Source organism: Lagopus leucura, unplaced genomic scaffold (genome assembly GCF_019238085.1).
Source record: "Lagopus leucura isolate 7727_CA_CO unplaced genomic scaffold, USGS_WTPT01 Super-Scaffold_100008, whole genome shotgun sequence".
NCBI lineage: Eukaryota > Metazoa > Chordata > Aves > Galliformes > Phasianidae > Lagopus > Lagopus leucura.
The window spans coordinates 31955653-32243312 of NW_024962265.1; the positions used below are offsets into that span (position 1 = coordinate 31955653).

General features: G+C 41.4%; 6 protein-coding genes and 1 non-coding gene across 12 annotated transcripts; 4 read left to right on the top strand and 3 right to left on the bottom strand.

The window, feature by feature from the left end:
- Positions 1–632: 632 nt before the first annotated feature.
- Positions 633–10627, top strand: RXYLT1 (ribitol xylosyltransferase 1). The gene is made up of 6 exons (XM_042872548.1): positions 633–777; positions 1113–1289; positions 2724–2826; positions 6247–6561; positions 8587–8757; positions 9633–10627. Exons 1-6 carry the CDS (start codon positions 633–635, stop codon positions 10048–10050), a joined length of 1329 nt encoding a protein of 442 aa, XP_042728482.1. The 3' UTR covers positions 10051–10627.
- A 31060-nt stretch (positions 10628–41687) lies between these two features.
- Positions 41688–181226, top strand: SRGAP1 (SLIT-ROBO Rho GTPase activating protein 1). 2 transcript variants are annotated; one of them, XM_042872573.1, is made up of 22 exons: positions 41688–41829; positions 109755–109950; positions 112515–112677; positions 121319–121381; positions 129217–129399; positions 129738–129866; positions 138823–139044; positions 139823–139924; positions 142379–142576; positions 142697–142781; positions 147142–147169; positions 148790–148892; positions 152337–152397; positions 152546–152623; positions 154101–154235; positions 163380–163485; positions 166829–167053; positions 167723–167802; positions 174925–175105; positions 175626–175760; positions 175883–176228; positions 178248–181226. In XM_042872573.1, exons 1-22 carry the CDS (start codon positions 41763–41765, stop codon positions 178623–178625), a joined length of 3264 nt encoding a protein of 1087 aa, XP_042728507.1. In that variant the 5' UTR covers positions 41688–41762; the 3' UTR covers positions 178626–181226. The 2 variants fall into 2 exon arrangements, with proteins under 2 accessions (XP_042728507.1, XP_042728508.1); XM_042872574.1 differs by lacking the exon at positions 148790–148892 and adding an exon at positions 149402–149435.
- A 10754-nt stretch (positions 181227–191980) lies between these two features.
- Positions 191981–201118, bottom strand: KICS2 (KICSTOR subunit 2). Of its 3 annotated transcripts, none has more exons than XM_042872758.1 (4): positions 200826–201118; positions 198787–198860; positions 198572–198690; positions 191981–194629 (listed from the first exon to the last, which is right to left on the bottom strand). In XM_042872758.1, the coding sequence occupies exons 1-4, from the start codon at positions 201058–201060 to the stop codon at positions 193813–193815; spliced, it is 1245 nt and encodes a 414-aa protein (XP_042728692.1). In that variant the 5' UTR covers positions 201061–201118; the 3' UTR covers positions 191981–193812. The 3 variants fall into 3 exon arrangements, with proteins under 3 accessions (XP_042728692.1, XP_042728691.1, XP_042728690.1); XM_042872757.1 differs by having other exon boundaries at positions 198572–198708; XM_042872756.1 differs by having other exon boundaries at positions 198572–198860.
- An 802-nt stretch (positions 201119–201920) lies between these two features.
- On the bottom strand, positions 201921–204732 carry RPL18A (ribosomal protein L18a). Its single transcript, XM_042872596.1, has 5 exons — positions 204648–204732; positions 204070–204249; positions 203352–203481; positions 202385–202494; positions 201921–202066 (listed from the first exon to the last, which is right to left on the bottom strand). Exons 1-5 carry the CDS (start codon positions 204663–204665, stop codon positions 201974–201976), a joined length of 531 nt encoding a protein of 176 aa, XP_042728530.1. The 5' UTR covers positions 204666–204732; the 3' UTR covers positions 201921–201973.
- LOC122180959 lies at positions 202788–202919 on the bottom strand. The gene has a single exon (XR_006179269.1). It is a non-coding gene; the product is annotated as a small nucleolar RNA SNORA68 (small nucleolar RNA).
- A 653-nt stretch (positions 204733–205385) lies between the features above and the next one.
- XPOT (exportin for tRNA) lies at positions 205386–231239 on the top strand. 2 transcript variants are annotated; one of them, XM_042872575.1, is made up of 25 exons: positions 205386–205487; positions 207790–207926; positions 209755–209837; positions 210508–210564; positions 212110–212179; positions 213389–213607; positions 214215–214399; positions 214769–214937; positions 216034–216270; positions 216587–216625; positions 217908–217970; positions 219448–219572; positions 220908–221052; positions 221213–221332; positions 221494–221588; positions 222377–222446; positions 222881–223119; positions 223591–223876; positions 225729–225918; positions 227134–227250; positions 227336–227451; positions 227893–227940; positions 228600–228671; positions 230092–230148; positions 230656–231239. In XM_042872575.1, exons 2-25 carry the CDS (start codon positions 207867–207869, stop codon positions 230680–230682), a joined length of 2889 nt encoding a protein of 962 aa, XP_042728509.1. In that variant the 5' UTR covers positions 205386–205487; positions 207790–207866; the 3' UTR covers positions 230683–231239. The 2 variants fall into 2 exon arrangements, with proteins under 2 accessions (XP_042728509.1, XP_042728511.1); XM_042872577.1 differs by lacking the exon at positions 227893–227940.
- A 5444-nt stretch (positions 231240–236683) lies between these two features.
- Positions 236684–262431, top strand: TBK1 (TANK binding kinase 1). Of its 2 annotated transcripts, none has more exons than XM_042872730.1 (21): positions 236684–236729; positions 239961–240081; positions 242159–242299; positions 243124–243253; positions 243840–244021; positions 245114–245274; positions 246688–246798; positions 248826–249005; positions 250497–250693; positions 252821–252879; positions 253833–253924; positions 254312–254413; positions 256866–256944; positions 257719–257840; positions 257962–258038; positions 258386–258425; positions 259334–259435; positions 259555–259651; positions 260996–261102; positions 261451–261522; positions 262276–262431. In XM_042872730.1, exons 2-21 carry the CDS (start codon positions 239995–239997, stop codon positions 262325–262327), a joined length of 2190 nt encoding a protein of 729 aa, XP_042728664.1. In that variant the 5' UTR covers positions 236684–236729; positions 239961–239994; the 3' UTR covers positions 262328–262431. The 2 variants fall into 2 exon arrangements, with proteins under 2 accessions (XP_042728664.1, XP_042728665.1); XM_042872731.1 differs by lacking the exon at positions 236684–236729 and adding an exon at positions 237223–238064.
- Positions 262432–287660: the final 25229 nt, after the last annotated feature.

The following is a 287660-nucleotide window of genomic DNA, read 5'->3' on the forward strand; positions in this document are numbered from 1 at the left end:
TTACCCAGAATAAAGGTATCACTGCTATCACTGTTGGCCACCAGGATACGTTTCCAGTTCTGGGAACGTATGTAGATCGCTACATTAGATCTGAGATTTGGCATCTCCCAAAGCCTGCTAAGGCAACCAAGTACCATTTGGTTTGGAGCTAGCAGAGGCCTCTTCTAAAAATTTTCAGTCTGTGTAAGAGCAAATTTTAGTGCTCAAAAGGGTATTTTTATTTTATTATTACATATATATTTCTAAAAGGAATCAATCAAAAAGAGCCAGAACAGGTTGTGGGTTGTGAGTCATGTTACAATCTGTACTGTTGCAAACCCTCTCTGTGCTCAGAGCGGATGAAGGTCACTGGACTTCAGCTGTTGTTAGGGTCGTGGCATTAGAAAACAGGCTGCCGGTTGCTTCCCAGGAATTGTAACATCTAGCTTTAGTAAAGACTGATGGCTCAACTTCCTATGTAAAACGATTCAACTGAGTCAGCCTACAGCTTTCTATGAGATAAAACCCTCACGGCTGCCCTTTGTCGCGCCCAGCGCCGTCATTAACCCCGGTACGCGGGGACGCGCGCAGCGCCGGGCCGCGGCTGCAGCCCCTCCCGCCGCCGCCTCACGGCGCTCTCCCCGCCGGGCGGCATGCGGGGCGCTCGCAAGCGGCTCTGTTCCGCCCTGCTCGTCGCTTACGGCCTCTTCTCCCTATACGCGGCCTACACCGTCTTCCTCCGACCCCGCCGCCCGGCCGCCTCCCGCCCGCCGCACAGGGACCGCCGCGGCCCGCGAGGTGAGAGCGGCGGCAGACCGCGCCGGGGAAAGGCGGCCCGCGCCGGAGAGGCCTCATCGCGGGCGAGCGGCAGTGCCCGCCCCGCAGCGTCCCCGTTGCGGGATGACGAGCAGGGGCGCGGGGGCGGCCCCTGAGGGGAGAGCGGGGCCGAGGAGCCCCTGTGCCCACACCCCACCGCTGCCCGCCCGCGCTGGCGGCCGCCATCTTCCCGCCGCTGTTGTGGCCGGGGCGGGGCGTGACGAGATGCGGGCTTGGGGTACCGACCGCGACGCGTGTACGCTTCGTAAACGTCTAAGGAGGGGGTTTTGTGTAAGTTGTGTGTTTGGGTATCCCAGGTATCGATCACGTTCCTTTGGGAAATGAAGAGTGGAACCCGTGGGAAGCTGATGAGAGAAGTGAACAGGTTGCGGCTCAGCAGAGATACGAAAGTATTCTTAAGCTGGTACAAAATGCAAGGTCTCAGCTAGAACAAACCAGGCTCAGAGTACAGATCTGGGGAAAAGCAGCGATTGGTGAGCAGATATAATGAAAAATTATTAATCACAACTTCTCTGGTAGAACACTTTCCTCTGCTTTTCAATAAATGAATGTTATATACGTACAAATATTATACGTATGATTGAAATATTGAAATGTGTGTATATCTGTAAATGAGAAGCATTAAGGAAGTGGTAGTTATTCAGTGTTATATTAATACCAATATAAAACTAGTTACTTGTATCAGTTCTATTCAGGGTTGCTTTTCACATCTGTCAAAGAAGAGTTGTACAAATGGCCAAGAAACAGGATCACACTGTGCACAAAACTTACAGTGCAACAGAGGATAGGTGTCTTATTTGATTAAAACAGGGTTTTTGTCATGTTTACCCTTAATGAACTAAAGTATTGTGCAGTGAGAAATAGACCATTTTGTGTACTGCTGCAACCATTGATGAATTGGGAAATTGTTCTGGTGAAGAAGACGTTGAGTTGCCTCTCTGTAATTGGACTTTGGCTACTGTTGAACACATATCATTTTTCTTATAGAATAATAGAATCCTCAGAATTGGAAGGGACCTTTGAAGGCAATCTAGGCCAACTTCCCTGCAGTGAACACCCACAGCTAGATCAGGTTGCTCAGAACCCTATCCAGCCTGACCTTGAATGTCTCTAGGGACGAGGCATCTACCACCTCCCTGGACAACCCATTCCAGTGCCTCACCACCCTCACTGTAAAATACTTTTTCCTTACATCCAACCTAAATCTCCCCTCTTTAAGTTTGAAACCATTTCTCATTGTCCTGTTACCACAAACGCTGCTGAAGAGTCTGTCCCCTTCTTTCCTATAGCTCCCCTTTAAATGCTGAAAGGCTGCTATCAGGTCACCTCGAAGCCTTCTCTTATCCAGGCTGAACAGCCCCAGCGCTCTCAGCCTGTCCCTATAGGACATGTGCCATCCCTTGGATCACTTTTGTAGCCCTCTGTTATTTTTAAAGTTTCTTTAGAAATGTAGAATTTCCAGCTTTAGTTAAAACTTTTACTTAGCACAGGGCACACAGTGTATTACATGGTGATACATTCTGTCATAAAATTTGGGTATTTCGCAGAAGCTTAAGAGAAATATGCTTGTTCTTGGAGTACTGATTAATACGTGTTTTTTAAGTGTTTTTAAGTGTTAGGGGTGCCAGAAAGAGATGTTAACAGAAACGCTAATGTGGTATATTTTCATTTAGTAAGCAGAACAATCTTTTCAAATGCCTGATGTGTAAAAAAGTTATATTAACTAATTGCAAGTCTTAGAGAATTTGGGGGTGCAGTGTCCATAGAAATTTTCATATTTCTTTTCTGAGTAGGTACTTACTCTTTTTTATTTTCTAAAACTACATTATTTTTTTCCTTCTTTTTTTCTTGCTGGTAATGTAGAGATATGCATTCAAATTTGCATCATATCTTTGTCTTTTATGTAGGCCTTTACCTATGGCAGCATATTTTTGGAGGGCATCTTCAGCCAGCTGATGTGACTGCGCAGTGGAGGGAAGGAAGCCAAAAAGCAGGAAAAACACATTTCAGGTACTAGCTGCCTAAATTAACAAGCCTCCTGCTCACTGATTTTTGCTTTCCAGTGCAGAGTTTGTTAAAGAGCATGGTAAGATTCAGAGGTACATAATTTTGTCCATCAAAGTTGGAATTATTTTAATACAAGGTGGAAGTACTTTAATTTTGTGGTGTATGGATAACTGAGGAATATGCACACAATATCTCTTTTGATACTCTTTTGATACTCTTTTGATACTCTTTTAATGACAAGAAACAGTCACATTTGGAAAAATATACTTAATAAAAACAGCTAAAAATACTTAATAAAACATAAACATAAGAACAGCCTAAACACATCACCATAAAAAAATTCAAAAGCTATGGAGCAATTCCATCAACTGTTTTGTAAAGTATGAAAAGACTCCCAATGCTGAGAAAGATGGCAGCAAAGAGACCTCACCAGTCGAGGGAACCAGCCCTGGGAAATGTGTTAAAACTGAGGCTTGAGTCTGGGAGTTGACTGAAAGAGATGTGAGGCAAGAAAAAGTCTTGTGCCATTTTATTTCTGTTGTATTTAGGGAAAATGGACTTCATCTGCTCATTCATTAACAGGATTGTACCAAAACCATAATTTCTTTCTATTTATAACAAAAACAACCTGCCAGACTCAGCATTTTGGTTAACCACTTGATAAGCAAAGCAAAAATTTATTTATAAAGGAATTTGACACTTGAAGCACTGCTTGTTTTGAAAATGAATTTTGATCTGTGACCGTGCACATTTTAAGATTGTAGTCAAGCATATTTTGTATTATTTAGCACCTTAAAGTTTTGCATCATTCACTTTTTAATACAATTTTTGAAGGCTTTCAGTTAAGGTGCAGTAAAAGAATCATAGAATCCTAGACTGACTTGGGTTGGAAAGGACCTTAAAGATCATGACTTCCAGTGCCCTGCAATGAGCAGGACTGCCACCCACCAGCTCAGGCTGCCCAGGGCCCCTCCCAACCTGGCCTCGAACACCTTCAGGGATGGGGCACCACAGCTCCTCTGCGCAGCTGTGCCAGTGCCTCACAGCCAGTCTTCTTTGTATGGACGTGAGGCTATTTTATAAGACAGTGCTTTTCTTGTCTATATGGAATAATTCGCTGCATGTAACTGAGTCCATTGATTGGATGATTGAGCATATTTTCTGTCTGGTCTACCTGTTTCAGATGAATAATAACCTCACGTGGTTCCTCTGCTTGTGTGCATCTTTCAAAGAAAGACTTCTATATTAGCATTTTAATGTTGTCTTATTATGTTTAGAGGAGTTGGGAGTAGTAGAGTCTTCAACTTGAGCATCAGATCCTATGAAAATGTGAAGTTTAATTCAGGTACCAGTATAGTAGAGGTTAAAATTTAGCAAACTGGTAGGAACTTTTGGTGAAAATTATAGAAAAAATATAACTCATGTTAATGATTGGGATTCTGAAATGAGGTAAGTGAGGTTATACTTCTTAGTCAAATTGGAAATGTTATTTTGTAGCTTTTTGTGAGGAAGAAGTAATGTATGATCTTGGCTGGTCACTGGTGAAAATATTTTCTGGAATTATTGACTTATTTATTGCTTGGCTGAGGTAAATTATTTCCATTTAATTACTGGGTGAGGGAGCTAGATGTTTACCTGAACATTTTTGAGGAGTCTCAAATCTGAAGAAAGAAATGCCAAATTATTACTTGAACACACTTGCATAACTACACCCAATGTGTGTCTTTATGATGGAGAATATTCATTTTTGGTGCAGATTTTAATGGCTTTGAGTTTCTAGTCAAGAGCTTGCTTAAAGGATGCTAGAAGTATTGAATTCTACCTGAAATTCAGGAACATTTTCTTAAAAACAGTAGGAGAAGGAGCTGCCAAGTTATGTGTTGGCACTTCTAGAGTAAGTAGGAGAACAGAGTGCATCAGCTTTCTTGGCCAGAAGCAGTTCACATCTTCTTGTCTTTCAGAAGGATGTTGTAGAGAAGGGAACGTCAAACTTGCAATCATACAAGCATTCCTAAATTTCTGTTCCACGGAGAGTTTCACTGTCTATTTTAACAATCAGAGATGCTTTCCCACAGTCTCAGTCCCTGATAATCCCTGTTGTTCTACAGTTTTCTTCTGTCCGTTCTTCTGCCCTCTGTGCAAACTGCAGACATCTTTCTTGATTCATTGCAGATAGCTGAATGAAAGCACATTCAACAAAATTAGCAAGCAAAGATTTCTTTTCCTGACAGATGATTTCGCAAGGTATCACTTATGGCAATGTAGTTTCCTTAATAGCCTTTGGTGGAGCTTTTTGAAAAGCTGGATACACTGTTACTATGGGATCCCTTTTATCTGTATTCTTACTAACACTCTCATAGGTGCAGGTCGCATTGGTGAGATAGCATTTATTTGTAGGAGCCATGTTTGCAGCAGAGTTTATCCACCTGTGTGACCTTACCAGAGCCGGTGATGTTACTCTTCATTGTAGGTTCTTCCAGAGAGGGAAGTCGTGCTGTCTGTTCTGTAGCTCTGAGAGTCCCCTCAAGTTGTTTTTGTAGAAGGGACTGATGCTGGCAGATGAGCTTTTCATTAAGCACAGTACCTCTTCATAATGACAGCTGCACAGACCTTTGCCAGCAGTTCTGCAGTTTTCATGTTTGAGTTCCTTCAGAACTCGCAAGTGAAAGCCATCCAGCTCCAATTTCTTCACTTGATATCATGCTTGATGTGTTTTGATTTCCATTTCCTCTTCAGAGAATGAGGTAGATATGGAAATGTTCTCTGCTGTGGCTTTGTTACCTCTGATTACGTTTTTCAAACCATTGCCATTAAGTGGTCCCACTAGTTCTGTACTTCCCTTTATTATGGTTTTTTTCATATATTTGTTCTTTATATATTTAAAAGCCTTCACCAATCACGGACCTATTTGGCATCTTTTCCTCTGTTAAAATATTTAACCTAATTATATTGCTGCTACAGAGCAGCTGTTACCTTTGCAACTAGGTCTGGAAAACCAAATCTAAAATACTATCTTTTTGTAGAAGTTTTCAGACTAGTAAGGAAAAACAAAGACTTCATTGGAAGTGAGTTGTTTATTGAGTCCAAAATGCAAACTCCACATATCGATCTGATGAGGTATTGATATAATCTATAATCTATAATCTATAATCAAACACAATGGCACTTCTGGTTTATTGGCAAAATACTGTATTTCCATTTAAGTCTAAATCTTTTTTTATTTTTCTCCAAAATAAAGCTGAAAGTGGCTATATTCCTTGTTATAACTATAGATATTAACAGCACAAGTGGTTGCACTCACATAGGTGTATGCATTTACTTTAATGAAGAAAAATGCCTCTGGCTTGCAGCGAGGATGCTTAGAAGATCAAGGTCAATAATTTGCCTTAAGGGTGTTTACTCTTTGTATTTTGGTTTTCACAGCTTCATCACTGGTCCATCTGTAGTTCCTGGCTACTTCTCAGTTGAAGCTGAGAATGTTGTGCTAGTTCTGAATGGAAGAGAAAAAGCAAAGATCGCTTACGCCACTCAGTGGTTGCATTATGCACAAACGTTGCTTCAGACTCGCAAGATACAGCATGTAGCAGTTGTGCTGCTTGGAAATGAGCAGTGCAACAATGAATGGATTCAGCCATACCTGAAAAGGCACGGAGGATTTGTAAATCTGCTCTTTGTGACATACGACTATGCATTGGTAAATGAAGAAGATATTTTCCAGTGGCCTTTAGGAGTAGCCACGTAAGTGCTGTAGACACAGGTTTACATTTGAAACCTAATTGTTCTATATGAGGGCTGGAAATAGAATTGGAATATTACTGCTGATAGCCGAAATGAGTACAGTAGAACATGGTCCTATTAATGATTTTCTACGTGATGCGTTGGAGTCTTCAAAATTACATCTATCAATTAAAATAATAACAGAAAAAAGTATAGGGTTTAGCTTCTAAAAAAAATCAGTTTGTGCTTAGTGGAGTTTTCTGTTTATTTTTCTTCAGTAGGTTTTCTCCTGAAATTTATCATAACTGTTAATGTAATATGTACACGAGGATTTAAAAGGTATTAATGTAATGAGGTTCCAACTACAGTCTGTTCAGGACAGGAATGGGGTACTATTGGTGATACTTTTTTTTTTTTAACCCCTATTTTGGCTCTCAAAAGTAAATTATATGCCTCTCCTTTGGAATTAGTATACTCCAGCATCACTTTAGAATAAGCTGGCTTAACTGCTTACTCACAAGACCTTTTTGTTCTACATAGTGCTCAGGCTGTTTATGTGAAATAGGTATGTGTTTGGTTCAGTTAAATGTATTTTTTTTTCTACCTTAATCCTTAATAACAAAGTTCATAGTGTTTTAGCTATGTATCATGATAATACAAGAACAGAAGAATTCAGGATTATTTTCATAGCTTGTGTTGCATTTGAATTTAGCATCCTGTATGGAGTCAGTCTGCAGATTATATGTAGCTTTATACATGGTGCCACTGAAGTATTGGATTCTTGATAGCATCAGAGAATTGATGATATTGGGAGTTCATGAGCAAAAAGAAGTTGAGTTTTGAGATGTCAAGATTAAGGTGACAAAACAGAAAGAAACAACAGAGTAGTAACGTGTGCTGTGAATGTAGAAAGAGAGATCAGGTGTTAGGATGGAGCTTTGCAGACAGTTAGAAAACTTGTTGTTAAAGGCATGTAAACAGTCCAGATTTTGCAAGGGAAGAAGGAAAAGAAAGATAAATAGAATGCTGTAAAAATATTTGGCATGGGGAAAAAATTGGTTTTGTGAGAGTAGATGAATTAATGTTCATCAGGTTGGAGAAGAACTTGGAAAGGGCTGCTTCATCCAAATCTGGGAAGGTGAGGCAGATGAGCGCAGATATTCCAAATTATGAGGGCTGCTCTGAAAGTTATGTCTCCTGTTTTATTATGTTGGCCCATGCTGTCAGAGGTGGATGTTGGTACAGCAGTAGAGGCTGAACCTTCCCACCAATATCCTGTTCCATGTTGTTGCTGTACGACAGATGGCAGCAGAGGGGCACTCTGACGTGGCAGTGCATATAGAACAAAGGTATGGCCTTGAATTCCTCCATGTGGAAATAATAGCACCCACTGACATTCACTGATGCTTGTTGAATGTTTCTGGAGACCAACCAGTGGATGTGAGCATGCTGAGGCAGTGGGTGCTGCATTTCAGCAGTGGCAACACTGGCATTAAAGACAAGTCAGTTTATGGATGGCCATGCAGATATTTATGTGATGGCAGGCAGGCTTTTGTTCATTGCTGGTGAAAATGCACAGCTAATGATGCCTATATTGAAAAATACTGTTTTCTGGCTGAGAATTTGTTCTATCAAAGTGTTATTTTGCTTGTTGTTATAGTTTCCATTGGAGTACTAGGAGGCATTATTTTTGGACAACCGATGTATTAATGAGAATTAAATCATTGTGAAGTAAAATAGAGAACAGCTGCTTTTGGAAATGTGTGTTTCTAAGGGATATTTGTAGCGTGCATGCATACTTTCTGTGGTGTCAAAACAGGACAGACGTCTGTGGAGACATTCCAGAAGGGAGTGGTCAGGACAAAGGGAATAAAGACCAACTTTTAGGAGAAAACTTGTACTGGCTTGCTTATAGCTACAGATGTTGATTGGTTTGAAAAAGAAAAATGGTTTAAATCTTAGAATATGCTACAGTGAACATGGTGCAAAATGTATTTTCTTTCAGCATAAAGCATTAATTGTGTAATGTGTACATTCTCTTTACAGCTACAGAAATTTTCCAGTTGTAGAGCCCAGCTGGTCAATGCTACACGATCCAAGGTCGTATCTCTGTAATTTTTTAGGAACAGTTTACAAGAATTCTTCTAGAGAAACCCTGATGGAAATTCTGAAGCAGGATGGGCTTGATAAGCTTTGCTGGATTGCAGCCAGAGAACAGTAAGACACTGATTTGCTTCTTGAAAATACCCTGAATTTTTGCCTGCTTTATTAATACCAGTCCTTTCTTGAATGTTAAAAAATAGAACAAATAAAGGTAAAAGTCATGATTAAAGAGAACATTGCTAGAATTCTTTGTGTAAGGTTTAATAATATTTCAGTTAGAAATGTATGTATCCTGCATGTAGAGGCATCGTATTTTTTTCTTATATACATTTGATTATAATGGAAGAAGAAATACTTGTCTTCAATCTTGTGTGTCTTAATCTTTCCAGAAGAAAAAGGCAGTGGCATTTGATTGTCTTCCATATAGGGGTGAGTTTAATCTGAACAATAGTGAAATGATTGATAGTAGGCAGAGCAGTGCTTAGCAAGACCTCTGCTACCCTGATGAAGAGCCTCAGGAGGTGAACACTGTCTGTGGCATAACTCTTATCTCACAGACATCTGAGACACTCCAGGCATACTAACAGGGTCACTGGATTGCTGTACGTTCCAGAGCAGAGGGATATAAAGAGTAAGCCTTCACTAATTTGTAGGATTTCAGGTGAAAAAAAATTCATTGGGCAGTCTCTTTCTGAACTCAGATGTGGAATAAATAGACACGTGTCATCTGAGTCGTGCAAAATATTGAACAGGGAGTTTGAATTAGCCCCTCATACTTCTGTATGCTACTAGAAGGACCGTATCTAAAAAGTGTTGTAATCTGGTTTTAACAGTGGTATTATCAATAAAGCTTAAGTATAGTTAAGATAAAGCTTTTTTTTACATCCACGTTTTCAGTTCTCTAAGCAATTGATATTAAAGCATATCTCTGCTTTTCATTGTAATGCATGTGGGGAAGTTGTTAATCTTCAACCTCTTTACGTTCCTAGGTGGCAGCCTCAGGAAACAAATGAAAGTTTCAAAAACTATCAAGATGCCTTGCTGCAGAGTGATCTGACGTTGTGCCCAGTGGGAATAAATACAGAATGTTACAGAATTTATGAAGCTTGTTCATATGGATCTGTGCCTGTTATAGAAGATGTAATGACACTTGGTGATTGCAGAAATTCATCAGTGTACCACAGTGCTCCATTACAGTTATTAAAAACCATGGGGGCTCCGTTTATCTTTATTAAAAACTGGAAAGAGCTTCCTGCTGTTTTAGAGAAAGAAAAAAAAATGAGCTTACAAGAAAAAATTCAAAGAAGAAAAAAACTTATAGAATGGTATCAAAACTTCAAAGCGTGGATGAGACAGAAATTCATTAACACTTTGGAAAATTCATTTCTGCCCAGTGATAAAGGATAAACGTTCCATGTTGAAAATCTAGAATAGATTGAAAGCTTAATTTCATTAACCTTCTGAGGAAGCTTTTATACAAAAAAAAATCCCAAAAGGTGGGTGCATTCTGTTTGAAGTCAACAGATTTGGGCTAGCTTAACCAAGAGCTACGTTTGGCCTTCCATCAGTGACAATTTTCAGAGAGGATGTTGATTTAGAGGGATGATAGTCTGTAAGGATAACAACAATTTTATGACTGTTTCGTAAGTTCCATGTTGATGTGTGACGTGGTAATTTTTTTTAAGGAAACCATCTTTGAGCATGTGAGCTTGCTAAAATGCGGCATGAGAACAGCAGTTGTTTCTGAAGAACAGGAAGGGAAAGCTGTATTGTTCAGAATGTGTTATGAGACCTAAAAAAAAAAGTATGGCTGTAGCAAAATTGCCAGGTTTAGCAGTCAGTAATGGATCTCCTGGTAAGTACTGACTTTGACAGTGTGAACTGTTTACCTGATTGATGTGTTTCATTTCCATGGAAGTGGTCATAAAGCTGATTAAACACTGTGGAATAAAAACGTGTATTTCCAGGTGAAAGTAGAGAACTATTTCGTCGCAATCTATTTCCTGTTTAATTTCAGATATGTCTTTAATTTTCAAAATGTCTTTCATTTCTCTTTAGCTTTAGGATGAACCTTTCTGAAGCTCTGCTAATAGGGCATTTGTTCCCTGCAGTTACAGCTGCATATCCTGAATGTTTGGCCTTCAACATGAACCTGCATGTCATTTATCTGATTACTAAAAACCTGCTGGAACTTGTCAGCTCCAGACAGTGGCGGGAATACAAGCAGTGCATGTTTGTGACACTACAGACACAACAAACAGATTTCATTAAATGTAGCGAAAGGGATCTGTTATTGTTCTCGTGCATGAGAAATGAGTATTTGCTGTTATCTTCTGTGTGTTTGGCTGCGCTGTTGTTCTGCATCACAGCACTGACAGATGTAGGGTGGTGTAGTTTTGTGTCTTTGAGTGTTGGTATGCCATATCAGTTCGTTCTCATGTAGCAGTTTAAAAGCCTGTACTGGTGAATAATATTCATTAGTGTAATGATACTATTTAGTTCTGGAGCGTGTCATATGAGAGCATTTCTTTGCTTCTTTTCAGGTTTTCCTGCATGCTTTCTGTTTAAAGAAGAAAACCACATAAAATCATTTGCTTCACTGACAGTGGGTGATACTCACAGTGGCTGTTCTAGATCTGCAATTATGCATGTTTCAGACCACCTGGATTTTGGGGAGCTTGCATTCCAAGTGCAGTTAATAGAGAAACAGATGTTCTCAGAAGACAAGTAAACTAAATCCAGATGATCTGAGCTGTAAGTCTAAGATAGTCTTCCTGTGACTGTCACCCTCCTATTCTATCTGAAGCACTGTGCAATTGCAGTACAATGCATATGTACTCCTTTCAGCTGAGACTGGAAATAAGTACAGCTATCACCATTCAGCACAGAGTTGATGAACCCTGCTGAGAGGAGGAGCAGGATGAATTTCCAGTACATTTCCATCCTGAGGATCTAAGGTGGCCATCTGCACAGCAGTTCATGCATCTGTAAGCAGCAGTAAGAAGGCCAGAGAATGGTGCTCACTGCAGTAGTGAAGTGTCATAGCTGTAGTTTCCCTCTACTAGAACCTTTCTCTACAAGCCGTAGTACTGGGGAGTAGTGATCCATAGCAGCATTTTTCAGACTGTAATCAACAGTTCCCTATGCACTGATGGACAATTTCAATAGACTACAAAAAACAGTTTAGAGAGAGAGAGTCAGCCTAGATTCATATCTAAGGTTGGTAACTCCTAGAAGATGTTAGTGGTGTGCAAGTTGAGGTTTGAAAAATAGTTCAGTACGTGATCACCTGTAGTGCTGTTCACACGTTTCTAAGTAAATATGCAAGCTTATTTCTGAACTCGTGGCAATTACACCTTAAGGGAGGGCAGTAGGTGCATCAGAGTTGAAATTTGCATCTCACTTGCTTGTTCTTGAAGCTCAAAGAGGAGTAATTTTCACTTCATCTATGTTTAGCCAAGTCTTAAAGAACTTGCTTGAGAGTAGCCCTGCTGAGAAGGACTCGGGTTCTGGTTGATGAAAAACTGAACATGAGGCAGCAGTGTGTGCTTGCAGCCTGGAAAGCCAATGGTATTCTGAATTCCATGAGAAGAAGGGTGGCCAGCAGGGACAGGAAAGTAAGTGTTCCCCTCTACTCTGCATTTGTGAGGCCCCATCTGGAGTACAGCGTCCAGGTCTGGGGCTCCCAACTCGGGAAAGATGTTGGAGAGAGTCCAGAGGAGGGCCACGAACATGATCAGAGGGCTGGAGCACCTCTGCTATGAAGACAGAACGAAGGACCTGGGCTTGCTCAGCCTGCAAAAGAGAAGGCTGCAGGGATCTCATGGCGGCCTTCCAGTATTTAAAGGGAGTTTATAAATGTGAGGGAAGTCTCCTTTTTTTTTTTTTTTTTTTTTTTTTTTTTTTTGCAAGGATAGATGGTGATTGGAATGGTTCTTTGAGGAAATGGTTCTTAGAGGGAATGGTTCTTTGAGGACCCTTCCAGCCCAAGCCATTCTGTGATTCATATTTACCTTCTTCTGTCCAAAAGAAATTAATGCTAGAAGTTTTTTCATTTTATTTCTAATGTTAATGAAACAAAGAGAGCAAACCCTGGTCAAGCCAAGAGAGACTTCTTGCACTGCCAAACTTATGAGAGAGGTGCATGTTCTGTTTTAGGAGTTAGCCCTGGTTTGAGATTGTGATGGTGAAGTAAGGCTTTGCAGGGCACAACCAAATGTCCCACTGCTATCAGAAAGTGAGTGTGGAGCACTCTCGAGCCTTTCTTAAATCAAGGATGCTGACTGTAACATCACATACTGTATGGATGACCAAGTTGGCAGTAATTTGCATATGTGTTGATTTGTGTGCTGAATACTGGTAGCTCTAGCAGTTTCATTATCAGAGATGTTCCCTACTGAAGAAGACTTTACAAATTAAGCTGGATTGCCTTGCTATAAGAGGAAACAGCTAGCTTCTCACGATTTACTGTACTTCTGTCTCTCTTATATAATTCTGAACCCATTAGGAATAGCTGTGAATGTACACTGTAAGCTGTTTAAAAGGTCAGCTCCAGAGCAATGTGTTTCCAGAAAAATGTTACCAGTCCTTGTAGCTGTTGATAATGCTGCAGATAAGGCAGTGGCTTGCAAAGAGTCAGGCTCCTGATTATTGATCATTATTGGACATTAAAGTTGCATGTGTTTCAGTATTTAGGCATTTCTGTATTTTTAGATACTGTCTTTTAATGACTGAAAATTATATGAGTGCTGCAACTAAAAGTTTTATAGAAGGCTTTGCCATAGGAGTTACTAAACATGAATGTGCTGGTATCACCACTTTTTCTCTTACCAATACACATGCAAAACCACAGAAATAAAATCCTGTTTCTTCCTAGCAAACTTTCCAAGTTAGTAAAACCTCCGGAGCTGAGCAAACTCAGCAGCTGTGGCAGCAGCTTCCATTCTACAGAGACCTAAAATATTTCCAGATATTCTTCCTACTGCGATGGGAAATGAAAGACAACAGAAGAAGATTATACTGATTTTGGCATGTTTGTGAAGACTAATGATGGGAGAAACTAATCTACTTCAAATCCAAATCCAACTGTGCACTGCAGAACTTGTTTCCAGGAAAACTGCTACCATAAAGCATGTTGGGACTGCTGTTTTCCAATAGCTAAGAAGGAATCCAATGTTTATGTAATGATGTGAATCCTACACAAAGGATTTGATGAATCAGCCAGAGAAATAAAGCTGATCTGATGAAAACATGCCTGAAGGGATGACACACAGTTGACACTGGATCCCAGGAACTTTGTGTTGGTTTTGCTTTCTGAGTCCACAAAGTTAAATTGTTTGTTTGTGCAGTGAGCCATCCTGGGATCAGTCCAAAAGTGATGCTATAAAAACCATGCTGTGCAGCAAAAGCAACAGTAGTTCTACACTCTTGTTCTTTCTTCTCCATCCAGAAACTTAAGCAGTCACAGAGAATTGCATAGATTTCTTCTTAATCACCAGCTCATAAACCATGACTAACAATCAGGCTAATCCTGATAAGGAAACAGGTTGCAGGAGGTCATGCTACTGATTATCTTTGATACTTAAATTCTTTGAGTGGGTAAAATTTTGGGATTTCTTCAGGGCCTCTCAAACAATAAAAACCAGTAAAATGACCTGTACTTTCATCTTGCCAATACAAATGTCTTAAATTCCACATCTTTCCTACAGATCCGAAGAACACTTGAATGTTAAAAATGTGACTCTAGTTCTGAAGAGCTTAAAAGCTGAAAAAGGCAGTAAAGATGCAATCCAAGGGTGGAAAGAAATGCTCACCAGCAGTAGGTGAATGAACCTACATGCATTTCTGATGCATTTCATTCAAACTGCCAAAGAAAATGCATCTGAGCACTGGAATGACATATCGACAAAGTGGTTGGGCAGAGATTCTTTCAGCCAGCCCCTTACCAGCCTAATGGCAGAAGAGTACGTTTAAAATGGCTCCTGTTTGATATTTTCTGGAACACAGGCCATATGAGGAGAGGCTGAAGGAGCTGGGAATGTTCAGCCTGGAGAAGAGGAGGCTCAGGGGAGACCTCATTGCTCTCTATAACTTCCTGAAGGGAGGTTGTAGTGAGCTGGGGGTCGGCCTCTTCTCTCGTGTCATTAGTGATAGGACCAGAGGGAATGGCTTCAAGCTACGGCAGGGGAGATTCAGGCTGGACATGAGGAAGTATTACTTTTCAGAAAGGGTGGTCAGGCACTGGAATGGACTGCCCAGGGAGGTGGTGGAATCACCGACCCTGGGGGTGTTCAAGGAAAGGCTGGATGTTGTGTTGAGGGACATTTAGTAGGAGCTATTGGGAATAGGTGAACGGTTGGACTGGGTGATCTTTTAGGTCTTTTCCAACCTTAGTGATTCTATGATTCTATGATTCTACGTGTTCCACAGTTCAGTCTGACAATCCATAATTCCTGTTTTTCCTTAGCTGACATTCCTATGATCTTCATATTTTTTTTTAATCTTCAGGAATTTGTTATTTTTAGCTTGGGCTGCTTTCTGAAAACAAACAGAAGTATTACACAGCTTCCATGAAATGCGTGTTTTCAAAAGATAAGATGCAAAATAAGTGCTTCAGAGAGAAACGAGTCATTCACTAAGATCCAGGTGAGGACACGGCCCATACAAAAAAGTTAAGTTGTGCAGGTGGCCACATATAAAGGAAAACAAGTCTCTGAATGGCTGAAATTAGCCCAGTTCTTCCAAATGAAGTTATTCAAACAGTACAGAGCTGTTAAATATTGTATTTGGAAGTTTGCTATATCTAAGGAGTCGTGTTCAGGGCTCAAAACGCAAAGTTTGTGCGTTAGTGAAATCTTTTTCCTCCTTTCTGTAGCAGTTTGTTGTTTTTTTTTTTAATGTGAAGAATAACAGCTGTTGCTGGCCATGACTGACAGGAGATCCATCTCAACTGATATTTTTGCTGGGAGACTAAAATGTTTTCCTCCATAGCTGCTTATTGAGAATCAAAGAATCATCTAGGTTGGAAAAGACCTTCAAGACCATCAAGTCCAACCATCATCCTGACATACCGAGTTCCATTTAGAACATTCAAGTATTTGTGTGATCATGGCACCTGACAACCCTCATCAGCAGTTAGGCTGCTGCAGTGCTAAGGCACAAAATACTCTCAGAGGTGAGGAGCCCAGGTTCAAACCTTGGGTCTGGGCTGGGCAAAACAGGGATGCTGTTCACAGCAATTGATGTCATGTACTTGGAGTGGCGCAAGACCTTTGATATGGTCTTGCACCACATCCTCATCTCTAAATTGGAGAGATGGATTTGAAGGGTGGACTATTTGGTGGGTAAAGAATTGTTTGGATGGTCATAGCCAGGGGGTTATTGTCAATGGCTGAGTGCCCAGGTCAAGGCCAGTCATGAGTGGTGTCCTCCAGGAGTCCATCCTGGGACCAGTGCTCTTCAGCATCTTTATCAATGGTGTAGAGGATGGGATCAAGTGCACCCTCAGCAAGTTTGTGACGACACCAAGCTGAGTGGTGCAGTTGGCACAATAGAAGGGATGCGATCCAAAGAAACCTGGACAGGCTTGAAAAGTGGACACATGAGAATTTTAACAAAGCTAAATACAAGATGTTGGACTTGGGCCAAGGCAATCCCAGATATGAAAACAGACTGGAAGAACTCCTTGAGAGCAGCCCTGCTGAGAAGGACTTGGGGGTCCTGATGAACAAAGAGCTGGACGTGAGTCAGCAGTGTGTGCTTACAGCCTGGAAGGCCAGCTGTGTCCTGGGCTGCATCAAAAGAGGGGTGGCCAGCAGCACCAGGGAAGGGATTGTCCCCATCTGCACTGCCCTTATGAGGTCACAGCTCGAGTACTGCATCCAGGTCCAGGGTCCCCAGTATAAGAAGAATGTGGAGCTGTTGGAGTGGGTCCAGAAGAGGGCCACAAAGATGATCAGAGGGCTGGAGCACCTCTCCTATGAAGATAGGTTGAGCAAAAAGGCCTTGGAGAAGAGAAGGCTCTGGAGAGACAACACTGCAACCTTCCAGCAGTTGAAGGAAGCTTACAAGCAGGAGGCGGACCGGCTTTTTTTTACATGGTCTAATAATGACAGGACAAATGGAAATGGCTTTAAACTAAAAGAAGAGAGATTTATGTTAGATGTGAGGTGGAAATTCTTTACTTAGAGAGCGGTGAGGCACTGCCATAAACTGGGTGGGGCCCTGGGCAGCCTGTTTGGTGGGTGGCAATCCTGCCCACAGAAGGGGCTGGAATTTGGTGGGCTTTAAGGTCCCCTCCAATGTAAGCTATTCTGTGATATGATTCTGTGACGTGATGATATGATGCAGGTATCCTTTGTTGTGGTGGAAAGCTGGGAATAAGATACAGATCTTGAAATTTTGTATGAGATACAAAAAGATTTCTATGCTGTAGAAAAGAAGAATCAACCAACTCTGCTCAAGAAACTCAAAAATCCCAAAGAGTTCAGATAACTTGGGTGGGACTTTAGCAATGAAAGAGATCATTTTTCTCCTCTCATTCATTTCTGTTTTCCCTTTCTCTCCACTTTCTGTCAAATGCCATTTCTTCTAAGCCACGCTGTGTTGGGATCAGTTAAATTATCCGAACACTGAAGTCTACAGTGTGAAAATGTGAATTGATGGCAATGGTGGAACGTAGCAGCTATGTAAGGACCTTGGTTTGATGGAGGGATTTTACAGGAGAAGCAACACTGTTGTTTATAAGAGTGTGTCTTCTGTTCATCAAGAAATGTGAAAGCATACATTTGTTACAAAAGGTGCCTTTTGTAATTTCCTCTTAATTTCCCCACACTCCAGTGGTTTTCTGCTCATGGATTCACTTTTTTAATCCTGTGGGGGGAAAGAGAGAATCAAGGACAGCTGTGTTTCCCCTGAGAGGTGAGAACGTACTGCTTAATTTCTGTAGGGATTTAAATAGTGCTTCGCTCTTCTTTCAAGTGCCAGCAGAGATTTAAGACAGCCAGTGACATGTCCTCTCTGGTATGCAGCCTTTAATTGTATATTCCTGTTGCTGGAGGGCTCACTTTATTCATTTAATAGCAATTTATCAATTGCAATAGACTTGCTTTGCTGATGATTGTACAGTGCATCATGGTTGTTTTACCATAAAACTCGAGCAGCCTGACTCATGCTACAACTGAAGGCAGCAAACCAGCTGGGGAACGTACACACAGGAATTTGCAAATTACACCAACTTGTACCAATTTTCTTTCCTTTCACTGTCTAATCAGACACTGATTGTTTCTTCATGTACGTCTCTTTTTTTTCTCTGTGCCCTCTAAAACGAGCTGAACTGATTTTACCCAGATGACCCTCTTTCCCTGCTGTTATTTTAAGATTATAGCAAACTGCCTTCTATTTAGTAGAAATAACATTTTCTTGGCCCTGTGGAGGTTCTCTTGAGGTACCCAATCCCAGCATAGACTTAATTAGGCTTTTATTGAATTTCTGCCTCAGCAAAGCTCTCACTGTCACACAGTGTGTTGTCCAAATACCTCTCTGCAGGATATTACCTCACCTGAATGGCTGTGTCTTAAACCTTCATAGTATTTTGTTCAAGATTTTTGACTGTCACTGTAAAGAGCGAAAAGGATTGCACTTGCAGGGGCAGAAGAGAGAGGTGAATTTCAAATGTCTCTTTGCTTTCCATTTTAGAGCAGGAAATGCTCTTTGTTCCGAGTGAAACTTCACATCCAGCTACACATACCTGCACAGTTTATGGTGTTTGACACTGCCTTTGGCATTGGCTCATGACTTTTGCGGTCTGACTTCCACTCCTCACAACATAAACTGCCTGGGACCAAATCCACCAGAGGACTTTCACATCTAGTGTAAGACTTTGGGCAGTTGAACACAGCTTAGATTGGTTGAAAGAATCGATCCTTTGAACTACTTTGATGCAGCCTGTGATGCTCTGCCACCTGGTGAGCTGACAACCACCACAAAGGTGCATTAAATGATTCCTTCTTTTGGCCCTCAGCGGCCACACACACTCCCCACATGCAGCTCCCACTGCTGCCAGTATTTATGGTGGAAAAAAGACCACTTTGCTGTTGATTTTCAATAAAGCATTTACAAACATGAAATACAGAGGGGTTTAGATAATGTTTTTGATGTGATGAGTATTTTAGTGCTGTTTTCTCCATCATCAAAACATGCTGTAAGGTGTGATGGAGGACAGTCTCTTTCCCATTCCCCCACTGAGTGTATGCTTCCTCAGCCAAAAGCTTGCTATATGTTCCACAGCACCCACGCTTCCATCAGAGGAAACCCCACCCGCTCTGCTCCTCCAGCTCTGATAGAATCCCTGGTCAGGTTGGGGATGAATGACTTCAAGCTTATCTCCAGCCAAACAACTCTTCTCAGACGATGTGTTCTGCTGTGTTTTTCCCTCGGGGCCCATTACATGTCTGCAGCATGCCTGATGCGCACCTCTTAGGCTGGACCCATCAAAAAGAAAAGGCAAACTGTTCTGTTCAGAGAGCAGTGTGTAAGCAGGAGTGGATTGTGCCTGTTGTTTCATGCCATGTGGGGGGAGAGCGCTTCCCTAGCACATATGAGAATTGGGCTTGGTTCCCTTCTTCACTTGTGAGAACTTGAACCTGTGTGTTCTAGCTCCCAGAAGAATAAATGCCGGAGGTGTCGGTGTGGAGTTGGCCCGCCTTCATTTTGAATCATCCCAGCATGAAACCTTTCAGTATTCACAGGGGTAGTGATGCTCAAGGAAACAATTTTGATTCAGAGTCTTAGAATGAATGCACATCGCTTCCATAGATCTCACCTCAGTGTGGGAAGTGTAAATCTCCCAGAGAGTTCGTTCACAGTTTCAGCCGCTTCATTGCCAAGCGACGAACTGCAGCAGTGAGAAGAGCACTGCATGTAGTATCTGGCAGTTTGGAACTACTGATCTGCATAGTTACAGTTATTTCTCAAACTTTCCTTTAGTCAGCTCTCTGCAGCTCCTCAGGTTACCCAGCGAAGCATGAGCTTCTATCTAGCAACATATCCTCTATCTCCATACTGGTAATACATTTATTCTCTCTCCCATATCTGCTATCTTACACTGACAGTAACTTGTCTGTAGACAGCAGTGGTAAGGGACATGCACAGAGCACTTGTATCCTGCTTTGTCTTTTAGATTTCCCCTGAACTGCTTTGAGCAGCTATGACTAGCCGTACCATTATGCTCCAGTAAGATCATGCAGACACTTAAAAAAGGACTGAATTTGCACCTTACTTATTGATGAGTACAATGCCTTCCTCAAAGCAGCAGGTGGCTGGAACCACTTACTCAAGTTCAGTCCAGTAATTTCCCTCTGATAGTTGCATTTACTGATATTTAACCACTGAGAAGCTAACAAGGCACAGGCCCACAGTATTAAGAGCCCTCTGCAAAATGTTGGAAGAGCTGTTCTTTGCCTTCATAGTTCTAAAGAAGGCAAATGAAAGTTGGCCCCATTAATTCTTAGCTCAGATAAGGGGCCTGCTGCTGAACCACACTAGTACATGAAGGGTATTTTCAGAACTGTTTTATGAATAGGATTTATAATGATAATTTTATATATATATATATATATATATCGTTTTTTGTTCTTTATGGAAGTGCTCACAGTGTTGTACGATCCTTTTCTGGTGGGAGTCCCTCCAACTACTAGGGCATTGGTTTACAGGTTTTTCCAATTGGTATGAAAAGAAAGAAGAGAGATTTTTCAGCAGTGACAGGCTGATAGCAATTAGGAATTGCTACAAAGTGCAGATGGTTTGGGTTTCTTTTTCCACCAAAATCTGCAAATAGGGTATTTCCACAATGATTAGTTAAAAGAATGGAGTGGGAGTATAGCCAGGCCAGTTTTCATAAAGCACTTTTCTTTTTTTTTTTTTTTGCCAAACAGTGCTTTTCTCCCCCCTTTTCTATGGAAATCCTCTTTCAGTACATATTTTGATGCAATCCTCATTTATCTAATGCCTATTTACACAATTAATTCAAGCTGCTTATTGCTGAAAGCTCTCACAGATAACAACTTGTATATACAGTGGGGTAACCCGATGAGACTAAATGGAGCAGACCTACTGGGTGGCTCAGTAATGCCCAAGATTAATCTTTGTAACTGACAATTAAGGAGCTAGATTAAACTTAACAACACTGAAGCAGAGCACAGGCTGTACAACTCACCACGTGAGCTCATGAAGTCTGTCACATACTCTATCTTGACCAACCCTGTTAGCAATTCCCAGCTCTGGTCCATATATCAAGGAATATGAAGAAAAGAAAGGAACTGATTGTCTGTGCCGTGTGATCAGCAGGAGAAGGTACAAGGTTCCTTTAAGAGCATAAATTCTGCCTTGCTTGGTGATTCTGTCAATGAGGCTATTAAAGCCACAGCTTATGGCCTGCTTAAGAAATACAGAGACAGCAAAAAGGAAAATAGGGTAGGTCTCTGTGTCAAACGTATCGCCAGCTTTCTGAGTCACTAACAGCTTGAAAATAGATTGCCATGGTTACATATGGATGAGTGCTCTGTACAGACAGAGACTCACGAGTTGATATTTGCCACTGAGTATCATATCACTTTGGTAAACACAACAACCAGCACATAAACAGCTGTCTGTAACATCCGCAGGGAAAAAAGAATAGCATTACTGTAAGGAATCTCAATATGAGTGATTTAAGAATGGGACTCATAAAGCCAGAATGAAATGCTCTTGAAACTATTATTACAGATGATGCTGTGCTAGCTAGCATAATATTGCATCCAATATTGGGGCTTTCTAGTCTTGGAAAAAAATCTATTGAAGGAGAGAAGAATGAACTGTGTGACAAAAGAAGCCATCACTGTTGACGTTATGCTGATCATGTTTCAGTGCTTGCTACACAGCAGAACCTCAGCCTCAGTGCTGCAGATTTGGTAATTACCCACAGGAACAACTCAGTCAAGGTTTTCACTTTTGTTCTTGGTATTTTTAAGGGCAGGGAGGAATATGGTTTAGTATTGGAAATACTTAAATCAAGACTGGACTTTGTTCTGAAAGAAAATACTCCTTTCTGTGTAAGGACCCAAGCAGCCATTAGTTCCTGAAATGTTATGCTCTGCATAATACAGGAGACCAGCCTAGGAGATGATAGTGGCTTTTTCTAGCCTTAATAAGTACAAGCATTAATATAGGCTAGGGGCATAATTTACTGCTGATGCCTGATGCCCAAGCTCTTGGTATTCTCAGTGTAAAAACTGTAAGCTAATCTTTAAAAATAAATGATTGTAATGTCTCTTTATAAAATTTTGTCTTCAGTAGGAGGCACTCCGTTTACATTTTCCTATATATGCTATATATTACTTAGAGATCAGCAGTATTTCCTAGCATATAGATAATGTAGAATGTAATGGTGAATATGAGAACTGTTCTCACATAACTAAGTTTGAAAAAGGGAATTACTGCCCAGAAAGCCAACACTCCACCAAGACATATGCCCGGCGACCAGAAGTCAGGATATTCATGAAAGCAGTGGAGGAGCTGGCATGGTGTTGAGTGGCTCTAGAACCTGAGCTCCTTTGTCATCTGATTTTTGTTTTCCTTTACCAGCTTCACTTTCCTGCTCCTGGTCAAGACAGAGCATCAGGCCTGCAGAGGTGCAACTAAATCATAGAATCATTAAGGTTGGAAAAGACCTTTAAGATCATCTAGTCCAACCATTCACCCACCACCAATATTTCCCCACAAAACCATGTCCCTTACTACATCATCTACATGTTTCTTAAACACCTCCGGGGACAGTGACCCAGCCACCCCCCTGAAGCCTCCTGTCCCAGTGCCTGACCACTCTTTCAGAGAAGAAATTTTTCCTAAAATTCAATCTGAACCTCCCCCGGTGCAACTTGAGGCAATTTCCTTTCATCCTATCATTGTTACGCAGGAGAAGAGGCCGACTCCTGCCTCACCACAACCTCCCTTTAGGCAGCTGCAGAGAGCTATATGTCTCCCTCGTGCCTCCAGCTCTCCAGACTGCATATTTCCAGTTCCCTCAGGCACTCCTCATAAGAATGTTTAGAAACTATGTATTCTGTTACCACAGTGAATAATAAGAGGTAGTTATTACTAATAATGATGGTTACAACAATAATAATATTAATTGCACTAAAATGAAATGTTGGAAATTACATCTTTCCCCTAGAAAAAGAAAAAAAAAAGAAAAAAATTAGGTTTCTTTTAGGTAGGTTCAGCATTGTGAGGACAAACAAGTTTTCTTTCTGGTTTGGCACTGAGATTCCCAGATTTTACACAACATCATGAAATCAGTAGTATGTGATTCATACTACTGACTACTACATACATGAACACTGTTGCACAGGAAATATCAAAAGGAACTTGAAAGGTTAGCAGAGTAACTGTGTTTATTTTGCAGGCAAAACATGGATCATATCTATCAGATGAGTTAATCAAAATGCCAAATGGTCTTTGTTTGCATGGAACTTTTGAACCTTTCTTAAAAAAAGAAAAACAACACTTGGTGCTTGGTGTATCCCACAGTCTATTCACCTTAGGAAACAGTGCCTTGACTCTTCTAAAAATACCCTATCCTAGATTCCTCATCAACTGTACGTCCTCAGGCATTCTTATTTTAATCCGGTCACAGGAAAAAGAAGGAAAGCAAAGATTTCTGCAAAACACCAGAGTTAAGCCACTTTGGAATAACCAGGAGTATGTTGATAAAAGAGTAAAAAGGAAGGGAGATTTAAGGTAGGACTGAAGTGCATTCAGAATTTTGATTTGTGCTCAGCAGGGCTTCTGAAAGGACATTTGTGGGAGGGAGAGTAAATTCACACTGAAGTGGAAGAAAAAGGATTTCATCTTTTCTGACAGAAACAATGCTCAGAAGCTTTTCTTGAGTCCGAGTGACAATATATTTGACAATGCTTTTATTTGTGTTTTTATTTTAAACCATCTTCTGTAATTGGTGGCTATGGGCCTCAGCTGATGAGCCTGACTTGAAGTGATGAACTGTTAAATTTCCTCACCTGAGGAATATTCTTCATCTTGAGTCCTCTTCAGAGCTTAATGCTCCTCTTTAAACCATGACAGGATATAATGTGCCATCTCACCAAGCACACCTGGTGCATTTGCCCTGCAGCCCAGGCCCACGGATGGCAGCACCCCAGGCCGTGCCCCCGGCTCCCCCGCAGCGCAGGGCTGGCAGGCCCATATCCGCAGCACAGCCGTGCAAGGCGAAGCTCCAGCCTTAGCGGTGTCTGCAGAAGGAGCTTAAACTTTAGAGATGTCTTCATACCTCATTTCATGAGCACAGGGTTCAAGTAAGCAGGAGTGCAGCAGCTGTTCAGAAGCATGAGAAAGGCTGGAACACAGTGGACACAGTGAACGTGGTGGCACTGCTACACCATGCCTGGGCTGACGTGCTGAAGTGATTTGACTGCACCAGCTCTCCCTCTGCTTCTATTTTCAAGACAGCTAAATTTGCATTCTCACTGTAGACGTTGTTTCACGGCACAAGTTTCCACATGGCAGGTGGTTTTCTAGTGAGATGACATTTTGTTCCAGTGAGATGACATTTTGTTCCTAATTAACGTATGCAGTTCTTTGCTAAGGGTAGGTGATCAAAACAAGCCCTGCCAAGAAGAAAGGAAAAGATCACCCACAGCTTGAATGCTGAGCTGCCTTTCTTAACTGCTTCAAACAATTGGTTCAGAAGACTACATAAAAGATCTCCTTCCTTCCTATTCCTGTTAGACTGTGTTTATACTGCAGGATGATGCACAAGGTGAGACCGTTGGTCAGCACACTGCTCTGAGAGATTTAGAAGGGCAGCAACCCTCTCTGGATCTTCTCTGGATCTTCTTCCTCAACATTTCTGTTTAGTGAAAATTAATGCTGAGTTGTTTATTGTCAGAAAATTTACATATCCATCCACAGAAATAAGATTTGGAAGAGGATAACCCCTACCTGCTTATGTTCCCCTTTGGAGAACAGAAACCAGAGGACAGCAGGTGGCAATAGATGTAGGCTGAATTAGCAGAGCTGTGTAAAACCACTGCACTGAAAACAAGGTAGGGAGTCCGGGTCATTTACAAGAAGGAGAAGAGGTGGAATCTCTTGTTTACCAAGTCCTGGCTTCCAGCCCTGGCTTTTACAAGGACACTTCATGGTCAGGAGATGCTCCTGCTCAGCACTTGCATTTACACCCCAACAGTACAGTGCAGGATGTTCATCAGGAGCAATGCTTCAAATATCTTGCCAGAAGCTCAACTTCCAGAAAGCTGGCTATAAACTGCTATATGCAGACACAAGGCATGCTGTTTTTAAGTTGAAGTACAGGTTAGTCTGCACATGTGGAGACTGCTACTTTTCACCCGCAAGCATACAGCAACTTTGATACAGGCCTGTCTATAAGCTCTTCATGAATGGACCATGTAAGTACTGCAGATACTTAAGCAGTTGAAAACTTACACTGAACTATTCCTCAAATGTGGAGTTTGCTTCAGTTGCCTGCTTTGTGCCACTGTCTCTCAGCAAATACCTGTGTGTATCAGGGCTGTGTGTATCCTGACATCCTGCAGACAGAACAAAAGGCCACAGATCATATGAGGAAAACCTGTGCTGCTGCATCCAAAGGTCTGTGACTTTAGCCAGACCTTTGGGGATGCTTTGGGCACATCTGCATTGTCATGTTAGCTCAGAGCACCAGCATTAGTCAGCCAGAGCTCCCTGATGCTTCACACTGTGCTATGCCTCACTCTTGTGCCCTGTTCTGAAAACAGCCAACTGCTTTTACCCTCCATAAAACTCACGTAGCCCAGAAGAGGATGGGACTGGTTCACACATGTTCAACACTCCCAACAGTATGGATGCAGCAGATTCTGAAGGTTTGTACACTTCAGCTTCTGTGCACCAAACAAGCTGGACGAGTAAAGCAACACAGACATTGCTCTGCTCAACATTCCTGTACCTGGAAAACAAGAATGGTGGCCGCTGCTATGATAGATGCAACTCCCAGTGCAAGCAGCTGGAGAGCTCACGTACCTCTAACATGACTCCTCCTCTCCTCCCCCCACAGTCCTTTGTGACACCAAGCAAGAGAGATGTGTGGTGGGCCAGACAGAGTTTGGTCCAGGAATGGTCAGAAGAATAGAATTCCCAGACCTGGAATAAACAGATCTGGAGAGTAAGAACATCAGATGTGTGCCCACGGAGGTGCAGTCACCTATTAGAATGGAAAATACACAGTGGGCAGGAGAAAAGTGTAACCTGCTCTTGGGACAAAGAGGAACTGTTCTTCATCTAACTCATGAGACTCAACTCAAAGGGTATTTTTTATCTTCTCTCAGGCCACTACAGCAGGAAGTTACTAAAATATGAGAAGATGCTGGGATAAAGGACATCGCTGTGTGCTCAGCTGGGAAATCCGCACTAATATCCTCATGAACTTTTAGCTAAGTCACAGCAATCTCTACCTGATACTGTGAGAAAAATTATCTTATTTGTCCCCACAGTACGAGTTAAGAAAAAGGAGCTTATTGCATGCATTTGCAATAATTAATGATACACACATAAAATGAGACTTTTGCCCCTCCTGTGAGCAAAAGCTTAACTTGCAGAAGGATCCTTTTGAACACAGTGGAACTAAACTTATCAACAGCTTAGCACAAAGTCTTTTTGAATTGCTTTGAGGCTGTTTATGAAGGTCTTGCAGCAGCAGAGAATAAAGTCACCTTTCTCCTCTCGGTGTTCCTTCATTACAGGCTCCCCAAGGACCACAGAGAAGCACAGAAAATATTAAACACTCATTTCAAAAGGTTAATTTTTGTGCATGGAGACTTTCAGTGGGTTTTTGCAGAAAGGTATTGGAGACTTTGTTGTGTTTCTGTACATAAATTTTAGAATATCACCCACTCAGAAACAGTCCATGGCTGTTCTCTTTCTCCACATTTTAATTCAAAATATATTCCTCCTCTACTTCATCATTTTATCATCAGACAGCTTTAAATAACTCTTCGTTTTGAGAAAATTACAGGGTACAGTGGACTAAATATGATATGCAATAATCCTTAACAGCATTGTCATAGACGTATAGGTAAAGCTGCCTCTTTCTAATTACCTTAATACCTTGAGGAGTTCCTTATTTAAAGCATATGTGTTGTCTTCTTCATTAAAGTTAGCAACTATGCTGAATCACATTTCTTTTCTTGACATGTATTATGCAGAAAGGATTTTTAAAAATGTGACCTTGCCTCACTTAATATGCTTTACTTCTCTGGGTTCTGTTGTGATCTGGAACATTATAACTATCTACTTATTCTTTGCTTTCTTCCCAAAGTCATTTCTAGTTACTTCCTTTTGAGGGATAAAAAACCCCCACAGAATTATAGGTTCTGGTAATTTTAACTTTTTCTTATTGCTTTCAGTAATGAGACTTCAGTTTTAATCATCTAAGCTGCTTTTCTTGCTTTCTAGAAAGCATGCAGGGAGGTATTTTGACCCAGACATGCCGAACCCCATCATCATCATCCCCCTTCCTTATCCTCCTCAGAAAACTCCTGATATCCCCAGCTGGAATCCAGTTTGGAACTCAGCCCTCCATTCCTCCCAGGCACAGAGGAGCCCTGTCCCTGGCTCACGGTCACAGGATCACCATGACTGCTACCCCAGGCTCTCTGAGCTGGAAGAAACAGGGGTCTGCAGATACAGCAAGTCCGAAAGGCAAGTCAGGTCCGAAAGGCAAGTCAGGTCCGAAAGGAAGGCAGGAATCCAGGGGCACAGCAAGATCCACTCTGGCTCAGTGATGGGGAATTTTTTGGGGGCAGTGTCAAAGGAAGGTCTAAGGGAAGCAGGACTCCGTCTATGGAATAGAGTGCCACTGCCAACAGTGCTGCAAAGCCCACACAAAGGCTCTGCTTCTCAGCTGGCTGGTGTCAGGAGGAAAGAGGAGAGAAAGCTTTCTTATGTCTTCTCCTTCATGATGCCAAGGGACCTACACAGTTTTACCTCCATACAGCAACAAGGAAGTGTAGTGCTAGACAGATAGGATCTTGTGTCTCACTTCTCGTCTGCTCCCTACTCACCCACCAGGAATCCATCTTGAAAGACAAGATTTAAAATGGAAAACAACTTAGTGTGATGAAGATACCCTTTGGCTCATGCATAAGAGTCAGACTTTGAAAATATCTGAACAACTCCGAAGTGCAACATGAAAATTGTACTGTTGTGGCAGGGCACAGGAAAGGAGAATGAGATGAGGTATCAGGTAACTATGAAGCCAGGTGAAACCAGAGCCCTGATGCAGAGGTGAGGGGTAAAAAATCTGTTTTTCCCAGCAAAGAGAATACAGAATATTGACAAGCAGAGGACTGTCTTCATCAGAATGCAATTTTCTTCTCACCTCTGAGTCTGCTTTCTGTAAAAGACATTGTCTTCATTTTCCCTTGTCAAAGTTATCCAAAACAAACACCTACAGCTTGAGCTGCGCAACGTATGAACTTTTCATTTCCAGAATAATAATTCCACAATCACATAAAAATTTTAGTTGCATTACTAACAATGGTTAATAAAAGTGAGGTTTCTGGCAGTGAGAGAAATACTTCAGGCAAAATGCTTTCTAAACACTGCATATGGATTTATTGAATTCCTTCCTAGAAAGGGACATCAAGTCAGAATACCTTCCCTTTCTTCCCACTTCAGAGTAAGTTTTAGTCACTCTTTCAGAGTGTTTGTGGATTGACTAATCAGAAACTAACACAAGAACATAACAAAAAGTGTCAGAGGGCTTTCTCATTATCTTTTTTGAAGAGCTAATGGAAGACAAAGTGTTTAAGTTTGAAATTCTGCTAGCCCAAGGCAAACAAATTTTTTGATGTGTGAGTAAGGTATCATTAGTTCTTTTCATTATAGAAAATATAGGACAAGTAGGACTGTGTGCCTGGGCTTGTAAATTTTCATGACAGGTTTGCATACTGGAATGATTCATGTAATGAAATAATGCTGGAAGTTAATAAAAGAAATGCAGCTTCTCACATTATCCAGATACTCACAAAGGTACAGAGATTTATTTCTTCCTCAAGCCAGCAAAAAGTGCTGAATGACTTCAGAAGCTTTGGAATATGTACTTGGAGATCAATTCAATATTTCATTCCACATTATTGCCTGCTTTGAGTGGTGATTTATCCAAGGTGTTTTTCTAGAAGAAGGTAGGCAAAATACTTAACACAGATGTCAAAAGAATAATTCTTGTGTTTCAACAGCAAAGTAATGTAAATTGGGAAAAAGTCTTGCCCTAAACAACAGCCTGGGCACAATGCTGTTCTTACAAGAGGATCCAAGCAGACAACAGATGCCTGTCTCTATAGTGTAATATAAACATCACTAAGAGGTTGGCCAGACACCTATCTCGCTCTGTACACACTTGTCTGCTTGTCCTAGCAGTCCCTTCAGTTCCCACTTTCAGGCATGCAGAGGATCAGACACATTGGAGCAGCCACACAGCCACTCTGGCATTATATTAAACAAAGACTGCTTAGCCAAAAAGAGAAGAAAAGGAAATAAAAGGTTTAATGTCTAAGTTTATACAATGAACTCCAACTTAAGCATGGCAGGGCTTAGTTTTTGTTGCCTGGGCCCCAGAATGAAGTCTCAGCTGTCACTCTGTGAGTCGGCAGGAGAAGGTGAACACAGAAGTGCCTGTGAAAAGCTGATCCTCTTGGCACCAAAGTGCCACCTTCCAGGCAGGACCCAGCCACTGCTGGGAACTCAGCCAGGGGTTGACAACGAGCCATGCGTTCAGCTTCCATTGCTCCTTGTGGATTTTACCATAACTAAAACTCAGTGATCAGCCATAACTTGCTTTGGGAACAAAGGATGTAGGAATAAGAGGGGATTTCATCTTGCATCCCAAACCAAGTGACATTCCTGCCAAAATTCTCATGGTAGCAGCTCACCCACCCTCCCTATCTCCTGCTAACTCCTATACTGTTGGCCACATTGGCCTGCATGCATATCAGTTTTGTAGCTCTCCATTCTGATATTATTATTTCTCCCCAGGGGCTGCATAGCCTCATACCTGACATTGTATGAACTTGGGAGATGCCTGACGCAAGCTCTGAGACTCTGTTTTGCATGCCAAATCCCTAAAGGCCATTACATCATCTGACTCACGGGCACTCGAGTCCTCTGTTGGGCTTAGCCAAAGGAAGTAGCAGCTTAAATCCATTAAAGAGAAAATTGGATATGAGATGAAAAAGTTTGATCGCATGGATAAATGTCAATATGCTGTGGGGCGTTTTGAGGAGGTACAGCTGCTGGTGCTCTTGAGGAGTCAGCCAAAGCTGCAGCTCTGCAGAGAGAACCTGATCTGACTTGCTCCCTGCAGCTCCCAGAGCTGAGTCATTCTGATCAGCATGTGCAGTTTGGGTACAAAAAGTGTTCATTACATCACCTCCAGATCAGCTATGCAAGTAGAATGAACCTGGCACTCATTTTTAACTCGCAATGATTGTCTTTACCAACTTTTTCTAATTAGCACAGATTCTCTCCATGACCTATTTTCAGGAACTGAGCAGTGCAGTCAGGATTAGCTAATGAGAGCCTGCACTTCTGCTTTTGTAAAATAATGAAGAGCTTGTCTGTAACTTCAATTTTCCCTTTAGCTACTGCAAAAAGGTTACAGGTATAAAGCAGGCTGCATTCTTTCAATGTTAAACAAGTCATCCTTAACACTTTTTAATCAAAGAATCTCTTCATTTCATTTCCACATTATCCTCTGATCAACATGGAGCAGATGGAACCTCACTTCCTACTACTATGGAGTGAGACTTGCACTTACCTTCTTTCTCTTGTGATCTTGTCTGTCTGTCTTTCAGTGAATCTTACCAACTTCTCTGCCCAGCCACACAGTTCAGTGAGCAGAGCAGAGACTGCTTCACCAGCCAGCACTGCCTTCAGTCTAGTGGGCTGGACACTTTCTTGGGCAGTGAGATACAGGGGTGAATCCCTCTGGCTATGGCAGGTATGCTTTCTGGTAGAGTTCTCTCTACCAGCAGGATTTACACAATGGAAAGGTTCAGCTATGGTCTGTTCTCTAAAAGGGTAAGTGAAGGCACCAGGAGCTATCTGCCCCATATGGCCAGGACACCCAATTCCATGTCAGAAAGCTGAAGAAGGATCCCAAGCTTACCTGCCCACACCCAAGTCTTGTGGCCTGCACGAGGCAGCTTCTGGACAGCACACAGGATTTTCTGGTCTGTTGCTTCTCCACACACTCTGAAAAAGACAAGCAAATAGCTAAGACTGCATTTGGCATTAGGCATTGTAATGTTTATCTACTGGGACTAAAATCTTAAGCTGGGCCAATATGATATACCTAAAAGACATTCTCTGAAGTGCACTCTCCACTGAAAATCCTGAATCAATCCTTCACGACTCTTTTTATGATAACAGATACAAGTTTAACACAATTTTGCACCAAAGCAAGAAATCGTTCAACTACAGCAAAAAAACTTGTGCCAGGTTTGCTCTTTCCTGCTTTGCCCTGACTGCTCAGATGGAAGGCATCAGCTGCCAGACCCCCCACCCCCCGACTGCAGCTGCTTAGGAGTTAACCACAAGGCTGAAGGATCTGGCTCTTCACTCTACTCCAAAGACTGAACTTTCCAACTGCTGAGTCATGTCCTACTGCCATCATTTTAGAATTTTTTCTTTATTTGTCCCTGTAGGTACTTTCAAGTTAGGTAAGAAGGTTTGGGGGCAGGGAGAAGGGACAGACCCATTAGCTGTGTGTTTTAATAAAGTTCACCTCGCTGTATCTTTAATAACATATATGCATGGTAAGTTTAACAAAATACAGTCCAAACGCAGTAGAAAATAATGTGACAAAAATTTAGTGTTCATTCTGAGTATTAAGGAATTGTGTCCCAGGGAATCTGGCTTTTGTTCTCATGTAATCATGCAGGGGAAAAAAAAAGCCATAGTGAGCTGATTATGATGTGAAGGGATACTACTAATGCTGTCCTCTCTTAGATCATCTTCCAGAGCTATTTTCTTAAAAGGAGCAATGTAGCACTCAGTTATTTCCTGAGACTTCTCTAATGGGCAATTAGCTGTAAAGACACCAAAAGAGCACAATGGCTGGACTTTGGCCCACATCTGCCCTTTCCCTCTACCCACCTCACAACAACTAGGTTTTTTGATAAATACAGAAATAAGGTAGAACTGCATTGAATACCTTCCTCCATGGTTTCAACTCAAGGAAAACTGCACCAGGTGGCTAGTAACGTTGGAGGCCCCCTGCCTCACTGGAAACTTGCCCATGCAACTTGAAAATATTTGTTTGACATAGCTGAATTACCACATCTATCTAGGAGTTCTTACCTTTGAGCAACTCAGTATCATCTTTTGCCTAAAACCAATCAGAATCCAGAGAGAAAAGAAGTCAATACCTAAGTCTCTAAGAGGTCCAGTCCAAGAGTTTAAGATGCTCAAAGAGGCAGAAGGCCACAAAACAGATATGTGGTGAAATCATAACAGCTTTTCTATCACACACCTTCTGGTTAAAGAATTCACTCCCAAAATAGGAGAGCTACTTCTAATTCACCCCATCAAAGTGAACAGGAAGAGCAAGGTGGCTCCCATACTGCTGGGTGTCCTGCCAGCGTGGTACAGGGAATTGGTGACAGTGCACCCTTTCCTGCTGAAGCTGGGCCTGTAAAGATTCATGAGATTTGCAATTCCTTCTCTGATCGTGTTCTCCACAGAGGCCAGCATACTGAAGACTACAGACTGGAGTGTGCATCAGGTCTGTGATTTTAAAGTGTTTTACTAACATCCTATTCTTAGCAGAAACCTGGCAATGTAGTACATAGTGGATCTAATTTTTAGAGTGTATTTAGTTATTGAATCCAGATGAAACATGTTGTAAATGACCGACACGACACAAGGCAGCCTGAGTATTTGTAGCTTCCCTTATGCACAGTGGAGGTCCAAGAAACAGGAAAAGAAAATGCCTCAATTTCTTGTCTCTGTGGGCACAGATGAATGAACAAACTGACAGAGAAAAAAAGCATCCTTTTATTCTGTGAAAGATGTTTTATAAATCCTATGAATCCCGAAAACTCGAGGGAAAGAAAACTGCTCCTGTATAATTATAATTGAACTGCAATACTGTAATGTATGCTTAGGAACATCAGAATTAGAAATACTGGAAACCTCATGAATAATTGTGCTGAGTAATTGTGAATGTGTTACTTAGCCTGGGTTAGACCTTGTTACCTGTGTGGACATGTCTTCATTCACCGTCACACTTGAAAGCCTGTAAAAGGAGGCAGCAGCTCCTGGAGATATACAGCAATGATGCTAATCTGTGTTATAACAGCAAACCTGCACCTGTTCACATACATTTAAACAAACAGCTTGTATTTTGTGTTATATTTGCTGCAGCTATTCAATCTCAGAGAATGACATTGATAGGATGTTAATATAACAAATCTTCATCGTAGTTGTATAATCCATGCTGCCCAACTCAACGTGAACAAATGTCTGCTATAAATGTTTTCTTTTTGAGTTTTAGAAGCTGTGGTTGGTCTGCAGAAAACCTCCACCTCGCATCAGTTCGCTTTCCTCGTCCTTCCACTTGAGGGAGCTCTGACATCTGAAATATTTTAAAATTCTAAATTGGAGACTGCACTGGAGGCCCTCAGGAAATGTATTCTATACATCTTTGCCTTCTACGCTTCTGAAAACTGGGGATTATGTTAAACAGAGATTGTCTTCAGTAAAAATAACTTTTGAAGCACTTATTGTCAACATAAAGCTCTTGGTTATATGTGTGCATGTGAGAAACATGACAAGCAGTAATATCTAAATACTCTGTTGCATATGTGTATGTAATATATTTATATGTTACTCACTTAGAAAAAAATGCATTTTGTACTATTTGTGCACCCTGTTATTGTGACATTGTGCTACTGAACACAAATAACAAAAAGAAACTAAAACTAAGAAATGTACAAAGAAATGCACCCCTCACAAAAAAGAAAAAATAACTCAAACTCCCTCAATTTCCTGCCAATTCTCTGTAATAGAGGATGTCTTCCTGGGCAACTGGATGAAAACTTGAAAGCTTTACTCTGAAGCCACAGTTGTGAAGCTGAGGTCATCATATTTATCATATTTTACCTTCAAACTTCTGTGTGTCTCCAGCTGATGAGAACTGGTGGCCCAAACGTGCAGAGAAGGTCAGTTGCAACCTGAGGATATGACACGATATCAGGTCCAATAAGGGATGTGCATCCCACAGCACTTCCTGCGTGCCCAGGTCCTGGTGCATCCATGCCTCTGCTGCAGGGAAACAGGCACGGCCTTAGGAAAACATAAGCAACTCTAAATTCATGCCAAACTTTGCATGTTACATGAAGAGATCCTCTTACAGCCAGCAATAAGAAAATCTAAGGACCGAGAAACGTGTGAAGTCTCCTCCTAGCCCAGGGCTCTGTGTTCCATATTCTGAGGGGGAGACTGCAGCAAGGACCACCTTCCCTGTTGAGGATCACACAAGTACAAGGTGTTTGAAGGAAAAGTTCTTGGATTACCCGTGTCTTTTAAAACACAATGTTAGGAGAATGACATCACGTTACCTTTTAATTCAGTGAACAGCTGCCCAAGAAGTAGGAGGTCTCGATTCAGTTCATTCTGCAGCCTGAAGCCTTTCCAGCTGCCACCGCCCAGCTCACACTAGCAGCTGGGTGCAAAATGTACAAACACAAGGTCTGAAATGCATGTCAGGGCCTGTATCCCTTTCTACCTCCACTTGTCTGGAGATCTGGCCATCTGACACCCTCCTCCATGATCCTGGTTCACGTTTTTGCAACAGAAAAGCTACCAGAATGTACCTGGGGGAAAAAATAAATGGAGCACACTGCTACTACTCATAATTAGAGACAATATTACAGAAATGGCCTTTCTTTTTCCACTCTTGTTCCCCTTCACATGTGCCTTGCTCTTGGAGAAGGGCACAGCCAGAGGGTGGGCCAAGGGCCTGAATCAGGGCAACAGCAGCATCCTGGGTAGACCATTAATAGCAGAGCACTTTTTTAGCCTGATAGGCTGCAGCTGTTCCCACCCTTCTGGCCCACAACTAATAAATATGCACACTAGACGGATGTTTTTGCCAAAATGAACAGGGCTGACATTTGAAGTGTCATTGCTGGCTTTCAAAATTAATGCCCTTTTGAGTCAAATAAGGGCAGTTCACAACCTTTAAGCTACTGGCACAGACAGAAGCAGCCCCAAAAGCTGAGATTCTAAAAGATCTAGCTGGCCTATTTAGGCCATATAAGGATAGCAAGACTAGGAGTTATGTACCCCCTATTAAATGCTGGGGGTGCAATCCAGCAGCCTTATTCATGTAAGCATTCTCATTAAAGTCAGACAGCAACAGCATGATGAAGGATATAGGACTAATGTTTAAAAATACAGTGTTCTCAATTCTCTACTGTTCCTTCAAGCACAGTCTCTTCTTTTAAATTTACTCCAACTTTTAATGTTCTCCATTCACAGTCATTAACATGAGAAGGTCAGGAGTAATGAAGTGGCAGAAGTACTTCATTTTTAGCTGAGAACTGATTGAACAAACATAAACAATGCAAACGGAAAATTTAAAACCAAAAGCTAATTATCAGAGTTGCAATTATCTGCTCATCAGAGACTTGAATTGGCCCCCCAGGCTCAGTTGGAAGAGCTCTCTCAAACACACCGGCGTTCTCCCACCAGGCTTGGAAAGAAAAGCTAAACCATAAAAGTTCCTGACGCTATTCTGCACAATACAGCTGTTATGTTTAAGAAGTAAGAAAAACATCCAGAATTATGCTGGTGTTTGTAAGCTGGCAGGTGTAAGGCACGTGCAGCTGCCTAAATTTAGGTGTGTGATGCTTACACATTGGACATTCAGATCATTATTCTGAGAAGAACTGGAATATGGGGGCTTCAAAGGCCACCAACAGGCTGAAAGTAGCCCTACAGATAATGCAGTGCCTGTACTGGGAATGTAATTGCTCGGATGTGTCTCCTCCTTCAAACCAGCAAAGCTGCCTCAGTCTCTTCTCATTAAGTGAGAAAGTTACTACCCCAAATTCATTGCTCTTCATAATTGCTAGTTGGGAAGTGAATAGCAACACCATGGGGAAAAGGATAATGTTCCCAATAACAGTAAAAGGCACAAATTAGCCTCATAGCTTTCCATATATCAGTTATGTCATTAGTCCTATTTAGCACCACTCAAAATGAAGAAATTAACAAGGAAACATTCAACTGCATTTCACGATGCTAAAGCCATTACTGCTTTAAGTCTCATGAATTTCTTCAAACAAAGCAGCAACTAAACTAATGTCAGGAGGTTTGGCTTTGGTACTTTTCTTTTTGTTTTACAAGAAATAAAATGATTTTTCACATACCAGACACTACCAGTCCTCCGGGGCTGGAATCTTACCTTACCTTATTCAGACAGAGGGCTCTCTTTCATTTCAAGCCAGTGACTTTACCTGGCAGATATTTTTTCTGTGATATCAACAATTCCCCACTGGATTCATAAGATCTATGTATTCTGTGCTGACAAAGCTGTCACATGCATTTGAACACAGCCAGTTGGGCTGTATACAACACATATATAGAAAGTTACCTAATTGTATTTTTCCTGAACCCTCCTTCAAACAGCAGGCCAAGAGGATTCCTTTCCAACATGACCACAAATAGTAAATGAACAAACAATCTGCAGATGCTTATCTGTGCATTTTAATTGGGAGCAAGGCATTAAAATGAATACCCATATTTCTAATAGACTGTTGTTAACATTCAGCATGTTACATTCAGGTTTTCAAAAGAGGATGTCCCTCCTGTCTGGTATGATTCCTGGTTGGGACAGTAAGGAAAAATGGAACAAAACCCATCCTAAAATAAGTATCTAAAATAAGTGAAGTGCAGTAATCACCACCAAGGACATGCCCACATCTCCTGGCTGACTTCTGAAGGAGGTTAAATGACATGTTTAGAATAGGCATGTGCCTTTAGTTGCCTAAATTTAGGTGTGTAAAGCTAACAAAATGGGCACATGGATCATTGTGCTGAAACCCAGCAATTTGTCAACAGACAAAAACAGTAATCCAAAGAGGTACACATTAAACCCTTAGGACTTCTGTTCCAGAAGAGACGATGTGCACAGGACCTCACAAGCAATGCTCCTGTGCCAGTGGTCAGAGTACTGTGCCTTGAAATGGAAGGTTAGTGACAGCTTTGCCTCATGTAGCTTAGGTGAGGGAAATGCCTTTCCTGAACCACTGAAGTTCAGACAGCACGCAGAGCCTCATTTCATAGCTGTAGAGATTCAGCTGAATGCTTTAAAGCCACTCACTTTCAGGTCAGACAGGGTGAATTCCCAGCTCTTCTACAGCCAGTGACAAACCCCATTATCCCAGATTTTGTCTCCACGTCTCAGGAGTTTATGAGCACAGAGCAGCATTAAGTGCTGCACTGATCGGGAGGGAGAAAAAAGCTTCAGTGGTTTTATACCTTAGATAAGCAACTATATTTACTAAAATAATCTCATTCCCGAGCAAATAGATTTGATTCTATAGAAATGTGCATCTTATCAGTGACAAACATTTGAACAAGCCCATTGAATGCATCTTCTTATTGTTTTTTCCAGTAACAATCAAATGTTTCATTGTTTCAATTAATGCTTGGTCTTTCATTTAGAGACTTACTGCCCAACAGTTAAATGACTGATTGACTGCAATTGTAAAGCATGATGAATTATTTCTGCCTTCTTTTCAGCCTAAAGAAAATCAGCCTGGGTTTTTGTTGTTTAAGGCTGCATTTCATTATGTGCTCACAGAGCTCGGTGATATTCCAGCCATCAGTTACATACGGTCTATTTTTATTAGCAGCACAAGAAATGAAATACCACACAGCTCATCAGGCTGTGTAAATGAAATGCAATAACGAAGTCCTCAAGCAAGCTGAATCCAGCTTGCTCATGTTATTCCTTTTTTTGCACTGAGCGCATTGAGTATTGCAGGAACTGCTCTCTGTAAAAACACATCTCTGCTTTATCATACATAATTCAGGATTTCCAGTTCCCTGATGGAGTCGATTATCTAACTGTACATTGAGGTCTGGTTCACAAACTCTGCTCCCATATTGTATAGCCGCAGTACCCAACTGCATTGTGTTGCATTTTTTATACAACTCTGCCTCTTCCAATAACGTATGTGTTCCCAGTCAGCTTTATTCTAATACATTTAAACGTCTGTAGTGTCTCCCCTGACAAGACCTGAATATGCTTTACATGCACCAATTTAGAGTTCACAGAATTACATCATGGATAACCAAGCCTTCTGAAGCACCATCTATGGATACACATACAACAAGACTATTCCACACCTCCAGTGCTTGCTGCTCTAGGAAGCCTGCAGAAACCCTTTCAGGAAAAAAGACAGGACTTTCTGTAATAATCTCCTCTGTCCTGTAAGTCACCTCAAATGTGGTGTCGCAGAGCCAGGCAGGGTCTATTCCTGTGCAATCACCCTCCTTGCCATGGGATTGCAGGCTGTATAAATCAGTGCGGAATTGAGTCCAGAGACTTGACCTGCCACGAACATCTTCAAAGAAGATTACAACCATGTAATAATGCACAATCCTTTGGCAATCCCTAAAGAAGAGCAGGGGGTGTGGGAGGGTGGAAATCAGATTTCTCAACCAGCTCAATCCTGGTTGTCCTGGAGGCCAACCCTAACTCAGGGATCCAGAGTACGCGCAGCCATGCTCTGAGTCAGCCATGCTCAAGCCAGCTGGGAACACAAGTCCATCCCTAGCCAGTGATCCTGCCATAGACAGGCAGCCCTGAACTGAGCAGGCCAAACAAACAAAGCGACACCAAACAAAAGAAAGCAGTCTCCAGAGGCAAACCATGGTTTCTGTACCTTCACAGGCAATTGCAGAGAAACAGGAATTCTCTACCTGCTGCTCCACAGATAGGCACATTCTTTGACTGCAGCATCTAGCACAGAAGAAAAAGGATGGTATAAACATGGAAATCCAGTCCCCTGCACCATTCCAGTCAGAAAAAAATCCGGGCAGTATTTCCCATCCTAGGCTTGGTGGCAAGAGAGGTCTTCATCCTTCAGTCTTCATAGAGGAGAAAGCAAGTAACTTCACGTTCTTAATCCGTGCCACATTTCGGGCATGATTTGCACACCCAGCTCCCAGACCAGAGAGATGGGGACTGGCCTGATCTGAGACACTAACCTGCAAAGCCTCACTTCGGGCACGAGAGAACTTGACCACACTCTCCACCCTCACCAACTGTAGAAATACTGTGCTCTGCACAACTAGGCGAGGTGCACAGCTGATTTTCTGTTAGTATCCCGTGTCCCACGGGAAAGTGGCCCACTGTCTTGCAGATCAGCCAGTCCCCAGGCTAACAGATGGACCAGAACAGCCAGAAAGAAAGATGTAAGCATCAAAAGCTGAGATGGAAATCAAGGAGAGATTACAAAGATGGCTGCTCTTCTGTGTCAGGACATCTTATTCAAAGTTTGTAATTTAAGCATCCAGCTTGGAGTTAAATTGGCTTTCAGATTATTTTTTTCCTTTTTCAGGTGATTTGGATTAGCACTAGGAGAGGCTGTACTGGCAGGGCAAGAGGAAGAGACATACTAAAATTATATAGAACAACACTTGAAAGAAATAGTAAGGAGAAGAAGGATCCTGCTGCCCTTGGTCCAGTAGCAGGGGAGAGAATGATGCTTCATGATCTGAAAGATGAGTTGCACGGGTTAGTAAGTGAACACTTTCTACTAGCATGTTGAAGACATGGTAGAGGTTTGGAAGCGATTAGCTGCCATGCTTAGGTAATGCTTTATTAAGATTTAAATACGAACACAAGCAAGAATGTCAGCATTAACACAATAAGTGTGCCACTTCCCTCTGACGGCCAGATCACATAGCACTAGAGCTCAAATCAAGCAAAATTATTGTGTAGCTGGCTTACGCCACTCCAGAGCAAACGATCCCACTGCTCACTCCAGTTTGCCCTAAAGGGTCGGGCCTGGCCGCGTCAGGACTGCCTATCCATGACATCTACTGGTCCAGGATCTACAGGTATTTTATTTCACTGTGTACTACCACCACACAGGAGCCACCTTTGAAAACTTTGCCTAAATGCTTCTGGACATACATGAAGTCAGCAGAGCACTCCATGTCTCCATAACTCCACTGCCTGCTTTTAAACTCCTCAGGGCTGACTTCCCTGCAGCCCAAAGCCTGCATCTGTAACCTTGGAATTTCACATTTCACTTTGACTCCAAGAATGATAGCCACACTCCTTGCCCATCAAATGGTAGCAATGCCCATCACACTTTGCTTTTTCTTTCCCCCGCAACTCTTCTCAAAGGCTGAATTTCAGGGCAGCCAGGGGACAGGGAAGAGGGTTTTACAACCTGAGCCACGTCTGACTCCTTCAGTGGGTGACACCAAGATTGGAGTATGGGACCTATAAACAGCATGGCTACTGGCTCTGCTAACTGCTGTGCTCAGCTCCTGGCACACACACCATCATCTCAGCCTGCAGCACTGGCAACTCGCTCATCCTCCACAACCCCACGGGGCCGAGCCTGGTGCCAGCTCCGCAGACAGAGATGGAGTCTGACCCCACACCGCTGGAGTCACCCCAGAGCGAGGGCTTGGGGCTGCACTCCCACCTGCAACTCTTTCTGCCCTTCTGGACAGACTCCTGCTCACTGCAGCGCTCGGCTCACGAGGCTTGCAGGCAGAGCCGTACACCACTGCTCACTGGCAGCATTCTCCTAGCAGGGCCTCGCTCGCCGTGTACCACGCACAGCACTTCAAGGGAGAAAGATTTCGGGCAGCCTCGCACCCCGCTTTGTTTCTTCCCCACGAGAACTGCAACGACGGCCGATGACAGCCCTCGGGACGGAGCCGCAGCTTGTCCACAATGCCGCCACGCCCCGTCAGTGTGCGCGGGCACGGGGTAGCTGCGGCCCGCATAGAAAAGCGGCGGCGAAGCCGTGCACTGCCCGCAAGGGGAACGCGGGGTCCCCAACGGTCGCCTCTCCTCCCGGCCCCTCCCGCCCCACGCAGCTCTGCGGAGGCGGCAGTGAGAAGCTTTAACTTTCCCCGGCGGCTTGAGGCCTCTCTGTCACCTCGCGGCCCCGTCGCACGCCGCTCCCCAGGCGGCACACGGCCGCCATCTGCTCGCCAGGGCGGGTGGCGGCCCCCTCCCTTCCCTCCCATCCCTTCCTCCGCCCGCCGGGCCTCCCGCCTCGGGGCAGCGGGGCACGGCGGAGCCCGCGGGCCCAGCCGCCGGCAGGGGGGGAGGCTGAGCGGGCGCCACGGGGAACAGGGCGAGCGACCGAGCAGGCGGGAAGGGAGGAGAGAGCGGCGGGGGGGGGCGGGGAGAAGTTTATTCTCGGAGACACCTCTCCGGGGCGCGGCTGGGTGCCGCCCCGCGCCGGGGCTGGGCCACGAGCTGGGCGCCGCTGCGCGGGGATAGCGGCGGCGGGGCGAGCGCCGGCCCCGAGTCCCCACCCAAGCGAGCGCGGCGGCAGTAAGCAGTGCCTCTGGCGTACGGGCCGAGCGCGGCCGATAGCCAGCTCTCCTCCCCGATCCTTCCCTCCCACCGCTCGCGCTCTGCTTCCCTTCCTTTTTCCTGGGTGCGCGAGGAGAGATAACAATGGTGGGGCACAGCCGCCGGGCCCCCGCCCTCGCCTAGTGGAAGCGGTGCCCCCCGGCAGCCCCTCCGCCGCCGCCCCGCCCTGCGGCGGTCCCGGGCCGCGGAGCGCCTTGCTGCTGCCGGAGGCGATGGTGCCCGCGCCGGGCTTGGTCTGAGCGCCGCCTCCCGCCTCGCTGCCGCTCCGCCGGCGGCGCTCCCGCGGGGCAGCGCCCTCCGCCGCGCTCGCTCGGGCTCGAGTCGAGCCGGGGCAGCTGGCGAGCCCGTCCGGAAAATAATAACAATTAATAATTAATAATAATCAAAGCAGAGGAGAAGAGGGAGAAGCGGAAGAAGCGAGTGGATAATGTCAACCCCGAGCAGATTCAAAAAGGACAAAGAGATTATAGCGGAGTATGAAAGTCAAGTGAAAGGTAAGCGGCGCGGCTCCCGGCCTCGGGGCTCGGCCTGCGGAGGTTGGCCCAGCCCTGTGCTCGTTGCCCGAACTTGGTGGGGCGGCGGCGCGGCGGGGGCCCGGCGGCGGACACCTTCCGCCGGTACCGTCGGGGGAAACGCGGAACGCCTCCGGCGGTGATATCGAGGCGAGAGACAATGGTGAGCAGTGCCCCTTCCCCAGGCTGCCCCCACCCAGCCCTGGGGATTGCGGTTCTGCGCCGGGTGGCTCCGAAAGAGTGAGCGCCGGGTATTGAATGAGCCTTTCCAGCCATCCCAGGAAGTGTTTCAGCCTCGCACCGCCGGGCTGCGCCGCATCCAGGCGTCGTGCCGGAGTAGTGCCGGCTGAGCCCCTGGTCTCCTTTTCTCTGCGCGGCGTTTCCCCGCTGCGGAGCCCTCCGTGGAGCAAGGAACGAGAAAGTGGCGGGTGGCAGCTCCTCGGGGCTTTTCTTCCCGGTACTGTCGGCGGATGGCTTACATAAGGCACGAACAGCAATAAATTCGTACTTCGGGGATGGGTGTGAACCTGAGACGCGGCACCCAAAAGGCTGCATTCCACCTGGGCTCCGGTCATACAGCGATGCGGGTGCGCTCCCCGTACCCGGGGTGGGCCCCGCTCCGACTGCTCCTGGTATGCGATGTGCGGGCACGGAGCGCGCCCCACGCAGCGCCCGGGGCTACGGGCCTTCATTGGGCGGGAGGAGCCCGGCCCCTCCGCTGCTCGGAGGTCTGTGGGTTTGCTGTAACCCCGCGGTCACTTTTATCCCCTTATCTCGAAGAACCGATCTTGCGGGATCAAATGATTCCTGCGGTTTTGTTGTTTTACCTGAAGTGGTAGTTTTATCATTTTTCTTTCCAAGCGTAACTTTTGTGTGTGTACGTGTGAGTACCTGTCAGCTATGAAAGGCTTCTTGGGTCCGGGGTTAGATTTAGGCTTAAAATAAACAGGAGAGATGCCAGGCAGAGGGGTGGTGGGCAGCGAGGGGTTTGTGAGCTGGCTGGCGAGCCGTGGCTTGGATGCCTGCTGGGAAGGGCTGAGGCAGATGAGCCTCTGGAGATGGATTGGGCTTGTCCTGCTCACTGAGCAGGAAAAATGCTCATGATCCAAACCCCTCTGCAGAGTGTGCGGGCTGCTCTTTGCCTCCTTCTAACATGATTGTCACAGGCTCACGATGTTTATTATTACAGCTAGTTGCTCTGTAAGCCATTCTTTTCTTACAAATAAAGAAATACTCTGCCCTTCAGCAAAGTGCATTGGCTCATTTCATGGACAACAAAGACCTGGGCAGCAAACACCTCTGATAACCATTCCCTCCTTCAGTGTCATGGTCCCCCATTGTAACTGCAAGGGGAAGTGGCATTTGTAAACGTAGCTTGGTAGGAATTCTGACGTTCTTTGCTCCTCTGTGGGGGTCTGTACAGTCTGGTCCTGACCATCCCACTTAGGTTGTTGGTGAACAGCTGTTTGGTAAGACATGCTGGGCTGGAAATTGTAGCCAGAGCTGCTCTGTCTTCAAGCAGTATCACTACAATGCTCTTTCATGTCAGAAGAACCCTTCGTATTAAGGGATAATTCTGCTTGATGTCAGCACAGTGATAACACATCAAAGTTGTGATGCCTTTATGTGATACCTTGAGAATCTTTTTGATATTGGGAAGCCAGGGGCTAAGGAATCAGTCCTCATTAGGCAGCTAGGTAACCTGAAGAGACTGTAAATGCAGGAAACCCAGGTCCCTGCATCCTGCCAGGCTTTCATGCATGAGGATAGGAGAAAGGGTGTGGCCAGAAGGCTTTTGCTGCTTGTGGTTTCTGGGATTTACCTTGGCTAGTGGTTCTGCTGCTGGCACGTCTGGTTGCCTTAGGGACACGGCGATTTGGTGGCTAACTGGCCATTTGGTGTCCTTTAGACAAGTGTGTGTGAGGGAGCATAGCACCAATACATCCCTTAACACTTCCAGTTTGCACGCTGCTCAGCAAACGGTGCACCTCTGTTGGTGGTTCAGTGCATCATATCCCCTATGTGTGCTCTTGTAAATCTTGTTCTGAGGGGTCTGAGTATTGATACTGAAGGAAAATGGGCCTCTTTTGTACATGGGTAGTGGAGCATGCATGTGGTGCTGGATTTGGAAATAAGGATTTAACAGTGCCATTCTTCACGTAGCTTATTTGCTCTTAACTCCTCAAATGGGAAGGAATAACAGATGTTAACTGTTCTGTCTAATCTCTGGGTGCTGAAAACTGGCCTCCTTGGGTTTCTTGGGTACTCTTAGAGCAGTACCAGTAGGTTGGCTGTTGCTTTAACGGAGGTTGCACAGGAGCTGTATAGCTGTGTGTCAAGCATGAATAGACAAGATGCTTCTGACTTGTGGGCTGAATATTTTACTGCTCTTTTTTTCTTTTTTTTCTTTTTTTTCTTTTTTTTCTTTTTTTTCTTTTTTTCTTTTTTTTCTTTTTCTTTTTTTCTTTTTTTTCTTTTTTTTTTCTTTTTTTCTTTTTTTCTTTTTTTTTCTTTGGCTACCTTCTGTCAAGAACTGGACCAACACTAGAAATAAAGGAATTGTATTCCTTTCCTTGCATGTTGTGTAGAAGGCAGAAGGGTATTTCTTTAGGATGTCAAAATACTAAAGCTAGATCTGTATAGATGGATACCTATAGCCATTGTTTTGGAGGATATCAGGGTAATTATGACAATGTGGGTATCTTAATCTGTAAAGACATAGAGGCAGATGGGAAATACTGCTTGGTTCTGAAACTCCTTACTATGTGAAAGTGAGCTGTCTTGAGATGCTTCTCTTTCAGTATGACCTTGTTGCTTCATGATCTTGCTGAAGCACCTACTTCTCAGCGGTGTTCCACTTTTTAAGCAAAAGCTTTAGAAGAAGCATCAAGAGCTTCTTTAGTCAAGAATATTTTGACAGTTTGGAGGAATTACTTAAATTATTTCTAAAGTGGCTTGGGCAATGTGCAGGCTGTATTGGATTACTGAGTAAAATAGCTTCTTATGATATCTCTGATCATTCAGACTGTCAATTGCATGTGATTTTTTCTAAGGAAAGTGGTAATTTTATACGGCTTCCGAAGTCGTTAGAGGCATATTTCTTTCCAGCCATGAAGCTGAATGGAGGTAGGGAGTTGGTGGTAGGCCTGGAGCTAGGAATGAGAGAGTCCTATTTAAATAAGCAGCAGACTGGTGGTATAGTTTGGAGTATTACCCTTCTGATACACAGCATAGATTTAAACACAGCGTATCTTAGTTAAAAGCTACTCCTTGACTCAATTGACTGTGTTAGACTTGTTATACTATATTATCCTATCTTTTGTATTCCATAGTCTAACCTGGTATGGCTAATGTCAAATACTGTCTGTTAGTAAACTTAATGAGCAATCCATGGCAGTGAACAAATACAAGAGCATCTTCTGAGGTCTTTGTGAGTATCTCAGGTATGAAGAGTAGTGAGCTAGTGAGATCTTGAATACCTGGTTCACTACAGAAATACATTCCCCCAGAGAAGAAATATATAGTAATAGTAGAGGATTGGGGGTGCTCCTCAGTAGCTTACAGGTGATTCACATGCTAAATTGGCATGTTTACTTTTTTAAGATTTAGAACTGGCTACAAGAGAAATGTGCTTCTAGTAGGTAAGCATCATGCCTTTGGGCCTGTCTATTAGGTGAAGGTCCTCTTGTTGTTTGAACTGCAGGAGACAATTAATCTTTTGTCCTTCCTACCCAACCATATCTTCAACTGAAAAGGACTAAGAGAACAGCTACTTGGACATTTCCTTTGTCCGACCTTCGTTTTACAGTTGGAAGTGATCAAATGGAAACATGCTGCTTTCAGTAGGTAGATCCTAAAGCAATGTTGTGAAAAGAAATACTTCCCTAAGATACACGTATATATGGATTTCTCCTGAACCAAACACCTGTTTTCCACCAAAACCAATTAGTTGCAACTCTGTATTAAATAGCCAATTCATTTCTAAGGAAAACAGGAATTAAAGCTTATGAAAGTGAATTTCAGTTTGTTCTGGATTAAAGCAATCTAGAACTAAAACAGCATTAGATATCTTTTGGAGGAAGGCTGAGTTGTAAAATTGAAGTTGGGTTGAGATTTTAGTAAAGTTGTCTAATCACTACTTTGAAAAATGTGATGGGGAAAAAAAGAAAAAAAAAAGGTATAGATAATGCTGTAGATGGTTCCTGAGTTTTATTTGAAAGTTCCAGTTTGCACAATTTAGACTTGTCGGGTATCATTCGATTGGTAGAAATTTTTCTGGTCAAGAAACTTGGCCCCAATAACTGCTGTCTTGTTTGGAATGGATATTGGTTTCCATGTTGCTTATGAATTGGAGTTATATGTTTTTGAGAGAGAAAATAGAGAAGGATAGTTCCTTAGATTTATTTTTTATTTTTTCCCCCCTCTACATTCTACTGGTCTCTTATTCTCTACAGGACAGTAATCTTGAGTTCTCTGGGTAAGCATCAGTGGCTGTAGTTGGATATGCATCTGGAAGAGGTATCTGCAGGTTTAAGAAGTTCAGTCAGAATATGAACAGACTTTATTATCTTTATATTTGATACTTTTGGCTTTCTAATAGATGTTTTGGAATACAATCCAAGAAACTTGTTTTAGTTCAGTACTGTGCAGCAAATTGTTTGTGTGGTGGATAAACCTGAATAAAGCCCCCTTCCAGAAGGTCATGAGGGAATAATTTCAGATGTTTAGATCTCTTTGTCTTTCTTGTAATTAAGAAACAAATTCATTTTTTGGTACCTTTTTTGAAAACATGACCAAGAATTATGAAGATCTTTCTTTTTTCCTGGTGTGACTACACACTGCAGCTGCTTTTCCCCAGTCCTGCAGTGAAACTGCATTTAGTATTTCAATTGAATTTAAAGGTGAATGAAATCCTAATTGCTATAGCACACATGAAAGGACAAGCAATGAGTGGGTTGTCTGACCAGTATTTCTTTCTGGAAAAATGTTGATCATAATGTATACTTAATGTGTAAGATTTGTCTGTACCTGCACTTCTTTTCCATTATTCTAAGAAAGGTTTAATTTGTTTCTGCATCTGCTGCAGTTTGGATGTATTTATGATTCCTTCTTTAGGGCTTTTTCCTTTTCGAATCTACTTTCTGTGCAGTTGCACTATTGCAGAATAAGGCTCTAAATCACGCTAAGGTTCATTTAATTTCCTGCCATTATCTTTTATTGGTCACTTTTTTATGAACTGAAGTACCGGTTGATAATAAAATTAAACTTATAGCTTTGAAATGGCTGTGGTAAGATGCGGTGGGGTCCAGATTTCATCTTATTCTCTGCCTCAAACTTCTCTTGGGCTGGCTTTTGCCTTTTATTAAAATTGTTTTCCCTGTCAGTCAGAGTGATGGATGGTAGCATTGGAAGGAAGCAGGTCAGTGCTGCTGAGGCTCCAGAAGTCCCCTTCTAACCATTATACAGCCTATTGGAAATCACTGACAATGGCTTGACAGCGTGTCGTGTCTGATCTCTGCTTTGGATAGGACTGGACATCAGGAAGAGCATAGATGGATCTGGACGAGTCGTCAGTAGGTGCTCCTGTGATGGCACTTCTCAGATCTTCTTCAAGCTGCTGTGACATCTTGCTGGTGCAGTACTCCACACGTGATCTTTCTGATCTTTGTAGTGGAAATCAGTGCTACCTTAGCTTGTATTAATCCTTATTAAAGTCTAATCTGCTCTTACTGCTTGGCTTTCACAGGGTAAAAAAGGAGTTGGCTTTGGGGTTGCTTTCATTCATGGGCAATTAGTATTGCTCTCTTTGCTCCCCATGTGCTGCTCCCTGTGCTTTTTGGAGATTTCATTTTTGTGGCAGCATTTGCCCTGTGACTTGCTTCTCCTGCTCTGCCAGCTACTGAGCTGATGACCTTTCTGAGGCTTTTCAGGGACCTCTGGGACCAGGCAAGGCCACCAGGCCTGGCTCCTTGCTATGCAGTCCATGAGCTGCAAGTGGGCTGTGACCCGGCGTTCTTTCACACCCTTTGCTGTCCCACTGCCTGTCTCTCAGGTACCCTGGAGGGAGAGAGGTGGTGGGGCTGCGGGTGCATCAGGAGGAGGAGAAACGCCAATACCAGAGGCAGTGGTTGGAGGCACAAGGGCTGACAGAACTACTTTGTGTTAGTGGGCAAGGCTGTGCAGGGGGTAGCAGTGAGGAAGACTGTGGGGAGCATGGGGCTGTGTTCTGGGCAAGAGGTAGAGCTGTCTGCACAGGATAGCTGCTTGCTGTGTGTCTTTTACATTACTAAGGCTATGTTGGTGACCAAAACAAGAGGAGTTGGTTATCACTGCTCTTTTTCCTTTGTTGCCAGAATTTAAACAACTGTAGGCTGTTGTAGCAGTTTGTATGATGGTTTGCTCCTGTGGGAGTACTCCAAGACAAACAGTTCACTTTGATCTGTTGTAATGGAAACGGTAATCCTGAGATACCGTTTCCTCAGGAATCTGCTGTGCTCTGCTGCCTGTGGAAATTATCTTCTGGTAGACATGCAAGTATGTCACAGTCCAGTTGTGGCCACCAGGCAGGCTAAAGGTGATCTGTTATGTTTTACCTATGTGATATGCCCAGTGATTCATTTTGTCCACAGCGAAATGCTCGTACCCCAGAGCTGTTTGCTGTTGCCTACAGTTCAGTAACCAAAAAAGGAAAATCTCTTCAGTACTCGCTTCCCTCTCCTCTCTCTGCTCATGTGACTTTTTCTCAAGCGTACACAGTATGAATTTCAGGGTGCAGTATTCAATCTCGCATCATACAACCCACTGAAAGCCTTGATTTTTACCTTATTAAAAGAGTTAGGTGTCCAATAAATCTTGAGATTGCAGTGCCATCTTTATGTGGAAAGCATGAGAATGTTGTGCAGATAACCCCAACCAAATCTAATACTCTGTTTTGTGTATAGACCTGGCTTTGGCTTCATGTTGCTGTCTTCTATGGAAGGAAATAAAAAACCACTTGGTTTAGTTCATCGTCCCAGCTCTAGATGCGCGTTCATGACACAGGTATTGCAGGTGGGAGAAGAAAGGGCCCTTTGTGGTCTTTCACTTGAAACATTTGGGCAGGGATAGGACCCAGCCTCCTAGGTCAGACAGATCTCAAGGAAAAATAAGCATTAGCAAAGCAGAAAATTCTCTCAGAAGGTGCTTCGGAGGAAACGTGTGCCTTATGACCTGACTGTAATAGTCATGCCTGTGAAATGGTTCTGGATGACCTGTGTCATTAGTTTCTGACTCTGTACAGCGCAGGACAGTGCAGCTGACCTGATTTTAATGAAGACTCTGTGCAGGTGTGTGGATGTGTGTTTCTCTTGATCATGGTGTTCATGGTTAGATGCGTCTGAAGGTTGCTTTTAAATCAGAGTGCTGAAAAGGGAACAAATTTTTTTCTTGCCTGTCACTTTTTTTTTTTTTTTTTTTTTTTTTTTTTTTTTTATTTTTAGGAAAAGTTTCAGTAGAACTTGCTTAGAACTACAGTCATGCATTTATCAATTACACTACCCCTGTTAACCTTGCTATGTTACTTATTATTGAGTAATAAAACCTGTTTGAATTTCAAATGGAGTCTCCTGAGCCACCTTATTATGGTGCAAAATGAAAGGGTTTTTTAGGTTGTAAAATAGAAAAAAATTACAAAAATTATACAAAAATACAAAATTATATAATAAATACTGCAAAAGTTATAGAGGAACTACATTTACGGTGTATCATTTCTTGTTAACCATACTGAAAATAAGAAGCAAGAACAGCTGACTTACTGAACGATGACTTCCAGGAAGTAATGACTGCAACCCTTCACATAATTGGCTGCTGTGGGAAGCAAAAATGACTCCTGCACATTCATGTAAACGGACTGTCCAGACTGCTTAACTGACTCAGGCCTTATTCATCTGAGTTGCTCCATGTGTAGATCTACCAGCAGTTCGCTGGTTCTGTGTTCTGTCAGAAGTCTTCAAGGTGCTGCTTGGACTCATTGCAAGTAGATTAGCACACGCTTTTTGCTTTGCTCTATCCATGTGTTAAACTAAATAAGGAGATGTGCTGATCCCCTTTCACTTTCCACTGTCTGTACTTTCATATGGTAAAAGATCAGTCTCTTGTGTGCTAGCCAGTTCCAAAGTATCTGCTTCCTGAAAAGCAGAGGAGTCTGCTCATGCTTACAGAGTACAACAGAAGTCTAATAACATTCAGTGATACCTCTTGCATGGCTCTGTTCTTTCAGCAACCTGTCTTCTTTCAAGCCTTGCTGCTCTCAGCTTTTCCCCTCTGCTTCTTTTTAAGTGTAAAGAGGATAAACAATCTTAAGTGCTAGGTCAGATACAAGATTTAAAAGGAAAAAAAAAAGTGTTCATTCAGTACTAAGATAAGCAGAAGTCTGAACCAAAACTAGCTCAGCAATTAAATTACTGCTTGGAAAGTAGTAGAGTAAATGAAAATACTTCAGTTATATTCTATTTATTATTATTATTATTATTATTATTATGGAAGAAAAAGACCTATCATTGTTTTCTTCCAGATTCCAAACACCTTTAGATTTCCATTGTTAACTTTAACTACCTGTGTTACCTAAAGGTGCATCCAGTCATTGTTGTCCTTGCTTCCTAGATGCACTGCAGTACAAACCTCTATACCAAAACACGTTGTGATTAAGTTGACAGGCAGAAAATAACTCTTCATCCTTCGACAGTATTTATGGAGACATTTAAAATGTATACTAAAGACAAAAAAGTTTGTACCTTAACACAGGGTACTTGACACACTGAGATTGTAGCATTGCTGTTTGTGTTTTGATGGCACGGCATGCTTTTTCTCTTGGAAATCCCTGATTTGTTGGTTAGTAGAAATGAAAATGCAGAAACTCTTGTTAATAGGTGTTCTGTGCGTTTGGCAAATTGGTGTCTCTGTGTTGTTGGCATAAATGGCACCAGTTTCATGGAGACCCAGCTATATCACAGGAAGCTAGCTTGTTTGCTCTGTGTTCCAAGGAGGTAGTGGCATGTTTAAGAAGTTTATTTTGTTTCCTAACCTGTGATGGCATTGCTTCCCAACAGACTACTTGAGGTTAAGAACCAGCATAATAGGATTGTATGCATTACGTGCCTTAAGGCTGCCGTTGTATACTGGCGCATTCCTAACTGCCAAAGAACAGTGCATAAAATTAGTGACATTTGTAATAGCATGACAGAAAATAGAACAAAAGCGTTGATCTCAGATTCTGTCTCCTCAAAGCTCATGTGAAATGTGAGCAGATGCACTGTGCAAACCTATGGGGAGCCCAGTGTGGATGGCGAGCCACCTGTTCAGGGCTGCTCTCCCAGAGCTGCTTTGGGGAGCCTTCAGCCACCATGCACCCTGCCTCGGTTCCTCCCTGGGCAGGCTGCTGTGAGCAGTCCATGCAGCCCTGCCTTGGTTCAGCCTGCTGTGAGCAGTCCATGCAGCCCTGCCTTGGTTCAGCCTGCTGTGAGCAGTCTGTGCAGCCCTGCCTCGGTTCTTCCCCGGACAGCCTGCTGAGAGCAGTCCGTGCGCATCAGCAGTTCAGCTCATCGGATTACAGTGACTCTGTTGTAATCCTTTAATTGCCAGCCACTTCTGGTGCCATGATGTTGAGGTATGGGTCATAACTGTGCTGCTTGTACAATGCTACTATTGCTGTCTTTAACCTTACCTGGAGGAGGATGGAGTCCCCATGCAGACTTGATCAGATGGCTTAATTGAGAAACAGCCAAGAGTACTTTGAACTACCCTGTTCCATATACCTGACTGAAGATACTGAGTGGCCGTTTAAGTGAAATCCAAATGGTCAGCTGTCTATCAACAAACTGCTGTTAAAACCAAAACCTGTGCATCACAGAATGATTTGGATTGGAAGAAACCTTAAAGCTCACCCATTGCCAGCCCTCTGCCGTGGACAAGGAGGGACTCCTCCTGCTTTGCCAGGTTGCCCAAAGCCCTGCCAAACCTGGCCTTGATGTCCTGCAGGGATGGAGCTTCCAAAGCTTCTCTGGGCAGCCTCTGTTGGTGCCTCACCATCTTCTGAGTAAAGAATTTCTTCCATTTATCTGATCTAAGCTTGCTCTCTATTTAAAGCCATTACCCCTTGTCCTATCACTTTACTCTCTAACAAAAAGTCCCTCTCTAGATTTATTGCAGGTCTTCTTTAAATACTGGAGGGTTACTTGAGGTCCCTCAGGACTGATAAAATGTGACTATGAAAATGTTACCCTATCAGGTTTCTATTGGGCCTGGGAGGTTAGGAGATCTTAGAGCTGGGGGGTTTACTGGTTTTGCTCCAGCCCTCCTTTGAGTCTCCTCACTGCTTCAGATGTCTTCTGCCAAGGCATTATCATGTTAATCATTCTGAATAAAGACATCTTTGGGAGGCACAAAGCATGCGTTTGCAGAGATGTCTCTAGTACTGCAAGTGAAGAAAAATATAAAAAAGTTAATGACAGAACTGGAGATAAGGAGGAAGTCTGTATTTGTGTCAAGCTGCAGTGCTTCATCTACCTGTGAACAGAGCAGAACACAGGGAACTGAATTTTGTGTAGCTCTGCCTGGTTGTACACAGTTACAGAAAACTGAACTATGTTTTAGTTATGAGACTAAAAAGTGTTTTTAAAAAATCTGGTCCAGTTTATGCATATCACAGTGGGCTGCAGTGAGGCGTGGAACACTTCAAGGCTAATGAAAGAATGTGGGTAACTGGCCAGCGAAGAACAAGTAGCTAACGTGTAACATTTGCCTGTTGGCTTTTGCTTCTATCTCAGAGCGTCCCTGGGAAACCTTTCTGGACAGACAGCAGAACGAAAGGGTAATTCCTCAGCCTGTCCCACCTTGCCTGGCAGTGCAGCAGATTAGTGAGAAGAAAGGAAGGCAATGGGACAGGTCAAGGAGATGCTGGCAGGCAGCCGGTCACTCAGTGGAGCTCTGTGCTGCTTCCTGACTGCTGCAGGATGGCCGCTGTGTAACCAGGGAAGTCTTGGCTCACGTTGGAGGGAGCAGACTTCAGGGGACCACAGCAGTTTTCACACTCTTCCATATGGGCTTCGAGAGGCATGGGATGGAAAGTATCCTGTGGAATTAAATCCATAAAAGAATTTTAGATTGGTCTTTGCTGTTCAGATGCCAAGGTTAGTTTCCCTTTTAGCTGCTGTCTCACTACAGAGGTGCTTGTGGGTATGTTTATGTGACTGTGCATACAGGCCTACATGTTTGTTCTGCACACTGTTATAATTTGAGGCGCAGAGCCTCTTTAGGGTAGTTCCTTTTATTTATAGACTTGAAGCTGCTTTGCCTCCAGCTGGCAGAGGGAAGAGATAATGCTGGCCCCATCCTGACGTAATCCGAGTTGCCACCAGCGATGACCTGAAGTGTTAAAGTTTCTTTTGCTGGGCCATGTGGAAATCCATACGATACTGTGACGTTAGGAGCCTGAGCATTGCATCCTTCCTGGTGATCAGAGCATTCACATAAGGAGTCTGTCTTCATATCTCACTGCTGTTATCTTAGTCAGTGTTGAGCCCTGAGTCCCAGATCTCCCATATTGCAAGTGACTGCTCCAAGAATGAGGTAATGGAGTATTTAGGGACAAATCTCCCCCTCTTTTCTTGGTTGGTGAAGTGTTCTGCTTTTCCCCAGACTTAATGAATATTTAATTATTTACAGGGTGAACGTGAATCCATTGCCTGGTGGTTAAAGCACTCACTGAAGAGATGGGTTTCACTGTGTATTCCAGCAAGTGTGCATTTCTCTTCTAATTTTTTAACGAATGAAAAAGGTGAAAGGGGGAACAGCTATAAAAAAAGATGTTTGTTGCCTTTCTGAAGTGAGAATACTCATTTATCTCGAAGGGGAAGTAGTCAGAGAATACCTTGTTCTTTCATTGCACATGATCATATAGTATACAAGAAAAAAAAAGTCCAACCCTTTCCTTTGCGTGGATTTTTATTTTAATGTCTTACAGGTGTATAAGGCAATCTCTGGAAGATTACCTCTATGAACAAGTGTTTATTCAGAGCTGCTGAAAAAGTGCATGAATGAATGTTTGTTTGCATGAACCTTTGCTCAGGTTATTCTTTCTGCAGTACTGGATTAATGCAGCACATTTGATGATCCATCACATGGTGATTCTACTTTCTGGTTGTTTGAGTTGCAGATTTGCAGTCAGCTTTCATTGCAGCCACCAGAACTTATCCCAGAAATATTCCTGACTTATTTTATATCTGTAAAGAGTAGTGCTTTTTTTTATTGGTGATTTTTTGTTGGCTTGTTTTGTTTTGTTTTGTTTTGAGGATTAAAAAGTTATCTCAACTAATGTTTAAGGAGGAAAGAAGGGAAGTTGGTTTGCAGATATTGCTGAGGCAAATCTGCAGTTGTTAATAAAACAACAATGAATATGTTGGGGCTATTGACAAGCTGAATGGTTATAGAGCCATTAATACAGTTGTAAGAAGAAGAAAACTGAGCACCTCTTTATTGGTCATGATGGTTGATCAGATTATTTCCATTGCTGAACTGTTTTATAGGACAGCAGGCAGCACCTCAGGCAGCCAGAGCACCTAAAGATGTTGGGCTTTACATGGGTATATTAAAATACCTGTTCTTTACCTGTACTGCTTCAGCTGCCTGTGATGAAGTCAGGTTGTTTGAACAGCTGTGTGCAAAGCATTGTAGCTCCGAATCAGTGGAGGAGGTGGGAAATGTCCACGTTCTTCTCTACTTAATTTTGAAAGGGAGTTTAAGACCCTTCGGGTGTATTTTTGAATTTGTGCACTGGCGTGTATTGTGTTGGAAAGAATGATTTGTATTTAGCTCTGTCCTGTGTGCCACCAAGTTTCCAATTAATTTATGGAGTTATTCATTTGATTACTTCTTTTTTTTCCTCCAATTGTAATTGAATGTTGTATTAAATGAAGAGGTAATGCATCCTGAATCCGTAATGGTTCCTACTGGATAAGAATTTTGCTTACAAGCATATTAGAAATACTGTAAATAGAAGATAAATGTATGTGAAGACCTACTAGGAAATTCATTTCCTGAACTTCATATAATACGTTGATCTCTTGAGTTGTAACAATGGACTTGAAGCAGACGTGCTTGTTACAATTATGTGGCTTTTTTTCTTTCTTAGCATTGCTTGTGTTAGGGGATTTGAAAACAAAATTAACTGCAACTGCTATTTTTTTAGATACCATCTCTGAAATTACCTTTTCCCCAGTAAGATATCGGTAGCGCGTGAGACCATGAGATTAACTTCTTCAGGGGAGCCTTAGCCTTGTGTATATGCCTATCTGTGAGATGCTTTGAAGGAGATGCTTTTTTTATAAGTTGCAACTTGCACCTTTTATAGTGTGCTGGGGATTCAGATCAATTACTGGGGCCATAAGGGTCATTATTCATATTGCAGTGTTTATAACATTGGAATTATCCTTTTGAACTTCATCTCAAGAGTCTGAGATTTTGGGTAGAAGTACCTTTTGTATTCTTGTGCAAATAGACCTGGCAGTGGAAAAAGCACTCTGAGTCTTTCCTTCCCCAAGACTGGGACAAAACTCTTCTTTAACTTGGTCAAGTGCATTTAATTTGAAGTGAAGAGGGATCTTTGTTTCAGGTGACAGAATGCACTGACGAGAGTCGCTAAGTCTGCAGGAGTTTAGAAGGTGGCTGAAGGTAGTCTTGGATTTTGATGCAGACTTAACAGAGCTAAATGAGTATTGATGAAACTCGTGTTTTCCTTTAGTCCTGGTTTCAGCTGGGACAGAATTGATTTTTCCTTCATAATGGAAATTACCTTCATCTGGTATGATGCTATGTTTTGGTTTAGGAGAAAAACAGTGTTGCTGACTTGCTGATGTTTTAGTTGCTGAGCAGTGCTGCAAAGAGCCAAGGACCTTTGAGTTTCTCAGCATCTCATGGTGTCCTGCCATTGAGAGGGCAGTGGGGAGCACAAGGAGGAAGCAGAACCAGGACAGCTGACCCAAACTGGTCAGAAGGACATTCTGTACCATATGATGTCATGCAAAAAAACTTGAAAATGGTGAGGAGTCAGCTGGGGTAGCAACCACTGATAGGGGAATTTCTGGGCATTGGTCAGTGGGTCATGTACAGTTGTTTGTCCATCACTTGTTTCCTGTGTGTGTGTGTGTGTGTGTGTTCATCAATATCATTACTGTTATCTTAGTAATGGTTTTATTTCAACCTATGAGTTGTACTTTGTTTTTCCGACTCTCTTCCCCCATCCCACTGGTGGGGGCCGTGTGAGTGAACAAATCCATGGTGCTTAGCTACCTACTGGGATAAATCACAACACCTTCATGAGTTTTACTTTCCAGTCATAGTTGGAAGTGGCAGTAATGGCCAACATCTGGTAAAGAGTCAGGCCCTGTTTATTTGAGCTTGGGGTTTTTGAGCTGGTGGCCTGGGCACTGCTGGAGCTGTGCCTCAACTGATGGGGAGTATGAATATGTATAGACATCTCAACTCTCTGTAACGAGCCTTGGTTATGAGATAAGCTTGAGACCTGCTGCTGTAGAATTTCAGTCAGTTAAAGCATTAGGCTTTGTAGTTCATTCAGTGCTGTGAATAGTTGCTAACAAACGCAGGGCTAGAGGAGTGAATGAAGCAGTATTGCTTTTCTAAGCAGTATAGTAGCTGCTGTGTGTGTCCTGTTATGCACAGCCTTGTTTACTTTACGTACATGAATTTGTTGACCTCACCAGGGCTCTTAACCTTCCCAGGGCCACTAATCTCCATAAATGTCTACAGGATTGGGCTTAATTTTGGCATGGAAATATGCAAAATGAATGAATCAAACTGTGAGTCATCACTTCATACAGCCAAATGTTCTGACCTAGTCCCACATCCATGTGCCAGCCTGGTGCTTGCATGAGAGCTGGTGTGCTCTGTCTGTGCTTTGGGAATCCTGGTTTTGTGGGAGTAAGAGTGAACTGCAACAAAGGAAGCATAATAGTGAATAAGTATACTGAAGCAAAGCTCACAGGACAGAATTAATTTAGGCTGCTGCAAGGATTATACACGTGCTACAGAATTTTTTCTACAGCATTCAGGATGCCTTTTGAAAACTGCAGCGGGGATTTCTTAAATTTGCAGAATGTTGTTCTCCTTTTTGTACCTTTAGCTTAACCAAGTATTGTACAATAAGGTCACTTTTAAAACTTATTGCAGGCAGTGAGTTGTTGAGCTAATGCAGAAGAGTGATGTGAATGTTGCTTTTGTTCCCGTGCTGTAAAATGCAAAAGCACAAATGTGGTAACTACAAGGTACTTTTTGATATTTTAATCTCTTAAACCTTTGAAATGTTGGTGTGCTTGAAAGGACTTCTAAATCCTTTGGATACTCTGTGCTGCTTCATATTGTGTTCAAAATCATAGCAGATAAAGGAAGAGTGATCAGAAGGCTTAGTGTAGCCAGAGCATCATGACCTGTTATGTAAAACAACATTTGGCAGGGCCTTCCCAGCTGCTGTAAATGAACGTTAACAGCATTTTATTGGCTGCTTCCACTGCCTTTATTACATAATATGAATATTTATGACCATATTAATATGTTTAGCTGTGAAATTGCAATATTGATGGAATAAAGGTTCTGTAGAAGAGTGAATGAGCTGAATGATATTTGCATTGTGAACAATAGAGGTGTAAATATTTAAAAGCTTTGTGATCGTATTTGAAAGAAGGTTGCTGAATTGCTGTACAGATGTTGCATGCTATTTCCCTAAATATTTTCACAGGGAAAGCACTCTGGTGATGGGATGGGGTTGCTGAATATTGTGTAAAACAAAGATCACTAACTGGGAAGTGATAATTTTTTTATTTTTAACACAAGTCACTGAATCTGTAGGCAAGATGCTCTGTAGCCTTGAACAGACTCTGCCTACTGGGTTAAACCACAACGCCGTTGTGAGTGTCATTTTTTGGTCATAACTGGGAATGGCCAAGCCAGCATCTGGTAAAGAGTCAGGCCACGTTTATTGAGCTTGGGAACTATAGAACAGAAAGAGTTTATGAGAATTGCCTCTGTCTGGAGAGCTGGTTTGTGTAGGATCTGGGGCAAGCTGTGAGCCAAATTGTTCTTCTAATGATTATTTTTTTTTTCAGTGACCAAGATCTTCCTTTCTGCCTTTTGCCCCTCTTCATCACAGTCCAATGCAATTCCTTGTTGTGGCCAGATAGTGTTGTACAGCTGGACTCTGCTTGCTTGTGCCATCCTGTTACTGCTTGCACACTTGTTTGTTTTCCGACCGTGCTTGCAATGTGTGGAAAGGTGATATGCTTGGTCAGGAGATGCACAAGGAGCTGTAAGGTGTTTCCTTGTGGAGCACCCCGAGTTCAGTAGGTATCTGCACATTTCTAACAAGCAGGTATGTGGAGGCCTGACACTTGCAGTCAATGGCTCCAGAGCCTATGGAATTTACAAATGTCACTGATTCTGAGCTTCTTTGCCGTTCTGCAGGATAAACAGCTTGGTTAGCTACAGGCTTATGGAAGGCTGAGCTGGAAGAGGCGCTCATGATTTTATTGTGAATGAGTTGGGGTTTCTGGTCATTTTTACCTTGCATGCAAATGTCAGTTCTACATGCGATAGCCGGTCTAAAAGCTGCTGTCCTATGTGTCTTGTCCTCCTGTCTCTGAGTATCTCTACTAAAGTTTCTGAGAAATAAAGCTGTTGGTGGAAGACCCTTCTGTTTACAACAGCATTGTGTAATGCAGCTGTGTTGTGTACTTTTCACTACACCTATTTCTGAATAAATACTTCTTTTGGTTCCTACTGCTACCCTTACCACAACCTCATGAGCTGGTACCAGAGGCAGCTGCATGCAAATGTAAGTATACAAAACATTGGAAAAGTAAAGATAAATGTGTGCAGGGTGTGTGGAGAGCATTTAGATTCAAGAAGAAAGTGTAGATTAACATATTTTTAACAATATTTTATCCCCAGGCCAGTTTGCTTTATCCACTTCAAAGCTCCAAATGGGCTCTCTCCCTTGTGGGCATTAAATGTGTATTGTTCTGGGTAATGGTATTGTGCAGTGAAGTAAGGTTCACAATAGAACAAAGAAACCTTGATTTGGATAGGAGTTTCAATGGCATTTTTTTGCTTTGTGTAAGTGAAACTTGCATTAAATAAGATAAATAAATAAAACAATGGATAGGGTGGAGGAAATTTGGAAGAAGCACATCTGTTTACGAAGTTAAGTGCCAAGTTGACAATAAACCAGTAATTTTTACTCTGGAAACTCTTGAAATAGGATTCTCCTTCTCCACATTCCTGAGTAAGAAAAGATATTTTAAGAAAATATTTTTCAGCTTTTTCAGTGATCAGGTTTGGAGTTTTTCTTGCTTACTTCAGTTTTTCATACATGAAATACCTTTATTGCAATGTAAAATTCATAGCGGTCTGTTTGTGCTTTTTTTTTTTTTTTTTCAGGTTGGTACATGCATTGTAATTGTGTTCCTTCTTATTCATCTCTGTGAATAGTTTATATAGTCAAAATACAATGCAGTTGTTTTTTTTGTTTTTTTTTTTCTAAACATTGAAGTATGATAGTAAATCTTTTGTGGCCTTTTCAGGGTTCTGCATTGCTCTTTGTTGCGGAGATCTTGAAGACTGTTTACACAGTCTCAGCAAATTGAGTGTGCAATACATTTTGAGACTGGCACTGAAGGAATAATATTCAGTAGGTTCAAAGGATTCTTAACTTGTCACTGAAATGACCCTTTGCAAAAATACAAACTGTAGTCTCCTCTTAATTTCAGTCACTGGTGAGAGAAAGCCTGCATGGCAGATTTGAAATAGTTTTGCTTTTGCTTTTATGTCTTATTTATTGGCTTATTGCGTGCAATTAGACAGTGCATTAATTTCCTGTCTTAAAAGAATTTTTTAAAGGAGCACCTTAAAAAGATGGCTGTGATGAAGCTTTGGCCTTCTGTGCTATGCCTGCCCTCTGCAGTTTGGGTGCCAAATCCAGCAGTGACAAAAGACAGCTGTTTTCTGGGATAGTTTTCTGTTGATTCTGCTCCTTGTTTGGGCAAAAGAACTCTCCGACATGGGTTAAAATGCTCCATTTTCCTAATTACCCATCTCTCCAGTACTGTACAGCCTCCTGCTCATTTCTATCTAGACAGTGCTTTCCAGAGCAAAATCCATAGTGTTTCTGTGGAGGACCTAATAAAAACACAGTAAATTCAGGAGAAAGCTGGCACTGATTTCAGTGGACTTTTGGCTGGGTTTCTGCAGAGGAAAGGCATAGCCTTTTGTATCAAGTAATTGATGTGAACTTCATTAGTCAAAACTTATTCTGTGTTATTTTAAAAATATTAGCATTCCAGTTTTATGGAATAAACAGAAAATTCTGCTTCAAGTGCGGAATGCAGTGCATCTTGCTCATGGAGATGCAAAGGATATATAACAGTGAACTGAGAACTTTTAAAAATTGAATGCTCTGACCCACATCTTGCTTTCCTTTTGCTGGATCTTATACAAGTAATTCATTAGCAGAATAAGGCTGTTGTCCTTCTTCCCCTTGGAACGACCTCAGCTGGCACATGGGAGCCTTTACCTCTAAAAAGAGGCAGGGACATTTTGTTGCATTCATAGAATGTGCAGCTAAATTGTTCTTGCTGTTGCCTGGCTTGACCATGACTTGTTTGTCAAAAGGAGGCTGGGTAACGTAACCTCTGTGAGGTTGATGCTAGTAACTTGGGAGGGTAAGTCTAGAGTGTCTTTTTTCTTTTTTCTTTTTCTTCTGAATATCAATTCATGGCCATTGCCTCCTGTCCTTTCCGTGGGCATTAATGAGTAGAGACTAAATCAGTCATCTGTGCTGCCCCTCCCCAGCCTCCATCAGATGTTTTATAGACATCATTCGGATACGTTTGAGCCTTCTCTTGCACAGGATGAACATTCCATCTATGTCAGCCTCCCTGTTATGTCAGATGTTCCTGTGCTCTCGTGTCCCCTTTGCTGGAGACTCTTGCTCTAGTATGCTGGTTGTACTGAGGAGCTCAGAACTGGACACAGCACTCCAGATGTGATTTAGCATTGCTTGGTAGAGATGAAGGATCAACTTGTGCTACCTGCTGGCATAGCATTAATTCCTAGTGCAGGCTTGAGAGGCTGTTGACTTTTTTTTCCAAAAGGGCATGTTGTGGGCTTATGGTTGTACGGCTTATGGCCGTAAGGAGGATCTGGGGAACTACAGGCCTGTCAGCCTGACATCAGTGCCAGGGAAGGTCATGGAACAAATCCTCCTGGGAGAGATCACACAGCTTGTCCACGGGATCAGGCCCAGCCAGCACGGGTTCATGAAAGGCAGGTCGTGTTTGACCAACCTCATCTCCTTCTACGACTGGGTGACCAAACTGGTAGATGAGGGAAAGGCAGTTGATGTAGTCTACCTAGACTTCAGCAGAGCCTCTGACATGGTCTCACACAGTATCCTTATGCGGAAACTGGCTGCCCATGGCTTGGACAGTTTTACCCTCCGTTGGATAAGGAACTGGCTGGAGGGCCGTGCTCAACGGGTGGTGGTCAATGGAGTGAAGTCCAGCTGGAGACCTGTTACAAGTGGTGTCCCCCAGGGGTCGGTACTGGGGCCCATCCTGTTTAATGTCTTCACTGACGACTTAGATGAAGGGATTGAGTGTACCCTGAGTAAGTTTGCAGATGACACCAAGTTGGGAGGTTGTGTCGATCTGCCTGAGGGCAGGGAGGCCCTGCAGAGGGATCTAGATAAGCTGGATCGCTGGGCTGAGATGAATGGGATGAGGTTTAACAAGGCCAAGTGTCGGGTTCTGCACTTTGGCCACAACAACCCCATGCAGCGTTACAGGCTTGGGGATGAGTGGTTGGATGACTGTGAAGAGGAAAGGGACCTGGGGGTGTTGGTTGATGCTCGGCTGAACATGAGCCGACAGTGTGCCCAGGTGGCCAACAGAGCCAATGGCATCCTGGCCTGCATTAGAAATAGTGTGGCCAGCAGGAGCAGGGAGGTGATCGTCCCCCTGTACTCAGCACTGGTGAGGCCGCACCTCGAGTACTGTGTTCAGTTTTGGGCCCCTCGCTACAAGAAAGACATTGAGGTCCTGGAACGTGTCCAGAGAAGGGCAATGAAACTGGTGAGGGGTCTGGAGCACAGGGCTTATGAGGAGCGGCTGAGGGAGCTGGGATTGTTCAGTGTGGAGAAGAGGAGGCTCAGGGGAGACCTCATTGCACTCTAGAACTTCCTGAAGGGAGGTTGTGGTGCAAAAGGGTCTGGCCTCTTCTCCCAGGCAAATAGTAGGACCCAAGGAAATGGCAAGAAGTTATACCAGAGGAGGTTTAGGTTGGACATTTTTCTCTCAGAGGGTGGTCAGGCACTGGAATGGCCTGCCCAGGGAGGTGGTGGAGTCGCCATCCCTGGCAGTGTTCAAGAGGCGCCTGGATGAGGAGCTACGAGAGATGGTTTAGTGCTTGTGGTACTAATAGGAATGGGAGGGTGGTTGGACTAGATGATCTTGCAGGTCGTTTCCAACCTTGTGATTCTGTGATTCAGCGTAGTGTTCGCCAAAACCCTCAAGATGTTTTTTCTCTAAGCTTCATTCTAGCTGGTATGTGTACTGGTGCCTGGGGTTATTCCTTCCCTGGTGTAGGATTTTGCATTTGTCTTCGTAATACTTTGTGGAGTTCCTATCAATTTCTCCAGCTTTTGAAAGTCCCTCAGAATAACAGTACAGTCACGGTGTATCAGATGTTCTTCCCAATTTTGTGTCATCTGCAGACTTGCTGAGGGAGCATTCCGATTAAATATCCAGGCTACTAAGATATTAAACAGTACTGGCTACAAAATTACTCCTTGGGTTGCATGACTGGCCTCCAGCAGGACTTCATCCTGGTGATCACAAGCCTTTGAGATCAATAATTCAACCAGTTTTCAGTTCACTTCACTGTCCAGTCATCTAACCCAGACTTTTATCAGTTTTTCCATGAGGATATTGTAGGAGGCAGTACTGAAAGCATTACTGAAATCAAGGTAACGTTCACTGTTCTTTCATCTGCCAAGCCAGTCATCTCATTTTTGAAGTCTTTAAACCTGTCTGGGCAACCTGTTACGTTTTTCAGTCATCCACACAGGGAAGAAGCATTTTTAAGAACCTTTTTGTTTGTTGGTGTTTTTTTTCCTTCTTAGGAAGTGCAAATGTATTTCCACAATCTTAACTGGTTAAAGGTTGCCCAAGTCTTTTACCGTCTGTCTTGAAGCTTACCTTCAACCTGGGGAATGTTTTTGTACAAAGTGGCACCACTTACTCTCCCTACTGGAGAACATGGAAGATCGAGGAAGCTCTGCTGATGTCCTTTTGTATCCAGTGATTCATGGTCTGCCAATTTTTCCCCTGCTCACCAATCCAAACACCAGGATTACAATCTTAGAACTGATGGCTGGCATGTATTGGTGAGTGTTTGTTGCTCTTTTGGAAGCATTTTGTCAAACCAGGGTAGCTTAAACACAAGCTGGCTGTGCTGCTGTTGTATCTTTCTGGAAAGACCTGAGAAGGATTAATGTTGCTTGTAAAACTCCCAGTGACTGTTCTTCAAGTCATCTGTCTAGATTAGGAGATTTGGTTGGTTTGGTTTTCCCTAGATTTCCAATTTAAAATCAGTTTCTCTCCTTGATCCAAACAGAACAGAATATGTGATGCCGATATACCAGCAGAGGACATGTGCTTAGGATGGATGGATATATAGAGCAAATTAACTAAATATAATTCAACTTAGATTAAATATTGAAGCAATCAAGTAAGTACTAGTACATAGCTATTGAAAAAAAATTTGTTAATGAACCTCTTTAGCTGAGCAGTGATATTCCTCTGTAAGCTTTTTAAACTGATCTTGTACTGAATAATTCTGGAATAAGTTCTGCAAGGTGGATTTAAGACAAGAGCGTCCCAATGACATGCACTACTATCTTTGCAAGAATTTTCTCTGGGAGCAACAAGAAAATCTAAAAAATAATAATCTGTGCATCTTCCATGTTAACTGAGCCCTAGAAATTCATGCCTACAAACCAAATGAAATTGGAAACTTTACACGTCTTGTCAGCAAATAGCAAGCTATCAGTCACAGCTACAGATGAAAGCTAGCACGACCTACATCTGTCATGTTGTTACAATGGTGCCGGCATTACAGTTCCATTGTTTAGATCTAGGGTCAAGCCTGCTGAGACCTCTTTTTATTCAGCTCTGAATGTATCCATTTTTATTAAGTTTTTCAAAGCAGTATGAAAGACTCAGTGGGGTAAGATGTGGTGATGTTGAACCTAAGTTAGTCCTGCAGCTATCGAACTATCTCATGGTCACAGATGGTCACTGCAATTGTCCACACCAGTCTGCCACCGGAGCTGCTATTGAAAGGGCACAAAACTGGTGGTACAAAGGGATGCCTTTTTTTCCCGCCAATAAATGAGTCTACTGTTGCTCCAAGCTGGCATTATTGAAGGTTTTGTGCAGGAGAAGAATAGCTGTTGACAAACCAGTTTCCATGCTAAAAAATGCTACTCTTATTCCTATACTTAGAGACCTTTCCTTGGGTGAATAATGCTGTCTGACTAATACCAGAGTGGCATTTGCAAACTATTTTCATTGATTATGTGGATGATGGCAGTACTGGGAGGCCTAACACTGACAGCAGTAAATGCAAGCTTGTTAACGTGCTAAACAAGGCATGCTTCTGTTCTATAATTCCATTAGAGGAAAATCTCTTTGACTGTACACTGTTAAAAACACCAGGGGCATTAATTGCTCAGTTTCTATGTTTAATCCTCAAATATTAAGGTGTCTTTACACAAATTGAAGGAGCTCAGCTAGTTGTCTCGCTGAGTTATCTAATGTGACTGACCAGGTACCACAGGCCTTACACTTCATGCTTAAACGTTTGCAGTGTTAGACCTAGTGAATCTTCCAAGGCATTCTTACTGATGATGTGAATGTGCATTTTGCTTTGTCCTTAAACAGAACTGCTTCTTCAAAGCATTAACTACCATCTTCCTCTTTTTCTAGTATGATGAGCTGAAAGCCTCCATACAAACAGTCTGTGTTTGTTGGCAGCCTGTGAAGGTTCTGGTAAGATTAAAATAGTTCTTGCCTGAAAGAACAATGAAAAGCAATAAAGCTGATTTCTCTTGTATAGGATCCTTTGTGGCCTGTGACAGATCAGTTTACCGCTGGCAAGGGAACCCTTAAAATTCAAGTGACCACTGTGGTGAAATGGCTGCCTGTTTCTGGACAGGAAATATCAGACCTCTGTGGAGACTAGCTCAGTGATTCACCCCCCAATGTTTAGAATTTGTACTTTAATATTAGGATGTGAGAGTAGGGTGGGCTGTGTGTTGTTTTTTTTGTTGTTGTTGTCGTCCTTAACCTACCAGAAGCTGTCCATTGGTCAGTCTCATGTGCTGTAGTGGAATTTTTCAGCCCCCGGAGGCCCTCTATGACTTCTGAATGGCCTGTTGCCCCAGGAATTTCATAGCTCTCTGAGTACATGAATGTTTGTTTGTTCATTTTGTCCTTTCATCTGGCCTGGGAGTCTGCTGTTACATGAAATGTCTCAGCCAGGCAGGTTTAAGTTACAAAGAGTGTATTTCTGTATGTGAGAGGTATTGAACCTGATAATGTACTTTGGCTTGCAGTTACTAGAATTAAATATTCCTGTGCCAAAAATGGAACGGCAAAGGAGAAATATTTTTCCCATAAGATGAAAATCATTTGCACAGGGGTGGGTCTGGCCGTTCCATAAAGAAACTTCCAACTTTCTTCTGCTTGGATTATTCAGTTAACAGGAGAATCTAAAGAATGAGACTTCTTGCCAGGAGAGAGATGGATATTGATGATTTTCGTGATTCTGAAAGAACCAAAAGGAATTTGACACTGACCTGAAGCAGGGTCACTAAAGCAACCAGTCATTCTTAATGACTTCAGTCAGTGTCCCCTTGCTTCATTTGTCATTGCTTTCTGCTGCCTTGTTAGGGCTGTGCTCTAGTGAGTGTTATTTTTCTCCTTTCTTACAGTGTACTGCATGCAAATGATCCCTAGGCAAACGATGTAAATCATTTAAATTTGTCAGTAGTGACTTCCTGGAAGCTGCGTCCTGATCAGGTGTGGGGTGAGGGCAGCTTCTAGACTGGTAGTTTCCTTTCTCATAGCTGGTCAGCATTTAGCATGATGTCAGTGTACTTTATGCTGTATATGACTCAGGCAGGAGCTTTTCCCTATTGTTTCTTTTATAACAGGTGCTGCTAGACTAAGCAGTAAATGTTCTTGAGCCAAGCAATACATATTTCACAAATTTAAAATCCAGCACAGAAATAATTGGCCACTGTAGGCTGTGGACTGCAGAGCAGTGAGGCCTGAAAGCAGGGAGCTGGGTCTGATGCTCAAGTGACTTGAATTGAGACCTTGCTGCCGCACTGAGAAATGGAATCAGCTTTTGTAAGTATTGGGAATAGCCATAGCTGCTTCAGCAGCCCTTGTTGCAGGCAGTCCTGCTGTGGGTCACATCACTTATCTGCAGCACTCAGACCTGTCAGACGTTGTGTATGGATGCACTGTTCTGACTCATTTCAGCATCCTGGGACTGGAAATTAGGCCATCAGTGAACTGTTCAGGCTCAGGTCATGTTTAATTTCTAGTCTAGGTAATGCTGAAAGAGAATAGCTTTGGATTTTTCATAGTCACTCATTGAACAGAAGTGTTCAGCCTCACAGCTGGGAAGGAGTTGAGGTCTCTCTCTGCCAAATGCATTGAAATGAGGGAAAGGATCTTATACATGTGTCCATGAGTACCGTAAGTGCTTACTGAGTTTCATTGTAAGGTGCTGTTTTGTGACTTGCTTTGCACATATCTAAGGATAACTGAAGGAGCTGATTCTGGAATATGGTAAGCTCTGCTGGGGGATAGTTCCTGGTGCACTTAGGCCTGTAGAACACTTAGACTAGTGGTGGTACTTCCTGAATGGTTTCGGATATGGCTACAGTCAGATGTAACAACAAACTCAAAATGCTGTTAAAAGATTTAAGGGGCTGAGTGTAGCTTGTGTTGTTGTTTCCTTCTGTTTTTCAGCTTTACATTACAAATAAAGAAGTCTATCCAAATAGATTTCCACAGGAAATATAGCATTTAATAAAAATGTGCTTACTTCATAAATTATATTGAGGCTTAAGGTAACAGCAGCCTTCTGAAAAAACAAACTGGCTGAAGATTTGGATGCTTGAAGAGAAACCTTCCTACTTTGCAAGGAAGGACATGAGCTGAAAAGCTGCTCTCTCCATGTTAGGGTAAAGTCAATTTGTTGCTGTTTATGCTGCAGAATGAACCTCATTTTCATTTGCCCCAGTTTCATAGGAATGCTTAGCTACTTAGATATCTAATGTGATTCTATATGCACATCCTTAATTATTTTAGTGCTTTAAAATGTTACTTATCTAAGTATTACTGACTATGCAACTCCATTTTTAGAATGTGCTTTTAAAACTTAGTTTGCAATTCAATACATGGGTAAACTTTTTGTTGGTTGTAAAATGATTTCTGAATATTTACCAAAAGCAGAACGATATGGGATAGTAGTTGAAAGCATCCCTAGTCTTTAGAGAGATACCACGATCTATGACTGATTTTAAACATCTGACAGCCTCTCTGTATGGCCATCATAATTTCCTTCAACACACTTATTTCTAGCGACCTATCCTGCATTATGGCTTTTCTTTGGAAGAAAAGGAGAGATTCTGCCCAAGATAATTATGTTTGCCCAGACCGTTTCTATATTATCTAGGAGCCTGAGGGATGCTTTGGCATTCCAACTTGGCATCAGGAATGGAGGATCCTGGAATTCATCAGCTTGGGGCTGTCACTAGATGAGAGCTTTCTGAGGGCTCCTGGGACTTTGTGAAAAGCTACTAAGAGGGTATGCCGCCAGAAAACGGCAGGCAAACCTGTTGACAGTGGGCTCACATTTGCTGTTGTACCTCTTCTGGAAAATGTTTGCAGAATTGCTCAGCTCACAGAATTGAAATGCAGTGCAGTCAGGGTGCTGTGTGTCTCAGCCTGCTATTTATTTTAACTACTGAGACCATTTTTCACCACTCTGTGATGTTTCCATTCTTTTATGTTCGCTCGCTTTGAATCCTGTCTCTCAAAGATAGCTGTTGCTATCCTCTTGCCTGAGGAATGCTGGCAGATCTTCACCTCGGAGCTCTTCCACCTAAATTCTTAATCAGATAGTCTGCATTGCGAGACCAACTGTGCTGCCTCTGCATCTTCCCCTGCCAAGAGCATGAACTGCTCTGTTTGTCTTTCTGCGGTGTTGCTGAGCCTTGCCTGCTGCCTGTGTCTGGTGGCAGTGGAGGGAGGGGCGTTAAGCATATTAGTTTTAAAGGCCTTCCTGTGTTTTGGGGGTGTTTGGTATGTGTCACCAGTTAGATAGTTGCGAGTAGCAAACTGCTTCTGCTTTTAAAGCTTACTTCTCCTTGCTTCACTGCCTTTCAGAAATACCGGAAAAAGAAATGGAAGTATTTCAGGTACTGTGGTTGTTATAAATGCAAACCTTTTTAAGGCATTCTAAAAGAAATTAGCAACACCTCATTCATCAGAGTACTTGAGAGTATTCTCACCAGGTTGGACTGCTGTTGTCATTTGGGTGCTTTGCATGCTAGTACAGAGAACGCAGAAAATCAATTTCATGGTTTCTGAGGTTCTGTATGAAGAACTGAAGTTTACTTTTATTTTGCAACTGTACAATTCCTTCATAAATTGCATTTGAAGTTCAAGACTAATAATTACAATCAGAACTTTACATGAAACTGAGGCGTAGCTAAGAGCATGAGACTTCTACTAATACCTTGAAAGCGATACTTTACAGTGGGGCTGGAATTGGGCCCCAGCTTCCTGGAGTGATGGCCAAACCTCTGTGCTTGTAAGTTTGTCTTTCATCGCCTTGACTCCAGAAGGGCCTCATTTCTTTCTCCACCTTGCTGTGTGGTGCTGGCTGGCTGTCTTCAAACTAGCTTAAGGTTGATTTTTATTTTTTTGTTTCAGTGGAGATTAACCTTAAAGGTAACTCAGTGCATTTTTAAATAAATATTTTTGGAAAGCGTGTGTTATTAAGGTCTCAGAGCAGAAATGCACAAAGGAACTTCTAACTGCTGGAGCTGAATATGCTTAAAGTTTATGAAAAAAGGGATTCAGGGACAGGGTGCAGTGTTGTGTCTTGCATCCTCAACACAGCTGCTTAGCAGCGATAAGAAAGCAATGCTCTATTCATGCTGACCTTGTTTCCAAAGAAGCCTTGTCCTATCAACTACTGAAAATAAGGAAGAATTTCCTGTGACATGCTGCTAATGTTGGCTTTTAAAGGGGAGCAGAATGAAACCTCTGAGCACGACACATACTGTATCTAACCACACAGGATTTCCTGTGCTGGAATGGGAGCTTAGTGGAAGCCACGTTTTTCTCTTCCTCTTAATTCATTCAGAAAAATAGAGGTCAGCGTCATGAATTGATATCGCTGTAGTCCCTGTTAAAAGCTTAAATCAGCAATTGCTAATGGATATACTGCGATGCCAAGAGGACTGCGAGACACAATTATTTCCCTTTAGTACAATAAAGCCTACATGTCCCTAATCACATTTTTAAACCCTCATAAGAGAATAGTTGTACAGGGGAGAACTCGCAAGTCTAAGGGTAAATATGTTACAGTAACTAGAAATTCTATCTCATTGCAGTAATAAAGAAAAGTAATACAAACATTACATTAGTCTTCGTTGTTTTTGGTATTACACTTTTTTTCTCTAATCAGAATGAATTAGGCAATTGATGAAGTGTGTGGAAAAAGACAGCACTCTTGAATTTTGACTCGACACTGCTGGAACTGTAGAGGATTTAAAATACTTCTTTTTCCTTAAATTAAACTTCATTTTTTAATGCATTGGCTAGGTAAACTTCTCTTTTTTTCTCCCCCTCTGCTGTTGATTTGGAACACTGTCTTCCTGGTCATGTTTCCCAGGGTTTGACTAGTGCGACCAGAGTTTCCTGCCATAACAGTTATGCAGTTTGGGGCTACGCAGCTGATTTTAATAGGATAAAGTGCACGTATTTTTCTTCTTATTTAAAAGATAATCACAAAGTTTGCAGTAAATCTTCAGAGCATGGGCTAACAGTATGTGCCTTTTCCTCAAGTCCCACCATTTAGGATAGGATATACTGAGTTGGAAGGGACATACAGGGATTAACAAGTTCAACTTCTGACTCCACGCAATGGCACCAAAAATCAAACACTGTGTCTGACAGCATTGTCCAAATGCTCCTTGAACTCTGTCACTTAGGCTGTGCCCACTGCCCTGGGCAGCCTGTTCCGTGCCCACCACCCTCTGGTGCAGACCCTTTCCCTAGCCCCCACCACACCTCCCCTGACACAGCTCCATGCCGTTCCCTTGAGTCCTGTTGCTGTCACAGAGAGAAGAGAGCAGGCTGCCAGAGCACACTGATTATTCATATTTGTCTTGCAGTCAGCTAGGACCCATAGATCCCTTTCCACAAGTCTGCTCTCCAGCCTTTTTCCCCCATTCTGATGGCAGATGTTCTGCATGAGCTATGTTATATACCGGGAGCATGCAGCTTTATTTTTGCCCTAGACCATGCTGACAAAATGGACTCCTGACTATTCTGTCATGGTGGTCAAGATGATCTTAAAATTCCACAGCCCACCTAGTACTACTTGACTTGGACTCAGTGCTTTTAAGTCAACATATTTTTATTCTTCCTTAGTTCAAATTGTAGTTGGCTGTCATGCTGGAACACGGGTAAGAGTGTGCTTACTCTCTCTGGTCAGCTGCCAAACTCTGCACAGGTCTTCTTCCCAGGCATGGCATTCACGTGGAGAGAGATTTGTTCCTGTATATTTTTCACTTCTATTCAAACGATGTGATCTTTATTACTTCCATGCCATCTGGATTTGATTTGGATGGTGAAATTGGTTTTGGTCTAAGAAGTAAAAATTTTGTTACACCTGGACTGCTTTCACTTCTCTAGTAATTCTGAGATGTCTGTTCTAAGAGTTTTTTTTTCAAAGAGAAATAAGTCATCTCATGGCATACCTGAAGTGCTTCTACTTGGTAGGGTGTCTATACTTCATTTTTTTCCAAAGTATTCATAGCCTGGTCCTGCAGTCCTTTATTGTCAGGGAAGCTAATAAATAATATATTCTAAAGGCCTCTATGGATAGGCTCCATCTGCTTTTTAACACAGTCCCACTTGACGTGTTTTCATGCTATGCATGCCAGCCTAGCACATCAGCTGTTCCTACGTTATGTCTGCAATTCAGTTTGTACTTAAGTCAGGATTTCCAGTTGTAAGTTACGGAGGGCAGGCTTGGATCTTGTACATCTCACTGATTTAATCAATTAAATGTTTTAATCTCAAAGAAAAATCAGAAGGGAAAACCTATTAAGGAATTTGTGTCTGTGCTTAACATGAGGACTTCCTCCTGTGCCACTTTACATATATTTCGGTTGTATATTTATCATGAAAGAGCTGAACAGTACCCTGGAGCTGCTAGGCACAGATGGGTATGTAAACTGTTTGCAGAAGCAAATAGAACTTGTGCATCAGAACATTTGCACTCAGTTGGATCATCTAGTAAGTAAGGAAAAACTTAAAGGCACTTCTGAACAATACATAGGTTTGTTTTCTCTCTTTCCTCAGTTCCTTCTTGAATAAATGTTTTAGCCAAAATTTTGCCTATTACTGGAATTTGATCGTTTAAGATGGATTTTGATTGATTGATTTATATTTTAATCTTGAATTCATTATAAAACATTTTGAGTTGTGTCAGGGAATAAGTAGCACAGCCTTAACAAATATGCACATTACTTAGAACTCAATGTGTCGCAGGTTTTTAAAGTGGTAACAACTTAAAAATATAGTATATCCTGCAGTGTATTTGAAAATTGAGGTGGTATTTTGTCTTTTTACCTAAAAGGAAGCACTGCTCTCCCATGCTTTTGCTATCTTACTGCATGTTACGCTCTGTGTGGTGGTAGTAGCACTGACTGCTAGATCTCAGTAAGACTGTGGGCACTATTGGTCCAACAGGAACTGTTTGGCAATTCATGGTACATCTTACAAGTATTTAAGTGAGAAAAATAAAGTTTTCTCAAATCTTCTGAGGGTCTCGCTAGTTTTGGCATGATTTCCAAGCTCCCTGTTTCTTTGGGCCCCTGATGTCTCACATTAATATTTATTAAAGTAATTTCCTCTTCTGAACAATATTTATGGATTTACACAGCACAACCAAAGCTAAATTCCAGTATATATAGGTCTGCAGTTGCTGCATATCTCACTCTAAATCTGTTTTACTTTTGATCTGTATTATAACACAGATGAGTTCTAGTAACATGTTTTGCTTAGTCTGTAGGAAAATACCTATAGCATTTATAGCACATCTTTTGAACATTCACACTGAATGGAAGCTTAGCTGTAGAAAGAGGTCACGTAGCCCTCTTTTAAATTTATAGCTTCTGGTCTTCTGCTTGACAATTCCTGCACAATTCTACAAGCAACAGGAGACACTGCTTGGCATGCTCTTATCTGTATGATAATTTGACTTCAGTGAAGTTTTACAGCTATGTACCAAGATAATGTAGTAATTATGCTCAGTGCATGTCTTTAAGGAAGTACAATTTGCCGTTACCAACAATCAGATAAGGTACAAGAGAAGATAAAAGAAGTTATCCAGAACTGCAGAGCGTACAAGCATGTGTGTGCCCTGTTGGCTTAGAGGCAATTTCTGCAATATATTTCCTACCACATGCACTAAATTTGTGTAAAACATCACTGCTCACTACTCTGCTTGTGGGCCATTCTTTCAGTACTGCTGAATGAACGAGTTGTGAAGAACAGTTTTGCATCTGTGGGCTATGAATGAAGCAGTGGATTATATATTAACGTGATGGCCTTCCTGTGTGGCATTTTGATTGCTCAGATACACTGACCACGCTTCCTTTTGATACCTAATTTAAATGCATGCATACTTACGCATATAGGATGAAAATAGCATTTTAAATGCATATGGCTTGCTAAGTTTGTGGTAAGAGTGAAAAACAGTTTAAAAAAAGTATACTGCACTTGAGAGCCATATTCTGACCTTGCTGCATCAGCCCCTTCTCAATGCCCTTGGCGTGAGTGTGTTCTGAAGGCTGCGTGCCTGCAGGGTGTGAAGGGGAAGATGGGATGTCCTTGGGATATCAGTGTTACAGAGCAGTGATGTTTAATGCCTGCTGCAAAGACACTGAAGGAGAGATAGTGATAGCAATTCCAGCGTACCTTTCTTTGTATTTTTGTTTTTCCCTCACCTGCTGGGGAACAAATTTCAGTGGGAGCCCAAGAAGCCAATCTGTCAGTGACTGTTCCACTTGCTGCTAAGCAGTTAATCGCTCTTGCCCATCTCTGAGATAGCACAATTATTTGCAAGGGAAGTAATTGCTTATCAATAATATAGACACAGTGGGAAGAAGGCAGTAAATATTTTAAATTTAATTTTGAGCCTTTTTAGTTGGAAAATATAAAATCATTGCTTTTACTTTGTAGGAGCAATGATTGTTTCATGCTGCCTGTAAACAAATAGATTCATCAACAGTCATCGACTGGTCTGCTAAGATAAGAGAATATCCCTGGACTAGCTTACAGGGATTAATAAAGACATGGTGCCAGAATTAAAACAGATTTTTTTTTGTTTTTATTTTTAGAGTTAATAGATGAATTGAGGAAAAGGGAGTCTTTTTTTGCATGCACCATCATCTCTGTGTTGAACACATCCAAATAGGAAAAACTATACTAACAAACAAGGAATTGTTGTTTTGGAAGCTGTATGGGAACTGCTGAGTCACGGCCTGAACCTCTGATTGATCGCCTGAGGCAAGCCATGAGTCAGCCAGAGGAGCACAGCTGAAGGCAATTCACCTGTGCTGCTGGAAGGGGTGGAGCCTGGCACCAGCCCTCCTAGACCTATTGAAGAGCTGGCTACCAGAGGGGAAGGATCTCTTCTGGAGATCACCTCTTCTGGTGTTTTGTAGGTGAGCCCAGCATAAGGGTAAGCTTTCCATTTGTTCACTTTTGTTATTGTTGTCTGCTTTGCCTAACTTTCTTGATTATATTGTGATTGTAACCTCTTGATATCCATTGATTATACAGAAGCACTTGGAAAGGGTTTTGGTACTTCACTGGATTAATACTTGCTTTTTCTTTGCATGTCTGCTGACTGTTGCTGCTCTCAGCAACAGCAAGAACAAAAAAAAGCTAATCTACCTCTGCAGTCACTACTTCTGGTTTGTTTAGGTGGACCTTGTTCATTTCCTTTTGCCAGTTTCTAATTTTGCCACTAGATCCCCAGCAAATTCTGCCTTAGAAAGTGTAGGATCTTTCTCCCCCATGTGCTTTGATAAATAACAAGCAGCAGGTGCATCTGGTCACAGATGTTTCTAGATTCGGCAGTCTGGTCAGATGGGTTACATTATTCTTCAGCCATGACAAGAAGAGTAGCGTTCCCTGTGCCTCTTCAGAGAGTTGATGCTTGTCAGATGCCAAAACTTCTTTGGTAAGCTGGAGTCGCAAAGTATGTATGGGCTCCTGAAAGAAAGTAAAGTTACGATATGCATTCAGTGAGAATTTTATCTTCCAGTAGTTTGCTTATTAAAGAGAGATGCTAAATTTTCTTCTAGAAACACTCTTAATTAGGAACATTTAGTTTACCAAAATAGTTTCCAGAGTCCACAGCAAGCATTTTTCACCTTCTCTTTTGGATCAGGCAGAGAGTGAGCTGTAAGCCACGACTAGTCATCATGGATCTCAGTGGAGTTCCTTCCGTCCCAAGAGACTTCTGCCAACAAAATGCCAAGGTTCTACCATCGGGTGATAGATGGCATCATGTTAAAAGACTAGATGTATGTGAAAGAGACCCTAATTTGGGTATGCAGTAATGACAAATAACTTTCAACTAGCTCCTTTAAACAGAGCACGTAAAAATAGATAATCAAAGCAAGACCAAATCTGTGTTTCTATATGAATATCAAATGCTAGCTAATACAGATATATTGGTGTGCAATACAGACTAATATTTCACACTGAAATATCGTAATTAATTAAAAGTTATTGGAATAGTAATTAAAGTAACAATTAATTAGGATATTTCAGTGTGAAATATTAATCTGTATTGCAAAATAAGAGTAGGTTATGCTATTAGGAGAACAGCTTTGTTCTTTGAGGGAAGTGACACTGTTTTGCACTAATAATCCAAATTTATCAACAAGCGATTATGACAGAAATTACTGACAGAAATTCAGTGTATGCATAGAAATTATCCTGGGGGAAGAAAACTTAGAGGGAATCTCACCAATACTTAAAAATATTTAGTGGGTTGATGTTAAGAGGATGGGACCAGGCCTTTTGGAGGTAGCCAGCAGCAGGATAAGGGGCAGCGGGCACAAACTGCAACATGGCAAGTTCAGTATGAACACGAGTAAGACCTTACTTACTGCGAGGCGGGCAGAGCACTGAAACAGGCTGCCCAGAGAGGTTATGGAGTCTTCTTCTCTGGAGATATTCAAAACTTGTGCAACCTACCATAGGGAACCTGCTTTAGCATGGCACTGAACTCAGTGATCTTTAGAGGTTCCTTCCAACCCCTGTGGTTCTGCTATTCTGTAAATACACTGTCAGTTTCACACAGTAATACTAATGATGTAGAATACAAAAATAAATGAGGATTGCTGCCAGGTAGAGAACAGTGATGACCAGAGACTCTATTTGCTTTTGCAACACAAAGAACTCACAAAATGTATGATGTGGAAGTAGTGGTCAAATACAAATTACTTTCTTGGAGAACCCACAAGAGAAAATCTGATTTTGTCTCGAGTCTTTGTTCACAGTTTATCCACTGAAGAGTTCTAATAGTCAATGTAATGTATTTGAATTCAGTTTTCTCATTAAAAATGAAAAAGCCTCCAAAAAAACACTTCCCATTTAACGTTTCAGAAAGGAAGTAGATAAAAACGAGGAAACAATCAAAGGCATATTAAAAGGAGCAGCTCAAAGGGTAAAATACGTAATAAACTATGGATTAAGCTATGGATCAAACCATTAAACCATGGCTGTGGTTTAATGTGGTGTCTGTAAGTGTTCAAAGTTAATATTATGGTACATGTCGAAGAGCCTGCTGTGTAAATCCACGATGCACAACATCTTGAATGCTGCAGGCGTGGCAGTCACTTTATCTCAGAAATAAAGAAGTATAATTAAAGGAATATAGAAGATTATTAGAAGCATGCAGCCACTTGTGTACGAAAATGATTCCAGATAGTCTGGAAAGAAATCACTGGAGAGGGAAAGGGGAACTTGTATGCAGCTGTAAGTCAGCAAAATAATATGGAGAAGATGACTGGGAGTGACTGAAGTGGTAAAGCACTGGAGTATGTTTTTTCTTAAGACAGTGAGGACAAAGTATGTATAGGAGTAGGAAGGGATTAGACCAATGATTAGCCTTTCCTGAAAGCATTCTGCATGAAAGGTGGTCTCTAGCTTGGGAGCGATATCACGGGTATAGCAGCACGACTGAGTGACTGTTGACCTTGTCATATTAAAAATGTTTTGCAGAGCTTTTAATCTAGCCTAACGCACATCAAATAAAGATAGTAACAGTCTTCCCGGGCAACCTATTCTTGGGTTTGACCACCATCACAGAGAAGAGTTTTTCCTTACAGCTTCTCAGAACTTCCTGTATTGCCGTTTGTTTCTGCTACCTCTCATTTTGTCACAATACACCTCTGGGAACAGAAACATCTGTCTTCTGTATTCCTTCTCACTGGGTTGAGCAGAGCACTGATATCTCCCTTTGTATTTTAGACAGTCATTAAAAGTGGGGAAAAAAAAAAAAATCAAGTTGCTGTTTTATTTTCATGTGGGAATTGTAATACAAATGTCTTTTGCCTCAGAGCTCATCTATCAGCTGAATTTTCTAATTATAGGAGTTTTTCCCTTCCTCTTTAAGGGAGTGTAGTTCAGCTGAAATTGTCTATTAAATAGTAATGAAAACCATAGAAAGAGCACTTGCATTACATCTCTCTGAGCATTCCATTTTGAATCCAGATATATTCAACTTGAAGTGTTTTGTTCTTTCAGGCTTTCTTCCAACAAAATATGAAAATCATGTGTGTAAAGAAATCTTGTAGGAAAATTCTGAGCTTTGCCTTTTGATATAAAATTTGGTTTTGACTTAATTTTGTCAGAAAGCCTTTGAGCAGATGTTTAACATATTTAGTACATCTGGATGCATTTTTGCTGCTGCCAGAGGAATTGCATTTGAGTGTCTTCTGAAAATGGTGGCCTCAACTGTGTTTCCCAAGCCTTCTGAAAATTCATATTTGTTATATTTGAAGTTGTGGCAATTTCTGGTGTTGCCGGATATGATCAAGATGAGGAAAAAACATTGAGTTTATTCTACATTTTATCCTAACAAATTATGGCAGTATTCTGTACTGTTTTCTCATTGAGTACCTAATGATCTCCATCAGTTGGTTCTTACACATCTTCAGAGCTCTGTGTTTACTGCGTTCAGGAGTAGCTGATTTCACTTAGTTTATTTAAATCACTTAAGCTCCCGATAGGACTCTCTCAGAAAAGGAAAAGCCAGCAAGGACCCCAGTTTGATTGGGTTGGAATTGTTTCCTTGTTTTATTAACTAATTTTTCTTTCCTACCAGACATTTGCAGTTAGTGCAAAGTTAAAAGCTGATTTTACTTTTTGCTCTTCCAGATATTTGAATTTCCCTTGGAATAGCCAGAAAACAGAACAAAAGAAAAAGACAGGAGGAGTTGCTATATTTTACTGTGGCATTTGGCTCTGACATCCATTCTGATGGTTTTAACTGCTCAAAACACACCATGCGTAAGCAGACATTCTGCAGTACTGTGACCAAAGCAGTTACTGTGTTGATGATATGGAACACACCTTAAATGAGATGATTGTACCTGCTAAGATTTATTAAGAAGCATTTTGGCTAGGAGGTTTATAAGATTTAAAACCAAGCATGGGTATTCTCAAATCAGCAGAAAGGGAAGAGAATCAAATATGAAGGCTTAGTGTCTGTTACTTCTTATACAGGGCAGCTCAATTTGTTCAGGTGTGTAAAGCAGTAAAATTCTTAGGGCCTGATTTTTAGAAGTTGATGAGCATAGATAACCTGGTAACTTTAATGTAGTTGGCATCACACCTGTTGAGCTTTTTAAAAAGACCTTCACCTGGAGTCAGTTGAAGCACCAGCTGCTTCTTCAGCTCATTCCTTGGAGGGCAAGTGTTGGAAAAGTCTTTTTGTCTTTGGAAGGTGACTGGCAAAGACAAGCCCTTGTCCATTGCTCAGACTTGGATTCCCAAGGGCATTAAAATGAATTATAGGAATTTTGCAGCTTGTTTTATGGAGGTTACAACGCTGATAAAAGTTAATACAGCTCTGATTGGAAGGACTCTGTGAGGGCACTGAAAATGTCTTTTTCAGTGTTTTCTCATGAGACACACTGAAAGTGCTCATAGCAACTATCACCAGGGAGACCAGTGAAATCCTGAAAAATCCCAAGGTCAGATGAGAGCACCAAGGGACATTCCATTTCGATTAACAGGTTTTTGGACCTTACAGTTCTTTTCCCCCTGCATTTCAACTTTTTAATGGCTAAAATGGCTGAGGTACACTGTGCAGCTTTGAAGGACTGTATGGAGAGCAAGGAAGAAGGAATTAATTCAGAATAAATTCTTTATTGTGCAAAAAAGTTAAACACAATATTACGGAAGGCTAGAATGAGGTTGGTATTATAATGATATCAAACCTCAGAATGTGCTGTCTGGATACTAGATGGCTGTAAGAAATGTTTGTGATGGATACATGCTGCATCATAGCCATCAATCCACAGTCTAACACCTTGCAGCTTCTTACTTTTTTTAATGTATAAAAGGTCACCTCATGCAGGTGCTGACTTTTTTTTAGGTAACATCTGCATCTTGGCAAATTTCTGCTCTGGGTACCATGAACCATAGTTGTTAGATGCAAAGCTTGATGTTATGCCGAGGATGTGTTGTGGTTGTTTTATTCTTAGCTTGTAAACTGGGAGGAAGTATTTCACAATGCTCCTACTAATATTAAGTGAAAGGGATGCTGGAAATTCAGAATGTCTAGTTGGCAAATTCTGGGATAATTCTTCCATCGTTTGCCAAAGTCTGACAGCTGGATGCAAATGTCCTGTTTCTCCTAGAAACACTCAAATTGTGGATATGACGTATGTAGTTATAGAGATTTTCCTGTAGTTTTTATTTTCTTACAGTGCTTTCTTGAAATAGAGTGACTTTGCATCTGCTTCTTCATACGTTTTGGTCGTCTCCTTTCTTCCAAGTTTATTTTGCTGTGCTCAGGACTTCATTCTATGGCATTACAATAGGTCTTAATGTATGTTGTTGGCTTGAGATGCATCCGTAACTTTTGCCAGTTTTATTTTTGGGTTATTAGAAATATGACGGCAGTCACAATCTGGCTTCCTCTCACACCGGTTGCTGTTCTCCAGTTATCTGACATCTGGTTTGTGGCCTTTTTATCATTGCTTTTTAAATGGAGAGCAATAAATAGGCCATGTGGGATAAGAAGTAGGGATAGCTGTTTTCTGCTATTGATTACCTTATGCATGACCACACTTTTTAATTTGCGTGGCTAAACAAAAAGGCAGCGGTACAGCCAGCAGCTCTTTCTTACGTAACATTTGCAAAGAGTGCTTTTGGGGCTGTGGCCTTGATGGGTAGGTCGGGCTGGTATTGATGGAACCAGCCGCTGGGGAAAGGCACAGCGGTGTGTTGTAGCTGGCTTCACTGGCCTGGTGCTGGTGAACACTGTGTAATACAGGCAGGCAGAGATTGTTGGGGTTTGTTCTGGGGCAGGGAGCTCTTTAAATTCTGCAATAAATCAGATGGTACTACAGTGACTGCTATTTTTAAGTGTCTTCAAGGTGACCTGTTCGTTGAGAGCAGCCCTGAGGAGAAGGACTTGCGGGTGTTGGTTGATGAGAAGCTCAATGTGAACTGGCAGAGTGTGCTTGCAGCCCAGAGGGCCAACCTGTGTTGCATCAGAAGAGAGGTGGCCAGAAGGGAAAGGGAGAGTATGGACCCAATCTGCACTGCCCTTGTGAGGCCCCATCTGGAGGACTGTGTCACGGACTGGGGCCCCCAGTGTAAGGAAGATGTGGAGCTGTTTGGAGCAGGTCCACAGGAGGGGGAGCTAGTCTAGTTCAGCCTGGAAAAGAGAAGGCTGCAGAGGAACATCATTTGTGGCCTTCCAGTACCTAAAGGAGGATTGTAAAAATGACAGGGAGAGACTTCATTTACTAGAGTGTGTAGCGATAGGACAAGGGATAATGGTTTTTACAGTGGAAGAATTGGGATATTAGGAAAAAATTCTTCACTGTGAGAATGGTGAGGCGCTGGCACAGGCTGCCCAGAGAAGCTGTGGATGACCCATCCCTGGAGGTGCTCGGGGCCAGGCTCCATGGGGCCCAGGGAAACATGGGCTGGTGGGACGTGTTCTTGCCCAAGGCAGTGGTTTGGAGCTAGGTGATCTTTCAAGTCTCCTCCAAGCCATTCTATGATTCTCCGATTGTGTCTGGCTGCTAGCAGGCAAGTTGTGAGGTTGTAGGCTATGCTGTTTGAATACTGAGTGATGCCCATCACTGCCTTTCCAGTACCCCTTCTATGCCCCAAAGAGCTGGCACATGATGCATGGAGGAAGGCTTAAGCAGGAGCAGGTAACTGCCCACACTGTGCTCCTGCAGGGGTGGAGCTTGGAATAGCGTTTGTCAGGAGAGTAAAACAGCAAAAGAAGGCCTTAGAAAATGACTTAGATCAGGTGTATCATTTGCCTAGTGTCAGTATTAGGTGTAACACTAGAGAGGAGAAAAGTATCTGTTCAAGAGCAATGACCAGCAGCGTGTACAAGGAAAATACTAAAGGATGGTGTCTTTATGGCATGTTCCACTGCACCTTTCATCGCTGTATACTAATACAGAAAATTTGAGATAGAGATGTCATTGTTTACAGGGTTTGTCTTCATTCTGACTTTGTGAGCTATCTCTAATATTTTAAATTTTCCCTTAAAACTCATAATTAATTTGTTTTAAGGTGCTACTAGCACTGTGCTCGTTTGGTTACATGGCAAACTTACCTGCCTGCGTGCTAATCTTAGTTTCAGGTTAGAATATGTCTGCTGTTACACTGAAACTTTTCACATTAAATCAAGCTTAATATAAGTTTGGAAAGTTTTTGGAGAAGGAATTGATTTGGATCTGGGAATAGAAGTTATTTTAATACTGAACTTCCGTGCTGCACAAAAGAAGAAAATGATTTGAACTTAATTTTTTATTTATGTTAAAAAAAACCACTGACTTTTCAAACTTAATGCGATTTGCAGAACTTTGGGGTTTGTATGAGGGAGATTGTTTGTTTGGTTTGGCTTGGGTTGAGTATTCATAGTAGAGCTGCAAAACACAAGAGTAGGAAATATCTTTTTATGCCGCGTCCATAAATAGGTATAGTATGTCTTTATTTAATGGTATCTCTACCCATTCTAAGCAAATAAATATCATTACATATGCTGGGGAATACATCCTGTACCATTTCATATTTTATCTTCATAACAAAATGCTCATAAAAAGCATGCAGAATTGCATAAGAATATGTTGTTTGCACAGAATAGAAGGAAATGCCTGTGACTTAAGAGACATTTTTATTTTTCTAATCGTGGCAGTGAAATTATGTTCTCGGAGACAAAAACTTTCTCATAGAACATAGGAAAATAAATCTTTCATTCCACTAATATGCTTGTAAGACATCAGTTTGCCAGGTTATAGGATTCAGAGAGTTTTAAGATAGAAGAAATTGGGTTGGTTTGTTAACTTCACCTTTTAATCATTTGTTTCTTTACTGCCTTCTTTCTTAGTAGGGAAAACAGTTTAAAAAGGAGTGGACTGGCATTGTCACCTTACTGAGTCATTTGTAAACATTATAAATTAATTTGTTATATAGACAGTTTCTGTGCTCCAAATTCTGATGACATCAGGGATGGTACTGAATTTGGAAGATTGCTTTTGTTGGAACTTACAGACTGTGCCTCAGGTGCTTTTCTTCATGTGGGCCTACACTGAGCTTACAGTCAGTTCACATCCACACACGTGTATGACACACTTCAGGTTTGTGCTGATGTTACTTGCCTTGGATGATACTTTAGGATGTGGTGACTGCCACAAAATGAGCATCCCTGAAAGCCTTGCCATAGCCTGTGCCGTGGTGGCCAGGCATCTGGGCACTGCTGCGACCTCCAGTTGCGCACTGTCCCGACCACAGGCCTTGAGCAGTTCTGTCTCTGTGAGGCAGCTTGCAGCTCCCCCGCTCTTAGGCGGTGCCCTGAGTTTCAGTCCTCCAAATATAGATTGTGGTTTACTCACCAGGCCTAATTTATTCCCTAGACTGTGTAATTTTATACTTTTTGAAGTGACTCTCTGGATTTGGAACAAAATCCATGCAAAAATAAGTGTTAGCTTTAAAAAACAGAATGGTTTAAATGCATTTAGAGTTTACAGAGTGTTTATCCAGCATTGAGTAAGCTGAGGTCCTTCTCTCCAGCTGCCTTGTGCTGACTTTTGGGAGCCCATAGCAGCTTATCCTGCCTTTGCAGCAAAGGTGCTGTTCAGACTTTCTTGAAAGTTAGTGTTCTGGTCGTGCTGGCTCCTGCAAAGTGAGATCTGCACCTAACTGCAGAGAAAGGAAATAAGTTTCTTGATGCTAAACAGCTTGCCCCGTTGTATTTAAGGTGTATACTTTCACATTCTTATCTGGGTACTCACTCTGTTACTTCCATGTGTGCTCCTCACACAACCCTGTTCAGTTTTGTCATTAAGACATACAATAGTTGGTCTGTTAGACAGTGATATGCAATGGAGTGTCAACAACTTGCTTATGCTTGCAGTGTTATGAATATATTTTTTTTCGTAGGAGCTTTCATTATATTTACTGTTATATTGTGTATTACTGCTTCTTTCACAGCTTATGCTGTCCATCTTTTGAGTTATGGCTGATAGATTGATGCATTACTCCAGAGGCAGAATATCATTCTATCATAGCATTGCTAACAAGCGTGATAGAGCAGTTAAATAAACACAGTGTGCTTTAACTTTGCAAAATAGGTGGTACTTTTATCTTCAAAAAAGACAATAGTGATCTCTGTGCATTTTCTAATGCCCTACCTACCTCTATGGGTAGACTGCTTCCATCAGGTCCAGTGAAGAGGACATCAGTAACCACTAAAATAAGCCACTCAGAACAGAATATTAAGCACTTGCAGCTGGAACAGAGCATGGCAAAATCCCAATGAAATGTATTATATATTAATGATAACTTTGAGTGAACTATTGGTGACTCCAGAAAGACAAAAATTGAGTGAGGTAGAGTGACATGGTTTAGTGGGAGCTATTGGGAATAGGTGAACGGTTGGACTGGATGATCTTTTAGGTCTTTTCCAACCTTGGTGATTCTATGATTCTATGACACCCCCCCCGCCGCCAAAGAAAGGTAGATTAACAGATTAACATAGAGGCATGAAAAGGATGAAGAAGATCATACTTAATGAGCATTACTAGAGGGTAGGTCTCAGTTAGGTCCTTCTGGAGGAAGACATCGTGTTGTGGCTAAGTCCCTTGCCTAAGATCTCTGCAGATCTGGATTGCTTTTTCAGCTTTCCTGCTTGGTTTGTAGTTTCCTTTAGGTCTGCTTCCACAGTGTAAAGCAGGGATGGTGCTTTTTTTTTTTTTTTTTTTTTTCATCCTCCTGATGGTAAACTGTGGGAGAACACTGTCTGTTACTCTGTATTTACACATGATTTAGCACAGCGGGGTTCCTTCTTAGCTGAGTTTTCTGGAAGCTTTTCTGCTTAAGGAATAGACTAATTTTATCTACCTCAATTATTACGCCATGCACAAGTTCAGAAAAATGAAGATGACAGCAAACTTTTTTTTTGTGCTGTGGAAATAATACACTTAGCTTTCTTACTCATTTAAATATACACTTGAAACTGATGAATATTAACCTTGGACAGAAATATCCCATCAAATTCTTTACACTCAAAACCTGCTTTGAAAGAACACTCCTCTGATGTAGCAAGAGTTAGATTATTAAGAGATCCTCAGAAATCTCATTTAAAAGAAAAATAGTGTCAGCGTGCTGTCAGTATCAGTGAACACCTCAAGTTTTCCCATCAGAGACGTTCTTTAGAGGGGGCACTGATAATTCAGGTGAGCTATCAGTTTTTTCAGTTGACAGAACTAGGCAAAAAACCTCTGTCCAATAACAAAATAGTAGAAGTCTTCTAGGTGCTTCCAGTGAAATCAGGCTTCTTGGTTAACATCCTCTACAAAAATCTCTTGCTGATTTGCACCAAGACAACTCATTTCTCTTTGTGTGTAATTTAATCAGCGAGATACCAGACTGGAGCATGGCACTGTGTAACACAAGACCCATACCAACTTCAGGTCACCATGGTATAATCTATCTGCTTTCTCAGAGTAAAGGCAGGAGCAGATTGGATTAACTGTTACGATGAAAGCAACCATCATGTGCTGGGGAAGGCTGCTGAGTGTCAGCCTTATCCCAGTCACAGGCGTGAGCTTGTGTTCAGCTGTAAGTGTCAGTTGTCCTGCAGGTTCAGATGAAATTGCTTGCGTTACTGATGTTGGAAATGTGTGCCTTCATGGGGTTGTGGCAGAGTAAGACGTTTTTATGTATGAAACTTGTTGGTGTGGTAACTGCCTGGAGGTTTGGTGATAATGCTCCTATGAGCATAAGAAAGAAATTGTAATTTAGAAAATGTGCATCACTTCAGATTTTAATTTCATGTTTGCTTTTCTGACTTCCTCTACACATTGGGACCTTACTAACACAGTTGGTATTTGGAGAAGCTGTCTTAAAATGTTGAGTTCATAAATAGACACGTTTGTTTCCATTCTTGTTTACCTCTCTTTTCCATCCAGCTCCCACTTCCCTATTAAAAGCCTCAGAAGACAATTTGCTTTCTGTTGAAGCAAGAGGAATGTTTGTTTTTCTCTACTCTTCAGACTTGTAACCCGTTTTCCTAAGGAACCATCACTGCAAGCTCCTGCCCGTCATCACTGCTGTCCTCTCTGGTACTTTCTGAGTGCCCAGGCAGGTTTTGGGCCAGATTGGTCAGAGTGTCAGCAGTCGGCAAGGCAGGGTGCTCCTCTCAGTCTGTAAAATCTGCGGAGCTCTTCTGTAGGCGAGAGGTATCATGGCTTTTCCAGCTAAAGGCTGTGTTAATTAGCTCATCTTTCATTAGCTGTCAGAAGCCTCTGAAGGCAGGAGACAGAAGCAAACAGGTTTCATCACTTCCGCTCTTATTTTTTCCTTTCCTCTGTCCTTGTCTCTACTTTTTCCCGTTCGCTTCCCCTCTCTGAACAATGCCGCTCTCTGGGGAGGGCCTGCTGTTCGTCATCCTGTTATTTTGACCACTGCTCTCGTCTTTGCTCTGCAGCTGCTTATCTTCTTAACCTTGCTTGCCTAGAAGTTGTTAGAGATGCTGTCGGGAGGCCAGCTGGGAGGCAAAGAACAAAAGGCATCAAGGCTGAAAGGTCTGTCAGGAAACAGGAAACTGGAGTTTTTTGGGGGGATGTTTGCTTGCCGCAGGGCTGCTCTCTCTGTAAAGCCTGATCCTGCCTTCCTCTGCTCAGTGAATGATCCTCATCGGTGCGCTCAGGCTCTGGGAAGCCGGCAGAGTCTCTCCTTGTGTGTAAAGAGCTGGACTGAGTCCTTATTTTGAGAGCCAGCTGAATTGTTTCTTGCCTTTGAAATTCACGCCAGCAGCAGCCTGCGCGCACTGAAAACCCAATGTACTCCGGTGAGTTAATCACCCGAACATTCAACAAATGGCTAAGTGGCAAACTTTAGGCAGATCATGTTTCACTGAATTGTTTTCCCTGTTTGTTTTTTTTTTAATGTCAAATATATCACAGTGTAATTTATGAAGACATGCCTGTGAGCAGAACCACGAGCACTTATAGGGACACTTCTTTCAGACAACATATGGCACGACCTATGAATTATGCACAGCTAACATATGGAGAATGGAGACAGCCTAAGGAAACGATTAGACCTGTTATCGTAGCAGTAACTGCACATTATTTTCACTTGACTGGAAAAAATGCAATTCTACTTTAGATTGAGACTGTGATTGTGGCTTCCAGGTGCCATATATTAGCAACACATACGAGTATTTAGTAGTTGCTAGGAAATGCAGCGTTTTAGTTTTGGCTGTAGCTTTGGTTCATTGTAAGGCTGGTCCTTCCCTGTGCTCAGTCTTGGGCTGCCAAACGAGTTAGTCTCTCTGCAAGCATAGTAGCATAAAAATAGGTTTCAATTTTTGTAACTGTATTATTGTAAAATGCAAGTTATACTCCAACAAATATCACACTCCAGATGGGCAGCTTTCAGCTTTTATTGCTTCCTGCTTTTCTTGGTCTGAAAAGTAAGTTTTATGTTTTTAAGCACAGGTTAATTGCTCTGTTCCATCAACGAGATCAGCTCACCCTTCAACAGGCTCGCCATTAGCAAAATGCTGATAAGTGGAGTTTGGACTCTTCTGGGATGGCAGGCCCAAAGGTTTTTAATTAATATCCTGGCTCCGTTTCTCAGCGCTGCCTCCCATAGTGTGTTCCGCTGGTGCCTGACCCGCAGCATTGCCTTGCAACCATACTGTGTGTGGGTCACTGGGCGTGCAGAACTGTACCACTCAGCGCTGGTTGGCCATGCTGCTCCAAAATTTCTGTTGTGGTTAAAGAAGTCGGGACATGACATGCTTTAAATGCTTAAAACTCGTGTTACAGAAGAGAAAAGCTTCTGGAACTTAATCAGTGTGAAATGAGTATTGTAAAACCAAAGAAAAAGATGTCACGGAAGGAATGAACTTTTTTGCATTTTGAGATTTATAGCCAAGCCCGTCGTATGTGAGGAGCCCTATTGGAGCTTAAGGACAGCTTTCTACTCTCAAGTGTATCTGTGAAGCACTTTACAGTCTGTTATCTCCTCTTTTTTGTTAGGGTTGACTGTTAACTCTTGCCAGCTGACTGATAGCTAAGTAGGTGTTCTCCAGCCTCTTCATTAGATATGTTTCCCTAGCCAGCCTTCTGGGAAGGGCTACCTGCTGGTAATTAGCTAAATCAGAATCCCTGTTCCACGTTAGCAGTCTCACTTCAGCCACTACCATGTTCATCACGCAATGTGTTACATACATATAGTATGTTAGCTAGGGATTGTTTAAGCATCTGGTTTGTACACACTGAAAGCCCATGAAGCTACTGTGCTTCTGAACGGATGATTGTATTTTCTGGATTTCTCTTTCCTGAAGACATTTGTCACCATATCATAGCCTTCGACATACAGAATTTACGGACTGTTCACAATATTTATGTGTAGAATAAAAATGTGGGATAGCTTCTACCTTTTCCATGGAGGGATAAGGGAAGAGGGCAGGAAGCATCTTAAATGATCAAATGATGAGCAATAATATTAGTTTTGGTAGAGGAAATGCATAGGTAAATCTCCTTGTCCTTGTGTTTAAGCTGTATATGGTGACCGGTATTTATCTGATTAATTCTCTTTCTGGAAATCCAGGACACCTTTCCTTAAGAGAATTTGGAATGAATTTGACATATCTCCTTCTGAGATTTTCAGAATTTAGAGCAGTGCTGCTCTGCATAACTACAGGTTGAGGCAAGTATGCCCATAACGATATACTAGCTTGGTAGATTTGGATGTCACATACGCGGCTACAGATGATGGAACACCAAAAGATACTGAATTTTTTCAGCTTCATGCCTCTAAAAATTGAGATTTAAGCCTGATCCTATTTCTATTGCAGAGGAGTCCAGAATCCTGAATGTTTTTTACTCGTGTCTGTCATGCCAACATCTGTAGAAAGGATTATCCACACTGCAGGAAGGTCAGGCAGTTCTACTTTGCAATGTATTGAACAAGGTCCTTACACAGTTGGTCAGAATTTGCCATAAAATTTGTAAGACTTAAAATCAGAGCGTGGCATTTTGATAATATCTTTCTAAAAGCTCCAACTGAGGCAGCCTGTGCCTGTGTTTTGTTTTGTGAGGTCAAGATTTTCGAGGAGGAGATGTAGTTCAAGGGCTTTTCAATCTTCTTGGCTTCTGTCTGTTGTGCAGACACTGTGGCTGAGCTGTGAGTAGCCTCCAGCTGGGGATCTCCTGAAAAATAATGGCTTCTAAAATGGGGGTGTGTTTGTATGGTGATACATCTTATTAGTCTGCTAGCTTGAAACGTGCAGGTAAGTTCTTAGGATGTAAAGATGCAGTGTGCTTGAGAATGGCAGACAGGAAGCTTATTTGTCCAAAGGCACTATTAAGAGGTATGGTGACCCAAGCACTAACTCTGCTGCTCTACTGCCAACTTGTGCTGACACGCAAGTCACCAGCGAACTTGTAACCAGAAGAAAAGCCTTTTACTTTTGAAGCAAATACATTTTTCCTGTTTTGGATGCGCTGAGAGCATCGCCCTACATTTTAGAGGTTCTTCTTAGTTTGAGATTCACGAGGCTCATTTTCTTCCAAGTCTGAGGATTTGAAATCTAGCTTAGGGATTTTCCACAGTATTTCCACCACACTTCAAAATGCAGTCATTATGCTGAGTTTCTTCAAGCAAACTGAAAAGTTGCAGGGTAGTTGGGTAGTAAACTTTATTTGTATATCAACATCAGGTTTAACTGCTGTTTTTTATCTTACTAATGCACAAGTACACTACTTTCAGGATGAGGTAGTGTTTTCCAGATAGGAAGCAAAAAGTTATAAAGCAGCTTTTTACTCTTCAAAAGCACTTCTTAAATTCCTTCAATTAGAATCCTAGACTGGCAGTTAAGATTATACAGATAAAGCTTCATTTTGGAGCATTCAAAGGTGAGTAACATCCTTCCATAAATTGTAGATTGGTCGAAATATTGACAGAAAATGTACAGCAGCTTTTCATACTTCAGATGTTTTACAAGACTACATCCTAGCTGCGTCATTCCCCTTTACTTGTTTTTAAGCATTTCACCTTCTGTACTGGAACCCCTTACACTCTTCTCAGAGCTAGCATTTACTTCCTCTTCTCCCTGCAACTGCTGGGAGTAGGTGGGGACAGCTGCTGTGCTCTCCTGCTTTACGCTTGGACAATTAACTCCTTGTGACCTCGCAGATGTTAGTTTTACAGGCTGAAGGCAGCATTGCACAGTTTCCTCTCTTCATCCTAGCTACAGATGTCTGTGTATTTGAATGCTCAAAAAGGGCTTCTTGACATCTAGAACAAAATGTTTGCCTTAGGAAGCAGGAGGAAGTTATTAGTATGCAGACCCTCAACAGAGCTCTCAAATGAGCTATTTCAGAAGTGCTAGTATGGGCGTAAATGCATCGCATACACTCTGTACCAGAATTGTTATTCTCCTGGATTTCCTTTACCATCAGTGACACGCTTGTGTCTGTGGGTGTGCATCTATGGAGGGGCCAGCCTACAGCTGGCGGTGATCTGGGTGTCAGGAACCTGCTGTCACCCCTTCCCTGCTGCTCAGCCATTTCCCCAGAGCTGTGCTTTTGTGTCCTGCTGTGGGACGTCAGACACCTCCTTCTGCTCGTGTCTTAGCTTTCAGCTGTCGCACAGGTATGGTGATAACTATCTCGCTTTATGCAATGACTGATAAAGGCAGTAGAGAAACTCAATGCTGTTCTAATTGTGTATTGTTTTAATAAGGGCTGCCTATGTGAGTTGTAGCAGACAAGCATCCGTCACCTGGAAGCTCATGACTAGAATAGAACTGTGGTGGGGAGAGAAGCCAAGAAAGGAGCATGGATTGCCAGGTCTGAGAATGAGATGTACAACAGTCACTGTAGCTCTTTGGTCCCCTGTGCTCAACTTTGAGGTTAGGAGAGGGAATGAGGATAGTCTGACCTCAGTCTTTCCTATTGCAGTGGATGTAGAGTGGTGGAAACACTGTCCCCTCCTCAGCATGTGATGGCAGCAGAAGAGAGCCCCTACAACCCCTTCTTTTTGCTCCCTGGCAGCTTAAAGACAGGCAAATATAAGATGTTTAAATCTTCTACTCTCTCTCTGTCCCTGAGTAGCCTGAGTAGTCAAATAGGAAGAAATGAAGAAAAAGAAGGAAGCATAAGGGTCTGAAAACGAGGGTTTGGGAAAGAAAGACATCTGTGTCCTTGAGGCATAGACTGGGGATAGGAGGAGGTGGGAAGAGCAGTGCAACAGCCTGTGGGATCTATATGGGATTGGGCTGCTTGGAGATGAAGCCCCTGATGTACATGGGCTTCAAGTGCTAGCAGCTGGGCAGAGGCGAGGCAAACACCCAAGAGTGGCAGTGGTGACTCCTTGAGGGATGTGTTTAGCTCAGGGGGCTGGAGGGAAATGTTTTTTAATCCCTGCAGGTGTCCAAGGCCAGGCTGGATGGGAACCTGGACAGCCTGTTCTAGTGGATGGCAACCTTGCCCATGGCAGGGAATTGGAGTTGGATGATCTTTAAGGTCTCTTCCAATGCAAGCCATTCTGTGTTTCAGAGACCTGTGCATCTTGCACTTAGTTTTTCTCCTTTTTCCTGTAAAATTGATTCTCCAGGAGCTTTTTGATTTTTGTTTGGGATTTGAGTGAAATGTTCTTAATGTGTCAGGAAAAAAAAATAATCATAAGGTTAAAATGACAGATCCCAGCCTTGTGACTCCTACCAATAGCCTAGAGAGTAGCTGAGTTAGTGGCATGCCTTTATTACGTATGATAAGGGAAAGCTGGAGGGGCCTGCTGAACTCTGCAGAGGCCATTCTGGGAAAATTTACCTTCTAGTTAGAGCTTCTTTTTCTGCCGTCGTTAAGGGCTGGTCATTACTGTGGTTTTCTAGCTATCATCTTACACCTGGAAATAATTAACACAAGATTGAGTTCCTTGTAGAATTCCTTCAAATATATTTGTTTGTGGAACTTATCTGTTGCATTTGATGTGGCATTTATAATAGTTACAGTTCCTTCCTCCTGAGACAGATCCTTGTTCTGTTCTTGTGAATGGCTTTTTGCCATAGCATTTCCTCCCTCATGTATTTTCTTCAGACTTTTAAGTCCCTTTGAACAAGGAAGCATTTGTTTTTGCTTCTTATTTAATTCCCATAACTACCCTCTTTCCTGACTAGTATAGTTGTAGGAGCTCATAGCTTCTTTTCTGTTAGCATTCCAGCATCTGGACTTGGATGTCCTTAGTAAGTGCCCCTGGTCCATAACATGTACCCAATATCTTCTTCCATAGAGCTGTCATGTCAGCAACTGCCATCAAATATATTGCATCCTGTCTTCCTAACCCAGAAAGCATAGAGTTGGAAGGAGAGGTGGCAAGAAGTAAAATGCTGCTGTACTTACAGAAGACATTCCAGTGTTGAAGGAGTCAGCTTGCTGTTCACAAAGCAAGAAGGCATGTTTCTGCTCCTTCAAAAAGGTCAGCACATGTCCGCTATCTAGCATATCTGTATTAGCCAGCTGGTGACTTGGTCAAGCTCTTGCTTGGCAAATCTGTCCCTTTCATCCATGGCTGGTGTGGCATCCAGCACTTTGCAAAAGGGAGAGTCCTGTACAGTGTCATAGTTTGGTGTGTCTGGTTCAGATGGTTTTGGAGTGCCAGCTCCTGTCATGGATGTCTTTTCTTCCTCCACAAAACAAAAAAAGTAACAGTAAAAAAAAAAATAAAAATAACTTACAGAATAAGATACTTCCGTTTCCTCACGGTTGAGTAACATCCTGACACCTCCATGCCTCAGGCTTAACACACACATGAAGAAGCAATTACATGAAATACCACTTCCTCCCTAGCTTCCTCTGTGATTCAGTTGCTTCGTGTTCCTGTGCCCTTGGTGCCCTGGTGGGTCTGTCCCCAGCACAGGTGTCTGGCCCTCAACATGGTTAGCCCTCATGGGGCTGGTGGTGAAGCAGCCTTGGGGCGTCATACCCACCGTGCAGGAGGACTCCACTCATAGTCAACTGAATGAGGAATTAGGTTCCTGAACGTAGATACCATGGTATGTCTTAGCTAACATAGGTGCCTTCACTTGAGACATGGTTTCCTATGGATTGTTGCTGCATACCACTGAACATCCATTAGTGGTATAGACGTGTTAAATGATGGTTTGGTCTGTAAAACTAAAAGGAAATTCTTCCACAGGAAACAAGGTGAAATATGTGGTTGTATGTGCTGCAGGCTTTAGGCAGCAGAGCTGTTTATCAGGGAGAAAGCTATATCGTCCTTCTTGTTAATGCTTTGCACGTGCATTTTTACTCAAGTGCTTGACAATATCTGTTGTACTTTGTGGCTGACAGTAATAAAAATCGACCCCGTGCTGGAGGATTTAGACTGGAAGGCAGCGAGCCCTCGGCAGTAGTGCCATTGCTCTTGCCAAGGCATCAGAATGTTGTTTTTTGGGAACTGTATCCTTGCAAGTACTTCACCGGGGTGTCTGATGCAGAATTGACAGACAAGACAGCGCCTCTGCCAGTCACTGCAGGAAATAATGGAGCCTGTGATCAGATGACAGCACGTCATGCAGGGCATAAAGAGCTTTTCTCGCCCCTTTTATTTCTTAACACATGACCACGCATCTGAAGAGTATTTTTATTCTTACGCTGCTGCCCTGATGTGATGCTGCTCTTTTCATCCCCCTCCAAGGTGCTGCAGTGCCAGGCATGGCATCCCTGCAGCTGCTGCAACTCCCCAGCTGCTGCAGCTGCTGCAACTCCCCAGCTGCTGCAGCTGCTGCAACACCCAACAACTTTATCCTCTAAATCAGTGAGTACAAGAAGTTCTTCAAAAAAGTATAGAACCTCTGTTTCCCAGGTGTTGTGTCCATACCCTGTTTTGCCCATCGTGCCACCAGCTTCTGTCTAGCCTGCATGTGTTCAGGCATGGACTCTAAATGCAGCACGAAAACCTCATTGTTCCTGCGTGTGCAGCATTTGTCAAATGATGGTTTGAGATTTCTGTGTACGTGGCTGATGGAAAGGTCTCTGGTACGTAACAGACAAGAGTAAGCGCAGCTGGGTGTGAATGCATTTGATCAGCACAGCTGCTGCTGTGAGCTGGAAATGGCTTCCTTGGCTAGATCTTAACAGTCTCATGTTGAAGGGGGTGCAGCACTGTGCCTTTGTGTGAAAGAAAGGTACAGCTTTTTGAGGTGACCTGCCCTTTACTGTGTTTTTTACTCAAATAGTACATTATATTCAGATGTTTATGTCTGTAGGCATTAATAAGGAATGCCCTTAATCTTTCAGAACCTTATTCTGTATTTTTAACAAAGAGTTTTTGTATTGTAAGATTAAATATCTTCTCATGAATCCATCAGGTAGAATTTTCTGTTCTGCTTTTCCGAATGCCCCTCATATAAGCTGCCTACAATAAAGCAAATGACTCCATTCCTCCAAATTTATTTTTAAAACCCCTCAAACATATGGGAATACAGAGGGAGCATATGTGTGCTGAGTAAAACATATTGGTAAATAGGGATGAGCATCTTGCAAATCAGTGCTTTACGTTTCTCCTTAGTGCATGCGTGGAAAGATAATGAAGAAGCTCCCTTTTGCCCCCAAGCAGACACATTTGTCAGGCATCCCTCCATCAGGTACAGCCTCTGCAGAGTTGCTGCTTCTCTTGCACTGATGGTGGTGATGGTGCCCAAAGCTTTTATGTCTTCTCTTGAATTTTCTTTGGCAGCAGTTGCTTCGTTCTTTTTATTGGAAGATTTAAATTCTAAACATTCTTCCTAAATCACGCTGGTTAATGTCATTTTAGGAAAAAAAATCCACAATGTTTCCCTTCTGCAGGAAGTGAGAATGTTTGAACTTTTGTTTACATCTTAATTAGACTCTTTCGATAAATTAAAAGACCAAAACTTTGCGGAGGAGGGAAGTTTTAATTAAAATCATTAAGTTCTTAGAACTGACTTGGGTTTCTTGAATTAAAATGCTTGAGGGCTATTCTGATTTATTGAGTTTTGTGGTTTTTTTTTTTAGTTTTATGTATTTAGACCTCTACGCATCCTGTCCTTGCTGCCTTTTGGGCTGCAATAGGCTCTAAATGCATCTTTCTTACATGCCTGCACACCTCAGATGATCCCTGCACTGCTCAGAGCATGAGCCTGGCCACAGAACCTGCTGTGGGGGTGTCAGCCTCCAGGCATTGTGAGGGGGCTTGGCTGGACATGGTTGTCCCAGCAGAGTCCTGGGATGAGAGTGAGCTGAGTTGAGCAGCGTTCCTCACTGCAGGGCAGATAGGAGGTTTTTTGGATGAAAGAATCACTTCACAAAACTGTAAGTGACCGACAATAAAAATGAAATCTGATACATTTCTATCGAAATCCATTTTATGTCTAGCCTTAAGGATGATGCAAGAAGCAATTATTCACAAGATTAAACTATTGCAGATGTGCTTTTCTCTCAGAGGACAGGAGATTTGCCTCCAGTCATTTCCTCATGTTGCTCAGACTACACTAACTCTGGGTGGCTTTTCCACCCACTCTGAGGAGCTCAGCAGCTTGTTTGGCTGGAGTGTGAAGTGCTTGTAGGTTTGCTAGAAAACTTTTTCCTAGCAAGCTGGCTTACAGCCACCTCTTTCTGTTTAAGCTACTGGCTTTTCTGATCTGAAATTTGCTTATCTCCAGTGTGTAAAGAAGTTGAAAAGGGAGCAAGTCATATAAGGAATTTTTATGAATGGAACTTCAAAGGGGTTCAAAAACCAGGCATATTTGGGCACCAGCCTTGTTATAGTTTTGAGTACAGATTTGAAAGATGTTAAAGCACTCACTTTCTAAGACCAGTTGGACCAGTGACAATGTCCGGCTTTCCAGCACAGTAACTGCAATGCTAGTTTGGCAAAAGGCAGCACAGTTTTGGGCCTTGTAATAATGCATGTTCCATGATTTATGCAGAAGGAAAGAGCTTCAGCTGGAGCGGCTGAGAATGGCCAAGTCAGTCGGGTAGTGCCATGCACTTGCATCATTAGGACTAGTTCTGGAAAGAACAGTGCTGGTTCTGTGGAGAAGGTTGGGCTGAGCTGTCTGGCTGGTACCACTCACCACCATCTCTCACACTGTATCAGGCCTTGCAGCAATATTCTAAATCCAACCTTAGGTGGAAAAGAAGAAAGTAATGGCAACTTCTCAGTAAATTTTAGTTAGATTTGCGGGATCTTCTTGGTGAGGGTTGCTGGGCCCATCCACAGCAGTGTCTGGATGTTGAAGTCTCATCGAGTTGTCTGAGCACCCTTTCTTCCTGTACCAAGCTCATCTGTTTTCTGATGGGTCGAAACTAATACTAATCAGGAATGAAACTGTGTTTTACAGACAAGGACAGAGCTGTTTAGCACATCAGAAAGGCTTGACTTGCAGAACTCAAATACCATCGGAGCTTTTTCTGTCATTGCTTTCCATTGTGGAAAAAAACAAAGGTAATTTTCTCCTATTAGCACTTTGTTCCTTCAAAGTAGATAAAGGCAAATTATATTCAAAGCCCTTCATTACATCTACCAGCTATTTTAGGCTGATTACTTAGAACATGAAAATCAGTGTGGAAAAACAAGAAAAAATGTATCTTAAAAATTTTTGGTGATACTACTTTTTCTACAGTTTTATGGTTTAGAATTTGCTGCTTGCATTTGGCCTTAAGATGTTCGGATCTTTGTTGTATCATCGTATTTAGAAATGCCACTGTGAAAGATTAGGACCATACAGTTTTTGAATAGTGCTAGAGCCTGCATGCACAAAAAAATGGTGCAGCCTATAAATGGTGTGTCTACTAATGACTGCCATGGCTTCACCACAAGTATTTAATGGGTGTTGTGTTACTGTCTGCAGTCACATCCAGGCTTGTCACTGTGCTCAGCACTATGGGAGCATTCAGTAAGCTGGAAGTAGAAGCTGGGTTACTGATGGTTGACCTGAGGAGGGTGTAGTCAGCTATGAGGGGTCCTTTGCTTCTTTCATTTCTTGCTGGCATACCTGGTTCGTCCTTTTGAGAGCGTTTGCTTTTTGACCCAGTTGGTATCTGGGTTTACTGCATTTGTTCTTAAGAAAACTTCCCCTATTTTTTTAACCCAGATTTGGAGGATAGGTTTTTACAGGACAAGCTTTTCTTCGATGTAGGTATTGCATCTTTGATTTCTTCATTTGTCTCACTGCTTTCTGTGAGTTACCGAACTGTACTACTGCTATGACCATTGACATGCTTCTTATAGCTGGCACTTTGTATCTATGAAAGTTCAGTGGCTCGGATTGAGTTTCAGTTTTCCAGGGGAAGGACTTGGTAGATACTGCTCCTGCTCTGCCTATTGCAGCAACTCTTCTCCTTTATTTGCTCCAGCAAGGACTTTACTATCAGAATATCTGCTTCCAAGTTGCGACAGCCTAAAAATAGAGGCAATCATTGGTTTTTAATGGTCTTTTTATGAGGGGATCCTGCACTAAGTAGCACATGAAGGATTCCTCCCTTGGCCTTCCATTGAAAGTGCCCAAAGTGACACATCTGTTTCCTACAGCTGTTCTCAATGCTTTTGCTTCCATAGTGCAGTGATCAGAGCCCCCTGGAAGCCATAACCATCCATATGTCTCTTGGAAAGGGACAATTTTCATGATGGATGTAGATTAGAGAAGTGTTGCAGAAAGACGACGCAGGTACTGAGTTCTGCAAATCATCAAGTTTTTATTTTACTGGTTCTAATACTTAATCTCATTTTAAAAAAAGAAAAGTTATTTTTTAAATTTCTAACAGATTAAAAATTGTTTCCAGAGGATCTGATAATATGCAAATGCTTCTAGCCCAGAGATCCCTTACTAGCAGATACTGTTCCTCATCTTAGTGTTGAGTGTGTGTGTGCAGAAGTTACCTACAGTCTCAGCAGTAGATGTATTTTTTTCTATCCCCATTAGCATGAACCTTGGGGGGGCTTTCTTCTCCTCCAGCTATAACAACTCAAGCTAAATTTAATTAAATGTGGTCCACAATCCAATTTATACTTCCCCATAGCAGAAAAACAGAACAAAGAATCTGCTTTGTGACACTAAAGGATTTGTTTTTTTCTCACTGCTGGTAGTGAGTGGAAGTTGGGGCTCTGAGTAATTGAGTTCAAACTTGTCAGAAAACATTCCTTTGAGGTAGACATTTTATTTTCTCACTTAGAAATTGTGTCTTTTACCAGATCGGAGCAGTACATAAACAATGTACTTGAAGCTTGGTAGAATTTATATCATCTTATTAGTTCAGTAACACATAAAAATACTTGACTGCTACCACTGTTTGTTTAGTAGTTCTACTGAGCCAATACTGCAATTATCATTTAATGGTTTTGTCAGATTCCAAAAGACAGTTGTTGTTCTTCTGTTTATGATAAGGATTATTATTTTGTTTAAATTGTAAAAATTTTAACATTTTCTACTCAAAGTTTGGCATATGAAACTTTCTGTTAATTCCCAGAATGTGTTGTCCTGTTTCTTGTATCACCCGTTCATTCAAATTCAGTACTGTTATGTGAAAGTGAGCCAAGGCACTGGAATGTATTTTCAGGTAATACAGTCATGCTCAGAGGGCCAGTAATTGCAGACTGGGAACTGTCTCTCTCAGACACTCAGACTGTGTCTCCATTACAAAAGGATGCAGATCAAGGCCCAGCTGCCTGCCTGAAGGACATGCCACCCAGCAGGGCTTGCGTTTGTACAGATATATTCCTAGAAGGGGTATGAATCTTGAGAATATGGTTTAGCTCCAAGATTTCTTGGGTGGTAGATGCCAGCCCCCTCACAGTGTTGCATGGTGAGGTTGGAGCTCCAGCTGCCATGAAGACCCCACAGCCATGCGGGGTGTTGTGGATGGTCCCTGGGCCATATTGCCCCTGCCCAGGCCGCGTCTGAAGGAGGGGACTCATGGGCAGGGGCCAGTGCAGCAGTGACGGCAGGCTGTGCAGCTCTGGCATGCTGCTCATGGCTGGGTCTCTGTCCCATTTGGTTCACTGGAGTAGATAAGGCCTCATGCAGTGAGGAGGATGTACTTGAGCATATTATTAGCATTGGATTTGGGCAGAATGTTTTAAAATTAGCACTGAAGGCATCACAGCAGCATAGCTGTCTCGGTGAAGAAAGGGAACATCATGGACATGTCGTAGCAAAAAAGCACAAAATTACTGTTTTAGGTAAAAAGTGCTGGGTTTTAAATTTACAATTTTTAGGAATTTAATGTGTAAAAGATAAAGGAGCAGTGGTGAAAGTATTTTGCTATGTGTTAGGTTGAACTGAAAAGGGGTGGGGTAGCAACTTTGCACACAAAATACGAGTTGCAATTTTCCTCTTGTCCTTAACTGGACGGCGACTTCACCTTGGGACTTAAAAAGCTGCCCTGAAAGTCATGGCTGGGTCAAATGCGTGGTCTGATTTACGCCATGCAGTGGGGCATATGTCATACTAAAAATGTTTTACTGACCTCTCAAAGATGTGCCATGCATGAGAAATCACTTCCAGAGGATGCAGAGAGGGCATTTTCGGTAGTTATTAATTCCTAAGCCTTATCACAGTGATAGTAATCAAAGTACAGGAGAGGCCATGCACAGTGCGCTGATGGATATGCAGATAGCAACGTTGGGTTTCGTGGCTTTCTTGGTCGTTTGCTGCTCAGGAATTCCTGCCTCTGCTGCTACCAGCGTGACTCTCATTTTAAGAGCTATGTCACCTGCTAGAGGCTGAGGATAATTTTTTTGTTGTTGTTCAAAAACGACACATCTCTCAACATTTAATTTATACAAAATGCCATCAGATGCTTTTTTTTTTTTGTCGGCTACCCACCTGAGATACTAAGAAGGAGGGGCTCAATTGCTGTGGAGTGTAGCAGAACAAAATGGTGGTCTGTGCAGTGAGGAGGTTTCTGTCCTCCCTGCAGTTGAAGGACATGTCAGCTCCAAGCCTGGTGCCTCTGCAGGAGCTGTCGGTGATGGATGGCGCGGTGCTGTGGTGATGCAGGCCTGTCTGCAGCCGTGCAGAAGCTAAGACAGAGCTTTCACCACCTACCTGATAAAGGTCATACAGGTTTTCATTACCGTTCTGCTCTTGAAAATCCACTACAGATCTTTTTCTTTTCATATTTGCCTGCATATTATATTCTGCATCCTGAAAATTTTAGGAGAACCTTCTAAAGGAGATGCTACTGCATGTACCGAGTATCTTTTGTGTTTATGGTATAGACTCCACAGCAAGGGCATACATGCACTGCGTGTTGAAGCAGAATTGTCTTGAGTTATTTCCAGGGTAACTGAGAACTTGCTTTCACAACAAATCTCATTTTTTCTTCTGCAATTGGATATTATTGTGAAAAGTCATAGTAATTATGACTTTAATCAGTTTTGCATATTATTTTCCCATCTAAATCTAATTAGAGAATTAGTGAACTGAAGCAATGAAATGACTTCTGAGCTCTGGAGAGGGGTGGAAAAAGGGAAAAAGAGGACCTAAATCTGTCAAGTTGAGATAATAAACCAGCGTCAGACAGGATGCGAGGGTTCCCCAGCGCTTTGTCAGCTCCTGCCTGCTCATAGTGCTGTCTCTAAAGTGCAAATTAAAAAAAAAAAAAGAGACCGCAGTGTCTTCTGTCTGCCTTACAATTTCCTCGCATGGGAAAGAAAAGATGTTACAGAAGTCTTCCAGGGCAAGAATGAGACTGTCTAACAGAAGTGCTTGCCTGCATTTTAGTGAGAAGTTGATGATGGTGATCCCAAGGTATGTAAAATCTGCATACAAGCAGCATTTGATTTTGTGTTGTACCATCAATTTTAAGACTACCAGCTACTGCTCCTTTTGTTCTTCCTTTCTTGCCATTTGTGGCTCTTGCCTGACCAGTGTATTGCTTACCTCAGAGGTGCCCTTCAGATGTCAGCAGCCCCCAGCACAGTGCCAAGAGCCTTCATGGCCGTTTAGTCAATGATAGGGCTGTGGGCTTGGAAACACCTGCAGAGGTGGGATGCCAAGCCTAGAAATTTAAGTGAAATGAGACTAGTTTGGAAACTTGTTAATTTCTTGACTTCTTTTCACTCCTGAGGTCATTTTACCTTGGCATAGGATCAGTAGTAGGTTGTTATATTTGTTGTTTCATTATGCAGGTAGTTAGCTCTGTGAACAGTATCATGTGCATTGTGAAACTTCTTAATTATGTTCTCAAAATTGTTTTGGCTTTAAAAGTAAGTGGCAAAACACAACCAAGGAGAAATTCTTACAGTAGTTTTAAAAAAGTAAATCCTATGCATTCTTCGTTAAAGTAGTCAGAGAGCGATTTGATAAGCTGAGAATCCACAAAAGCAAGGAGGTCTTTTTTTGAAAGATCCAGGTGAGCTGAAATACATGCATAGAGATACGTGGTACGCATACAGAAAGGCAAAAGCCGCCAGCAGTTTGTCTGTAAAGAGCAGGGGAATTGATTGCCATCCAGAAAATATTTGTCTTGTAGTTTGTGAACCACAGACAGTGATTTAAGAGCAGTAAGATCTGCACAGAATGGTATTTTTGTTCAGAAGTGTTTTCTGCCAATCCCTGAAGCAGAATCATTCACCTGTAAGGATGAGTTTTATCTCCAAGTCCCAGTCCCGTCAAATTGATGTTGATGTGCCAAGATGATGTTCTGGTGACTGTTACGAATTGTTAGTTACTGTGGATAGAGTTTCCCATTGTCTGTGACAGGTTTAATGTAGGAATCAGTTCGGTTAATTCCTGCAAAATTCAGATCAGACTTTCCAAAAAGTTCCAGTCTGCTCCTACCGAGCCTGGTGGGGAACTTGGTATTCATTCTTCAATGTAAACTTCTGCTGGGAACTAAACTTTGCTGTAGCTATCCACTTTTGGTATTGTTTTGAAATAGAGAGGCTGACGTGTAGTGGCAATGACTTAAGTAGTCTGAGCTGCACCTTCCTACTTTTTCCTTGGTCTGACTGTATCTTTGGAGAACAGCTGAGAAAATCTTTCATTTCTCCCCATGGCTTATTTGTTCTGTCTGCAGGGGCAGTACTGAAGCACGATGACCTGGAAGGTTTGTGTAGCCAGGATGTAAGGGGGGAAAAAGGTACTGCCTCCTTTGACAGCAATATGAATGTGAGTCTGAGCTTCAGCCTTGAGTTCAGGCGGTGAGTTAGGTAGTAATCCCAGCATGTGTAAAGTTAGCGGCAAATCTCTACTGATTTCAGGGAGATAAAAATGTATTTTAAAAGTCTCGATCTTATGTTGACATTAATTTTCTGGGAGATATGAATTTCACCATCGGTCAATGCTAAAACTGCTTTAAGGTCTAGGAGTAGAGGGGTTCTTTTGTCTGCTTTATGAAGTGGTAAAGCTGAAATAACATTTCTCCAGGTGCTAATGTAGAATTTACAATCTAATTTACAATCTAAACACTGAAGAAGCATGTAACAAGAATATAGCATAATGTGTATGATGAGTGAATTCTGTTTGAATAGATAAAAAACACTCTGTGTTCTGTAAGGAGATAATTTTCTGTACAGAAGAAATAAGCAGAAGGAAGGATACATTTCATCTGCTATGATTAGAGCAATCATAGCAGCCTACAATAAATAAATTAAATAGTACACCTATAGAAATCTGTGGCCAGGAAGGGGTATGGAGGTGGGCTTTTTTCTCCTATAGAGTGCTCTTGTCAACCCAGCATTCCAGACATTGCTGCAAAGAATTATTCCAAGGAGAGTCATGAATGATTTTTCTGTTCCGCTGACAGATACCTCATTGGTAAGAAAAGAAAGATTTGGGCGTATTGAGTGTGTTTTTTAATATTCTTCTGTGCCTGGAGTTTAGATCTGCAGGGAAAGGCTGATAGTATCTGTAACAAGCATTAAAAAGCCTGAACAGTGGAAACCCTTTGGAAGGATCAAAATGAGCTGCCACACAGACCTTGACAGTTTAGATGCCCTAAATGGGTTTTTGGACACCTACTGCATGATATTCTGTCTGCTTGGCAGACAGAGATGCCCACAGACTCCTTGTCTGTCCCTCACTCACTTTTTTTTTCTTTCCTTTATGAGGCTGTAGGCCTTTGTCATGAATGCCTTGGTTGGGGCAATGTCTGGTTTGTACAGTTCTTCTGAAATGTGTTTTGTGGCTTACTTGATGTGGGTTCTTCCCTCTCTTTTTGTGTGCCCAGGGTTTGCAGAGCTGATGGATTTGTCTGGAGGTGGAGGGCACCCACTGCCTGCATCACTGTGCACCCTGAGAGAGGCTGCTGCAGGGCCCTGCTGCAGATCTTCCAGGCCCAGGCGGTGTCCTGTGCTTTGGTGTTTTTTCTGATTGGCAATGTTCTGGGATGAGCTGGGCTTTTACTGTTGAGCAAAAGAAAGTCCCCTCTCCTCTGAGTGGAGTCACAGGTTTTCCTTAGTCCCAGCTCTGGCAAAACAAGGATGGGAAAGTTGACCTATGCTGTCCTCAGGTGTAGGTAGGATGCATGGCCGATGTCTTGCCATGATGCATGGGAGCAGACAGTGCAGAAGCAGCAGCACTTGAGAGAGAACCCACGGCCACTTGGCAGCAGCACCATGGCAGAAGCATGCCCAGCCAAGTTGTGAGCTGGCAAGCCGCCCTCCATTCAGGCTTGGACTGCAGGCAGCCAAGTGACCAACAGCTGTGGCTGTGAATAGCAGGAGGGCGTTATTCCAAGAACAACATGATGAAAATCTTCTTCAGCTATGTCTGGAGATTTTTGCGGCTCTTCCAGAGACGTGTCTGAAGGTAACTGGAAGGTGGAAGGTGCAAAGTGCCTGGATATAGCCATCCCTTTTCAACCCCATCCACTGGGATTCCCCAGTCCTGGCTGAGAGCATGTTGCTGCTCCATCTGTGGCTGCAGTAAGCAGGACTAGGGCAGTATTTGCTTGAACACATTGCTTGAAATTTTCAGTTACAGCAAGGAGAGGATCTGTTATTTCTCTGCTCTTTGTTTCTACTGTGATGGCCAAACAGAGCTGTAAGCACTTGTCTGCATGGTGGAAATGTTTTCTAGAGCAGCATTTCTGCTAATGAACAGTCAATGACTGATCTTTAAGGCTGAGGTGCTCAAATGAGTTAGTTGTACAGATGTCAACCGGGCCTTCAGATCCCTGACCCTTTGTGCAGCCCCCCAGGTGCCAGTCACGGTTCTCACTCCCATTCCAGCTCCATAGGCTCCTAAAGCCTGGAAACATGTGTGCTGGGAAGCAACCTCAGCTGCATCCCCAAAATCCCCAAGCAAACAAAAAACCTGAAATGGATTTTTCCGGGGAAATGACACGCAGCCAAATAATAAATTTATAATTGGGGTTTGCGTTGGAGAGGTTTCATTTTAAGTGCAAGCATGCATAAGGCAAATGCTGAATGTCCTAAGTGAAATCAGCTAGGGAGTAGAAGAAAGTCCCCAAAAATTCTGCCTTCAGAAGTTCCAGATTGTCACCATCTATGCAGCCACATTTCTTATGTGCATGTAGAAGACAGGGAAGTGATTATCACTCATTTGTTGGAGAAAGTTAATGTTGTGGAATAGACTTTTGATCTCTTTAAAGGCATTTCTGCAGCAACCTAAGAGAGCCTGACTCCAGCACCTCTCATCAGCTGTCAGACAGTTGGGATTTCCTGGCTTTGGAAGTGCTTCTGGTCCTAGAAAATGGAGCTGGAACAGAGCATGAGCCAAGCTCCCTGCTGACTGCACTGCTTCTCCCATGATTTATCATAGAAACACTTTGACAGCTTTCTAGTTACGGCTCTGAGAAATAAAAGCTTGTCCAGCACTAGTACCTTTAGGCTTCTTATCTTCTGGACAAGTATCAGCAAGCTGGGCCAGAAGAGTCACCATAGGGCTCATACCTCTTACAATGTTTATCTTCTTGTCTGCTGAGAGGCAGGATAACATCCCAGGCAGGCTTGGGAGTGCTGATCGTAGGGGTGACTTAATCCTAACTGTGCACGGAGGAGTTTCCTTGGGCCTTTTGATGGTTGCTGCTGCTCTTTCTCTGCTGACACTGTACCTGACCAGCTGGAGCTAAGTACTTTCCTGAGAATATCTAAACATGGGAAAAACTGGCTCTGTAAACCAAGTTATCTGTGCTTTCACAGGGATAAGGAATGTCTGCACTGATGCAGCTGTTGGCCAGCTGTGTTCAGCTAAACCAAAGCTCTGCTCATCTCAGTAGAGAAGCCAAAGGCAGATCGTCACAAAGACAGAAAATGATAATGAACTGGGGAGGTTGATCCCTTGAAGAAGGAAATAAACTTTTTACACAGGTAGATAGTGATAAGACAAAGGGGAATGGTTTTAAACTGAAGGAGGAGGGATTTAAATTAGTTGTCAGAGAAGTTTTTCACAGAGAGAGTGGTGAGGTGCTGGCACAGACAGCCCAGAGAGGTTGTGGATGCCCCATCCCTGGAGGTGTTCAAAGTCAGGTTCGGTGGGGCCCTGGGCAGTCTGATCTACTACTGATGTAGTGGCTGGCAACCCCGCCTGTGGCAGGGGGTTGGAGTTTTATGACCTTTGAGGTCCCTTCCAACACAAGCCTGTGATTCTTTGTAGTGTCCCAGCTTCAACTAACAAACTTAGACATGAGCCGGTCTTTTATGAAGTAACCAAGGCATAGTGAGAATCATGTAAGATTGTGTCTGTAAGGAGGAACTACAAAATGAATAAGGCACCAGTATCTCCTTAATTACAAACACATGCCAGTCATTAGATAATATCTAGAATGAATTTAAGTTCTGAATCTTTTCCTATGAAATACGGTCTGGACTGCATAAATGTAAGAATGAGAAATATGTGTGTCAGTAGCTCACTGGTGTAAAAAAATGGATGAGTTGTAGTGGATTGGAAAGAGAAAGTCTAAAACACTATCAAAAAGCACTCTAGTGCTTTTGATGAGACACTCAGTGTTTTAAAGCTAATATAAAATGTAATTTTTTTGTGAGGGGGATACTTGAAAAAGGTGGGTAGGTGATACAGCTTTCTTTGAAGTTAGCAAGTGGCTGCAAACCTGCGCACAAACATGCCTTGTGAGAACGTATTTGTACTCTTCAATAATTTTGATAAGCTTCTTGCTTTTATCACCATTAGCAGGATGGGCTCTTTGCATCATTATCCAGTGATACTGCTGGATGGATGTATCTGTATTTTGTAATCACAACTTCAGTATGCCAAGGCAGCAGGTGGGAGGCTTGCAGACCCAAGGAGCAAACCAGGGTCTGGTTCATGCAGCATTTTATGGGGTTTTGAGCAAACAGCAAGAACCATGCCAGTGCTGTTCCACAAGCACAGAAGTTATTTCCATCTAGGTAGAGTTAGAAGGGAGTTGAGGATGGCAGGCTGCAGCAGCTTATAGGGAGTTCTAGTGAAAAGCAGTAATATAACAGTGCTGTGAAAGGTTCATTAGAGTCATTTGGGTTGAGAGTTTGGTAGTGAGGGTTCGCAGTGGTCTGGAAGGTCTCAGAGTGGTGTGGCTGGAGCCTGCCTGACGATGTGGGCAGTGCAGCGTCACCTGTGAGGCACATGGATGTTCCAGTGGGTTGTGAGGCAGTTGGGTAGTCCTCATAGGAAGTGCTAAAATAACACCGTTTTGTTTTAGAACTCACGTTAAATTGTAGAGTCAGAGAATGCTGTGTATCTATGAGATGTCCAGCTTCTTGCCTTCTGAGGTCAGGAGAAGGATATCCACAGCTTTCCAGGATGCTTGATGGAGCATGGTGGTGGAGTGTTCATGGAGGTAAAAGCAATGAGTTGTGTTCCCTGCTGGTGTGTGGCCAGCATGATCACTGTGTGTCGCATCATCGTGTTTCACTGCAGGTGCCTTCAGATGGGTCACTGGCTGCATCTTACAGTGGTGCTGTGTAAGTCATTGTAATGCTGCACTGTGTACAAGAGGCAACTTTGATGAGTGTATTTCTGATTATGATTTGGAAGTTGTCAGTAGTTCAGTTTCATCTACTCCTTACACCTCTCAAAACAGTTCTAATCTTGTCTGCTTTTGTTTTCTGTAGTGCACTGCTTTAATGTCTTGTCAGAAGAAAATATGCTAAAGGTTAAAGCAGTATCTTAAAGGCTACAACAAACACAATCATTTTTTTCTTAAAGCTTTAATTCTAGGAAACACTATTGAGTGGAGCATAAATTTGAAATGAATTTTAATATGAAAATCTTCAGAACAAAGGTTTACTCAGAGGTTATTGATTTAATTACAGTTGCATTAACCATTTCCAGGTTTTGGTCATGTGTTCAAGTCAAGTGGGTTTTTGCCACTTGATGGGAGTTCAGTCTGTTGAAGCTGCATTGTAAATGGATGGGAGTCCCTTTGGTTGGCCAGAAAAGCAATGATTACGACTGAAAATTGCTGTGCGGAGAAGGCGAAGGTGTTAATTTGTCCACAGTTTGAACGTGTGCATTCCTGGCACAGAACGCTCTGACAATCATTTCACATCAGCTACTCCACAGAGCAGAGCAGGACAATGTCCTTGTCCCTTACAGCTGGTGTCAGTTCGACTTTCAATTTAAATGCGCCTGCAATACTGAGCAGGAACAGGCAGTCTTCTGTTGCCTGCTGCACCTGTCTGTGCCTCTAAAGAGGTTGGGCTTACTGGTTTTTACTTGGCAGTATCTCAGCCTATTGGATAGTTATTTCTTTGAATATAGTGCAACAGTATTCCACGCAGCTCTTTGCAGCTCTAGGGAAGTCACACATGTGGGTTTGTTAAGGACAATAGCGTTGCCTTGGTAGATTTTTCCGTAACAGGAGGAGATGGACAGACTGTGCTCCTTAGTGGTACTATGCCAGTTACTCGGGATTTTGTGATGTGCAGCCACTCAGGCTGGCTGGCTGTTGTGCCAGTGTTTGTTAGGTTTTCTTTTCTTTCCTTTTTTTTTTTTTTTTTTTAATCCACAGTTGTCTCTTATCAGAAAGTGAAAATCACAACATTTGCTGGTCTGATTTCTTATTCATTGCCATCTCCCCAGTCTAGCAGTGTGGCATCACACACATTATTACTAAAAGTAGAATTCAAAGGAGCAGGAGCAGAAGGACATGAAGGGCTAGAAGGAGAATTGCTGTGCCACAGTCTCTTCTGAACAGATCTTGGTCTGCTGGCTCAAACAGAACTTGCATCTCCCCTTTCTCTCCTTGCTGCAGATGAGAGTCATAGCTATGGGACTGACAGTCTTCTTCCTTGCTGAGATCCAACCAGCCAGGAGTTGTGAGACATCCTTCGTGAAGCTGCTGTCCTCCATCACTAGCTTTCTGCCTTGCATAGAGCTTGGAGCCCAGCCACCATCAACATACAGTGGTCATGCTTCAATTTTGACTTTGAACATGCAAGCTTGAAGGAGGCCACTGTCAAGTAGTTTTCTCACATGGAATCTGTCATCCCATGTTCATTGTTTCTTGCATCTCTGTTCATGTATTCCTTTTTCTCACTCTTTCTTCTTCTTGTTGCTATGGTAAAAGCTTGCCTAAAAAGGAAGAATTACAACAGCAAGATCCACTGACCTACAAAATAATGAGAAGGTAGCTGCTCCGTACAGAGCTCTGGTTTTGAAGTCACTAGTGGAAAATCTCTGATGGAAATGGGACATGACCAGGGTACAGAGATAATGTACATGGATTTGGACTGATGCAAAACTCCTGCCTCTGATCAGTGAATCTGTACAACCAATTTCCTTTAAGAAGGAATTTTCTGTGATGATAACATTCACAAAGTAGTGGGCATTCAAGAAAAAAAGCTTTTTTTAAAGTTATTTCTGTTAATAACCTTCCAGCTTCAGTGTGCTTTTCTCCTCTGCATATATGAATGTCATTGATAGGGTGTTGTATTACAGTGGCTCAGCCTTGCTGGAGGCATGGTCCTTTCCTGATGAGCTGATTTTAAATGAAATGAAAACCAAAACATGAATTCTTTGATTCACCTACCAGAGTATAAAAATGGATGGTCTCATTAATGATTAACACAGCAGATGGTAGCTCAAAGGAGGTTTGGAAGAAAACACTGCAGTATCTGTCTCTTCCAATAAATATATTGACTTAACAGCTTTCTGTGCTCATCCTACCTTATTTCAGTACACACATTTGAATCCCAGCAGACTTGATCTCTGCTGTTAGACCTGCTTTAAAATGAGTGAAGATGCATTAGTTCCTAGTTGCCTCAGATAAGCTTTTGCAATTTTATTGTTGCTTACTGGTTTGCTGTTCCTTGTGATGCTAGTGGTGGTTTTCAGAAAGATTTTTCTACTTCAGTACAATGAGGCATCTAAGATTTCTGATGTCTTTTCACCCACAGCGTGGTTAAATCAGTAGAACGTGAGGAGGCAGCCTAAGGACGTGAGGAAACAGCCTCAGATTGATTCAGGGTAAATTTAAGCTGGGGGTTAGAAAGAATTTGTATGTGAAGGGATGCTTATGCATTGGAAAAAGCTGCCCAGGAAAGTGGTAGAGTCCACCATCCCTGGAGGTATTCAAGAGATGTGCAGATGTTGCACTAAGGGATGTGGTTTGGTGGTGGAATTCAGTAGTGTTAGGTGATGGTTGGATTTGATGATCTCAATGGTCTTTTCCAACCTCAGTGATTGTGTGACAAAATAAACATCCACAACTTCATGAGCATCACTTCTGACACATTGTTTTGTTATCAACATATAATGCTAAACTGTATGTATACAAGTAATGGCTGCAAAGTGTTTACTCCACAGTGTTGGATTCCAGTGCATATGGGCAAATTCTAAGCCTCTAATGAACCAGCCTTTCAAAATAGGTAGAAGGATTTTTTTAGACTGCGATTTTCCAGAATGTGATTATCAACTTAGCACTGAAGAAATAGAAGTGTTTAAAAAAAAAAAAAGAAAAAGACCTAAATAAAAACTCATAGTAACTGTACATATGGCAAACAATACAAAATACAGTGGTAAGAAATCTGGAGGCTTTTCCCTGTTACTCCAGATACTCTATAAACATACATTCTCTTCTAAACGGACTAATTTTGTTTTATATTAATAAATATACCACAGTGCCTGAAACTTCTTACACTGAAACTTTTTATTTTCAAATAGCTGTTTCTAAATAGGACTGCGCTTCTTGCTCTAAGCTCACTGTAGCATATTGGTGAATAATACACCAGTTCTCCCTCCAGTGTAGATGGGCAGCTGTGGAAGGTCATCTGTGCACAGTTATGGTGGATAATGCCTCCAGAATTTATTGCAGAGTTATTTCCATGCTGTGTTTTGTGATATGAGCTGGCATGGTCCACCTGGCAGTAAGCTGATTGCAGCCTAAAGGGTGCACGCTTAGCCTGACGTTTCTGGGGATAGCAGGAGCTGCTGCTCAAACAGTTGAACACCACCCCCCCACAAGCAGATAGCTCTGAGCCAGATGTCTTCCTAATGCCAGAGGCTGGGAGAGGAAATGGGAGGCAGATCTGCTCATAGCAGCCCAGCAGACTGACAGTGGGTGGGAGGACACTGTGATACGTGTGTCATGGCAGAAATGAGAGCTACCTTGGCTGCATCCCACAAGACCTGAAATTCAGGTCCAGCTGATGTAGCTGCAGAGGCTGAAGTTGTCCAGAGTGTTTGTAATTTTGATTGGTAATGCTCAGTTCTCATTTACTTTCACTGACTTGAGTGGCATGTGCTTCTTTTATTAGAGATCCGAGCTCAACTCATAGAGCAGCAGAAATGCCTGGAGCAGCAGACTGAAATGAGAGTGCAGCTTCTTCAGGATCTGCAGGACTTCTTCCGCAAGAAGTCGGAAATAGAGATGGAGTATTCCCGAAACCTGGAAAAATTGGCAGAGAGGTTCATGGCAAAAACGAGAAGTACGAAAGACCATCAGCAGTACAAGTAAGATATTTCTTTCTCCTCATCTCCATGTCAGCCTCTGGGGGGTTATTGGAGAGCTACCCCACTCCTTGCCTCTGCTGGTTTTGAGTACTGTTTGGTAGGAGCCAGGTCAAAGGCGTACTAAAAATTCTCATCCCTGCTTAGCAGCATAGCAGTTCTCATTTCAGCTGAAGGTAGCTGGTCACCTGAATACTGTTGTGTTGATTTGGACCATTGCAGTTATTCATATAAATTTCATAGAACATTTTTCAGTTTCTTAACAGGTATATTCCAGAAATATTCCTCACTTACCACATTGAATTTAAACCATCCAAAATGCAGTTACTATCTGGAAGAGAAGCAGAGCCCCAGAAGTGCTTGAAAGTTGTGTGCTGATCTGTTGCAGTGTGATTGACAGATTTTAAAAGTGTCTAAATAGGTCAATCAATATTATAAAAGCAACAACAGCAACAACAACAAAAAAAAAAGGCCACAAATATTGGCAAAAAGGCATTGAGAGAGAAAGCTATTTTGATTTGCTGTTGCATGTGAACTTCTAGTGCCTCTTTGCCACTCTTATTCCTGGACTAGGATGTGACTGTTACGTCTTGCTTCCAATTTAATATATCCCTTTGATGGCATAGTAACTTGGGACAAAACAGAAGTATTTGTCAAAAAGAGTTTACAGTGTATTTTAGAAAGTGTTTCAAATGCGTTATTTGTTAGCATGGTGTCATCTGATTATTTTCCTGAGTTGAGCTGATTAATGAATGCATCTGCCTGGCTCTCTTTTGCTTAGGGATACAACCCAAAATTTTGTGTTTGGATTTTTTTCCACTATCCAGCTAGTACTGTGCTGTAGACACAGACATTTTTGTCTGGGGACAAAAATCTTCTCCAAACGCATTGAACATAGAACAGATGAATCTCAATATAGCACACGATTCAAAGAATAGTGCTGTGTATTTCTAAAAGTTAAATGACTCAGTAGTTCTACGAAGTAACGAAGCTATGCATGTCACTGCTTCAGAAGGAGCCCAGGCTGTTACACAGCTTGTGTCAAGGTCCTTCTGCTTTGTGCATACAGATACATTTTTTCATTCTTAAACATGTCTAAATCCAGAATAGCCAGTGTGCATGGGTATCATGACTAAAGTCCTGTCTTCAATTTCACTGTGCAACTGTCTGGTTGTTTTGAGAAGTGATCATGGCAAAAGCAGGTGGTCTCCTTGCTGTTCCCACCATTCCCTCCCAGAACAGGCTGGAAGGTGGAAGTACCTTCCTATGGGAAGTTGGGATCCTGTTTGATTACCTTTAGGACGCGCAGAAGCAGTGCAGGCCAAGTAATGTCAGCATGAACCTTCAGGGATGCTTAGCTGGCTGAGCTAAGTGAGAAGACCCTGAATCTTGATGCTGTGAGTACCTGTGTTAAGATGTACCTCTCAGACAAAATGGAGAAGTTTCCTGAACGTGCTTCTGATTCACAGCAAATCAGTGCTCACTGAATGATTAAGAAAAGGCTTTTGTGTGTTAGTCATTCATTGTTGCTTTCATTCTGGGGGTAAAAGCTGAAGCTGGACAATCAGATGAGGAATTAAAGATACATTGTTAACAGTGGCAATAGTTAATTATTAGAATAATTTACCAAGAGCTGAAAGAGTTTCTCCCTCAATTTATTGCCACCCCTGACTATGTTATCTTCGTGTGCCTGATCCTTTATTACTATATGAGAATCCCTACACAAGAAAAAAGAAAGAGCAGCATTCTTCTAGGCCACATGGATGAAAGCAAACTTAAAGCTTAAGTAAAATGATAAGGCAAATTTCACAAATAGGTTTTTATCGTCTGTGAGACAGTTGTTGAATTACGTACATTTCTATTTGTGTTTAAGAAATGAGAGGCTGTTTGTGATTTCACCATCTGCAGCGCTAATCACTTGGGCCTACAGAACAAAATCTGTAAAGGAAGTTCAGAACTGGATCATTGGGGAAAATGTCTGTACTTCTCTTGGCCCTGTAGTTGTAGTTGTAGTCTTTGACTGGCAGAAGCAGTGCGTTCATAAATGCTTGGATTTATGAATGCTGATCACAGAATATATATGTATATATATAAGCTTGCGACATTTCCTTGTTTCTGCTTATGATTCCGTACAAATCCGTTACTGTGAAATAGCTACAATTTTCTCATGAAGGATTTGGAATGCACCTACAGTCCTTACTTATTTCTAATGTAAAAAAAATAATTGATGTTATTCTCAGCAGCAGCCTTTATTAATTTTGCATATTTACATGTACACGGAGCTTTGTGGCAGGATTTTTAAACTGTTGGCTGTCTTGCAGTGTTCTAAATTCTTGCACTTTTTTGGTATTTTTGTATCCATGCCTCATGGGATTTGTGAAATTTGTCTTAAAAGAATCATCTGAAGCTTGCCTGATCTGAGTTACTCCAAGAATGGATAGGCTGAGTTTTCAAAAGTAGTCACTTGTACATAACAAGTTATGAGTGTAAATGTCAGGGGGGTGATTGTGATAATTAAGCAACTTTTCCATCTCTGTACATAACACATATGTATCTCTCCTCCTTAGGAAAGATCAGAACCTCTTATCACCAGTGAATTGCTGGTATTTACTCCTGAACCAAGTGAGAAGAGAAAGCAAAGACCATGCAACGTTGAGCGATATCTACCTAAACAACGTCATCATGCGCTTCATGCAGATAAGCGAAGACTCCACCAGAATGTTCAAGAAGGTAAAGCCTGTTCTGCATTGGGGACCCTCACATGCATGAGGAAGGCAAACGTGTCTCAATCAATAGCATCTGAAGAGAAGGTTCAGCACATGTAGCATAAAGTCTGGTGTAGCACACATAAATCCTTCATGACAGTTCTCATGGAGCAAGTCCTTAGCGCTGAAATGATTGGAAACCTGCTGTATATGCTGCTGACCTTAAGAACTGAATTGCAAATATCTAAGAGGCAAGGAAAAAAGCCTGTTCTTCTTTCAAAAACATGTTTGTCTACCCATGCAGAAAGGAAATAGTTTTCACTTAGGATTCCCAAAATAGCCATGCTGAATTAATGAATTATTTGTAAAAACTGTATTTTATTATAAGCCTGTTATCAGAGAAACTGTGATTCCAGCCAAATTGAGGGTGTGCCTTGCAGCTCTGCATTGGCATAAATATTTAGTGTATACAGTGACTCTCCTGAAGGACTTTCTTTTTTTTTCCCGATGTTAGGTATGAACATGCACTTCTGATAACATAACTACTTCTGTTAGGTCATTAAGCATTACATCTGTGCGTTTGTCATTGTACATGGCCTTTGCATGTTTCTCATAGCCATAGAGTGTATGAGAGCTGCTCCAAAAGTAGTGCCTCTCATTTTATTAAGTTGGCCTGTGGTGTAAAAGGCAGATGGTTGTGGTACAGCAATGGGGGTTGAACCTTCCCACCAAAATCCCATTACATGTTGTTGCCATGCGACAGATGGTACTAGAAGGGCAGTCTTGGCAAAATGGCATCTGACATGGAAGTGTACACAAAGCAAAGGGCTTTCTACATTTCTTTCATGTGGAAAAAATGGCACCTGCTGACAAGCTTGCTGAACATTTCTGGAGACCAAACAGTGAATATGAGCACAGGGATGTGGTGGGTGGTGCATTCCAGCAGTGGCATCAGTCACAGTGGATCACCTCTTCTGGTGTAGATTTTTACAAATGTGCAGACTCTTGTTCATCACTGGTGAAAATGCACAGCTAATAGTGGTGACTATGTCAAAAAACAGTGTTTTGCAGCTGAGAATTTGCTTTATCAAGTAGTATAGTGTTCTTTGTATCTACTGTAGTTTCCATGGAAATAAATAAGGGACATTACTTTTGGAGTGACCTACATGTATATCTCCCTTTGGGTAAGCACTCTAAGGTGTCTTAGCTTGAGATCTATATAATGTGTTTGCAGTCATTGTTACTAGGTTCTGAAATAAAAATAGAATATAAATGCATATCCATCAGCCACAGTTGTGATGTTTGTAGGCAAAGGTCATATTCAGTACAAGAAAGAGTTCCAATAATTTTACAGAATATAAAGTACGTGACTAAACAATAGTATGTCTAGCAGGGAGTGATCATCACAGAATCATAGAGTGGCTTGGGTTGGAAGAGATGTCCAGGATGGTAAAATTCCAACCCTCCCCCCGCCACAGGCAGGGCCGCCAGCCTCCACATTTAACACTAGACCAGGCTGCCCAGGGCCCCATCCAACCTGGCCTTGAACACCTCCAGGGACGGGGCATCCACAACCTCTCTGCGCAGCCTGTGCCAGCACCTCACCACTCTCTCTGTAAAGAACTTCCCCCTGACATCCAACCTAATCTTCCCTCCTTCAGCTTAAAACCATTTCCCCTTGTCCTGCTGTTATCTACCGATTCAAAGGCTTGAGACAGGTTAACAGGTAATAGGTTAATACATTCAAAACAGGAGACTTTTTTCACATATACCCTACTGTAATCTAGACAGATAACAATAGAGTGGGAAGAATGATTTAGAGAATGCATAGGTTGTAGTTGATCTAAAAGATCTAAAAACATGACTCAATTTTATTGGTGTGAATTAAAACATGTAACAGTAATAGGATCAAAATTTCTAGTTCTTCGATCTCTAATGGTTTGTTAACTTGTGTCTATGTAAAGCTGTAGTTCTCAAACCAGTAAGTTTACTAATAAATCATTGTGGAAGTTGAAAAGATGATGGAAAAGTGATGTGGAAATGTTCCAGTACAATCTGTGTGCAGGTGTCTCAGACTTGCTTGAAACAGTAGAAACTTTTCAGTAATGAGTTTGGAATGAATGGCTTTTCAGTCGCTTGTGTTGCTCAGAAATATGTTTTGTTATATGTGTGTTACTAGGTTAGCCCATAGTTGAGGGTCTCTACCACTAGAAATCTTGCTTTTGCTTTCCTACTCTCCAGATGTGTTGAACACGTAACACTTCAGATCTTCTCATTGTAGCATAGCTTCTTGCAGCTTTTCTTTCATTTTTATTCCTAATATGAATCTTCTGCAGGGGAAAGAAAAATTGAATACGCATACCCTTCATATCCTAACTAACCCTATCCTACCTTTCAGCAGGGTTTTCTAGTTAAAACACAGAGTGATACTGTTACATCAAAAAGCTATTAGATATTTTGGAGCGCAGGCACGGCGAGCTCCCCAAGGGATGAATGAAGGAATGTGAGCAAGGCTCTGTGATGTGAGGGAAATGGTGGGCAGGAAGACACATAGCACCTCAGCATGATGTAAATTAGTTTTACAAGCATGCATCTTCAGTGTGGCAATGATTGTTCACCAGTATTAATTTTGAGCACTTATGTTTAGGACTTTAGTCTGTCAGGAGTTAGTACTTGTTGGAGAAATTGGTTTTTCCTCTGAGTGCTTGTGTAGACAGGTCAGGCTGTAGTGCTTGCTGCAGAGTGCTAGTGAGGTGATTAATTTGCCTTTAGTTCCCAGGTACAGAACTGATTAAAACTCTAATAATGGTGAAGTTCCAGTTCTGAGTAAAAGTGAAAGCAAGTATGAAATGAGGTGAACCATGTTGAACAGAGAGAGAAACAAGACCAGTATGGGAAGTGGAGCTATTAGCAAATTGTCTTGTTTTATTCATGAAGAACATAAGCTTTCTACACTTAGGTTTAGCTCAAATGGGCAGCTTCAACCATAATTTCTGTCTGATGGTAATGATCTGTGTGACTTAAGGTACTTGGCATCTCAGGACTGCTTAGTTGACATCCACCAGAAACCAGCGAGAGATAAGGTGCAAAATGCACATGTTCACCTGGCAGGCAGAGGTTGCAGGAGCAAGTAGAAGATGCACTTAGAATGCGAAACGTGACATCCAGCTTTTTCTCATTAAAATTATGTAGTGAAAATATCAAACAATATCTTCATTCCCTGGCTGTGCCTAGAAGTATTTTTTTTATTATTTTTTACTCATGTCTGGTATGTGTAGCAACCCCTTGCTATTCCTTATGGAGATGTGTATGGTATCCGCTGTTGTTCTACATGAAATGTAGTCATGGGTGGTGTCTCTGCCCCTTGGACTTCGTGCCTTGCCCTTAACTCACTCTCTGTTCTTCCTGATCTGTACATTATTGCTTCTCATTCTCATTGTTTTTAATATTTTAACTGATCTGGTGAAAAGGCCCCTCTAACGTGCATATTCCAATGGGCCCAAAATAAATTGTTTTCCTGCACCTGATTGTACATGGCTTTCCACTTAATGTTAGGACACTTGTTATTTTTGTTCTCCTGGGAGCAATTTGTCATTCTGCTTTACAGAGGTCGGGAACCAGTTTCTGTTTAAATCTACTAAATGTAGGACAAAGATAGGATCTAGTTCAAGATACTAAGGCATCTACCTGATGATATTATGTCAGGCTTCTTACTACCAGGGAGGCACTTAAGCTCTTCTATTTTTCAGATGCTGGCATATAAAAGCAGTGCAGATTGCTGTTCATTCCTGCCTTCTTGTTGCGCATAAAATTGCAAACATAAAGTAGCAGAGTTCAGATCTTGCATGCTTGCACATCTCTTCAGGCAGATGGGGTAGATGGCCTCATGGGGACAATTAAAGAATAAAGCAATAAGGAAAAATGTCAAGCAGAAGGGAAAAGTATTATGCAGAACGTTTCATGCAGCGATTCTGGTTGCCCCAGCATTAATAATCAACTGTATAAACACACAGCCACAAAATCCTTAAGCAGATTTGTATATTTATAATTTATAAAAATGTATTTTCTTTGGACAGAAACCATAACAAGGCAAGATGAACATATCTTCCAGTGTTTACAGTAGAAGATGCTGGAGAAGCCAAGTACAATAAATATTTTAGTTCCATAATCTGACTATTAGCAGGGAATATGACTACCTGCCAAACCTGTTTGGAAGTTATGAAAATTGTGGAATTGTGGTGTACATAGAGTCTTCTCACATCACTTTCTTAAACGTTTAAAGGTTTAAAAGGATAGCAAAGCTATTTGTTGCTATAAACTGGCAAATCTGGGACAGAATGTTACTGTGACACAATAGCTGTGTCAGCGTCACAGCAGCTTACAGAAGCTTCTTTTAAACAAGGGTTTGCATATCACTTCCCCCAGGGACCAGCAGCAGACTCATTTAAAAGGAATAGTCACAGAATATTTTCCCGAAATGATGTAACTGATAGTAGTACTGTGTGTGCTAAATACAGATGATATAGAGTTCCAGGAACAATTCCACTGCCTAAAGTTTCAGTAAAAAAACAGATGAGTAAAGATTGGGTTCCCAATGGACTGAATGGACAGAAATTCCTTACAGTCTCCAGAGAAAGGGTATTAATGTGGACTAAAATCCTAAGCTTACCAGTTGTTATTCAATAAACACTAATCTTGAGAACATCAGAAGGACTGCTAATAGCGTGAAAATTGAGCATATGCTGAAAGGCTGATTTAAGTACATTCACTTGTGTCTGTTGCACAGGCATGATCTATCCTACCAGTAGTTTAGATATTTCAAAAAACAACAACAAAAACCAACTAAAGAAACCCCAGAACTTTCACACTATGGCAGTTTCTTCAGAATGTCTCTTCATGCTTTGAACCAGATTGGTAGCCAATATATTTTTAACAGCAATTTGTATGGGCTCTAGCATTTTTATTACCGTCTATGTTCTTTCGGTTAATAGATGCTAATACATTTCCTAGGACACAGTGAATAAAGAAGCATCTCAGTGATTGTTCCTCAGGTTTTAATGGCCTGATTAGAGCTATCAGCTTAACTCCAGAAAAATGCATGTTGCATCTTACGTTCTGTCTGGCTGCCCTGAGGAGAAGCTCCTAGGCATGCTGAACTACTGTGGGGAATAGGCAGCATCAAGGAGAAATAGGAGAGCCATTAACCACTGAAAATAAATGCTCTTCTTATCTGGTGCTCTAACGCTCTGCATATCACACGCTAAAAGCCATATTGCTTGCACTTGAGTCAGTATTTCTTGATTATAAATGTTAATGTAAAATGTGTTGGTTCTTGAAAATTAATCCTGTTTATGCTGCCAATGCTAACCAAATTTCCTGATTTTTATTGGACAATTCCACCAAAATCTTTCATCAGAAAAAGACAGAAACTGACATAATATACACAAGTACTGAAGGCTGAGTCCCCAGTTGAACTGATGGAAGGATGACTCATTTGTGATCATGTGGCATTTCTGTGTCTCCCTGATTTTTACTGGGTTTTCTGTTTGGTTGGTTTTTGGTTGGTTGGTTGGTTGGGGTTTTTTTGTTTGTTTTTTGTTTGTTTTTTGTTTTCACAATAGTCTGCAAAAAAAAAAAAAAAAAAAACAAAGAAAATCTGCTCTTCTGTCTCACTTTCAAAAAAAAGCTTTTGCACTGCCCAGTTAAATCATGAAGAATACTTAGAATCAACCTCGCTGTATTTAGGGCTTGAGCTGTCAGCAGCTTTGAAGAGGTGGTGGCTCACCAACAGTTGGAAGGGATAAATTGCTTGGAGCTGGAGTTCATCCCTACTGTTTTTTTTCCCTTGTGGATATGTTTTCATCTAACGGTCTTAATGTCTATTATCTTGTAGGCTTTGTTCTTCTTTCTCCTAAAGTAATTTTAAAAATAGGCTGCTCATGTTCAATGCTATAGGAACAGCTTTCCAAGAAAAAACTGCTGGTCTCCATTTCTTGGATCTTTGAGGAGATGTGTAAGCTGTGTCAGAGCTGCACTGCTGACTTTTGAAAGCAGGGTGCCAATGTAAAGCAATGAAAAATGATTCAGAATTTTTGTTAAAGCTTTGATTTGTGTTTCCCTACAGCAGCTTGTGAATCTGCAGTCTTTCTCCAATCCTTTCCTCCAGTCCTCTCCACATGCAGTCTAGGCACTGTTATGCATATGAATTGTTGTCCTTAATATTTGATAGAAATAACCTGATGTTTGCAAAGAAATTTAAGTAATAAGCTTTTTTTCTTTTTTTTTTTTTAATTTTCAAGTTACTGCAATAGAAAAACATACATCTTGAAAAATACCAAACTTTTACAAGTATAAATAATAGGCGGAATTTCACAGCAGACCTGCATAACTCAGTTTCAGAGCATTTATCTTACTGGACCTTGGTTACTACAGCGGATGCAGTTGAAGAATTTGAGGAAGAATCTCTCAGAAGTTTTTTTTAATTCTCAACATGAGCCAACGATGTGCATTTGCAGCCCAGAAAGCCAATTGTATCCTGGGCTGCTGTCACGTCCTGCCCATCAAGAGCGGGAGGGGTAACCGGATTCACAAATCCCCTGTCAGATTAAGGTAGAACAATACTCAAAGTCCAAACACAATCATCAATTTTGATGTAAATCTCTGTACTACAATTACCTTAAAGGTATTGACACTCGTACAATTATATCTGTCTACTGTGAAGCTGCATCAAAAGAGGGATGGCCTGCATGTTGAGGGAAGTGATTGTCCCTCTCTTCTCTGCTCTTGTGAGATCTCACTTACAGCACTGTGTTCAGCTCCTGGACCCCCCATCAAAAGAAGGGTACGGATCTGTTGGAATGAGCCAAGAGTAGGGCCATGGGGACGATCAAAGGGCTGGAGCACTTCTCCTGTGAAGACAGGCTGAGAGAGTTGGGGTTATTGAGCCTGCAGAAGAGAAGGCTCTGGGGAGACATCCTTGCAGCCTTCTGGTGCCTAAATAGAGCCTACAGGAAAGCTGAGAAGGGATTCTTCATCAGGGGGTATAGTGATAGGAAAAGGGGTAATGGTTTTAAACTGAAAGAAGGTAGATTTAGATGTTAGGAGGAAATTCTTCTCTGGGAGGGTGGTGGCACGGATGCAGGCTGCCCAGAGAAGCTGTGGGATGCCCCATCCTTGGAGGTGTTCAGGGCTAGTTTGGATGGGGCTTTGGGCAACCTGATCTGGTGGGAAGTGTCCCTGTACATGGAAGGGGGTTGGAACTGGTTGGTGTTTAATGTCCCTTCTAGCACAAATCATTCTATGATTCTGCAATTCCATGGTTGTATTTCTAGTTTCTTGTCAGTTAAAAATCATGCTGCGTGTAAGTTGGTATGAATATCGATAAGTGGAAAGGCAGATTCCTTAACATACTACCCGGAGTTGGGTATGACAGTAGGATTGGAATCATAGAATCATCAAGGTTGGAAAAGACCTCTAAGGTCATCTAGTCCAACCGCAAATTGGAGAAAAATCTGGTGAGTGGTCTGTTCCAGCTACTGTGTGTGTTGGTTGTTCTTTTCGAAGACATAGTGGATGGGATGTGTGCTGTGGCTTCTTTTTGTATGAGGTGTTACACTGGAAATCATCATTTGGAAATTGTTATTCCTGCAGGTGTTTTAGTGATGGCAAAGTATGTGATAGCAGCTTTGGAGATTAGCTGCCCCAGAAGATTTTCCTTTGGCTTCTATCCAAATACAAAGTACTTCTCATAGCTAATGTCGTTATTTATTACGAAGTTGGAGTTTTTAGAAGTTGGGCTAATCATCAGTACATTCACTGAGGAGGGGGTGCGTGGAAAAAGCATGTGTGTTACAATTACACACTGTGCAGAAAAGATATAGCTAGGCTGTTTAACAAGCCGTAGTTCTGTTCTATAGTTGTTTTCCAAAGGCTGTGGTACAAATGCCTTCAAATCGTCAATCTTCAATCTTGCATCTGATTGAACTGCTGTGCACAACTGACAAAGGAATATATTTGAATGAGACTCTTAATTAAATACTCTTATTTTGACATATTTGATATTTTGTTAATAACTGCTGCCAAGCATTTCTTTTTTCTGGGTCAGAATGAAAGTAAAGCCAGAGTCCAGGAAAGCTAAACAAAGCTGTTTCAGCAGCCCACTCTGTGAAATATTGTGGAGTTGAGTATCTGTTTCAAAGAGGAGCCACAATTATTTCTTGCATAAATATTTAGATAATTGCATGTGCTGAGAAACAAAAACTATTCTAGATCTAGAACTGGGAGGGACGTCCCTCTAGAGTATTGCATTCCATGTGGTTTAGTTTATGTATAGCAGTTGTAAAACAGTACACAATCTGTTCCATTAAAAAGGCTTATAACATTAATCCCAAACTTCACCCTTTCTGTTGGCACCTAGTCTCCTAATGCTTCATGAGAATATCTCTTAAATTACTTCTGGGTTTCCCTCCAGAAGTTTTCTGTCTAGATGTTGTCTGTCTACCCCTGTCTCCCTGAATCTTTATTTTTAGTGCACTGTAACTGTCAGAATGATGTCTTTGTGAGCTCCCTTACATTCACTAGCATGAACGATGAATGCTAACAGTAAGAGATAAGCTTATGTTGCAGTTTTTGCATTCTTTTTTCTAATGATTTTTTTTTAATTACAGAGCAAAGAGATTGCATTCCAGCTTCATGAAGACTTAATGAAAGTTCTTAACGAGCTTTACACAGTAAGTACAGTATCTTACCTACTTTATCTTACTCAAGTTGTGTATTGAACTACTTCTGTAAGTGCTAAGTGTTCTTTTATCTAGCAGGTTGCCCCCAGTGGAGGTGCTTATTTTTGTCTTCTTACACAAGTCTGAATTATCTCTTGCAGAAAGACCACTAACTTGTTTAGAGCACATATGCTAATGCTTTCAGGATTAATTTTTATTTTCAGCCTGTTCTCCTCCCAGACTACGCTAAGCCAGTTTATTATAAGTTTCATTGGTTATTAATGAGACATTTCTACTCAGAGCTTACCAGAGCAAGGCTTCTCTCTTTTCTGCCTTTTGGCAAACTGCTGCTGGTGGAAAATCTGAGGAAGAGTTTTGAAACTCACCTACACAGCTCAGTACAGGGTGAAGTCTGAAAACTGTTTCCCAAAATATTTTGGGTGTAGGTACCAACAACATTTTTTAAGAAAGAGCAAAGCAAGGATTTATTTTTTTTTTTTAAATATAGTTATACAGTGAAGAAAAAATGGTAATATCCACCTCTTACAAAAGTCTGTTGATTCCTGCTTGTCAGGGAAATGGTATGTCTGTATTTTATCTTCAGCCTGAAAGAGCTGAAACTTGTATGCTCCAGTACCTTACATAACAGTCTCTAGATTGCTCCCTTCCCTATCCATGATATTTGAAAGATATAATAAAAAAAAAAGCAAAAATCCCAAAGCAAAACAACAACAACAACAAACGTGTTATTTATATTAAGAAACAATTTGGGATTTTAATGATGTTTAAGAAAACATCAGAGACCAGCCCTCCTGAGGCAGTGATCAGTCAAACGTTGAGTGCTTCTGATTTCCTTTTCATTTGATCTAGGAAAAATTGTGCACTACTTGTAGATGGGTTGACAAACATTTGAACAACTTAGGTGGCAAAAAAAAAGACCCAATTGAATGTGGATCTGTACCACTGCCTTTGATTCTTTCAGACTGTGGTTTGGGGTGGAAATTTCTAAAATATACCTAAAACTTCATTTTTTTAGAGGGTTTTTCTTTAGGGCTTTTTGTTCTTAAAATAGCCACTGATTCTGTAGGGTATGATATTGTAAAGCCTTGTTTCCTCAGGCCTGTTTGTAGTCTGTTAAACATGCTAGAATCAGCTTCTGTAAAGTAGAGGTAGCCTCAGACAATTCACACAGCTGTAGGGAATCAGCAACTGTAGGAGCCATTGCACAAGCAGGACCTCAGTGGTGAGTTAAGTCCTGAAGATACAGGCTTGTTCCAATTAAACAGTTACATAACTCCAGTGCCTGGCAAGGCATGGGATTAGCGCATGTGCTCCCAGCACAGGGAAACACTGATGCATGTTCTGAAATCCTTGGCTGAATTACCAGCGAAAATCTGCAGGACTGTGTTTTAGAAGTCTCACTCATGTTCATGCTATGTCTTCCCACTGAGAGCTGCAAAAATTTATTCAGATACTAATTTCCATGTTATGTCTTTCAGTGAACACCAGCTCCTTTCTTAGACTTGAAGATTTTTGTTAACTAGATAGTTTCTTTGAAATAGATAAAATACAGAGTATGTGTGCCATTTGAATTATTGATTTTTTGTATGAAATTAACTACATCTAATTTTTACATAACTGCAGCATAGGTGCAAACATCTTGCCATCTGTTTTCCAGTTACAGTCAGTAAAATGTAATATGTGGAGATCAGAACCCGTCATCTAATCAGGTGCAAGTGTGTGCTTCAGATGAAATTTACTACGCTATTAGCTCTGTTGTCCAGCTTTTTACTGATTGGAAAGGACTTGATCAGCTGTAGGTGCCTATATTTAGCCAGATGCAAGCTTTGCATAGTAAAGTGGCAGGATGGTGCTGAGTAGCATCTGTTCCACTGTTTGCAGCATTAGGGTGATCATCAGCTTATCTGTGTAATTTTCTGTACATGAAGTTAGAAAGATACCTAGACAAATGGAAACACTCATACATAGGATTTTAATTCTGTGTAACATTTACTGTTTAGAGAATGAAGTGATAGTGACCTTACCTCAACAAATATCAACAGTTTTAAACTCTGAGAAGTATAAAAAAAAGCAAAATTAGTCTTGTCGTTGTGACATAAATCTTTCTGTCCAAAAGAAATCAAAAGAATTTCAAGTCAGTAAAAAGCACAGTAATATTGAAGTCTCTCTGTACAATATATTCTGGGGGGGTTTTTTGTTTGTTTTTTTTTTTAAAGGAATGGTGCTTTCATAAAGTATAACTGTTAAAATGTAAAGCCTTACTGAAGTTTAAATGCCCTAAAGCAGCTGCGTGAGGGGACAAACATCCGTTTGTCGATGGTATTTTTAATGGTTGAATTCAAGCACAACCTACTAATGATCAGAATAATAAACTTTATTCACAATGATACTTATCAAGTATGATAGTCATCTGTATCACAGAAGATGCCAGATATAAAAGATGATTTCATGACCCTTCTCTGAAATTATAGACTACATTTATGCCTCCAAAGTTCCTCATAATTATTAACATCTTTATGGGTCATATCTGAATACTGCTGTAGTTAAGGAGTTCTGTCCATCGGCATCAATGATCAAGTTCCTTAAGTCAGTAAGTCCTGCTCTAGATTTTGCAAAGAATAAACTGTTCCAAGGGAATTAAAAGATAAAGCACTGAGAAGTTGAAAGTACTTACCACCTCCCACTGAGAATGCACAGTGATTTCCAATTAAAAAACTTCTTTCTGTTCAGAGATAAGTGAAAATTTCAGTCTGTCTTTCAAGAAATTACAGAGTGATTTGGCTTTTTACTGAGTGTGGAAAGCTCGGAACTGCGGTCAGATGTCCAAAGCAAAACAGACATCTGGGTCCAAAACCCAGACATTTTAGAACGTTAAATAACTGTTCTTTAGAAGTGCACTCCATTAGGGGATCTTTCTCCATGCTTACACTTTAGTAATTCCTCTTTTCCCATTCGCATCACTAGAAACTATCTTGAAAGTAGGAGATATGTGTGATAGGTCTTGTATTTGTTCCCTAGGAGTATTCAATGTCTTGTGTCATCTTAATTAAAATTATGCATCACATACAGGATTGATAAAAAAATATAAACAGAAGAAGATGATCCAGGACTACAGAATGTGTTCTAAGAACCTGTGAGTGAAGTAGGTTTATTTTATTGGAGTAATCAGAATTTTTTATAAGGCAAACTTTCCTTTCTAATTTTCACCTCTCTTCCATAGAAAAGATTTACTTGAATGTTACATTAAATATTTGTATGTTTTCTTGGTTACTCGCATTACTAGTGAAAATAGGTTTTAAGACTCTTTCATTTTTAGGTCTCAGTATTTTATGCTCTGGTCCTAATGTTATTACTCAAAACATTTCGCTAAAAATAATTGAATAGCTAAGCTTCAGTCTGTATCCTTGCAAGTTCAGTAAACTATAAGTGGCAAGTACTTTTAATTATGCATGGCTTTTCTCTGGCTGTGCCAGACAACTGGTATTTTCAGGTCTGCAACATCCTAGCAACTGCATTCATCTCTTATTCCTCTCTATTACTTTTTCAGCCAGTGTTATTAGTCCTATATTTTACATAAGGAGCAAGCAGGAATGAGAAAAGAGGAGCCTACTTCTAGGTGGTCAAAGAATGAATATTTGTTCCTAGCAATTCCAGAAGAAAAAAAAAGGATTGTCAAACAGAAGAGTATAAGGGTTTGGGTTGGTGTATTTTGTGAACTGAGAGATTAGAAATCTTGTTACATGTTGAATGGAAGAGGAAATAAATCACTCATTTTACACTTGATCATCACTGCTGCAGAGAAAGCTTCCCAAACTCTTCTTCCCTTTCTCTTGAAAATTACAGTATCTTGTAATATCTTCATGTCTTCTACTTGGCTTTCCAAATTATACTTCCCAGCATCACACTTTTAGAAATACAGGAGTACAAACATAGGGCTTGCAGAAAAACGAAAATGTCCGAGATACAATCCAAAAGAAACAATTTAATATTAAATAAGACTAAGGCAGCAGTCCCACTTGCATTTTGCATTGTTTTATCTCACTCATTAAAATTTTGGCTGTTTAGTTTTTGAGAGTCGTTGCTGCCAGGTTTTCTTTTTTTCTTTACTCATTAACATGGAATCTGGATTCTTTGTAAAAAAAATTACGTTCAATTTATTATAGTACATCAGACATCTGAGAGCTGGTGAAATTGGTAATTCTGCATTGGTAGTAATAAATCAGTGATTGTTCCTGCAGCCACATCAGAGGCTGTCTTAGAAGTGATGAGAATGCTGAAAACGTTTAAATATTAAGCCTGCTTAACTGCTAGAGGCCAATGATGTAGTGGAATTGGCATAAGATTTTACTTCCTGGGGAAAGCACTAGCTGATCTGGTATGATGAATTCCTTGCAACTGCACTTTCTAATAGAATTCACTACTTACCAGAGTCAATTTTGGAACTATTCAGACTCAGTAATTCCAACAGAGATGAACTTCTGCTCTGTTAAATGCTTATTTCCTGAGAAACGCTATGAAAAAGCTATTAATTATGCCATTTTATTACACAAATAAAGCATGTTACTTTGATTACTCATGATAAATACAATGTGTTTTGACTTAGAAACATTCAGCCAGTAGTTAGGTTAAAAAATTTTCTAGAAAAGAAGCTTTCATGTATAAAATGAAGGCCACAGCCTTGCTATAGGAACATTCCTCTTGTAGCCCATGAAAGTAAGGCACTAATTGCTGTCCTGTTGCTTCACTTGTCCCAGTAATTATTCTGAGTTTAAATAAACTGATTTTCTAAGTGCTGACTCTAATGTTCCTTTCACCGTTCTAAGTGCTGTGTGCTGCCCTTTCATAGAAATGATGAAAGTTTATGTCACTAAGCGTAAAGTGTGTCACCTGCAAGTAGGAGGGTACATAGTTTGTATAACATTTACTTGCAGTCTGACTCAGTTATCTATCAGAAATCTGTATTTTACATTTTCCATCTGCAGTAACAGACTTGCTAAATTAGTCAGTGATAAACTCACCATTTGATTTTAGAAGGGGACTAGCATACATTCAACAATGCTTGCTGAGTGCAGCAGAAAGTGCAGTTCTTCTGTCTTGATGGCAGTTCAGCATCTGCAAAATTACAACCTTGTTCTCTTTTTGGTGTACACCTGATAGCTGATCAATAAGCACTTTGGAGACTAATAAAAGTTGGTTCAGTGATGGATACTCCCACAGGATAGTCTATCAGTTCAAGAGTTTGGTGGGCATTTGAAAAGCTATATCACTTATTTCATTAGTTGATTTGTCATTTGAATAGCAGATCTATGGATTTGTTACGTATTTACAGCTCTGGGATCTGTGCATCTCAGAACTCCTCTTTCAGTAAGTCTACTGTCTTTTACATAATTTAACAATCTTTTAAATACTTCTGAGAGAAAAGGTGGTGTGATGTTAAGGGAAAGATTAATATATATGTAACTTAGCATGCAAATTCTAAGCTGTTGATGGTTGGATTAGATGATCTTAGTGGTCTTTTCCAGCCTTAATGATTCTGTGACTCTTACACAAAACTTGGCTTTCAGTCAGGGTGTGCGGTGATACTGGGTTTGGTTGTCTGTGCTATGAGCATGCAGTGAGTGGAAGAAGTGATCTTCAGTGATGCAGGGTTAGTGGAGTCAGTGCAGAGACTTCTGAAACTTCTTGTTGAGAGCTGGTAGTGATGTATTTATGCTCCTTCACTTAACAATGAGGCAGGCTGAAATGTCATAGCCACTTCAGAAAGTCACTTATGTAGTATGTCCTAGTATGCTGAGCTATGTAGCACTCAAAAAAAACACTTCACAAACTTCAGCATTCACTGCTGCCTTTATCAAGAAGTGACAGAGCAAGGATTTGTTCTAAAGTCAAGTGCTTTGAGATGTGCTGTTAGGAACCTCAGAGATATTATTAGTGTTTTCTCTTTGATGGCAAACAAACAAACAAGCAAACAACAAAAAAAGGAGAGTATAAAACAAAATAACTTTTCTAGATGATAAGACAAATAAATTAGTTTCGTCTCCTACCAACTGAAAAGTTCCCAGATCTGACACTGAACAAAAAAATAAGAAGAAATACCTGTACAATTCTGTAAATAAGCACTTAAGAACTGAATACAAAGACCAAAACAGAAGGGTGAAATCATTGTACTTGATTGCCTTTTCCTATTGTTTTTAATAGGGCCATATCTCTTTCTGTGCCTTTTATTATTTATTTCATACATAATTTCTTTAAGAAGTGCATTCCTTTTCAGTAATTATTTCTTTATGTCTATATGAGTTAAAGTCCCTGGGGATGGATATCAGTGGAGGTATATCAGTGCGGATATAGGAAGCCAAGCATGGTATGTAGTTAACCTGAAAATAGGGCAGATCTCAGCTCTGCAGGCTTGCATCCTCTTCCCAGCCCAGCTGCTTATGCCCCATCCATTTAGATTGAGTTCACCAGCTTTTTCCTTTGTGCACCCTTTTGGCAGAGAAGTGTGAATATGTGTAAAGTCCTGTTGCATAGGACTTCAATTATGGATCTCTTCACCACTCACCTGATGTGGAGTTCTACTGGTTTGTGTTGATCCATGCTAAGCCACATGCAGGATGGCTTGAAGGTTGATAAAGGTTAATTTACACCCTTTAGTATTGTCAGTCTGTGGATTCTCTACGGGCTGCCCTAACTTCTCAGTTAGAAAAGTTACTTGTCTCATTTTCAAGGCAGTTTCCCAAACTAGTCTGTCTCTTCAGCAGCCATGCAAAACCCTGTTGAAGGTGTAACAGCCCCTTTTACTCCTCCATGGCTGCATCCTTTGCAGGAGAGGCAAGTGTTTGCGTGGCCTGATCCCAAAAGTGACATCTGCTGGAGGGAGAGCTCCAGCATCCTGTGGAGAGGAAGACATTGTCCTCCTGGGGATGCCTCCCCACCTTGTTCCTAACTTGTATCTTGTGTGTATTTGTAGTCTGGTGGCCCAAGCTTTCTCAGCTACAGAGCAAGTGTGCGTGTGGGAGGGATGCTGCTATTAACTTGGGGCTATAAGGGACTGTCTTTAAGGCTTATCTATCAAACTGCTCTTTCTCCAGATCATGTCTGGAGAGCTGGCCAGTTCTATGTCATGCCTAATCCACTGGCTGCATGGTTGAACACAATTTCTTTCCAGGCCTTCAATACCAATCCATCTAATTAGGGATGTATCCCCAGGCTGAAGCTTCCTATTGCTTCTGATTCCCTGTCCTGTCCTCAGAGCTAGATGGACCTCCCAGTCTCAAACATTTGATGTCCCCAGCTGGGCCATCATTAACAAAGTACTGAGCAGGTGAGATAGATTTGGCTCTGATATTTAGTTTTATTGCTCATCATTTCTGATTTTTTACAAAGATAAAAGTCCTGAAGTATAATAACAAGGGTTTGATTCTTTCCTGATAGAAAAATAAGAAAAAAATCCTAGAAAATATTTTATACAATTACTGACTGAAATATTTCATAGCTTTCTGCTTAATCATCTACTAAAATATTTCTGAGGTACAGCGCCTTTCTCAGCAGAAGCAAGGCAGAACATAAGACAGTCTCAGACACTTATATGATGACTAGTTCTCCATCATCTTCCTCTTTATTCACTGTGCCTGTTGAAGCACTCTGAACATTTAGAGTTTTATATATACTTATTATTACTTTAAAGTGAATAGTGGCAATTCTGTTGACCAAGAAAATTACTCAAGCTCCATCTTTGTAGGAGAACATTTTACTTAATGGCCCCTGTCATTTTTCTATATGTACGTTTTTACTTTCTCCTAACTCCCTTTTCATTCTGTCTTTTGCAGGTCATGAAAACATACCACATGTATCATGCAGAGAGCATCAGTGCAGAAAGCAAACTGAAGGAAGCAGAGAAGCAAGAAGAAAAACAGATTGGGAGGTCAGGAGACCCTGTTTTTCATATACGACTAGAAGACAGGCACCAAAGACGGAGCTCTGTGAAAAAGATTGAAAAAATGAAGGAAAAAGTAAGTAGTCCTTTCATTTTGCTTCATTTGAAATAAATTCAGTGCATTTCTGATGTTCTGTAGCACGATATCAGGGAAATCCAACTGGGAAATAAAATTAAGCAAGGTACAACAAATAAGCTAGAAGTGGGTTATAGACAATTTAATTGCAGTTCAGAGGGAGGAATACTTTATTCCCAGTACAATTCTTACTATTTATTACATTCTTTATACGTATAACAGTCTGACAGTTAAGGTTCGTTTTTGTTAATAGGAATGTGCACTTGAGTCGTTACTGCTTTTGCTAGATACCAACAATTAAGTCATTCAAAGACACTAATGTACAATCTCTTTCCTAGCGTCAAGCAAAATATTCTGAAAACAAGCTGAAATCTATTAAGGCCCGTAATGAATACCTGCTCACCCTTGAAGCAACCAATGCTTCTGTTTTCAAGTACTATATTCATGACCTTTCAGATTTAATTGATGTAAGTATTTGCACATTTGTTTTTAATATCCTCTATTTTTATTTTCAAAGGGAATAGATCTTATGGATTGCCTCCAATATGTTCATCATTTATAATATAAGTTTTAGATTTTCCTGTTAGCTTAACATTTCACAAAATAAAGAACCAATAAGATGCGAAACCTTCCTCTAAAGTTAGAACATTATGTTTCTTCCCCATGTGGCAAGAACAAATGTGACAGGAATAACACACAAAAAAAGCTGAATATTCCATTTTGTACTGCAGAGGTATTTCTGGAGTATAAACATTTCTTAGGAGAGAAACATCTTAAGTGGGCATGTAATGATGGTATTCAACTCAATAAGAATAACTTCTTTTGTGTCTTCAAAATCATTTAGATTCATTCACTTAGTAATTAAATTGACTACATGCTAGTTTTTTTCATGTATTTTGCAGAACACGCAGAATCAGTTCTCTATATTTTCAACAGAACTTGTTACTGATTTCCAGTAGGCCATGTGAACATCCTAGGAGTATGAGGTTATACAATGATGCTGATCTATACCAGCGTTTTGCCTGCAGAACATGTATTAGTGACATTCTAGATGACACAGAGGGCAGAACCCGTGCTCTGTCGTGTCTCACTCTCTTTGTAAACCAATCATATATTTTTAAAGAAAATTTGGTTACAGCACATACAACCTCAGGAAGCAACATAGTGTTAACAACACTATATTAACTGGAGCAGGCTGCCCAGAGAGGTTGTGGATGCCCCATCCCCGGAGGTGTTCAAGGCTGGATTGGATGGGGCCCTGGGCAGCCTGGTCTAGTATTAAATGGGGAGGTTGGTGGCCCTGCAAGTGGCAAGCAGGTTGGAGGTTCGTGATCCTGGAGGTCCCTTCCAACCCTGGCCATTCTGTGATTCTGTGATTCTGTTAAATGAGTCAGTGGCTTTACCACTGATACTTAAATGTGCTTTCTCCCATAACAATGACATTTGTTACTTGTAAGAGTAAATAGTATTCACCCAGTGTCATTTCTGGTGGGAGGTTCAGTGCAGTGATAAGCCAGACAGGTTCTGGTTTGTTGTACAGTATAAATTAATTTACATTTTACAAGAATTTTTTTTATTTCTACTGTCTGCAGTTGTAAAGCTTGATAGAGAAAGGGGAAGATACCTTCTTGAGATGAATGGATTAAAATAGTTGCTTGCATTTTATTGTATTTATGAGAGGACTGGAGCACAGGTCTTAAGAGGAACGGCTGAGGGAACTGGGATTATTTATCGTGGAGAAGAGGAGGCTCAGAGGAGACCTTATTTCCCTCTACAACTAACTGAAGGAAGGTTGTGGCGAGGTGGGAGTTGGCCTCTTCTCCCAGATAAAAGTGGTAAGACAAAAGGGAATGGCCTTAAGTTGTACCAGAGGAGGTTCAGGTTGGATTTCAGGAAAAATTTCTTCTCCAGGAGAGTTGTTAGGCTCTGGAATGGGCTGCCTGAGGTGATTGAGTCTCCATCCTTAAATGTGTTCAAGAAATGTGTAGATGTGGTACTAAGGAATGTGGTTTAGTGGTGGTAGGTGAATGGTTGGACTAGGTGATCTCGGAGGTCCTTTCCAACTTTAATGATTTTGTGATTCTATTGTTTTGTATATTTTTAAAATATTTGTGCGTATATTTAGATTTTTGTGTATGAATATGTGTATATATGTACAGTTCTGTAGCTTTTAAATACTGAGAGTCAATTTTCTTTGTCATTTGCTTTCTTCAGTAACGTGAGGGCTGCTCCAAAAGCAGTGCCTCCTATTTTAGTATGTTGCCCACAATGCCAGAGGCAGATGTTGGTGACATGGCAGTACTAAGATGAGCCTTCCTGCCAGTATTCCATAATATTTTGTTGCCATGTGACAGATGGCAGCAGAAGGGTAGTCTGACAAAATTACATCGGACATGGAAGTACTTATGAAACAGAGGTGCGTCACTGAATTTCTCCATGTGGAAAAAATGACACCCATTGACATTCATCAATGCTTATTGAACGTTTATGGAGACCAAACAATGGGTGCGAGCGCAGTGAGGTGGTAGGTAGTGTGTTTCAACAGTAGCAAGTCATGTGAAAGACCTGCCATGATCCAGATGGCCCAGCTGTCACACCAAGAAATGAAGAGCATCTCCATCAGTTCATCCACAGGAATCAGTGGATTGCAATCAGGGAACTGTGTATGGAGCTGAATATCAGCTTCAACACATTGGAAACAATGGTGACAGTGTTGCATTATCAGTGTTTATGCCGTGTGGGACACAAGAATGCTCACACAGGAACAGAAAGAACACTGTAGGCGAGTTTGTCAGGACCTGCTGAGCCACTGTGAGGCTGAAGGTGACAGTTTCCTGAACTGCATCATTACCAATAACAGGATGTGATGTCACCACTACAAGCCAGAGTCAAAATGGAAGTCCATAGAGTGGTGGCCTGTGAATTCACAGAATCACAGAATGGCCAGGGTTGGAAGGGACCTCAAGGATCGTGAAGCTCCAACCCCCCTGCCACATGCAGGGCCACCAACCTCCCCCCATCAAAGAAAAAGTTCAAGACACAGCCCTCAGAGGGTAAAGTGATATGCACTGTCTTTTGGGATACGAAAGGAGTGATCCATCTGGATTTCCTGGAATGAGGACAAACCATCAATTCTGACTACTGCACTGTGACATTGACTGTAACATCCAGAGTCAGGCCAGAGAAGAAGACAACCTTTCTCTTGCAACACAGTAAGGCTCCATGCCAGTTTAAAGACTGTGGAGCACATGGCCAGTCTTGGCTGGACTGTCTCACCACACTCACTGTACAGTCTGGATTTGATGCCTTCTGACTGTGTGGGTAATGTTTTCCTAGTAACAGCACCATCATAGCAGCTGTGAAACCACGGGTCACCTCCACTGGTGCTGATTTTCACAAGCGCAGCATGCAGGCACTAACATGGCAAAAACGCATAGCTAATGGTGCTGACTATGTTGAAAATAGTGCTTGCAGTTGAGAATTTGCTCTATCAAATAGTGTTATGTGCTCTTTGTATCTGTTTCAGTTTCCATGGAAACAAATAGGCATTACTTCTGGAATGACCTACATTCATTAAAAACTTGTCAATTTTGTTGTAAATGTATCCTTTTCCCTTCCAACTTTGTTCCCTCCCAGTGATTTTGGTTTTTTTTCCTTCTTTCCTATAGGGAGTGATGATGTGTCTTTTTTTGCGTTTTGAGTGTTTTTCTTTTTTCCTGTTCACAGTTTTGTCCTGTTTTGCCTCCTCTGATTTCTTCTATTTTATTTTGCCACATGTCTTTCTATAATCTACAGACTTACATCTGTACATCTTGCTCAACCCACCTGTCCTGCCCAGGAAATGAAAATATTTAACAAGATGCCAACAAATAGTTAATGAAGGCAGAAAACGGCAAAAAGGGCAAATGGCATACTTGCTAGGGTGCCACCCAAGTGAGAAGTTATCCTTACATAATGGATAATTTTCCTGATAATTGCTTAAAGAATTATGAATTTTTAGCTTCTAGTTACAGCATGTCTGATAACTGTGAACTTTATTGCTGCTTTCAGGTTGCTGGAAGGAAGGAGAACTCTTCATAGAATCATAAAGTGATCTGGATTGTAAAATACCTTTAAAGGTTATCTTGTTCAATCCCCTAGAATGGTTAGAGACATCTTTCAGTAGGTCAGGGTGCTCAAAGTCCTGTCCAAGCTGGCCTTCAACACCTCCAGGGATGGGGCAGCCACAGCATCTCTGGGCAGCTAGTTCCAGTGATTCACCACTGTTGTAGTGAAGAATTTCTTTCTTGTAACTAATCTCAATCTACCATCTTTCCATTTAAAGCCACTACGCCTTATCCTGTCACTACACACACAAATAAATTCTCTCTTCATCTTTCTTTTAGGCCCCTTTAAGTACTGAAAGGATGTAATAAGGTCTCTGTGGAGTTTTCTCTTGTTTAGGCTCTCAGCTTTTCTTTGTAACAGAAGTACTCCAACGCTCTGGGCATTTACATGGCCTTCTTCTGGACGTGCTGTAACAGGTCCATGTCTCTCTTGTGCTGGAGGCCCTGGAGCTCCAGATGGGTTCTTACAAGAGCAGAGTAGAGGAGGACAGTCAGTTCCCTTGACCTGCTGGTCACGCTGCTTTTTGCAGCCCAGGATACAGTTGGCTTTCTGGGCTGTAAGCCCACACTGCCCTTTTCATTACTGTTTTGTAATACTTGGCTAATAAATGTGTAACTAGAATTTCATTCTGAGCCAACTTAATCTGATTGTGATCTTGTTTAAATGAAGTGTCTTGCAGGCATTTGTGTTTCATCAGAATATTCTGTGAAAGCACTGGTATCTAGACAGAATGTTTACTACTTCACAAAGGAAACGCTTTCTGTAAATGAAAGAGTCTTGGCAGGATTTTTGTGTTATATCATTGGAATGTGAGACATGCTTCCCACTCACCATATGTTGCAACAGTCCAAACTATCTCGTTCTGTAAATCTATTAGTGTAATTGAACAGTTCTGAGTTTTCAGAGCAGTGGTGTTGTTTTGTTTTTTTTTTTACCTTTTCTACTTTGTCTATCTGCCTTTCTTCTTTTCTGTGCTTCCATGAACTTTGTCTGTGTAGGAGGGGATTACATACCCTCTGTGTCTGAATTCCTGCTAACATGGAAAGGATACAGATCACTCTGAGCTGTTGGCATTGCCCATAAATGATATTGAATGCTTTCCAACTTTACTGATAAGTACATCTGATGAAAATTAGATAAAGACATGGAGAAGCTCAGTGAAGTGTTCAATATACTGTTTGCAGCAAGACTGGGGAGGATTGTGGGGTTTATTTTTTCTTTAGTTTCCTTTCATTGGTGTTCCTCTATAGCTTGATTTGTGAGACTCGTGTGGAAAACCCTAAATTGCAGCTCCATGGCTGAGCTCGATATGAACTGTTCAACTCATTCACTTCATTAACAAAACTTGGGGCTTCTGATTTAAAATGATGTGTTCATCTTAAGCCCTTGTGATTTAAATATATATATATATTGCTGGAGTCTTAGCCGGGTGTTTTAATGTTAGTAAGCTGAGGGTTGTGACCATTATTTGCAAAGAAATGGAGGGATGAGAAGGATTTGATGTGCACAGTACATTTCTGCCCTGTCCATATTGTTTTAGAGGAATTTGTTTTTTCTGTTGAATATTTCTTCTCTGTTGGATATCTAGTCGATTCTAGTTCAAGTGAGGAATAGGATTAGTTTTATTCTTCATGTGAATCATGCAGAAAACAGCACAGTGCTTTTTACCTCAAATAAGCTTTATTTAACATATAGGATTTTTTTTAAATTCTGGATTTTTGATGAGCAATAGTGTACACACCATACTGACTGTTGATGCCTGATTATGATGTTAGGAAGCTAGAGAATATTTCGCTGTCACAAACTTTATTGGGTAAAGATTCTTTGTTAATCATCGATGGAAGCAATTTTAAAACTAGGCTAGAGTTTGTGCAGCTCAGTCTGTATTAAAAATTCTCATAAATAGGACATGTGCAGTCAGATCTGCTTGATTTGAGCATTGATGTCTATGTAAGACAAATGATTAGAATGTGACTTACTCAGAGGTTAAGACATTTTTATGAATTTCTCTACCCATGGCATTAGTATTTTATTATTGTTACTGAAATGAAATGAAGATCATCTTGGATACTTGGTTGCAGCTCTGTGCTAAGCACTGCAGTCTGTTTTGTTCAAGCCTAAGTATACTCTGGGGTGCAATAAAGACAGTAAATGCTCTTGAGACTGCTTCAGATTTAATTCCAAATAAGTGTAAAATGTAAATAACAAAACTAATTTTTCACACATATCCCAAATGCATCACTCATCTCCCCCACCTTTGCCTCACCAAAAGTCTTTATGAATCCTGAAATGTAATAAAATTCATAGTCTGTGACTTCATTCTCTCATTTCTCATCTTCATTTCTTACTGCATCAGCAGACACCATCTCTCTCTAGGCTGTAGATTGATAGCAGGTCTTATTAGCCATCCAGGCTGTCAGCTTGCTGTGCTGATCTTTTGATTAACAGTGTGGTTGCTTCTTTAAGCTTTAAAAGTCTTTTGGATCTATGTTTTTTTCCTGAAAATCATGTATTAATGCATGAATGTATGTATATTTGCATACATATGTGTGCATACATACTTTTTTTGCAGCACCTGAAGGATTGAGGTTTTGTTGTTGGCTTTTTTTTCCAGTGCTGTGGGGATAACAGTTTAGTAGCAGTGCCTTACCTCATTATTCTCAATAATGAGCATATGTATCAAGCTCTTTCTCCATTGTAGCCCCCTCTATTTCTAAACCATCGCTAGTACTAGCAGGTTAAACGAGTGCTCTTGTCTCTGAATAGCTGTGAGTTGATACTGTTACAGAGCTGTTCTCAGGTTAAGAATATCTCCCTCATTTAGAGAAAATGAACTACCTTCTGGCAGAAGTAAGACTTGCCATGTTTTATGAGTGTTCATTTTGCTTTTAAAAATATAATGCTACTCAGACAAATTCAACTTTTACTGAATTTTTTGAAGTCAAAATCCAAATCCCAGCATTTTAAGTTTGATTCAAAGAGCCATTGGTGATGAGGCATTAGTTCAGGTTCTAGATTTTGTTACTGTTTGCTCCACTGGCATTAGTTTTGCAGGAAAATACCTTAGTCTGCTATGATACCTTAGATTGCTCTGCTTCACTTGAAGAATCCATGTTCTTGGCTGAGAAGCCGTATTTGTTACTCTGTACAGCTGTCATTGCTTTCAAAAATAACTGTGGCTTTCATTCATGAGGAGGCGATAGTTACTGAGTAGATTAAGGGTTAAATGGAGAAGGTTTTGTATAAAGCTGCAAGGCTGCAAGCTTATATTTCAACTTGTGAAACAGCTGCTTCAGAAACTCACACATCTATGATTGTAAATCAGTGAGCTTTCTGTTAATCCTCCAAAATTCAGGCTCGAGATGCCTGTAGTTTTATAACACATGGGTAGTTGGCCATACTAAAGCTAGCATTGCCCTTATTTCCTCTCAGTTAAATCTTCCATGAGGTCTCTCTGAAACTAATGCACATGAAATGAAACAGCTGCCCTCATCCACTTTCTTATCATCACTTTTAGTCTGTCTTTTTCATCCAAGGTAGTGAATTAAATATGAGATCTGAGTTGACGCAGAACAAGAGAAAAACACCAGGAGATTTTTTTCCTTTTAGAAACAGTATTTTATAGAATGGATGTCTTTGAAATATGGATGGCCTTTAGTATGAAAGCTGAGTGGCTCTTCTGCAAAAGAAAGAGGATAAGCTGCGTGCGTTTGATTGAACATGACATGTTCTTTTTTTTCTGTAAATAGTTCAAGAGCTAGTTTATGGGTAGAACACTGTCTCATTGCCAGTAACTACCCAGAATACTTGCTAAGCCCAAAAGTTTGTCTGGAAGTTTTGGCATTCATATTGAGTTCAACAGACAGCCTTGACAGATTTCAGAGCAGTTTAATCACTCATAATGAGTGTATGTGAGGCAAGGTGTGAGTGGTTTGTTTATTTTGTAAAAGGAAAAGGGAAAGGATTCAATGAAGCCTAGGAGTTTGTAATAACTGGGAAGGGGGGCTGCATATAGACAGTGGACCAAATTCAAATTGCTTCTTTACCCAAATGCAACTTGCAGGGAAGGATGATTTTAAGCTGTGGGGGATCACCTGGGAAAGAAGAGGGGAGTGGAGGCAGGGTGCTGTCTGTCTGTGCCAGGGAGGCATTGTCCTCTGACTGGGACAGATCTCTCCTAAAACTGCAGTGATTTCCTGCATACACTCTATGAGATGGGAAATGTTGGATATTTTTGTCTGCTGCTGACTGTGTACCAACAGATGTTTGGTCAGTTTCACTCTGTACTGAGCCAAGCCTAAAGACACATTTCAGATTAACATTGCTTTGTATGCAACTGTTAGCAGATTGATGTTCGAGTATAGATGTGACATGAAGGTTTGCCTTACTTGTGCCACTACCTGGAAGCTCACTGAGTAGAAGCTGAAGATATTGTTTACTGTGTAACGTGTGGGGGAGTTAAGAAAACAGCTACTTGATATACCCCTGCTGTGACATTTTAAAAATATATTGAGCTGTTCCTCTAAAATATTAAGCAATCATGAATAATGCAAACCTAGCATACTTAAAATTCACGAACAAGCAGAACTTTACCAATTAGATTTCAATTACATTCCAGTGTTATTCTCACTCCTAGAAAAAAAGGCATAAATTATAACTTTCTGTATTTAATAATGATGTGCACTGCTGCCACTGTCTGAGCATAAGGTAAATATGCCTGTACTGCCAAGGGAAGGGATGTTAAATCATTGTCACTGCATCAAAAAACATCTTAAATGGGTCTCTAATGTGGGAGACAGATATGGGGCTTTTTGGTTGGGCACAGCCATTGTTAGCAGGAAATGGTTAATGTTCAGTTAGGTGCTAGCGTTGACTTAGATGGTAGAGAATATTAAATCTGTTTGAATAGATGACCTGACAGTTATACTGAAAAGCTCACTTCTTTGTGAAGTCCCAAACTTTTTCTCAGTAAATGTGATCATAGCTTATCTGAATCCAGAAGACGAATTGCCATACTTGTCCACTTGATCTCTTTTCCAAAACAGTCCTTTAGTCTTTGCAGTAGGATGAGAATGCAAAATACTTACTGTCTTAACCCTAATACTAAAATTACAAGGTATTTCATAAAGTATTTTGAAGACAGAAAAGCTCCTAGACAGAAAATTTTAGTGATAATTTGTGATCTGGGGTACTGGAACAGTGTTCCTGCTTTTTAACTGGTTTTTATCTCTCTTTATTGTGTTTCTGATATTGCAGTCCTGGCTATAGTGTTCCTGCTTTCTAATTTGTTTTCTTCTCCCTTTACTATGTTATTAGTGTTGTGATCTTGGATACCACGCAAGTCTGAACAGAGCCCTAAGAACGTATCTTTCTGCAGAGTATAACCTTGAAACTTCCAGGCATGAGGGCCTTGACATCATAGAAAATGCAGTTGACAGCTTGGAGCCTCGAAGTGACAAGCAGAGATTCATGGAAATGTTCCCCACTGCTTTTTGTCCACCAATGAAATTTGAGTTCCAGTCTCATATGGGTGATGAGGTCTGTATAGTGACAAATATCCCCCCAGAGATTATTTTTGTTCCTGTAGAAAAGCACAGAGATTTTATCACCTTTTACAAAGTCACAGCTTGGTAAGAGCTGCTGTTGCTGTCCAGAAGCAAATGGTCAGCAATAAGCTTTTGCAAAACTTGCAGCACTGTTCTGGAGTTCTTCAGAGTTCTAAAGGAAACGCTGTTGTGTGTTACAATATTCAGTATTACCCATTATGACATACCAGGACATTTTCTGGACAGCCTGTGCTCAGCCCAACACTGACGTACAAAGTGACTTTGACTTCACTACCTACTTTTCCTGTAATGGCACTTGTGATTGCTGTTTGAGGGCAACTGCAGATCTCCAAGTTGTGCTCACTGAAATGTAGTCCTTTCCCCTTCTTCCTCTCTCATTTTGTCATCTGATTATTTCAAGAACACAGTGCTCCCCAGCTGCACTCTGTCCTGTTGTTTCAAAGGCTGGTAGAAAAGCAGGATGCAGAAGATACATCTTTAGGGGAAGGCAGCTCCAGGGTTTGCATTTCTATGTGACAGAGAGTCAACAGCACAAGGCAGTCATGCAAATGTTTTGTATTCCTAAGACGTATATAGTTCCATACTCTGTAGCACATGAATACTTTAAATTTAGATGAATACACTTTATTGTCTGCTTTATTACATTTTAGTGGCTTTGGTGGGAATTCCATAGCGATGAAGAGAGCAACTGAAGAATTGATTTCATTTTTCTTCCTTACATCTCACAGCTCTTTCTGATTGCTTGTTAGGTTTGTCAAGTCACTGCCCAGCAGCCTGTGCAAGCAGAGCTTATGCTTAGATATCAGCAACTGCAGTCACGATTGGCCACTCTCAAAATTGAAAATGAGGAGGTAAGGTCTGTGTGTGCATGGGCTGTGCATCAGGCACCATTTCATAATTTTGTAATTTTATTCTGCTTTCACGTTTATATTTAGCAATTCATAAATGTGAAGAATTGTATGAAAATATGAAAATGAACTTCATAAACTGCGTAATGCCTTTCAGCAGAAATAAGTAGTTGTTTTTTTCTAACACTTGTATTTACTTCACCCTGATATTTCAGACAGTAATTCTACATAATTCTACTCCTTAAGGAAACTCTTGTGTTCTACATGGTGCTTTTTTTTTTTTTTTTTTTTTTTTAACCAAATATTTGGTTGTACACACTCTTTTGTATTACTGTTACTCTTACTTACTGTTACTCTGTTAGCACGCTTTTGAATTACTGATATCACTGTTTTCCTGATAATTTCTCTGTCCAGTTTTAGGGAACTACTGAACTGGAAAGAGTTGAAACATGCTGATTTTTTCCTACATTTACATGCCTTTCATTCTGGTTTACTTCCTGAAACCCAGATATCCTAGTACAGAACTTAATTTTGAAGATCACTGGCAGAATGCTATGTAGAACCTCCTTTTGTAGCCACTCTTGTGGATGTGATAGGCATGGAAAACCACAAAATCTGCGCTAAGCTTTTTCAGTTGTTCAACTCTTTGGAGATTAAATATGCATTCGGATACAAAACTACCACTTTTCATGTCTGCTACAAAATGTTCGAATGTGTTGAATTTGGGGGCATTTCCAGAGGTATTAAGAGAGCACCATTTAGGAAGTGTCATTAAATGTCACCAAGGTCTGCATTTCTGGAAGTCTTTCTTGTTCAGCTGGTACCTGTGTGATACGTTTAAAACTCTAACAAGACTCCTGATGTATCTAACTATGTAAAGGTATGTGTGTGAGCACTTCATATACTCAGAGTGCTACAGAATTTTTTTTTGTATCATTTAAGGATAGCTAGATCCTTGCCTGCTTTATAGGTATTGGTGAACTTCGCCTTTTTCCTGTCCATGCAGTCACAGTAGTGAGTTTTATGCGTCAGTGAAAACTTGTAGGACATATTTTATTTTTGCATCTTTGTGGCAGAAAGCTACTGATCACACCTGGTGTCTGTCGTCTGTGATCACCCTCTGTCCATTCCCCAGATTGCTACTTCTGAAGGTCAAAGGAATTTAGACTGTCATTTGTGGTAGCTTAGTCAAAGTCTGCTATGCTTTCAGCTGCAGCTATTTATAAACAGGAATACTGAATGATTGTCATGGGAATAGCTCACCTAGTAAAATAAAAAGCTGTTTTGGTCAAGTGCAAAAAAATGGTACTGTTCTCTTTCGTCTGGTCTAGCGGTAGAAAGAGGCCCCACTGTGGGTAGAAATTGAACTTTTATCCAATTTAAGGCAGTGTTAAAGGCCTTCAGTTTAAATGGATATCTGCACCTAAATTAAATCATAGAGGCTATTTAATTTTTTGGTGTAATTTTTTGATAAACTTTCGAGATTCAGGTTTTTCTCATTCTATGTTACATCTTGAATGCCTAGAACAAAATGTTGAGGTCTATGAGACCTGTGCGGTAGTCTTAAAAAATAAACTAGAATTCACCAAGTGTCTCAAGGTAGTAAAGACAAAAGGAAATAATTTTTTTCACCAGTAAGTGCAAGGGCATAGAGGGAGAAATCATGTTGTCAGGTACAAAGATATTTTCCTACATAATAAGTGTGCATGATTCTTTTATCTCTGCTAGAGAGTGAAGCAGAACTGAGAGGTAAATGACATCCTTGTCAATCTTGCCAGTTATTGCATTGTGGATACACTGCATCCCCTGTTCCATGGCATCCATCCCCTGGTTTCCACTATGACTGTTCTTTGCAATTTGTAGGAAGTGCTGTGAGGCTGGTCTAAGTTTTGTTTTTTTTTTCTCCAGCCTTCTTTCCAGCTGTGTTTTGTACTTACGCAGTGCAAACATCATTATGCTTCACACCACAGCACTCTACATAACAGTGCCACAGATTTTTATTATAGAGGAACATATTCTGCCAACCAGATCCTCTAATGTACACATTCAGCCTAGCAGATTAGCCATATGCTGGAGAGTTGACTCTCCAGAACAGCCTATCACATTTATTGTTTGTTGTCCCAAATTAGGGATCATAATCAAATCATTCCACATTTCTAATTTCAGGAAACAAATGTTTGAGAATGCTGTGCAGTCATCAGAAGAGTACATCAACGTTTGTGGATTGTACTGTGGTAAAGCAGGGAGCTAGATGTGAAATCTAATTATGTCATTCTTCTGTTATGTAGATATCTGTTATAGAACATCTTATTTTTCACATTCACATGACACAGTTTGTTTGGGAGAGTGTGCCAGAGGAGTGTGCCAGAGAATTAGTATGAATAATGAACTTCCATTATAAGCTGTTCTGGTATGCATTTGTCTTCCCATTCGGTAAGTTGTGCTTTTTAATACCAGGTTAAGAAAACAACAGAGGCTACTTTGCAGACAATACAAGATATGGTCACCATTGAAGATTATGATGTGTCCGAATGTTTTCAGCATAGTCGCTCAACAGAATCTGTGAAGTCAACAGTCTCTGAGACATACTTAAGTAAACCTAGCATTGCAAAAAGAAGGGCTAACCAGCAGGAAACTGAGCAGTTCTATTTCATGGTATGTTGGGTGCTTCCTCATTCGTGTGATAACAGATCAAACACCTGAAGTAAACGTTGTGCAGAAATTCATGGAATTTGTGTCACATGCATAGTAATAGATTGATCTTCACCTTTACAGAAATTCAGAGAATATCTGGAAGGTAGTAATCTAATCACAAAACTTCAAGCAAAACATGACTTGCTGCAAAGGGCACTTGGAGAAGGTAAATATTATATAATGTATGTACATGTGTTTCTAGACTGTGAACCCACTGAAACGCAGGAGATATTTAGGAGAAAATGAAGAAACTTAAAGCTTAATTGTCAACTAAGCGTAGATTTTTAACCAGTCATAGTTTTGATACAGTGGTAAGAATACAGAGAATAAATCAATTTTATTTCTTCAACAGATATTTATTTCCACTGTACAAATGTTTAGACAAGTGACTATTTGTGAAGATGGAACAGTTGAATGAAAAATCTCATGTTTGGAAGGAGAGCTGATACAATCAATGCAGGGTGATTTAAGAGCTGTAACAAATGCACTGTTTCTGTGTCTCAGTGATTTGTGTCAAGTTTTTGGTTATTTTAAGAGTCAGAGGAAAGTGAAAAATTAGCATGCAAAATTACCCAGCATGTATAATTTACAATGGATTCAGTAGTGCAACATGTCTGACACATGGGCACGAATGTCCTTCTTGCAGCCTTATAACTCAGTGGAGCATTTATGAAAGGCAGTAGTTGACATCCAGACCTCGCTGTCATTCCTGCTACGCTGTGGCTCCTCATCTACTGCCACTAGACATACTCCTGTAGACATAATTAGTGTAGGATTCTACATAATATTTTCTCATTGTGAAGTGAAGGGAGCGAAAACTTAATGAATAGCACTATACGTATAGACATAGCAATGCATTTAGAAATACCTATAATTATCAGTATTGCACATAAAATTATTTGAATTTTTACAAATTGTGATGGCAGAGAATTATCCATTCTCCTAAACTTACTCCACAATTATTAAAAATACATCCTCTTAAAATATAAACCAAATCAGCAGATGCTCATGATCAAACGAGCTGAATTAGGACAGTACTGAACTGGGCACTGTGCGTAGTTTGAGCCCACCTGTTACCAGCCCTCCCAGCAGGCACTTTCTCATGGACCAAAAGGGAAAAGGAGAATTGTCCCACATGCCTTGAGGACTAGCCACACAGGGCTTTACATACTTGGGAAGAAGTCTATTACACCAGAAAGAATAAAAACCCTCTCCTGAAGGTTAAAGACTATATAATTCAAAGTCCAGGCACAAGAAAGGAAGCTTGTTCTCTGAAGAGCAACAGGATGTGTCAGTTTATTTTCTTTTTACTGCCAAAAATGTGCTGTTAATCAGATCTCGTTGTGCCTATAATATAAAACTCCAGCTCCACAAATCCAGTTGTGAAGGTTCCTAAAGAGCTTTTTGCATTTCTATGGCTGTGACTCAAATTTAAGCCCAGGTTCAGGGGGTGACTGAGCATGAAATAAGCAACATTTTCTTGTAAGCTTGGACTGTAGAAGGTAGTAATTGTTTTCAGGCAACTAACTATATTTTTTCATGAAATTTTCACTTAGTAGGATTTAGTTGCATGTATTAAGCAGTTTATTCCCACAAAACACTATGCATCTATGTTGATCAAAAATTAGAAATATTTACCTTCAAATGCTCACAGAAAATGTATTTGGAAAAATGAAGTGAATATTTGTTACTTAGAAGCCCAGCAGAATACATGAAGAAGGGAGAACGATAAAAGATGGTAGAACCCCTTGCCTAATGCGTGCTGGAGAGATGTGAGGGCAGAACTGTATCAAAGGAAAGTTGCTCGGCAACATGACTTAAGTGATACATTTCCGTCAGACTCAGGGATGTTTAGCCTCTCTCAGACGTGCTTGGACCATTCGGTTTGAAGAGTTCCCTTTGACCCGACAGCTGTAACCCCAAATTGTTTATCTTTGTTGCCCACAGTGTTTTTCCACTTAGTTATTTTTCTGTCATCATGCTGTAGCACATACAAATAGTATCTGAAATGTGGACACGCTCATTCAAAGCTGGTATTTGGAGCAAAAGCCCTTGTTCTTGTAGGTAAAAAAAACTTCATTTCCCTATTTTTTGAGACATGTCAGTGTACATGCCTGTGAAGGAAAACCTGTATTCTGCATGTGCCTGGAGTGAGGAGATTGAAAGAGTAGAATTACTGTGAAGTTAAGAACATGATCAGTGTAGCTACTATAGACATGGTTTTTTTAGGAAGTGAGCTCTCCTTCTCTACTTAAACTGCCTTTCTGCCTTTTCTGGAAACTTCCATGTCAGCAAGACAGCTGACAAATAACAGAGTGCCAAACTACACAATGCAGGAGAAAATAGGAGGGAGAAGAGGAGGGAAGAAGGATAAAAGAGGAGGGGAAGTGGATGGTCTGAACTGGAAGTTTTTCTAGCTTTTGTTCGAACCTGTACAGTGTAAAGACGTAGGCAGAATAAATCCAGATTAGCATGTGATCCACAGCACTGACAGCATTTGGATTCTATTCCAACCAATCATATAGCTGTTACATCCATTGCTCTTCATGGGCTTCCTAGATGCATATTCATGATCTGCACAAGGAAGATAGGTGAAGTGCTCTGTGCTAAGTGTGCAACTGCAGATTTGGAAGAATAAATGAGAAATATTCAAGCAATGTTAGTACTAAACATAGGAAGCATGCTTACCCACGCTCATTCATACTTCAGGCTTGTCTGTTGAGCAGAGCAAAGAAAAAGGCAAGAAAGGGAATAAGCAATTGTAAAAGAAACTGACTCTGTGTCCCATAGTTTTTGTCATAATTTGTTAAACATCAGAGATATTTTTTAAATCCTCCAATCTTAGGATTTTTAACATCTTTTGTTTTACTAATAATTTAGATATTGAGATTAATTTCCTGTGGTTATGTGACATGGAAAGGAGTAGTTCCTGGCTTACCTTTTCCACATCATCTATTATCAACCATACTCTTCTTTATGCCTCTTCTACACCTCTGTAAAATAATGGCCAGTAATCTTTACACATCCTGTTAATGCTGGAGATTTTTTTTTCCCCAGAACTTATTCTTTGTGGCACTTCCAGTGGATCCCCAGCCTTCTGTTATTGCAGAATGTGGTAGAAAATTGTACCACACAATATGTGAGTTGCACAGGACATTGCCACATAGCAATATTATTTTTGTATATCGCCAATTTTCATTGTTTGTGCAGTCTAGGGAGCTTTTTTGGTGTCACTTTCAAACTGAGCAGTGGCCTTAGACCTGTAGTCCAAGAGATGCTCAGAATGATTTTCTGAGTCAGCATAGTTATATGTAGTTCTACTGGCTCCATAAGTGTTTAATTCTTTCTTCTCTGGTATCTGTTATTTGAACTTGTCAGTACTGACTTCAATTTGCCATTGTATGTCTTCTTCATAATTAAACCCCTCTAAACAACTTCACAGTTTGGTCAGGACGTGATACAAAAGTATTTTAGTTACCTGCACAATCTTTTGCCTCCTTAGCTGCTGTGATCTCTCTGAGACACTAGTAAGTGTGTTCCATAAGTGGCCGTGATGGGAAGGCTTGAGTAAATGACTCAGAAGTTAGTCTTCTGTCATGATAAAAATAGACAGTTTAATTCAATCCCATTTCCTTTTATTCACTAGTTTCTTGATGAGCCATTTTATTTTGGCTTTCAATCCATGGTTGTGTAGTTACTTCAGTAGCTTCTCCTGAAGAAATTGATTAGAGAACTTATAAATAAATAAATTCCAGTGATTCTCCTTTGTCTGGTATTAAACTGATGTGTAAAGAATTCTAGTAAATTAATAGAGCACAGTCTCCCTTGGGGAAGACTAGACTGGTGGAACATACCTTATCATGACCTTCCTTCTGTTTGATTATTTTGCTTGCCATTATCTTACATTTGCATGGAGCACATGCCTAACTTACTGATCTGTTGTTCTACAAAGGTTAAACCTTTCTGGAGTACAGTATTTATTTTTGTACTATTCTGTGCAATTGTCACAGTTCTTATGTCTATATTGCATGTCCTGGTGATAGCACTGTATTTTTTTCCTGGAGTGTACAAATGAAAGAGAGTAAAGGCTTTCAGCAGCAAGCCACTGATAAACAGAGCTCTCTATTTTCAACACTGAACAGGTTTAGACACAAAGCATAGCAGGAGGTATAATCTAATATTGGCACGGCTCTATCTCCATACTGATTTAGCCACAAAAGCACATGAGCATAAGCAACATGTGTTGTTTGGAGTTTTGCTTCAAATTATTTACAGTATGAAATGATCCTTTAATCTGTGGGCAGGCTTCTTAGTTGTTGGTAACGTGGGTTGTGTTTGTATTCTAAATGTAACTCTGGAGATGGTAGATAATTGCATTGTCTGTTAATTGTATAATTGTTTATCTTTAGCTGTTAATATGAAAGTTGGGGTTAAAAGCTATTTGTCAAGCATGATTTAGGTGCAGAAAGCTAAAAACCTACCTAAAACATGCAAATAATTGTTTCCTGCTTATTGAACTTCTGTAGGTCACAGGGCTGAATATATGACAACAAGGTAAGACATTTTTATTTAACTGGATTTACAGAGCTACAAATGTAAAACAAAAAAGAAATGACAAATTTTAGAGCAATTTCCTACTGCTGTATAGCATTATTGTTATTGTTACCTAAACTGTATGCAGGTACTGTGTGTTTAAACACGCAGCGTTTTCTGTTCCCACATGCTGATGGATTAAGAACTGCCTGTTCATCTTCCCTATTCTTGTGAGCTGCTTAGGCCATTGTCAAGGGTGGAAGAGGCAGGGAAATCACTGAAAATAATTGTATATTGGGAAACATGTTAAATTTGTGAATTGGAGGGGAATATTTGTTGCTAGGAAAAACTGTTGATTAAGATGCTCATCTCAGAAGAAACTAATACAGACATGAATTTTAGGGGATAGGCCACATCTTTGGTAACTTACCTCTGCGCAGGAGTACCTCATTACCTCAGTATCCATGTATGTGATGCTTAAGAGGGCCTGTTTATTCCCAGAAGAGAAGAGAGGCCATGTTAGGTCTCCCTTCTTTGTGCAGCACATACTTTTTCCATTGTGTAATGCCACACCTGTGAGGCTGCCTCCAGACATAAACACAGACAGGCACATTACAGCCCCCAGGGCTACCAGGCTGTGGGGGGCAATGGCAACTGTTAGGGTTTGCAGCTGCCACTTGCCTGTATCACTGCTGCAGGCACCACCTTTCCCAACCCTGTGAGAGCAGGAACTTCCAGCCCAGCCTATCTGATCTTATTCTTCCTCGCCCTTCTCAGTTATTCCATCCCTGGTCAGTGCCTCCTCTTTCTGTTTTTGCTTCCCAAATAGGAGAGGCATTGCCACTGCCCTTTATCTTGAATTTAAAAAAAACAGCCACCAACAACAAAAGTTTTGTCCTCTATGCTAAAAAGTTTGGATGCAGCTCTAGCTCTGTATTTGCCCAGACCATTTGGTTTTATATAATTTCTTCTGCCTGGTCCCCAGTATTCCTGGAGACATCTCAGCAGACTTCAGAGCTCCTTTCTTCCCACTGATCTGTGGCCGTTGTAGCTCCATCAGCTGAATTCACCTTTCTTCTATAGATGGCTCCAGTTGAAAAGCAGTGACAAATTGGAGCACTCTCCAAAGATATTGGTGGTTGAATGTCAAAGGCTAAAACTGTTTAATCTTACTGACTGTAGTTGAAGATGCAGACAGTTTGGTCTTGAAGAGTCATAGGATTGTGCTCAGCAGCTTGAATGTGAAGCTACTCCAGCATGAAGCAGCTTTCCTGCTTGAGGTGCTTAGAGTACCTTCTGTTCTGCCGTGGCTGGCAGGATGAATTCCAGTGGTGCTGTAGATGTTTTAGATGACAGCAACAAGAAATGGCTGTTCCACTTGCACAGTGTTTAGAATAAATGTATGTGGTGCAACTTCAAAGCGGGGATTGGTAAAGAATGGCATTATTTATGCATAAGCAATGCATTGTTAATGGATGTGTTCTTCACATGTTACAGTTAAATTTGTTGGAAAATCTGTACCTGATAATTACTTTATTTTTCCCTTCACAATACTCTGTTGTTTTGCTGAGTTTACAGACATTTTGTTTTATTGTTTGACTTAATTCTACCTTTCACAGTAATCATATTCCCTTCCCTTAGGCCTCCAAATCTTCCCCCTAAGCCCCAGAAACACAGGAGGTCCAGACCCCGATCACAGTATAGTGCTAAGTTGTTTAATGGTGATCTGGAGTCATTCATTAAGGTACTGGCACCAGCCACTGGAGTGGCTGATCTCAACACTTCTTACTATAATGGTCACAGCCTCATGTGAGCTGAGGCAGATCATTATGTGTAAGTCTGTCCTGGGGTTCTTGTCTTCCCAGTTGATCAATATAATACTTCCTGAAGTCAGAGGGAAAGAGGAGGATTCAATACTCAACATTAGTCTTCCTACGATTTTGTTAATCGAGTAGGGATAGTACTGACAGCTTGGTTTTATGAGGAAACATAGCATCATGTAGAAGATAGAGTATAGTGGTGTAACTCACACTTAGCACAGTTTCTAGCTTGCCATTTTAGTTAGATTCAGTATTTAAAGTCTGCGAAGAAGCAGTATTAGCCTGGGTTTCATATCCAGCTTTTGATTTCCTGTGACTTTAGGAATTTATTATATTGTGTGAAATTATGATCACCACTATTCTGGATCTTGTACCTTTGCTGTAATTACTATCTTCTTCTTTTTCATACTTTTATTTCTAATAATGCTTCTAGCCGAGGCCGAAGGAACTCTCACGCAAGACATCAGGTATAGTTCTGGTGAAAAGAGAACCATCCCTGCCTCACTGTTGGGCTTCATTCACCCTTGGCTCAAAATTAGTTCTTTCACTGAACTGAAGGGAAAAGTTTGCATTAAGAAATGTTATTAAAGTACGGCAGGCGAAACTGAACCATGGCTTAACGGAATGATTGTAGCCTTAGATGAGGATATTCCCTCTTCATTAACAAGCTGCTACCCCTCCCAGTTAGTTTGTGGTTTTGGACAATAGCTGCCAGAGCAAAAAGAAAGCTAGCTTAAAAAAAAATATGTAGCAATACATTGATACACAGTGAAAAGAATTCCTGACTGCAAGCCCTGTGAACTGAGTTAGAATGTTACATGATTTTTTTTTTTCTCCCTCTGCAAGGCAGTTAGCAGAGTATTTTGCAGAACTAATTCTGTGCTGTAGCGCTGTAACTGTTTAGCAGCCAGTCCCAGTGCAACTATGTGGAAAAACTGTTATTGTTATGTGAGTGGTGGCAGAGACTTTCGGGAAATCATCACATGGTGCAACAGAACTGTTTTTTGCTCAAGAAAGTAAGCAAAGAAACAGAAACTCCCACAGCAGAAAGCCACTGGATTAGAGAAGAGCAGAGGAAGTTAGGAGAAATGCTGTCCTGTCATTTTCCCTCGTGCTGAAGAGGGTTACGCTACGTGCAGTGTGGGTGACAGAGCTTACTTGCAAGTGGAGAGAGTTCTGCAGTCTTTCAAAAAGTACGTAGCCTCATTTGACAGTGTGGGAGTTAGCCCAGTTGTTTTTTATTATTTTTTGTATCATAAGATAGGATAGTTAGTCTCAAACTTACATTCGCTGACTGCACACATCAGATCAAACTGGCAGCAGCAGGAGGGTCACACTGTTCTTGACTTTTCACCAACTCAGATTGCTACTACATATCTTTTCCCTGTCATTGGATCCAAAACCGTAAGCTTTTGGTTTGATACTTAAAGGAATTCCTTCACTACAAAGTTGTGTGTGGTTCTCTACCAGATTCTCCACAAACGAGTATGAAAGTAATTTTTTGTTTGTAATTTCTTACTGCAAACATTATCTTTTCAGAAGCTTTACATTCATTGCATGAACCAGTGTACTAACAGGAGATACAGGTGCATGTTGTGCATGTTTTCTAATACTCTGCTTTTTTGGAGGACTAGAGTGCTCGATGTTTGTGAAGATTACAGAATTTCTGGTTTAGCAATTGACTTGTTCCATGTCTTTTTATTCAACTCTTACTGAGTCATGAGACCTCTCAAAAAGAAAGTGATCATCCAGACATTATTGGTTCTTGGCTAGCCAGTTTTGCTAGGCTTTGATTTAAAAGACAAACAAGCCACAACTGAAATAGTGAAATTACTGTTACTCTCTTTGTTGAGGCCCACTAAAACAATATGTAGGACACAGAAAACCAAGAGTTAGGTTGTCTCAGGAAGTACTTATTTTGTTGCTTCAGAGTGTTATTTTTCAGTCACTTTTTTCTAGCACTTGACTTTTTGTCTACTTGAGCTCAATTCATAAACTTCCCTTTAGTGTAATTTAGTATGAAAATGTGAAGAACTAGTTTGTAAGAGGAAATGTGTATTCTGAGTTTCAGGTTTTGAATTCATGGTTTTATAATACAAACTGCATTTATGCTAGACTTATAAATGAATTGGTCAATTCCCTGAGTGCTTGCGTATTTGAAGTTCGTTTGGAAAGAAAAATTATAGCTTTTAAGACAAGAATTTTGAAGGTACTTATTATTTATGAAATAATAATTTTTCCAGCATAAGCACTAACTTTTCTAAATAATTTTTAATCATATGATTCATAACTCTAATAGATATCTGGTGACTTGTAGTCATTAAAGTGCATTGGGTAAGACATCCATGTTTTAAGGTGCCAAAACACACAACTAAAGGACTATGACAGTTCTTTTGGAAAACAAGCAGTTTAAAGGAAAAATACAGCTCACTGAAAGCTGGTGTATAGTGGTCCTCTTCTCCCCCTACCACCACAAGCATTTCTTCTCCGTTTTTTAAATCATCTCTGTTAAATTGAAAATGTGCATATAAGCTGGCTGTTCTGTGATTTCTGAGACCAATAGCTCTGATCCATGAGCTCTGCCAGCTGAAAGTGGTGAGATGTAGGCCATGACCTCCCTTCCCCATTCCCCGATCGTGCTGAAGAGGCAGCTGTGCACTGTGCTTGGCTGGAAGTGGCCTCAGTTCACCACCCTGTGCTTTGTGTAGCCTGAAATAACGTGCAGGTCGTCCACTATGTTTTAGGGTGCGCGGATCAGGAGTGAGTCAGGAGGGAGACAGCCACTACCCCACGCAGAGTCATTTGGTGACTCTTCGAGAACTGTTCTAATAGTCTTAACAGGTCCAGAAAAGGCTTGGTCAACTGTTCTCAGTCGTAACTTTTAGCCAAAGAGAAAGCATCTCTAGGAATTAGGCTCTGTGTCATTAGACCCATGTAAGACTTTCTCCATCAGATAAAAAAAAAGATAGGTTAAATGAGTGCAGAATCTTCATCATGAAGTATTCTTGCTAATAACAAACTTCTAAAAAGGTAAATTCACTGCTTTAGCTCATTTTGCTTCAAAAATCTAAACCAGATGCGTGAGCTTAGATGTCACTATAGTGTTAGCCAGATAAAATGGCAGAGGCAGAGAATGAAGTCTATGATTTTCCTGATTCAGTGATTTTCATTAAGAACCGTAATCCTTTCTCTTCACCTGCTCCTTTCCGTCCCACCCTGAATGATATTTTTATGTGTTTTTTTGGCAGCACTGTATGTCCATCTGGATTGAGAAAAAAAAAGAAATCTTTTTCTTGTATTTACTCCAGAGAAGGGAATTTGCCTTTTTCAAATGTGCAGTGTACTTTTTCTGCTCTTATTTTTACCAGGATTCAGGACAAGTCATTCCTCTCATCGTGGAAAGCTGTATCAGATTTATCAACTTATATGGTAAGCACTGAAATACGTTATGTACTTGATTTATTGAGCCTTTGAATGTATCTTTCCCATAAAGCATTTGATTTGTTTTAAAAATAGGGATGAAAACTGTTTAGAAAGTAGATTCATTTCTCAGCGCTGTCTCCTGTCTTTGCTGCAGGTCTTCAGCATCAGGGAATTTTTAGAGTGTCTGGTTCCCAGGTGGAGGTGAATGATATTAAAAATTCATTTGAGAGAGGTAATTGCATTTTTGTTTATTCAAGCACTCTAATGTCTGATATATAAAGGCCTTTTAAATTCTAATTACTTTCCTGACCACTTAAGCAGTTTGTATGCACTTTGTGTACTACACCTAAAACTTTGCACCATCGTGTGCTTAAAGGTGAAGTGTAATGATGACATGAACGTGGTTTTCCCCCAGCTGTCCCAGGAGCTTGAGGTAGGTTTTGTTAGGCTAAAAAGCAAGGAATACTTAGTCTTTATTTTAAAGGTTCTTAAAAAGGAAATATTATGTTTTTAATTAGGTTCAAGAGACTGCTTAAAGCAATTTGAGAATGGTGCTACTTGATTTTCTGGAATATAAGTGCTTAACTTTCTACCCCCTGTGCCAAAGTGGCATCACTATCAAGGGACGTACAGGTCAATGCAAATGCAGGCTGTGAATGAGTCATTCCATTTTCAGTTTTTGTTCCTGAAGGAATCTTCAGCCCCAGAGGAAGAATTAGGGAAAATACAACAGGAAGGAAAAGTAGATTTTTGCACGTGGATGGCTTGCAGCAGCAAGCTTAGGATTCATAGGAGATAGAGTCCAACAATCCCCTAATTGTGTTAACACTAGTTACAATTTTATCTCTTTTTAGTCTTATATTCTCTTTTCTTGGGTTTTGGAAGCTGCTTATTTTTTTTCATTTTCCAGAAGAACCTTTTACAGATCATGTGCTACTAAGAAAGCCCTTGGGGCAGTCAATCTTAAGACTGGAAGCATGAAAGAATACACACAATATTTTTCTCCCTGTTGTTAGTTGCATATCTTGTTACACTAGATCTGGTCCTTGAAAAAATACGCAAATGAGCTGTTTTTATCTGTGAAGTAGAGGCACATTCTCCTATTTGCCAACTCCTGCATATGCCCTATTTTTCACTGCTTCTCCTAGGTAGTGTGATTCTGGAAGGTGCAAACGTTCTGCAGCGTTTCAAAATGAAGTCCAAATTTTCAGAATTAGACATAGTTCAGTCATGGGCCTTAGAGTTTCAGTTTCCATGCAGTGCTTTCACCAAATGGTTCCATAAATTTCTGAACATTTTAATTTTTCAGAATTAAGACAAATTTGCAATTCAAAGAATTATCTAATTCCATTTTTTTATGTAAGCTCTCAAAAAATAGTCTGAGAAACCTTATTCAATTAAGCACATACAGTGTTTTTAATTTACTAATTGTAAATAATAACATGTCCACAAATGCCTGTTAGGAAGTTCAGGACCTAAGAGATTGCTGGGTTCTGTACTGCAAATGAAGTTTTATTTAAGCTGACATTTTCAGTTTAATCATAGCCTAGTTTTTATTGGATAGCCAGTGTTTATTATCTTGCATGCTTGCATTGCCACTTCCTACGTAGTAAAAACAACAAGAAAAAATGTCATTCGTTTATTAAAATGCTTCATGAAAAAATGCTCCTTTTTATGCATGTTTTAATTCACTTTATTTACTTTTTAAGGTGAAAATCCTTTGGCAGATGACCAAAGTAACCATGACATTAACTCAGTTGCTGGAGTACTGAAGCTCTATTTCCGAGGGCTGGAAAATCCTGTCTTTCCTAAGGAAAGATTTAATGATCTTATTTCTTGTATCAGTAAGTAGAAATCTATTTATTTCTCAATATAATTTTATTTTCATACATACAATAGCAGCATGAAAGAAGACCTAACTTCACAGTTTTTTTCTCAGTTTGTTTGCCATCTGTAGCAGTCTGGGTCAGCTATTAGTCATACTTGCAGCTGTGGTTGTTCCATATTTCCAGGGGGATTCATGTACAGTACAACTCTTTGTTTAATAGGGAGGGAAGAAAATCTTCTGGTGTACAGGAGATAGTTAAATTTATAAGCATTATTATTTTCTTCTGTGCACTGAGGCAGATGGAAGGGGGTGAAGTCATGACTGTGCAAACAGTTACTTTTCACAGAGGTTTTTATGCCCTGCAGCCTGGGGTCGTTGCTGGTGAATAAGCAACAAACTGCTCAGCATTGTGTGGTTCTGGACCTTTGTTGTGCTCAGCTTACAAGCCCAGATCCAACTATCTGGAAAACCATTCAATGCAAGGACAGGAGGAAGCAGCTGAATGTTGTCTGCAGAAGAGCCCAGTCAGCCTTCCAACTCGCAGAGTTGTCAAGCTGTAATGGGATGCCCAAGAAGAGGAGCATGTTAGCCTGCGTGCTGCTGGTGTTCATAGCTGGATGCTGAGAGCTTGTAGTAATTTAGGAATTAGTGGATGGCTGATTTGCTTTGGCATGCACAGAGCCTTTTCCAGTTCACAGATCCCTGCAGATATTCAGGAGGTGTGAGGCCCAGCCAACCATTAGTAGGCTTACTGTTCCCTGTGGGTCCATTAGAAGTAGTCAGAGCAGTCCACACTGTGTGGGGAACTTCCTTCTCTGAACCCTTCCTTTGTAAACTGCGTGCTTCAGCCAAATGGAGCCAATGGACACTTTCACAGGTAATGAGGGCTAGTCCTTTGAGGATATTAATTAGGACAGGCTCTCTGAACTGTGTTATTTTGGCAAAAGAGACAGTCAGCAGTCAGGACAGCACTGATGTGTGCACAGTGTCTTGGACTGGCCAGCAGATGGGCTGTTCTGCTCTGTGCCAGAGGGAGCCCTACATGTGCAGTTTCCTTCCCACTTAGGGAGGATTGCAGTTATTCAGCCTGGAGGTTATGAAATATATAGATTGCTGGGATCAGGTCTGTGTGCAATGTTTTGTTTTTTGTCCAACAGACCTGCACAATTTTCAGCAGTTTAACAGTCTGATTCCCCCCTAAGGAGGATGCTGAGAGAGCCACCACCTCTTTAGAAAGCATAGTCTTTGTCCTGCCTGAGCTTAGCTTTATCTGACTGCTGTGTTACAGGCCAGAAAATGTTCGCAAGTCATAGAAATTGAAATTTAAAGTGGGATCATTTTGACTGAGTGATTTTCTGCATGACAGGGATGATGGAACTTCACCTACTAATTCTGTGCAGATTTCCATAACTTCTGGATGAATTAAAGCATGTCTGCTGGAAAAAAATGTATTGGTTTAATAGCTTCAGTTGACTGAAAATGTACCACATTAGTGGATAAGCCGTTCAGATGGTTAATCACTTTCATCGTCTAACGTTTGCACAAGATCTCCTTTTCAAAATTTCTGCTTTCAGATTCTGTCCATTGGATCTCCTTATGACTTCATCATTTTACTAAACAGTAAGAAAAATAGGGATGGCAGTTCTTATATGTGGAGATACTGTATGCATTATTATATGGAGTAAAGTAAGTGGAATTGCACTCCACTGTGTTGAAGAGCTTTTAATAGAAACTTAAAATTCCAAGTATTGTTCAGCTTGCAAAGATTACAGAAGTGAAGTATTTAGAAGATGGAAAAATATCTGCCAGAATCAGTTGTTTAAATTAATTATGAGAAACCTAGATGGCTTCAGAGAAATTCCATTCACCGTTGACGTTTCTGAAGACAAGATAGGATATGTAGAAGGAGATCAGAAGTTCAGCAGACTGAGCCTGTGTACATGGCATCTTTGCAGTTGGAGGTGATTCACCGACCTCTTAGCCAATTCTGAGAGTGATCAAGTTCAGTTATCTTAAAGGGATCTTCTGTTATCAAGAATTTTGAGAAAAGTAGCAGTGAATACAGACTTTAGTGTTAGGCCTTGGTTTCCTTGAAGGAGGTCAAACTATTGCATGTTTAAGAATTGGATTGTTTTCAACCAAGAGTTAACAACTTTTTTATTTAACTAGTAATAATCATCCAGCAGACCTTAGATTTGGTTAATTTTGAACAAACTCACTGCTTTTCCCATTAGTGGGATCATTACTGGAGATGAGATATTGCCATCTGATCCTGGCTTAGACCAGCCTGTTCTCTGAGGCTGTCCTAAATCTGGATTATCACCTCCACGGCATCTTATCAAAACAAGGTATAGTGATGTTGTGGTTTAACCCAGCCAGTCCCTGAGCAGTGTCTGACCCCAGCCAACTCCCTACAGTTCTTGAAGATTTTTTTCACAAAACTCATGTGGTATGGAACATCCCTTTAGCCAGTTGGGTCAGCTGTCCTGCTTCTGTCTCTTTCCAGCTCCCTGTGCCTGTTCAGCCCCCCTCGCTGGCAGAGTAGTACAAGAAGTACATGAAGTTGAAAAGTCCTTGGTTCTATTCAGCAAAAACTAAAATGTTGCTGTGTTATCGACATTGTTTTTCTCCCAAAGCTAAAATACAATATTCTACTGGATACCATGAAGAAAAAAGAAACTAAAAAACTGTATCAGCTGAAACCAGGACACTGACTGAATAGTTCTGCTGGATTTGACTTGTACTATTGCTCTTGCAGAAGATAGGAATTTTCTTCATGATAATGTTTGCCAAGTGTTCTTGGCAGCTTTTGAAGGAAGACAAATATCTACAAAAGCAAAATTTTGTTGTTGTTTGATTTTGTTGTTGTTTCCTCAGGGTTATCTTTAGGGGCACTCTGAAATAACACGCCATTGCCTCCCTTCAGTGAAGGGAGAAGACTTAAGTTTGGAATTTGGCTGAAAGAAAGGGATTTTGTTTTTGAACATGGTGGGGTGGTTTTATTTGTGTTGTCACAGTGGGAGTCTTGAATGTGATGAGAGAAAAAAAACAGCTCTTGTGCCTTGTATCCACAGCCAGCACGGGGTCACACACTGGGAATAGCGAGCTGTGTGTCTGCATCTTCTGATTATCTGAGAGAAGCCCAGGGTGGAGAGTTTTTACAGCTGTGTACCTAGTGCCTAGTTAGGTGGTGCACTACTTTCAGGGAGTGAGATGCTTTTTATTTGGGAAAAAAAAGAAGCATTTCAGGGTACGTTAACCTGTCACTATTTAGCTTACATGGAACCTATGTAGCACATCATATTAGAAACTGTCTGTCTCTAAGACTCTTTCTATTGCTGTCTTTCAGCATTGATACTTCATATGTCTTGCAATAAGGAAGACAGTCTAGGCAAGATTTTTCTCCCACTTCAGACTTGGAACCTGTCATAGTTGCATTAATTACTTTTTCTGTACCCTTGTAGCCCAGTACACCCGACAGTTCCGTCACATACTAAGTGTCTTGTCCTTCATGCTGGTGGGAGCAGGGCCAGACTCTGTTTCTTCCGTGAGAGCAGAAGCTTATGTAACTTCTTTAAATCACAATTCAGTATGTAAAGTCCAGAAAGCTTTCACGTTTTTATTTAAGAAGTAGGTGCTCTTAGTACTTATTGCATTTGCTTTCTGATGAACAGTGAGAAAAGGATTAAACATTAACTTGTTTTCAAATAATTTTTCGAAGCAAATGCCAATGTGTTTTTGTTAATTAGTGGCAGAATTTGTTGTACGAGTTGGGAGGGAGAGAAACAAATCAATGAAGTTAATGTTCGTGTAAAATTTTAGAAGGGCAGAATGTCACGCATTCTATATGGAAATGTGATGTTGCCAGTGAAAAAACCCTTGAATCTGAGGTACTTACTTATGGATGTCAAGCATAATTGAGGTTACAGCTGCAAAATGAACCTTTCCTCAGTACAGCCACTGAGGAATTCCTTTGCATCTATGCATACATTTTCAAATGAAATAGAGCATTGTGATTTAATGCTTTCCCTTTTGGAAATACGTTGAAAGTGGAGCAAAATGACTGGCTTTTAGGGCAATTTGTATTAATTAGACTCATGAGAGTGGTGTTTTTCTGTTTGGGCTTATGGATCATTTAAGTAAAATTGCATCCAAACTCTAACTTCTCCAAAGCAAGCAGGAAAGGCAGGATAGAACATAATGATTCCTTTTCATGATGGGCCGTAATGCTGCATTCTTAGCAAATGGAGTGACTGCTATTACTCAGAGCAGCACTCAACAATCCAGCAGGTAAAATGCAGTGGTGGGGGAAGGAGAAGAGTTGTGCTGTACTTCTCTTCTGCCCTTTTCTGAAAATAGATTGGGCCAAACAAACAAAGGATTTGTAAGAGGAGTTACGCATAGGCAGAGGGTGTTTGAAGCTGTGCGGAAGGCTGGCCATAGTTCACTACTTAAGGACTACAGTTCCTCTGCTGGAGTGAATTTTTATACATGTGAATTATAGTTGACATCTACATACGTAACTGTGCAATGTGGCGGCAGGCTCATCTCAGCTGTGCAGACAGTGCAGCTTCTGCTCAGCTCGTTATAGTTATGGATTTCATCTCCTGTGTCCTAAATTTGATACACTACCATGCCAGGATGGTGAGAACTTTTTCCTTCTAGTGTGTATCATTTTGATCCTTTGCAGCCAGCAAGGTGCATTTAGCTCCAGATGTGATCGTTATGTATGCATATTATTCACTGCTTTTCCAGAGTATCACTTAAAAAATAAAAAACTATGAATTGTCAGCTTTTCCTGAAAAATATTCAACCAAATGACAATAGCTGTTTTCTTAACCAAGTGACAGTGGATGCCATTGTGTTTGTTTTCCTATAATGCCTTCTGAAAGAGATTTGAAAGAGCTGTAAATGGCATTGCTGAGTTAATGTATACATATCTTTGAGTTGGATTGGACTCATCTACTGAAGTGGAAAGGCACACAAATTGTGAAGTTCAGCACTAATGCATATTCATGTAGACTACTTGTCAGCTGCAAATTGACCATAAAAACTACATCTGCAAGTGTAACTCAGTCCCATTTGATGTTCAGTGGAAGTGTAAAATAAGCATCAGCATTCATTCTGTTAATAGTAGGTGCCACTCTAAGTGGTGGGAGATCCCCTCACAGAGCTACTGCAGTGAATTTTGTCCTTCAAACCAGTGGTCCTAAAGGTGAGAGATGTCTTACGTTACCGCTTATGGCTTTCTTCTCCCTTTGTGGTGACCTTGCCTGTGAAATATGCTTAGCTTGCACAGCAGTGGCAGTTAGGTTAGCACAATTCATTCACTGCTAACACTAGTCTTTGCCTCCCATATGTTCTAATCAATATCTTCCTTTTGCAAAATGTTTGCATTTCTTTTGTTACTACTGAGGTTAGTCCAAGAAGTATATCAACAGGGGGTGATAGAAGAGCACAAACCAGAATCCATAGTTTTGGTTTCTGAGCTCTGACTGTTCCCAAGGCTTGAAGTTCTCTCTGTAGAGCATTTCACCACTAGTGAAGGAGAGGTCATATGTAAGACCATGACCAGGTAATGAGTGGTGCTTTTGTAGCATCTTTAACTAAACTGGGACGATAAAGGCATGTGGCCAAATGGCCCAGAGGATTTGGGAAACACCAGCAATTGCTGTCTTGCAAAAGCCTTTCGTTTTCTGTCACCAAAGCACTGAATTTATATATTCAAATACTTACTGCCTTTTACATGTTCCACTACTTCAGGATTATTGCTTAATTAAACTTCAGTTTGCCTTATATTTTCTTAATGTTACTTAAGATGAATGTATCCTTGTCTTCATTTTTAAGTTATTATTGTTTTGCTTGCATTTGGGGGGCTTCTGTTAGTAATTGTGTTTTCTCCTCTCTTATGCTTCTTACTCTCTTCTGAGGCTGATAATTCACTTCTGGCCTGTTTCACTTTGATGTCTGCCTTTGTGAAAAATTCATTGTGAGATGCCAGATGGTTAAAATGTGTTATTTCTTAAAAAAGAGAAAAGTGTGCATTCACTGTCTCTGCAATAAGCAAAAGTGACACCACCTCTCCAAAACAGACACCAGTGTTTTATCTGTCGTGGAGGTCAAAAATCACACCTTTTATGTAAGTCTTGGATTGCTAGGATTTTTGCCTATCTAATGCTATCGAGAAGTGCTCCTTTGCTTGTAGCTGACAAAGAGGCAGCTGGCTGATAATCTCTTTCATTTCTGCAGTGACGTTGGTATGCTGGATTTGTTCACCTGGCTGTGGGTTTGATCCTCATAGCTTAGACAGGTCTAGGAGGCAGGTGTGTCAGTCAGTCAAGAGCTCCAGAAGTTTTGTTCTGCTCTGAAGCACAGGAACTAGTAAATAAGTAACCATCTGTATTTTTTGTTTTTACCTAGTGGTAATCTTGATATGATATTGATATTTGTGTGTTGTTCGTATTTCTCTTTCCTGCCGTAGTTAGACAAATCTCGTTGGTTCTCAGTATGTTTGTCCTTGCCAGAAGCTTATTCCATTCTCTGTCTTTGGAAATTAGAGTCTTACCATGTAATTAGAGTAACAAATCAGTTTTCACATTCTGATTCCATTTTCCATTAATGCAACTAATTGCAGTATTTGAACAAGTTGTGTAGTATCAATATTTCAGTTTTCTTAGTTAAAAAATGGGCAGTAGGTCACTGAGTGCTGAACTAAGGATAATTACAGTTCTTCAAAATCAGACTAATGAAGAAGGCCTCCAACAGAAGCACCATGGGAGAGAAAGCACGGTGGCATATACGCTTTGGTATTGGAAAAATGGTGTTAATATGCTTTGGTATTGGCACTGCCAGTGGTTCCTTGCAGCTGCCAGCTTGTGGCCTGGATGACCATTTGGTCCTCAGGTTCTCTTTAGCAGTGCGGCCAGAGGTGATAAGGCAATGCTTCCTTTTTCCTCTGCAGCAGAGCTGCAAATTCTTTTTTCCTGGATGCAGAAGGAGCTCTGTATTCAGTCCTTCTTTCTGACATGTCCAAACACTCATGCACTTTGATACAGGGGCAGCTCTAAAATTCGGTTCCTCACTCTAAAGCAGCACGCAAATACATGATGTTACTAGATACCTCATTTATACCAAATCAGTGCTCAGAAGGACAAACAAACCCTTTGAAATCATATGGAAAGCAAGCAAACTTACCACTTGGCAGGGGTTTGGATTTTCAATAAAGAGGCTTTCATGGAAGCTGGGGCTGGGTTACCAGGAAGGAATTAGAAATACTCACATTTCAGCCTTGTGTGGATAGTTTTTAACAGCTTCATTGCAAAGGAGACCTCCTGGTACCAGTAATGCCCCTACTAGGGCAACTGAGGTAGCTCAGCGCATGACCACACATCCAAATTCTTTGTGCCTCCTGTGCCTTGTCTGTGCTGACTGTAGAGACTAGTTCCTGGCCCATACATCCTCTGAAATATGTCTGGAAAGAGCTCGGAAGAGTTGCAGTTGACAGAGACCAGGAGGTTTCTATGCAGTACCTGCATGCCAACATTCAGGACCATGCCCCATCTTGGTTTTAGTTTCCTAGATTTAACAAAGCTATTGCATCCACGTCGGCAGCACACAGCTGGAAGGAGCCACTGGACCCACCTGGGAGTCAGGCCAGTGCATTTCTCAGTTCAGTGCTGATTTGAATTCAGTGATAATTGAACCTATTTCAGGGCGGGTTTCCAGAACTGTTTGGAAGAGGCAGAACCGCAGCACAAAGCCTTACCAAGTAAAGTCTTTGATGCAGAAAAAAGATCCTGGCTATGTTATAGCTTCCCTGTAGCTTCCCATATCCAGTATGCAGGGTGGGAAAGCTCTGGAGAAGCTGTGTCACAGCACCATGCAGACATGCTGCTGAGACAGCAGTATTCTAGGAACTAACTGAAGCACTTCAGGACCTTCCTCCCCAAACCTCATTCCTTAGAAGACTCACAGATAGGTTTGGCAGGGAGGTAAGGTGAGGTAGACACTACAAGGCACCACTAGCAGTAATAGCAGCAGCATTTGTTGGAAAGAGTAGTCAGGCTCCTTCCACCAAGTTCAGACAGGTGGAGAAAGGCCTTGGGCTAAAAGCAGTGTACGTGAGCAGTGGCAGAAGACAGCGTGGCACTCCAGTGCAGAAGTGAAGGTAGCATTAGCATGTCCGAGATACAGTGTGTACTGAAAAGGGAGAGAACTGCAATTGTTCTGCAGATCTCAGGTGTGCAAACATCTCCAAGGCCCCTGCAGAGGACCCCTGTTCTTAACCAGTGACACATCCCAGAATCTTCTGTTTCCAAGCACATTAGTGGTGCGGAGCCAGTGGGATCTCCCATGAGTGCAGACGTAGGAACAGTTTTTGCCTTTCAGTTCACTACACTAGGTAATCCTAATGATATGCAGTGGATGTCTCTCTGCCAATTCTCTTCTTACGCTTAGATTTTGGTACCAAAATACTGATTATTAAACAGCACTTATTCTTCTAAGAAACAGAAGTCACCGCACGTTTTGCTTCTGCAAATAAATTCTTATTGGTAGAATTGGCCATACCAAAGAGAACAAATAAACACATGGAACTCTGCTTACAGTTAACATTGTTATGAAAGCAATTATTTTAAATTTCTACTGTTGCTGGTGGTGAACTGCTATAAAATCAACCAGGAAAGTACATGGGATCTTCGTGTTTGCTGTTTACATCTCAAACAACTTAAGACCTTTGTTCTACTTTGGCTTTAATAGAATTATAGGTGTTCATTAAGAAAACTGATTAGACAAGCCCACTGGTTGGAAAGTTATTGCTGGTATGTATACTTACATAGAGAGAATGAGTCTGTTTTTGAAACTGGTGGCAAACATGTCTCCTTGATTCCCTCACGTTATTTATGTTCTGTTACTTTGGTTTCATGGACTGCCTAGCTGAGCAAATGACCCAAGGTTTGACTTGGGCAGATTTATCAGGTTCTATATTTAAAGATGCTATTTTTAAACTGTGTGATTTTAATGAGAGAAAAGAAGGCTTTCAGGTCTTACTTTTCTAATAGCGTAATATAAGAAGATATTGTCCACAGGCATGTGGTAGGAAGGGGTCAAATTAAGTAGACTGATAAGAAATGTGATTTGGAGTACTTTCTTCTGTTTACAGGAATAGACAATCTCTATGAGAGGGCTCTTCACATCCGCAAACTCCTCCTCACTTTGCCCAGGTCGGTCCTTATAGTGATGAGATACCTCTTTGCCTTCCTCAATCAGTAAGTGTTTTATACTTCTTGGGGATACCGTGTCTTTATCTGCTTTGCTCTACTGGTATCAGTATTCTTTACTCATATTCAATGTACAGTTTACATTTAAGTTGCATTTAATGCAAAAGATGATCTTTTAACTGACAACAAAAATAGGAGGAAAACGCCAGTTTCTGTTTAAATTAATATTGCATTGTGAGCAAGGTTGTAATAAGACAGATTAAAGTAATGTCCAAAATGGAGAGTGCAGTCTACAGCAGTAATGCAAGAAAAATAACTAATGCAGACTTTAGTTACATTTAAAATAATTTACATAATATAGAATTTTTTTCCCCTCAATCTGATTTTGATCTGATGGAAAAAGTAAACAGTGTATTCAAACAACGCAGGCATTGCAAGCTATACATATATATATATTGCAACCTATTTAATGCTAGGCAATGCCAGAATGAGATGTGTATTGTCTCTTCTGTTTTCTGTTAATGGGGCTACCAGTACATAAAACATGTATTATCCATGTATGCTTTGATATAAACTGTTTGAAACCTAACAAAACATAGGCAGCTGCTGGAAGGAAGGTTGCATGAGAAAGGGGGAAAGGTCTTTATTGTATTTGAAAAGCTACTTCATTCTTGAAGGAAAAATAAAGATAGTTTGGGCAATTGGTCTCCCTCCAGTTCTTCGTAGCCCTCTCTAGTTTTGCTGAGTCCAATATTTTCACTGCAAACTTTTCTTGTTGAGCACTTTGACCTGATTCTTTCTTCCTTCTGCTGTCATATTATCTATTTCCTGTTATATCTGTTTTGGTATTACCTTTTTCCTCTTTTTCTTCTACATTTGCCCTCTGCTGATTCATTCTGTCTTTGCTGCCTTCCCCATTTAATCCTTTCTGTTTGTTCCTATAGAAGCAGGCTCTTTTCAGACAGGTTGTGTGTCTGCTTGTATTAACAGCTGTTCATGTTTCCTTTCTTGTAGTAATTCATGAACCTCTTTCAGGTAATATTTAAAAGAGGGGCAGAGATCCAAAGTTTTGTGAAAGCAGCTATTCACTGAAGACATGAATTCATCAGTCAATAGTGATGTGGTGTAAATATCTCAAATGCTTATGTTGCAGCTTCTCCTCTGAATAGACATATAGACTGACCAGAGTTATACAAGGTTTTATTTGGTATGTGGTCATGTTACCTAAATCTATGCTCCCTACACAGCAATGCAATTCAGAAGGAAGGCTAAATCTCTTACTGCTCCAAACTGCTCTTGTTGCAGCTACAGAAAAAACATTCCCATAGTTTGACTTTCTGCAATCCAGTTCTGCTTTTTTGCATATGTTCATATGGCCAAGAACTCATCAGATTTCATGACCAGAGGTCACCTGGTCTCGCATCCTGCTCAAAGCTTCTAAAGGTAGATCGAGTTGCCCAAGGTCATAACCAGCCAGGTATTTCAAAGGACAGGGAACGCACAGCCTCTCTGGGTAATCTGACCCAGTGTTTGGTCAGTCTCACAGTGAACAGTTTTCTTCCTGCTCTCAGATGGGGTGTCTCTTGCTGTGCCTTGTATCTGTTGCCTCTTATATATACTTCCAAAAAGAGTTTCTCTCTCTCATGCTTGTGATTTTGAAGGTACAAGAATGCAGCTGTGTTTCCTTTTAGTCTTCTCTTCTTAAGGCTAAACAAACCCAGTTCTCCCAATGTTGCTTTGAACCCCTTATGCTCAAGCTCTCTAACCATCTCATTGGACTTGCATCAGTCTCTCAAAACTAGACTTAGTACCTCATGCCCAGTATAGCATCATTAGCATCATGAGTGCTACGTAGAGTAGAATAATGAATTCCCTTGACCTGCTGATTTTGCATGTCCTAATACAGCTATGTATGCAACATCATCACCAGAGAACACACTGCTGAATCACAACCAACTTCTTGTCCAGCAAAACCCTGGTGTTTTCCACTGAGAGCTGCTACACAGCACTTAGCTCCAGAGTATAGTACCGCATTCCAAGACAGAAGCAGGACCTTGCATTCATCCTTGCTTTAACTTGATAAAGTCAATGTTAGTGCATCTCTCCATTTTGTCAAGGTCCTTCTAAATAGCAACCCTACCCTTCAGTGTATCTCCTGCTCCCCTCAGAGTGGTATCATCTGCAAATTGGTTGAGTGTGCACTCCATCCCATTGCCCAGGTCATTCATGAAGACATTGAACAGTATCAGCCCCAGTAGTGAATCCAGAAGAGTATAGGGTGATACCAGTCACCAGCAGAACTTGCCATATTTCACAGCGATGTTTTATGTGTTTTTTACACGAGCATCTTGTACACTCACAAAGTCTTAATCAGCTTACATGTCAGTAGAACATTCCACTTCATTCAGTGCACAAGATATGAAAACATCATGGCATAAATATGGAGACCATGATTAATTTTACAAAGTAGTTATGAAGGCAGTCATTTTAAGCCTCATCAGTTTGCATTGTTTGTACGTGGCAAACAGTCGTAAAATTCCTTTTCTAAAGGGAATATACTCCTGTATTTAAATACAATCAGACATACTAATGCATGTGCTGCTTCAGAGTACAGAACAGCACTAAGGTAATGGATGTCTCAGCACTTCCAATTCTTTTCAACTGATCCTCCACCAAACCACTCAAAAGCTAGAATGTCCACTAGAAATTTTGGTGCTTTTGAATACAGGGATAAAGAGCAACTTGTAGTTCAAAAAAATTCTATTGAAAACTAGTCACGTTTGATTTTCTATAGAAAAGAAGAGCTAGCAAAAATTGATTAATAAGATTAACCAAAACCTTTCCTTTAGTTGCTTCCAAAATGAAACTTCTGTGAGAGCTTCTGAGCACAACACAAGTGTTGCATAGTAAAAACAGAAACTTGAAGTCAGAAGAGTCTTTGCAAGATCACAGGACTCAGTTACCTCGAGAAGACAATTCAGTCTGCTTAAGTTACATAGCAGGTGGATGGGAGATGTGCACTGAGGTCAGATGAGAAATGATATGCCTGTAATACCCACTTAGGATGCAGTCCACTTGGGCTTCCAGGGATAAACACCGATGGATGCAGCAGCAATCAGTGCATTTTACATTAGCCCATTAGGTCAGTGTGTACTGTATATAACAGTTTATGAGCATGTGCATAAATGTACGTGTATGTGCTACGTACTCATTCTGTAATGTATGTAAACTGGTGAAGAAATTCACTCTTCTGTTTTGTTTTGTTAAATAGAACTGTTTCAGAGAGCAGGAAATCTCTGCATGGAGACAGAAAATTAAGTTTCTCCAGTTTCCTAAATAAGGTTAATTGCAGTGCAAAGGTCATTTTTTCTTGATTTTTCTTTTATTACAGCCTTTCACAGTATAGTGATGAAAACATGATGGATCCGTACAATCTGGCCATTTGTTTTGGGCCAACCCTGATGCCTGTTCCAGACATACAAGATCAGGTGTCTTGTCAGGCACATGTGAATGAGATAATCAAAACGATCATCATCCATCATGAGGCTATTTTTCCAGATGCTAAGGAACTTGATGGCCCAGTGTATGAAAAATGCATGGCTGGAGATGACTACTGGTAAGTCAGAACACTATCCTTCTATCTCCTTAATAAAATCATTATTCTGGTTGTCTGGGTAACTCCTATGATAAAGAATCACTTTCAAAGAAATACGGAGATTAATGAGAATGTAATTTGGGTTCATATGGGAAGGTTTTAGCTGTAAAACACGTGAAGCAAAGGCAGTTATGATGAGGCTCACTACATTTTGTGGAAGATGCTAGCCCTGTACTCAGCCAGATGATACCAGAATTCACAGTGTACTGATCAGAGTTCACTGCCAGATAGGATAATAGCTGACTGGCTGAGAACCACTAGTTCAGAAGGGAGGTGAAACACTTCCAACAAATTTTCTTTTACGATGCGTTCCCCCTCCTCTCACACACTTTTCATAAGTGAAAAGATTAACAGATTCTTAATAACTGAAGATGTTCTCTGAATGAGAGGTACGTAGACTTCTTCTGTAATTGTATATTCATAGCATGTCATGCAGTTTGTGTTGCACATTATAACATTACAAGAACACTTTTAAGTAATTGCGTGGGAGTGGCATATCACTGATATGTGTGGAAGATGTCAGTTACCTCTGGTGGACTGCAGGGGAGAGGGACTGGAGTTGAATGCTCACTGAAGCATCCTTTTCATGGTCTGGTTTCTCTCTCTGCTTGACCTTTTGTTTCCTTTCAGTGACAGCCCATACAGTGAACATGGTACATTAGAGGAAGTGGACCAGGATGCTAGCACAGAGCCCCATACCAGTGAAGACGGTATGCCCATTTTGTTATTGTTTCTTTGATAAAAATAAGTTTTACAGGTGTTTCATGCAGGCAGCCTTCTTCCTTTCCTAATTGTGTCTCATTTGAAAGAAGAGATTTTCAGTTCTGGTGTGCTGTAGCAAAGCCAGCGTTTTCAGTCTTTGTGTTCTTTTTCACTCTGATCTATCTGTGTTTGGCCAGCTGTTTCCTTGTTCTCTTCTGGTTTGCCCTGCAGTCGCAGGAAGGGCAAGAGAGAAACTATTTCAGTCAGCAAATACTATTATACCATTTCTGATATAATGTAACATTTTTTGTGATTGTCTTTTGTCTGCAAAAGTCGAACTTAGCAAAAGTACATCTTCAAATATTTTATCTAAGGGTTGTCATTCAAAATGCTCTATTTTGATATAGGTGTAAAAGCTGCTGCCATCTAGGAGACTTTTAACTACTGAAAAACATATATTCACTCCAAGTAAAACTTCTGAACAAGTTATTCACAATACTGATCATAGGCACTATGAAAGTTTCAGATATCACTGATACCCATGAAAAATTTGATGCATCTTTGTTGCATGGATTCTTTTTAACTAGATTCCATAAATAATAAAGATCTGTTTGACTGTGACATACTTCAGTTGAACCATCCCTCTCATAAACTTCTGCCTGGTTTACAAGCAATTGTAACAGATGAAAGGTGGTGTCAAAATTGTTAAGTAGCCAGTTGGAGGAGAAGGAATAAAATATTGCTTCCTGTAGAGAAGAGCTGCAGTGTGAATTCACTGCAGATGTGTCCAGCGGGCAGCTCAGAGAGCAACAAGGACACCTGCACTTACAGCCAGTGCAAACAAAAGGTACCTCTTCACCATATTAGAGGATGCATGGAAGGAGGGAAGAGGTAGAGAGGGGGGAGAGGGAGAGGAGGAAGGAAGCTACAGCAAGAAAGGAAATTATTTCTTTTTTTAAAAAGTAATATATGAGGGACATTAGATAGGAGCTGGGAAAACTGCCATAGAGGAGGGAAACAGTAAGAGTTTCCTGTAGGAAACTTAACTACATTGGTCCTAATGCACACAAAACATGCAGGCAGTTGTTTAAGTGTAGCTGTGTCTGTCTGCTTTGTCATGGAGACAGGCTGCGTGTGACAGATTGCCTGTCTCTTCCCTTTGCTGGGGTGAGGAAAGCAGGCAGAGTCTTACCAATGCACCTGTTTGGAGAGGAAGCACAGTTGAGTGGATAAGCATCATATAGGGATAAAAAAACTGAAAGGAGAATAAAAGTCTCGTGTTATTTTTCTGCCTGGGTTTATGCCCATGCCTACACATACTGTTTATGAGTGAGCCTGTACATGTGATCATCTTAACCTACGTAGAGCTAAAAGCACTTTCTTTATACAGTACAGCGCCATTAAATGATGTGAACAAACTCATAAATACACCTTATCTTTCCAAGGCAGCATAGCTGTACTTTGGGATACATCCTTCTATTGGAAGTATCAAGCCAGATCAGAAGCTGAAGAATTCCATCTGCCTCTCATTTAGAGCATAAATGAAGTAAGCAGTGAAATGCAGCAGTATGTAAGGGCCAGCTGTGGGGGCCCATGGCCAAAATGACAGACAGTATTAAATGGGCAGGGAAGAAAAGTGCAGTTTTTCATCTGCAGATGGAAGTGGTTACCTCAAAACCAAGCTTAGGAAAGATGAAAGCATCAGAGGAGTAAGAACGTCCCTATTCAGGCTATGAAAATATGTAGTGTGTCACCCGGGGCTCAGTAATTGTGGGCTCTACCCCACCATTTGTCATAGAAGCAGTTTTAGGTTACTGTTCTGTTGCTACTTGTATTACAACTGTGTCCTTGATGGAAACAAACCCTGAAGAAAAGAGCTGTCAACAGAACAGAGAAATCAAGCTGCTGGATATGTGTGGTTTTTTGTTCACCAGATGGGCCAGCAATTAGTTGTCCCATCACACCTTTTTAATCCATTCTGTACTGAAAGGAAGCAGACATTTGTGCTTACAGCAAAATAATTGTTAGCACAAAAATATTTCTAATCTAGCAAAATACTGTTGCAAAGACAAAGATTAGCAAGCCTCTGGGTTGCACACAAAGCCCTGTTGGCCTTCAGTTCTCACTCAGCCTGCAAGCTTGAACTTTTTTCGTTTCCATAGATGGGAGCTTTCAGTTATAATAGCTCCTTTTTCTAATGTAGGCTACAAGCACTAAATTAAGTGCATTTACCATCTCACATTTATTCCAACATGCATATTTACGTATTTTTTGAGACAGATCTTTTTACTAAATGTTCTTCGTACCAAATGTGAGAATAGATGAGAATTGTGCAGTTTGCATGTTGAATCTCATGAGGGCCACTGATCAACCTGTGGTGGACCTAAAAAGCCTGGAGTATTTGGGCGAATCGAGTGTGACTGATTCATTGATCATAGACTGGATTTGTCTCTGCCACTGGTATATGGACAAGGGGAAATATGGGGTTGTTGTATTGATCAGACACGTGGTGCACACCCTGCTGGGAGATGAAAGAAGCAAATTCTGTAAATTTCAATTAACGCTGAAAATCTGATGAGGTTTATGCTGAAATGTTCTATGTGTACCCAAGACCAAGGAGCTAACCTCATAGGAATTACAGGGTTATTGAAACATAATCCAGAGGCTGTGATCAAAAGCTAAAGGATTTATTTTTCTGTTATTGTTGCTTTAAGAATTGCTTGCTATATAAACTTGAACTGCATGTGAATGTCTCTGCTCTTAGGAGAACAAACCCATCTGTATTTGCTAGTTCAGCAGCACTAGGAGTATTTAATTACAATTTACAGAACAACCAGACTTTAAAAATTAAAAGATTTAATATGTCTACAGAGGTAACATCTGGAGGCTTGGAGAAAAGATGGCTGCAACTTGTAATTGAGCATATAAATACTTCATAACTGCGCAGTTTTAAGCATATAAGTAGTCATTTTTCTGAGGCCATTCGTCTTTGTTTATTTCTGTTGATCACTGGAAAGGGAAAAGAAAAGGAGAAAATTATGCATTACATTTCATGATGCATTACAGTGCATGATACTAAACCAGATCTGGAGGTTGGTGGTCCTGCTTGCGGCAGGGGAAATGGAACCAGATGATCCTTGGAGTCCCTTCCAACCCAAACCATTCTATGATTCTATGATTCTGTGCTGCATTTTACTGTAGTGTTTCTGGGTTTTTGTGAATATGGGTAAAGTATCCCTGTTAAGGAAAACACATACCTTTCTTTTTCCTCCTAAATCTGGAAATGAAGTCTAATTTGTGAAGTTTGGAGCATTTGTACTCACGCGTAAACACTGAAAAATCTATCTGTAATTTTGCAACAGAACATTTTCCTGAAAGTGCCTCTACAGTAAAGATTCAAACAATGAAGGATGTTGTTTATGTTTTGCTCAAGCAGTCTTTAGAATACTTTTTTTACCTGCTGGATTTTTTTCGTTCCTTTTGGGATGTATGAAAAGGCATAACTAGATTTGTTTTCAAAGGAAGTAAATGAGAATTTCCTGAGGAAATCAAACAGATGGGTCATTTCTCCTGGGAAAACATGCATACAATTAATGTCATGCTGTTCATAGATATCTCATAAACATAGGATAAGAATTGAGACGGTAGTTCTGCGGGAGACAAAAATTAAAGGGACGTGGAAGGCTCTGAGTTATTGCTGTGTCCCCACCATGTAATGTTTGTATTATTTTTCAGTAGTTCATTCTGCTAAAACCTGTCCTACCAACATTTCTTTGCTTTTACTGCTCCCCAGTCTGAGCACTGCTGTCCTAGGACAAGATTTTGCAATAGCAAAGCTACTTTTCTGTGGTGGGGTGAAGAAGAGGCAGAAGAGATCAGGAGATAGGAGACAGCTTCTTCCCAGAGGATGTCAGAACACAGTGTATTCCCCACAGGCAGGGTACCCCCGGGGTAACTGAGGATGTGTACAGCAACAGCGACCCTCCTGAAAAGTGCAGGGAGTCATTGTCCCTCTCAGCCTTAGCTCCTCATGGCCCGAGGTGCAGAGAGCAGTCTGATGCCACCCTAACGCTGTCACCACTGCAGGGAGGTACATCTGGAACTGACATTGCAGAGTTAAAATTGGCACTTATGTTTCCTATGCCTCTTCTGCTCTCCCCTGGAGAACTTCTGGGTTTGGACAGCTCTGCTTACTGTCCATCTGACGTTCACTTCTGAGCACACCACAACGTAACGAGCCGAATGGCGGTAGTAATCACAACAGAACTCGGGATCATAAAGAAATGAGAACAAAGCTGACTGTAATCAAGTCCCTAAAGCTTCTCCCACAGTACTTAGGTTTGTCCTAATTTTTCACTGCCTTATCTTCGACTGAATCACTGGAGATGATTGCTGGTGAGATCATATGTGTCACCAAATGCTCCTTGCTGCTGTAGGCAGATGCCCCCAGGTATTGACAGAGCAGTGCAATTACATTTCCCTCCAAGCTGTCAATTTTACTGTTAGACACTGCAGTTCTGTACCACGCAGAGTTTGAAATACAGATCCCAAATTCAGCTTTCATTGCCTTTGCTTTCTTTGAAAAATATTTGTCTGCCAGTCGGTAACCTTGGTATTAAATGGCTTAGCTTCTCAACATGCATTTATTTCTAAGAGTAGCTGTCATGGTACTTTGGTTTTGAAGATCAGAGTTTGACCTATATGAATTGCTAACATTAATTGCTGTTTAAAAAATAAAACCTGAATGCGGTTTGCTACAGGAAAGTTCTATCCTTGTAACAGGAATATTCAAGCAAGGAAAACTCCCCTTTCAAAACATTAACACCTGTCTGAATGTATTTTCAGTTCCATTAATAAAACTGTGAGATTTACTGGCATTTCCTCCATGAAGAAGCAGGATTTGTTTCTGAAGTCTGTCAGACATCTCAAAAGTCACATCTGTTATCTGTACATTACCAGTTCATGCACCTCTGACATGATTCTGCTAAGGCACTGGCACAGGTTGCACATAGAGTTGGTGGCTGCCCCATCCTTGCAGACACTCAAGGTCAGGCTGGGGAGGCTCTGAGCAGCCTGATGGAGCTGTAGCTGTCCCTGTTCATTGCAGGGAGTTGCAATGAGGTTTTTTTTCCAACTCAAAAGATTGTATGAAAATATGTCAGTCTGTAGTCAGGTGCAGGCAATGGAGATACGGATTTCCATTGTGTGCTATGCTTGCATTAGCGTAATTCCACTGAGGAAGATGCACTTAATTCTGGTTCAGTCCATTAATTGTAAAGAAGAAGACATTTAGACCTGCACACTCTAGTGTGGGATACTATACGGTATCTGCTGAAATTAGCAGAGAAGCGGGAAATCCCATAATGAGTCAACTTAGGGGTTTATCAGTCAGTCCAGTATTTGTGACCCTTATCAGTTCACAGAATGTCAGAGAAAATTATGTCTGGGCAACTTGGGATCTTCTTATTCGCTGGAAAAATTGGTGGGTTTTTTGGTTTGTTTTGTTTGTTTGTTTTGACGGGGTGTTGGGTTTCTTTTTTGTAGTTTTTTTAGCATTTCCAATTATTACCCATTAGTGAGCAAGTCACTCTGAAACCTGGGCGCTTCTGCTTCTGAGTTCTTGACCCATTATTCCACAGCCCATTAGCTTGCTTGTTGGCTTAGTCGTATCCATACAGTCTTGTCCTTTTGAGTTCTACCCGAGTTAAGTAATACCTTTGTGTAATGAGTTGTACAAGAAATATGCATGACATGTAAAAACAGTGTTTCCTTCTATCGGTGTTAGGTTATTGCAATTCAGTTTAATATTGCTTTCTTAGAACACGATGCAAGATAAACAGGAACATTTAATTTGCTTTCTCTTCCCATGGTAGTAGTGTCTTTCCATGCCTGTACCAGCTCTGTCACATCTGTACTTCATGTTAAAGGTAGAATAGGTAGAATATCTAGAAACACAAACAAGATTTTATGTTAGAATGCATTACTAATGTACACACCAGCATTAAATTTTTCCAGATTTCCCAGATTGTTTCCATTTATGCCCCCTTTAATCTCACTTTGCTTAAAGACAGAAAAAAAAAAAGAAACCTCTCACCACCCCTGGGGAATGCCTGCCAGTGAGCCATCCAGCAGTGGGGTGTTTTGAAGAATTAACCCTGTTATTGCCAAGTTCTTAGTTGCATTTATGTAATTGATTTCTTCTAGTGTGCACTACTTTTGTGTTGTAGAAGTTATTTCCCCATGCCCCTGTGTGCTACCTCAGGAAAGCTCCTGGTGTTATGGCTCTGACCACACTATGTCCACTTTCCTATGTCCACTCTGTGCACCCTGCAGTTTGCTACAGTGCGGCCACGCAAACAGCAGGGCACCAGACAGCCTTCTGTGGGCTGGGCAAGTCATTAAAACGAATAGCTGCAAACTGTGGCCTCAATAAAGGTACAGTCATTATGTTTGCTTACTGCAGGATGAAGTTAATTTTAAAATGTACAAAATGTTGTCATAAAGAGACAGTGGCTTTTATTACACCCCAGCCCTTTGGGGAATTACTGCCTCAGCGGTTTCAATTTTCACCAGACACAAAGTTGCTATGCTGGTCATTAGCCCAGATGTTAATTTCTACCTAAATTTCATTCTGGTTGTATTAAAAAAAATGGTTATTTCAGAGGTCCTACTTTGAGTTATTCAAACCAACAGCGTATTAATTTTTAAGATGGTATTTTGCAGAATTGTCTTCAGGCATTCTCATTGTCTTTATCACGCTGCTTCCTCAGATCTCCAGTTATTCAGTTTGTTCATCTTACATTCAGAGGTCCTCATTGCCTTGCCTCCATCCCACACCCAGCCATGAAAGAGCCCTTGCTCTGTAGGTTGAGCCCTCTCTGCCACCAACAGCTGTTGTGCCACTGGAGTCTGCTGTTACGTACCCAAATGTTTCATGCTTTGGGCACAGATGGTGTTTCATCGTAAAGGACACGTTACAGTGACTGCTTGAAGTCTGCCTTAGCTCAACTGAGCTCTTGTCAGCTCTGCTCAGTAAGAGTGAGCATGAAGAAAATGCAGTAAGTGGGTTTGATGAAGCCAAAGTGCACTCTGTGGAATCTGATAACCACTCTTTTTCCCTCCCTACTCAGAGTGCGAGCCCATAGAAGCTATAGCCAAGTTTGACTACATTGGAAGATCTGCACGAGAACTCTCTTTCAAAAAAGGAGCTTCCCTTCTCCTGTATCATCGAGCATCTGAAGACTGGTGGGAAGGAAGGCACAATGGGATCGATGGCCTTGTCCCTCACCAGTACATAGTGGTGCAAGATATGTAAGCAGCGTCTTGTACAACAGGGCTCTTGGTGGGGTGTAAATACTGAAGCAATTAACAAGTCATTTCCAAATGAGATAGTGCTTTGAAGGCTCAGATAGGTTAAACATTTGCCTTCTAAGCAGCATCCCTCTGTCTCTATTACCTCAATTCACAGTTCATTAAGAGATAGGTGCTGCTGCACCTGTTTTAATCTGCCTATCTCTTTCTAGCAGTTGCTAATAGTTAACTTCAGAATAGCAGGGGGTGGAGAAGAGCAGCCCTGAGCTCTTGTTTTACAGTATTAAGCACGTGCATCGCCAAGGATGACAAGGTTGTTGTTTACAGAAAGGTTGCATGCAGACAGAAAGAGCTCAGTAATCAGAAGGATTATAGGTGATTTTTGGAGACTCAGAGAGGCTGCAGTGCATTATAACATGCTTGGAATTCCTTAAAGGGGATTAACACCTGGGAGTGCCAAGATGCTCTCTGTCACACCTGATTCTCCGACCTCTAATCTCACTATGTGTGTTCTGCTCAGGGATGATACTTTCTCTGATACGCTGAGCCAAAAAGCAGACAGCGAGGCCAGCAGTGGACCTATAACTGAGGACAAGTCATCATCAAAGGACATGAATTCTCCCACAGATCGTCATTCTGACGTATATTTAGGAAGGTAAGTTTGAGCATAACAGGTTTTTACTGGCACTGCTCACAGCTCAGATGATACACCAATTCTGGACATGTTTGTGGTGGATCACTACAACTCGTACTGTGACTGCTTATTCATTCATACAGGCAAAGAAAGAGATCAGAACCTCCACCTCCTCTAAGGCGCCCCGGCAGAAGCAGTGATGGTCACTGCCCAGTTCACCCCCCTCACCCTCTCTCCAATTCATCCGTGGAGCTGGGATCCCCCAACCTGGCGACTCACTGCAGTCCCAGAGCCCTCCTTCAGAACCGCAACCTCAATGCAGACAGCCCTGAGAGGAGACGTAGGCCTGGGCATGGTAGTCTCACCAACATCAGTAGGCATGATTCTCTGAAGAAGATTGATAGCCCTCCAATCAGAAGATCTACGTCGTCTGGTCAGTATACAGGTTTCAATGATCATAAGCCACTGGACCCAGAGTCAATAGCTCAGGTTTGTACCTTTTTTTCCCCACTCACTCTGCTTTTAATAGGGGCAGATCTCAGTGAACAGCATAGCGTGGGTGGAGGGGGGTTGTACACTAGTATGAGTGTGCAGGAGAATATCCTACTTAGCTTTCTAAACAGTGCATGTGAAGGAAAACGCATTAAGAGATCCTGATGGAGAAGCACAAGGGGAATAGATGTTGCACAAGCAATAAAAAGAGATAATTTCCTGTTACACCATAACGAAATTGCCTCTGCCACGCACTCTGCTAGGATAATAAATGATTGCAATGGTTACGTAAGTCTCTGTGCTCTGAAGAAGGCAAGCCTAATCTAACATGCATGTAATTAGTGTTCAATTATTTCTGAGTGTTATGGTACGCAGCAAAGTGCTTTGACTGGCTAGTAGCTGCCTTTGCCATTCAAAGCACAGATTTACGTTCTGGAGTCGTGTGAAGTGTAGATCATATTTAGCTTTCATATAGATCGTACGTGGTTCTGCAGTACAATTATTTGATGCTTGTAGTTGTTCCTTAGAACGTAAAATGCAAGAAGTTGCCCTGTTGTAAATCCATATGGTCCCCATGAGAACCCTTCAACAGTGTCATTCCTATCAGTGAAATGATAAGAAGGGTGGAAGGGAGCACCCGATCATCACATTGGTCATTGTGGAAGTAGGAAGAAATGCTTTGTGGTGAGGATGCTGGGAGACTGGTAGCCCAGCAAGATTGTGGATGCCTCCCCTCGGAAGCATTCAGGGCTAGGCTGGATGGGGCTTTGAACAACCTGGTATAGAGGGAGGTACCCCTGCCTATAGCAGGGGATTGGAACTATGTGATCTTAAAGGTCCCTTCCAACACAAACCATTGCATGATTCTATACTGTGCAAAACTGGTAATAGGGAGCTCTTGAACAAATTAATACTTCTGTCTTCAGAACTCAGGTTTTGTCTAGATAGTATAACATGATTACTGGGGGCACCCTGAGGGTACAGTATGATTGCAGAAGTATTTTCCAATAACACTGGCATTCATGTTTTAAAATTTCATGTACTGACAACGCTTGCTTTCAAACTCAGCTTCCAACAAGGGACACAGGGGTCTGTCATGGTTGGCTCAGAAAGCTGAACCAATACCAGAGAGTTAGAAAATCTAGATGTTGTTACTGTTTTGTTTTACTCTAAGTTGTTTATTTACTTTTCTTGAGCCACACATAGTGCTGTTTGGCTCAAGCTATCATTCTTCATGCCTAAACTGGTGATAATTTGGCTGTGAAAGAACCTGAACTTTGCTTAACCTATGTGAAGGTTTTTGTGAGTAAGCAAAGAATAGATACTTAACCTCAGATCTATCTCAATACCACTAAGAATAAATAAACCAGTGCTGGTGCTTTCTTTCAATATTTTTGTGCTGGAAAATCTAATAGAAAGCAGTCAGTTTCTAAGATGAGCTCATGGAACAATGATATCTTGCAGTTTTTCTGCTTAAAATTTAACTTAGAGAAACAGGAGAGAAGAGCTGGCAGACATGCAGGCACGACTTCCTTAGAAAGCATGGTTCATAACCCCTGTAGGCTGTACCCATGCTGAACACCTGAGTGGTGAGGGTTGCAGCCAACTAAGAGCCAGCAAATGGGACAAAATCTAAAGAGCTGGCGTTACCTCAAAGATGCAGGAAATCTTCTCAGTTAAATACAAATGCCATGAAGCAAATGTTCATTGCCCTGTCGCCTCATAAAATTATTTCCAGGTTTGGGCTTAATGGATTTTTTTAACAGTTGAGATGGATTTTGATGAATGTCACGTAAGCAGGTTAAATTTTGCAGCGTTCAGCCAGACCGCAGACTTGTCAATTGTAACGTCTTTCGCATAAATCTGGCGCAGATTGGCTTTAGCACTCTGATATTCATTAAAGAGAGGAGTGCCGGCAAGTTAATCGCTGCATTTTGCACCCCTCCCTGCTCCTCCTGCTCTGTGCGTTCAGTAGCAGCTCCAGTGACGTGCCGCTGTCTCTGTGCTCTGACCCAGGACATTGAGGAGACGATGAACACGGCGCTGAACGAGCTCCGGGAGCTGGAGCGGCAGAGCTCCGCCAAGCACGCGCCCGACGTCGTGCTGGACACCTTGGAGCAGATGAAGAACAGCCCCACTCCCGCCACCTCCACGGAGTCACTGAGCCCTCTCCATAGCGTGGTTTTACGGAGCTCCGAGCCTCAGATTCGCCGTAGCACCAGTTCTTCCAGTGACACCATGAGTACTTTCAAGCCCATGGTGGCCCCTAGAATGGGAGTGCAGCTGAAACCTCCCGCTCTTAGGCCAAAACCTATTGTTCTTCCAAAAACAAACCCTAGCATAGGGCCTTCCCCTCCTTCCCAGGGTCCGGCAGACAAATCTTGCACAATGTAGAAGCTCAGCCACCCACGGTGCCCGGCTGGAGTATGCTAGGGAAAGAGATGGATTAACGATAGAAGTCAGGGCTCCATGACATCATTTGTTCATGTTTATAACTGGAGAGGCTTTGTTTTTCAGTGTTTTTGAATGTATTGTCTGAAAGTAGCTACATTAACATGGGCATTTGTATTTTGTATGGTTTCAATTAAAAGAAGAACTGGACGATTGTGCATCATTTTAAAAGAAAACAAACATACACTTACTTGAAAACTTGATGCTGCACCGTTTGTAATAAAATCAACACGGATCACAAACAGCTTGCCACGTTGTACCGTATTTCACAGTCTTACTGTAACTATGTAATAACAGATCCCACACAAAAGTAAGGGGCAGGGAGGGGGGTGTCAGAGAGGTGGAACCTCTCATCTCTGGGTCACCAAAACAATTCTGAAGCAAGTTAGGAAGAGCTGAAATACAGCATGTGAGGGTTAAGTGTCGGTGTGGAATGTCTAAGTCATCTCAGGCCACAGTTCCTATTTAAGACACACACAAAGAAAAAAAGCCACCACAGCTCTCACAATTGGCACCAGTTTTTAGCTTTCTTGTTGTCGGTCTCACTTTGGGACAGGTGCTGAATAGACCTGGAGATCACACTGCTCTGCTCTCACTGATAAAAAGCAGCATCCCAGGTCACAGCTAACGCATCTCCAGGATAGTATCAAGAAGCTCCTCTCGCCACCAACCTAGACCTTGATTCCCTGACACTGCATTTTTCACAAAAGCTAACTTCATTTAAAGTTGCTAGCTGGGCGAGCCAGGCTCTGGGAAGCGTGTGACTGTCGGTCCGTTTGGCAGGCTGGTAGGCAGTTAAAAGGATCAGCTACACAGTCATTCAGCAAAGTATCCCATTGACTTTATTGCTCAGTGGCAGACTGAAAATGTGATCTGAGCTGCAGCAGTCAGAGTTTGAGCTGCCCCAGTGCTGCTGGTTGTCTCTCAGCACTGTGCTGACTGCAGCCCCACAGGGCGCTCTGCAGGCGGGCTGCCCCACACAGGGCTGGGCTCACCCACAGAACAGGCAGCTGTTCTACCACCTGGATTCAACCTGACTCAGGTTTTCCATAACCACTTTTTCCCCTCTTGTTTTTTTTTCTTTATGGCAGAAATCAGTACCTTTCTTACGCCTATGTGTGAGTGAAGACTGTCAGCTTTGCTTAGCACTCTGTTGTTGAGCTCTGCTCCACGTGAACTAAATGTACGGCTGCTCAGCACATTGCAGCAGTAAAGCCATCAGATGCTTTCTGCGAGTAAGATTTCCAACATCCAACCCATAAAGTAAGTTTTAGTGAAGAGGATGGGGAAAAAAAAAAATCCATAGTAGTCCAGCTATGGGAGTAGAACAGGCTTTGAGATCTCTCTTTCCATACGTTATTTAGGACCTCACCAGTGGAGAGCTTTAAGTTGCCCCATTCACTACACATAATTCAGTCTGGGAGAGAAAGAGTGGTGACGGCTTTTGATACAGACAGTTACTGAGGTGGTGGAATTTAGGAGCAACTTGCTTCTGCTGTGATTTACACTTTGTAGAGAGAGAACACAAAGCTCCAAAGAAAAGCATCCCATTAAATGCGTTGGATAGCCCACCCATCTGGGCTCCTCCACCTCTCCCACTATGTGCAAACCCATCATCAGCCCCACTGCAGGCTGTCGTCTGTCCCACTGAGAAGCAAAGTCTGGATTCCCAGAGCACAGCGCAGGCAGTGGCTCCCCTGCCCGGTTAGTGCTGCTCTCTGGGGTCTGCACACTCGTTTGGGACCAGGAGATAAGTGCCAGTGGTTCCTCAGTTTACTAGAAACAGTGAAACAAACTGGAATTCCAGCTGTCATTGACATGCAGTTGTAGTCTAGCGTTCTTAAAATAACCTACCTGGCATAATTGAGATGGATTCCTGTATCTTTAAATTGCATAGGGAATTTTGTATGTTTAAATAACTGTACTGAACTCCATAATGCTTATATTAGAAATTGTTTAGCAAAAGAAAATATTAGAAACAGTGCATTTAGTGAATGCATCCACTTAGTGCATTCACACAGTTAAATGTGTAGTTCGATGGTAATTATAGATACTTAAAAGTATAGTAAGTGGATATGTAACAGGAAAGACTGCTACAACTACAGACGTACTAAAGGGTAACTCCTGCACACCTAATCGAGTCAGTATTGTCCTTTACTGTCAAGTTTGATGAATTGCAGTACTGGTAGCTTCCTGCTTGTTGACTGTTACCTACTTGTGTCAATGTACATCTGTAGTATGTACATGTGAAAGTGCCTTTAAATTTTAGAGGAGCTTTAGCCTTGCTCTTGTACTGTTGCATTTCCATTGCATCCTTCCTGTTCGTGTATGGCTGCATTCCCATTGCATTCCTTCCATTCTCGAAGAACAAACAAAAACATGGACACTTCATGGTTCTGGAAGAGAAATGCACTGTTAATCTGTTGTGACAATGCACTTTTATGTATAGTACTGTACATTTTGGCATGTACCATTACAAGCTTCAGTATACATTCAGGTTTGTTCCTCATAGTGTATCTTTATAATAAAGAAGATAGTTCTGTCTGTGCGTGTAGTTTTGATGGGTCAACCTCTGTACCATCTGGTGTGGATTTCTCACTTCTCCTTGCCTTCCCCATGAGAGAATAGCCAGCATTCCCTCGCCACCCACCCCCACCCTGCATCAGACCGCCATCCTGGCCTGAAGCAGTGTTTGTTCCCATACAGGTTGTTTCCTAATTCACGAGCACCATCCCCATAAGCTGACCAAAGTCCCTCCAACTTACAGTGGTTTGAAGGAGGAGAAAAGCCATTTCGAAACAAGCGTTTTGAATGCTTGCTTAAACCCAAGTGAGTGAGGGGAGCCATCCAGAGCTGTGGGAGCCATCTTGGGCTGTGGGCTTCTTGGACTTGTGCCGCTGCCCTCGGCGCCACTTCCCATTCAGGTCCCACAAACCCACAGCAGCATTCTTGGTGGGCCCATCCGTCAGCCTGCAGTGCCAGGCTCTGCGTTCCAGCACCCAGTGACTTACTTTAGGTATTTCTTCTCGTCCTCTGCCGCACAAAAGCCGGCTGAGGGCTGCAGGAAGGGCTGGCACAGGTCATCCCTCATTCAGGGCCCTGCGTAGCCCAGAGGAAGTGTAACCTAATTCCTGCAGCCAGCTGCCGCACAGAGAGGCTTCTGTGGCAGCTTTCAACCTATTTTAAAACAAAAGGGAAATGACGAATTGAGGAGAACCCTTCCTTTGTTTAACTTGATACTGAAGCCCCGGTGCCGCGTTGCTCTTTGCTCACAGGCCTTGCGGTGAGAGCAGCCTTTGCCTTCACTGCGCAGCCCAGAGGTTTGGAGGAGGAAGGGGTCTGCTGACCCTACAGCACTTTGCAAAGCAGTGGGGGTTGCTGATCTGAGAAAAGTCAGTTAGCAGGGCAGAAAATGAGCAGTGGTGGAGGTGGTACATTCAGCTCTCTGGTCACCTCTGAAAACAACAGTTTGGAGTTGCAGGGAGCTCCAGGCACAGCTGTCCCGAGGGACATAAACCTCTGCTCAGCCCGGGGGCTCAGGAGCTGCTGCAAACTTGTTGCAGTGTTCCCGGTGTCCTTGGTATGGTGTGGAGGTTGTTGCCTTGAGACCCTGTGTGGGAGAGCCACTGCTCAGAGGAATGAGCCTTTCTTTGGTCCACATGGTGTTGATCAGCGGGGATCAACTGAAACCAAGACCAAGCATCAATCAGCGATTGATGCAGGAAAGTACTGTTCTTATGTTAAGAATGTCACTTTTTCTATGAAATTAAAGCAACTTTCATTTTGCCCAGGTTAGAGCACCAGAGCAGGACACAGCAGGCAGGCAGCTGCTGCACCCAGAGCTGACATGGACCCATGCCCTGCAGCATCCCATGCCTGGTGCCCCACTTCATACCTGCTGTGTGTGTATTCTGTAGTGCACACTGGCATCTGTAAACACTGACCAAACAACGTTAAAAAGTGCTATGCATTTATTAAAATGCGTTACTTTTCAGGTCAGCCAAATCACAGAGACAAGCGCTGCCCTGCAGGGAAATAAAATGGTCATTGAAGCAATCATTTTTCTAACAATGGCTTTTTGATTGCAATGGAAGAATATTACTACAGAGGTTGTTGTCAGTCATGGAGTGTATGTTTCAAGTGTGCTACAGGTGGAATCTAAAATCCTTCACAAGGATTCCTTGACCAAGGAATGCTGAGAACTGTGGGGCCATTCACCAACCAGTTCAACACATCAGATTGGTTCTTAATTGTTTTTCGTTCTGACTGCAGTGTTTGCAGAGCAGCCTGTTGTGATCACACACAACTCCATGGCTGGCAGCCAGCAAAGTGCACCTAGCAGCTGCCACCACTACTCTCACATCCAGCAGAATTTCAGCACAACAATTTTCTCAACTCTTCAGATGTTTTTTTCCTCAGTGCTACGTCCAAAATTAATTTCAAATCTATCATCGAAACCTCTCTTCTAAATTTCACTTACCTCATGGGCTAATTTTGTGGTTAAATCCCATTTATCCTGAACAAAACCCATTTATACACAAGACAAAAATAACGAACCAAAACACAGCTGATCAGGGACTGTCAAATCACACGTAGTTAATTCTAAACTCTTTTCCATTCTCATTCCCACCTGTGGCCCCATCGGTGTGGATGCTGCTGGACCAGCCATAGTGCAGCTCCTCCACTACTTCTGCAGCTGAACTGCAGCCTCTGAACTGCTGGAATTCACTTCCTATGCAGGGCAGAGGAGGAGGGTGAACCCCTGGCATTGAGAGCACTTTTGGGGTTTTGTTTCTCTTCTGGGGCTCCAGCACCAAAATCTGTTGTTTAGCCTGGAGAGGAGAGAGCAGAAAAACTCCAGGGAGACCTCCTTGCAGCCTATGAATATGTAAGCATAAGAAAGATGAAGATACTTTTTACTAGGGCGTGTAGTGACAGGACAAAGGGTAATGGGTTTGAAGTGAAAGAGGGCAGGTTTATACTAAACATTAGGAAGAATTTTTTCATGCTCAGCATGGTGAGGTGCTGGCACAGGCTGCACAGAGAAACTGTGGGTGCCCCATCACTGAGGGCAGTCATGGCCAGGTTGGAACTCATGGGCAGCCTGAGCTGGAGGGAGGTGACCCTGCCCATGGCAGGGAGGTGGAATGGGTCATCTTTAAAGTCTTTTCCAACACAAGCCAATCTATGATTCTAGGAAATCCTGTATCCAGTCTGAGAAAGGTAACCTGTACGGAAATGCAGGGCGCTGGCCTGTCCTCCAAAATATTCTGGCTTTTTACAAAACATTTGTTTGGTCACATCTAGCAGAGAGCTCTGGGGTGTCTCAGAATCATACAAATATTGAGCTTGGAAAAGACTTTCAAGAACATCTAATCCAATGGTCAACTTACACCTGAAGAACAAGACGAGCACTGCAGAGTGTCCCATCTTGTGTTGGCAAGGCAGTCCAAGCAGGTTCTCATCTAACTCCAGCACTTGAAAGCATGCAAGGAATATTTTCTATGAAAACCAATGAACAGCAGGAGGATGAGATGGCAAAAGCAGATGTGTCACACCTGCAAGATCTTTATTTTGATGGAGCAGCATTTTCCCATTATTTCAGAGCTTCTTGTAAAGCACATGGCTCTGAGAAGCCTGAGTTAGAAGCAAGCCAAGGAGGGCTGCACTGTGTTTGCCTATAGGTGCTAGCAGGGACCTCTGGAGACTCAAAGGGAAAGTCTGGAAAGGCAGAGCCAGCACCTTGTAGCACCTTGCTGCTTCCCAGCTGTTTGCAGTCGAGAGTTTACCTCACCCAGAAGCTGCAGTTCTGTATTTGAATGAGTACTTGGGTACCCCGTGTCCATGTGAGTTTCTGAAAACTTTGTTCCTTAGGTCAATGAGTTTGACACAATTTATGGAAGTAATTACAAAGCTGAGGACAAGGGAGAGAAAGAAAACAGAACTAGTATTTGTAGATGTCAAAGTGATGCTGTGAAACCTGGACTTGGTTCTGAGGAATTGCAACAAGCCCTCCAGCATGTGGCCACAATGAGAACTCCTCACACAAGTTGTGTGCTGAAGCACACAGTGATCAGTGGTTTATAAAGCAAGAAGGATGCTAAAAATATCACTGTGATGACAAAGATTTAGGACTGTCAGGCACAACCCAGATTCCCACCCAGCACTGTTCAGGTCCAAATCCTAACACGTTCCTCAGCCAATATCCTTCCTACGCTTCCTGTCAATGAGTGTCGGGCTACTGGCACACACATGACTTCCTTCTAAAAAGCACATCACAAAGCATTGAAGACATTTCTGAAGTATCAGTGATGTTAAGTTGCACACCTAGTTTTCAAATTTTCCATCTTCCAGACTTCCTGGTGACTACAAAGAAAGCACCCTGTATTCCTTGTCAAGAAACACTCCCAATGCTATTTTCAGGCTTCATTTTGAGGTGCCTGGCTTAGCAGGGACACTTCAGAGCAGTTAAGGTTTTAGGGGTACTTAGATTATGAGCAGAACGTTTGTTTTCTTAGAAACAGCTGTAATCTTGAGGCAAGGTGAATATTCCAGAGGAGGGCCACAAAGATGATCAGAGGGTTGGGGCACCTCTCTTGCATTGACAGACTGAGGGAGATTGTCTCGTTCAGCCTGCAGAAGAGAAGGCTGTGGGGTGACTTCATTGAGCCTTTCAGTATTTAAAAGAGAATTAAACAAAGGAGGGAAATCAACTTTTTACAGAGGTAGACAGTGATAATACAAGGGGGAGTGCTTTTAAGCTCAAGGAGGGAAGGTTTAGCTTGGATGTCAGGGGGAAGTTCTTCACAGGGAGAGTGGTGAGGTGCTTGGCACAGACTGCCCAGCAAGGTTGTGGATGCTCCATCTCTGGAGGTGATCAAAGCCAGGTTGGATGGGGCTCTGGACATCCTGGTCTGGTACCAGATCTGGAGGTTGGTGGCCCTGCTTGTGGCAAGGAGCTGGAACTTTATGACCATTAGGGTCCCTTCCAACCCAAGCCATTCTGTGATTCTACAATTCTGTGATTGAGGGTTTTATTCTGACATGACCAATTGGTTGGGAATGCTTTGCACTCCAGGAATTTCATTTCTCATTCAGCCGAAAAAACACAGATGATTGATTGGTACACTCTGCTTCTCTAAGGGTAAAATAGGACTTTATTAGCTCTCCTAGGGAAAGGACTACTGAAAGCAATATAATCTATATCATGCATATGGTGCACTTGTCCTGCTGGTGAACTATATTAAAAAAATGAAGAAAAAAAAGGCAGCACCAGGAGATACTGGTGCAAAGCTCACATGTAAGAGAAAAAGATTATGTATTGGTCACGGAGTCCAAAAAATAAGAGAAAGCAGTCAATTTAAATAAGACTGCATCAAAAAGGTGCATTTCCAAGACAAAAACAAAAACATTGTGATGTACTGAAAGGGAGAAATTGAAGCAAGTTTTCTGCAGAGATCAGCTCAAAATTATTTTTTCAAATGGGCACCTAGTATGCCACTGTATCATGTGCAGGTACAGATGTAAATAATATAAATAGCAGACACAAGATTAAAGAAGTGCCTGGAAACAGCCTCACTAGCAGAATTATATTTTATTAACACACCTTGGACAGTAGTGCAGATAATTACACCAGGCTTAACAACTTACAGTTTACCAGAGGTGTTCTTTTCTTCCCAAACGTGAAAGAAAAACATATCATCAGGATGCAAAAAAGCAAGTAGTCATATGGGAAGGACATGCACTGTGCACTGTCCAGAGTGAGCGTGAATATCTTTGTCCAGGAAGAAGATATGAGGTGAACCGTCATGTCCAGAGACCCCCTCAGATTACATCTCTCACTCTTCAGTACAAAGATGACAAAAAAAATCTGTTCTGTCACCATGACAACTCATGCAGCCTCATTGCCATAGTAACCAGACGAATACTGCTAGTTCTTAACCAGACACGCGGTGAGCAGGCGGCCAAAGCACCACTGAGGAAGAGCCACCGCTGCAGCCACCACAGCCACCACCACGGTGGGTGCTGGGCTCTGTGCTGCTGGCAGTCCCACCCAGCCCACCTCTGGGCTTTAAGTCGACCTCTTTCTGTGTCTCCCAGCCACTGGATGAGCTGCCCTCCACTGACAGCTCTTCAAAACCAAGCCCATCTTCCTGCTGGAGTGCCACAACTGTACACTTAACCCATTTAATTGCGTGTTTGTTTGTTTTCCCAGTGATTTACCAGGCTAAGATTAAACATGACTAGAAAATTTTCATCTTCACACAGAGTCAATGAAGATCTGCTCTATTAAACCCGTGCACCACAGGGTGGCTGTTCACAATGCATTTGCATCCCACGCACGCAGTCACATTATCAGCTGAAAGGCACTGTCCTATCCCCTGAACAGTCATAATTTCAACACAGTCACACTGAAAGATGTGTATACTATGCACCACCAAAGCCCTCATTATGGTAATTCTAGTGCTGGTTCAGTCACAATCACAGGCTCTCTGGTCATGGTGCGTGGTGATGTACGGCATCAGCAGGGGGAACAAAAACTGACACTCCTAAGATGACTTCAAAGTCCAATAATTTGCTGCGGGGTAATAGGTAGTATCTTCCAGCATGGAGAAAGGAGGAAAAAATACAACTATTAATGTGGTTTGACCCAGACTGGGGTGGGAAGTGGAACATGGGTGGTGGAAGATCTTGGTGGTTAGAGCAGATATCTGTAGTAGGTTCTTGGCAGGGATTCACTTCCAACAGACCTGGCTGTGACCAAGCTACACTACCAAAACTCTCTAACACACTCTCTAACACACTAGGCTTAAACCCCAGCCTGGTGTCACCTTTGTCTGCCAGCAAGGTCTCCTCGAATACCTCTCCCTCCCAAAACAAATCCCCTTTTGGGGAAGGTCAGTCAGTACAGACTGATGAAGATCAGAATGGGTTGCAAGAAGCCTCCTCAGGAACGCTGCATGGAACACCGGCTCATGATTGCCTTGCCAGATGACTACTCACACTGAAGAGAAATAGAGAATAACCCCTACCAAAGAAATAGTGAAAAATCTTCCCAGGAGCGCATTTCAAAAGATGTTGCCTTGGATAGCTATGCCCCACTGGGGAGTCGTGCCCCAATGGGGAGACCATTCCTTGAGTAGAGTTTGGAGCAAATTGGCATGGGGACATTATCCAGCTCTCTCACTGGGCTGTAACAGCCATTAGATCATGTTGCAATGCCTTGGGGAAAAAAAAAGTTGTTCCTCTACTGTTGAGGAAGAAAAAAAATGGTAAGAATGAGGAAAATAAATCTGTAAAATGCAATGCAATTTTAAATGAATTGGTAGTTTTCAACAGAAAAATTGTAAAAGTTGTTTAAGTTGGTTCTTTTTTTCTTTCTTCAACTGAGTGAGAATCCCCTTATGAAGAAGATGAATGAAACAAAATCATTTTAGTGCTCACATATATACTCAGGTATGAAACAAGATACTTTTTATTGCTGTTTACAGCTAAAACAGAACTCCGTACGTCACTCAATGGGGAAGAAAGCCAACAATACTAAAACAACAAATAAGACTAGAGCATTAAAAGCTATGTTCATAAATGTGTAGGAGAGTACAAACAATAATTCTATCCTGGATACAGACTGAGCTCAAAACTACTTACTTTTAATATTAACACCACCCTCTAGTGGCAGCTTTTCCATCTTACCAAAGTACAGAAGTAATTAACGCCTTGCTCTTACGCATGGAGAAATGGTACAAAAATTGGATTCAGCTGTTTTCTTCCCTGAGCTGGACAGAACGCTTACACTTGGCATTCTTGAAGGAATGCCAGTTTTGGGAAAAGTTCTGTCCAGTTTATTTCTAAATATAATTTATGAAATAAGTGTCTAAGGAAATACTATCATGAGGTGCAAAAAAATAGTAAGTCCCTATAAAACATGGCTGCAGAATAACCTTTCAGATGGATACATAAGTTCTTCCACGCTTGGTGAGCAAATTATACTCTGAAGCATGAAAGCTGTGCTTTTAACATATGATTATCGTATCAACTCTCTGAAGACATTTCAGCTGGCAGCTTTGAAGATAAATATAGAAGAATTTGAAATAGTTCTGTTTCTTGAAATTTCAGCTCTTTCTCGTGTAGTTGGATATACTACAAAACCATCAATGTGTTTGGTTCCTTTTCCTTCTTTCTTTCCCAGGAGCTGGTTGGCAGCATCCCCTAGGAATCTGCCCTAGAGAGCACAGGGGCCCACAAGAGCTGGTCACTTTTCAAGAAGCACCTTTTAAAAGCTCAGGAGCAGGTAATCCCACTACGCCACAAGTTAAGCTAATGGGCTGGAAGACCAACTTGGCTGAACAGGGAACTCTGCCTGAAACTAGGCTTGAAAAAGGAAATACACAATCTCTGGAAGCAAGGTCTGTCTTCATAGGGAGGCTATGGAGCTTTGGTTTTCATCTACAGGGAGAAAATGAGAAAACTCAAAGCCCAGCTTGAGTTGCCACTGGCCAATGTGGTGTCAGACAACAAAAAAAAGACTTTTTCAAGTATATCAACCACAATTGGACTAATCCTTGGAGTGGAAGGTCACCTAATGAGGAAGGAAGAGGAAAAAACAGAGGAATTCAATTCTTTCTCTTTTTTTTTTCTTTTTTTTTTTCTTCGTATTTAACAGTACTGACAGATCTTGGCCTCACAACTGGGGGAGTACGACTGGAGAAGCGATGACTTTCCATCTGCATATATAAAAGGACTACATCAGCTCAATGTGCCATAGGTCCAGATGGGATTCACCCTTGAAGTACTGAAGGAGTCAGCAGCTGCTATAGCTGGACGCCTTTCAACAATTTACCAAAGGTCATGAAAGCCTGTGCAGGTCCCTGCTGACTGGAAAATAGCCAATGTCATAACTATGTACAAAAATGGCATGAGTGAAGACCCAGGAAACTGCAGACCTGTTAAGCAGTTCCTGGAAAAGTCACGGAGAAAATCTTCTTGGGTGATTTTGAAAAGCACTTAAAGAACAAAGCTGCTATCAGGCATAGTCAACTGGAGTTCATCAAGGGAAAGTCCTGCTGAGCAGTTTGATCTCCTGTGACAGGGCCACCTGCCCAGTTGATGAAGGCAAGGAAGCGGACAGAACCTTTCTGGTTTTCAGCAAGGCCTTTAACACAGCATGCTTCTGGACTGGTCCAGTTCTACTCAACATTTTTGTCGGAGATCTGGATGCAGGAGTTGAAAACATCCTTTGCAGGTTTGCTGATGGTACTAAACTGTGAGGTTCTGTTGACTCCTCGGAAAGATGGCATGCCTGCAGAGGGATCCAGACAGATCAGAACGCTGGGCAGTCAGCAATAGCGTGAAGTTCATCAAAGATAAATGCCAGACACCCATTGTGGGTTAACCCTAAAGGAAGCTAAGCACTGCACAGCTGTTCATCCACTCTTCCCACCCTGCCAGTGGGATGGGGAAAGAATTGGAAAAAAAGTAAAACCCACAGGTTGAGAAAAAAAGTCTGATAGGATGGAAAAGGAAGGAAAACTAATAATGATAAAAGAATACACAGAACAAGTGGTGCACAATGCAATTGCTCGGCACCTGCTGACAGATTCTCAGGGACTTCCTGAGCAGCAGTCCTTCTCTCTGGCCATCTCTCCCAGTTTGATCCAGAGTGATGCCATATGGGATATCTCTTTGGCCACTCTGGATCAGCTCTCCTGGCTTTGTCCCCTCCCATGATCTCCCCAATTTCCTTGCTGGCAAGCTGTTGGGGAAAGCTGGAAAGTTCTTAACTTAGAGTGAGCACTGCTGTGCAAAAACTAAGACATTGGTGTGTTACCAGCATCACTGCTGATGCCTCATGCCTGTCAGTTTTCAATAAATGATTGGATAATGCCCTCAGTAATATGTTTTAACTTTTGGTTAGCTGTGAAGTGATCAGGCAGTTGGACTAGATGTTGTACAAAGGTCCTTTCCAACTGCCCTATTCTGGTTCTACTCTACTGTTCCGTTCTGTTCTATTCTATTCTGCTTCTCTCAGAAGCAAGTAGGCTGATCCCTTACTAATCTAGCAGCCATTGTTTCAATAAGTCATCCCATCGTTTCAATAAGTCTGCATGCAGACTGCAAACTTCAGCATGGAAATGGTTGATCCACTACACCTAAGAATATTGAATTTGCAGGCAAAACAGCGTAGACAAATTGCTTAGGAAGCTGGGGTGGAGACTCCATTTATCTCAGTCATTCCCTACATAAGCAACAATAAAAAAGGACTTGCTTTTCCCAAACGCCTATTATTCAATGACAGTTGAAAATAATTGCCTATTGCTCTCTCTAGATAGATACGTATGAAGAGAAGAAAATAACTTTCACTGTTTCTGAACCTTTCCTTCAGCATCATTCCAGGCAGAGGTGAGCTCTACAAAATGATTTCCACACCTACAATGGGACTTAAATGGCCAAATTTGTAAATCATGCAGGCAGATTTAGAGCATCAGATTAAAAGAAGACAGCCTATTAGTGCTCACAACTTCCCACCCCATCTCTCTGATAAGAGTTAGCATCTTCCAGCGTGGGGGTGCCTAGTTTACTTAGCTGTATTGATGAAAGCAAAGCCTCAGATGCCCCGCCACAAGTCTAACTGAGTTTTAGGTGAAAAGTGGAGTTGCAAAACATAACCTTTCACCTTTAGAGTATTCCTACAATTTTACCTAGAGTCCTACACAGACCCAGGAAGTCTTTGGAGAAGCACTGCTCTATTCCTGAAGAACCAGACCTAGTAAATACCCAGAGAGGATATAACTCCAGCCTGCTGCAGTTGCCAGTGGTGCTGATGAAAGCAAGTCTTTTAACAACTTTTAATACAACTTGTAGATCCCCACATGGGACCACAACAACTCAGCACAATTATGCTCTCTTTACAGCTCTGAGTAATTTGACTTACACACACCAAAAAAAACCTCCCAGTACTTTGGTAGCAAATGATGCATATAACACAGAGCCAAATATTTAGTGACACTAAATATTTTATGAGATCAGTAGCGAGCTGCACAATTACAACAAGCACTGCACTGCCCCAAGCTTCAAATGTTAACTCTTAGCATCATATTAGCATGTCCTAGTTAATAATATAAACCAACTAAGACTCTCAAAATCATCTATCCAGAAAGAGCTGTTCTGCCAAGATGGTTGCTACCTAAAGATTGGAAACAGGTGACTGTATTCATATGCTTTTGTCCTCCCAAAGCTACTTTCTTCCCCTTACCACGGATAGCTGGTCTCACAGGAAAATACTGCAGAGGCAGACAGAATTCGTGCAACACTTTATTACACTGCTGAAGACTGGGAATCGGTTCAGGTGACAGCTTCTTCTCTCTTACTCAGGCTGAGGAAGTCAATAGCATGACAACATTACAAAGCCACTATCTGAAAGAAGGCAAGCACACAAAAGACAGTCTTGCAAGGGTTTAGAGTTTCACTGGGACAAAAGGACAACAGGAGATGCAAAGTGCAACATTGCTACAACCAGGTGGTGGTCTGCTGCTGGTGTATCTACCACTCCTTTTCCAGTGACAAAAAGGAGCCTCTTCAAAATCTTAAGGGTGATACTGCAGCTAGACTAAGACTTAGGAAAAAGGAAGAAGCAGATATTTACAACAGACCAACACCTAATTATAGCAAAACATGGAAGACTCTCTCTGGCACAAAATGCAAAACTGAAGCTCAGGCTTTGAGATGAGAGCATTCTTATGTGACTGTGAAGAAACCAGCACTTGCAGGAGAGGTGAGACAAGCTACCAAAACCCCTTGCAAGAGAGGAAGGTACTCAGTAAAACTTAAAATCCAAGGGTATCTGTTCTGCTTCAAAGCTTCAACAGTGTTAACTAAGGATCTAACTTGACTACACCAGCATAAACTGTGTGTCAGAGCCACATCCTTCCCTCCTGAATTCCCATAAAAGAAACTGCATAGTGGTCAGAAGAAACACACAGTATAAGCCTGTAAGTCATGTGCGACACAGGGAAATATTGATTCTCAAAATGATCAGCACTTTCAGAATAATCAGAAACCACACTTCTAGCCTCCGGATTTGGAAAAACTAAGCAGCGAAACAGACATTTCAGAATGAGGAAAACATACTGCAAAGGAATGAAAACCAAAATTCCAAGAGTTGCAATTTAGCTTACTTGTGAAAGCATTCAAAACAGAACAGAATAAAAACAACAAACTTCCAAAAATCTGAAAGTATATCCAAGTTGGCCCTGACAGCAAATTGTAAAATAACTCACAAAGGGTATTTCCTCTTCCACGCTTTTTTAACGTGTAGCTGAACAAAAGCACAACTTGAAAGAGCTTTGCTGCTTTTCTGTGGAACCATTCCAATCTAAACCACCTGCTCAAACTCCTTCAGCTTCAGTTGGAGCCAGATACACACAGGGTCTCATCACTGCAGGGAACGCTCTACTCCCAAAACACGCTTCAGCTTTATTTGATTGAGCCTGTGTTCTGAAGCAGCTTTATGCTTCAGAGCTTGTTTGGAATAAACTGTTGCTTAACAGACACTATCAGTTCTCAACCATTTTTAAAGTGTTTTAATTAGCGAGTTCCTTTGTGATTCATGTATCTTATTTATTGAAAACGTGCTCTTGCAGATTCACACATTTCAATATTCCCTTCCACCAGTGTACAGTTCCCAGAAGTAATTCCTGTCAGACAGTTTTTTTGGTTTTCGGAAAATACACATTTTCCACCCTCATCACATTTTCAGTAATCTCTATAGATCAGACTATAATAAAGTGCATATATTCCTTTGTTATACAGGCAACTAAGTTGTGGACTGAAAAAATAAATCATACTGCAAATTGGAAACCACACACACACACACACACACACACACACACTCAAAAAAACTCTCACTGCTGCCATTTAGCACCCCACTGTTAAGTTATCTCACTGAATACTGCCAAAAATATTTTTTTCCCCAAGAGTCAGTTAGCTGTATTTTTTTTTTTAATTGAACTTATATCATTAAAAATAATGGTTCCTTTTTAATTAGACGACGATAATCGCGAGTTTATGTAATCCTGGAAGCTGCAGTTACCCCAAGGCTGACAGTCTGCCTTGACAATTTGTGTTACGTGTTTTACCCTTTGGATCCAGGCTTCAAACTTGCAAAAGCTTTGGAATTCTTAAGGGAATGTGAAATTTCATTGAGAAAAGAAATAAAGTGAGAATCCCTTTCTGACTTCTTGGACTCAAAAATAACTACAATGGTGAAATGAGGTTCAGGGCGAGTCAGAAAATACGTGCTTTGGACTTTGTCATCGTAGAAGTGAACAACTTTCTCCAAACTGTTGAGGTCAGAGGTTCTGTCAGTCATAATCATGATTACATTGGGCCAGTGCATAACAGGCCTGTCACTGGGCAGAGACACCACTGCAGGATACTGATCCACTCCTTTGGGAGCTTCCCTGTAAGAGTGGGGATGGTGATAACCGTGTCCTTGAAAACTCTCCGATCCACGATTGTCAAAGATTAAGGAAACATTGACAGCGTCGTATTTCCGAATAAAACTGGAGATTTTCCCAAAGTAATCAGGATTTGTTTTAGCAGTCAGAGTTTTCATTTCAGACGCGGTCGTTTGTCGGCTAAGGGCCTCGTGAAAGTAGAAGCTAAACTTGGCAAGGAGAATGTTTTTGAGTTTCACCAGCCAGAGGAAGAGGTGAGGAGGTTGTACGGCTTTCTGGGACTGCCCCCCAAACAGATGCTTCTTGGTCTCTCGTTGTTTTTCAAATATCTGGCCCCAAGTCTGTAGCTTTGTGTGAGCACTGTGCAAGTTGACCAAGGATGGAAGGAATTTCCACTCTGAGATCTGAGCCTGAGCCTTTAAGAGATGCGCAAGCACATCTACTTCCAGCTGGAAACTGCTTTCAAGAGGACTGAGGATTGGATGATGAAATCTAGAAAACACAACATTGTTCAAGACATGAGAAACTCTACAGACAACAGTGAAGTTATCAGCTAGTGCTTCTCAATTCACAGACAGAACACACCACATCAAGGCAGGCTGAAGCATAAGCCAACAAGTTATCTTGTCAATTTAAGAATTCCTACTTAGCATAACTAGGACAAACATTTTAATGAATGTACAGCATACCTACATCAGCCTATACTGATTCACAAGCTATTACAGAACCATTCCTCTTTAAATTCAAGTGGTTTTGTTTCAATTTTAAATCTCTTCTGGTGGTAATATGTCTTATTAGCTGTCAAATAGTACTAAGATATTAAGTTTAAATAAAGAAAGTTATGTTATAAATTCACTGCTCATGTAGGGAAGCTATGAGGAAACCAACCTGAGCTTGCTTTCTTTCCTTTTCAATTTACAATAAAACAATAAAACTGTGATGGGAAATAAATCAGTAGAACCACAATTAACTGTATTTACTGTTGAACCCAGTCTCAAATTTGAATGTTGGTGTGCCAGGAGCAATGAAGAGGAAAAATATTCAGTAGAATCTCATACTTTCACAGTAAAAGATTCTCTAACTGTCAGCACATCTCCCCCTCTAAGAATTCAGGGCAAGACCAGCTCTCAGTTTAACAGATGCTACGAAAATCTCATTCATAAGGTAGAAGTGCCAATGCACATCTTATTCACTAGAGTGATTGTACCATTAGGACAAGTCTCAGTGAAATGGAGTTTTAATAGAGCCATTTTATAGCTTTCTCTTCTCCTCCCAGCTTTTCTCTATTTTATCTTAACTTCACAGAGGGAAAAAAAAAAAACAAGCCAAACCACCCCACAACAAAAAACCTCACTCAGAACCAGTCTACTTCCTTCCCCTCATCACTCAAACTCATAGATTTGTAACACTGGAGATAAATACACTTTAATTCAAATTGTGCAGAACTGCTCCAGTTGCAGTAGGTAAATACTCAACTTCTGAAAGACAGAACTTCAGCTAAGACAAGCAGCCTTTTTAATAAGTGTATTCCCATAACATGCATTTAGGTGACCTCTTAAAGAGATCACCATCAAAGAGCAACCAACACTTCAAAGACAAGACTTGACTGAAATCAATACAGATTGATGCCCTCACTTCCAACATCCTGGGTTGATCCTTGATACTACTTTAAAGCAAACAAGTTTACACTGAATTCTTCACACCTTTAATAAGTGATCAACAGACAAGGTGAAAGCAGCTCCACTCATTATCTCCCTGAACTCTCCAGTCACAATCCACAGAATCAATTTTGGAAATACTGGGTTCAAAACCAAAACATTTCATTTTGTTGTAGACCAAAAGAATGGACAAGAATGTTAAGCTTTTCTCCCTCTTCCTCTTCTTCCTCTTCACTGCTTTTTCTTTGACTTTTCACTCAGTTTGCTGCCAAAATATCAATGCTTCAGCCTGTAAAAATTGTCTGACAGCCTTATCATATTTCAAGGGTCTCCTTTTTTCTTGACAGCCACAACACACACTTTTGAAAGGATTTGCTTCTAAGATATAAGTTCAAATTTATTTAAAAAAATTAAATGATGAATGTGGTAGATCAGTCTATTTCCCCCCCAGTCATTCATGAGAGCACAGGGATGATGGTTCTGTTCTCCAGACTACAAAGACGACATTTTTTCTTCAACTTCTTAATTTCCTTCTCTAGATCACAGATGCATACAAAGCTACAAAACACTGACTAGATGCAAGCCACAAGACACAAGAATAATTACATCAAAACGGATTACTTACTGATTATATATTAAGCTTTTATAGACCTGAGGCTGTTTTACTTTCTCCAATTAAAAACATAAACATTCTCTTCCCATACACTGCCTCCTTCACCCCACAAAAAAAAGTTCAAAAAGTTCAGGCAATGGTGATTTTCCAGCTGTATTTTACAGAAAACACAGAGGAAAATGTCTTCTACTGGCTGTTCACAAGCCAGGAATAAGCACTAACAAAATAGCTTCCAATTGTTCAGAGATTGATGATTTTCAGATGTAAAGGAAAGAAACCAAGGCCAGAACCTGCTGGAAAACAGATGCCCCGTTTGGCTTAGAAGTGTTGATAAAATGGTGCACCTATAAGTGAGGATATATTCCCAGAGGGAACAGACAGCATCAGGGTGAGTTTATCTGACCTTTCACTTGAGAGAGTCAACAGAGGAATGCTGCGTGGCAAACACACGTCACGTAGCAGCCCTCAGAAACTGCTCTGAGATACAACACAACTAAAAGAAAGAATAAAGGATGGACTTTGTTTCAGAAATATCCACTACAACACTGGGGAGAACCAAGCTACCCACACAGCTCTAGTAGCATCTCAGAAACGTCTCCATCGTTTTACATTTCATTGGACTAACAACCCTGAGACTGTAAGGGTTTACAAACCAAGAACTGCCAAAAATTACTAGTAAGATCATATAAATCAGACTTCCAAATAACAATGTTACACAACAATTTCCTTAAAATTATTAACAAAAGCAAGGGGAGTCAGCTGCAGTGCTCAGGTTTGGAATTTTAGAAACACTGTCAGCAGCACTGAATTTTTTTTATTGTACATTTAAAAAATCTTAACTATAAAAAAACCTCACAATATTTCACCCAAATGTCTTCTTAGATGCTATTTCACCAACAAAGATTAAAAAGAACCCAACTACACTTGAAAACTATCTTCCTAAAACAGCTACCTTGTTTGACTTTTAAAATAAAAGCATTTTTACAGCCATTTTTGCCTGCTGTCAAGTTACTCAAAATTTCTTTTCTTTTTAAACTGCCACCACTTGCACAGATCACATTTTAGCTGTGAAATACTCAACCAAGAGTGACTTAGAGATCTTAATATAAGAAAGGCTAGACCACCAAAGACTTTGCGCTCCTTCTGCTAACTCCAGTAGCTCTCAAAAGAAGTGATAACAGAACACCATAAAACCCTTCCAGGAGGATCAGAAACAATAATAGTCTATATTAAAAGCCAACAATATTGTGAAATTAATCTGAAATTTACTCAGATACAGGCACAAACTAACGCAGGGCTTTAGAATGTGTTGGCTCAATTCTAAGTTTAAAACTAAAATTAGTACACAAATATTTGTTCTATTCCTAAACCAATTTCATAGAGTCACAGAATGGCCTGGGTTGAAAAGGACCACAATGATCATCGAGTTTCAACCCCCTGCCATGTGCAGGGTCACAAACCAGCAGACCAGGCTGCCCAGAGCCACATCCAGCCTGGCCTTGAATGTCTCCAGGGATGGGGCATCCACAACCTCCTTGGGCAACCTGTTCCAGTGTGTCACCACCCTCTGGGTGAAAAACTTCCTCCTAATATCCAAACTAAACCTCCCCTGTCTCAGTTTAAAACCATCCCCCTTGTCCTATCACTATCCACCCTTGTAAACAGCCGTTGCCCTCCATGCTTATAAGCTCCCTCCAAGTACTGGAAGGCCGCAATGAGGTCTCCCTGGAGCCTTCTCTTCTCCAAGCTAAACAATCCCAATTCCCTCAATCTTTCCTCATAGGAGAGGTGCTCCAGGCCTCGAGCCCTTTTCACTCAAGTCCATATTGAATTAAGTCCTTGTTTACCCTACAAGCACAGCAATGGACATAAGAACAGAATTCTGGCACTCATTCTTTGCTCTCTGCTGAGTATGAATTAAGGAATAGAGAAGATGGCTCCTGTAAAGTAATGAATAGAATTTTCTGGGTTTTTCTGATAAGCCTTACTTTGAGCCCTCAGCTCAAGGGTGGTCATTGCTCACCAACATTCACTTCATGCATGAATTCATGTAAGGAACTCCTCAGCAATCAAAAGACAGCAAAATCTTTAGGCTTTCAGCCATAATATAATTTATTACAGATCATATGCCCGAGTACTTACTGCCAGCAAATAAGCACTGACCTTGAGCTATATTTCTTTAAGATGGATTCCAAAATGTTTACCAGTTCCTCAGAGTTAATGAACTTTTGGGTGCTGAGCGTGTACATTTTTTCATAGAAGTCAGCAATTTCCATCCGAGCCTGAACAAAAAAACAGAGCTGTTCAGACAGGTGAGAAAGCAGCTCTTCCAAGTGAGGAGCTGTTCCTCCTAGTGCATTGCGACCCGTCGCCACCACCTTCTTCAGCTCATTATGCAGGGATGTGTAGATGGTTCGGATGGAGTCCTTTCGGCTGAAGAATGACTGACCACCTGTTCAGATAAATATGGAGGTATTACCAAATTCCAGGGAGAGGAAAGATAGACAGCAATACTGGAAAACAAAACCACGTTTGTTTCTCCCCAGGTGTTCCTATGGGTTTTTCATCAAGAAATCAGTTTCAGCCTATTATTTTGCAGGTATGAATTGCACACAGAAGCACTCTGTGTAATCTGATGCAAGTCTTGCCTGCCCCAATTCTTATTTCATAGCAGCCAACTACTGTTGCAAAATGTCTTCAAATTCTTCACACCTGTGTTAGCTGCACTATGGGCTTTTTAACAAGGGTTTAGTTAACTCTGCTACTATGATACACTGTTATCTGTGGAGGTCATGAGTCAACATGAGGTTTTAATAGGCTCAGCTGCTGTTAATAACTCCAAAACTTTAATGGAGAATTCCCTTAATAACACCTCCTCAAAGACAGAACACGCAGACTTGGACAGCAGCCTTTACATGGGAAACGCGATATTTATGTGTACAAACCAAATGTTTCCAGTTCCTACCCTATCTTAACATCAACCTGAACTCAAAGGGAAAACAACTGCAGTTTATCTCAGTGGGACCACAGTGCAGGCTAATTCATAATTAAACTGAGAAAAAACAAAATCAATGCTTCCCTCCACTTGTTTGACAATATGATTATTTTAAAATAAATAATTTTTTAAAAAGTAATTGTGAAAAGGTTTGGGTTGGAAGGGACCTTAAAGATTAGCTAGTTCCAACCCCACTACCACCAGGGATACAGACAAAGGATATTCCTCATTGATGTTCCCAAAAGACTGTACAAAACTACTATTCTTATTTCATTTCCATTTCCAGATGGCTTTATGTGCTGCTGTGGCACTCATGAGCTGCAGCAGAGCAAGGATCACAAAGAATGAACCTGCAGAACATTTTTTTTTTTTTTTTTTAAGAGACTTCAGGTTCCATTTTGAAGCTGCTTATAACTTTCATAGTGGTATATAGTCATTTCCACATCTATTTCCACATCTATTTTACACACGTAACGTTCAAAAGTTTCATTAGCAATTTGTAGCAGAAAAGCATAGAATTGGTTATCATGGAAAAACAGCTCCAAGCCAAGAGCTGTCCCTGGATCAGGGCAGGGGAACAGTCACCCATTGCTGCTGTACTTAAAGTATGCAAGCAAATAAAACTATGCACGTCCCTTATGTTGTCAATTTTGCTCTTTCTGCAAGAACCAAACAAACTTTTAGAAGTCTGCCTTACAGTAGGCTTTTTCCCTCCGTGAAATTCTTCCTATAAAATAGTTTAAAGTCACCACTTCAACATAAACACCATAGCAGAACTTTCTTGTTGCTTTACTGCATTATGCAGCAGACTTGCATCCCTTGATACAATTTCCATGCCAGTCTGCAGTCCAAAGAGAAAACAAGGAGTTCTGCCCAGAGGACAGCATGATGATGGCTTGTTCTGCATGAGTTAGTTTTCTGTATTCAGAGAAGCAGCTAAGATTGTAGCCAAGGTTTCCTGAGATCCTGCAGCATCTACATGAATAACAACTTTCAGGAGGCAATCTTCAGCCCTGAGTACTCACACACGTTCTGACACACACACTGTTCTAGTTTTAGGGCCTGGAACCATAACGTGAAAGAAGCTCTTGGCGACCCCACTGAGCTCACCTTTGCCAGAATCTCAGACAAGAGCACACCCGCCCGGAAACAGAGCTGGCTACAGCTCGGGAACCGTAGCCAGGCTGCTTATTCCCCGGCACAGGTTCGGAAGGACTGGCTGTGCAAGCCGCAAGACGTGCTTCGGGGTAACGCGAACGTCAGAGCGCACGGAGGGCGCCGACCCAGTGCTCGCGTTCGACTCACGCGCTGCACTCCTGCGCTTCCCGCGAGCCCGGCCGCTTCCCCCCACCCCGCCACGGCGGGACCCGGAGCAACGCGGCGGCCCGCCGGGACCGTGTGGGTGCCCAAGGACGGCGATACCTAGCTTCTGGCCCAGGAAGGTCATGCTGTGGTAGGCCTTCTCGGCAGCGGCCAGGTGCGCCAGCCCGGCCAGCAGGGCCAGCCAGCTGGCCCCTGCGCTCTTGTTGGCCTCACGTTCCTTCTCCACGTTGTCCTTGGCCTTATCGTACGAGAAGATGCCCAGGTGGGAGAAGAAAGTCTCCAGCACCGCCTGCTCCACCGGCACGGGCGCGCCCAGCGGGATCGACTCCCCCATGCCGCCGCCGCTTCCGGGTTCCGCTCCCAGCCGAACGAGGAGCCCCACTCGCGCCGCAGCCCCCGGAAGTCCTCGTCACGTGATGCGGGGAGATACGGGCGGGAGGGTCGCGGTCACGTGAGGTGCGACGGCCCTCCCCGTCATGCGGCGCGAGGCCACAGGTGGGCGCAGGGCATGCCGGGAGGGGCTGCTCCTCTGCGTAAGGCGCTGGCCATCCGCGCCACGCTGCAAAAGAATAGGAGCGCGCAGAGCACGGGCTCTCCGCTCCTGAATTATTTTCTCTGGTTTAAATCAGAAGGCCGCTTTCATGCTCCACTGTTTTCTCCATTAAGCGTCCAAACGCAAGGGCTTCTGGGCAACGTTAGCTTGGACCCTAAAGCACCACTCCTGCATGATCTCCCACCTTATAAGCCGTGGCTTTTGCAGCTTCCAATCCCACCTGACATCTCTGCAGCCATTTTAGGGATCCTCAATTGCTCAACCCACTGACAAGGAGGACTAATTTAAGCTTTGGACAGATCAACTCCTTGAACAGATTGGAAAGATGAGTACAGCACGCAGCAGAGCTGTGACACACAAGCCCACAGAAAGGGGGCTGCCGTGACAGCATTGCCTGTTCCAGCTCCTGGGGAACATCAGAGCTCTGTCCCACCCACCTCCTGCTGAAATTAGCAGCCACTTCTCTCTGCACTGAGCTCCAGAGCTCCCCTGCTGCTGTCCCAGAGCAGCAAGGTTCCCAGCTGCCTCTGGCCAGTATTTCTACTACACTCTTCAACTAGGCTGCAAATAACATACAGAAAACAGGATATGAACAGAGGCTTCCTGGGTATTTGAGACAGAGTTTACAAAGAAACCTGGAATGAAAGGTTCCAATAGACCTTTATTACACTGAGTAGACAGCACATTTTCGTACTTAGAAGAAAGTATTTGGTCTCTTGGTGGTGAAACGTGGTTTGTGCTGACGACGCAGAACTCTGTGTGGCAGAGGGAACTTGATTTTAGAATCCTGCAAGGAAAATATTTGTGTTGAGATACTACATCACTACTGCTTTACACTTCACAATACTAAAAAGACACACAAGGTCTGCAATTGTTTTTGAACAAGAAGTCTGTGAAAGGCACATTTGTTGTCATGTAATACACGTTATATTCTGACTTTAACAAAAGGAACTTTATCACAAAGTAAAATATCTGTGAAGCTATGAGTGCAAGTTTGGTTCCCCCTCCACACTCTTGCCTGCAAAGCAAACCTGTACCAGACACAGCTCCCTCCCTCCAGCCCTCTACCAGACTGGGACCCAGCAGGCACTGCAATTTTACTCACATGGAACTGCTTGACTGCTGGCCTACGGCACTTGCTAGCAGCAATCTGCTCAACTTTCATTATCTGAATGGAGTGAGCACGGGCACGATGACGGGCTCCCATATCACGGTCTGCAACGAGAGAACTCATAACTCAATGTCTCCAAAAGAATGCCATCTTACTCTTGCCTGATTTCAAGATATGCGCTTGCAGAAATAATCAAGATGGGATTTACCTTTTTAAAACAAGCGTGTTGATTCAGAATCCACACTGAAGTATTATTAATGGAAAAACGTTCTTAAAATTCCTAAATTATTCAGACTAGATACTTAGCTATCAATCATTGCATTATGGCAAACTTGAGTTCTGAGGCCTCTTAAGCAATCTTTCAGTACATTAATTAACAGAAAATATCCTATTAAGTTAATGTAGAACCTCAAGTTTCACTTTCAAGAGCACCTCAGCTCTGGAAAGGCGACAAGATCCATGTAATATTTGCACACACGACAAGAACATCATTACAAAGAACAACATTCTTTGGGTTTTTGTGTGCATTACGTACAGTTCCAAATTCAACTATCAAGAGTCAGCCATACAAATGGTGTACCCCTCAAGTACTTCACATAACAGAAGTTGAGATGATCTAATCTGAAACATTCCCTCAACAAGGCCGTTCTGAAACATTATATACAGTAAACATCTAGAGCATCTCAAAGACTAAGAAACTCAGCCTACAGAGTAAAACTCGTTACCACAGTTACTCAGTGTTACATAGTGATCAAAAGGGAATATCTTTATCTAGAAAAAACATATTATGAGTGTGAGATCACACCTGCAGACCTCTCCAGCAGCTTCCTGATTTCATTTCCTAGAGTTTAATTTTGTTTCTCGTAGTTTAAGACAGCATTCTTACCCACACTTTATGCTCAGTTTAAGATTTAAGCTTATGTTTATATACACGTTCTACCTTGAACAATTACAAACTTACAGCACTGAGTGACAGCACCAGCAGTGGTCAAATCCCTGTACTCTCTGTACATGTTGTGAGTTCCACTACGAGAATCGTAGCGCAGCCAAATACCAAAATTTTTTACCCGCAGAGGGGTCTTCTCATACACCTGGAATTAGACAAAGGGACAAAAGAAGTTAAATACGTCATCAGTATTTTAGTTTAACTACACTGAAGCTCTAATGAAAACACTGTGGACAGTTTTAGTGAAAAAAGATTTTGTCTCTTCTCCCACAACAACATAGCTGCATTGAAACTGACAATTTTTGGCGAAAATACTTAAATTCACATCACTATGAAAATAAATGGAAAAGGACATCCTATAAACAGATTGGTAAGCATATACTCTCCAAGAATTATGAATATCCACATAACTCTTAAGAAGTATAAGCCCAAACAATGAACGCTAGACCCTGAAAACAGCAGAGTACAGTAATGACTTAAGTCATCACAGCAAGTTAATCTTGTTTTTTTTTTTTGACCATTTGTTGTTTCCTAAACTCCCTGGATATATACTGCCATTTGGAAAAGAGGAATGCGTTGGTTCACTTGACAGCAACAGAAAGGTAAACTGAGCTTAACTTCACTCCTAGCAGCAGTGCTTCGTGTAACTTTATCCTATATATACCAGCAGGAATTCCCTTCGAAATTCCTCGAAAATCGAATAGCCCAGATTACCGGGTATGTCATCCCCCACCTGGCCACAGTACACAATCTCTCCAGAAGATTTCTTCATCTTCTTCAGCTGAGACACGAAATACCAGAAACGGGACTTGGCGACAACGTGGTTGGGAGCGAAGATCCGCATCCGGTAAAGCGGAGGAGTCCTGCATTTCGGCGTGGGCAGACAGCGCCCGACCACCTTGTACTCCCGCAGCTGCAGGGAAAGACAGCGGCGTGAGTCGCGATGCGGAGGCTGCGAAACGACTCCCCGGGACGGACACCTCGGCGAGAGGCGGAGGACAGAGGCCCCGGAGGCGAGGAGCCGCACCGAGCCGGGCCTCCCGGCGCCCGAGAAGAAGCCGAGCTCCGGAAGGCCGGCAGCGCCGCCCGCCGGCCCGGCCTATGGCGGCCCCCCCTCACGCGTCGTGCCGGAGCGCCGCCGCCATGTTGGCTGCTCGCCTCCATGCGCGGCCGAGCGGGGCCCACTCAGGAGCGCGGAGATCGCTCTCGAGCGCCACAAGCCCGCACAGCCGCGCTCCCAACGCCTGGGGCCGGCCTCAGGCCCGCCGCAAGACACGGACGCAGTCAGAGCGCTCCACAGCCCTCACTCACGGTGCCCGACGCCTTCATGCTGCCGCCGCCGCCGCCCGCAGGAAAGGAAAGGCCGCACGCGCGGCTGCTTCACGTCACCCGCCCGCTGCGGCACCGCCCGCCGCTGTCCCGCCCTCCCATTGGCCCGCGGCGCGGCGCGGTTGGGCGAGGCGGCTGTCAATCACCGCCCGCGATGGTCGGACCTGGTTTCCGGGCGGCGGCGTCCGCGTGGCCGTAGGAGGAGGCCGTGCCGCCTGGCGGTGCGCATCCAGGCGGCCGGCAGACGGGCGCCCCTCGGCAGCGCGTCGGTGCCCCTAAGGGTGCGGCCCCGTCTCTATCGCGTCGGTGTCGCCGGGTCCTGTAACAGGGGGATGGCGGCCGGGGGCACTTTCTCACGTTATTCTCAGAACAGGGTAACCACGGTAACGGCACTCGCGAGGCAGACGCTGCAAGCTGCCTCCACCCGTTAACGGAAGGGGTGCGGAACCACGCTCCCGACCCCTGTGAGCAACACGCACGGGTCCGCTGCGATGCGTCGTTCGCCCTCCGGAACGCGGGCGGGGCGGGACTACAGCTCCCAGGGGCCGCGGGGAGCTCGGGTAGCTCGGGCTGTCCCGAGGTGCCGCAGGGTATTGTGGGAGCTGTAGTCCCGCGGTGCGGCGAAGGGGCGGAGGCGCCTTCCCTTCGCTTCCCGGACGCGCTTGGGCCGCGCCGCCTCCCCCGGGCCGCCTCCCTCTGCTCCTCCCGCCGCCAGCCGAGGCGGCGCGGCCTGCGCGGCCCGGCCCGCTCCCTATGCTCGTGGCGACGTCGGAGCTGCGGGGCGGGAGCCGGCACTGCCGCGATGGAAGAGTGACCGGGAAGGTAACGGCGGCCGGGCGGGAGCCGGGGCTCGCCGACCGTTGTCGGGCGGAGGCCGTGGCGGCCGCCACCTCGGCGGCGGCGGCCTCTGCCGGTTTGCCGGTCCGGCTGCGGGGAGCGCTCCGTACCCCGCAGACCTGCGGGGCTGCGCCTCTGTGCCGGAGGGCCGCGCGGCGTCGGTGGGGGGAAGGGGAAAAAAGCTGGGACTCGAGGAGCTGTCGGCTGGCTCGGAGCGCCGTGCTGCCCGGAGAACTTTCTAGGCTACGGGAGAAGTTGTGGGAACGGCCGTCATTCGGCGCTGCTCGTACATACGTTAAGCCGGCGTAAAGGCTTCGGGTCCTACGAGTGCCTGAGGCTTGCGGCAAGCAGAGCAGGCAGCAGAAAGAGCGCGTAGGGTTGGACAGAATGCTCAGCGAATTAAAACAGCGCGGACGTGGCTCTGCCTGCTGACGCGGCCTTGTAAATACCCCCGAATGAATGGTGTAAATGAGGGGCTTTAATTGCTAATTGTTCTGATGCTCATCACCTGTAGTGCGTGCTCTCAGCACGCTTATGGCTCAGCCCTGCCTGCTCTGAGGACCGCATGCCTTTGACCATTAATGCTGTTACACGTCCTCCTCCCCCACCCGAGCCGTGACCGCGTTTGTTCCTTGTGTGATGGCCTTCTGAGTGGGCGAATCAAGCTGAAACCCTTAGAACAGGTTATATGGTCGAAGATCAAATGTTAAATGTGCTTATGTCGTGTGTGCAGAGGTAACAGAGCTGGCTGGCTCTGCTGTGAGCTGAACGTGTGAAGGGAGCACACCTCTGAGCCACGGTACTTTTAATAGCAAGGCTTGTCACCAGTGAGTAGAATATTGCTACTTGGGGGACAGAGATTCTAGTGATAATCAGCGGGAAAAATAAACCAACAATGGCCTGGTTAAGATGGTTTTATTTGTGTAACTGTGGGCCAGGCCCCAAGTGGAAGAAGACATACAAGAAAGCACAGTATTCTTACAGCATTTTTCAGAGTTTGTTTTTGTCTGACTACTCTGGATATCAGTTATGGGGAAAATAAGCTGAGGGTGCAGAGATGGAAACATGGGGAGAGCAGCTTTAATCCCTGGAGGTTCTGACCCTGAGCAGGGCAGCTCTGTGTTGTCAGGCAGAGTGCAGAGCTTGTTTTGCCACAACTCTTCGCTTTGTTCCAGACTTTCTGGTTCCTCTTCTGCCACGACTTGCATTTTTTTTTCGTTTTGTATGAATTCTTTAGATTTTCCCTACTAAGCTGCCCTTCGTGTTGCATTTAGTTACAATTTTTCTGTAATGAATTGTACAGAAATGTCTGCCTGATGTCGCGTTGATTGCTGAGCTGTCCTTTTCAGGCTTGCTTCCTCGGCTGTCGCTGTGCCACCTTTCTTCCAGTGGGGGAGGTGATGGCAGCACATGCACCAGGCACGCAATGCTCAGAAATCGGAAATTCTACCTGCAGGCAGTTTGAAACAGCAGTTCCTTTGAGTTTCGTCTCTTCCTCTTGTGTGCTTTTTTTCCCCTACCTCCTACGTGCTTATATAACAAGGCCTTACTTAGGGCCTGAGCAACTCTGTTGCCATGTGGGCATGCTTTGATGTCCTGGTGCATTTTTGGATTCTCTTGCTGTTTAACAGCATCCGTGCATTTAACAAAGATTTTTTGATCCACTTTTTTATCCAGCATATTGCAGTATGGCCTGTAGAAACACCTGATCTTCAGAACACTTGTCCAGCTTCCTTGTTAGTTTTACACTGATGTGTCTAAATAGAAATCATCCCTAGTAAATTATCATCCACTAATAGGAACAGACCACTTTGTTAACAGCTCAGTATGATTTATTTTGTGGCTAATGTCTGATACCTCTCTAATGTGTGCTTGCTTTAGAAGAAAGGCCTGGTAATGCTTTTGTTCCCTTAGAGGAAATGGCATTATAAAGCATTTCAACAGTATTTCAGAGCAGAAATGCTTATTTTTGCAGTGGCTGAGCTGCTGTCTATCACTTAAGTAGCTTGTCCGTGCTTATGTCACGTCTTATTGAAACGTCCTTTGTGTGCTTGAAATTTGAGTTCAAACCTTTCCTTAGAACAGTATAGATTATACTATTTTTCTGTTACTGAAAGTGGATGAAAAGATGTAGGATTCTGAGATCTGTATCAGAAGCATGGTCATGTTTTGGTGCAGTGCATACAATGTGTTTGAGATTGGTGCACACAATTCTGTGGTTATTCCTGTCCTGCTTTTAATTTTTATTGTTGTGCGGAGCGAAGAAAACTTCTTTTTCTATTTTCAGATGATCGTAGCTTCCACTCTAGAAGAAGTGGGCAAACCTGTTAGCAGGAGTAGGAAACGGAGAGTATAGCAATAGAGATGGATGAGCAAGCCCTTCTGGGGCTGAATCCAAATGCTGATGCAGACTTCAGACAAAGAGTACGTAACTGACTTGTTTATTTCTCTAATAATTCGGGGTGCTGCTTCAGTGAAGAAGTCTTGTAATTGCTTTCTTGATTTACGCACAAAGGGTTTGTGGTGGTATGTAGGGAGTGCCATGTTGCAAGTGTGTATCGAAGCTGAAACACATGTTGCCAGTCCAGTGAAACTATGGTTAACTTGTATAGAATTTGTTTCTCTGGGCTCTGGCTTTTTCAGTCCTTTCAGTTCTAGTCCTTGTTCAGCACTTTAAGTGGATTCCTGTGGGATGGAAATCAGCCCCTGGAAATGCCAAATTGCTCGTGATTTCCTTTTAAACCTTGGGCGGCAGTTTGGGGGCGGGGGGCAGGCTGTTGTGTTTTTTATTTATCTTCATTTATTGTTATTTTGAATGGATTACCTGCCTTGAAAGCCTTCTAATTAAACACAGGTTTTTAAATTGTGGTAAAGTTTAGTGTAATTTAAAGTCATGATAAGCAGGAACTTAAATGATACGAGAGATGCTCACTTGGGAAGGCATTTCTAGTTTTAAAACTATTTAATGAGTAAATGCTTACTTATCAAATTGATTCAAATACATATAAGATGACATTCAGTGAAACCTTTCAGAAGTGAGAATACGAGCATCTTCTTTGGATGTTCATAAAACAGCCCTGAAATGTGTAAGGAAGTTAAAACTGTAATTTGATGCATCCTGGCGTTGCTAAGCAGCCTGTTAAATCTGTTTGTTGGGGATGCTTGTCCTTGAAAAGATGAGTATGGCTGGACTGTAACGTTTTGTCAAGAAAATGTCACCGTACATTTGAAGCTCACAGATTTATTGACCTTTTAACCATGCAATCTGCGTACTTCTAAAATACTTCATGGTGAAAGGTGAGTAATTTTTTACTCCTCATGCAGGAAGTGACATTATACTACTTGACTTTACTAAGTATCAAACCTTAGCTAATTAAACTGTTCACTGTAAGGAAGTTAGTGCAGGCTGCAGTGATTTCTTGTTTTAAGAACTTAATTCAACTCTCTGAGTAATTATTTTGATGAATGTAAACAGTCATGATAGTTGAAATACAAGTCTTTATAGGCTTAAAATGATGTCAAACTCATCTGAGTTTCAGAAATTATTTTACAGTTTTGTATAACACACCACACAATCTGAAAGCAATTATGTCAAGGCAACTGTTTTTAGAAGAGTCTTAAAACATTTGGTAAGCAACTTTGGCATCTAAAATCTGCCTGAAATATACATTTCTTAGCAGCCTCTGTAATGGATTCATAAACTGACTATTGTCAGCTGGTCAGTGAGAGATTTGTGTTTGAATGTTGCTTGGAATGTAGAATACAAGCAAAGTAGTGCAACAGAAATGGGTTGTTTCAGTGAAGAAGTCTAAGTCTCTTGCTCTTTAGAATTTGCGGAGGGAATTTATAACTTGGACTTGAACTTCCACCCCTGGAAGTTGTAATCAACACCCAAGTGAACAAGGCCCTGAACGAATTCCCATAGCTGACCCTGCTTTGAGCAGGCAGTTTGCACTGGACTGTCACCAGAATTCACTTCCAACTCTGCCAGTTATGTGACTGTGACTTTTTCACTATTCAAGTAACAAAATGTTAAGTGGAAACGAGCACCTGTAGTGTTTGGATTTGGAGGAACACCTGCTTTGTGTTAATGAGGGAGCCAGACAAAAACTTGGAAGTTTCCAAATACCATGTTTTTTGAAGGAGAGGTGTGTCTAAGTGTGAACAAGATGTTTTGCTGTGTGCTTTGGGTCTTGTTTCATTGCCATTTTCTGTGTTCTTTATCACATGAAACTTAATTGGATGTTTACAGGCGCTGGCCTACTTTGAGCAGCTGAAGATATCTCAGGATGCTTGGCAAGTCTGTGCAGAAGCATTAGCTAAGAGTATATACAGGTAATGTAAATAAGAATCATTACTTATTTTCATTGGTAATGTAGACTTTATATACAGAAAGCTCAGGAATAGTTCTACTGAGCAAACCATCCCATTGTTCCATATGCAAGGATTGTGCAGTCAGCACTGTTTTTGCACCAAGTTGTGTATTCAGATCTCAAATAATAGGTTATTGCTGTATTGTAGAATAGTGCAAGCTGGAAGGAAATTCAGGGCTGTGTCTCTATGGAATAACAGTGGCGATTTATGGAGAATACTTAGATGATTTTTCAAAGCTTCCCTGATTCCAACCCGTAGTATGTAGTCATTAACAAAACTGTGAGAAATTTGAAAAACACCATTTTACCAAGATACACAATTTGTAGATTTTTTTTTGAAAGACATGGTAGAATAGGTATTGTAGTTCTGTGTGCTTAGTACCAAACTCAGACTGTAATAAACTGGCAGGCCTAGAAAAGAATATTATAAGAGGAAACATCAATATTAATTCTCACTTTTATCAGATGAATTGCTCGAGTATTCACTGTTTTTCCTTAGCCTTTTTTTCTAGTGTGCCATAATTCTTGGTTTGCCAAAGGCACTGCCTGGTTGTAATATTTGAGGTTTTTTTTCCTTGACAGGGAAGTGTACTGCAGTGCTTCCTCTAATAGAATTTTCTCTTCTTTTCTAGTGATGATCACATCAAGTTCTTTTGCTTTCAAGTTCTGGAACATCAAGTTAAGTTCAAGTTAGTATTCTTTCTTGATACCAACCATGTAAATGTATTTTGATTTTTCCCTTTTTATTCTGCTTGCAAATAAAATGGCATGTCACTCCCATTATTCTTGAGTAAAACTTCTCAGAACCCTTATTCCAAACTGGTACCTCAGTGTTGTTGATGAGGCTTAACTGAGTTCACAAGGCTTTATTTTATTCCTTTTGCTTTTCCTGGAAGAGAAGTAGCTGGTGTTTAAGCAGTGCACTTTACTCAGCTAGTCCAACAGTTCTGTTTGGCCCAACACAGACCTGGTCACTAAGTATGGGATGAAACTTAGCACTTTCCTTCAAGCATTGCTCTACTACCACTGATTTTCAGAGAAGAATTTGTCCTGCACATAGCAGCCTTGCTCAGTACAGCACTCTGGACTTAGACGAAGCCCTGCTTGTGCAATAAACATGGCAAAGATGTTGTGATGAGTGAGTATTTTCACTGAGTTGTGTATCTGTAGCATGGTAATTTTAGCAAAAAACAATCTAAAATGGAAGATTCATTGCATGGAACTGTATTTGTTCCGTACTTTGGACTCCTTTGGTGTGAGCTCGAACATCTCGCCAGAGGTGTCTGCCTGCCAGTTGGGATATCGTTACAACTGGCTGCAGTGCACTGAATGTTTGAGTCAGGCTGTAGGTGGGAATAAGCTGTATTTTGCAGCTGTGGTTCACAATTGCGTATTGGACCAAAAATCTGAGGCTGAGCTGTTTGAGATCTTGCTTAGTTTTACATCACTGTTCTCCTTTATGTCCACGTTCCATTTCTGTTTGCTTCTTGCAGTAAATTTTCTGTTCTCCTGCTTCTCATTTTTTCTCTGTTTTCAGTGGAATTGCTTTTTTTTCTTCTACTTATTTATAAAGTAGCAGGGACATTGAAATCCCACTCAGCAGTTGTCAGGGCCATACCATGACTATAGCACCTTGGAGAAGTAATTGCAGGAAGTTTCTTCTCAACTTTTCTAGTCCTCAGATGGAATATGTGTGGGCAGTATTAGAGTTGAGCTGGTGATAACACAGAATTCTGGCAAGGCTTGTGTATGTACCATGTAAAGTGGAGTTCCTTGTTTGTTTTGTTTTTCTTGTTTTGACATATGTTTGATAGTAAATGCACTGCAGGGTCAAATCAGTGAAACTTCCTTGAGATCTTCAAAGAGTGTAGAACTCAGATTTCAGCATATACAAATGTCCATCCTTTGCCCCATGGTTTATGGTCAAATGTGTGTTAATGCGGTCTTAAGATCTTGTCCTTAAAGCAGGGCAGCCTTCCCACAGAACTTCAGGCTGCTTAGGAGAGGCTTCAATGCCTGGAATTGTAATTAATTAATAAATCTTTTTTTTTTTTCCTTTTTTTTTTTTCCCTTCAGAGTTTTATCGTGCAAACAGCTTTGTAAATTCCTTTTCCTTGGAATTTTTCATTGACATTAATATGCAATGTTGCTATTAAATGTGTTTTTACTTTAGTGAATGTAAATGCTCTTGTAAAGAAGCAGTTATATTTTGATCTCTTTATGCTTTGTTTCAGATACTCTGAGCTCACTGAAGTCCAGCAGCAGTTAATTAGGGAAACGCTCATAACATGGCTGCAAGCCCAGGTAAGTGTATTTACAGCAGTTTTGCACTGCAGGCTGACATAATGCGCTGAGTGCAGGCTAAATGTTTAATCTGTCATTTGAGTTTAAAGATGGTTTCCTGAAGATACGCATTATCTGATGGTGAAAAACTTCTAATGTGCTAATCATTATTAGAAATCCTTTCAAATGTTTGTTATGAGAAAGTCTGTGCTTGAAATTAATTCTAAATAGAAAACTCTTACATCAGATAATGGTTGTGGTTTAATCAGTTGTGTATGAAGTAAGAAGCATTAACAGTTTTCCTGTGGTGAAATATGATCTAGATTCCTGATGTTGTTGACTGTCTAGAATAGGAATGGTAATTTGTTTTTAAAACCCTCCTGGCCTAAATCCATTTTATTTGGAGTACCAGCAGACATTTGGGAACGAATGGAAAAGACTTTTGAAATAACCCCTCTGGTAACATTATGGTAGTGCATTGGCTACTCTTTCTTGCAGAGGTAGTTACTGTAGCTAAACTTGTAGTAACAGTTGGACCCAAGAGTTTGCAATATGTAGAACTTTCAAGCAAACTGATGCAAATCTTTGTCTCTTCCTGCCACTATCTAGTTATTATTCCTATCCTGTACTGGCAACTAAGATACTTGCTTTGTTTGTAGAAATTTGAAAATGAATACAATATATTGCAACATGAAAAAGAACAGATCATTGTGAAGTGGATCACATCGTTTTGGTTTTTTTTTTTTTTTTAAATTTTTCCTTGGTGTCCCATTTCAAAGGAATTTATGTAAAAGAGAAGGGAGGGAGGGAGAATGATTGATAGTAACAGCTTCCATTTTTCCCTAAAGAAATGAGACCTAGAAGAACTTAATACCATTCTTACTAGCATCTAACTTAGGTAAAACCAGCTACGTGAGAACCATAGCTTTTTTTTCCAGAAGTTCTTATTTACTTCAAACCACAAATTAAGAAATCTTATTTTAGTTTTTTAATAGCACAGTTAATATTTTTGCCTTGAATGAAAGATTTAGGACTTAAGACCCAGAAAGAATGTTTTCCCTGCTTTGTTACAATTGAGCTTCTTCAAAATCATTAGAAAGGAAAAGCTTTTTATTAGTCTCACCAGTAAGGCAGAAGAGAGGTACTGCACATCACTCTGAAGAGATCAATGAGCATGTATGATTTTTCTCTACTTAAGAATGAACAAATATAATATCTTATTTCTACCAGATGCTGAATCCCCAGCCTGAGAAGACTTTCATTCGCAACAAAGCAGCGCAAGTCTTTGCACTGCTTTTTGTTACTGAATATCTCACCAAATGGCCCAAGTTTTTTTTTGATATTCTATCAGTAGTTGACCTTAATCCACGAGGCGTAGATATGTACCTCAGGATCCTGATGGCTGTCGATGCTGAGCTGGTAGACCGGGATGTTGTTCATACATCAGAGGCAAGTTGTTATTTCACACTAATATTTGTTTTGAAGTTCCAAAAAATTCTCTACTTCAATCACAGTACAAGATTTGCAGAGAGATTTTGTTTGTTTGTTTGTTTGTTTTTTCCCTATGGCATCTCTGCCTCGGAGTCATTAGGGGATTTAGATCCAAAAGCTTTATGTTGCTTAATGCTTTTTATGCTTTCGTTCTTACAAGTTAATGCATTTTTTTTTTTTGCTTGAATAGCTAGCAAACAAAAACTAATGGGCTGAGTTAGCTGACTTCGTGTTAGATTGACTCATTTCACAATGGTAATATCTTCTAGTGCGTGTTTGAAGGAGTCCTAACGTCAAAAATCCATTTAATTATATAGAGAACTTTTTTCTTCCTTGCCTGCCTTTCTTCAGTGTCTGGGCATCATGGTAGAAAAAAAGAAGGAAAAGCTATCGTATTTTTTTTTCTTTTCTGCAAGAAAAATGAAGGTGCTTTTTCTGGGTTTTTGATTTGAATTGTTCATCTTGGTAGAACAAGTTCTGGTAGTGGATATGAGAATGCTACTAGCCTGAAAAAATGCTATTAGTGAATGACAGTATTAATTTATTGTTTTCATTGTGTTGATAGGAGGCTCGTAGGAATACTTTATTAAAAGATACCATGAGGGAGCAGTGCATTCCAAGTTTGGTGGAATCGTGGTACCAAATCTTACAAAACTATCAGTACAGTAACTCGGAGTTGACGTGCCAGTGCCTTGAAGTTGTTGGAGCTTACGTATCCTGGATCGATTTGAGCCTGATAGCCAATGAAAGGTATGGTTTTTTGATGGAATGTTTAGGTGGAACAGAAGAAACAACAGAACCTGTTAGTATGCTGCCTGTGTTTCCATGAAACCACATGAAAACTTGTCTTAGAATAGAGACTTTAATTATATATAAATAATTGAGTTTTTTGTTTTAATGGAGTAATAGAATTTGCAAGTAAGCTGATATAATGACCAAAACAGACACTGTACCATTTGCTGTGTTCTCCTTAAAATATATCAAATACTGGATTTAATCAGTACAACAGGCTATAATGATTTCATTTTTATAAGACATTTTTAATTTTGCATATGAATAGTACAATTGTATGATGCTACTGCAGATATACTAAGTATAAATTTCTCTTTTTTCCCAAAGGTTTATAAATATGCTGCTAGGTCACATGTCTGTGGAAGTTCTCCGGGAAGAAGCCTGTGATTGTTTGTTTGAAATTGTAAATAAGGGAATGGACCCAATTGATAAAACAAAATTGGTTGAATCTTTATGTCAAGTGTTACAGTCTGCTGGCCTCTTCAGTATTGATCAGGTTTGTGAATTGATTTTACAATAGCAACGAGTCATGGGTTTCAAACAGTTCTTAAACAAGCAGATCACAGAAAACTGTGAAAGTAAGTGCACAGATGTAGGGAGAATCAGCTGTTCTTCTTCATCACAGTTAAATGCTTGCACTTTCCTCATACTGAAATTAACAGGTGGTTATTAATATTCTTTATTCATTTAAATCACTGGTTATTTCATAAGGTGTGTTTTGCATACCATTTATGCTGTTCCTATGTTTTGTTCCTTTGTATCCTTCTTCAGGAATTACTCTGCAACAGGTATTGTAGACAAAGTATTTTAAGAATGTAGCCAGGACAGAGTATTTCAGGGTGAGACAGGAGACGTGCTTTCTTAAGGTCATGTACATTGTTATACCTGCCTGCACCAGCAAACAAAAGTCTTGAAACGCTGATCTGGGAACTGGAAAAATGGACCAACCAACTAAACGTATGTTCCCTGTGCAGTAGCAGTGCTTAAGGAAGAGCTGTTCGCTATGTGCTGTGAAGGAAGAGGAACCTAGTCCTGATGAAGCTGTGGCTCTTGGATTGCAAGGCAGTTATCTCTTTATTGTGAAGTCTTCATCAAATGTATGTTCCTACTGGAAGGCCAAAAATGTGTAATCATCAACTCAGGAGTTATTTCTCTAAAAATCTTACCTCAGTCTCTTAAGAGCCTTGTTATTCCTCTGCTGTAGTATAATTCTGACAGGGAGCAAACCGTTTGTTTTAGATGACTGGTCTAGCAGTCTCCCTCCATTCTAATCAATGTATTTCTGCAAATGGAAGCCATAAATATTGAATGGTCACTCACTTTTACAGGCAGTACTGCCTGTTGCTTGCTATCAGTATTTCTGAAGTGAGGTGCAGCTGCCTATTTTTTAAAGTTGTCACATGAAGGGCAAATATGAAGAGATGGGGCATGGAACAAGCTGCTGTTGCATAATGGAGAATGCATAATCCTTAAGTTCATGCCACGTAGACCTGAGTTCTGCTAGTATTTTTAATCAGGTATCATTTCTGGATGGTTGGACCGGGTGATCCTGTGGGTCTTTTCCAACCTTGGTGATTCTATGATTCTTACAGGAAGATGATGTGGATTTTCTGGCCAGATTTTCTAAGCTGGTCAATGGAATGGGGCAAGCATTAATAGCTAGTTGGACTAAATTGATAAAAAGTGGTGATATGAAGAGTGCTCAAGATGCTCTGCAAGCCATTGAAGCAAAAGTGTCCCTAATGTTGCAACTGCTAATTCATGAAGATGATGATATCTCATCTAATATCATTGGCTTTTGTTATGACTACCTTCACATCTTGAAACAGGTAAGTATGCCTGACTTCAGTTTAACATTTTTTTTATATATATAATTTGCTTTGATTTTGTGGGAATATATGAAGCTAATGCTTTATGTAAGCTGCCTTGCAAAATAGTCTTTTGACTAATTAGCGTTCAGTATTTTCACAGACTGTGGGTGTACTTTTCAGAGAGTTTTGTTTAGAAATCTGTAGCAACTGAGTTAAATCCTTGTAAGTGGAAAAGAGGCCTGCTTCATATGGTTGTTAAAAGCAAACCTGTATTTTGCTATTAGTAGGAAAGAGGTTACTATGCAAGAAATAACACTTGAAACTTTTTTTATAGCTTTCTGCACTTTCAGACCAACAAAAAGCTAACGTAGAGGTAAGTATTAACTTTTTTTTTTTACTAAGGATTCTTATTGACATTTTATCAGAACTTTTCATTTTGTTGCAGCAAATTGTATATAATTTATATGCTTTAGGATGTCCATGAGACAGTAATTAAAATTAAATAGTAAACTATGTAACCTATGTTGAATTGTATATGAAGGTGAAAGCGATTTAAGTGCTTGGTCTTCCCAAGCAACCTCAGTGCTGTAAGTCTGTCTTGCTGTGCTCCTTGACAACTTCTTGATGAAATGTTCTTTAACCAACGCAGAGGATGTTTTCTCCTGAAATTTTTTATCTGTATTAAAACCTTCCCTCATTCCAAGAATTGGAAGGAATATGGGAAGGGTTGTCATAAAATAAACCCTCGTGAGTAAAACTTACAGAAGAAGCTGCTGCTCAGATGTAACATTTGCACTTAAGATGAGCAGCTACATGCTAAGTATTATGTGAAGCAATGCATTAAGCTGAAGTATATAAGCTTAATTTTATGCATTAAGCATTAAAATATGTGCATCCAGTTTTAGAAATGGAAAACTTTGTATCTTGTGTTCAAATCAATTTTACTGCTGCAGCACATTTAACACACTTAAAATCTGAATGTGTTTCTATCTAGAAATCTATGATTATGTTGAATTTGCTTTTCTACTGAACTTCCTGTTGTAATTATTTCTCAACTTCACTGAACACATCTTGAGGGGTTTTGTTAGACTGAGAAACAGTCGTACCAACCTTTCTTCTTTCATTCAATTCACAAAACGAAAATGTTTGGAAGCATCTTTTTGCTGACCCAACATAGCTTGCTAACCTGGGAAAAAAGAAAAAACAAACCCAAAGCCCACGACCAATTTTGAAGGGGCTGAGCTACCAGAGACAAAATTTTAAGGTTAAGCTGACCTACCTCTTTGAAATGTAATCTCAGAGAGCTGTTCAGCTTCCTCTGCCTAGCAGAGATCAGTCATCTCTAATTGCTCTTTTTTAGTGTGAACTGAACTGCACAGGTTAGAAGCAGGAAGTAAAGCCAAATAATGCTGCTAGACGGAGGGCTCGAAGTCATTTATACTGTGTGTCTGAAACTGCATGTGTATCATTTGGATAGAATCTATCTGTTTCAGTATGCACTGTGAATTCAAAATTTCTGAAAACAGTAATTCGAATGGGATGTAAATGTTTACAAATATTTTAACATTTGCCATAATGTTTCCTTTTCTGTAGGATTTTGACTGTTGCTTCTTATTGCTTGTCTGCTTTTACACTTACAGTTCTGTTTATCTTAGGCAATCATGTTGGCTGTTATGAAGAAGTTGACATACGATGAAGAATATAATTTTGAAAATGAGGTACTGTATGAATAAACAGACAAATGCAACTTGAATTGCACGTCGTAAAACTTTCTCACATTCTAAAAATTCATACCTTTCTTGGGCTAAGGGTTTGAATATAGGAAGCTAAGGTCTGTAGACAAATATTTCCTGTGGGGAAAACTTGTTTTATTTAAACCTAAGAGCATGTCTTCATAGGACAAAGCAACGTGGTAAAAGGATATTCAAGCAGTTTGGTTAACAGAATAACTCTGTCTGCTTTTGTGCAGAGCTGTTCCTGGACAAATATGACTGTGCTGTTAGCTAAGCATAGCTGTTGAGCTGGCTTATTCAGAGTGAGTTTGCACGTTTCTGCTGTCATGCAAAACCATTTGAGAGACATTTAAGAAATACTGCTCAACCTATTTTAGATTTAGATTAAGAAGAGGTCAAACTTCTGCAGAAAAATAAGCTAAAGGTCTTTGATTTCTTTCTTCCCCTTGCATCTCTTCTAGCCAGCAGTAATGGCTGAATGTGTTAGGCAGTTCTGCTCTGGGCTATTCAGAGAGCTGTGATCTTAGAGGTGAACTTGGACTAGATGTAGTACATGTTAAATGTTTCTGTCAGATTAATTTAAAAATCAGCTAGATGCTGAGGGACATCTTCATGAGGAATGAGTCTATTTTAAAGAACTGGGTCAAAAATGCTTTTCTAAGAGCATTTTCTTTCTTGTACATAGTTCACTCTGAAAGTGAAGCCTCCTATTTATTTCTATGGAAGCTACAACAGATACAGAGAGCAGAATAATGCTATTTGATAAAGCAAATTCTCAGCTACAAAGCTATTTTTAAACATAGTCACCACCATTAGCTATGCATATTTGCCAGCAATGAACAAAAGCCTGCATGCCACACTCATCCAAATCTTCCTGTCTGACCAGGAACCACATTACCCACTGCCTCACTGTTCTCACATCCACGTTTTGGTTTCCATAAGCGTTCAGCAAGCATCAATGAATGCCCATGGGTGCCATTTCTTATGCATAGAGGAGGAATTCACTGACACACCTTTGCTTCCTGAGCACTTCCATGTCAGATGCCATTATGTCAGAGTGCCCCTCTGCTGCCATCTGTCACGTGACAACATAATGAGATACTGGTGGGAAGATTCAAACTCTGCTGCCATAGCACCAACATCCATCTCTGACATCCTGAGCTAACAGATAGAATAGGAGACACTACTTTTGAAGCCACACTTTTGTATTTATGGTTAGTTTTCAGTTTGGGAAAAAATTTGTGTTTTTCATGTGTTTCTGGATTGAATGCAGTGCATCCCAGTGTATCACAACCAGACAGTAAGGGAGCTAGCTGCTATGTTGCAAGGTTATTACTAAATTTTCCAAACATGAAGTATGGTTCTTACATATACACATTTTTGTTTGGGATGCAGCTGTCTAAAGTGGTTCTGGATATATTTAACGGTGAAAATGTGCTTCACTGATGCGAGTGTTTTGCAGGGTGAAGATGAAGCAATGTTTGTGGAGTACAGAAAACAGCTGAAGCTGTTGCTGGATAGACTTGCTCAGGTCTCACCAGAGTTACTGTTGGCATCTGTCCGCAGAGTTTTTAACACTACACTTCAGTAAGTTTTTTAAATTATTTTTTTAAGCTTGTTTACTGAATTGTTTACCCATAGCTTTCTTGCCTTTCTTTCTGTCAGGCTTTGCACTAACAGTAAGTGTGAAGTACCACAGCAAAGCCTACTGATAAAATAAGCTGGTAACAACTTTGGTAGTGTGACTTTGTATAGCTTCGTGATAAAAATCTTACCCAGTTACTTAGGAAGAAGCAGCTTTCTTTTTGTAACTTTATTATTAGCTAGGTTTTTGTTTGTTTGTGTTTTTTACTTCTGGTGGTGTTTCTTCATCTTTTTCACTTGCCTTCTTGACATGCTCTTGTCCGAATGGCTGCTTTACGCCATCAGGAAATGTTAATGACACGTGGGAAGTTATTTCATGTACTACTGCTAGCAGGAAAAAAAAAAACAACCCACAAAAAAAACAGGTTGGATACAGAAAAGAAACAACAGTGAAGATTTTTTTTTTTCTTCTTACAAAAAGAACTGGACCAATCCTGAAAACCATGTAAATAAAGTAGGTGCCTGACTAAGAGAACAGCTGAAATCTAGTATTGTCTGTGCCTTCCTTGTGCCTTGCTTTTTATTGTGCCCTCTTTTTAAGTGATACTGAGTGACTTGTCAACACATCAAAGTAGATAGTTTTGTGCCTGTCACAGAGTTAACTAGTTCAATCTATGCCTGTGACAGTACGCCCCTGGTCTCCCCCCCCCTGCCCCGGCCCCACAGAAATAGGAAGGAAGGAAGGGAGAAAAAAGCAGCGGCAACAATCTATGGAGGAAAACTTATTTTACTATGATATCGGAATGCAAGATAACACAATAAATCAGAGAGGAGAGAGAGTTTCTGAGACCGAGTCAAACCTGAAAAGCTTGGAACGGCCAGGAAAGCAGCCTCCAGCACCCAATGCCAGGCAGTAAGAGACTGCCTAACCCAGAAGGGCCAGATCCCGTGACTTCTGTAATGTACAGGGATAGGTACCTGGAATTGGAGCATTAACACTTTAATGCCCAGTGCACTACATGATGTTTTGATGCAGAATACTGAAAACAAAAAAAAAAAAAAAAAACATAAAACCATGACAGTGCCTAAATAAACATTTGGAGAAATCTGTAGCTTTCAAGTTGAAATTGGTGAAAGAAGATTGGTGGCACTCTGAAGGAGAGATGGTACATCTTTGGATAAGATCTTCAAAAGCATTCTGAAATACAGCATTTATTTTCTTTGCTGAGTTCTGCTCATTTGTGCTATACATCTGAATGCTCACAAGAAAATACTAACATGGTAGGTCTGTGATTATTTCACAATCCATAGTGACTAAGAGGATCTTCTCATTTTTAGGAACTGGCAAACTACACGATTTATGGAAGTAGAAGTTGCAATAAGGCTGTTGTATATGTTGGCTGAGGCTCTTCCTGTATCTCATGGTGCTCACTTCTCTGGTGATGTTACAAAAGCTACAGCTTTGCAAGACATGATGAGAACGGTAAGCAGGTGTTACTTGGGAAGTATTTGAAAATGCTAACATTGACTGAATCATTTCAATGCAAATGGCTTATATTAATTACCAGCATTTCAAATGCTTTGTAGTTTGGTGTTATAAATGGCTAAAGTGCTAACTTGCTAATGCTTTTTTTTTTTTGTAGCTGGTGACTTCTGGTGTTAGTGCCTATCAACATACATCAGTGACCCTGGAATTCTTTGAAACAGTGGTTAGATATGAAAAATTCTTTGCTGTTGAACCTCAGCACATTCCAACTGTTCTAGTAAGTTTCATCTCATTCACATATTCAATTAGATAGGTTTAGATATGTTGTTTAGGTTTAAGAACTTATTTTCTAAAGGTCACTAAAGAAATTGGCTATCTTATATTGTTGGATGATTAGCTTTCTCTCCTTGGTTAGACTGAAATGCTTTCTAATTGCAGATGGCATTTTTAGATCACCGTGGTCTTCGCCATTCAAGTCCAAAAGTACGAAGTCGAACAGCTTACCTTTTTTCCAGATTTGTCAAGTCTCTTAAGTGAGTAAAAGATGTACAGATGTATTCATATGGTGCAAAAAACATATGTGCAGTAAACTCAGTGCATGTTTGAAACAGGCAGGGTTTTAAGCGGACTGCTGTGAAACAGACTAATGTTCTTACAGAGTTGTCCTGCTCTTTAATATCAAGGGTAGTAGGGGAAAAGTTCACCATAGAATAATGAACTTGAATGCATATTCTTAACTTATTTTGACAAGATGTTAAAATTGATCGACTGTATAAGTATCTGCATTGCTTCTCCTCAGTAAGCACAGTTGATAGTGAGTGGATTTGAAGACTCCCAAGTTTTAACTTCCTGTATCTAACCAAATTCTGAGTATTCACAAAATTTATATTGGTGGAGTTTACTCAGGCTCTTACAGCCTTTCAAATAGTTCCATCTTGCTGGTCTCATTTAACAGGCATGTTTGAATGTAGAGGCAGGAGAACCTCTAAGGTGGTGCAGATTTCAGAAGGATCATATTTCTTAATTCTTAATGAAAATACTCAGAAAAGTGATGCTATTTATGCATTTTTTAAAATAATTAGGCAGAGAAGTGTGTATTTTTCACTCTGCCATGTATCTGTTTTACCCACTGCAAGCACCGTATGCATAACTCAGACTTGTCTACAACAGTGTTCTGATACTTGAAGGGATGTTCTTTACCGGGCAGGTAGTTTAATGTCAAGATTTACAACTTAAGGAAAATGCCAGCAATTTTGCAAAAACAAGAAAAAAAAGCCCAACCCACTTCTACATAGTGTTTTGTTCTTGTATTTTACTTCAGTAAGCAAATGAATCCCTTTATTGAAGATGTTCTGAATAGGATACAAGATCTACTGGAACTCTCTCCTCCTGTGAGTATTAACAGCAGTTTTTTTGTAATAAATAAGTCTTGTGCTTATTCATCAGTGTGCCCAAATAGTGAGTAGTACACAAGCATTTAAACACAAATAATTGTCTTGATTTATTTATTTTTTTTTTTAAAGAGTGAGATCACCTGCTTGTGTTTGTGCCTAACTTTTAATAACTTTGCTTATTTGGATTTCTGTAGAGAGAGATGTATAGAAGGCTTTTTGAATTGTATAAAAATACTTGTTCCTTCAACAACATTTTACCATCCACATAGTAATGCTACTTGGGCAGGAAAAGAATAAAAGTATTTGTAACTGTATTAGAAAGATAAAAGAAATGCATGATTAAAGAAAAAGTAATAATTTCAACTTTTTTATCAGAAGATGACTTTGATAGAGGATACTTAGTGAATTATGCCTGTTGTCTTCCATTTTAGGAGAATGGTTACCAAGCTCTGTTAAGCAGTGATGATCAACTTTTCATTTATGAAACAGCTGGAGTATTAATAGTTAACAGCGAATACTCTGCAGAAAGAAAACAAGCTCTAATGAGGAATTTGTTGACTCCACTGATGGAAAAGTTCAAGGTATTATTAGAAAAACTGATGATGGCACAAGATGAGGACAGACAGATGGCACTGGCTGACTGCCTCAATCATGCTGTTGGGTTTGCAAGGTAGGTACTGTGCAGTGTCTGTATGTGTGTTTCTGATTGGAGTAAAATGGGATTTATTTTAAAGAATTTAAATTGAAGAGTTTACTGGGAGGAGAGGCTGAGTATCTATCTGTGATTTATTGACCTAGAAAATCCCAGCAGTTATAGAACTTCAGTGTCCCTTTAAAAGAAAAAAAAAGAATGATAAGGATGTAGATGAAGAGAATAGTGCGTAATACAAACTTCCTCTACGAATTGTCTGGGGCTGTTCTGATCCTATGATGTTTGTGGTACGTTAGAATTTAATTCTCTAAAAGCTGTCAAAGCATAACTACTACTTAATGGATAATTGCTATTTCTGTTGTTTGGCTCCCACGTCACAAAATATAATGTTCTAGTTAAGTGTCTGGGCTGCATATGTACGTTGTTCTCAGTGTTATTGCTTCTCCATTATCCCGAGCTTGTATAAAACTTGGTGCATTGCTTTTACAGCCGAACCAGCAAGGCTTTCAGCAATAAGCAAACTGTAAAACAGTGTGGCTGCTCTGAGGTATATCTGGACTGCTTACAGACATTTCTGCCAGCTCTCAGCTGTCCATTACAAAAGGAAGTCCTGAGAAGTGGCGTTCGCACTTTCCTTCACCGTATGATTATTTGCCTAGAGGAAGAAGTTCTTCCATTCATACCTTCTGCCTCCGAACACATGCTCAAAGATTGTGAAGCAAAAGATCTTCAAGAATTCATTCCTCTTATAAACCAAATAACAGCTAAATTTAAGGTATGGTATTACTAGTAAACAAGTCTTCAACCACAGGAGTGCGTTGCTGGACTCAAAGTACTAAAAAGAGTGTTTTTTCTTGATCAATCTCAGAATTTGGTTATTTCTAAACTTTCAAAGTTAATACTTGGAAATGAAATGTTACTTGAAGCTCAAAAATATTAAGTTTTACAATTTACAAGATCTTACTGGAGTGTTGTACTAAAATATATACTGAAGCATCATGTCTTATTCAAAATAGATGGAAAATACTGAGGTTTTAAAAGAGGGACATAAGGATCAAGCAAAGGTTGAAATGCTGCCTTTAAGAGTTACCCAGTCCTAATTTCAAAGATTTTGAATGTGAAGTCAATAAAATACATTAAATAACTGACCTATTAACGGTGGTTCGTTTCTTAGCATTACCACAACAATACTGCACAGTCACAAACATGTAGGTTGCTCTGAAAGTAATGCCTCCTACTTATTCCATGGAAACTACTCCAGATACAAAGTGCACGCTAGCTTATTTGATAAAGCAAATTCTCAGCTACAAAATGCTGTTCTTCGACATAGTCACCACCCTTAGCTGTGCATTTTTGCCAGCGAAGAGCCTGTGTGCTGCACTTATCAAAATCTGCATGGCCATCCAGAACGTGGCTTCTTTTTCATGTTGTGTCGCCACTGTTGAAACACCACTCACTACCTCAGTGTCACAGAATCACAGAGTTGTAGGGCTGAGAGGGATCTGTAGAGATCATCTAGTCCAACCTCCCTGCCAAAGCAGGCTCCCTAGACCAGGCTACAGAAGTAGGTGTCCAGGCAGGTCTTGAATGTCTCCAGATAAGGAGAATCCACAACCTGCCTGTGCAGCCTGTTCCAGTGCTCTGTCACCCTCACTGTGAAGAAGGTTTTATGTGCATTTGTGCAGAATTTCCTAGGCTTCAGTTTGTGGCCATTTCCCTTCGTCCTATTGCCATGCACCACTGAAAAAAGTCTGGGATGAGTCTGTCCTCATATCCATTGCTTGGTCTCCATAAATGTTCAACAAGTGTCAGTGAATTTCAGTGGATGCCATTTTTTTCCACATGGAGAAATCAGTGACACGCCTTTGCTCCATAAGTACTTCCATGTCAGACACAGTTCTGTTTGACTGTCCCTCTGTTGCTATCTGCCACTTGGCAACAAGATGCAGTGGGATACTGGTGGGAAGGTTCAACCTCTATTGCCATACCATCAACATCAGACTCCAGCATTGTAAGCCAACATAATAAAATAGGAGGCATTACTTTTGGAGGAGCTCTTGTGATATAGGAAGTCATTGCTGTATGAGAAGGCCAAAAAGCCCTACAAATAGGTTTAAGCAAATTTTTCTGCAGAATGCAAAATTTAAATTACTTCTGGGAAGGAGAAATGTGTTTTGTGAGCAGTTAAATAGAACCATAATATGACTGTATCAAACTGGTGTGTGGATCTTTGGAATGTAGTGGGGGGGGGCAAGGAATTTTTGAAAAAAAATGAAGTATTTGAGAGATGAGGGAGGAAGATTTCTGTTACTGTAGTCCTTCTCACAAGTTACACTACAAGCAATTCACAACAGTTAAAAGGAGTGTCAAGTGAAGAAAACCTAAACAAAATATGCAGGAACAAGACTTGATAACTTGTTCAAGTGGAATGCTTAACTTTTTATGGCACTGTACTGTTTTATTACAACATGTTGAAATAAATCATCTAGGTTCATTGGGCTTATCTTGAAAGGTAGGAATTGGAAATTAAAACTCCATGGCTTCATTCGTCTTCATAAAACTTCATTCGTTACAAGTATTCATTTTCTGTAACTGCTTGAGCTCACAGCTTCTTCTAATCTCCACAGACACAGGTTTCACCTTTTCTGCAACAGATGTTTATGCCACTACTTCATGCTATTTTTGAGGTGTTGCTTCTTCCAGCAGAAGACAACGACCAGTCTGCTGCTTTAGAAAAACAAATGTTACGGAGGAGTTACTTTGCTTTTCTGCAGACAGTAACTGGCAGTGGAATGAGTGAAGTCATAGCTAATCAAGGTGAGTAGTTCAGTTTCTCAAAGGATGTCACCATAGTTGCTCTCATTTAAGCTTTCTCTGCTAAAATCATTAACCTAATTCCTGCCGTGCAATATTAATTGTTAATGTTAGTTCGTTCTAAAAAAACTTAGATGGGCTAATAGTGATAGGACAAGGTGGAATGGTTTTAAACTAAAAGAAGGGAGATTTAGATTAGATATTAGGAGGAATTTTTTTATTCAGAGAGTGGTGAGGCACTGGCACAGCTGCCAAGGGAAGCTGAGGATGCCCCGTCCCTGGAGGTGTTCAAAGCCAGGTGGGATGGGGCCCTGGGCAGCCTGAGCTGGTGGGTGGCAGCTCTACCCACATCAGGCATTGGAATTGGATGAGCTTTAAGATTCCTTGCAACCCAAACTATTCCGTGATTCTTTAATTGAAATACTGTACTACACTTACCTGTTCAAGGAAGAATTTGGGTATGTGAAATCCAGATACAGTAGATGTATTCTTTCTCTTGACTGTGTCTCATGCACGTATTTGACTGATGAATCAGAGATCATGTATTTTGAAGTAGAAAAGCATTTAAAAATAGGTGCCTGTATTTAAACTGCTGGGCAAAGCCATTTTCAGCTCCCAGTTTTCATTCTGTGTTGCTCATTTTTTAAGATAAACATCAGTGACTTCTGTGACTTTTTTATTTTTTTTTACTTTCACCTTATCTTAATAACTGTGCTAAAATGCATCATGCAACTTATTACATTTACCAGGCTTTCCCAAATACAAATCAGCACTTTTTATAAAAGGAATGAAAAGTCAAAAGTCTAGTTTTGTGGGGTTTTTTTACTGAATAATTCTCTTAGCCTGTATTCTACAAATATGGCCAGGGATTTGAAAATTTTCAGGGTGACTAGGGTGGAAAATAGAACTTAGACTTACTCTCCACATCCTAAAATGTGCTATTACGTGTGGAAAAGGAAAGGATGATGTTAAGAAGTAGTAAGATGTTTCTTAAAAGAGGCATCTTAGTAGTTGTAGTAGGCCAAGAAAGTTTAAAGAAATCAAAAATAAGCAAGCTTCTGTGATGCTTTTGTGAAGTGTGATATAAATATATTGTAATGTATTGGAAGTGAGCTACTTGAGTGCTGCTGAGTTTTTAACTAACTCTATCAACAGTAGTGCAAGATTACAGAAACTCTTGTGTTGTTTGAATGACAAGTTCACTTTAATGTGCTTAAGGTGCAGAGAATGTGGAGCGTGTGTTGTTCACTGTCATCCAAGGAGCAGTGGATTACCCAGACCCTATTGCACAGAAGACTTGTTTTATTATTCTTTCTAAGTTGGTGGAACTTTGGGGTAAGACTGTCTTTCCATGATTCCCTCACAGCTGCTACTAATTCTGAAGCACAGGTAGAACATGCAATGTTATTTCTCTTTTCAGGAGGGAAAGATGGACCAGTAGGTTTTGCAGACTTTGTCTACAAGCACATTGTCCCTGCATGTTTCTTAGCACCTTTGAAGCAAACTTTTGACTTAGCAGATGCCCAGACAGTATTGGTATGTATCGCCATTGGGCTTTTTGTTGTTCTTCCTAGCATTGCCATGTGGCAGGTTCAGTAGAAAAAAGGAAAAGTGAAATGGTCCCTCGGTATTAAAGGTTGTCTCCTCTTAGAAAGAAGATATCTTATGATTTTTTTAATGGGGTACCTGAATAGCTTGTTCTTAGATGTTATAGTGCTATATTCTGTAGGTCACCTATGCTCAAAATCAAGCTATAGAATTGCAGGTTTGAGAATTTGATGCTGATCTGCTTCTTTGGTAAGAGGGGAACAAAAAATTGAAGGGAAATGTTGAGGCTGACTTAGAATGGGATGAGGAGAAAGGAAGGAACAATTGCATGAACTAACCCTTGTTTTGGGAGTTATTTTAGAATCTTTGGATGGAAATACTTAACCACTATACTAACTGAACAACTTAATATTATGCATTACATTACAGGCTTTATCAGAGTGTGCAGTGACATTAAAGACAATTCATCTCAAAAGGGTAAGCTTCATAATGCTTTGCAGGGAGTAACTCTTGCAGGTTTCCTTCTAATGCTTTTATCTGTTTCTAGAAATCAGATGTTTTCTAAGATTCATTAACTGTTCTGCTTTTCTGTATTTTAATAGGATGGCTATAGTGCTTTGTTAGGAACAGAATTAAGTTGCTAAGTCACTAATAATTCACTGCAAAATATTGACTCTTTAATTAAGGGAGAAACTTTACCATTTCTGCCTTTAGCTGATCAATTAGCTTTGGTCTCCTTTTTAAATGTACTACTTCAACTAACATGAAAGAGCAATTAAAGATGTATGAGAGAGGCCTTTTGAAAAGTAGTAAGGTTATTTTTCCGGTTTTTGGAGACTAGATTAAGAAACATTTATGAAAAAAAAAAAAAAAAGAATTTTTCATTGGCTACTGCCTAAAGCACTACAGCATATTTTAGTTTTAATGGAAAACCAAGTAGTTTCTATGTTTGTGTTACTGCAATCTTTAACTTTCTGGATAATTTCTCTCAAATGTGAGTTGAAGAGATATCTAAACAAACATTTGAGAAGTATAGATCTGTTTTAAAACTCTTGAGTACCATACAGTACAGGGCTATGACTTGCCATAAAACAGTACAAAACCACTTCAACAAATTGCGTGCTGCTTCTCTTTAGGGTCCTGAGTGCATTCAGTATCTTCAGCAAGATTATCTGCCTTCTTTGCAAGTAGCTCCTGAGATAATTCAGGTAGGAATTCCCAAATGAATGTTTGGAAAACTTAAAACACGGAAATTTTAAATGGGAACAAAATGCATGTTGACAAAACTGTTTTACTGTCCCCCAGTACAAGTTGTTCCAATATTGCATATTGAAATAGAATTAATTTAGCATAAAAAGTGAAGTTACTGCAGGAGTATCTTGTAAGAAAGAGTGTATCCAAGTAAGTCTTCTTTATATCCAGTGCAATTAATTTTTACTTGACTACCAGAAATATCAGAGTATTAGAATACTGTAAGATCAATAACTATAGTGATGTTGTAAAGTATTGGATGATCAGTTAGTATACAGAGAAGTTAGGCTAGTAAGATTATCATGTTGGGAAAGATAATCAGAGATAAATAGAAAGTATTTACCAGCATTGTAGGCTCACAAGGAGTAATCTCCAGAGAGATCCATGCTCAGTGGCAGTCAGCCCTTAAATGGGGTCTAGGAGAGGTGCAGCCAGGCTCCACCCCTTCTGGTCACACAGCTGAATTGCCTGCACCGGTGTTCTCACGGCTGACTCAAGTGGTCAATCAGAGGTTCAGGCCATGATCCAACAGTTCCCCTACAGATACTTGTAACAACTTAAAAGTAAAAGACAAAGAATGTTGAATGTGTAAGAACAGTGAAGATAAAGGTCATATTCATTGCTAAGCCACAGCACTAGCTCTGCTGTCAAAATAATATACAATATCAAAACAGGTGGGGTTTTTTGTTTCTTTTGAACTAGCTGACAGTGTAAAAGGGCTCTGAGAAGTGAAGTTTTACACTTGACCGTTGTGTCAACGTTTTATCATTACTAACCATGTGGTAACCATTGCCACGAAGAGATCGTTAGCTCTATTCTGACAATTTAAAACTTTAATTGCAATTATTTTGGAGACAATAGTAATTGGGCTTGCTTTTTTAAGTTTTCTAATGATTACAAATGTCTCCTGAACTGTAGAACTTTCAGATGGCATTAAATATATATATATTATATAGGCATCAAATACTATCTGTTGTTTGCCCCAGTGCTGTTTTCTAGTCTAAATTTATAATGTTTTTTGAAAGTGACAGAAATGCTGTACTGTAACCTGGAGTCACTGTGTGTATGTGTAATACTACTTAGGTTTGTTCATCTCAAAGACACCAAAATTTAGAAGAAAAGTGAAAAGTTTAAAAGCTCCTTGACTGCTCTCCTCCTAGGTAGTCTTGCTTCTGTTTGTTCACTTGGAAGTGAACTTGATGCCTAGATTTGAAAATACAGCTTTTCTCACCCCAGAATGTGCTTTTTTTTTTTTTCTTCATTTTTTCCTATGCTTTTCTTGGGTTGTACATGAAGGAAAATACAAACTATACAAAGCATACATTATATATGTATCTCAGGTTCTCTAGTGCTTCATTTAGTTTTTCTTCCTTACAGGAATTCTGTCAAGCACTTCAGCAGCCTGATGCTAAAGTTTTTAAGAATTACTTAAAGGTAAAGATTTTGTTTCTTAAATCTCTTTTAATTCCATTTGAACATTGACACCTAATTCAATCAAGGTGGTGACCTGAAGTAAAACTGAAATATAGAATGCTCAAACATCAGACTCAACTAATAGATAAGTTTTTAGCTAATCTCCAAATTGTACAAACAGTTGCGTGGAAAGAAGGAGCGGTAACAACAAAAGCCCTACATCAGTAGAACTACACATATGCTTTGCACCCTGCCATTTTCTTCATTAGCTCAGTATTGCTGTGGCTTGTGTTGCTTATTAGTTGAAACAACAAAAACAAATGTACTGTAATTAAAGTCAATGTGTAAAAAGACTTCATTTTGGTAGGTGTAAATTTAATCAAATAGCACAAGACACATCCTTGAAACTCTTGGTTCATTATGTTAAAGAAGAAAGTAAGCTTTGACAAACTATCTTACACCATTCCGTGTCTTAAATTCATTTTTCCCTCTTTTTTTTTTTTTTTTTTAAATAATACATTTTAACAGGTGTTCTTCCAGAGAGCAAAACCCTAAGGAAAGGACTGGAATCTCACGTATCTGTTTCCATAATCAAGAACTCTGGTTGTTAATTTATAAAAAATGCTAACTCTTGTGCCATTCAAACTGGTTTTGTTCTTAAAAAACGTTGCTTTGTGCTCACATCAGTACATCTTTCAGCCTTTGCATAAAAAAAAAGAAAAATGCAAATACCCCACTTCTGTGTCTCAAACATGAAGGTATGTGACAACATGTAAAATTGCCTGTATCCCTACACAACACTTCTGTTATGTATAAGATGAATTAAGCTTATGCTGTAACATGTATGGCAATAAAATGACACTTATTTTTTGAAATTAAATATAAAATTCCCTTCAGACCATAGAAATGGTTATTAAAATATGTACATTTTTGATACTGAGTAAAATGTTTTCATAAGACATAAAATTCATCTGTTCATGTATGGTGACATGAAAATAAAACAATCAAAGTCATTTTTGTAGATAGTCATTTCATTAAAGTTGTCTTAATGATAAAATATATATATATACCTCCTATAAACAGATTGGTTTAATAAATGACTTCATTTAAAAGTAGCATCTTGGTCTTTTTTTTTTTTTTAATAAAAATAAAATTTTATTCAGTGAAATATTAAGTCTGAATCATTTTGGTTCAATCTTAACAAGCTAGAGCGTTTAGGTTTTGGGCTATTACATTTAAATAGAACTGGTCAATTTTAGTGATGCTTGGATAGTAAGTTGTATTAGTCTTGCATGTGGAAGGTGCTGGCAGAAAGAACTGCATTCGTGAAAATATGAGGGCTGCTGCAAAAGTAATGCCTCCTATTTTGTTATGTTGGCCCACAATGCCAGAGGCAGATGCAGCTACAGCAGTAGAGCCTGAACCTTCCCACCAATGTCCACTACATGTTGCTGTGTGACAGATGGCAGCAGAGGGGCACTCTGACACAATGGTGTCTGACATGGAAGTGCACAGGAAGCAACAACAGATTTTATTGAATTCATCTATACAGAAAAAATGGCACCCATTGGCTGGCATTCATTGACACTTGCTGAAGGCTTGTGGAAACCAAACAGTGGATGTGAGGGCAGTGAGGCAATGAGTGGCGTGTTTCAGCAGCAGGAATAGCAAGGTGAGACAAGCCACATGCCAACCATGCTGATGTTGATGAGCATGGCATGCAGGCTCTTACTTATTGCTGGCAAAAATGCAGTTAGTGGTGGTGACTATATTGAAGATCAATGTTTTGTAGCTGAGAATTCGCTTTATCAAATAGTGCTAGTGTGCTCTTTGTATCTGTTTTAGTCCATGGAATAAATAGGAGGTGCTATTTTCATAGTGGCAGAGGGGTTAGTGGTCTGTGAAGAGATTTTAGGTGTGTTGATATTTTCAAAATGTATCTGTTTGTCAGTTTGTTTCTTTGCATTTCTGTTTTTTATTCTTTGATGTAACAGCATTCAAAGCTGTTGTTCAAGGAATAGAGTGGGGAATGAGCTAGGATATTTGCATAGGATTTAATATTTTCCTTGAGCTGCAATGTAACTAAATTTGTAATTCTCTATAGTTTATGGTAGTAGGTTCTTTATCTAACTGAAACGGAAAGCAAATGAGGAGATGGATCACAAGCAGCAACCTTGAGTGGAGCGTGGTGATGTTTTAAGGATGCTTTTTAATGTATGATGTACGATTGCTGTATACCTGCCTGTCTAGACTAAAAATGCATAAGCATCACTGTGGTAACAACTCCTCCTTTTGTATGCAACAGTTCCCACTGCAGAGTAAAATATTATTAAGTAAGGAAACACGGTTGCAAGTCTTAAAGATAAAAAGCACATTTTAGAGATAGAATATTTTATTCACAAGCTGGTGTTGTTATTTAAGGCAATTTCAGGCTTGCAAGGCTTTTTCCAGGTGTGAAGTAACAGCAATGAATTCCATGCCAGGAGAGGTGAGAGACACTTCCTCTCACAGCATGGCTGTGATCAGTTCAGACACTTCACCAACTGGTTGCTGCCCAGAAAGGCAATCTGCCCATATACCCTCACTTGTCTGATGCTGTAACAAGACTGTTCATGGTGGAAAGCTAATCCTACAAAATAGATGAAATTTTGTTTTGTATCTGTATGTGCCCACAGACTGTCTTGGAAGATTACATTTGGTATGAGTATTACATTTCATATTTGCTGTTTGCAACAAGGTGGGTTGCTGCCGGTCAGACGGATGATGCATGTTACACAGGCATGTGCCAGCAGAGTGCTCTGGCACACTTCTTGCATATATTGCTCTAGTAAGAAGGCTTCTTCCTCCCACCTTTTTTTCCTCTATTCTTGCTTAATGTATTCATTACTCACTACATACCAGGCAGTTCAGAAAAGTAGGAGATAGCAGGCTCCAGAACAGTTCTATATATTCTTTTTTTGACCTAGTAATGTCATTGACTGTCAGCACTAGCCTCTGTACCACTGAAATCTCTTAGAGGCTTCTTAACAAGAGGAAGACTATAATTTGTGGACTACTTAACATACTTTTGGACTAAAATTCGCCTGGGAGCATCAACTTGTACTTCTGATAAATTGATTTGAATGACTTCTATGGTGACATGTTGGAAAAAAGGCAGAGCTAAAGAGAGCTGTCACATATCATGGAATTGTTTTTCTTCCCCTTCTGCAAAACATGCAAAAAGTGGAAATGCATTAAATGATGCAGAACAAAGAAAGGTAGTTCCAGGTGAAGCTGACTGCTCAATAGATGCGCTTACTCTGATTTAGTTGCCGTGCCTTCTAAGTATTTAAATCAAATGCAGAAAACAATTTGACTATAACAATATAACAATAAAATAGCTCAAAAGCTTCAAAGGAATATGCAGGACAGGCAAGACAAAAAACTTTGTGGGAGATGAAGGCAGGCAGTAAAAGCTTTGTCTGCAAGGCTAAGGATCTAATTTGCCCTTTCCTGAGGCAGAGCCACTTCCAAAGGGCATTTCAACCAGTCCTGCTTCTTTGCTTCCTTTCTTCCAGTGCAGCCTTTAAAAACAGAAAACCTGCGTCACACACAGAGCACACAAATGGGATCCACGTGCAGAATGGGCAGTCAGCATTCTCCAGGAAGAAGACCCAAGATGTACTCTCTGTCAGCCAAGCTCCACAGGATGCCAGAGTATGGAACTGCTGCAAACATGATACCGCTTTCACATCAAACAGGCCAACAGCCATGGACAGGAACAGATGTCCCCACAGAAGCAAATATCACCTTTGCCTGGGCCTTCCCAACTAAAAGGTCAAAAAGACACTGGAGAAGTAGTTCCTCTGGCTTCAGTAGTTCCTCTATTATTAGCAGGTCCTACTTGGGTATCCACATTGGTGGAAGGCACAACTTAACCTCCAACCCTCGTGGGATCCCTAGTGACCAGTGGGCAGATTATGGCAGAGGTATTTTTCCCAAGAGTCCTTCAGAATAGGAATACATGCTTGACTACCAGTGTAACTATTCCTCTCATGCTCAGTGTGGAACACATCCTGCTCTCATCACTTTAACAACTGCAGACCTTTGAACTCCAGACAAAATTTTCCAATCAGCAATCCGGTCACACCAAGGATTGACAAGCATTGCCATCACTGGTGTATTCAATTCTGCTGTACAGAGAATCATGAAAGCCTTAGCAGAGAATCTAGAACTTTCTCAAGTTTCCTCAATGTGTAGGTCAAATGCTGGTGCCTAGGACACAACCCTCCTATGGAAAGATAGGAAGTTTTCCTTTTTTGTTCTGATCCCAACATTAAGCCAGTTCTTCACCTACTGAACTGTACAGCTGTCCAGGCTATAAGTAGCCAGTTTCTCTAGAAGAACGCTGTGGAAAAGTAACAAACTACTAAAATCCAGGCTCCACAAAACTGAAGTTCTTTGCACCTAGCTGGTACAAAGAAAATCTATTTTGGAAGGCTTACCCATGTGCTCTTCCTATGCAGACAGTAAGCACTTCTTTGCCTGCCCTAGCTCTGACTGAGAATCATCACACGTCTCTGAGATGGAGCAGGCAGCTGTGGCCCTTTTCTCTGAGAATGGCTGAAGCACAATTTCATTCATAGCATCACAGAATGGCCTGGTTTGAAAAGGACCACAATGATCATCCAGTTTCAACCCCCTCTATGTGCAGGTTGCCAACCACCAGACCAGGCTGCCCAGAGCCACATCCAGCCTGGCCTTGAATGCCTCCAGGGATGGGGCATCCACAGCCTCCTTGGGCAACCTGTTCCAGTGCATCACCATCCTCTGAGTAAAAAACTTCTTCCCAATATCTAACCTAAATCTCCCCTGTCTTAGTTTAAATTTAGATCAGGGACTACTGTTGGGGCATTGTGCATGCTTACTAGACTCTTCCTATCTTATGGATTCATCTTGTGGCTGAGGCAGAAGGTAGTGAGTGAGAACTGTGATCTTGTCTTATCTTTGTCTTGTCTATCCTTGTCTTAACTCATGAACTTTTTTGCATCACATTCTCTCCTTTTCAGGAGGGGAATGGAGAGGGAAGTGTAATGGAGCTTAGTGAGTGAACAATATGAAACCATCACAGTTGTTCACTCTCTCCAGTAGCTTCCAGAGGTGTTGCAGGTTTCATTTCCTGAGCTGTGCTTGATACTCTGCCTGCCCTTTAGACTCTGTGTAACTGGTGAGCTGGGAGTCATGTGGGAATCAAATAAAAGCAGCATGGGTATTTTTGCATGAATTCTGATGTGGTTCTGTCAAGAAGAATCCCCAGTGTGGTCTGCTACCAGTCCAGCCTATGCAAGAGGGCTGCACTTCCTCAGTTCTTTCCATGGAGCCCTTCTGGTCTTCTTCTGGGGCCTTGGTTTTGGGGATGAAATGCTTCATGTGTCTGGGGCAACTTATGCAGGAGCTGCCTCACGTTTTCAGTGTCATAGGAGCTGACAGGCCTTGCAGAACAATGTACTGAAGAAAACCTGGCCTAGTGAAGCACTGCCCAGTTTCCAAGAGGCAGTCCTTTTCTTTTTTTTCTGAAGAATGGATGCGCAGACATGGCTGAGTCAGAAGGGCCATCAGGTCCCCTCTTGTTTGGCTGAGGGAACACTGAAAGGAAAACCATGGCTGCCAGACTCTAATTCTTTAATGATACAAGAAAAACAATATTTAACTTTCTTAGAAATTTCCAGTATTGCTGTTCTCAGATGATGCACTGGTAAAATTAGTGTTTTTTGTTCTTTTATAAGATTTCTCTGGGGTGATCTGCAATTCTCCACTTGAATTCTGAAAGTCAAGCAATCCAATCTTTGTTTTCCTGGCATGCATCTACAGCAGTTGGTTTCCACTTTCCTGTTATTCTCTCATTGCTGGGTTGTCCAGAGGATCTCAACAAGCCAAGGAGATGCTGAGGAGATTTTACTGCTCTCAGTTCTCACTGACTTATCAGTTTCACTAAGCAGTATTTTGGAACATGCTTAGTGCCTGTAACAACAGAACTAGCTGAGTGTCAGAATCATGACGCCCAAGTTAAGATAATAACTGGAAACACAGCTTGTAAGCAGAAGGTGACTATCTCCTCCCAGCCAGCTGTTTAAGAAATTGGATGTCAGGGGGAAGTTCTTTACAGAGAGAGTGGTGAGGTGCTGGCACAGGCTGCCCAGAGAGGTTGTGGATGCCCCGTCCCTGGAGGTGTTCAAGGCCAGATTGGATGGGGCCCTGGGCAGCCTGGTCTAGTATTAAATGCGGAGGTTGTTGGCCCAGCATGTGGCAGGGGGGCTGGAGATTCATGATCCGTGAGGTCCCTTCCAACCCTGGCCATTCTGTGATTCTGTGAAAGCGGCAATGAATCTATGATAAACATAACACCTCTGACGCTCCTGAAGCGCGATGCTGAACTCCACAAGCGGTGCGGACGCATTTCACCCCCCGAGGTGCTCCCGCGGCCCCTCCTCCTCAGGCCGTCCGGCGGCGAGGGCCGAACCGGCGCCTCCGTCAGTCACGCAGCGGCGCGGCCCGCCCCGCCTCCCCAGCGCAGCTCCAGGAAGCCGGAAGCGGCCGGTGGGCAGGCTGGCGAACGGCGCTGGGTGCGTGGGGCCGGGGCCGGTGGGCAGGGCGGGGCGGGGCGGGGAAAGGTAGAGGTCAGGCCGCGCCGGTGGGCGGCCGCGGCCCGGAGGGAACATCTATACCGGGCCGCCGCCGCTCTGGGGAGGAGGCTCCGGTTCGCTCGCGGGCGGTGGTGGGGCCTTCCCGGGAGCTGCGAGAACCTCGAGGAGCGCGGCGGAGCGGGGCACCCGCGGAGCGGCCCCGTCTGGGGCGCGGCCTGCGGCCTGTGTGTCCGCGGCCCCAGCGCCGGCCGTCCGAGCGGCTGTGGAACTAACGGCGTGCGCCCGGCGGCCGCTCCGGCACCCGGCGGCTGTCGGTGCGGGAGGGCTGCCCCGCTGCGGAGTCTTTAGCTGCGGGTGGGGCCGCCGCCGCCTCCAGCCCTGTGCGCTGAGCGCCGGGCCGCTGCGGGCTGCGCGGCTAGGGAGTCCCGAGCGGAGAGGCGGGAGGCGGCGAGGGGAAGCGGGAACTGGAGGGGAGGAAACTTCCTTCCTGAGAGATAACAGGAGGGGTACTGGGCGGAACGCTGACGTGTTTACGGGCTGTGAGGAGCCTCGGCGCCTTGCCTGGCAGCCTTGGTGGCGTGTGGGACTTTGCGTGCGGGCAGCGAGAGCCCCGCCGCCTGCCCGGCCCGCTCAGCTCCGTGCCCGGCTGCTGGCGGAGCTGCTGCTCGCTTAGCCGTCCCGTAACTCTGCGTTAGTTCGCAGCAGCCGTTCTCCATGTCATCAATGCAGCTTTTTCTGCTACTGCCCCGCTGCTGACAAGTAAAGAGGCAGTAGCCAGACACTGAGAAGTATTCAAGGCACCAAAAAGCAGACCCCGACCCAGCAGCCTGCTAACAAGCCGTGGGGAGAATAAATCAGTGCTTCATAGGAGACTTTAAGGCCCGTGTAAGGAACTTCTGACTCATCTTGTGTGAAGTTTAGACAAAGTGACCATGAGATTTGAAGGAATAGATCACTTGGTGTTGAATCTAGTAACAGGACTAGTCCTACGGATAGATGTGCACGTGTTTTGTGAACGTGAAGCTCAGTGACCTGGGAAGATAACGGAAGATGTGAAAAGGAAACTTGACAATACCGTGTCTTTAGGGAAGATCCGTGCTGAGTCAGTCTGAGAAATGAAAAGCGTCAGATCAGTGGAGATCTAGCATGTTGTATAAGTTTTTAAATCTGTTTTTTTATAATTTGAAGACTGATCAAAACTGCGTGAGGCTTTATGACCTTAAAGAGAAGACTGTGCTAAGAGAGCAAGGACTTTGTTCTTATTTATAAACATACTGTTTTGACAAGAGGCATAGTAGTGCAACACTGACACTGGTAGGTACCTAGTGCTAACACTGGTGTAATTATATCTTTAGTTCCGTAAGTTAAAAAGACAGACATCGAGAACCTGTTAGACTTATGTTTTTTTTTTTTAAATCCACTGAATTATATTCAAGCTCACCTGTCACAGACTTGTTCTTTTGTTGTTTTCACCCAGTGACCTCAAAACAAATTTATTTAGGAAGTAGGAGGGTAGAGGGGGAGGGCCGGCCTGTAAGTAAGCTGCTTCATCTCACTTTGGGCACTGTGATGACTCTATTAGGCCACTAACATTTCTAGTATTGGAGTGGATATCAGTGAAGAAGCTCATTGATTTGATTCATCTATGTACTGTCTGCTTAAGTAGGATTCATCTACAGGAGTTGCCTCTGGAAGAAGTTGGTACTCAGAACTGGAGATTATCTTAGAATTAACAGAACTTTAAGGTCTTGTGTGTGTATAGAGGTGTGGTTTTTTGTTCAAATTCAGGAGTTTCTTGTTAAGATTTGGGAGAGAATCTTTCTTTCCTTCTCTGGGCATAAAGAACTAGGTTTAGAAATGCTATCACTGAATGATTCTGGGCTTAGTGTGGAGTAATGGCATGTCTTTACATTGTATGGTTGCATTCTGTGCACTCCATGACATTACTTTGATGTTTTGGGACAGCTATACCTGAAGCTCCACACCTTACATGAGCCAATAGCTAAATAAAACCATAAAATCAGTAGTTGTTGTGCATGGAAAGATGTGCCCAAAGCCAGAGAAGGCTTCTGCCTCTTTGCACAGCAGGTGCGTGGCCTGAAGCAGGGGCAAAGCACGCTGCTGCTTGCTGACTGGCTTCAGTCATTGCCCTTGGGATGCTCTGCTGCAGGCAGTGCAGAGAGGCTGCTACTGAGGGACCTGCCCCTGCACTGGTCTGTGTCCTGCTGCTAGGATTCTTTAGGTCTGGGGAAGCTGCCTCTTTAATCTTCCATCTTTTTGCTCAATTTAATAGCAAAGTTAGTGCTTTGATTAAACCAGAAAGGTAAAGGTGTTCAGCTGCAGCTCCTGCTGGTTTGGCAAGGGGGGGAAGGCTTGTGCTTCTGTTTTATTAATCATTTTTATTTAATCAAATTTTTTTTCTTTCTTTTGAATCTGTGAAAGCTGATGTGTTTGACACCTTGTAGTCATTGGAGGGTGGGGAAGCCCGGTGGTATTGAAAGATGACATGGCATACCACATGTGGAATTTCAGAAATGAGAGAAGTGTCCTCTGATTTCTTCCAGTGATAATCACTGGCTCAGCAAAGAGCTGATAATATTTATGTTAATTGTGACTTTTACCTAGCTCATCTCATGGGAGCTCATTGTAAGTAGTTAGTGCAGTTTCCCTATAGCTGTACTCAAGCACAAGGCTTCCATTATTGAGTTGTTCCTAGGACCACGTTGATCTAAAACGTGCCTTTATCTGCTTTTCCTTTTTGTCTTGTGTGTTTTTCGGTGTTACATACTGAATAATGGGTGGTCCTGCTGATCGTGGTGCTTATTTTGACTCTTTCTTCTAATTTCCATTGCTGGGTCATTTGAAAACATACGTACATATTGTATGGTTTTGCTTTTGCAGCTGATCTTTCAAACAGTATTTTGAGTAGGAAGGATCTCAAATGCATAGAAGCGTTGTGTCATAAGCATTCGTTTTGATTTGTGATAGTGTTGAGCTTGGTTTTGGTTCTGTGTTTTACCTCTTAATTTTCTACCTGGTTCTTTTAAATTATCTTTGTATGTTTTTGGATTTGTGTGTGGGTTTTTGGCTTTTGTTATCGAGTTGTTTTGGTGTTTTTTGTGTTTTTTTTTTTTTTCTTGTAATTATGAAGTCCCCATTGTGCATTTTCTTAAAATATATTTTGATATATTTAACCTTTTTGTTTTTAAGGTCAAAGCCAAAGCTGTCTAATAGGAAAGCAAAGATGCAGAGTACCTCGAATTATCTCTGGCTGTTGTCTGACATTCTAGGACAAGGAGCTACCGCAAACGTTTTCCGGGGACGACATAAGGTTTGTGAAGAGTTACCAACAGAAATGAAACATAAAACTGAAGTTTTTATCCTTATGGTTATGGAAGTTCCTTAAGTGTTATGGAACTGATAAAAAGCTGTTAAATGTTTAGGCCTAGAGCAAATGCATTTTTCTAACTTTTTTGCACATAGTTCTTAATACTTTTTGTCTGTTTCTCCACTGAATTTGAGTTCTATACAGTTACTTCTGAGGATTTGTTTGTGATATTAAATATATCTTTGTGTTATATATTTGCATTCATATATCTTTGTAAAATACTAACGGTTAAAATTAATCCCTCCACTTATCAATTTGCCTTCCACCTTGCTTAAGAATTTAAATAGAAACAAAAGTCTTGTCAGTTTCTGCTACCTGAGTTTCTTTAGTTTCTTTGTTGCTTTTAAATTCTCTTTTCATATTTTTTTCTCTGATCTCGTACCATCAACACAATATCTGTAACGTGTTCTCATCTGTACAATCAATGAATATACAGATGATATGGTACATCCAGCAGTTTGGCTGATGTAATTATTATACTAGAGTAGGAAAGTAGGACATTCACCCATATCCTGGGCTCACGTGGTAAATTCCAATGGAGTGAATCTCCAGAAGAGATCCTTCCCCACTGCTGTTCGGCTCTTAAATAGGTCTAGGAGAGATGGAGCCTGGCTCCACCTGGTGAATTGCCTTCACCTGTGCTCCTGTGGCTGACTCATTGCTCACCTCAGGTGATCAGTCAGAGGTTCAGGCCGTGATTTAGCAGCCCCATACATCATCTGATTCAGTTGCTGTAATATTCATCCTTACATCAGTGCTTCCAACATATGTTGGACACTGTCTTTTGGAGTGATGTGCCTTGAGTAATCAGTACAAAGCACTGCATCTTGGAGCAGTTTTGCCATATAAATGATGTCCTGCTGTGTTACTGTGTTGTAACCCAAGGAGCTAAAATGACCTTTCTGTAGTTCATTCTATTCCAATGAATTCTGTGGTATGTCTCCCCAAATGAAGAAAAGCCTAGTTGTGAAAGTGGCATTCACTTACATAGTAATAACACTGTCAAATAACTATAAAATTATATATAAGCTACAGAGTTTGCTACAATCCCCAATCTATGTGAAGCAACACTGAGCAGTATTTTAGCAGTTTATGTACTTTTTTGAGTGAGTGAATTTCAGCACAGCGGTTCCTCTGTAAAGCTTATGGTTTCATGGTTGCACCTCTCATCACTCTCACTGTTCTGATAACATGACTTGCAGCTTTGTGTCAGTGGCAGAAAACCTTTACTGAGGCACCAGCAGTGCATGTAAATGTGCTGTACAACTTCCCTAGGTTAAGCACAGGAAGGCTTCAGTCTTGAATCTCTCACACATGACACTGTCAGTGTAAGCTTGTTCTTAGAGTGCATGCAGGGAGCTGCTTTGCCCCAGGAGTTGTGTGGTAAACTGGTGCTGTGGGTGCATGAGCGTGCTAGGGCTTAATTCCACCTGACAACTTCAGTCTGTTACTGTGCCCCTGATCATGCATGCCCAAGACTTGCTTGCTGGGTGGGTTTGAATCTCTTCTGGATTTTGCATGAGTGATATGTAGTGCTTGATGCTGCCTTCTGTGATAAAATACGATATTACTTGGTTAATATAAGCAAAGCACTAAACAAAAAGTTGTCTTCTAACTGTAGAAAGTGAAGACTCTTATCTGTAGGATGTGCAAGTGGTTGACCTCTTGCTGACAAATTATTTTCAGTGGAGTTCGTTGTTGGTTCTTCCATGTGCAGCCTTTCTTATGCTGACTATTCTTTATTTAAAAGCACTTAGATTTGTGGGGTTAAATCTGGGTTTCCATTTTTCCAGTCTGTTTACTTCTAGCCTACGTTAAACTAAGTTAATACATAATTTTTTTTTTTTTTTAGGAGAATCTTAACTTTCATTTAAAGCAAAATACTATTTTGAGGTATTTCTAATCTGGTTTAGCTCAAACAACAGAAGATCTCAGAATGCTTGGATAATGGATATGTGCATATTTACAGTCTTAGGCTTCTGGTTGATTAATCACTGGTTGTTTGTTTTGTTTTTAACAGAAAACTGGGGATTTATATGCTGTCAAAGTATTTAACAGTATAAGTTTCCTTCGTCCTGTGGATGTTCAGATGCGAGAGTTTGAAGTATTGAAGAAACTGAACCATAAAAACATTGTCAAGTTGTTTGCTATTGAGGAAGAGGTAATAAATTGTTGTAGTTGGGAACCAAGGTACACAGTAGTAACCACAGTACCTTGTCTTTTTGCTTTATCTTCACTTAGATACAATAAACTTAGATTTTTAAGAACAGTAATTTATGTGATAATATAATACTCAGGTATTCTGAGTACTCAGGTACTCTGACTACCCTTCTTTTATTTTTGTCACTGTTAAAACAATACACTTTGTTTCAGTGTTGAGATACAGGTTTTGTTTCTTCAAAGCCATCTCAAGAAGGTGCTGTGATAAGGCTTACAGTGAAATGGCATTTTTAAGTTAGCCATGTAATATGTAATACGTACTGATAAGATGTAGAAGCATTAAGCAAGGTGAATGTAGATAAAATACAGTAAAAATTCAAAAATTGGAGATGTTTCAGTAATTCTGGCAGGTTTATGATTTTGTTTTATAACCAATTGAAATAATGACATAGTACTTCTATCTAGGAGTATGAATTACAGTGCTAAAACTTGAGACCGCTTGAGATGACTCGGATACTGAGACTGCTAGATAAGAAAGGAGGAGAATTGCTGCTGTCTGCACTTCTGCTCCTTAGTTTTTTGTTTGCCCACCTGTTAATATTGCTGTCTACCCTGTAAGGACTTAGAACTCAAGGCTTTCTTCATCTCTGTGTTAGAACATGTGAAACAAAAGTGATCTGCGTTTCTTTTCAAAATCTCTAGAATGATATTTGTGATTTTGCTACTGATTTGCTTCATTTTCGGAAGTGTGCTCCTGTTCTGCTTGTGTTTTCTGACATTATTTTCATAGTATTCACAAACTTGTCCTTTGTGATTGTTTTCCAGACAACAACTAGACACAAAGTGCTAGTTATGGAATTTTGTCCGTGTGGAAGTTTATATACAGTTCTAGAGGAACCATCCAATGCCTTTGGTTTGCCAGAATCAGAGTTCTTAATTGTGTTGAGAGATGTAGGTATGTAACCTTTGCTCTTCAGCCTTGTTGAATTAAACAAACTTGTACTCGTTTTGTTTATCGTCAGACAGCGAGAGATGAGAAGTTTGAATTAGTTAAGTAATTCAGCAAATTAATTGGCCATGTGGAGTCATGGAGTGTGCATCATGTTGGTGTAGCTGAATTAAGAAGCAAAGCTTTAAACATTTTTATTCAGATAATTGCCATTTTGCTTGCCAGTTTCAAGATTATTTGTCACTTTGCATTTGACTGATTTCTAGTGATCATTAATCTCAGAGGAGGAAATTAGCAATAAAATGAGTTTTACCTGTGTCTGCCTGTCATTAGTAAAACATCTGCCAGTACTTAATGGAAAGGATGCTATTGAGGGCAAGAAATAAAGTAAGTTTTCTAATTTAAAGAAAAATGGAATAATGCTTAGAAAATTTTCTGGTCTTGTTGTTATTTCTCTTCTTGTTTTCACTTCCCAATGAGAAAGTGAACACGCATGTATTCTTAGCTTCAGTTACACGTCAGCATTTATGCAGTAAGTGCTGAGATGCACATCAAATTCTGCTGTTCTTTTCTTTTCTTTTTTTAATCAAAGTGGCTGGGATGAATCATCTCCGGGAAAACGGAATAGTGCACCGTGACATCAAACCAGGCAACATCATGCGTGTTATAGGTGAAGATGGTCAGTCTGTCTACAAACTGACAGACTTCGGTGCTGCAAGGGAGCTTGAAGATGATGAACAGTTTGTTTCTCTCTATGGCACAGAGGAGTATTTAGTAAGCCTGTGTGATTTTACTTTCTGCTGAAAAACTGTTTAAAGCTTTTGTGGCAATAGTTGTATAGGTATAGTTCAGACTATTAGAAATTAATAATTTCTCTCCTTGTATTACACTCATGTTTAGAACTTTACACCTTCTTTACTGAGTCACACCAGTTTTGACGTGGCAGCAGAACTTTAAGGAATTTCCAGGTCTAATTTTTTCGGTTTCCTTAGGTGTAAGGAGTAACAACAGTATTTTAGTTATGAATATCTTTGTCTTTATTCCTGTAGATATTTTCTCAGTTTGTATTTGAGCTAAGTGCATGATGGTGAGTGTAGTTAAAATTTATTACTTGACATGGTGGTTGAAAAGAGAGAGATGAGCAGAGAAGCACCAGTTCAAGCATCTTAGATGTAGTAGTCTTCCTGTTGCCTGAAAGTTTTCTTCCATGTGTAGCATTGTAACTGATACTCTCCTTTGCTATGGACTTTTTTCCAATTTAGCTTTTGTTGCTTCACTATCATCTGGATGAATAGTGGTTTTCTGCTTTACTTTGAGGGTGACAGAGCACTGGAACAAGTTGCCCTGAGATGTTGTGGAGACTCCTCTGGAGATATGCAAAACTCAGCTGGGTGCTTTCCTTTGCAATCTACTGCAGGGAACCTGCTTTAGCAGGGGGTTGCACTGGATGATCTACAGAAGTCTCTTCTAACCTTTATGATTCCAGGCTGGATGTGGCTCTGGGCAGCCTGGTCTGGTGGTTGGCAACCCTGCACACAGCAGGGAGGTTGAAACTAGATGATCATGGTTGTCCTTTTCAACTCAAGCCATTCTATTATTCTGTAATTGTCTTCTTTGGTGCTGTTATATTCTAGTAGTATAGTTTTGACTGAACTTTAACATACTACTGTCAAAACTAGAAGTAGCTATCATATACCTAAGAGCACTTCGTGGTAATCTGTTGGAATAATTTAAGCAAATTCTGTGATGCCAGCTAACTTTGTTTTTTTGATTAAAGAATTTGCTGTGAAATTATTGTGGTTTTGTTCTCGACATTATTCATAACGTGATTCAACATTCTTTTTATCTACTTTTTTTTCCTTCCAGCATCCTGATATGTATGAGCGAGCAGTTTTGAGGAAAGAGCATCAGAAAAAGTATGGAGCCACAGTTGATCTGTGGAGTATAGGGGTGACCTTTTACCATGCTGCAACGGGGAGTTTGCCTTTCCGACCCTTTGAAGGGCCTCGTAGAAACAAGGAAGTGATGTAGGTAATTTAGAAGGTTAATTTTATCTGTTCATAAATAAAAAATATGTACATTAAATGCTTTATTTTTTTTTAAGAAATCCCATATATTTGCTGTAAACAGTGAAACAGTGAAAATATTTAAGGCATAACGTTCTTCAAAATTCTCCTTCAGCAAGGATTTTAATGTGTGAGGCCTTCAGACTTGAATTAAGCATCAGAGCTCCTCCAGAATACCAGTGTTTTTCCACACGTTTCCTTCCCCATTGCAGTAGGTTGGTCTGTTGCAGTGTGGTGTGTGTAACCTGAATATTTGTATAAAGTTGCAGTACTCTGATTTTTTTTTTTCCAGTTTTTTTCAGTGCTGCAAAAGTTTGTTGTCTTTTTATATGATTGTCTCTCCAGACTGTCCTGGAATGCATACGCTACACATCAGGCTAATGTTTGTTTTTTTTATCAGACTGTTTTGCTTATTTCATGGAACCAGGTACTACAGCTAAAGATAACAGGTAGCTCCCAAATGCAAAACAAAACTTGTGATAGTAACATGCCTGCTGGAGTAGATTCATTTTTCATTTTATTCTAGTGTTCTTCTGTATGTTACATTTAAAAAACAAATCAAGGTGGTAGCTGGAGATTCTGATACTTGTAAAGCTCCTCTGTACTGGTAATGCTCGTTGAGGCTGATTTCAGTTTTCTTAGTTTAAGGAACTACCCATGCTTTGTTTCTCCTACAGGCATTCTCATCTGTTTCGTGCTCGTTTCTTGCTTCTCTGTCAAGCAGGCAGGAGTTTTGTGTGTAGTTCATCCTCTGAGAAAAGAGCACAGCTGAAATTTCATTTTGCACAAAGCCTATTGCTCCTGATGTATTTCATGAGAAGTTTGAGAAATACCAGCCTGCTAGGTACAAAGTTAGACAGTGCTGAATTGCATCCAAATTGCTGAATATTTCCATGTTCCAGTAATTTCTCGAAGCCCACCTTCTGTTCCTTTTTTGATCCTCAGGTGACTTTTTGGTAGTTAAGCGTCATCCCTTGCCGTGGAACATGCTACAAGTTAGTCAAGTGAATTCCAACATTAGAGGCTTGGCAATCTGATTTTGATTAATTACTGCTTGTGAACAAACTGTGGTTTCTTACAGTAGTACCTGAGATTTCTTCCATTTTTTTTCTCAAATCCAAGGTAGAAAAAACTGCTTTCTTTTCCAACGTCGTTCAAAGCGTTTCGTCTTCACTGTTCACTATTTTAACACTACTTGGTGCCAGCCTGAAAGTGAAGCTCCCTGATTATTGCACCACCTCAAAACAACAAGCTGGCCTAACATTTACTCTTGCTTCAGAATTTATGTTATTGATTCTGTTTTAAAGGTCAGTTTGCTAGACTTGTGTATAAGAGGTAACAATTTGTTTATGTTGTATTAATAATGTGTTGCAGGTATAAAATAATCACTGGGAAGCCTTCTGGTGCTATTTCTGGAATACAGAAAGCAGCAAATGGACCAATTGAATGGAGCTGGGAGATGCCAATTTCTTGCAGTCTTTCAAAGTAAGTTTGAACTCAGAGTGTTTCAGGGCTACTTCATTGTGCTTTTGCAGTTCTTTCTCAGCACCGGTCCTTCAGAACAGAGATCTGACTGTTGGTTGCAGTTGTTTTCTTTGAACTCTTGTATAATTCTACATAGTGTACTGATTGGGTCATCAAGTGTTCTTTCTTTCCATCTTTCTATAATATTTATACTATGGTTAATTTACAAATGAGCACCAGAGAATCTGAAATATTATGAGTAGAATAAAGATTATTACTATTTTTATCCTCCCTCAGAAAGGAATATGAAGACTTAATAAACCTTGAATTGATGTTCTCCATTCCTCCCTTTCTGAAAGAATGTGATGTAACAAATCCCAAAGGTTAGACAGCAGAAAATGATACGGAAAAACAGTTCCAAAATGTACATTTTTTTACATCTTCTATTTTTTTTTATCATTTATTAGTATTTTTCTTTCTTATTTCAAAATACTTCATAGAAGGAGCAATGCAAGACTGATTTAGACAAAGAATAATTCATACTGATACCGATGTACATAAAGGGAAGACACATGTTCATTGCAATATAACCATGCCTCAGTGTTTCATAGGGGATTAACAAATTTCTTTACCAAACATGTTTTAAGATCATGTTGAGGTCAGATTTTCACATCTCCATAACTTGCTTACCTATATTTCTTATAGAATCATAGAGTCACAGAATATCCTGGGTTTCACAAGAACCCTGACACACACGGATTGTTGAGTCCAGCTCCCAGCTCTACATAAAACCACCCCAAAATAAAAACCTGTGTTTGAGAGTGTTGTCCAAATTCTCCATGAACTCTGGCAGCTTGGGGCTGTGACTACTGCTCTGGAGAGCCTCTTTCAGTACCCAACCACTCTCTGATGAAGAACTTTTTCCTAATATCTGTTCTGAACCCTTCTGAGTCTTCAGCAATGTAAAATGGCAGGTGTTTTTAAGTACCTTGCTGAACGTTTATTCAAAGTTGTTTTTCATGGTGAAGGGCAAATGAAATTTTTCTGTGAACAGACTATAGAAACAAACTTTCTGAAAGCCAAATATGTTGATCCACAAGGAATGTAGTGTGGAAGTCTGTTTTTTATTAATTCATTAGTTCATAAAGATAAATTTATTGATTTACAGCATGCAGAACTTACCATTTATACGCTTTATTCATGGTATTGCTTAGTTGTTTTTTCTGTTTACTCCATTATAATTTGATATGTTTTAAATAATAAAGGAAGCCTTTTTTTTTTTCCCTAGATGTCTACTTAGAGGAATATTTTCAAATAGCATTTAAACAGCATTTATTGTTGCATATTTAGACTGCAGTGAAATGGAGCTTTGAAGAAGCTGTCCATGATAACACAGAAGCAGTGTCCCTAATCTTCCTTACAAGTCAGATTTTTCAAAGTAAAAATGCCAAGAAACTTATTTGCCTTTTCATAGAATAGTAAAGGCTGTAAGGCAAGTTTCCCACTTTCCTCTGCAGATGGTGAGCAGCATGTGTCAAATGCTTGTTTGGCCCCACCTCAATCAAGGTGTGTTTTTGTTAGCACTGGCAATTGGCAATTCAAATAATAAATCTTTGCTAACCAAGCTGATTCTGACTGAAAGCAACGTGCAAAGCAGCTCAATCAGCAAACTTAACTGGCAGTTACCTCCTCCGAAGTGATAGGCCGCTCTAAGTGTTGATGAGAGCTCAGTAAAAGATCATTCCCAGCAGTGGTAGAACACTAACTTAGCTCTAAGATGTAGACTTCCTAAATTGCTTGTCATATTTTTTTTTTCCAGTGAGTATGAAATTAGTTATATACCAAGGAAAAATAGGTGATAGTCAAGCCTCAAATGGTGTGTTATAATTGAACAATGGGCATTGCCATTAAACGTTTTGTTTTTATACAGAAGAAATTAAAAAAGCAGTGGGATATTCTTCAGGGCATAATAGACTGACTTATGTTCATGAGGCAAGTAAAACGTGGAAAGGTCCGAGTTGTTTTTATGTCTTCCTGGTGTCCTCTAGGGGTCTGCAAGTACTGCTCACACCTGTCCTTGCAAATATTCTGGAAGCAGACCAGGAGAAATGCTGGGGCTTCGATCAGTTCTTTGCAGAGACGAGTGACATACTGCACCGAATCATAATCCACATCTTTTCGCTCCAGCAGATGACCTTGCACAAAGTTTATATTCACAGCTACAATACGTAAGTGTTACCCACTTCATTTCTTTGCATTTCTATTCATTTCTTTGCTCTTACTCAGGCAAACTGCACTGTGACCCGAGAGCATCAGTGTTACATATGTGGTCGCCTCTCCTTGTCAGTGTGTCTGAGAAGTGTGACCTTGTAATTCTTGTGTGTATTCACAGTGCACAGAAATATGTTGATCATAAAAACATTTCTAACAAAAATAAAATGTTTGAAGGTCAAATCAGCAGATTTTAGATTGGACTTAATCAGTGACATAGCACAGATTTGATCTATGTCTTTTTACAGTGATTTTGTGTTCACAGTGGATACCAACTCAGCCCAGGTTTGTCTGTGCTAAGTTTTCCATACATCCTATTCACTAAATAATTTTTCACAAAACATGTTCAGCTCTCACTGTGCTTATCTTGTCATCAAGGAAACACAATGCACATAGTCTCTGTGTCTGATGTAAAAAAAAAAACTCTTGCAGACTTCTGGAGTTGTATTGCTACAAGTTAGTAGTGATATGGAGTTCACTTCATGACCACAAAGCACTGATATTAAAAGCTATAGAGTCTGACTTACAGAATGATGCAAAAATAAATTACATTTCCCTGCCTTACTGCAGATAATGCGAAGAATGAATTATTCTTTCATAAGAGAACAGATGCAGTTATTTCATCAAATTTGTACATAAATTTCTGGTCTTTTCTAATTCTTCTTTTCTATTCAGTACACTGTATTGCCTGAGTACTATTTTTGCAGTGAAATCTTGCTTGTAGCTCTAATTGCTATTTGTACTTTATTTTTCACTTATTTTATTATAATTTACCTTTCTGAGTGTTTGTATGCTATCTGTAGTATTAAGAGGTGACACTGCCTCCTGTGCAGCACTGCAACAAACTGGTCCTTCCTACTTTGTTTGTTTTTTTGTTGTTGTTTTTTGAAGTTGTACTTCTTGTGTTGTATTTTAATTCTTGTATTGTATCCTTTGCTGAATTTGAAACACCAGAGTATTCTTGGCCATCTCAATCTCTGCTGTTTCAGGAGGTAAATCTGTCTGTCTCTTCACTTTAAGTCTGAATTTTGGGTGTATGCTCTTTGACGTGTAAAATTACTAGATTTTTCTCTTGGAGAGACCATCCATATGTTGTTAAGAAATCAGTGTGCCTGAAGTGCTCATCCTTCTGCTTTTACCAACGTTCAGAGTTCAGGGCAAAGCAGGCTTTGTTTATGCAGACATTCACAAAAGGTGGTGGAAAATCAGAGATAAATGCAGAACTGTGATGTTTTGCAGGAAACAGCATCTGTTTTTGTATCAAAGCAAGCTGGAGCTTTGGGCAGTGCTGTTTTGTCTTCCAGGTCAGATGCTTTCTGGATCAAACCAGTACTTAATTCAATAGAAGTAAAAAGGATTTTTTTACTTAAGTAACACAAAATTGGAGTTGTTGAAGTATTGTACTGTAGTGAGTCCAACTACTAGTGTATATATTTCTTGTATTTTAGAGCTGCTATATTTCATGATTTGGTCTACAAACAGACAAAGATACCATCTCAGAATCAAGAACTTATATACGAAGGTCGGCGTTTGATACTAGAACCTGGCAGACTGGCACAACACTTCCCCAGGACTACTGAGGAGAATCCTATCTTTGTAGTAAGCAGAGAGGCTGTGAACATTGTTGGATTAGTCTATGAAGAAGGTATAAAATGCCTATTTCCTCCTTCTTATAAGTACCTCAAATAGTGTTATTTAATTATCGTTTTATGTCTGGGATGGCTAAGAGTTTCAGAGAATTATCTTTGAATATCTGAATTTCTAATTAAGCAGTCCGATTAAAAATAAAGCTGAGTATCCAGCATTTTTACAGTAAGAGTAGCTGCTTGCAGTGTACCTGGTGCTGTGAACCTGAGTGTATGTGTGGTCATCTGTAGTGGTGCATATGGAGTTCTGAAGCTTTTTGAAGATGACGCTTGTAACAAGCTGAAAGGAAGTTTACAGAATGTAATTCACAGCTGGTTCTATTACACTTCTCACCAAGTGGAAATTCAAGTTCTGCTCTGTTTTATTCCTCGTGAATGTTGTTATTCTTTCTGTTAACAGTGGAGGTCTTAGCAACTTAGATTTGCATAGAAGATAATGCTGAAGAGGAAGAAAACAAACGAAAGTAAAGTTTTTACGTTTGCATCTATCACTGAGGCTCACAGTGAGCCCAGTGCCAGAGCACTTCTTTATGAGAGATGAGCTGGAGGGCATGCCTTCAGCTGAGAGATCAGTGCTGCTTTTGTCATTATGTCCTACATACTGACTGCGGGGGTCAGCTGGAGCTCACGCAGAGGTGCTGAAGAGCGTGGGTAGGAGTGCTGTCTGCAGAAGGGTCAGCAGGGCCTTTATATTGTGTCAGAACTCTCTGAAAGAGTCCATGAGCGTGAGAACAAAGGAGATTCAGCTGGTGGAGGTTACCCTGGGTTTCAAAAAGCTATTCAGTAAAGTCCAGCCCTTCGGACTCTCCATGAATGTGAATCATGAGATAAGAAGGAAGGATCTCCCACAGGGCCAAACGTGGGACTGAAGAGCAGAAATAAGTGGTTGGCTTTCACAGTGGAGAGAGATCATTAGTGGAGATCTGCATGAAATCTATGCTGTGCAGCATGTTTAAAAGTAACTTGAAAAAGGTAGTGAAGGGCATTTTGCTCTAAGTTTCACATTAAGGTGTGTAAGACTAAAGCTGTGTGTGAAAACCATGCAATATTTAAAGGCTTGGCAGTAACAGGTTAGATGAATCTCCATGTAAATGCATATGAAAATAGTGGATGGGGTGAGGAGGGTAAGCAGCTTGAGCTTAATGGAAGGACTCTGCTTTACTGTTTTCTGCTTTTCTATTCAGGAAGATCTTTAGAGTTTTAATGGAGAATTCAATGCGATCATTTGTTCAGTGCTTTGCAGTGGTCAAAACAGCAATAGGAAAGCTGAAAATGCTCAGTGAGGCTTAAGTCATAATAATCCCTCAGCATCGACATACTATGTGCCTTTACTTTTGACCTTTGAGTTCCTGGGCAGTCCTAGGCCCTCCTTCCTTCTCTTTCAGTGGTGGTACAGAAGCATTAAAACATATTCTGAGAAAAGCAACAGGGATAACTTAAAAATTGGTAAAATAGATAAATTTTCAGCTAAGAGAAAGGCAATGGGGGAGCAGAGGAAGAAGAAGCCTGAGCAATTTGCATGGGTATCTGAGCAGCATATAGAATCTTTGTAAGCATTGCTTACTTTCTCTTCCAATAGAAGAACCATAAAATGCCAAATTCATTTGTTACAGTGGCTGTTTTGTACTTGTATGTGAGGTGCTTCAATTGCACAAAGCATACTTAGACTGCAGATTTTTTGCTGTAGGTTTTGAATGTGAAAGCTTTCAGAAGGTTTCGAAAGGCTTCTGTTAAATTAATGGAAGAAAAAAATATTGAGGGTTTCATTAAGCACAAATTCCATCAGATCTCAGGAAGTCCTTGAAACACAGATAGTTTGAAGCTGGGAGAATAAGAGGGGAAATTAGATTTTTGTCCTGTTCTTACATACTTCCTTAAGCTTCTGCTGCTGTCAGCTGTGGGAGGAAACATACTGAGCTGGGTAATAGAGTTATGCTTTTTTGTATGGAGGTGCTTGATGTAGGGAAACAAAATGGGATACTTTTGAAGTTCCTTGCTTCTGACTGAGTTGTGCTTTTGAGTTTTAGTAATATTTCTTAAACATATTAGCATATCTGTTATTTTATTAAGGTTTTTGAAGTCTATTATGGATGACAGGAAGTACAGATGTTTTGTTTCTGTTTCAGTTCTGCTTCCTAAAGTGCATCAACGTTATGACTTGGATGGGGATGCCACTATGGCTAAAGTGAGTAATGGTGATTTTTAATGTGTACAGCTGTCTCACATAACGATACTGAAATGAAAACTACTTTATTCTCAGATGAACAATGTTAATAAAACTATTTTTACATGGTAGTGAGAATTCTTACTGACGGAAGTGTATTTGCTAATGAGAGGCACCAGAAATATGTCTTAATAAAGTCAGGGTTTGTATTCAAATAATTTTGTATTTGAAAAACAAAACAAAGTCTTTTAAAGTTCAAATTCTTTGCTACAGCATAATTTAGTAATGTGAGGAAAGGAGCTTGCCAATTTCAAGCCTTCTAAAACTACTGAATGTGTGCATTACCATGCTTTGATTTTGTCACAAACACTTTTGTGCCATGCCTCTAAAATGTGGCTGCTGAGGAGTTGTTTTTTTTCCCACTATGGTAATTCTAAAAGCACCTGTCTCTTTGAAAACCAACCATCTTTCAAATTAGTAAACAGAAGGCCATTATTTCATATGATTAAGAGTATTTTAAACTGTCTTTTATGAAACGTTGTTCACAATTCTCAGTGATACAGAAAACTTGTAAGGTGAAAGAACCCCTAGCCTTAAAATTGTAAAATAAATCATTTTTACTGGTTTCTTTTAGTTTATTTCCCAAACTACTGAGGAAATATACTTGTCCCTTTACAGAAGCGAAAGTAAATCCCAAGAGGAAGTGGTGTGATTTTTGTCTGTAAGAGGCTTATTTTCATCCCTAACAGATACTTTAGCATATCTGGAAAAACTCACTATTATGTTTAGCTCTGCCTCTATAATCAGTATTCCATTATTTCCTGGCTGAAGTTTGGGCAGAATTATTCATCTTTTACAACCAGCTTCACGTTGCTCTTTATTTTATTAATCGATGTTGCTTTGTTGTGATTGACTTGAAACAGCTGTAAAGAGAATGTCAGGTTAGCACTAATGTTACCTGTGTTTTCCACCAGGAAGTAACACGTATCGTGTGTTATGCCTGTAGAGTTGCCAGTTCTTTGCTGCTTTACCAGGAGCTGATGCGAAAAGGAATACGATGGCTAAAGTAAGCAATTGATTCAACTGCTGTGAACATGATTGTGATTTAATTGTGATGTACCTTGGCTTGTGATCTGCTGCCCTGCGGGGTTTCTTCTTCTCCTTGCATCCTTCTGCTTCTTAGATCATAAAGGAAACAAAGTTTTGTTGTTGTTTTTTTAACAGTAATATTTAATTATTTGCAATTTCACTTTCTCCTGTGAATAGTTAATCTTCAGCCTTTGTTAAGATGCATGTACAAGTTAGTTTTGTATGAGGATTATACCAATGTGTCTCTAAAGGAAAGCAGTTCTTAGTAGCAGTTAATTACTGTAGGTATATTATTACATAACTTGATTGCTGGTAAGGTGGCAGTTGAATGCCATTTGTTATAAACTGATGCTTTGCTTTTTAGTGAGATAATCAAGGATGATTACAATGAAATGGTTCATAAAAAGACTAAGGTTGTCATCAGACTGGATTTCTGCAGCAGAAACATTGAAAAAGCAGAGAAAATGTGAGTAGAAACAGTACACCAAATGCATTGATTTTCCTCATCTTTAATGACAATGATATTTTAAGTTATGTACATTTACAGGGTTTTTGCATTTAAAATTAAATTTGAATTAGCATGGCTGTACCGATGCATTGCTTTCACTTCAGCAGATTTAGTAATTTGTTTTACTCAAAGTAGTGTTAATTTTACTCCTTATTTTAGTGGGTACAAGTAACTACTATTAAATAGTAGTTGCACACATCCTTTTTCTATTTTCTTCCTAGTCATGCTCGTTTACTGTTGTCTTTAGGAGTTATAGCAGAGCCTGAATGAAGGATCTAGTAGTTCTCCTTTCCTGGGTGCTTTGGTGCTTTTGTCATTGAGTTTGGTTTTGTATGTGAAGGATGACTTTGAGTACTGCCACATTCACAGCTTTAAGATCTTTCAGAAAGAATTTTCATGTTGAAATATAACATGTAGCTGATATGAAAACCTATTGAATAGCTGCAGTATGATGTCGTGAGATCAGAGCGTGCACACAGGGATACCAAAATGAATTGCACAGGAGATACAACTTACACCTTTTTAATTGCCATACCATGAAGTCATGTTTGTTTTGGTTAACTCACATGACAGAGGTGTGCATCAGAGTCTCACCACTGTTTTCATTTAGGTATATGTAGTACAAGGGTTTCTTTAGAGCACTATCCTTAAAACTGTCAAAGCTTATGAAAAGGGACAGCTAATATATTGATATCTTCTAGAATAAAAGGGACAGGACCTCCAAGTTTCAAAGACTTCAGAAGAATTGTGACACTTGCTTTTCTTGTCTTCCAAGCTCTAGAAGCAAATGTTTTCCAGTGGTCAAAGACTCTTCTGTCCTACCTCTTTCAAATAGTATCCAGGAGATGGAATTGCAGCATTGAATTCTCCAAGTTCCGTTTTTTCTGTCCAGACTTTTGTTGCATCTCTTAATCTCACTCAGTGTCCAATTCTATCCCTTTTCTTTCCGGTACCTTTTAAAAAAGTATTTTGTTCAGTCTTTCTTGGCTCCTTCAGTAGGATGTATTCTTCCTAGGCAGTTTGATATTAGTAGTTTGCAGTAGCTTGCCAAGCTAGCAGTTTGGCTAGTAGTTTTCCCACCTACTGGCAGTGTTCCCTGAATGCTGTCTTAGCCACAGGTTTCAGTAAGCTTGCTTCCCAGCTGGTCTGAAAATAGAAATGCCCACAAGATAATTAATGCCCACATGTACAGTCATGTTGGAGTGTTCTGCACTTACAAATTGAATGGCTTGTATGTAGTAATTGTGAATACCAAAGGATTTGTCAGGCTTGATCTGTACGTGCCAAACACTTCTGAGTTTTGAGGACCTTGCTTTAAAAAACAACAGCGAAGTTGGTAACTGGTGAGACCGTGGTAAACCTTAGTAGCCTTGTTACAAATCACCAGGGCTGTACTGCAAACTCCCTTCAAGCCAGTTTATGTAGCTAACAGCATTGGTTCCTGTTTACTCTGTTTGGGTCAGATGTTTTTTTCAGCCATGTCCTGCAGGTGAATGCCACTTGCTGCTCAGAAGAAATCGCTGTCGTTTCTTATATATGACTGTGATGTATTCAGTCAAACCTCAGAGCAGCAGTTTGAAGGAAAATTACATTCTTTTGCAGACTGGAGTAGTTCTCTTGTGAACAGAAATTTGCTGTGTATTTGCACGTTTTTTCAGCAGGCTTTCAGTCGATTTCACTTTAGAGGACTCTCACAGAGCGAGCAAAAGACAAATCCTCTTGTTCTCCTTTCTCAAGGCTCTGCCACAAAGCATGACAATACAGAGCTTTTGTCTGAAAGGTAAACGGAGTATTCGCCTTGAGCAAAGTATGCATTGTTTGAAAGTAGCTGAACTGGTTCTAATGGTGTTCTTAATAAAATGTGCCCAATACTCAGCAGGAACAAATAACCTCCTAAACGATTTATTAAACACTTGAACTATGGTCATATGGAAAGTATCAATTGCTTGGCCCAGCCTTTAATGTTTGGTAACCCAACCTTTCCAGATATGTTTCTGCAGAAGAACATCTTGGTGCACTGTTTTGTTGCACCATTGACTACCTTAAGAATCTTTAGTTTGGTAACTTCCTAAAAGTGATTTGATGATGAAAATAGTTTTCTGCTGCCTTCTGAATGCAGGTAATGGGAGTATGATGAAGAATTTCTCAATAAACGTTTCAAATTCATTTTTAGCAATTCAAAGGTAGAAAAAAATTCAAGGAATTATTTTTTTCTTAAGAAAAACGTTTTCATTTCTAATGGTTGCTTTAGGTTGTCTGTCTTTCGTAGTTGTTTGATAAATACTGTATTTCATATAGAAGAAGTGATTGCTATTCTTAATATTTAATTTCAAAGAATATTTTGAGTGAATCCGTTACTCATTCGATTTTTTTTTTTTTTTTTTATAAACATGCTGTTTGTTATGATCAGATATGAGAATTTGATGCAGATCAACTTGGAGTCATCAGAAGTGGATGAAATTTCAGAGATAAACACGAAATTGTTGCGTGTAAGTATTTTACAAAGCCCACGGTATTCTCAAAATGGTGGTCTAGAATTACAAACCAGTAACACAGGTTTTTCTGTATTTTCCAAGTAATTTCTGGACTGCTGAAGATTGTTAAGATGCCTCTGCTGAGATACGGATACCTTTCTGCAAACACTAAATCCTGTCATTAGTTCACTGTAATGAAAATAGTGTCATCCCTGCCAATCCAATTCCATTTGCTACATTTCACTTAAGTGAAAAATTATAACCACTAAATGTATTTTTCTGTTTCCTTAAATGATTTTGAACTGCTAGTTGGCTTTCTGATGTGATACCCACACAGGCACGCTTCAGAATGTTTGCTCTGTTTTGAAATTTGTATTAAGTTTTCAGACGAGGAAAAATTGAAAGTAACTTCACACTTTTTCCCAGGATGTCAGTCTATAAAGTTCACTGTTCCAGAAAGAAAAAGGTGATCACTTTTTTACTTTGGAGGTTTTCTGAACTGTGGGGAAGGAAATGTATGAACGACATGTAGTCATTATGTGAACTCTTAACAAACTAAAATAACTAGTGGAGAAGTAAATAGGGAATTTAGGAAAGGTAAATTCTTAAAGCCTCTGAACGAAACTAGGTATTAACTAATGGAAACACCAGCTTCAGTGAAGAAAGCTTTGTAGTTCTTTAATGAAGTTAAACAAATGGATATTGAGGCACTTGGTCTGTTTTCAGCCTAAATTAATTTTTCACTTGGCCCAGGAGTACAATTGCTTGAACTTTCTTGCTCTTACATAGCTCTCCAGCTCTCAGGGCACAATAGAAACAAGTCTTCAAGATATCAAGACCAAACTTTCTCCTGGTGGTTTACTAGCTGACACCTGGGTGAATCAAGAAGGCACACATCCAAGAGACAGAAAGTGAGTAACTGTATCAACTCTTTTAATGTAGGTTAATTCTACGTTGAGTTGCAGTCCATAAAGCTCATTAATAGCTACTTGAGTTTGTAGATCTAATATCTTGTTATTTTTGTCATTCTAGTCCTGAAAGGCTGCAGACACTGCTATCTTCCATCACAGAAATTTACTATCAGTTCAAAAAAGACAAACAAGAACGAAGTAAGTAATTGATTTGATTCATTTTTAATGTAAGCTGTAATGTAAATGGCAGGTCAGTCCTTGTTCTACTTGGACATTTGTGGTAGCAATGAGGAGTTAGTCAGCAACAGTAAATGTGTGTGTAGGCCTTTCTTAGTTATCTTCTTAATGCCCATATGAACGAAACGCTGCTTTTAATATTAGAGATTTGAATTCCAACAAAGGAGGAGGAAAAAAAAAGTAAATTATTGCTTTTACTTATCAAAACAAAAGAAAAACATACCGAAAGTGGATAAACTAAGTGAAGTTTTACGTAAATACAACTAACAGAACTAAACTAGTAATGTCTCTTGTCTGCTTGATCCTAGGGCTTCCCTATAATGAAGAACAAATTCACAAGTTTGACAAGTAAGTTCTGAAGTTAACTTTGGGAAACAATTGCTTTCAGGTGCTCTTGGTGATAACGTCTCCTGTGGATTATTGCTGCACATTATATCCTCTTTAAAATTTCTTCCTTAAAAAAGATACGTATTTTTTAAATATCTTAAATACATGGAGTGCCAGCATACTTCAGTGTGATGCTTTCTGGCATGGAGTTCTTTCACATACGTTCCTTTTAAATGCAGATGTTCTTTATCGGAGCATAATTGCTTTATAGAGAACTCCTTTTTGTCCTGTTTGCTACTGAGATGAAAATATTCCAATGGTTATCATGCAACAGTTAATGAAGCAATAGAAGCAGCTGTTAGACTGTACTCCTCAGTATTCCACTATCCCTTAGTTTTACTTCCTGGTGCAATGCCTAGGATAGTAGGCAGCTCCATTGGAACTACTGTCTGCAGTGCTAACCAGAATTCAGGTTTGTTTTGTTCTCCTGTCTTCTGTGATGTTTTTCTTGTCATTACCTTAAGCTAATACAGAATTCCAACTTATTTATTCCAAGGATATCACTCAGCACAAAGGATTATTTACAAATGTTGGATGTTCCAAGTATCTGTAGAAGGCAACTAAATAATAAGGGATTCTGTTCTTTCCATTTAGAGTCCCTTTCCCTTGAATATACCTGCTCAGATAAATGCTGACTGCAAAAACACATTTGATCAATTATTCATATGCAAATACTTGCAATTTCTCCCTGCCAAGGAATGTTTCTGAGATAACCTGTCAGTTCATGCTGCTTTTTGAGTTCTCATACATTACAGTGGCATGAATAAAGTTGATCTGAAGGGATTTTAAATCTGCATACTTGTTGTTGGTTGTTGTTTTGAAGGAAGTTCTGAAAGCAGTATGGCACTCTTATCGTTTCTGTGTTGCAGGCAGAAGCTGTATTTGCATGCTACCAAAGCCATAGCTCTGTTCAAAGATGAGTGTGTCAGCAAGTATGATGCATTTCTGGACAAGGCTGAGGACTGGACAAGGCAAGTTTTTTTAATTTCTTTAGTATTTGGTAAAGTGCATCAGTTTAAAAAAAAAATATATATATATATATGTATATATATATGTATATTAAAAGAAAACTACTACTTTTCTCATTTAGGAAAATGCTTCACACAAGAAAGCAGTTGCTGGCTCTCACCAACCAGTGTTTTGATATTGAAGAAGAAGTATCCAAATACCAGGATTATATAAATGAGGTAAAAATTCTTCTAAATTACGGAAAGGCTTTGCAAAAATAAGATTTTACGTTGTTTAATATTAATGCTGTTTATAGTGAGTTGTACTTAATGCAGTTGCATTAAAATACAGGCTTGATGGGTGATGCTCGGCTGAACATGAGCTGACAGTGTGCCCAGGTGGCCAAGAGGGCCAACAGCATCCTGGCCTGCATTAGAAATAGTGTGGCCAGCAGGAGCAGGGAGGTGATCATCCCCCTGTACTCAGCACTGGTGAGGCCGCACATCGAGTGCTGTGTTCAGTTCTGGGCCCCTCACTACAGGAAAGATGTTGAGGTGCTGGAGCGTGTGCAGAGAAAGGCAACGAAACTGGTGAGGGGTCTGGAGCACAGGGCTTATGAGGAGCGGCTGAGGGAGCTGGGATTGTTCAGTGTGGAGAAGAGGAGGCTCAGGGGAGACCTCATTGCACTCTGCAACCTCCTTAAGAGAGGTTGTGGTGAAGAGGATTTGGCCTCTTCTCCCAGGCAACGAGCAGGACACGGGGTAATGGCTGCAAGTTGTATCAGAGGAGGCTTAGGTTGGACATAAGGAAGAACTTCTTCTCTCAGAGAGTGGTCAGGCACTGGAATGGCTGCCCAGGGAGGTGGTGGAGTCGCCGTCCCTGGCAGTGCTCAAGAGGCGTCTGGACGACGTGCTGCGTGATGTGGCTTAGTGCTTGTGGTGGCAATGGTGATGAGGAGACGGTTGGACTGGATGATCTTATAGGCTGTTTCCAACCTTGTGATTCTATGATTCTATGAAAACACTACTCTCATTCAAGATCAGGGAATACACACTCAAGGACTCATGCTAATGTAATGCTGCTGGTGTCATGGAAGAAAAAGTTCCATTAAAATTTGGACAGTGGCTCTGTTGGATGCAAACTTACCAGAATTACCTCAAAACTGAAAGAATGAGAAAAGCCTTTACTCTTTTCTGTGTAACTTTCATGAGATGTGAAAATCAGACTTAGTATCATGTTCCCATATCAAAACCTAATCTCAGTCTAACCTAAAAGAGTATCTTGCAGTCAAGAAGGAAGCCAGTTATTCATTAGAATCCTCTTCCCTTAGGATATCTAAGAACATAACAAATAAATAATTCTTCCTTATGAGTTTATTACAAAAGCTTGAGGCTCTTAAGAAGATGGAACAAATCAGAAAACGGAAGGTCATGTCTGTAAAGATCTTGCCACGATGATCTCATGCCTTACTGCTGCAGTGATTTTGTGAAGTATCTCAGCAACAGAGAATTGAAAAATAGAGAATATCAAGAAGCATATCACAACTTGTATTTTAACTTACACTTCCTTTTTATCTATTGCAGTTACAAGATGCTCTGCCTCAGAAAATGTTTGCAGCTTCCACTGGGATGAAACATACCATGAATACAGTTTATCCAAGTTCAAATACATTAGTAGAAATGACTCTTGGGTGAGAATTTATTAATTGAATGGCCATCATATTCCGTACCTATTAGACAGATAGATTGAAAAGAATGCTTACAGTTGGCTGTGTGATTGCTCTGCTAAGGCTAAGAATGATACAATTATTCAATTACTGCAGAAAAAATAACTGTTTTGCTGAAGCAGCAGTATGGATTTGGAAATGAGTAAAGGACAACATTAATAATCATCCATTACTTTTAGTAAATAACCAACCTGATCTGTGTCTCTTGTTTTGTATGTAATGACAAGTTGCTGAGAGTTTTGTGATGATGAGTGATTGTACTAGACAGCTGTCTCTATAAAAATTGTAACCTTTTGCTTATTCTTACTACAGTATGAAGAAACTAAAGGAGGAAATGGAAGGGGTTGTTAAAGAGCTGGCTGAGAACAATCATATTTTGGAAAGGCAAGCAATTGTTTTTCATTTTGGGGCTGTTAGTAGGAGCAAGCTTAATTTGGTACAGTTTGTAGATCAAAAATGCAAACTAAGGGGCAGTTCTGTCCCCTAATCTAACAGTAAATAAATGTTCACCTGCTGATCTGAAGTGCAACAAAAGCCATTCTTCACAACTTTGAAACATAGCTGTGAAAACATTCTGACATAGCAATCAGGACATTTTTAATGTCACACAGGTTTAGCTAATAGAAATACTTGTTGCACAGAGGTTATTTCCAAATGTAAACGCAGTGTTTTTGCAGCAGCCCAGTATGTTCTTTTAACTTTTCACTTTTAGATAACATTTTTAACAGCTGTGGAATTCTACCAATGTGACTCAATGATTTAGCTGTTTTCAGATTGCTTAAATATAATGAGGAGTTTTCATCATCACGTACAGAATGCTTGTGCTTTTTTTTTTCTCTAACTGGCGATAAAATATATGAAAAATAATGATTTCTTAAAAGTTTCAGGTTAAATTGTTGGTAGAGCTGAGCTTAGCTTCAAGATGAATTTTTTTGTTCCCTACCCAAGTCCTGTACTTGGAGCGTAGTAGCCTTTTTCTGTCTTGTTGTCAGGGACAAAAGTTAGATATAAATGCATGTGTCAGCATGTGACAAGGGAGAGGAAAAGCCCACAAGTAAATTACAGTGAAGTAAGGATTAACTGATTCTGTATTTGATTTATTCAATCACCTAAGAATACACTGCTTTTTCCTTTTAGATTTGGTGCTTTGACTGCAGATGGTGGCCTGAGGAATGTGGACTGTATCTAACTTTCAAAGGACCTGAAGATTTGTACATTTTTCAAAGGGAAAAAATACTGTTGGGACATTTTAAAGCAGATAATAAATCTGTATCCAGTTTTTTTTCTCTGCAACTGTAGTATTAAAAAAAAAAATGTAAATATGTATAATATGTAAATATAGAAGAAATATATATCTTTTTTTGTCAGCGTTTAGGGTAGAATTAATTCTGGCAGGGAATTTAATTCTTGGAGGATTTCTGACGTAGTCCAGAAGGCAAAAGTGTTGTTGGTGAAGTTGACATTTGTTTGGTTTTAATATTGCCCCTTTTTCAGAATGCAGTTTGCTCGTTATTGCAAGAGTAACCTATAGAAGTCTAAAAATCATGATTAATCTTTAAAGGGTGTCTTGGATTTCCTTTAACCACTCACAACAAGAAAGACATCGAGGCCTTGGAGTGTGTCCAGAGAAGAGCAGTGAAGCTGTGAAGGGTCTGGTACACAAGTCTTATGGGGAGAGGCTGAGGGAGCTGGGATTGTTCAGTCTGCAGAAAAGGAGGCTCAGGGAGACCTTGTTGCTCTCTACAATTGCCTGAAGGGAGGCTGTGATGTAGTGGGGATCAACCTCTTCTCCCATGTAACAGTGATAGGACAAGAGGGAATGGCCTCAAGTTGTGCTTGGAGAGGTTCAGGTTGGACGTTAGGAAATACTTCTGTGAGAGAGCGGTGAGGCATTGGCACAGGCTGCCCTGGTAGGTGGTGGAATCAATGTCCCTGGAGGTGTTCAAGAAGCATTTTAGATGTTGTACTGAGGGACATGGTTAGTGGGAAATACTGCTGATAGGTGGACGGTTGGACTGGATGATCTTAGAGGTCTTTTCCAACCTTGGGGATTCTATGATTCTGTGATTCTGTTACTTTGGAAACTAGCTGAATGACTCTAATCATCCCAAAACAGGAGAGCTGTTCTAAATTATCTCTCTTTAAAAAGTGTGAATGGAGACTAAAAGCACAGACAAGACAGAGTGGAAACACATTTGTCTTCACGTGCATATTAGTTCTCTTCTATGGGAAAATAAATTCACAGTATTTTTTGTTTTTAAGTCCTTACCCATATTCAGTGCCACGTTGTCGCTCTGTATGTGGAAGTTTGATACTGCAGGCGTCAGACTGAATGTAGAAACTCCTTTTGTAGAGTACAGTACTTTGAGTGTTCCTGAAATCTTGTTGCTCACTACAAGAGAAGTGGGTTCTTAAAATAAGATTGTTTTTTTTTTCAGAATCCTCTTTGTAGACATAATTTTTAAAGGTTAGAAACAGATATTACAGAGATTTTTTAGGTGGTGAGTAGAATAGAGAGCATTATGCCTCAGTGGCAACTGAACGTTAGAAAAAATAACGTAACCAGTCCAGTTCTTGGAAAAATGAACCCACCCACTGCCAACTTATGTATTTTTCAACATTACATTGATAACCCCTTGCAGTTTCAAAGGCTCTTAATTTTGAAAGAAACTGAGCGTTAGTTGGATATGTGATTCTCAACGTCCTTTATACTGAAGCAATCTGAATAGGAAAGCTCATTGTGATAACAATATTGTCTGTATATTGAAATACATGCAGCATTCTTTTTTATGGTTGAAACTGATTTATGTTCTACTATGTTCATTTTAAACATGGCTGGTTTTAGTGTTGCTAAATACATTGATGATCTTAATCTTGTTAAAATTACTTTAGATAAAGTAATTTTAACTAAGCACTAGCTAAAGAAGTAATCAGTTCATGATTTACTGATTACCTTCTTATGAAATCAATATACTTTTCCTGTTGAGGTGTGGCACATGATACCATGGAACTCTTGGCTCATACTAAGTGTCCTGATGCTATCAGTCATGCTACTGATTTGCCAAAAGAAGTAATAGAAAGTAATATATGGTTCTTCCTCCTGAAGCTGGTTTGCTTTTTGGGGGGTTTAGCATAGTATATTAATTATCTGTTACTCAAACAAATCTGTCGTCATATGAATTGTGAAAATGCATGAGTGAATGACTTAAATACATCATCAGCCTCTTACCGTGGAGCGTGTCCTTCTTTGTCTTTCCATAATTTTGCTTCTTCTCCATTTCAGTGTTACCTTGTAATGTTTATTTCCCCGTACCCTCATAAGCCTCAAGTCTGACGTAGCGAAGCGCAGCATAGATCTGGCATTAGTCGGCTGTCCTGAAGTGGTGTCCCAAACACCAGAATGACTGGCAGGGCTGCTAGGAGAGCCAGTCCTGCCTTGTACTTTATAACCGCTCTGCTAACACGTGTTCTGATGAAAATGAGCTCTCTGTGAGAGTGACAAAATTCTTAGGCTGTGAAGTCCTCTTGTCAGCTCTAATTGGACTAAAGCGCTGTAATAGCGGTAATCATAGAGTAACATCGGCTATAGTGCTACGATAAGGGTTTAAAAGGCTGAATGGAAGAGGGTGGGCGGTTTTTTTGTTCGTTCTTTTTAAATCCTGAAGAGAATTCTAAATCTAGAAGAGGGGAGGTGCGTTAATCTCACTTCTGCGTACTTTTTCCGCTGGCCGCAGCAATCGCCGCACACCCGGTGCTCCTCGTTCCTTCGGCACCGGCTCCCAGGCGTCCGTGCGGGCCCCTCCGGGCTCCTTCGCCTCCCCCTGCTCTGGGCACAGCGGTGGTAGCGCTGCGGCACTGCGGAGCGGAGAGAGAGGGCTGCGGGGCCGGACTGCTCCCGACTCTCCGGAACCCTCCTAAGGGAACCCGGGCTCGAAAAACGCCGTCGCTAAAAGCGGCGTATTATGGGATGTTCGCGATGCTCCGCAGCCGCCCCCTGCGCGCCGCGCGCGGTGTCACTTGTAACGGGCTGAGGAGCGCCGGGCGCGGCGCCGCGCCTCCCGCACGCAGCCGTGCCCCGGCGACGGCGGGCAGAGCCGCGCTGCCGGGCCGCTCCGCTCGACGGCTCTCCGGAGGAGCGCGCATGGCGGCGGCCCCGGGGGGACCCGGCCCCGACCTCGGCTCCGACCCCGGCACCTCCAGCGGCCGTCCGGCGCCGCCGAGCGCCCCGCACCGCTTCGTGCCGGCGGCGGCGGGAGCGTGGTGCGACCTCTGCTGCCGCTTCGTCGTCTCGCAGGGCCTGCGCTGCGCGGGTGAGCGGCCCCCGACCCTTCGCTCCCTTCTCTCCCGTCCTGTCCTGTCCCTCCGATACCGGGTGGGGGCTCGCGTGCTTCGTGGGCGGGAACGGAGCAGCGGTGGCCGCGTCCTGCCCCGCTGGGAGGTGCCTCGGGCCGCGCCTCGGCGGGGTATTTCCTTCCGTTGGGATGCGCGGCGGGCAAAGGTGGGCGTTTCTTTCACCTCTCAGAAGGCAACTTTCCTGTTTTGCAGCCATCTACCTGTCACCCAAACGCACCTTGTTTTGTTTTTGGTGCTTTCGCCAAGCGTAAGGAAAAAGTCCAGCGGGAAAAGACCTTCCCACGTTGAGGGCTCTGTGAGACGTTCTTCATAGCTTCAATCCCCCCCAAAGCCCCGTAAGGACGTGTTTGAGGATAACCGAGCACTGCCCGTAGCAGAGTGCTGTGACGGGGTGGGCTTTGCCTTCTGTCCTCACTGTTAGAGGTGGGCGCTGACACCTGGCCCAGGGCAAGAGGCTGCATGCTCTGGCTTAAGGAGATGTGGCAACTTCAGGTTGTCCTCTGCTAAGGTACAACACTCTTACAAGGTTCCTATCGTTACCTTCTGCAGCTCTGTTCTTACAGTTAATACTCTGAAAGGAGATACTAGTGATGTGAAAATACAGTTTTTAAAAATGTATTATTATTCAAGTTCTCGCATCGTTCTGACAGGATGTGTGAGTACACTTAGGTGAAAGTAGACCTTAAGAATCCTATTATTTTCTTTTACGGTTGACTGTTCTGTGGCAAGAGCCCTCAAGTGTCACGTTGGATTATGCATCTTCCAGCAGTGTTTTCTCAGCACGATTACGGCTCGCACTGCTTTTCTTTCTCCTCCGTGACAAGCTCCATTTTTATCAGCCGTAGTCCTTGCGGCTGCTCTCTGGTGAAGTAGCAGAGGGAGCATTCAACATTTATAGCCTAGCATGAATATAACATTTAAAAGCCATAAAATGGTACGGAGAAGAGAGGGAGCGGGAGCGAAGTCACGCACAGATCGCTGCTTGAGCCCGAGTGCTTGCTGGCACCCCGCAATCTGAGTGGGTGGACCCAAATGGCTGAAAAATTGGTGCAGGGCAACAAATCCCCACCTGTACCAGCCCAGTTCAAAGGCTCTTCATCTAACCCGGCTGTAGGGGTGGTAGCAGGCTGCAGGGCTGCAGCAAGGCTGGTGACACCTGCTGGAGAAGCTGTGGTACTCGTCAGCAACCCTTGAGAAGCAGAAGCCACTGCAGGAGATGCAATGGTAATTCCTGGCAGAGGCTTTGAGCTGCTTGGCAGGTGCGGCAGTGCTGGGAGGTCTCCAGGTAGTTCTGGGCAGTGGTAGGGAGCTTCGCTGCCTCATCTAAAAAGCAGAACGTCAGCATCTTCCAGGCAGCCTGCAGCAGATAAAGAAGAAACTGCGCACTGAATTGTCACAAGGATTCTGAGTCGGAGAGATGAAGGTATTACTTGTACTTAGATCACCCTGTTTGAGTCAGCACTCAGTAGCCAGCTGCCCTCAGATGAGACCGGAGTCAGAGGTGCTGACCAGGATGGTAAGCACTGAAAGCAGTGAGGAGTTCCCCCTGGGACATGGGGACAGTCAGAGGGGATGCTAGGGGGAGAATGTGGAAGTTGAGATGAGCAGAGCTCTGTCTCAGAGGAAAGAGCTGCGATGTCCCTATGGGGTGGTGGCACAGCATTATGGCAGGGCTGGGCTCTGCCATCCTCGTTTCACAGAGGGGGAGGGCCGGGGTCATCTCTGGGGTTCCATGTGCTTCTTGATATGTGTGATAAAGTGCAGTGAATGAGGAACCACCAAGAAAAGGATCCTTCTGCTTCTCGTGCTATTTTGGTGTGGAATTCATCAGTTGGATTTCCAGCTTCTGCTAAAAATTGGAAAAATACTTTCATATAACTCAGGGAAGAATGATCAGAGTGGAAAAAAAGAGTTCAAGGAGATCAATGACCATCTGTTAAATGCAGTGCACAAGGTGCACATTATTCAAGCAATATATTTCTTGGAAAAAATAAGGCAATACCAGAATTTCTGGACCTCAGCCCAGGAAGAAAGCCAAGTGTAATGAGATACCTCTGAAAAAGATGCTTGGTAGTATGTGAGCTCTTGCTGTTATTCTGGATTACTTTCCAAAGGGACCTTAATTGGAGTAGCGCTCCTGGCTTTCTGGGCCCTTCACCTTTTCACCTCTATTTTTGGGGGAAAAAGCATTCATTTGTGCAGGTGCAGAGTGCTGCTGCCCAGTCTGACTGCTCCTTACAGAGCAGGTGGCAGCAGAAACAGTCCAGCTTATTCTGGTTTAAACCAATGAAATGATGTGCAGGAAAGAGCAATTTTCTCTTCTAGTATTCAAATTTTCTTGGAATCTGAGAGTATTATGTAGTGATAGTTGTCAGTGTCTTATATCACACCGATGGTTTGATGGTATGTAGCATTATGTCTCACAGAAGCCCTGAAGTAGCTGTGTTTTTTCACCTTATCATTTGGCATTTGGAAAATGAGGCATTTCTAAGAGTTTTAGATAAATGTTGATGCTGCCAGCCTTCGGAATACTGCTCCTCAGCAGCTTTTCCTTCCAACCTGCCTGGTCAGTGGGCTGTGTTTGTAAAGGCGGCAGGGGTGTAGAAATAACACCTCTGTGCACACCTGCCCTATGCTTCCTAGCTCAATTCTGTAGCTTTTCTTTTCTCTTGAATATTGACGCTTTCATTTCAGATTCACTTTTTCACTGAGCCAGATAGAAATGCTGCTGTGCCTTTCCAGGAGTTTTGCTCTTCATTTAAGAGGATATAGAGAAATTATAGTGCTTGCGTGACTTCCGGTTCAAACTTTCTGAAGTTATTTAATCAGATGGAATTTAGAGGTACCATGCAAAATAAATCATTTATTTTCAATTTTAAGTGATGAGACAGGATGGGGAGGTCATACTTACGCTGAAGTGTGAGATTGACACAGTGATACTTACTGCCCTTAGCCAGCTGTATGTCACCCAAGTAGCGCTCTGTGTGCTGGTGTGTGGGTCAGGTTTGTGTGGCAGGGCTGATGGTCAACTCTGTAGGGACCTTGGGAAGCACAGAAGCTCACAAGTATTTGTGAAGTTACTAAAGGAAAAACTGCAGTATTTCCATCAGAATTTTGATGGACACAGTCTCTTCTAAAGACAAAATGAGAATGCAGGTAAGTGGGTATCTTCTGGGTGCCAGCTTGCGAAGAAAGTGAAGGATGGAGGTTTTACAATCACGTGTGATGTATCTTCTTTATTACAAGCCTTCTAAATCATCTTTGAAAAACCCACAAAGCCTCTTAGAACAAATTACAGTATGTTATCTAAATGGCTCCTAATTAGCGGCACTTTTAAAGAAATCGATTCCTCCTTACAGAAAGAGAGGTAAAACATGGAGAAAAGAAGAAACTGCAGGTGTTAGTGATTTTTTTCCTTCAAAGGATATTTTATTGGCAAGCAATTTCTGGAACTTACGTTTTAATGCTTTTCAAAAGAGAATAGACCTTGTCAGCTGTCCCAGCAGTAGGAGTTCACTGGTATTTAATCACGTGTGATGAAGGGTTGTACTGCTGGATCTATGCCTAGAGTTACCATTTGTATTACCAAACAATCTGTGTTCCATGGTCTTCTTGAAGTTTCATTTAATGAGTGAGTACTGTGGAGCAGATTGGAGGTGGAGCTCTTCTTTGTTTCCCCTTCTTTCTTGGGTAGTTGTTTAATGACTTGCCATTCTCAGATTTTCCTTTATTTTGTTTGAAGTCCAAGATTACCAGGATTTCTCAGGCTCTGTATGGGCAGGAATGGTAGCACGCTGCAGCCCAGGGTTTGTGTTCCCATGGGTTTGCTGTTCTGAGCCCATTTTCCTCTCATTTGCAGAGAACAGTAATTCCTCATCTGGAAGAAGCAGACCCTGCTCTGAAGTGCTGTGAGTGAACCAGATGCCAAGGAAAGCACCGAGAGGAGAACTGGCTTTCTTTGTCATCAAAGAGGGCACTGGCCAAGCCTCAATCAGACCTTAGCTCATGTCCAGCACTCACAGTCATACCTTCCTTCTGCTGCTAAGCAGCATTTACCAGAACCCCCGGCATGACTGGATGGAGCTCTGTATCCAGACAGTTAAATGCAGGTCAGCAGTGTGCAGAACGGAAGGAGTTATGCTGCTTTTAGCTGGATGGCTTTATGAGCTGCAAGGCATGTCTGTTGTCAGTAGTCAGTGCAGCATAGAGACAAATGCCTTTTTGATTTTTCTCCATAAAGGAAGAGCACATCTTGTGTAGTAGCTTGGGTGCAATGCCCTGACAGTGAGCACAGGAGCACAGAAAGTATAAAGTGATACAGTGAAAGTCGAGCGCTGCAACATCTCTTTCTATTGCACTCCAGTTTCTGTGCTCCATTAGCTGCCATGGCTAAAATAAGAAAGAGGGAATGAGAAACATCCTACTCTTCTGAGAACATGCGTATAAGGGACACCGTCAATCTCAGGTGCACATAGCATGTGATCACTTGTACAGTGTGCAGAGATCTAATGAAGGATTCTCTAAGCTTTACTGTAACCTAAAAATCAGGCTACTCTTGATGTAAACAGACCATGCTAAGATGAATGAATCAATGTGTTCTTTTAGCAACATCTAATGCACATTTTTGTTTTCTGAATTCTGATTTCCCTTAGAGATGGTTCTGTGCAAACTCTCAATGAGAAGTCTACTAATTTTGGCACAGTCACCCAAAGCCCACAGGCATGTTTGTCTGTCATCCGCTGAGTCAACTCCAATGTGTCAAAATGAGTTACAAGGCGACTCAGTATTTTCTCTTCAGTTCTAGCTTACAGTTTTATTTTCTCTATATTCTGAAGTGAAACTCTGCGTGTATAAAAGCTCACCCATGGTACTGGATCAGGCACATCTGTCTCTGCGCATTTGCACCATCAGGAAAAGGACATAAAGAAATTACAACAAATGTTACAGGCTGAAGTATTCAAAATGAAACAGGCGAATGAGCAATGCTAAAAAAAATCTTGCAGATATATTGCTGAAATATGGAAAAAAAAAAAAAAAAAACCCACAAAAAAAACCCAACACTTTTTATGCAACAGAGTATTACGATATTTCACAGTAGTGCCATATATTTCCATAGAATTGCAGAATCATTGAACAGTTTGGATTGGAAGGGACCTTAAAGCCTACCCAGCTCCTACCCCTTGCCATGCTGTCTGCCCCCTACCAGCTCAGGCTGCCCAGGGCCCCATCCAGCCCAGCCTTAAACACCTCCAGGCATGGGGCGTCCACAGCTTCTCTAGGCAGCTGTGCCAGCGCCTCACCACCCTCTTGAGTAAAAAATTTCTTCCTAATATCTAAACTAAGCATCTCTTTTTAGTTTTAAACAGTTTCCCTTTGCCCTGACACTAGGAGGCCATGTAAAAAGTTGATCTCCTTCCCATTTATAAGCTCCCTTTAAGTACTGGAAGGCTACAATGAGCTCTCCCTGCAGCCTTCTTTTCTCTAAACTGAACAAGCCCAGCTACCTCAACCCTTCTCAGCAGCAGAAGTGCTCCAGCCTTGTGATCATCCTTGTGGCCCTCCTCTGGACACACTCCAACAGCTCCATGTCCTTCTTGCACTGTGGGCCTTAGGCCTGGATTCAGTACTCCACATGGGACCTCATGAGAGCCCAGGATATGGTTGGCCCTCTGGGCTGCAAATGCACGCCGCCAGTTCACACTGAGCTTCTCACTGACCAAAACCTTAAAGTCCTTCTCCTCAGGGCTGCTCTCAGTCTGTACATGTCTGGAATTACTCTGACCCACGTGCAGCACCTTGCATTTCATTTTGAAATGCAGTAAGGACTAACTAAGATGTGACTAAATGTGCTTTGACACCCGAATTTCTCTCCTTAGATTTCTGTCCAGGATGTGCTTCATTGGAAGTATTTCTCTGAACTTCCTGCTCCTCACTCCCTAAGGTCAGAAATCCAGATGTTCTCCAACAGATCCTGTAGAAGTAGACAGTTCTCAAGGTTTTTCAGTTAAGATGTTCTCAGTGTCCCACAGAGAAGGCAGGGCACTGCTTCTTGTCTCCTTACAGCCAGCTCCAAGGAGGCTCTCACAGCCCCTCATGTGCTTTCCACAGCAGTTTCCTGGCTTCTTCAGAAGCTGTGCAGACCACAGTTCATCTCATGAACTGTTTTATAAATTCACTGCAGGATGGGAATAAGTATGCCCAAGAGGCACTGTTCTTTCTCTGCCAAAAAGATGGGAGCCATGACAACCATTCCAGCGGCAGACAGCTGGATTCAATTAGACAAATCCCAACTACCTGCTCATCCAGAGAGATTTCCGTAGGGCTGGCAAAAAGGGTTGAAACTGCTCCTGCTCGTCTAATGCTCGCTTGCTTTGGAGAGGCTTAGTCCCAGTTCCATGGTGTTTTACTTAAAAGTCATTCTCATCACAGGAATGTGTCTGGTCAAGAAGCACTTTTTATTCTTATGCAGAAAAAGACTGTTGGATGGGAATGTCTAGTGATATAGATCTGGGAGTGGTTCGGTTTGATGTGCAGTGACTGTCAGGTGAGGTTTTGGGTTTTGGTTACGTTATGTTTTTATACCATTTTTATGCCTTTCATGCATCTGTAATGTATTATGTAAGATTTTCAATATCTTTCCCCTTCTCTTTGTTGTGTTTCTTTATTTCCGTATCACATGTTGTATATTACCTGCTGGTGTAGAAATGGCTGGAAAAATTCATAAGAAAGGATTAGATGCAAAATGTCATTGACAGCTAAAGGGCTGTACAACCTATTTTAACTTTACTGATTTATTTGCAAAAGAATAGATCACGATATCTGAAAATGAATGTGTTTTACATCAGTTTGAGCGCTGCAGTTCTTCAATTTCCATCTTGCAAGCTGAGGCAAGATTTTGGAAGCTGCAGATTGTCATTCACTGTCCATTTTTAATCCCTTCTTTTTGTGTATGTGCAGCTGCTGAGAATCAGATGTTTTTTTAGAAAGCTCAAAATATAGGTCCTTATTTGGATTATGGATGGATGAACAGCTGAGCTGGAAATCGGAAGTATTATGTCAGTTTTGCTGAACAAAGCTCAAGTGCAGCAGATTTTTGTTTCTTTATCACAGGAAATGCACTGTGTTCTTCATGAGCTTCCCAGCAACAGTACAGCATTGTCACACATAGAATCATATAACAGAATCATAGAATGGCCTGGGTTGAAAAGGACCACAATGATCATCTAGTTCCAGCCCCCCTGCTATGTGCACCAACCAGCAGACCAGGCTGCCCAGAGCCACATCCAGCCTGGCCTTGAATGCCTCCAGGGATGGGGCATCCACAGCCTCCTTGGGCAACCTGTTCCAGTGCATCACCACCCTGTGTGAAAAATGTGACAACACATGATAATGTTATGATTATGTTGTAGTATGAAATCTGTGGCATTGTGTCTTGACACTTGTGTAAACGCAGCAGTGCTGAAGCGTGGGACTACAGAGCTCTGGAAGCCTTTGTCCTTCTCTGGAAGTTCAAGCTCCATTGGCATGAAAAATACTATTGCGAAGATTGACTTATGAATACTTCTCCACTCTGCACTCTGCTTGTAGGTGTTGTACATAGCATTGTGCCACATACCCATGCTGCCATGCATGGGAAAGCAACCACCTTGTTTTCCAACCATATTATTCTAACTACAAAAAAAAGACAGAAACTTGCTTTTGAGCTCAGCTACTGAGGTATTTGCTAATGGAGGCAAGCATATGTTAGTATCTCGTTAAAATGCTTACCTTTTCTTACGCAATTCTCAGAAGGAGCAGTGAGGCATTGGCACAGGCAGCCCAAGGAGGTGGTAGAGTTACTGTCCCTGGAGGTGTTGAAGAAACGTGGAGATATGGCACTGAGGGATGTGGTTAGTGGGCATGGAGGGGATGGGTTGGTAGTTGGAGAGTATGATCTTAGAGGTCTTCCTACCTTAATAATTTTATGACTCTGTGATTCCCAGACAGACACCACTGGTTATTTACATTTCCTTGTTTTCCATGAAGTATGTTACATAATAGTGAGTTTGTTTTATGCTTTTTTGTTCCAGCTTTGCATCTTGAGCAGTAAGGATGGGAATGGCTTTGGCACAGCAGCCACTACACCCTGTGTAGCCCTGCTCAGAGCCAGCCTGCAGGGCTCTGTGCGTCGGCATCGACAGTGACAAGTCTCAGCTTCAGGGGATTTGCCTGCAGCCCTTAAAGCCTAGGGGACTTGTTGGGAGCTCACTAGGGCTGCTTTCTGTCTGGTGGGCGCATGTTTCCCTGTGCAGGGTGGGCTGTGGAGTGGGGCGCTGTGGGGGATGAGGTGCATGCCTGGCTCTGGTTCTTGGCCTAGAGAGAACCCAGGGCCATGGAGCCAGGTCTGTGCCCACAGGGCTTGAGGTATGCGAGCTGGATGTCAGTATGCTGCAGGGAGAAGCTTTGCTGGGGTCGGGGGTGAGGCTTACCCACTGTTCAGCAAGCTGGTTTGTCACACAGCGCAATTGTCTGGTCTATTTAACTGAGGATTTTGTGTGCTAATTGAATTCTGTGTTGTTCCAGTAAGGCACGGAACACTGCAAGGCGTAATCCTCCATAGGTTTGTTGTGCCTACCAGCAAAGTCAGTTTGCCTCTTTATGTTTTTATACCCTGATGTGTTTTACTGAGTGCTCTTTTAAGCCTTATAAAATACCACTGTAACAAAAATACAGTATAGATATTTTTGGTTTGGACGATGAGTATATTCCCCAGCCCTTCACATCCTGCTAAAGATAATAATACTTCTTCATCAATTTATAAACCCACTAGTCCTAACATATATTCACTTCTAGTCTGAAATATCAAGTATTTTTATATAAGCCACTTTGGTTTTCATTACATTTTTTGCAGACCCATTTCAGGAAAAAAAGCCTTAATCATTCAACTCAGTATTTGGCAGCTGCTCTTAAGAGCTCAGAACCATTCCACTTCTCAAAGCTGTGAGTTAGCTGTTGGGCCCTAGCTCTGCTGTTTGCCGAGCCGGGTGTCAGAGCTTTTGTGCTGAAACCCTCACTTTGCTGTGAAATTCCTGCTGGCATGGTGGGGTGGAGCTCAGTGAGGAGATGAGTCTGGCAGCTTCAGCCCCGACGTCTGCTCTTCTGTTGACGCTGACTGAAGAATTGTGGCAGATCCAGTAGAAGTGGAAATGTTTGTTTTCTGAGACATACTAAACAGAGGAAATGCCGTCTATCTAACTTGGACCCGAGAAGTTAGCAGTATGTTAAAAATGTCCAATGTATAAAATGGGGCTAAATACTTCACGTATTTTAGCATAGAGAAATACACAGTGAATTCTAGAAGAGTTATTAACTGCATGCTGTGAGCGTAGCTCATGTAACACAGCCCTTCCTTACTGTCATTTAAAGGTTAGGATAGAAGGATCTTTGTTTAGTAATGACATTAGTTTTGGTATTCAGTGTTTTCTGCTGTCCAGATTCAGCAGAAGAAAAAAAAAATCAAATTAAATGTGAGAAGCTGAGGAGAAGCTTGTGACACAGCTGAGGAGATCGTACTAGGCTTGGGAAATGGTTGAATTGTCTTGCTGTTCGAATGCGTATGCTAGAATTCTACAAATAAATGTATGTTTTATTTGTTTTAAAGCAATTAGGGGGCAATTGCATCTCTGGGTTTACAATTCAATATGTGTCTTGCTTGAAGCATGCAGTCTAGTGACTACTGACGTGCAAGTAGTTTCTTTGGATAGCTGGATGTTAATAGATGCTTGATTCAGACAGTGGCAGTGAATTATCTGAATTACCTTAGAATCTATTACGAGTAAAAGTTGCTTTTTGAAAACCTGTGTATTTATAGAAATCTGTTCAGTGTATTGCTAAGAACTTTCAAAAGAGGGTTTCTGAGATATTTAGATAAAATCTTGTCAGTTTAAATAAAGAGCATTTGAAAGGGGACTTAAGCTATCAGTTTTGGAATTGATTTGCTCACAGACTAGAAGAGGTAGCTGGAGATGAACCTTCCAAAAACCCTGTGTGGAAAAGAAGTCTTCTTTTAACATCACTGAAAACACAGCACCAGGTTAAGGCTCTGAAGCATTAGTCTTTCTTTAGCCAGAGCATCTATTAATATAGCTCTGCTTGTCATAAAGAGGGAGGTCTAAAGGGCTCTAAACTGAGTGACTGGGAGGGAGGGAGGGGATTTAGGACTAACAGGTGGTCTCGAGACGCGCTGGCTGAGGCTGAGCTCAGAGCTGGCTGTGTGCGGGCATTCGTGGGCTTTCCCCTCGCAGTCTGGGTATGTGCTCCTGCTCTTCCTGATGTGAAGCTGTGGAGCCCTTTCAGACATGGCAATAAGAAGCGACTTCAGCAAAACCATCAGAAGGATAGCACGTTTCTTTTACCGGTTTCCCAAATCACTGGGCAGCTCGAGGAGGAGGACAGTAAAACTTCTTTGGAAGTCTACTGGTAAGTCTGCTGGTATATTCTTAAGACGTTTATTTTTTTCCTGCTAAAAAGAAATTCAAAGAGAAAAATGATGTATTCCCATTCAGCTGGTTAGCTTTCCCGGACCAGCACTGTTCTGCGTTTTTCCATTCTCTGAGGCTCATTAGGTAAAACTGTAAAAATTTTTTTGCATTTTGCAGATGCAACAGAAGGTTAGTTAGGCTTCCTCAGATGGAGAATCCTCTTGCAGCCTTGTGATTTATTCATATTAGCAGTCATGTTGGAGATATTTGGCATCCCGGTTTTACAGACCTTTTTTCTCTCTTACACAGGAGCTCTGATACACCTCAAATACTTGCCAGAAAATTATTTCAAATTGCCTTACCTGTTCATTTATCTTGAAGGCTTTGTGAAGGTAAAGGTGACTAAATACCTTGGCTCTTTGTGTTGTTCACAGAAAGCAGTGAGGAATGGGGGGAGGGCTTGTGTTTGGCAGTGATACTCTGTCCTTAAGTATCCGTTTTATCAGCTGAAATGAAGTACCAGTCAGCTCATCAGTTAGTAAAAGTTATTACTTCTAAAGACAATTTATCCTTGATCCTTGTCCACTCCTAATGGGGAAGTGTTTGCATTCTCTTAAATAGTTGTAAAGCCCAAAGATGGTTGCGTCCTTTCAGAATTGCCTAAAAGCTGAGGTTGAGGCGTGTTCTCAGGGAGTTTGGAGAAATGTGCACTTCTGCAGTTTAGGAAGCTGCATTTAGTCTGTTATTTTTAAAGGTCTAATTATACGAGACAGAATTTCTTTTGACAAGGACTGTTTTGATTGAAGTGGTCAACTTGTCTATTCTGCAAGTATTACGGCATTAATACCACATTTCGGTTTGCGAGGGATTCAGATCAGTTCTGCAGCTGAACAATTTCTGGTTGTAGTGTTGTGCTCCAGATAACAGATTTATGAATCTGAGACAGGAAGGACAAGTTGAACAATGTGAAATCTGTCACAGAAATGCTGTTGGACTACATGTCTAAATGACGCATCTAATTAGCTTGGAAAGCAAATGGTATCCTGGGCTCCATGAGAAGAGGGATGGCCAGTAGGGACAGGGAGGTGATTGTCCCCCTCTGCTCTTGTGAGGCCCCATCTGCAGTACTGTGTCTGGGTCTGGAGTTCCCAGTACAAGAAAGACAGGGAGCAGTTGGAGAGGGTCCAGAGAAGAGCCACAAAGATGATCAGGGGGCTGGAGCACCTCCCCTACAAAGACAGGCTGAGGGAGCTGGGTTTGTTCAGCCTGGAGAAAAGAAGGCTGCAGCGTGACCTCATTGCAGCCTTTCAGTACCTAAAGGGAGCCTACAAACAGGAGGGGAATCAACTCTTGGAAAGGGTTGATAACTGCAAGACAAGGGGAAATGGTTTTAAGTTGAGGGAGGGAAGATTTAGGTAGGATGTCAGGGGGAAGTTCTTTACAGAGGGAGTGGTGAGGTGCTGGCACAGGCTGCCCAGAGAGGTTGTGGATGCCCCGTCCCTGGAGGTGTTCAAGGCCAGGTTGGATGGGGCCCTGGGCAGCCTGGTCTGGTATTAAATGTGGAGGTTGGTGGCACTGCATGGGGCAAGAGGGGTTGGAGATTCATGATCCTTGAGGTCCCTTCCAAGGATAATTTAATTCATGGAACAAGGCTAGCAGCACATTCTGTGATTCTGTGATTCTGTGATCCTGTGAGTAAGTACCAAAATTATTCACATGCTTCTTTAATTCTGAAATACCGCATTTTAAAAATTCTTTTAACCAAGCTGCTCTTCCATCCTACTGAGAAGGTTCTCTAGTATGTAAGTCCAAGCAGAATTACCATCTATTTACATTCTTATACAGGGAAACTTAGCCTCATAAATCACAGAATCACAGAGTGGCTGAGGTTGGCAGCGCCCTCTGGGTCCATCTGCTCCAACCCCCGCCAAGCAGGGTCACCAGAGCAAGGTGCCAGGGCTTCTGAAGATCCCCAAGGGGGAGACGCCTCTGGGCAGCCTGTGCCAGTGCTCCATCACCTGCACAGTGAACAAAGTGCTTCACTATGCATAATTCTAGATTTTTCAGCTTTATCTCCGCCTCTGTGTTTTTCTGCCAGCGTTTGTTCCTGTGTTGGCACTAACAGGATTTTCTGGTTAGGTCAGCCAGGATGAGCCAGCAAAATAATTGTGTGCTGTTAGCCTTGCTCCATGGATGAAAAACTCAGCTGATAATTAAAGCTTGCTGTAAGACTCACTGATAGTTTTTAGATGTGTTTTAACAAATAATGTTTTAACAACAAGAAAGAAACTTTCATGATTTGGATGTGTGACAAAGAGTAGAGATGGTATTCTGTAGTATGCTTTACCATAGACATTGTGATATCTTCTGTCATCTGAGTCGAGAGGTGGGCGCTGTGCCTCTGAACAGACTTGCTTCCATTCTACTTTGGTCACTCCATGTCTCAGGGGTCCTTGTCCTCTTTTCCTGTCCAGAAACAAAATCTGCAGAAGTACAAAAACAGATTTTAAGTATGAGAGTGAGTTTAGTACCACTGTATATGGTTGTTTTCAGAAAGCTATATTTGGTACAATTTTTATCTGTGAAAGCATAACTAGATTTCTAATCTAGTCCTTTGTTTTCCAGCCTCTCTTTGGATGGATGCCTTGGCTGTGGATTATTGCCAACAGCTAAGATACCCCTTTTTGCATCATTAAAGATGGAAAAAAAAATTCTAGGATAATGCTCAGTAACTATTTTTGATTAAATTACTTACCAAAGGTTAAAATAGTATCTTAGATGTAGTTCAGAGTATACTACAAGGGCTGCCGCGAGAGTAATGCCTCCTATTTTGTTATGTTGGCCCACAGCATCAGAGGTGGGTGCTGGTGGTACTGCAGTAGAGCCTTCCCACCAGTGTCCACTACACGTTGCTATGTGACAGATGGCAGCAGAGGAGCGGTCTGACATGGAAGTGCGTAGGAAGCAACAGTAGGTCCCTGAATTCCTGCATGCAGAAGAAATGACACTCACTGATATTCACTGAGGTTTGCTGAATGCTTCTGGAGACCAAGCAGTGGATGTGAGCACAGTGAGGCAGTAGGTGGTGTGTTTCTGCAGTGACGACAGTGACAGTGGGGCACCTCTGCTGCTGCAGGTTTTTACAAGCACTGCATGCAGGCTCTCGTTCATCGCTGCTGAAAATGAGTAACTGATATTGGTGACTGTGTGGAAAAAAACGCTGTTTTGTAGCTGAGAATCTTTTCTATCAAATAGTGTTACTGTACTCTTTGTTGTAGTTTTAATTTAGTGTTCTCCAGCAGTTATTTCTTTGAAATGCGTCTGAATTTTTTTTCCTTAAACTTCCTCATAGAATTTGTATTGACAAGTTGTATGATTAAAAATCTTCCAGTACATAACGAGCAGTCATGGAGGAGAACTGAAATACAAAGGAATTAGAAAAATGGGTCAGAGAGAGCCTAGATAAAACTATGGAAACTTATGGTCAATGAAGACACAACAGACAAATGGCTTCTATTTTCCCTATCTTATAGCAGAGCATTAAAGTGATGGGTGACAAATTCAAAGTAGGTAAAAGGAAATTTCTTTACTTTTTTTCTTTTTTTCTAATTCAGAATGTAATTAAATTGTAGAGCTCATTACCAGGGGATGCTGCTGAGGTCAAGAATGTAACCAGATTTAAAGAGGATCTGGAAGAATAAGAATATTCAATCATATGACAATTGAAGCTGTAAGAAAAGCTTTGAAAGAGATGTAAATCATCTTGCTTCAGTGTTTAAGTTAATTTTTACCAATTACAGATTAGTTTGACATAATTTCTGGCTCAGACCCCACAATTGTTTTCTGTAGTTTCTTTGGAAGCAACAGATGCCTACTCCTAGCAGAGACAGCCTTATGATACGCAATGATTTAAACCCTTACAATCTTTTTCAGTTCTGTACAGAAAAAAAGCAGATTTCAGACCTATTCAGAAAAAAAGCCCCATCCCATAATATCCTGTGATAATGAACATGAGAAGATGAAAAACACAATGCTTCCTATCATTTTTTTAGATAAAGTAGTCTGACACACGATTTTGGTGGCCATTTCTTTCCAAAGGCAACTGACTCGTGAAAATCTTTATTCTCAGCTGTTGCATAGTGATGATTCTCTAGTTTCTGAGCTACTGTCCCTCTGGGCATATAGGAAAGCTCTTTCAGAGGGCAGAAGGAGAGACCTTCTGGACAAAATCTTGAACTAACCCGATTTCCCATAGTTGGAAGTTGATTTTTACCCTTCACTATTTTTTTTTTTTTTTTTTGCATGATCTTTCTGCTGTAGTGTTTTAGCCTTTTAGTTCTTCTCTAATGTTAGTAGAGCTAGACTTTTTTTCCACATTTAAAAGCTCATTATGGAGTAGTGTGTAGAAGATAATGGCTTGCTGCATGCAAGCAGTGGATTTTTTAATGGACATAGTGACTCTTTTTTGGATCCTATTGTACATGTTACAGGGGTGGCTACTGCTGATGGTGCTGGCATACTGCTTGGCTCTGGTTGTCATGGCCAGTGCATGCTGGTGTCAGGGCAAGCTCACTGCCTGATGCAGTCTGCATCACACTTACCCAACGTGAGCGATCTGTCTGAAATTTTGGAGCTAATTGAGCAGTGCCTTCTCAAACAAAACCTCACAGAGGATGAAGGTGAGGTCCTAGAGCTGTAGAAGCTGGGACTCCTCTGGTCAGCCGTGGGTTGAGCGTTTATCAGCGTGCTCTGCCTGTGTCTGCTGGGAGTGGCTGAGACTGGGCAGCTTTGAGCCTTGCAGTGTCTGCTCCCAGCCTCCCTGGCAGATGCCTGCAGCTGACCATGAAGCTTTACATCACGTCCTGTGCTTTTTGTAAGAAGATTCATTCCTATGAGCCCGTAGTTCATCAGGACTCCTCTTAGGATCAGCTGCTCTGTGCTTGGGGACAATTCTTCATGGTCTGGTGGAATCGTGAGGCCAAGTCAGGGCTTAGGGTGCCTGCAGAGTTTGAAGGGAAAATCTCTGTCTCCAGGCTGATGGTGAGCATTTTGTCCCAAGGGTGGTGAATGGGGTGTGGGAACATTTGGGAACTGCAGCTCTGAAGCATTCATGCTCAAATAGGTGGATAAGATGTTTGCCAGCAGTTGAGTACAATTTGAAGGGTTAATTAACTGTATCTGGGAGAGAGGGCAGAAAGACACTGTCTCAGTGGACACCTATGTGGTTGCAAATCAGTTATATTGAAAACTAGTGGAGCAGCAGACAAGGTGAACTTTTGCAGCATGAATCCAGTAACAAAAGGCCGTATCTCCTTGGGACCTACTGGAGTGGGCGATCAAAACTTTGGAACCAGCTTGTCTGGACTGCTGTGTTTGTTTCCTAAATGCCTACTTCAAGGCTACTACCTACCTTGTGCTAGGGATGAGTATGGCACTGTAGCAGGTTGGAAACAGGTAGAATACATTAGCCTTTTACAGTTGGATCATACAGACAGATTTTCTGTCAGTGTTAGGACTGGATGCAATTCTTTCAGTTCCTATTTGTTCATCTGCTTTGGACATTTCAGCCCATTAGATTTGAAGATTCCCAGTCATCATTTAATGTGTTCATTTAAGTTCATATAACTATACACAGATTATTAATGGAAATATGCCATTTAGAAATCACTTGTGTTGTGAAAACATGGTTTTAATTTCTGGTCCTCTTTTCAAAAACATGTACATACTTTTGCTACCTCTTTTTATTTTAAGTATGTGTGTAATTTTTCTTGTACAAATTGCATAAAAGTGCACTTATCTGGCTTTAGAGGAAACTGTTCCAAGCTCTATTTTGTACAAAATACTTAATGCATATTAGCAAAGTGAAAAAGAGGATGGATGCCAGATGTTGGTGGTTGCAGGTCATCTGGGTACTTTAGAGATGGCTGAAAAAGGCTGTGGAAGAAACACATCATGCTGAGTGATGGGTGAGTGAAACTTAATTCATTGTTGATAAATATGTACAAAAAATATGAGGAAAACACTATAACTGCATATACAGAACAGTGGCTTTTAGTTTAGTATTTATCACTTGGAAAACTTGGTTGACAGCTGAATGTGCCCAGGTGGCCAAGAAAGCCAATGGCATCCTGGCTTGTATCAGAAAGCAGGAGCAGAGAAGTGATCATCCTTCTGTACTCAGCACTGGTGAGGCTGCATCTCTAGTATTGTGTTCAGTCTTGGGCCCCTCACTGCAAGAAAGACATTGAGGCCTGGAGTGTGTCCAAAGAAGAGCAACAAAGCTGCAAAGGGTCTGGAGCACAAATCTTATGAGGAGCAGCTGAGGGAGCTGGGATCGTTCAGTCTGGAGGAGACTCAGGGGAGATCTTATTGCTCTCTACAAGTACCTGAAGGGAGGTTGTGTTGAGCTGGGAGTTGGCCTTTTCTCCTGTACAACCAGCAATAGAGCAAGAGGAAATGACCTCAAGTTGTGCCAGGGGAGTTTCAGGTCAGATGTTAGGAAACGCTTCTTCTCTAAGAGAGTGGTCAGGCACTGCAACAGATTGCCCAGGGAGGTGGGCATAAGAAGTCATTACCCACCCCACCATGAACTGGACATACGAGAGGCTTAGAGCTTTTTCACATACACGCACACAGACGTAATTCAATTGGAGAGCTGACTAACAGGATGTTTGAGAGACTGAAGTGTAAGTGTATTCAAGGAAGGATTAGATGAATTCATGGAGGAGAGAGCCACAAAGGGATATTAAATAAACAGATGCAGATTCAGCCGTTGGCTCATTTAAGTTGCAGAGTGCCAGAGGAAAGGAGGTCATAAAGGGGAAATATCATTCAAAATTCACTTTATTTGTCATGCGTGCTCCCTGTGCACCTGCTCACAGGTTCTTCCCAGGACAGGATAGTGGCCTGGGTGGCTCCTTGCTCTAACCCAGCTGTTCTTGTGTTTTTCAACTGAAATACTGATACAAGCTGCAAAATAGGAGAGCCTCTTTCACTATTGCTGATTTCTGGGTTTTCCACCATCCATTAAATAGTTGTTCAGTTTGCCTCATATTTGTAAGTCTGTTTTTCCAGGCAAGACCCATTCTGTTAGGCTCCAGATAATAATGTCCGTTTTTATCGGTAGTGGTCACCAGTCACAGCACATAGCAGCCACACGGCTTTTACTAATTGCATCACACATTGTTTTATCCCAATTATCAGATGATTAGATGAAGTGAGTGTGGCATCCCACTAAAATGTATGTTGCTTACCTCTGCCAGTTTTAAATGGAACAAGAGAAACCTCTTTCCATAACTCTTTTTTTCTCTTCCAAAGAAAGGTCCTGATTGGTACCCTTACTAAAAGCTTCGTATGTCTGTTACAAATGCAAGGTAAAAAAAACCAAAACTGTTCAAAGACTGAACTTCATCTCACAGGCCTAGCCTCTGTGTGGATCAGCGCTACTGATGTGAATATCTGCAACACATGAGGGGTTAAGGTCACCAGGAACTACTGTTACAATCATTCAATTCAATTCAAAAGTAAAATTCAATTTTACTTTCTGCTTTTTTACTGCCACATTTCTTTCCTTTGCCAATGTCAAACAATAGCAGTAGGAAGATGTCACTGCTCTTTGCTGCTTCTTTTTTGCTGCCCTGGTAGCTTGTAAAGACAACCAGAAGAGAAAAGGATGCCATTAAACTCAGCACCTCCCCAAGATACGTGTCTCAAGGTCTCCATTATCAAGGTGGGAATGATGTCTCATAACAACTGAAATAAAAGCTATGAGTTGGTCATTTATGCAGAAGAACATTAGTAAATTAGTAGTGTGGAATTAACTCTTTTAAAGAGAGAATGTAACACTGTAGCCCAATACCTGAGCACCCAGAAGCATGCTTGGAGCTGGGCTGAGCTCAGTGTTAAGAAATGACCACTACAGAATGCTCTGCACAGCATTCTGTACAACTGAACAAGCACAAACGTTGTTCAGCTGAGCTTTCTGTAGTTTGAAGGGTTTGATTTCTCCTTTTCCCGATTTCACATTGCACCAACTGAACCAAGTAGAGGGAGTTAAGTAACTTGGATCTGGCTGTGAGCTCACAGCTCCTTAGTAGGCTGGGTAGCTACATGTAAGCCGTACTTTTCATACTGATGAATATTTTTTTGTCAGGTTTCTGCTAAGGAAAAGGGAAGCCGAAAGAAAATGATAATTTGTGAATTAACTTTATACTCTGTGTTTCGTGTGTTCAGCAATAGAGGGCACTAGAGTAAATGCTTTGTTTTCAGATTGGGAACTGAGAGCTGCCATGTTTAAAATTTTTTGGATGTTGAAGTTTTTTTCTCCCCATTATTTTTGTCTTTTAGTGTTGGAAGGAGACTAGCAATCACAGCACATAGAAGTCCAAAACCAGCATGATGGGTAGTGGGACTACATAAATGCCGTGGACCAATTTTTTTACCTTTTTAAAACAAAAATTCTTCAGTTACTTCCCATTACATTTTCAGTTCAGAAACTCACACAGCCAGGTGCAGATGTGTCTGAGGAACAGAGCTGCAGCGCTCCTGTTCTACCAAGGCTCCTCTCCAGCTGCCCAGCCTGGGGAGGTAGGGAAGGGCAAAGAGGAGAAGGTCCATAATGCTCTCCAGAACTATGGAAGCTCCACTGCCATTTTCTTTCATAAATGTGCGTACAATAGGCATACCTTTCTTTGCAGCACGTGCCAGCACTACAAAAGCACCCTCTGAAGTCTGTCAGGGAAGGCTAGACAAAGTTGTATATCAAGATATCTGCTGAGTGTTGTCTATAATCTCTTGTTTGAAGTTACTATGCAGAGAAATGTAGTCTCCCCACCCCTATCTGCCTTGGCAGAGTCAGAAATATAAGCTCTGTCTGCCAGCTGCAACAAGCAGTCACCTCCAAGATCTGCTGGTGTAAGTAGGAGCACACTGTATTCCCTTCTTGTTTGCTGCAAAGCATGGGTATGCAATGTGAAGTGTGCTCTTTGCATTGGTTAACAGGTTGAGACCTCACCAGGTCTTGCAGTTTTTATGTGTGCAGTTTTGAACAACAGTAGACATCACTGTGCTACAGGGTGTTTTAAAAAGCTGCTAAACATTAAGGTTTTTAGACACTGTCCATAGATGGGGACCTCAGAAAACCAGCCAGGTACGTGGGGAGGAGCAGGTTATGTGCCTCATAACCCTCAGCGCTCACATCATCTTTTGGTGCTTAGTTCTCAGAGCTTACTGCAGGAGTGCTCCGAGCACATAGATGTGTTTCTCAAGGCAAGCAGCTGGGACCATTCCAGCAGAAGGCTGAAACAAGAGGAGCAAGCTTAAAGCTGCAGCATGGAAGTTAAAGCCAGATTTCAAGTTGGCTGTGATGCTAAAATAGATCAGAAAGATTTTGAGTAGTAAATATAATCTAAGCTTGTATTTTCTTGTTTTGTATTTTTCTTTTAAAGTTCTTCCACTATTCATAGTTTATGTTTTAAGCCTTCCTTGATTAAATGAAGTGAATGTATTCCATTCTGTGTGGTCTGGCAAGCATTAGGAGCTCTGTTGCTGCTGGAGTGATGGCTACAAATAGGACTGCACACAGAGCGTTATCTGCTCAAAGCAGGCACAGGAGTTCTGAGGAGCACAGCTCTGTTTGTAGGCTGATAATATGGAATCCCAGCTTTGAGCAAGAGCTTCCTATGGCAAATCTTAGCAGGAGACTTTTGGCAAGCACTGGGAAAAGAGGGAAGGACCCAAGACTGAGGTAGCCATGTTGAGAAAAATACAAATAGTCTTTGCATACACGTTAAATTGACTTAATTCTTTAATAGCTCTGGAATAAATAATTAGAATTTATGTTCCAACATAACTCAGGGCTCAGTGCTCAAAGACATTTAAGCATTGATGAGCCACTGTAGAGTTCAGTATCTCAAGATAGGCATTAACCCTACCTCACACATAGTTTTTATGTGCATGAAGGCGTGCAGTCTTCCCTCAGAGGTCAGAGGCTTTCTCTGTGGCTGCTGCCAGCCCTCTTAGCTGGTAGCTGTGACCACCTAAAGATGTTTCATTCATGCAGACCTCCCCCATCCCAGTTCCGCAATGTGCAGCTAGATGGCAATGTCTGCTGCCAGTCCTTGGGCGAGCTGCCCTGCCATGGCGGTCCTGCTCAGCCTGCCTCCAAGTTCCAGGTGGCCATACCCGCACAACTCCTCTGTCTGGTGCTGAGCACTCAAAGCAAAAGCACAAGCCAAGTTGAGATAAAACCACACACACACACACACGAAGACATTTAAAGCTCCAAAACAGGCCCACAGTTGTTTATAGAGGTATCCGTGGCAGAAACTGAAGAAACTCTGGCTTAGCTTGTTTAGTTCAAAACACCAGTCCCTCCTTCCTGTTTTGCTGTTGAGAGGCTGAATTAATCTACTACCGGATTACTTACTACTTGGTGCATGTGATCAGGGATGTGCTCTGGGTGTTCCCAGATCGCACGGCCATTGAGCAAATCCAGGCTGATGGATGTTGTTGGCTTCCATGGCTCAACTGTTCCTCCCTGGAGTTTTCAACCTGGAATTTTCATGTCTTCTCCCAAAAGGCCTATAACTCTGCTCCACAGATGTAATGTCCCCTCGATATGGCAAAGCCAGGTTGGTTACTGCCTGCCCAGGTGGCAAACAGTTGTCTGAAAATTCGGAATCTTTCTTTTTTTTTCCTTTTTTCTTTTTTTTTTTCCCCCCCACAGTAGCCAAGCTCTAGCTTGGTGAAGCACTTTACAGACAAAAGACAGTTGAGTTTTTAGGATTATTTTGTTAGAGTTAAAGCACCCCTCTTCCCTTGAGGTCCGAATATATGCAAATACATGACCAAGCAGGCCTGGGTTGCAGGTGGTCTGGGTACCATGGGTAGCTGCAAAGAGAGCTGGTGGTTGCAGGAGTTTGTCCTGTTCCCAGGCAGAGTTCCTGACTCTGGTTGGGGCTGTAACAGGTCCAGGTGGGGCTGCAGGCCTGACAGATGCACTTTTAATCAGTGTATATGTAAATGTTTGGGGTTGCACAATGCTAGAACATTCACAGCCACAAGGAAGTGACAACTGTTAGCAAAATTCGTGTGAACGTTTCAAAAGAACTTCCACAGTGCCCATTTTGACTTGCTGAGAGTACAGGATAGGAACCAAACTTCAACTATATCTGAATAATTTCCTGTTTTGAAGAGGAGCCTTGAAATGCTGATTTACTGCTCAGGATCCAGATTTACTTCTGTGGTCTAAAGAAAGATGTAAATCAAACGATGGTATGAGATACGAATTTGCAGGAATGCCGTTATTTTCAAATATTCATTAAAACATTGGAAGTAACTTTGGTGTCATACATACACATAATTATTTCTCTTCATAGAAGCCAATTAGACTGTGCATGTCTTAAAGTACCATTTCTGTACTGGATTTATGCCATAATATAAGACTTAGTCCTAGTTACCAATACATCCCATGTCATCAAGAATTATGCTGGTACAGTCAGTAACTCATTTGAGTTTTTCAGTATGACTTAATTTGTTCAGAATGATTCTGTTCATTAAGTCAGTATTCAGCATGAGGAGTAGTGTGTCAGACGATGAACTCTCACAGGCGGGTATTGACACAGCTTCTTCAAAGTTACAAACAGATCCTGGTTCTACTCTTCAACTACACATCTGCAGTCACATTCCTTTCATTTTTAGCTTCAGTTT

What these genes read in the sequence shown, in the direction of transcription:
- RXYLT1 (XM_042872548.1), top strand. Translation starts at nt 633, where the DNA reads ATGCGGGGCGCTCGCAAGCGGCTCTGTTCCGCCCTGCTCGTCGCTTAC. An exon ending in GGACCGCCGCGGCCCGCGAG is followed by an intron (nt 778 to 1,112) that starts GTGAGAGCGGCG and finishes TGGGTATCCCAG; the next exon opens with GTATCGATCACGTTCCTTTG. An exon ending in TGGATTGCAGCCAGAGAACA is followed by an intron (nt 8,758 to 9,632) that starts GTAAGACACTGA and finishes TTACGTTCCTAG; the next exon opens with GTGGCAGCCTCAGGAAACAA.
- SRGAP1 (XM_042872573.1), top strand. Translation starts at nt 41,763, where the DNA reads ATGTCAACCCCGAGCAGATTCAAAAAGGACAAAGAGATTATAGCGGAG. An exon ending in ACCTTTCAGATTTAATTGAT is followed by an intron (nt 129,867 to 138,822) that starts GTAAGTATTTGC and finishes CTATGTTATTAG; the next exon opens with TGTTGTGATCTTGGATACCA. An exon ending in GCTGAATATATGACAACAAG is followed by an intron (nt 147,170 to 148,789) that starts GTAAGACATTTT and finishes CCCTTCCCTTAG; the next exon opens with GCCTCCAAATCTTCCCCCTA.
- KICS2 (XM_042872756.1), bottom strand. Translation starts at nt 201,060, where the DNA reads ATGGGGGAGTCGATCCCGCTGGGCGCGCCCGTGCCGGTGGAGCAGGCG. An exon ending in CTTCCTGGGCCAGAAGCTAG is followed by an intron (nt 198,861 to 200,825) that starts GTATCGCCGTCC and finishes TTATCTGAACAG; the next exon opens with GTGGTCAGTCATTCTTCAGC. An exon ending in TTAAAGAAATATAGCTCAAG is followed by an intron (nt 194,630 to 198,571) that starts GTCAGTGCTTAT and finishes TGTGTTTTCTAG; the next exon opens with ATTTCATCATCCAATCCTCA.
- RPL18A (XM_042872596.1), bottom strand. An exon ending in AGATTGTGTACTGTGGCCAG is followed by an intron (nt 203,482 to 204,069) that starts GTGGGGGATGAC and finishes GTCTAATTCCAG; the next exon opens with GTGTATGAGAAGACCCCTCT. An exon ending in TGGTGCTGTCACTCAGTGCT is followed by an intron (nt 202,495 to 203,351) that starts GTAAGTTTGTAA and finishes CTCTCGTTGCAG; the next exon opens with ACCGTGATATGGGAGCCCGT.
- XPOT (XM_042872575.1), top strand. Translation starts at nt 207,867, where the DNA reads ATGGATGAGCAAGCCCTTCTGGGGCTGAATCCAAATGCTGATGCAGAC. An exon ending in GTTTTTAACACTACACTTCA is followed by an intron (nt 219,573 to 220,907) that starts GTAAGTTTTTTA and finishes TCTCATTTTTAG; the next exon opens with GAACTGGCAAACTACACGAT. An exon ending in TAAGTTGGTGGAACTTTGGG is followed by an intron (nt 227,251 to 227,335) that starts GTAAGACTGTCT and finishes TTCTCTTTTCAG; the next exon opens with GAGGGAAAGATGGACCAGTA.
- TBK1 (XM_042872730.1), top strand. Translation starts at nt 239,995, where the DNA reads ATGCAGAGTACCTCGAATTATCTCTGGCTGTTGTCTGACATTCTAGGA. An exon ending in ATTTCTTGCAGTCTTTCAAA is followed by an intron (nt 246,799 to 248,825) that starts GTAAGTTTGAAC and finishes GGTGTCCTCTAG; the next exon opens with GGGTCTGCAAGTACTGCTCA. An exon ending in CAAATTCACAAGTTTGACAA is followed by an intron (nt 258,426 to 259,333) that starts GTAAGTTCTGAA and finishes TCTGTGTTGCAG; the next exon opens with GCAGAAGCTGTATTTGCATG.